The sequence below is a fragment of the Aythya ferina genome (assembly GCF_964211825.1).
Source record: "Aythya ferina genome assembly, chromosome: 3".
In the NCBI taxonomy this organism is placed as follows: domain Eukaryota; kingdom Metazoa; phylum Chordata; class Aves; order Anseriformes; family Anatidae; genus Aythya; species Aythya ferina.
The window spans coordinates 68289765-68578122 of NC_140298.1; the positions used below are offsets into that span (position 1 = coordinate 68289765).

General features: G+C 36.8%; 1 long non-coding RNA gene across 1 annotated transcript; it reads right to left on the reverse strand.

Annotated features, from left to right (window-relative positions):
• Positions 1-28422: 28422 nt before the first annotated feature.
• On the reverse strand, positions 28423-190057 carry LOC311434200. The gene is made up of 2 exons (XR_014691314.1): positions 189769-190057; positions 28423-28762 (listed from the first exon to the last, which is right to left on the reverse strand). It is a non-coding gene; the product is annotated as an uncharacterized lncRNA (long non-coding RNA).
• Between the last annotated feature and the right edge of the window lie 98301 nt (positions 190058-288358).

Consider the following 288358-nt stretch of genomic DNA (forward strand, 5'->3'; position numbering starts at 1 on the left):
TACATGGCGAAGTAGCTGGGTGAAGGCTGCAGGAGTGCCTTCTTGAGAAGTGACGAAGACCTTCCTATATGTTGGACACAGCCCGTTCCAGCCAGCTCCAAAAGGGACCCACTGGTGGAAAAAAAAGCTGAGCTAATGAATGATGCTCAGCAGAGATGATGCACCACAGAGGTGGTGCCTCTGTGATAACATATTTAAGAAAGCGTGAAAAAATGCTGTGTACCAGCTGTGAGAGGGAGGAGTGAGAAGAACATGAGAGAGAGAACTCTGCAGACATGGTCAGTGAAGAAGGAGGAAGAGGTTCTCCATTACCAACTAGAGGAGAAGCGTTACTTGACCTGGTGCTCACCAACAAGGAAGAGCTCATTAAAGTGGCCAAGACTGAGGCAGACTGGACTGCAGTGACCATGCCCTGGTTGAGTTTATGATCTCAAGGAGTATGGGACTGCCAAAGAGCAAAATCAGGACACTGAATTTCTGATGAGTAAACTTCAAGCTATTTAAAAACCGAGTAGCTGAGATCCCCTGGAACATTGTCCTTAAATTAAGGTAGTATCTTCATTCATCTTCCTTTGACAGGGGAGTTGGAACTAGATAATCTTGGAGGTTCCTTCCAAATCAATCCATTTTTTGTTTCTATGATTCTATGTGCCAGAGCAGAAATGCCCCTGCAGCCCATGGAAAGGACCCTGGTGAAACAGGTAGTATCTCTGAAGCACATGGAAGACTGTATTTTCAGCAGATATACACACTGAAGCCCATGGAAGACCCCACACACCAGCAGGTGGATTTCTTACTGAAAAAATAAAAAGGGCAGGGAGGGTCAAGGCGTAATGAAAAAACACTCTTCTTTTTGCTAGTAATCAAATGCAATCAAAATGTGTTCTTCCTAACTCTTCTTTATTATTATAGTTATGACAATAATATAACATTTATTTTTCTAACATCCTGACCTGAAAAAGTGCAATTCTTAAACTTTGTTACATTTATTATTGTGATAAATTTTAACTACCATCAACTTCATCTAGATATTGATTCATTGTAATCTAATTATTTGAATTTATTTTGACTTTGACTTATAAAAAGATCCTACATAAAAAGATTCTTTAACTGTAAAGTTTGCTTGTTAAAAAAAAAAAAAAGGTCAACAGTGAGGTAAGTATGCGTATATTTTTAATCAATAATCTTTTTCTTTATGGAGCTGGAATATAATAAAATTTTATCTAGGGAACATTATAAGAGAATTGTAATAACATCTCAAAATACAAACTCACTCTCTGGCTGAATATAAATTTTAAAACAGAGGTCGATCATAAGAAAAATACTTGCCACCAAACAGTAATTTTATAATACTCAGAAGAACTGCTACAGTTGTCACAGTATTTACAGAGAAGGCAGTGAGGAGAAGTACCTTCTATGCCAAGAATCCCCTTAGGAAAGAAACATATGAATGCGATAGAAAAGGGTGCCAGTCTTTAGAGTGTCATGTCTGTTGTTTTTAAAAACTGTCTCCACTTAGACTGAACTTAAAAGGATGAACTTAAAATAAAATGTTTTCTTTTCCTAATCTTGAACAAATTATATTACTTGTATTATTTTTCATTGTTTTAAAGTATTTACCAGCTGATTTTCTGTATATCATAAGCTATTATTTTAAATCAATTTTTTATGTGAGGTACCTTGTGCATATTCTTTTGCATTGGAGGTAGGTTAAAGCCCCTTTGATTGGTGTCATTTTCTGCTTCGAGAGACAAGCTGAACATTATTTGTCTGTCCAGTAGTATGAATCTTCAGGTGCATATGGTATACCACAGTCTGCTTGATGGTACAATCCATGTTTTTGCCATGAATCTTCACAACCAAGAGAACACTAGGAAAACAAGTTCTGTACCTAAGTCAAGCAATAGAACTATATGAATATCCAGCTGCCACAGAATCACAGAATGGCTAGGGTTGGAAGTGACCTTAAAGACCACCTAATTCCAACTCCCTTGCCATGGGCAGGGATGCCTTTCACAAAACCAGGTTGCTCAAAGCCTCATCCAACCTGGCCTTCAACACTTCCAGGGATGGGAGACCCGCAATTTTTTGTGCAACCTTTTCCAGTGCCTCATCGCCCTCAGAGAAAATAATTTCTTCCTTATATCTAATCTAAATCTACCCTCTTTTAGTTTAAAACCATTATTTCCTGTCCTATCACTACACTCCCTGATAAAGAGTCCTTCTGCTTTCTTATGAGCCCTCTTCAGGAAGGCTGCCATAAAGCCTCCCCTGAGTCTTCTCTCCTCCAGGCTGAACAAACCCAGGCCTTTTCGCCTGTCTCCACAGGGGAGGTGCTCAAGCCCTTTTATCATCTTCACAGCCCTCCTCTGGACTTGTTCTAATTCTTCCATGTCCTTCTTGTGCTGGACATCCCAGAGCTGAATGCAGTACTCTACATGGGGTCTCATGAGAGCAGAATAAATGGGAAGAATCACTTCCCTCAACCTGCTGGCCATGCTATATATATATATATTTATTATTTTTTTTTTTCAGCCCAAGGTATGTTTGGCTTTCTGGGCTGCAAGCACACATTGCTGGCTCATGTTGAGCTTTTCATCAGCCAACAACCCCAATCCTTCTCCTCAGAGCTGCTCTCAATCCATTCTCCACCTAGCTTATTGTCGTGGTTCCGCTCGAGTGGGCAGCCGAGCTCCACCACAGCCGTTCTCTCACTCCCCCTCCTCAAAGAGGAATGGGGAGAAAGTATGTGAAAAGGGCTCAAGGATTGAGATAAGGACGAGAAAATCACGCAATAATTATTGTAACGGGCAAAACAGACTCGGCATAAGGAGATAGTAAGATTTATTGCCTACAACTAACAAGCGAGAGAAGTGAGAAAACAAAGGAAAAAAAAAAAACAAAAGCACCTTCCCCCCCCATCCACCCTCTTCCACCTCCTCCCCCCGAGCGGCGCAGGGGAACGGGGAATGGGGGTTATGGTCAGTCTACAGCACTTCTTCTCTGCCGCTCCTTCTCGGTCACTCTCGTCCCCTGTGCTGTGGGGTCCCACCCACGGGATGCAGTCCTTGATGAACTGATCCGGCGTGGGCTTCCCACAGGCAGCAGCTCTTCCAGAACTGCTCCAGATATGGGTCCGTACCACGGGGTCCATCCCTCAGGAGCAAACTGCTCCAACCTGGCTCCCCTACGGGCAGCAGCTCCTGCCAGGTCACCTGCTCCTGCATGGGCTCCTCTCCACGGGCTACAGGTCCGGCCCGGAATCTGCTCCGGCAGGGGTCTTCCACAGGCGGCAGCCTCCGTCGGTGCAGGGCCACCTGCTCCACCGTGGTCTCCTCCATGGGCTGCAGCGTGGAACCCTGCTCCACCGTGGTACTCCATGGGCTGCAGGGGGACATCCTGCTTCACCATGGTCCTCACCACAGGCCGCGGGGGACTTCTGCTCCGGTGCCTGGAGCACCTCTCCCCCTCCTTCTACACTGACCTTGGTGCAAGGCTGTTCTCTCACTCCCTTGACTCTCCCGGCTGCTGTGTGGCGCAGCGTTTTTTCCCTGTCTTAAATATGCTCTCACAGAGGCGCAAAACAGCATCGCTTATTGGCTCGGATCTGGAAAAAAATGGGGCCCTTCCCAAACATGGGGCAGCTTCTAGATCTTTCTCACAGAAACCACCCCTATTGCTCCCTGCTACCAAAACCTTGCCACGTAAACCCACTACACTTATATTTGTGCTTGGGATGGCCATAGCCCAGATGCAGAACCTTGCACTTGGCCTTGTTTGAACTTCATAAGATGCACACAGGTCCACCTCTCAGGCCTGTTCAGGTACCTCTGGATGGCATCCTTTCCTTCCACTGTGTCAACCACACCCATACATCTTGGTGTTATCAGTAAACTTGCTGAGGGTGCACTCAATCTCACTGTCCATATCGCTGACAATTATGTTAAATAGTGCCAGTCCCAAGACAGATCCCTGAAGGACACTTATTACTGATATCCACTTGCACATTGAGTTATTGAGTGTCACCATCCAGCCAATTCTTCAGTGTAACATCCATCAGATCCATGTTTCTCCAATTTAGAGACAAGGATGTCATGTGGGACTGTGTAAAATGATTTTCACAAGTCCAAGTAGATTATGTCAATTGCTCTTCTCCTACCCACTAATGCTGTAACACCATTGTAGAAGGCCTCCAGATTTGTCTGGCATGATCTGCCCTTAGTGAAGCCATGTTGGCTGTCACTAATCATCTTCTTATCTTCCATATGCCTTAGCATAATTTCCATCAGGATCTGCATGATGTCAGCAGACACAGAGATGAGACTGACTGGCCTGTAGTTTGGCAGGTCTTTCTTTGATCCCTTTTTAAAAATGGGAGTTGTGTTTCCCCTCTTCAAGTCAGTGGGAAGATCAGGGTAGCAAGCTTGCTCTGCTCTCTATTCATTGCCCTCTGGATCCAAAACCGCACCATTTCATGATCAGCCAAGGCTTCCGCGAACTTCACATTCCCTACCAGCCCTTCCTTGTTGGTGAAAATGAGGTCCAGCATAGCACCTCTCCTTGTCTTGTCCACTCCTCTATCACATAAATAACAATGAACAGCAAACAGGAAGCACAGCTCACATAAAAATGTATTTTTTATTAAAAATAAATAAATAATCCCTATGCACTTTTTACATCAGAGTTCTGAAAAGCGGAGAGAGTATCAGGTAAAATCATTCCCAGCCAGTATACTATTTTCCTTGCTGGAACTTTATTCTCTAAGTCCTGTGATATGCTTCATGAAAGTTATTTAACATTGTGTGCCTATTTCTGTTAGAAATTTCCTTGTGACATTGTAATGTAATTATATCTTTCAAAATCCAAGATGTTACATCGTGACTATAGTTTGCATACTCATACATGTTTTCTTCCATGTTATAAAATTACAGAATCACAGAATCACACAGAATCACAGAACTGTAGGGGTTGGAAGGGACCTCAAAAGATCATCGGGTCCACCCCCCCTGCCAAAGCAGGTTCCTCAGAGCAGGCTGCCCAGGTAGGCATCCAGACAGGCCTTGAATATCTCCAGAGAAGGAGACTCCACAACCTCCCTAGGCAGCCTGCTCCAATGCTCTGTCACCCCCACTGTGAAGAAGTTCTTTCGCATGTCAGTGCAGAACTTCCTGTGCTCTAACTTGCAGCCATTGCCCCTTGTCCTATCCCCACAAACCACTGAGAAGAAGTTGACTACATCCTTCTGTCCCCCACCCCTCAGATATTTATATACACTGAGGAGATCCCCTCTCAGTCTTCTCTTCTCCAGGCTGAACAGACCCAGGTCTCTCAGCCTTTCTTCATAGGGTAGATGATCCAGGCCCTGTATCATCTTTGTGGCCCTCTGCTGGATTCTTTCCAGGAGATCCCTGTCTTTCTTGTACCGGGGAGCCCAGAACTGGACACAGTACTCCAGGTGAGGCCTGACCAGGGCACAGTAGAGGGGGAGGATCACCTCCCTTGACCTGCTGGCCATGCTCCTTTCAATGCACGCCAGGATCCCATTAACCCTCTTGGCCACAAGGGCACAGTGCTGGCTCATGGTCAACCTGTCATCCACCAGGACCCCTAGGTCCTTCTCCTCAGAGCTCCTCACCAGCAGGTCGTTCCCCAGCCCGTACTGATACTTCGGGTTTTTCCTTCCCAAAATCAGATTTTTTAATAAAAGTTTCAGATTACAGGATCTTTCAGTTCATCCTTCAACTGGTTTTAAAAATTTTACGAATATTATAGTGAATACACAGCTGCTGTCCTCTCATAGTTTCATTCCATGTACCTTGCTGATACTTTAATCTTATTTTGAAAACAACACTTGAGAAGTTCAGAGAAAATGTCTCTGAACAACTTGGGATCCAAATGTGTTTAGAAGTAACTAATAATAACTTTTCTTATGACCTGCAGTTTCTTCATAACATGAGGGTCATTTTGAGCTTTTAAAATGAGAATTATATGATGTTTATGATGCCATTCTAAAATTAGTGTAAATTATGTTGATAAACATATGGAAATACAGCACATCTGCTTGAATTGCAAACAGTTTGTTGAGACCACACAGAGTAATGGAGAGTCACAGAGTACTCTACTGATTTAGGGCCTTGTCATGTTTATTTAATATTTGTGGATTTACATTCTCAAAAAGAATTTTTCAGACTAGCTGATATACCTGATATACATAATTCGTCTAATAACCTTAGTATCCTGTGTGCTTGTGCATGATGCAGATGGTATCCATACTGTCAGCATTTTCAACGCTTCTGTCAGCTGATTTTCTTGTTTTCATGAGGTTGTCTGCTTTTTATCCATATTTTCTTAACCATAAACAGGACCAATAGAATTGAAAGGGATATTTTTTTTTGCTTGGGCTTTTGACATAAGCTTTTTAATATCTCTTGGTATTCTGCCTAAACTGACACAGCTATTATCATGTGATTGGCTACTACATGAACACCCTCAATGTCCAATATTTCATTGCTATGTTTTTGAAATTCATCACCAGTTTCAAGTTTTCACTTATTTCAAAAGCCAGATGGGACAACATATATCTGCCCTAGGATGTACTGAATTATACAGCTCAGATGACTCTTCATCTAATCAGACTTTCCAATATTAGTTTTTCAAGTTTAGAATAGGAAAATATATTTTTACAAGCTTGTCAGCCCTGAACATCTAGTGAGAAAGATAGAATAAAAAATCTTAATACAGTCCTGCTAAAATCTGTAGAATTCCAACAAATCCCAGTCCACGTTGTCTCTGGTTCCAGCTGCAGCTACAAAAATCAACAATGAACACTTCCTTTCCTAGCTATAGAAATATATCTCTGCATCCGTCAGTGCAAAAAGATACATCAGAACTATATGGAGGACTCATACATATCAGAGGTAGCTGATGCATTCACAGTGATATGCAGCATTTCCCCTGAAACTCTTTATTCCTCCTAGCTATCAACTGTTAGAGTTTATTTTTATTTTTTTCATCTACCACTGATGTTTTTGTTTGTTTGTTTGTTTGTTTGTTTGTTTTCCTGTGTATATGGAAGTTTTATTCATATTTTGGTCTCAGATTTCTTTTTTGGTATGTTTCTGAGACAGGAAGAACTCTTATCAATGATACAGCTGCTTTCTGTAACACTGTGACAGGGAGCACACACTACGGTGGTGTTAGTAATCTCTTAATCTCTGTCAGAAGCCTTACTTGGAGCCGTTTAAAATAGCAACTAATGAAAAAGTCATTTTGACCTATGATGCACTCAGTTTTCCCAGACATATTGTGAAATGTATTGTGCCCTACAAGCAGTGGAGCATGGGTTCTAGACAATTCAGAATTAAACATCTATTACATGGATGCCTGCTCTTGCAAGGAATTGATTTGTTTACTGAGGATGTCTCTTGTAGTTGTTTGTTCGTATATGAGGATACATCCTCTAAATGTAAGTCATTTCTTGTAGTAATGAACTATGTATTTTGATAATTTCTTTTATGTTGGAATATAGCACTGGAACACAAGATTGCACTCATGTTCATCCAGGGATCTGTGGGCTTTTTTTCTGGATACATTAGTCATTATACACAAAGGAAAAACAATTCATAGTTCTGCATTTGTGTTATATCATTCCAGAAGCTAACAAATGTAAATCAGATTTATTTATTATTATTTAATTATTTATTTTTGACATGCATCTGCAACTGAACTATCATTTGCCTTTTTATGGTGATTTTGTCTAAGGGTACATACAACTTTTTTTCTTATTGCTCATAAGATATATGAAACTACCACTTTTGCAAAGCCTTAGCAATCTCCCCCTTAGTTCTTTCTCAGTGATTCTGAATATTACACTACTTTTGAGCAAGTCTATTTCAGCATTTCAAAAGTTCACTCAATCTTATTCGGTATTATTGTGCTGCACCACTGCCAAATACTTGTTGATCTGCTTTTTGTCCAAATGTGGAGAAGACTAAAACAATACTTCAATTACAAATATCTTTTGTAGGATTATTTTGAAAGCTTGTCTAAGTAAACATCCAAAGTGGAAAGCAGTCTGTGTTGATTCATCTAATAACATGTTCAAAAATTCCTAAGTTTCAGTGGACACTTCCAACATAATGTTGTGCCTTTTTTCTTTTTTTTTAGCTGCACCTTGTGTGACACTTAATGTCAGACTGAAATGTCAAGAAGGTACCTCTTTATTAGATAAATAACATTTATTGCAATTTTAATGTGTACTAGTTTTGTGTAATAATTGTGTTTGAATTGTTCTATTATAAGTCTGTCTCATTATACATTCATAACTCTAAGGAATTGACATAGTAAGGAAAAATGCAAATGCAAATTTAAGTTTTTCATGTTATTTCTTAACTAACTTAAAAACTAATAACTAATCAATAGTTATTAGAAAACTATTAACAAATCAATAAATCAACTAATGTCTAATTTTATAATTATTTACCTATCTTATATTAGAAAAAATATTCGAAGAACATTTTTATTTCATATTATTTCTCTAAAACATTTATCTTTAAAAAATCTCTTTTCACCGTGATTGAGTGACCAAATTGGTACTCAAATGAAAAGGAATACAAGAAGATTTTTAATGTGAAAATGAGGTTATGAATGTTGATTAAGAGTGTTTTATATAAACACAAATATAAGCTTAAGAGGTGAACATAAATATATTTATATATTTACCTCTATTTTTTTCTCTCTGTGTATATCTTACAGATACAGAATATTTGTAAGATCTGTCATATAGAATTACGGAAACAAAAAAAAGGAAAAAGACTTTTAAATATATGTTATTGGGAAAATTGTATATTCTCAATTACATCAGTTTGGGAATACGGAGCTGTGTAATTCACTGTTTATACATTTGCATATATTTAATTGTAAGAATCGTACCAATTGAAACATTTATGACAATTTATGTCTTTGTTAACCTAGGAACAAAGAATTCCAAGTAACAGTGGCAATACCAGTTAATACAGAAAAAAAAAGTTAGTAAATATGAAGGTAGGTAGGTAAGTAAATGAGAGAGGTAACAGGTAACTTACAGGTAAGTAAGTGAGAGAGCAGGCATTCTATCTACCCTGAGACAAGATAAACCAAATGTCAACAGATGCCTCAACTGTTTTTTAAAAGCATCTCTGTGCTGGAGAATCCACAACCTTAAAAGTAAATAAGAAGAGTGGTAATAAGTAAATTTAAGAAAGACTTGGAAAAAGAAATAGCCTGGGTGAAAACAAGTTTAAAAGGGCAACACACTTGTGAATTTTTTTTAAAGCAGCCTAATTAGGGAAGGTCTATTTCCCCCATATCAGGATGTATTTTTCTAGTCTCCATATATATTATCAATGAATATTATAGCCCAATAAATATATCACATACAAGATCTCTAGACTCATCTGATCTTACCATGTCCAGAGATGGGTTTAGTTTGTTTCAGCTGTGATAACGCTTATCACTAGGGGTCAAGTACAGAGCAGTTTTAGTTTAAGTACCATGTATGTTAAAGATCTGACAAATTTAAGCAGTCATTGTGTAAGAAAAAATAGAGCCTTTTTTATTATTATTTAAAACAACAACAACAACAACAAAAACGGAAGCTATCTAGGAATAAATAAGGAACAAAAACATATACAAAAGAAAAAATAATAATCTCAAGTGGACCCCAAGACTAAAGAGGAAGAAATCCTTACCACTAGCATTGAACTCCTGTAAAGGGATGGATGGCAGAAAGCAAGATCAAATATTACACAAGAAATTTGGCAAAGACTAAATGTGTATATATTGGACAGAAGCATTTTAGACTGAAGTTAAAAGAATCTTTCTATGATTAGATCAGTAAAGTCTTCTAACACAACATTCCTAAACTTAATGATCCACTAGATCTCCTCTTCTCTTCCACACATCTCTCTCTCTTTTACTCTCTGTATTTTTCAAAGTGAAAAGAGAGCTAAAGATTTGCAGTATATAAGATTTTTTTTTTTGATAACAAATGTTAAATTAGACTATTGTCAGTTAAAGACAGATGAAAAACAAATTAAATATATCCATGTGGTTAGCAAAGCAAACCAATAAATATTTCAATTAATGTCAAATTTTAAATTCTAATACATTAATAATTTCTTTATAATATGTTCATTATATCTGCAGCACCATAAAATTAATTAATTAACTAATTTTCCTCTTCTTATTTACTTTACCTAGCTTCAAATTTTATTTAGGCTTAAATTTTATTTTTATTTAGTTTTTATTAATTTTAATATTTTGTACATGTTTTGTAAAGTGCTTCAGATATCTACATAGAAATTGAGCTTTCTCAGATGAGCTGTGACCTGTATTTACCTCAGACAGGGCTGGGTTAAGATCTTTTTCATTCCATGGTGTCCTGACTAGATCATGAAAAAAAAAAAAAAAAAAAAGTAAGTTTAAATGTACTTTGAAGTATCCACCTCCTCCTCATATTCAGCTGTTTAATACAATAACAAAACTTCTGTATGGGTGGATACTTGTCAGTTTTCTCTCTTCATTAATTTTCAATTTTGTTCCATAAGATTTGTGATCTTACAGTCTCCCTCCCTCTCTCTCTCTTTTTTTTTTTTTTTTCCTCCTACATGTACTTTGTTGCTGTATTTTACTGATTCAGACCTTGAACCAGTTAAACTTACCAGTTAATGTCTAGACTGAATATGACTTTTTAAGCAAGCATGGTGACAATAAGAAAACTTAGCTTTAGACAGACAATAGATTCTCATAGTCATCCTCGTTGGAGGATAACTTTAGAATCTGCATTGAATTGGAAATTGTTTGGAGGATCTCTCATCCCAGTTTCACTTAGGATTTTCACACTTTGGATACATTCTAGTTGTTCAATCCAAATGTTTAACCTTTCAATATGCTAAGGCTAAACAGAAGAACAAAAGCCTGTGGATAGAGAGCAAGAAAAAATAGTAATTTATGACCCTGAAATGATGCAACTTGAATTTTTTTAACAGACGACATTTTCTCTAACCTCAGATCATGATTCAGAAATACTGATCTCTATGAGTCTTGAACCTCTAAATGCATAGGTAAAGTACTTAAAAGCTCAACCATTGAGTCTGAGGTGAATTGAATTGCACTCTGGTAAACCTAGGTATGAAACTGACTCTTTACTATATAATACATTCCTAAGATTTTATTTTTTTTCTTTCAAATTGTGTCAATACATTGATACATTATTAGACACAGGTGGGATTTTGAAGCAATAAAAACAGGACTATGAATTTGAACATATTGGGATTTGAACTCTATTGGGAAGGAAATGAGTACATGTGTTTGTAAAATGTAATGCTGATGGAATCTTTACAGTTCATTAGGAAATGAGAAGGAAGTGAGGCAAAATCTACAAAAAAAATAATCAGAAATAGGTTTGGCTAACTTGTATGCAACATGAAAGACTTAGATATTAAAATTTCAAGCCTACTGATATTCATTTCTAATAAACCTGCAATGTTTGCTAAAATATTAGAAAACATGCTAGAAGATCTATAATAATCTTTTATTAATATATTATTATTGATCTATTATCTAGATATTGTCTTCTAGAAGAAAACAATTACCTGAGTAATCAAGGTTGAGATTCAAATAACTTTTAGACAAATTAATGGCCAAAAAAATTAATTAAAAACAAACAAACAAACAACTTTGGAATCTACATCTGTCAATGTGATCTTATACAAAAGAAGTCTTAGAACAAAATAATTTTTATTATTTTATTATATGTCAGGAGTGGAAACTTGGCTGGCAAAGGAAACTGTCCACACGTAAATTTATTCAGACTGATGCAAGGTTTTTAACCTAATACAGAACCATCTTATTGCTTTTGCACCCCATTCCCTTCTTCTGGTACTCATCTCCCGAGTAACCTGAGTCTCTGCCTCTGTGTGTCACTGCTGGTTCACAGCCACCTCTTATGCTTCCCTCTCCATAGATTTGAGTGCTGCCAACAATGACAGACAAATCTACTGGCAGTATGAATAGCGAAGCCTTTCAAACAGTCATTAACTGGGGACTTAATCAGTTAAAATTACCTCACACTTGCAGGGTAGTGTAGTGTGCAGGGGCACACTACACTACCACACGATCAGCAATTGTCTAGTACAGGCCAACTGGGAGCAATATCAGGATGATGAGGTCAGGTGTGTAAGGATGTGGTTAGCAGAACTACAGAGCAGAAGCATTCTCAGAAGTATTAACTGCCCCTGTCATTCCAAAAGCATGATAATTCTAAAAGCAAATTACAACAAATTAATTGTCAACATTTGTTAAAGGTAGTGTGGCCTAACATTTAATGCACAACATCAAACTGATAGGTTTTGAAGTGGAGATCTTGAAGAATGTTGTCCGCAGTGATGAATTAAGAAAATGAAAAATTCAAAATCACCAGTAAAAGAGTTGAATAACATTGTTGTACTTTCATTAAAAATAGAAAGCAATACAAGAAATCTTTTCCCTTCATCCTTCCATAGCCCAAAATCCATCTGCAAGTGTTCGAGATAGAGGACTTATATATTCTTAATGACTATAGGAGCATAAAATATTTCTATAAGATATCTATATTTTGAATATCTTAAAAGCTCAAGTAGGGAAAATGGAAGCTATAGAGAGAAAACATTTTAGAAGGGAGAAAATGCTGCAAGGTTGTTTCTGCAGCATCTGCAGTATAATATAATATTAAAGCATTTCACAGCACATGGGCCTTCATTCTACAATAAAAGATAGCTGCAGTTTATGGAGAGGTAATATGTGGATTTTTGTAGGCTAGATAAACAGAGCATCATTTATGTTAAACCAAAGTTCCAGGCATTGATATTATCTTATACATAAAAATATTTTACATATAGTAACACACATTTCAATCTATTATATGAAAAGATTTTAAACAGCACTAGTTGGCATCATTAAGCTCCACTCATGTACTTGTCATTGCAGTTTCCATGGAAACTTTTTGCAAAAGAAAATGGAGAACCAGGACTGAAAAATAAATAAATAAATAAAAAACCCTGCAGAAAACAAATATAATCAGAAAAAAAAAAAAATCAAAACCCACACTCATTAAATCAGCAAATTACAGTTTACCAACATTAGAGTCTCAATTCAGTGAGCAATCTGTGTATAGAAATCCTGTCAAAGTTAATGGCAGTTGTGACAGACATAGCTGCACCAATTACTTTGCTGTGTGCAGGGTTAGGTTTTTTAAGATACTCTAGTTAGTCAATTCAAATATTGTATTAGTAGAGTGTCTTAACATAGGGCTTTGTTCATGTATTTTCCTTATGAAGTAAGGGGATATATTACATCCTAGGGCACAGAAAATACCTTTGAATGTTACACAGTCAACGTCTCTCAAATTTCTACTTTCTGAATGAATTAACTGACTTCACATGAAAATACCATTCTGATTTGCCTTCTCATTTAATCCTCTGTGTACTTTATCCCTATAATACACTTCATTTAAAATACTTCTTTGTTGCTTCACTTCATTTATTTGACATAATAGAAATAAAACTTCAATTTAGTACATGTTACAATGAAGAAATTGCTCCCAGGTTTACAATAAAACCAAAGGTATTTATTATGTAGTAGTAGCTCTTAGTACCACCGGAACATGCACTAAAAATGTAATTGATTTACATATTAGAATCTGATACTATCAGCCCTACATCAATTACAACCTGAAAATATTTCCAAAGAATATTACCAGAGCCTCAGCTTGTTATGACCAGAAATGTCCTAGACTCATACAGAATTGTTGGGAGGACAAATTTTATTTTCAGATACTTTCACTGGCCTTTCCAAGGTCTTTACCATTACTCACATAGTCTTCTTTCTCCAGCCCTAGATCATACCTGTTGTGCAGGGGCACTTCAGAGGCAAGGGGGAGACTCCTCCTCTTGCTCTGATCAGAGACAAGGGTCCAGTATCCCTTGTCCCTTACCCAGTATCCCTTGTCCTGTGAGTCGTTCAAGTTTGTCAATTCAGGGCCGGAAGCTTGTTTTCTTCCCCTTGACAGGACTGTTGCTCGGCCCTTATAAGGGTGTAACACCATTTATCAATCTCCACTCAGATGCTATATTGCCTGGTGAGCTCTTATCGCAACACAGCCGTCTGTTTGAAAAGTTCATCCAGCTTGCACACTTACACCCATGACACCCACCTCTGCCTTCAGTATCTATGGGGACTTTCAGATTCTGGAGTTCTCTGGAACTGAGGGTCTGGGCAGCTCTTTCAGTCCTTGTGACTCTGTTTGGGTGTAGGCTGCAGAGACTGGCGCCCCTCCATCTGTGTTTCAGCCTCAGCCCACAAGCACAGCGAGTAGACACCATTTCTGTTTCAGTAGAAGGTACCTTCTGTTGCTCCCAGGATAGAAAGCGACCCACCTTTCACCCTCTATGTGCACCCCTCTGTGTGAACTACTGTAAAAATTGCCACGCTGATGTAAAAATTGCCACGCTGACGCACCATGCCCACTCTAGTCATACGTGGTCCCTAGGGGCAGCATTGTTGGCCAAAGGGATGGCCAAATAGTGAAATGATATTCAAGGAACATTTACTGTGAGTATTTGATTGCGGCATTAGTGACCTGATAACTAGTTTTGATCTGATATGCCTAATCCAGATCTAATATCAAATACTGATTATTTTTATTATATGTTCTTAGTATTGCAACTCCATAGATCTCTGATGTTTCTACTTGTTTAATTTATTTTTCTAGAGTATGCTGACAATTTCTTCAGGAATTCCTGGAAACACACAAAGTTTGGCAGAGTTTTACACACTGCTTCTTTAGTATGGTACACATAGAAAAATCAAAATATCTGAGTAACTTTTTTTTTTTTTTTATCTTTATAGTTTAAAAATTGAAAAAAAAAAATATTTATGAAAGTATAGTGGCACTTATTTAAACTTCATTGGTTTCTGTTTATTTCTGTCAATTTCTCATGAAATAAATACAACCAAATATCTTATAGTTTACTTTATGGGATTAAGTATTTATATGACTCATTTGCTGCATAATGTTCTTCTACAGGTTACTCCATTATCATACCAGTTAGGTAGAAGTTTGTTGTTCTACAAAAATACTATAGCTTTTAACCTCTTTACCAAAGTTCACACTTGAAAGAAAGATGTACTGATACTAGAGAATGAAATACCACTTATTTTCTTTTTTAAACATACCACAACACCATGCCATAATTCCAAACTGAGATCCAGTGAAAGAGGCATTAAAGCTGAAGGGTAGGTAGCATAGGTTAATAAATTTATGCAGTCATCCTTTCTGTCAAATAGTTAACATGGGAGCCACTGACCAGTAATGAGTTATTGTGTAGATTTCTGAAAGACATTATATTTGTGTAAGGTCTCAACATCAGACCTGGAGACATGTGTTATAGATTCATAGTTTGTCTTTTATCTTCCTGTCAAGGGATGCTGCAACCATGCACTTTCTATCTGCTTCTAATAAGTTATTGGATGTAAGAAAACAAATTTCCATCTTGTATGTGTGAGAAGGAAGTTTCAGTCTAGAATAAAAGATTTTAAGTCCTGTAGAAATCTATGCTTTATAACACAGCTAATTCTTTTAATATTATCTGTCATAAATAATTGGTTTAACAAAACAAGGTAACATCTTTCCATACAATACAGTGATAATTTTGGTACCAACTTCACATGTAAATACCATCTTAATTGTAGCAGAACAATTTAATAGATTATTATTAAATTATCATATACCTGACTTAAAAAATGCACTTTAAAAAATACATAATAATGAGGTGTTACTAGGTGTTTTGTTATCAAAGAATGTAAGTAAAATTTAAAATTATTAATATAGTTTCCAAGTGCAACTATGTCAGTGGCTGCAGAAAGGGAAATTTAGTCACATTCAATAGAGGTAACTGTAAAAAGTAGTGGAGAAATGGCTTTGATGACACTTTCATTAATTGAAGGTTGCCATAACAACTGAAGGCCTGCATTGAATGCTGCTCAGTTACAAAATAAACCAGTTGTCCTCCTTATCCTCCCCTTATCCTCATTTTTTAATACTTTCACATGCACAGCATGCTTAAGCAGGACCAATTTATACCAAGAAACTATGAAGGTGAAAGGAACATGACATAAATGAAAGTAATGGCAACTACTGAAAAGCATCTGCATGTCTCTCAAGCAACCAGTGTAGTTACTAGGTATAGAAAACTGTAATTTCAGTATCAAATTGACTTGTATAAAGATGCAAAAATATGTCTTAAATAGTACACATGCAGACAAAAACAATATAAAGGACAATACACTCTATATACTCTATAAAGGACAATGACAGTTTTGTTTGTCTTATAATTTTTAGAATTAATAATACTGCTTGCTTTCAAGCAATCAATGATATTCTTTATGTGTATAGTCAAAAGTTAACTTTTAAAAACAGAAAACTTGAGAAAAAAAAAAAAAACAGAAAAAATATTAAATAATTTTATTCAATAAGACACTTGCAGAGCAGAATGATGTTGTGATAATCAGTAGATGAAATACTACAGCTTCTGTGTTGCAAGAATCAAAATAAAAATCAAAACAACAGATTGGTAGCAATAGGTGAGATAGGAGAATGTAAGAGTGTAAGAATGTAAGAATGTAAGAATTCTGTGAGAAGGGAACATGAAAAACATTTAATGATTACAGGGTCTTATTCGCTGATAATCCTTACTATCATTTACATATAAAATGATGGAGATATTGTGCACAATCTACTCCAAATTCAGTCACTTAAGAAAGTAGTTACTATGAGAAACAAGCAAACAAACAGAAAAGAAAAAAAATATATACTATGTATATCAATAAATAAATACATTTGTGTGCATCTACATGAACCTGCTTTTACACACACATCTACTCTCTTACGGCTTGTCTTACAAAATATAAGGAGCTTTGCTTGCTCCTTTCTATCTACTAAATTGCCTCCATTCTCCAGTTTGTAGACCTGTTCTTTCAATTATTTAACCTTTTAAGAAAAAATACATAACCTTCTCCTACCATTTTACTTTCTCGGGTTTTATTACTTACATCTTTCTTTCATTCCACTCTCTGGTCTCTCTTCTCTGAAAAGATTTTCTAATCTTTCTAACCTTTCTGAGACTCTATCCTCGTGCTCTTTTAGTCTAATTCAAACTGTGACCCCCTTTAAAGTTACATACATTCCAAGGCTAACATTTAATACTTGTACTTGAAACTTGAAATTCTGTCACTTAAATTATTATTTGTCATCCTCACCTTTTTTTTTTTTTTTTTTTTTTGACTACCAAACATCATTTGTAAAAGTCTTCAAATCTGGAGAAACCACCTCTTGTCAGAAATCTCCAAGAAAACCAATTACTGTTTTAAATCAAGCAGATTGTATTTTTAGAATTGACAGCTTGCTCATTGGAATAGAAAAGTCTAAGAACAAAATGGTACATTACATGTAAACAATTTGCAGCATATTCCAGACAAATTTTTTAAATGGTATACTTTACATGTTTTGAATTCTTTAAAATTTATGGGAATTTAAGGCATCTTACTTAGAAAATAATTTGCTATTTTAATCAGGAGTGGAGTGTACACACACATTTTCTAATTAAATTAATTTTCTGTCACATAGATATTTTTGAATAAAGTGCCATGAATCAGAATGATAGAATTGCACAGCGCATCCAGATGGGCACACTTGCACCCATGACACCCACCTCTATCTTTGGGACCTATGGGGACTTCCACAGACTAGAGCTCCCTGGAGCTGAGGGTCTGGGCAGCTCTTTCCATCCTTGGGAGGTTGCCCCCACCCCCATCTGTGTTTCAGCCCCAGACGGACAGGCTTAGCAGGTTAACACCATTTCTATTGCAGTCGAAGGCCTTCCTCTGCTGATCCCAGAACACAAAATGACTCATCCTGTTCCCTCCCTGTACGCCCTGCCTGCACCACACCTGACTGCCACACCACACCCTGCTTGCCTGCCTGCTCTGTTTGCCATGCTCCCAGTTGCTTGCACTCAGGGGCTGCCTCTGTACAACAGCTTGGGGTCACTCCTGGCTCTGCCCATGCCTCATCAGCTGCCCTAGCAAGGGCTGCCGGCTGCTGGTGGCTCCCTCAGGTGCCTCAAGTGGCTTCGATGTAGGGAAGCCCCTGCACCCACTCTGTAAAGCTTTGCTTTACTTTTATAGAAGTTAAAATATACTAATTTCCAAAGGGAAAACAAAACAAATGAATAAAGCAAAAGTTTAGAAATATCTGTCTTTACCCCAGGTTTCTTCAAAGACTTGAATAAAGTACTTGAAATACCATTGGCTAATATTTACCAACAAAGATTATTTATTTATTTATTTTTTGGTAGACTTCTGTAGTGTACTGAATTTTTCTTCAGATAAGTTTATAGACATAAACAGACACACAGAACGTAGTAATGAAACTCCTGTTTCCAAATTCCTATTCTTAACTCTAAAGATTCATTTCTGGGCTTTTGCATTGCTCAGGCCAAAGCTGGTGGCCAAAACTTATTCCAGAAGCTAATTGCTTTCCTGGAATACTTCAGTAAGAAATGCTAGACAGCAGTAATGATGAGCTTAGATACAAAAATACAGCAGTCATAGAGCTTCTGCAGTATCTGTCCATCCCATTAACAATCATTTACATCTCTGCTGTTAATGCTTAAGGGCATACACATTCACAGTATTCTGCAATGCTTCCACCTGTTTCCCAACTGGAAGTGGCTTATAGTACTTAGTGTCAGTGAGTAAAAACATGTATCAGTATCACACCTTTCAGACATTCTGGGACTTCCTTAGCTCTCTTTGAAATCTCCTCTGCTGGTCTACAGCTGTGAGAGGACCCTCAAAATTCAGAAATGACCACAGATCTCCATAAGATGATGCTGAGCTTTCACTTCTCTTTTACTTTCCTTCAGTCCACTTTCATCCTTTGTTGATATTCTTTCTTAAATATATATATATACACATTATATATTCATTATATAAAAATATAGTGAAAGTAAATGTATTTAATATACATTTGATATATGTATATATGTGTGCATATATAAGTATGCTTTCTTTCTTCATATATGCATATAACTATTTTACTGCTACAATGTTTCTAGGAGTTCTTGGTCAAAATTTACACAGGCTATTGAAGAGGTCAGGATGGGAAATTGAGATAAAAGGATGAGCAATCTATGCTCATAGTAACACATGAAGGTAAACCTAAGAACAATACTGAGAACAGTTGAGTTTTATTGTATATGCAATACCAGTGACATCATAAGACAAATTCACTGATATTGTTCAAGCAAAACATGGAATCAGTCAGCCTTTATAATTTATTAAAAACAAGAAACTTGTAGTGGGACAGAGAAAAAAGACCCTGCTTCCTATATTCTTCAAGCTGGCCAATGAAGAATAACATTCAATAATAATTCAAATAAAAACAATACAGCAAATCGTGCTATTATATATCTTACACCTAAGAGAATAAAACTTCTAGCCCCAAAGCCATTCAACAATAACTTTTAATGTTTTCTATACCTCACGAAACATCAGTGAAATTCAGTTACTGTGATAACCACTCTAAAAAAACATTTTATCTTTATACATACATACATAATATATATGCCTATATATTCACTTGCATATTGAATAATATGTATAAATGATAACAAACAATAAAATCAACTTATTATTTAAAAGATCTCTGTATATTTATGGGTTAGAAAATTTATTTTTTCAGCCTAAACTATTACAGAATCACAGAATCACAGAATTTCTAGGTTGGAAGAGACCTCAAGATCATCGAGTCCAACCTTTGACCTAACACTAATGAGTCCTCCACTAAACTATTTCACTTAGCTCTACATCTAAACATCTTTTAAAGACCTCCAGGGATGGTGACTCCATCACTTCCCTGGGCAGCCCATTCCAATGCCTCACAACCCTCTCAGTAAAGAAGTTCTTCCTAATATCCAACCTAAAATACCCCTGGCACAACTTTAGCCCATTCCCCCTCGTCCTGTCACCAGGTACATGGGAGAATAGACCAACCCCCACCTCACTACAGCCTCCTTTAAGGTACTTATAAAGAGCGATAAGGTCACCCCTGAGCCTTCTTTTCTCCAGGCTGAACAAACCCAGCTCCCTCAGCCGCTCCTCGCAGGACTTGTTCTCCAGACCCCTCACCAGCTTTGTCGCCCTTCTCTGTACTTACTCGAGCACCTCCATGTCCTTCTTGTAGCTAGGGGCCCAAAACTGAACACAGTACTCAAGGTGCAGCCTCACCAGAGCCGAGTACATGGGGACAATCACTTCCCTAGGCCTGCTGGCCACACTGCTTCTTATACAAGCCGGGATGTTGTTGGCCTTCTTGGCCACCTGAGCACACTGCTGGCTCATATGCAGCTGACTATCAACCAATACTCCCTGGTCCGTCTCTGCCAGGCAGCTTTCCAACCACTCATCTCCCAGCCTGTGGCACTGCTTGGGGTTATTGCGCCCCAGGTGCAGGACCCAGTGCTTGGTCTTGTTGAACTTCATACATTTGGCCTTAACCCCTTCAGCACAGAGTATCCAGATTCTCCTGCAGAGCCTTCCTACCCTTGAGCAGATCGACACACGCACCTAACTTGGTGTCATCTGCGAACTTACTGAGGGTGCACTCGATGCCCTCATCCAGATCATTTGTAAAGATATTAAAGAGGACTGGCCCCAATACCGAGCCCTGGGGAATGCCACTAGTGACCAGCCTCCAACTGGATTTGACTCCATTCACCATGACTCTTTGGGCCCGGCTATCCAGCCAGTTTCTAACCCAACAAAGTGTATGCCAGTCCAAGCCACGAGCAGCCAGTTTCTTGAGGAGACTGGTGTGGGAAACGGTGTCAAAAGCCTTGCTGAAGTCAAGGTAGACCACATCCACAGTCTTTCCCTCATCCACCAAGCACATCACTTTGTCATAGAAGGAGATAAGGTTTATCAAGCAGGACCTGCCTTTCATAAACCCATGCTGACTGGGCCTGATCACCTGGTAAGTGCCTCGTGATGACACTCAAGATAATCTGCTCCATGAGCTTCCCTGGCACTGAAGTCAAACTGACAGGCCTATAGTTCCCTGGGTCTGCCCTCCAGTAGATCTGCCCTTCTTGTAGATAGGTGTTGCGTTTGCTAGCCGCCAGTCGACTGGGACCTCCCCTGATAGCCAGGACTGTTAATAAATGATGGTAAGTGGCTTGGCCAGCTCCTCTGCCAGTTCTCTCAGTATCCTCGGGTGGATCCCATCTGGCCCCATCGACTTACGTACATTCAAGTGTTGTAGCAGGTCACCAACCATTTTCTCATGGATAGTGAGGACCACATTCTGCTCCCCATCCCCTTCCACCAGCTCAGGGTACTGGATATCCAGAGAAAAACTGGTTTTGCCACTAAAGACTGAGGCAAAGAAGGAATTGTTAGAATTAAGAAAAGGTAAAAAAACAACATGTTGATAATGTTTCTGGCACCACTTTGGCCTGATTGTCTCATTCTCAAAAGGCTGCACAGACAGCCTAATAAATTACAACCATAAGGAATGTTAAGATGGGAAGAGGCATACACATATTACTTATATGTGTACTTGTACCAACATTTACCAATTCCTTTCACAAGAACAGAATCTGAGAGTATTACAATGATTATATAATATGAACATATGGTTCATTCACTATAGCTCTGCAGTCATAGAAGTTTAGTGGCTTCTTATACAAAGTAGACGTTTAATCTAGAAACTAATAACTTTGGTGTTTGGCTTAAGGAAAGCTTGAGATAGAGTCACTTTACAGAGTCACAGAGTCACAGAATTTTAGGGGTTGTAAGGGTCCTCAATAGGTCATTGGGTCCAACCCCCCTGCCAAAGCTGGTTCCCTAGAGCAAATTGCACAGGTAGGCAAGCATCATTTGGATAGTCAACATTTTCATAGCTTCTATGTCATAAAGAGAAATATGGCTGTATATATTTAGATAATAAAATCTATTGTTTGATTGGGACTAGGTAAAATCAAATAACTTAAATGGAAAAATCCTCCTTGCTAAAATCTAAATTAATTAATTATCCAGAATTATACTTACTGCCTGGTTTTAAACATGTCACTGAAGTGTCTCAATTGGAAAGCAAATCTCCATAAATCCTAAAGAAGGCAAGAGAAAGACCAATCTAAATAAAAAAGCCTAACAGTTAAAATACCCTTCCCTTCCCCTCTCTTCTTGTCTCTTCCCATTATCTCTCCCATTCTCCTCCTACTTTCTGGGTCCCAGTCACTCATCAGGAGGACAGAGGAGAACACTACCTGCACCCTTGATCCCTTCAACATCCTTCCCAGGGATGCAAAGTTCTTTTTAATATTGCTCATTTTCCTTGTTGCTCTCTGGGACCCAGTCTGAATGACAATAAGAGGATAGTAGTCCTCTGGCTTAATGAGCTGTGGCAGAACCTTCCTAACATCTCTGACATGCACTCCAGGAAGACAACACACCGCTCTGGAGAGGTTATCTGGGTGGCAAGTAGGAGCCTCAGTGCCCCTCAGCAAGGAGTCTCCAATCACTAAGACTCTCCGCTCTTTTTTTGTGGCACTGGTTTTGATGCAGCGCCCCATCCAGCTCTGTTGTCTATGCTTGGTACATCTCTCAAACTTGATATGCTTCTTGGGGTCTGGGGTTCCAACTACTGTCTAGACCATCATTCTTTTCCTTTTCCTGCCCAAGAGCCTTGAATCTATTACTCAGGGACACTGTGGGTATTGGTGGCACCATGGGTGTTGGGGGCAGACGCCTCCTTCTGCTTTGAGCAGAGATGAGGCTCAAGCCCCTTTCCTCTCATGGGCAGTCTAGCCCTCTGTCCTTCAGGTGAGCAGTTGGATTGGTACTACCCCTTGCAGGGACTTAGGAAGGGGCTGCCGGGCCTCAGTAGGGGCAGGTTGACACCTCCTATCCATCTCTGAGACTTCCAGGAGCCCCTCCATCTGATGATTTCTCACTGAAACCCAGCCATCTGCTCAAGCAGTTCCTTGAGCAGAGCAAAACTGCACCCACAACAGTCCTCTCTTCCCTCAGGACCAGTGGGACCTCCAGATTCCAGAGCTCCCCCAGTCTTCAGTCTGGACTTCAACTTCCCTCCTCAGGGGATCCACCTGGGTGCCCACATGAGCCCAGAGAGGCCATGTCCCCTCAGTTTGGGTTGCCACCTCGGCCCAGCCATTGCAACAGGTGGCCACAATGGTTAATTATAAGTTGTAAGAGGCAGAGTTCTCAGAGGAGAAGAGAGGAAGAAAAAGGGAGGTGGCAAAGGGAGAAGAGGATCCTCCCTCCATTCCTCTTTGCTCTGCCTGAACTGCCCTACCTAAACTGCCTACACTAACTGCAAAAGTCATTCCTGTTTGCTTGTCCTGTTCAGATGCTCCCTACGGACGGCTTTTATACCATCAGGGGGTTGGTTGGCTGCTGTCATCCCTGGCTCCACCCTCAGCACATCAGCACCTGCGGCAGCACAAGCACAGCTCCTGCCTGTGTAAATGTAGTTGTGGTCTTAATGCCTTCAGAGGTAAGTGTTCTCCAAATTAAAACTTTTCTGGACAGACTTAGAGTTCCAGCCTTTACAGACACAAGTTTATCCTTCTTCAAAATTCTGATCATCTTTGCTATATATATCTATATTACAGGTGGGAAAGTAACAGTAAACTTAATGTCCTATGTGAGGTGCAAGTCTGCTGATCACTGATTTGCCTTAATACAAAGGCAGCCAGCCTCCTCTACCAATTGAGTATGAATATTGTCCTAATAAAGTAATGCAAAATGCTGTCATTTGGGTACTTTACTTCCTTGCGTACCACAGTTTGGGATTTACCTCCATCCTAAATGAAGCATTAAGCAAAAGAGAGGAAAAGATGCTATACATTTTGAAGTTCATGTGCCTGTTGCTGCTAACAGCTGAAGAACAGGATAGGCATAGCTGGGGCCTCATGTAACCACTTTAGCTGCCTCTGTGCTTAACCATTAAACAGGAAACTAAATATGAGTAAGGATTATTAAGCATATCATATACTAGTCTTCATAGTCTTCAGTTTTTATTATCTCAGAGTTCAAAAAGAACTTTAGATATACTGTATTATATTGTATAATTATTCCAAAAGAGAGTTTGAACATTAGACATTACCCCTATTTCATTGATTGTTTCAATGTCATTTACTTTTAAGTACATAAAGAGAATTAGGTGATACAATATCCCACAATAGGTCACTAAAAATCTCAGTGTAATTCATGGGAAGAACTGGATGCTTCAGTCCTGGATTCACAGTGTTGGACTAATTGGAGAGCTACCTAACCCAGCTGATAAGAAGTTCTGAAGATTTGAGAAGATACCCTCTTTGTTAAGTCTGAGTGTTTCAGTCAATTCTGTAGACTTCAAGGACTAAATAAGAACTTAGACAGTATACATATTGATCTCTGTACCAGCATAAATGCAAGTATTCTAATATTGAACAGAAACCTACCTAGTGAGTCTTCAGTAGCTCAACTTTATATAAAATTTAGTCATATTTAAGTATTTAGCTGCACTTGGAAATCACATGTCAGGATGTCATCTGTTTTTATTTCAAAAGTCCTTTTTTTTTTTTTGTTCTTGTCAGAAAAGGACAACTGCTTTTATTTTTTGAATCAAAACACAAAAAGTAGTACCATAGAATCATAGAATATCCTGAGTTGGAAGGGACCCATAAGGATCATCAAGTCCAACTCCTGGCACCACACAGGTCTACCCAAAATTTTAGACCATGTGACTAAGTGCACAGTCCAAACACTTCCTACATTCAGACAGGCTTAGTGCAGTGACTACGTCCCTGGGGAGCCTGTTCCAGTGTGTGACCACTCTCTCGGTGAAGAACCTCTTCCTGATGTCTAGCCTAAACCTCCCCTGCCTCAGCTTGACATCATTCCTGCGGGTCCTATCATTGGTGACTAAGGAGAATAGGTCAGCACCTACCCCTCCACTCACCCTCATGAGGAAGCTGTAGACTGTGATGAAGTCTCTCCTCAGCCTCCTCTTTTCCAGGCTGAACAGACCAAGTAACCTCGGCCACTCCTCATATCTCTTCCCCTCTAGTCCCTTCACCATCTTTGTCGCCCTTCTCTGGACACTCTCCAACAATTTTACAAGTAGTTATGATGTGGTCAGTGTGTTACAGCGTTTACCATGATGTAACAATATAGGGGAAAGGAAGAAAAATGGCTTTAACAAGATTCAATTTTGTCAACTTTTTTGTGACATTGAAAATTTTGAAATGACTGGGTATTGAATCAGAAAACCAAAGTATACTTAAATTATGTTATATTATTAAACCATAATTTCCAGAATTTTGTGTGTTGTAAGAATTGTCAATATTACCATTTTACCAAATTTACACTGAAGTTCTGCATTGACTTTAAACTCCCTTATAAGCTCTGTCCATTGCCCATAAAAGTATAATCTCCTGAAGCTCTATTAGGATCTATAAAACAATAAGGTTTTATGATATGTTGCTGCAGAGTCCCTCTGGATTCTTTTGCAAACACAGTTTTGTTAACAAAGAGCAGATGTGCCATGACAAATCCACCTGCCAACTACTGGAACCATTCAGCATTGCTTAAAATAACTGTTTAGTCCCTGAGCAATTTGGCACATGTATCTTGCTGTGTTCTCTTGAATATTCACTTTAAATTGTCTTGTTTCTGACTGTATATAATACATTCACTCCTTTCTGCTCAGTGTGCTGGCTTGCTGCTGTGACTTCTCACAAGAAAAACTCTGGGAACTGCAGGACACATTTAAGCTCTTGAATGAATTTTTCAGTAGTGACACATGGGTGTCAGCATTTTTTCATGCCCTTTTTAATAAGCAGTCTCTTGTTTGGCTTCACTGCTGATTTCACTTTTAGCTGTGGACCCCTGATGAGCACAGGGTCAGCATCCTCTTCTTAGTATTGTCTCTCTCCACAAATGTGCTTTCTGTGGATTCACAGCAGTAATGTTTTGCCTTCTTCCTCATTTTTAGCATAAAGTTAAGTGTAAATGAATTATGACATTCAAATACAAGTCTTTCTCAAGATTGACAAGGGAACTTCCTAGAGCATTCATTATTGACTACTTTCTGGCAACACTTGTGTAAACTCATCCCCCAAAAGAGACTGACCTCCTATTAGGAGTTTTCAATGTATTAGGTTTACAATTGAAATTTTAAGTCTCTGGTGAAGAAAGACAAAAGAAAATACACAAGTTGTTGTCGACGGTAGGAAGACACAGACGCTCAGTATGAGTGAACAGTGAACTTCAACTTTAATGGATAGCTCAGTCGCCTTTTATCTAGTTTGAACATAATCAACTCATACATATTGCAAAAACTAAGCTCAGGATTGGCTAACATTTTCCCGCTCTTTTCAGGTAGTTTCTCCTTCTTTTAGCTACCTTCCCGCCTTAGGGACTTTCCCCATGGCTCAAGGGCATCGTGTCCTTGAGCCTGATTGGCTCTCAGCCAGCTGCGTACGTGCCCAGACTCTTGTGAGTTGAGTACGGTACTTTACTAGCCCATTGCCTCTTAACTGCCCAACATCCTCGTGTCCTATTTCAGTTAACCATTCCTCCACAATTCCCCCGTTTTTATTTTGCGCTACAAATACCTTCTCTGTGAGTTGCTCTAGTTTCTTAGTTAGGCAGTTAAGGATTATACGTGCAGCAACTAAAATAATAATAATAATAATACAAATCAATATAATTATAAGTAGAAAGCGAAGTCCCTCTTTAACTAACAAAACCCATCCACCCATGTTCCCAAAAACAGATTTAAGCCAACCTTCAAACCAACTATCTTGTACTACAATTTTTTGTGTATGATCCCTTAACCGTTTCAACTGGTCGTGAATTGACTAACCATGGTCAGAAAGATAAAAGCAGCACATTCCTTCTACATCTTCACACCCATGTCCCTGAGCCAGCAACAAGAAATCAATAGCGGCCCTATTTTGCAATACAGCATGTCTTAGACTCTCCATATCTTGTGACATTTCAGAAAAAACTTGTGTTGTTACATTTGATTGTTTAACAGCCCTACAAGCAAGCTTATTAATGTTAGTCAAAGCCTGTGCAGTTCCCACACCAGGCACCAAAGAAACAAAGAATCTTTCTGCTGGACCCCACAATTCTACATCATCATTACAGTCAGAACCCAGAGTTTTTAGTTCTCGTTTAATTCTTCTGCTCCTTGTCGAGTTCTGCCACGAGTGTAAATCTGGAGCGAAAAGTGTGAGTCGCCCTAGGTAACACGGTCCTCCAAAAGCATTGGCTGGTACTCCTTGCCATGCACGGTCTCCACAGATCAAAAACATGCCAGAGAGAAGCAGCACAGCCGCCGCTGCTTCCATGGTTACGTCAGACAGGCTGCAGGGTCCTGATGTCCGTCCCTCTGCTCTGTGCCGACTCGCCACACGGTGAGCTCCAAGCGCAGCGCTGCTCGTGGCGGTGACTGAGGGGGGTGGGGAGGCTCCCATTGCCCCGTAGCCCCGAGGCAGCATTATCATTCTTTCTGAAGGCGGCAGTGGGCAATGCCCAGCTCCAGCACTTCCCGGCAATCCCAGTCGCTCTGTAGCGGCAGCAGCGACTCCCTGCTCAGCCTGATGTGTAGCTAAAGCGTTAGTGACTGTTCTCCAAGGCTTCAATAAATTTTTTAGCAGACTTAATATCATTAATAACATCAAACAATTTGTCCCCAAATTTACGCCACTCTGCTTCTTCAAAAAACTGTATCAGGATTTGTAAAACAACCCTGCGCTACTGCACATGCTAACAACCCTGGTAATTCTTTTTTTTACAATCTATATCTAAAATGCTCCGCTTTTCTAAAAAGCATCTGAGCAAATTATACGCCGCTTGTCTTTCATACCTTTATATATATACAGTTGCAGCCTTTGCAAAGACCTCGGCGGCGCTTTTCCGGCGGGACCCTTTATAGGCTCATCCCGAGTGCGGGGACTCCCTTCCACCTTCCGAGCTGCGGGTGCGGGGACTCCAAGTTTTCGTCCCTTTCACCTTTCAGACCTCGGCGACACGTGACCGGCGGGATCCTCTCCCGGGTGCGGGGACTCCACGTCCCTTTCACCTTCCCGACGCGTGTGCGGGGATTCTTGTCCCTTCCACCTCCTGGGCTGCGTTGCAGGACCGGATCCTCCCTTATTCCGTCGAACACGTGGCCCAGGATCACTGCCAGCAGTGTCCAAATCCCGTTCAGACCTGTCCCTGTTCGGGCGCCAATTTTTGTCGACGGTAGGAAGACACAGACGCTCAGTATGAGTGAACAGTGAACTTCAACTTTAATGGATAGCTCAGTCGCCTTTTATCTAGTTTGAACATAATCAACTCATACATATTGCAAAAACTAAGCTCAGGATTGGCTAACATTTTCCCGCTCTTTTCAGGTAGTTTCTCCTTCTTTTAGCTACCTTCCCGCCTTAGGGACTTTCCCCATGGCTCAAGGGCATCGTGTCCTTGAGCCTGATTGGCTCTCAGCCAGCTGCGTACGTGCCCAGACTCTTGTGAGTTGAGTACGGTACTTTACTAGCCCATTGCCTCTTAACTGCCCAACATCCTCGTGTCCTATTTCAGTTAACCATTCCTCCACAACAAGTGTCTTACACAGCCTTGAAAATTTGAACAGAATAAATGTGTGGTTGTTTTAACATGGTGACAGCCATTTTGTCTGGATTGCCTGGAAGGACAGATTTGAAATCTGCTTCACCTGTTATTCTACTCTTGCCAAATAAATTCTGGCTAACATTTTCTGTGAGAGACTCCTTTCCATAGTCCTGGTATACAAGGCTATAACCAAATGATGGCAGCTTAGTGGAAGAATTCTCCTCTGATTCATGAGTACTCCTAAACCTTCACAAATAGTGCTTTGTTGGAGTACTTTCAAAGGCTCCCAGAACAGTGAGTGTACAGCATCATTTAGATCATGAAGACTTCTTGATTATTAAGAGCAGTCTGCAAATAAGAGATTTACATGTGGTGAGTGGTATTAAATGCAGTTGGAGGCCAGTCACAAGTGGTGTCCTTCAGGGCCCAGTATTGGGGCCAGTTCTATTTAATATCTTTATCAATTTTCTGGACAAGAGGATTGAGTGCCCCCTCAGTAATTTGGCAGACAGCACCAAGTATGGCTGGAATGTTGATCTGCTTGAGGGTAGGAATTCTTTACAGATGGATCTGGATAGACTAGATCAATGGGCTGAGGCCAACTGTATGAAGTTCAACAAGGCTAAGTGCTGGGTCCTGCTCTTGAGTAACAACAACCCCATGCAATGCTACAGGCTGTGGGGAGATGACTGGAAAAATGCCTGTTGGAAAGAGACCTGGATGTATTTGTCAACCGCCATTTGAATATGAACCAGCAGTGTGCTCAGGTGGCCAAGAAGGCTAACAGCATTTCAGCTTGTATCAAGAATAGTGTGGCCAACGGCACTAGGGAAGTGATTGTCCCCTGTACTTGGCTCTGGTGAGGCTGCACCTTTAATATCATGTTCAGATTTGTGCCCCTCATTACAAGAAGGACATTGAGGTGCTGGATCATGTGCAAAGAAGGGCAATGAAGCTGGTGAAAGGTCTAGAGCAACAAGTCTTAGAAGGAGCAGCTGAGGGAACTGGGGTTATTTAACCTAAAGAAAAGGATGCTCAGGGGAGATCTTAATCACTTTCTATAACTACTTCAAAGGAGGTTATAGCGGGGAGGACTTCGGTTCCCCCAAGCAACAACTGATAGGACTAGAGGAAATGACCTTGAGTTACATCAGGGGAGGTTTAGATCGGATATTAGGAAAAAAAAAATCTTCACTGAAAGGGTTGTGAAGCATTAGAACAGGCTTCCCAGAGAAGTAGTTGAGTCATCATCCCTGGAGGAATTTAAAAGACATGTAGATGTGGTGCTTAGGGATATAGTTTAGTGGTAGACTTGGCAATGCTAGGCTCATGGTTGGACTTAATGATCTTAGAGGTCTTTTCCAAACTTTTCATAGATTCGATGATTCTATGATGCTTCAGCTAAAGCTAAAGTTAAAATCATAAGCTAAAGTTAAAATCATAAAACAGAATCAAAGAATGACTTGGGTTGGAAGGGACCTTAAAGATCATCTAGTTCCAACTCCCCTGCCATAGGCAAGGCTGCCACCAACTAGATTAGGCTGGCCAAGGCCCCACTTGGCCTTGAACATCTCCAGGGATGGGGCATCCACAACTTCTCTGAGCAACCTGTTCCAGTGCTTCACTACCACAGTGAAGAATTTCCTCATAAGTTCTAGTCTGAATCTAACCTCTTTTAATTTAAGACCGTTCCTCCTTTTCCAATCATTATCTACCCAAGTAAAGAGTCCTTCTCCATCCTTTTTATAAGACCCCTTTAAGTATTGAAAGGTCTCAAGGATATCTCCCTGGAGTTTTCTTTTCCCCAGTCTTTCTTCATAGGAGAAGTATGTTAAAGTAATTTTGATATAACAGAAAAGACCCCAAAAACCTGAAACAGTTCAGTGCAGAATTATGATTCTAGGTCTTCCTTTTCTGTTTCAGTCTGTCAGCTAAGTTAGAAAGCTGACATTTTAGAATGCCTTTATATAACTAAATAAAAAAGGGCCTGAAACAGTTCTCTGGCACAAAGACAAAATGGCACTGTCTAGTTCACATTAATGATTCATAGAGGTAGCTTTAGAGTTTTGGTTTTGAGAAAGCTAGCTGGAGAAATCCCCCAAAAAACTGGAATAAGCTAACACAGAAACAATGAGGTTGGCTACCAGTTCACTGCTCTTGATGACCCTCCCTTGTTTAACAGCTCAGACATTTCCTGGGCTCACAGGCTTTTTTATTACTGAGCTCTTCATCAAAATAATTTTTCCTGGATAAATTTATTATCTTTTCTTCTACCCATAAGGCTGGAAAGATCACAGGATAAAAAGGAATGTCTATCAGCTATCTCAATTTACTATAAAATCACTTAATTTTTGTTGAACTCTTTCCAATTAAGAATTTCTTCTCTGTTCACAGTAACTTGGAACTAGGACATAAGACAATAAGCAAAGAGTGTAGTCACTTCCTTCTCCTTCCTTCATCAAATTTCTTCCACTTTACATTGCACTTTGCCTATTTTAAAGGTTAATCTTTATATAAGCAATTTCTTCAAATTACAGAATTTAACAAACTGCAAAATTTCTTATTAAGCTCAGACATGATATACCAGATGGTGAAATAAAGACATGGAATGTCTAGAATAAGTAACACAGCTCCTGTATGTACAGGGAGTTTTAGGAAGCCCTTTTTCAATATCTTGTAAAGGTAGTTCTCATGATATACAGAGTATCATTTTTGAAAACAGGATGGAATGTCTAATGGCAATATTTGGCTCTTCTGCTGTGCAATGACATTTAATCAGCAGTGCTTCCCATAATAGTGTCATAGGACTACTGATCTTAAATGCAATTGCTAGTCTAAAATGAAATACTGTGACCACACATATCTGCAGCTTTCCAAGGGCAATATTATCTGTGCTTTCTAGCTCATCTTGGCAGTTATCAGATTTATGCTTGGATTCTGAAATTATTATGAATGGTTGTGAAGGAAGTTAAATGGGTATTACATAAAGTAGATATTTTCTTTTGTCTTATTTAAAATGTAATCCAAATGATTTTCATTTTGAACTGTGTAAGTACAAGCAGACAAGTAGAAGATGGTGGGTGAGAATGGAATTATGGATCACAATGATTTTGTTACAGCTTAAAAAAATGCTTGCATTATCTTAATATTCTAGATTAAATAAGATCAGTTTATAGTGGCTGGTGAGAAAATTCATGGTCATGGAGCACCTCTCAATAACCATGTGCATGCTTTTAGTGTCCTTCACCTGTGAGGTAAAACGTATTTGTTTAAAACTTTCATGGCAATTTCATTGCAATCTGAAACTATGCATAAATAATGTTTTGAACAACATGATTAATTCCTGAAGGCAAGGCATGGACCTCCATCCAAATGCACACAAGTGCCACAAAATGGAATGGATGTAGATATTCAGTTGCTACTTTTTTTTTTTTTAATTATTATTCATTTATTTATTATTATTATTAATTTTTGCTAGGCTACCATCTACCAGTCACACAACAATTATTTATTTTAAGAAAAGGCAGAAACCACCACAGAGAGGCAGAGAGAACATAAAGGAGTGAGAAGACAACAAAGGGAAGACCAGGGTCAGAAGAGGAGGAGGGGAAGGTACTCCTGGTGCTGGAGGGTATTCACTGCAGCATGTTGAGGACCCTGGGGAAAAGTGTGAGAAGGAAGGAAAGTGTGAGAAGGCAGAGAGAAACTGCTGTTTACTTACTACTAACTAAATTAACTAACTACTAACTAAAATCCCCTTCCTGCTGCTCAGTGTGGTGGGGAGGACAAGCAGTTTGGAACAAAGGAAAAGACCCTCCCCATACTGCCCACCCCAGGAAATGGGCCTCATTGCAGACCTCATCTTTTCCCTAGCAGATGCCATGGAGCTGCTAGTCCCTTCAGTGGTCCCAGTAGGACTGCTTCTGCTCATGCAGCCTATAAGTCTGATATCCTCCAAGGGTGTCCTGTGAGGTTGGTTGGTGTTCATTCCCCTGATAGGTTACTGGGGTTTCCCCACTGGCCATCATGTCTCTGTGACTTTGTGTTTGTGGAGGATGAACCTTTAATCATATAGCTGATTAACAACATGCAAATTAGATCTAACAAATTAAAAATTTAGTAATTACTGTAGATCATAGAATCATAGAATCATTAAGTTTGGAAAGACCAAGATCATCTAGTCTAACCTTCCCCTACCACCAATATTACCCACTGAACCATGTCTCTAAGTACCACATCCAACCTTTCCTTAAACACCCCCAGGAATGGTGACTTCACCACCCACCCATTCCAATGCCTAACCACTGTTTCTGGGAAGACGTTTATCCTAATTCCCAACATGAAAATTTGATAGATAACAAATGCTTCTCATGTTAATAGGACAGAAAGAGAAAAATAATTGTGAGGATGCTATGTAATTTTGTCTAAAGACTTGTTTAGGAAGAAGATTGGAGAAAACAGTATTTTTTTCCAAACACTTTCAGACATTTTTGACAAATTCCGGTAATTTCAAGAAATATTAGAGTATTTTTATGGCAATTTGGTATTTATGTAGGCAAGCTAATGCTAACTTTAGATTCAGATAACCAAGAGGATCTTTTAAAAATGATCAACAGAATGGAAATTGCAATTTCTTGCTTAACTTCAAATTGCTTCCAATTTGCTTTTATTCAGTAAACAGGTTTCAATTTAAAATAAATAAATAAATAAATAAAAATGTGGCTATAAGCCAGGTAAATTATCAGCTATTATGTTACAGATAAAATATAGCTGTGTGCGCAGGAATATTATTTCAAAGACTTCTAGAAATCTGAGCAAAATTTAGAAATTTGTTCCAACGCAAGACCAGTTCAGGATTTACACTGGCTATTTCTATGTTAATAACAATGTAGGAGTATATCTTCTTGCAGAGTAGATTGATAAGTACTTTTTATTTATTTGTTTGCTTGTTTTGTTTTTTAATTTTAACCATTATTCTAAATCAGTTAGAAGAGGACAATCACTTTCTAATGCCAAGTATCATCTTACACAGGCAGTAAAAGAAATCAGATGTGCTATTCATGGTAAAATCCACGACTGAACACTCTAGGAGGGGGAGGAATACATTACTGTTTTTATTGCTGAATGAGAAAAACAATACTTGGATGGATGCCTAATAGGAACAATGGTGGTTTTGGGGGGATTTCCTTTCAGATACATTAAACTGTGTGATTGAAAAATATTTTAGGATGCTGTTACTTAAGAGAACAGTGCTAGATCTGTGATAGGGGCTGCTCTGAGAAAATAAATAAATAAATAAATAAATAAATGTTTGCTTTAACCCATACCCATGTCCATATTTAAGTTTGTCCATTTAATCTGTGTTCTAGCTTTCAGACATCCTTCAGTATCTACTATGCTAAACCTACTTTTAGGTTTAGCTTGTGTTTCATTGCTGGATGTATGTTCATATTGAGTTTACAATAATGTATATTATCTGTAACTTGCTTTTCCATTTCACTTAGCTGGACACATAAAAATTATGATTTATTTTTTTTTCTCCATCCAGTAGTGTAGTGTACATTCTAGAACTCAGGAACACTGTAAAAATGCTTCAGTTTCTCATCATATCTTCTTTTCATCTAAGCGTTAGTAGACCAAGTCCATGGCTTAGTTGTATGGCACATACAGAAGGCTACCACATAAAGGGTCAGGGGGAAAAAAAAATCCAGTGACTGCTAGGGATATCAAAGATTCTCTGGAATAAAATAAGTAATTGAGAATAAGTATTTAAGCCTTGAGGGATACAGTAGAGGATCTCAGGTATTAGACATCTAAAATGTATTCCTTGAAGATATTCACAATATATCAGCAAATCCATATTGAAATTATGTGCATTCTATACGCCGTGACTGTATTATTTCAGTTCTACTTCTCTGTAAAGCACAAGATAAAGGTAAATAAAATGCCATTTAAGAATAAATGCAAATCAAGTAATTTAAAGATTTCTGAATGTAGGATTTATTTATATGCATTTATTTTTTTTCTTAAAAATACAGGAATATTATCTTAATACCCAATTATTCTAATTTTAGTGTTGTTTGCAAAAATGTATAAGGAAAATGCTCTAAATGTCAGTACAGTTATAGAAGTATATGTCATGTTTGGACTGCATTGCTATATTCTGTATTATTATTGTTATTATTAATTATTATTATTATTTGTTTTTAATTATATATTAGCAGAATTTTGTTACAATTATAAGTAATGGGATGGAAGTAAGTTCCTTTTTTCTTTTTTTTTTTTTCTTCTTGTATTAAGAATATGAATGTTATAATTCTAATAACTAATCTCTATCCAAAGTCCAATAATCATGTGTGCTTTTAAAAAATGCAGTGTGCTGTTCATTACACTTTTGTTACTTTTGTGATTATGTTTTTAAATTATAGTATTCTGTTGTATTTTCTCTGTTACACTCTCAGCGTCATAAGATGACAAGATTCCTTTCCTAAATAAAAGACATAATTGATGCATACTATAGAAAACAACAATTATAGAATTTACCTAATTTAATTCTGAACTTGCATTTCTCTTTAGTTGGAAACTGAATTTATTTGTTATTTTACTAACACAGAATTTTTAGACCATAAAACATTCTGAAACATTAGTTTCTTATTAATTCTTTGTCTGCACACTGATAAAGAATGAATAAAACAGACATTTTAAGATTTAAAACCAAAAATGTAAAGAAATGAGGAAAGGAAGATAAAGAGGGAGAAGGAGAAGGCAGACATAAGGAGGTCTGCCATGAGTTAACATCAGAGCTCTTGTTTTCTGAAAAATTAAGTTGATTGATTTAAGATAAAAACAGAATAGACTGGTGTTCAGTCTCTGCCCCAGAGGATGTTTTTCTGCATATATGAATCACAACTAAGTAAACTGAGGTCACGGAAAACCTTGGCCTGAAACATAAGAAGTCTTATGAATCTGAAGTGGTATGAATTCATGGGTATAGGGTATTTTTGAAAACAGGTATGTCTGTGTAATATTTTAAATAGAGATCCTTTTTTCTTCTGTTTTCCAACATCATACTAATTTGGTTTGATTCTGTTTTCAGTTTTTAATTATTTGCCATAGTAGATTTTGCAGTGCTATGGGTGTTATAGCATAAAATAGAAATATAAGTATTGTCAGATTTTTCCAAACAGTTGTCCAATGAATACAAAATTCAGTTTTATAAACAGGTCTATGGAGGGTAACACTGATAAAAGTTTTGATTTATTTTATTTTATTTATTTTATTTTATTTTAATTATTTTATTTTATTTCTTTCTTCTTCACTGACATTATATATAAACTTCTATACCATCATAAAGAACAAATACAAATATAAATATATACAAAACATAAACGAAGTGTCTTCAAATTATGGAGGGCAGTGAAGCAGTCTCATTTTGGATTTGTTTGAGTTCTTTACTCTATCCACTGCAAAGTCAGCTATCTGTAACTTTTTTGGGAGATGCATTTCATGGATTGTTAATTATGCAATGCAGTTTGAATAACTGATGCAGAGAGAATGGGTGGAACTACTTTTCTGCAAAAATATAAATACCCTTGGGCTGTTCCAAGGAATTAATTTCAAATTGAATCTTTTAAGTAAATGAGATAAGTTTCCTGCTTCTCAAGGAAGTAATAGTGTCTGAGAAAACTATTAACAAACTTTAGTCTTGTTAAAAGAAATAATAATGGAGTTGCATTTACACAACATTAATTTTTCAAGACTGGTTTTATCTTCAAATTATAAGACCATGCAGACTTTCTTCACTTACATCCATTCAGAACCCCTCACATTGGTATTCCTTAAATAAAATGTTTTTGTGAATAAGTTTTTATTTATATGTTATTGGATGAAGAATTTGAAATCCACCATGCAAACCTTATTTTTAAAGTCAGTGATGTTGACCTATAGTAAGACTTGGCATGGATCCACTGAACACTTTGTCAGCTGCAACTGACAAAGACAATTACCTTTTTCCCAACCAGTCTTCTGAACAAATAATTTTCACTAAATTTACAATTTCCTTATTTTCAGGATTCAATGTCTATCAGTTTCCATAATTTTAATAATAAGCCTTAGAATCATAGAGTGGTTTGACTTGGAAGGAACATTAAAGATCTTCTAGTACCAACCCTCTGTGCATGGACATATGACACCAGGCCTACTGACTCCTGATGGGGAGCACCTTTCTCTGAGTGGGAAAATGATTTTTGCCCAGGAGTTAGCAGGGCTTATTGACAGGGCTTTAAAGCAAATTTGAAGGGGAAAAGGGACAAAACCATGGCCACCAGTGATAAGCTATGGGACTGCATGCCAATTTTGGAGGAACTGCATGCTAGTGAGGCCCTTGAGTCTGCCCCTCAAGGGGCTGAGTTTAATGAAAGACACCTGAGGTCTTTCTATACATGCACACACAGCATGAGAAATAAACATTTCAGATCTCTGAAATGCTTGTATACTAATGCACATAGTATAGGAAACAAATGTGAAGAACTGGAGATCTGCATGTAGTCACAAGGCTATGATCTCATTGCAATCATAGAGACATGGTGGGATAGCTTGCATAACTGGAATGCTGTCATGGAAGGCTACATGCTTTTTAGAAAAGACTGGCTGGGAAGGCAAGGTGGTGGAGTTGGTTTTTTTTTGTGAGACAGTAATGCATGGAGCTCTGCCTAGGGGTGAACAAAGAGTGAGTTGAGAGCTTATGGATAAGGGCAAGCTACCATGGCTGGCACTGTTGTGGGTGTTTGCTACAGGCTACATGATCAAGAAGAGGAGGTAGATGAAGCCTTCTTCAGACAGCTCCAAGTAGCCTCTCAGACACAAGCCCTGCTTCTCATGGGGGACTTCAACCACACTGATACCTGCCAGGAAGACCACACAGTTAGGCACAAACAGTCCAGGAGGTTCCTGCAGTGATGACAACTTTTAAACACTGGTGGTGGAGAAGCCAACAAGGAGAGGTGTGCTGCTGGACCATGTATTAACAAATGAGGAAGAAGTAGTTGGAGACGTGAGGGCTGGGGGCAGCCTTGGCTGATATGGACCATGATATGGAGGACTTTGGGATCTTGCAAGGAAGAAGCAGGGCAAAAAGCAGGATCACAACCCTAGACTTCAGGAGACAAAACTTTGGCTTCTTCAGGGATGTAACCCATTGAAGAATCCCATTGGTTAAGGCCCTGGAAGGAAGGAGGGTCCAAGAGAGATGGACAAAATTCAAGCCTCACTTCCTTCTAGCTCAAGATCGGTGCATCCTTATGAGTAAGAAGCCAAGCAAAGGGAGCAGGAGACCTGCATTGGATTTTATTTAGTTATTTTTTTAACTTTTACCAAGACATTCCATGGTTATGCTATAAAGTATCATTGTTGGTGAACCCATTAGAACAGCAACATCTGAAGAAACATGTCAGGGTTAATATCTGTTAGCCTAATTCCCTGAAATTTGTGGTTATACTAATTTTGCATCTTTTCAAAGACGCTTTTCATATTTAAGCATTAAAGTATCATCCCAACTGTTAGTTATTAATAAACAACAAGATAATTTTTAAGGACTTCAAAATTTGTCGACTTTTAAAATAAACTCCTGAAATATTCATGCAAGGAAACCAGAAGTGAGACAGATGAAGCAAATGCCACCATTTTAGTGGTTTTGTTTGTTTGTTTGTTTGTTTTGTTGTTTTTGTTTTGTTTTGCTTTGTTTTGTTTTGTTTTGTTTTTTTTTTTTCCAGTAAGTTTTGAATTCATAAGGATTGAACTGTTGTTTCTCCTGTAACATAAAATATGAACTAGAAAAGAAAAAAAAAAGTTAGAAATATAGGAACTTTAAATATTATCTTTTATATAAGGTGATATACATAAATAGCAGCAGGAATTAGTAGCATGTCCCTGCTGTATACTCAGGTATATGCTGGACAATTCAGAGGTGTTTATTATTTTACACATCAGCAAACTTTATTGAAAATAATGTGACACTCTGTGATTAATGTTGCATGCATACAGAAGCATTCTTCTGAATAGAAGCGTTAAATAGTGGATCAGCAAGAAATGGTCTAATAAAAATAATAATAAAATAAGATATTTAACATTTAGTAACAATTCAGTCCCTCCCAGGGACTTCCAAAGAGAGAAATGGAATAACATTAGTGTAAACTTTGTAAGCCTGGTGTTCAATTCCTTGTTCAACTCTGAACATACCATGTGACTCTGAGCAAGCCTCAGAAATCCAAATCCATATAAATAACTGAAAACTACTTACTGTGGGATATCCCAAGTATAATTTAGGTGTATATGAACAGGAGAATTTCATAATTATGAGAATTCCTGGGTAAGTTCTGCCTACATCTTAGATGCTTGAATGAGAAGAAGAGTCAAGATTTTACCCTGACAGATTCTGCTGGAAGCAAAGTTCTTCTGTGCCTAAACAACAGGTTGAACTGAACATCCTTCTAAAGATGATTAAGGACACATTAACCAAGTGATGCTTAATACCAGCACACAGCCTAGTTTTATCTGAGTTAGTCTTGTTGAATTTTCACACATTTCCCAAGGGAAAGTGGAGCAAATACACATAAACGAAGGATTTGAAATAGCTGAATGTTCCATTGTCTCAGTAATATCCTTTAGCTGCAAGACCTCCCACTTAATGTGTACAAGAAAAGAAAAATAATAAAAAAATAATCTTTCAGCATCCTGCACTGGAATTGATTTCTATAGACCAAGACATTACGGATTTAATATTAAGTGTCAGCATAATACACTGTATGATAATTTAATTATATGGAGATTTTTCCAGGTTATACTGTAGTAAGAAACTCTAGATATTGAAAATTGTAAATAAAATTAGTTTGCTTGACAAGAACTAATGATATTTCTGTTACTATTATAAATATTTTTATTGTTGAAGAAACTAAAAAGTCAGATACCAAGGCACCTTTATGCTGTATATTATGCAAGTTGACAAAAATTTCCATAACATGGATATAGAAAGCTTTTCACAGTTTAACCTTGATCATTTTCATAGAATCAAATAATGGCTTGGGTTGGAAGGGACCTTAAAGATCATCTAGTTCCAACCCCCCTGCTGTAGGCAGGGACACCACCCACTAGGTCACATTGCCCAGGGCCTCATCCAACCTGGCCTTGAACACCTCCAGAGAAGGGGCATTCACAATTCCTCTCTGCAACCTGCGCCAGTGCCTTACCACCCTCTGAGTGAACCTGTAATCTAAATCTACTTTCTTTTAGTTTAAAACTATTCCCCCCTTGGCCTGTCTGCCTGAGCAGAGTTGCTCTCCATCTTTTTTATAGGCTCCCTTTAAGTAGTGAAAAGCTGCAATGAGGTTTCCCTGGAACCTTCTCTTCTTCAGCCTGAACATCCCCAGGTGCTCCAGCCCTCTTATCAACCTCATAGCCCACCTCTGGAACTGCTCTAACAGATCAACATCTTATTTGTTGTGGGGCCTCCAAACCTGGATGCAGTACTCCAAGTGGGGCCTCACAAGGGCGGAGTAGAGGGGGAAAATCATCACTCTCAACCTTTTGGCCACTCCTCCGTTGATGCAGACCAGGATGGCTTTCTGGGCTGCAAGCACTCACTACTGGCTCATGTCAAGTTTTTTTGCCCACCATGTAATTCTCTGCAGGACTGTTCTCAATGAATTCTCCCAGTCTATAATCCTGTCTAGGATTGCCCTGATCCATGTGCAGCACCCTGCATTTAGACTTGTTGAACCTCATGTAGTTCACATGGGCCTACTTCTCAAGATTGTCCAGGTCCCTTTGGATAGGGACCGCCATCCCTTCCTTCTGTTGCATCAACTGCACCACTCAGCTTGGTGTCATCTACAAACTTGCTGAAGGTGCACTCAATTCCACTATGTCTTTGATAAATATATTAAACAGTAGCTGTCCCAAGACAGATCCCTGAGGGAAAACACTCATCTCTGGCCTCCACCTGGACATAGAGCAATTAACCATCACTCTATGGATGTGGCCTTCTAGCCAATTCCTTATACACTGAATGGTCCACCCATCCAATCCATATCTCTGCAATTTGGAGACCAGGATGTCATGTGGCACCATGCAAAGACCTTACAGAAATCCACATAGATGACACAGTTTGGTTTGTCAACAAATGCAGTCACTCCATCATAGAAGGCCACCAGATTGGCCAGGGATGATATATCTTTGGTGAAGCTATGCTTACTGTCTTAGATAACCTCCTTGTCTTGCATGCACCTTGACATTGCTTCCAGTAGGATCTGTTCCATGATCTTTCCAGGCACAGAGGTGAGGAACAGTCACAATGTCAGTATGATTTCAGAAAAGATTCTGAATTTAAATTTAAAGCAACTTGAAATGTTTAAATATTTATTTTTAACCAGAGTCAAATGATTATTTCTGGTGAAATTAAAAGACACAGTTGAAAATTTACTTAGTTTATGGTATCTGATATTCTGTAAGAAAATAAAAATTCTGGTAAAATATAAAATCACTGTTCTTTCAATAAATGACAAGTAATACTTTTAGAACTAAAACTTATATGAATAAACATTTTACTGATAGCACTGCATCAGGAAAACAATTTGTTAAATTGTGTTCTTGACTATGCATTATAGTATCTGTATTTAGTTTTCTTGCTTCCTTGTCAAAACTGTAGAATCAGGCTTCTGCTGATTCAGTTAGAGCTTAAGATGCTTGGCATCTTCCTGAAGGCAGACATTACAGAATTTGAATAAGATAACTTTAAATGTCTACCATGCAGACATTTACATCTGTGCTTTTTACCATAGGCCCTTTCTGTACTGTTGATGGAGAAAGACAAGAGACTTTTAAAGAGCAATTAACCTGATCTATCACAGATTAGGTTAATTTATCACATTTTGGGGTGAGGTGAATTATGTCCCAGGGTGTTTATTTCTCTCTGTTGACTACAAAACAACTATAGAATGATTAGTTCAGGGAAATTTCATCATATAAATCCTGTATCTGTTATCTAAATGAAAAATAGTAAAATGAGAAAGGCACAAAAGGGCAAGGACAACTAATCACAGTAAAATTCTGATGCTTTAAAACTATTGGACATTTAACACATTTTTTGCAGTAATGTACTTTAAATAGCTTCTGCATGTTTTTATGCAACTACATCTACATTTATAATCCTATGCATACCCAAATAAATAAATAAATAAACATTTTTGACATATAATTGCAAAAATCAGTCTATGTTATTCATTAGACCATAATGTAAAATTGGTGGAACGCTGTTCAGTGTAATGTAGTTATGCCTGGGTCAGGTCTGTCTCTAACTGCTGGACTTTGGTGTGTTCATCAGTGTGAGAAACTTGAGACACTCAATCTGAACAGCATTTGTTGGAGTCAATTACCGTTTTTCAACCAATCGGTGACTTGGATTTCTATTACAACACATTAGGGAGATACAAAATAAACAAGCTTGATGGACAAGTACCACTTTAAAGTATTGATAATTTCCATATAAATTAAAATTATGTAGCTGAAAGGGAAATAACTACTCTGGAGAAATATTTGGCAGTCTGTCTGCTTATTTTAGCTACTCAGACACCAAACAAGGGTGTCAAGGCTATTCAGAATTATATCTGTAAATTTTCTTTGATGCTGAGTGCTTGGGAAATAATAAATATCATTTAAGGTTTGGTCTTGGGACTTTGGGATGATGCTGAGAGTGATGAAGCTTGGTAGCACTAGGAAGCTGGACAAGCTTGAACTTTCCAATTTAATACTACAAAGAAAACATTTATTGCACAGAAGTTCTTGTAGCTAATTCATCGCTTTTGTGTGGCCCCAAGAGCAGTTCTCCTGTTTATCCCACTAGTCAGGGTAAGAAAGATATAACCTTAACTATTTTGATGATATTAGAAGAAAAGGACTAAATGGGAAAATTCCAATTATCATGACTTTTTAAATCAGCATATAAAAAGCAACTCCGTTCTAAGTGTATGAGAAGAAGAACTGGTTGAAATGAAATTAACTAACTGCAAAAAGGGTACCACCTTGTGAACAAGGAGACTAGTTAAGGTAAATAAATTATTTTATTTTAAAAGTAAAATTATGGAAGGAAAGTCATAAGGAATGTAAGGAATTATCAATTTTTAATGCTATGTTTACAATCCTTTTTTTTTTTTTTGGTTTTGTTTAATACAGAAAGTGTCAAACCTAGTACTACAAAAACAAAGGTAGAATCAAAGATGTGATGGGACCCTAAACAAAGCAGAGACTGAATTTGAGCTGATCTGTGTGTAAGTTTTATAAGCGAGCAGGTTAGAGAGAACAAACAAAAGTATTGTATGTTAAACTGTATGAAGTTCAACAAGGCCAAGCACTGGGTCCTGCACCTGGGGCGCAATAACCCCAAGCAGAACTACAGGCTGGGAGATGAGTGGTTGGAAAGCTGCCTGGCAGAGAAGGACCAGGGAGTATTGGTTGATAGTTGGCTGAATATGAGCTAGCAGTGTGCTCAGGTGGCCAAGAAGGCCAACAACATCCCGGCTTGTATAAGAACGCAATGTGGCCAGCAGGTCTAGGGAAGTGATTGTCCCCCTGTACTCGGCTCTGGTGAGGCTGCACCTCAAGTACTGTGTTCAGTTTTGGACCCCTTGCTACAAGAAGGACATCGAAGTTCTTGAGCAAGTCCAGAGAAGGGCAACGAAGCTGGTGAGGGGTCTGTAGAACAACTCTTATGAGGAGCGGCTGAGAGAGCTGGGATTGTTCTGGCTGGAGAAGAGGAGGCTCAGAGGTGACCTTATCACACTCTACAGATACCTTAAAGGGGAGGCTGTAGCAAGGTGGGGGTTGGTCTATTCTCCCATGTGCCTGGTGACGGGACGAGGGGGAATGGGCTAAAGTTGTGCCAGGGGTGTTTTAGGTTGGATATTAGGAAGAACTTCTTTACTGAGAGGGTTGTGAGGCATTGGAATGGGCTGCCCAGGGAAGTGGTTGAGTTCCTGGAGGTCTTTAAAAGACATTTGGATGTTGAACTTAGTGACATGGTTTAGTGAAGGACTTGTTAGTGTTAGGTCGAAGGTTGGACTAGGTGATCTTGGAGGTCTCTTCCAACCTAGACAATTCTGAGATTCTGTGAAAAAATCTTGATAGCGTTTTTTTGTTTGTTTGTGCTTTTTTTTTTTTTGTTTCCTTCTTTCCTCCAGAACTGATAATTCAACAACTGTCAATGACTTCCTGGGTCGTAACAAACACTGTTCAGTCCTGTTCAGGTTTCTAGGAAAGTTTTTTTCCATAATTTCAGGAGTTATATTTTCTCACAAGTCTCTCAAACTTTCCTGTGCTTAAGAATCATTAGTATATAATTGTCTTCCACTTTTATTTCTGCACCCCATAATCACTGTAAACTTTTTCACCAGATGAACAGTCATTTCCCTTTAGGCCAGGAATGCTCTCCCCTCCCTCTGCACTATGAAGAATTGCCCTATGCCTCTTGCTATATGAGAGGCCAAGACAAGGCAAACAGAACAGCACACCTTTAGTGCTGATTTGTGCTCTTTCAGAAAAACCGAACACATTGCTCATGAAAAACTGCAGCTGAACTAGTCAATACTACATTACATTAATTCTCCAAAGTAGGTAAAAGCTGGATAATTTTAGACCTGTGACTGACAAGAGCAGCACTGACATTTTCAGATCAAGGTGAAAAAATGGCACTGGATGGATATGCAGTCCTCTGTCATGAGGACACCCCTTGAACTTTATATTTGGAGATTAGATTAAGCCTGGAAGAATGAAGTCTAAATTGTTTTCTAAAAACTGATTTTAGTATTAACTGGTGTTATCCATACGGATACCACAAGCATCCATATATAAGGCAGTCTCTTTTTTTCCAACTTACTGAATTCATTGTATCAGAAGCATCTTGTAAGAAATCAGTTCTGAAATACAATTGTGTCTGATGCAGTAAAAGTGATGCCATACTTTGGAACTCATCATTTAATTTCATTAATTGCTCCCTTATTTATGTGTTATGAGAGGAGATTAAAATGTTCTCCATCAGTTTTTAATTTATATCAATGGACCGTATACCTTTCTTGCATTTCCTTACTAAGAAAAATGCCTGTCTTCTGCAAGTTCCCTTGTGAGAAAATGGAAAACAAACAAACAAACAAAAACATTATTTTTTTCCATCTCTGATTTGATTCTTCAATATATATTTTTGTTTCTATTTTTTTTTTCCAATTATTTTTTTTTTTCTCTCTCTCTCTCTTTTTCTAATTAACAATTTATAAGTTAGTAGGTTAGTAGTATGGCATAAAGGGAATGAACTGACAATAAGAAAGGACTTCTGGCACACACACACAAGAAAATAATCAAGAAAACAAACAAACAAAACCCTCTAGTTCTGTTAATCACAAGAGTATCTGTGATATTGACATGATTATGTAATTTTATCCTGCATCCTTTTTAATATTCATTTTAACTCTTCCACTGATAAATCCTTAATTAAACATTTATAGGAGCAGAAAGCTAAACCTACTGAATGCTAACAAGCTTTTATGAACTAGTGTGGAAACTATTAGAAATTAGCACTGAGTATTAATAAATGTCCTTATAATATCCAAATGATGTATAAAGAAAAAAAATGAGATGCAGTGGCTAGTGTCATAAAGAGCTATCGTGAAATGACAGATGGCAAGGCACAATCTTATTGGCATGTGTTTAATATGTGCTTCTTTAGCCAATTACATGTATTGTAGTGAGTGACATGCCACTTATACTTGACCAAGCAATGAAAAGGTGTAGTCAGAAAGCATAACAGCGGGGGAAACAATAAATGTTTTTGAGTAAAAATGTTGCACAGGACACATCTGCTTTAGGTATGAGAAAAAGACTAATAATATTATAAAGGGTTGTATGAATATTCTGGCTGATCCCATGAATCTATTCCCACTGATGTAAAAGATAAAATTTGAATTCAATGAGTTGCAATTATCCCTGAATTCCAAACATTTCTCTTTGCATTGGGCCACTTCAGTGACAAAACACAGAGAATAATAGTTGAGATGGAAAATGAACAGAAATATTTTTAGTTGAGGAGCCTGCTTAGAGATTATTTCCATCCTAAAATTTTGGACAGAAAAATGAATAAAAAAGATACAAAATTCATGGAGTTTTGACTTGTCATTCACTTACCCTCAATTCACAGTCCTTGTGTATTTACTTTTACAGCTGTTCCACTCTCTGGTTTACCTTTGAAGTTGACTTTTTTTTTTGTTTTCCCTGTTGTATTTTGGAAAAAAAAATAAAAAATGAATTAAACATGATTGGAAGCAGAGTGTCCCAGTTTCCTTGTTATTGCTTAGTCTTCTGGAATCTCCTTCCATGTAACTTTTGCTAACATTGTTCTTTGTATATTTAAAGCTTTCTGGTGCAGTACATTCTGGCCATAAAATTTCCATTGAATATGCATTTACTCTTGCATACATAACCTCATTTTCCAGAGAGTTACTGATCATTCAAGAGTAATTATTGTTACACTTAGACTGCTTGTTTTTGCAATTTTCTGGGGAAAAAATATCACTCAAACAACTGCTCTTTTAATTTATTTATTCATTTTTTTAAATTTTCATGTACATGATCATAGTATAGCAAACATAACTTCACAAATCTTCATCTTGCATTTGAGAAAGTCTCATTATCAGGATTAGCAAAAGATTCTTTCAGGTGTATTATAACTTTTAACAATAGTGCTTCTGCTCTCTGTTATTTTTTGGGACATTTGAAATGTTGCAGTTATGAGCCCTTCTGGACAATCTAGAGGAGAAAGAGGACAATCTAGAGGAGAAAGAACACACCTAAATTTTCCATTCAAATATTTATTCCTTTTGTTTTTGTCATTTTGCTCAAATCCAGGGGAAAAAAAAAATGAAAAAATAATCTTGATTATAAGTAACAACTGAAGGAAAGCACTTGCAAGGAGATTAGAAATAAGCATTACATCTCTGTGATCTAAGGAATATACTCTTCTAGGTCCCATTCTAAGGGACCTAATTCTACTCATGCATTGCATATGTATTTTCTGTACTCCAAAAGGCTGGGTTTCTGCCATGAGCTTTATGGTGATTATTGTAACATCTAAGTCTCACACTATATTCTCCTTTAGTGTCATACGTTCAAAGGCAGTGTAACTGCAGTCTTTTTCCTACCATGCTACATTCCACTTTGTTTTCCTGCCTTTTTTGTTCTTTTAGCTATTAATACATCACAGACATTTTCAATATCAACTTTTTACTGTTCTTTTTACTTTCATTGTGTTAGGGACTTAATTTGGGTCTAAGAATTAAAAAAAGAAGAAATTAGTGTCTTGTAATAATAAAATGGAAAAAAAATCATATCTTATAGAACATAATTTAGAGGTTTTTGTTTGTTTGTTTGTTTGTTTTTTTCTGTTAGGTTAAAATATTTATAGGTTAAATGACTTAAATTCAAAGCAGTTTCATACATTCAGTAAGCCTATGTTTTGTCTTTTTTAAAAATGTTTTTGTTCTTTTGTTTTGTTTTACAGGCTGTTTATTTAATATCTTCTCTGCTGTACTCACGTTATCTATATTCATCTATGTATAGAGAGGGTGCCATTTTCTTTTACAGCATTCTATAAATACGGTATTCTTTTCCCCAGTGTAAATATTGGTCTGACTGTTTCCTAAATTTCTACTGACTAGAAACTTTGTTTAAGGATAGGTGAAAGAAAACCATTTTGTGAAGTGCCTAAAGAAGTCTAATGTGAAATAGAATTAAAATCACAAAGACCATTATCTAGCTGCATCTGTTTCTTTTTCCAATATGATTCTGCCACTGGGGAAGTATCTCACATAATGTAATTTTCTAAACATCCACATGGCTACGAAACTAAGATAGATCAGATGTGTTCACACTTCTTTGTAAACTCTGTTCTGCACAATGTAAATTGGTAGTAATGTTGTACATTGTACATTGTTACAATTTGTTTTTTACACTGTTGAAGCAGCAGTCTGCTGTGCTGTCCCAACAATGCAACTTAAATTACAAAATTTTTCAGAAAAACAGCACCCAGCAGTTTGTATCACTCTCACGGGTTGATTTGTAGAGTAAACATAAGCCTATGTAATTGGTGGAGTCAGAGCTTCACTGTCTGTGTCACTAACAGTAAGTTAGATGGTCAGGGACCAGCCCTGAGGCCAACCCACAGCTCACAACTGTGCAGCTAAATTGTCTTCCAAGGAAAGGCAGGGAAGCTGGAGACAAATTCCCTGTTGGAAGTGGTGATTGCCACTGCTACTGTTGACTGCCACTGCCACTGCCGCTGTTGACTGTGGCTCTGGCTCTGCTCTTTTTAGTAAGAATGCTGTTTTTTTCTTGACCAAAACAGTACCAAGGACCATGCTAACAATTTGATGGCATGACTCTGGGTCAGTGTTATCCATCAACAAGAAACATTCTGATGATGTCAGTGAGGACAGCATTAAATCCATTAAGGCTACAAATATTTGGGAAATACAGTAACTAACAATAATTTCTCTCATATAAAGAAGGGGTACATATGCAGTGTGAATGAGAGGAAATAGATACAGTAGAGAACAAAGATTTTGAATTCTCCCTTCATATCCTTTGCACCTTTCCTAATTTAGTAAGATTCATCTGCAAACAACTCAGGTAGAGGAATTTTTTAAAATAACCAAAGAACAACATGTAAGACAACTGTGTCCTTTTGTACTTTCCTTTCAAAGCATATGATGTTATTGACTAATAAGATATTTGAATAAGGGCCATCTTATAAAAATAAAATAAAACATGTAACAGGTGTGCCAGATGAGTTGACTCATCTGAATTATTGACTCATGAATTATTTCAGTTCCTCCTATAAGATATTTCATAATGTACCACAAAAAGTACTCCCTTATGGGAAAACAAACAAACAAACAAACAAAAAACTCTTCCTTTTTTACTTCATTCTTTTCCTTTTGAATTCTCTACATATATATTCTTGTAAGAAAAAATGAAGATGTGAATAGAATAAAAGACAGGTGGCAAGGCAAAAACAAAAATACAAAACTCCTACCTATAAAAAACGTATCATCCTATATCTTCCTGTGTATTTTATGTGTTACTTTGGATAGATCATTGAAACCATCAAGTCATGTTGGAGCTGTTGTTATAAAAAGAAACTTTTCATGTACTTTTTCTTATATTGGAACAATAAGAAAACAAAAGTTATTAACCAGAATGCAACATCATCTTTACATACAAATGGTGAAATCTGGATGTGCTTCCCAGTTTCTCAGTCCAGAGCTTCGTTTGATTTTTCTCATCTCTGTACCGCAAGCTTAAGCTTCTGTGTCCTGTATCCAGCGTGAAGACGAGCTGATTTGTTGTCCAGGAAGTAATGCCACAAATCATGTCCCATTTGGTAAAATGGATTGTTAGGACCCCAGAAAATGCCAGGGAGAGTAATTGTTTTTTTTCAATGTAAATAAGCACCTGACAATGCACCTAAAATATACTTAGCAGTGATAGACTGATAGGTATTGCAAATGAAGAGGAAACTTAAAAATTAGATGGTAAAAATGTGGACAAATGTGTCTTGAAATGTGGTCATAATATAGGCAGTGATCTCTACTTACTAGAATAATATATGTATGGAATAATAGTAAGAGAGAGATATATATATAAGCTATTAAAAATCCACTTACATTTCTTTCGGTAAAGACAGACAAAGAGGCTTTGGGATTTCTTTTATTTTATTGCAATAAATACCTTTAAGTATATGCCAGACTTTAACAAAAAAGGTATTAAATTTCTCCTGTGTGCAATGTTGTTCAATAATCTTCTGCTAAGGAGTATCTTTTACTGTCTTCGTCTTTGTCAAAGGTGAGATATTCGGCTAGATAAAGTAATGGTCTGATCCATTATGGCAATTCCTATGTTCCTATGGCTTTTTATTTCCTCAGTAACAATTACTTTGAACTGGATAATGCAGTTTAATGCCTACTTCCCTTGTTATTTGGAGTGAATAATACGCAGTATAATAGGTACGGCTTACAAAGAGCTTTTACTTCTGAGTAGTGAAATGATGCACTGACGTTTTCAGTAGTGAATAGATTTCACAACTGACACATTAATAGTCTTTAAATTGAGAAAGGTCTGGTTGTACATCTTCAAATAGCTTCTGTACATGGGATAAGTCTTACCCGTATAAAGACTTATTTCTTTTTAAGATTATATATTTTTAACATGTATGAATCAGGCCCAGACAACATCTATCTATCTATCTATCTATCTATCTATCTATCTACCTATCTATCTATCTAATTTAAAGATTCTGTGACAAATTTGTTAGTTGATAGACATAAATAAGTTGATATTTTAAAAATATCTGTCTATCAGAGACTACCATTAAAAAGTCCAACTCTGAACTCCCATAACTTTTTTTTTTTTTTTTTTTTTTTTTGAGGGTGGGGTGGGAAGGTGAGATTGTAAGCATATTAGAGCATAACATACACTATATTATATATAATATTTTGGTCATGGTCTTATCTATTTTAAAAAGTACTTTTGGTACTCATGCTGCTTCACTAAATGACAACATAACAGTATTTCTGAACTACAAAACCGTATCCTATGTTGTGAGGATATTAAGCCTAGAAATTCAAAAGACCACCTTTAAATTCTGTTTTTCTCCTGCACTCCTCCTGTGGGATCTTGGACTAATCATTTAGGGAATAACATAGAATTCACAGAGAAGACAAAAAAGATTAGTTTCTCCCCAGTTTTCCCTTGTATCAGCAAAGGATAGAATAGATAGTGTTGCTTTAATCATAAATCTTCAACCTATGTAAATATAAACCAATAATACAAGATGATAGAGTGTTTATGGAGTCAACAGAAAAAGGTAGAAAGACAGAGATAAGGCACTGTATCTGGCTTCTTCTAAAGACTCTTGCTGTTAACAGTCTAAACACATTTACCTGTTAATGTATGCATCCAGCTGTCAGGCCTAGATTTTAAAAGCTCCTTTTAAGCTTTGTGTGACTCAATTCTCCACAAGTAATGTATATGAGGATTCTTAGGTAATATGTGTTGTAAGAATAAATTAATTTTATAAATCTGAAGCATTTAATTACCACAGAGAGTTCTATCAATAACATTAATAGAGATTACAATTAATATTTTAGATAGGTCATCAAATTAATTTCAACCATTAGCTTTCTTCTGTCTGCAAGATGAGACACATTTAAATTCAGGAATTTAGAAGGTATAGATAATATTAATCCCCTAAATTACTCAGTATCACCAAATTAAATTAAGTCTTTTCAGAAGCAACGTAATTAAATCAAAAACCATATGTCATGTCATTAAAGCATGACTTGCTTCATAACAGAATCCTTGATAAGACATTTGGGAGTTTATTAAAAACAAAACAAAGCAAAAGTAAATATATATCGTGGGTATTACTATTCATGCACATAAAGGTATAGTTAGTTACCTTAGTTAAAAGCAACTGTAGTGCAAAGAATAAATATGCAGTCCAGCTGTAATAAAATGAGTAACTAATACCTGGAAGAATATGTAGATCCCTATTAGTATTCAGAAATACATGAAGTGTATCTCAGGAAACAAGCATGTATCTGATTTTTAGACTTATAGACTCCCACATAAAAAGGACAAATATCAATATATTTCCAAATATACATCAATTAGCCAGTAAAAATAGATATGTTAAACATGCTTGCATTGGTTTCAAATTATTGAAGGAAAAATTTTGCAAAAAAAAAATAAAAAAACCATGTGGTTGTCACCTCAAGTGTTCATTCACTTATTAGTCAAATAAATTATTTAGTTCAAGTCATCAGGGACAGTCTTTGATGGCAGACAAATCTGGCTGAAATCTTAACATAACTTACATTATTTGTATCAGAGAGGACTACTGTTTAAGGTAATGAAGATGAGAATAAAACATTTTTTTTTCTTTTTTAGATTGTTTTAAAGAAGAAATAAATGTTATTTTATTAAAATATTTAAATGTATGAAAATGAAAAGGTTGCAACATTAGATGACATTGATAGATGAACCTTTAATAATAAAATTGTCAGTGTTAAAAATATTATGTTTTATAATATTTCGTAGTTTGAAACCCTCCTTGCATGCTTGAGATCAGTTCAACAAAGTTACTATTTACAAAGTTACTGCTTTGTTTACAAACTTATTACTATTTATAAAGTTACTATTTTAGTTTACAATTTATGGGATTTTAGTTCATTCATTTTTAAAACAAAGAATAGTTGAGCTTTAAACCAAAATTCATACTTTAAAGTGTTTGCAATAAGATATAGTTTCACTGAAATAACTGTATTTTCTTGATTAAAATACACAAACACACAGAGCCTCCCCCCCCCCCAAGCCTTCCAAATTTAATAAAGTGGTAAGACTATGTAGAAAGAAAAAATAATTTGACTAACTAACATTTTCCTATAGAAGCCTGTCACATTTAATAACATTCACTTAACTATACTCAAGATATGCTTGTTCTTGTGCTTATTACTGAATCATTATAACCTCTCTGTCCCTTTTCTTTATCTTCAACCTAACTGTAGTGGAGACATAACTGTTGTAGAGACATAACATAATGTGATGGCATTAAAAAGACAAAAAGGATTCACTCAAAGGGTACTACAACTGAGAGCAGTTGTAGCGCAGTTGACACGGGTAGAAAGTATGATGAAAACAAACCTGGGTTGAGATAAAGACAGGAATATCAGTCACCAATTACAGTCAAAACAGAGTCAACTTGGGGAAGATTGATTTAATTTATTGCCAATTAAAAATAGAGTAGGATTGTGGGAGGAGAGGAGAGGAGAGGAGAGGAGAGGAGAGGAGAGGAGAGGAGAGGAGAGGAGAGGAGAGGAGAGGAGAGGAGAGGAGAGGAGAGGAGAGGAGAGGAGAGGAGAGGAGAGGAGAGGAGAGGAGAGGAGAGGAGAGGAGAGGAGAGGAGAGGAGAGGAGAGGAGAGGAGAGGAGAGGAGAGGAGAGGAGAGGAGAGGAGAGGAGAGGAGAGGAGAGCTATTTCTGTGTACACACGAAGAAATCAGTTATTTATGTGTTAGATGATAACTATGAATATAAAAGATCTGATTTTAAATTTTATGAGGTAGCATTTTCCATGAATGTGAATCTCAGTGGATGTGAAAAGAATTATCACAATTTTCTATAAGAAAAGAGCATATACATGTAAGACCTTCTGGCTTTATAGTTTAGTTTCTATAATCTAAAGCCTAGTCCTGAAGAAACATTTTATCTCTCATTTCCTGTATCTGAAAAACCTATTAGATGCATCAATACCAACAATCCCTGAACTAATGACTTAGGTTTGAAACCTCCTCACCCAGTATCATCAGTTCAGTAGGTGAGGTTTGATATACAAAACTTTGTACTGTTGCCCTCATAGCAGACACATTTTAGGTTATATGTATCCAAATTTTTCTAACTTTTTCTTCTGTGATGAATATGTATGTATAACACAGTATGCGTAGAATTAAGTTTTAAAAAATAATATTTAATATTTATCACTTATCACTATAAAAATCTCCTTTTTGTGTGAAGCTTGTGTATCTGATTAATGTTGCTTGCATGAGGTTAAAGGCAGCCTGAACTGAAGTCACAAACTGTTTTAACCTCTGACTAACCCCAATTGATATGCTAGAGTGAACAAAGTACAGATGGAACAACACGGCATAAAAATGTTCCATGGATCTGCAAATAAGGGCTTGCAGACGAGGGCTTTTTCCCTAATGCTTGATTTTCTTGGTTTTGTTTCAAACAAAAAAGGTATTTACTAGGAAATGGTCCTGTCCCGTTCCGTCCTGTCCATGTTTCCCTCCCCCCCCCCTCCCCCAAGAAGAACGTTAATCGTGTCAACTAATTTTTCATGTACAACAAAACAGTACACTGTCATAATTCCATGTTTAACTAAATGCTTGAACATATTTGAAAACGATATGGTTTTAAAAGACAAAGTTATCCTTATAGGAAAGTAGACTGTTTATTTTGAAAGGATTTACAGTTAGTCTTGCAGATACAGAGAACTATTTTGCCTTCTTTAGAGTTCCATACAAAAGCTGAGAGTAAATAGAAGTTTGTATCTTTTTCCCGGTCAGGAAAAATGAACCAAAGAATATAGGATTTCACATTAAAAAAGGAAAAAATGAATAAGATAATATAGAAGATAGCATTAGATTAGGAAGAGCCCCAGGGCTAAAATGGAAATTCAAACAGATTAAATACCTGGAATTTAAGTACTAAGGGTTCCCTGGTGTAATTCAAAGATACATATTTACAAAACCACATGTACCAGAGTTCCTTAGATATGCAAGCAAATAAGATGGGTTTAGAGGATTTACAGCTTCCTAATGTCCTTATCAAAACTTTTAATCAAAAGCCCTTAAGTAATTTATCTCCACCTTCTGTGCTTGGCACCCTAGACACAGACTTGAAAAGTGGATTAATGCAAAGCGTTGATGTCTGATTTCTGTCCTTTATATCTTCTATCTTATTTTACCATTTCATTTCTTACATATATTTCTTTAAGCTCATCTTCTAAAAAGAAAAAACAAACAAACAAACAAAAAACTCTCTTCAGTGTCTATTAGTAATTTATCACTCACTGTGTGTTCTGTCAAAGAAAACAAACAGAATCCTTATCTTTAGATGCACCCAAAGCCTCAGTGCTATAAATAAATGCTTTTACCATTGATTCATAAGATTAAACACAAGCTTAAGCTAAGTAAGAGAGGAATCCCTCATACGCCCCAAATTGGCTGTATCATCTGTATGTAATATTGGGGTCTACTAAAAAAGTCTATGTTAGAAATTTGAGGTAAAGGTAACTAAAATACTTCAAATTTTTAGTTTAAAAATATTTATTTAAATTGTGATATTTAAAGGAGATTTTTCAGCTGCAATTTAAGTGTGTTTATCAATGTTTTAGTAACAGATTTTCCTCTGATTTTCTGTCTTGATAATTTTTGAAATAGCTCTCAATATGCTGCCAATTCTATATTGTGAAATATATATTTGAAATAGTTGCCAATAGCTGTCAATTCTATATAGCATTTTTCCCAGCATTATTCTTAACTGCCATTTTGCAACACTTTATGACTCTAAGTATTTCCTTACATTTGCATTTTGTATGAAGTCTAATGCCCTGCAGCAAGAAGCCCCTGACAGACTTCATTGATAGCTGAAGTTTTTTTTGGCTAGTGGGTGAGGACAGAAGATCATTAGGCTGGTTTCTTTGTTGTTGTTCAGATGCAAAGTAAGTGTAAGTGACCAAAGCATCTTAAAAGCTTTGATAGTGAGGCCATAGCACTCTTTTCCTTTTTTCTCCCTTTATTCTTCCTTTCTTCCTTCCTTCCTTCCTGACCTCCTGACTTTTTGCTTTCCCACCTTCCCTTCTCTCTTTGTTACGGTTAAGCCAGATAACAATTCACAGTGCAGAACTGAGTGCTTAGGGTTGATGTGTATGAAGCAAATTCTTATAAGTGGTGGGATCCTGAAAGGAGCCAGCACCAAACATCAAGGAATAGTGCTTCAAACTTGGATGAGCTGTTACAAAGTTTACCAGATGTCAAAATGTTTTGCAGCTGAATATTTTTCAGAGTAAACTTTAATCTGACAGGGAACCACTTTCTGGCAGAATTTTCTGTATGAGATACAGAAAAGTAAAATTTCATTTTTCTATCTTTCTTTTTAAGGAAATTCTAAGCACTGAGATTTAATAAAATGTATTGAACCAGAGATGGAGGTTGCAGTGAATTTAACTAAGTTCTGCATCGTACTCCAGTATGATGGAACAGAGCAAGAACTCTAATTATCATCAGTTTGAGTCATCTAAAAGGAGAAAAAATCTAAAAGTCTAAAAGTCTAAATTCACACTCTGTGAGTGTTTAGACAAGTTGGAAAAAAAAAAAAAAAAGTCTGGCTATATTTTGCATCAAATAAAATCTCATTAGACTGGTTAGCAGCCAGAGATGGCTTTTCAATCAAGTTGCTCTAGAAATACACATTTAAAAAAAAAAAAAAAAAAAAAAAAAAAAAGAACATTAAGAACATTTACAGGTTGTGCATAAATGCCTTAAAAATTAAGAAATTCATTTCCAGCATTCACATATTCACTAGATGCATACTTTATTTATGCAACTACTTATTAATTCTTTCCAGAACCCAGCTCAGTTATTCTTTGGGGATGACACTGCATACAATGGCTTGAAATAGAAGCCTTGAAAAATTCACTGGGGTAAGACTCAGAGATAATGATTTCTGACATCTAGGAAGTCTCTCCTGAATGGATATATTCATTGCAATTTTCCAAAGGATTACTTCTTTGCCTAATCTGTGTACACACTCAAAAGGAGAGCAAAGATGACATTAAAAGGAAACTGAACAGAAGTTAAGTCACAAACTAACCAAAACTAAAGCTTTACACAGAAACGACACCTGCATTATGTTTTTCTTCACATAGACAAGATTATAGAATTTCTTTTTCCTCCATTCTAGAAAATAGCAACCCATTTTTATTGAAATTTGACAAAAGTACTAAAAAATGAGATATAAAATATAGATTATTTTTCCCAGATCCTTAAATATTTTCAAAATTATAATCAGTAGAAATCCAAGTCTTAATAAATGTTAATTATCAGATTAAGCTTGAAAGTATATTGAGCCAAATGACATGACTTTTGCTGGAAATGGTTCAGAATAATCACAGAAAAACCATTAAGACAGCAATACGATTACTCCAGGAGAAATCAAGAGGTAATGCTAATATTCTCTTCAGGGAAAGCATCATAAAAAAATGTCCTTCAGAAACTATTAATTTTGTCCGTATTGTTTTCCCACCTGTTTTCTGACTTATATTTGCTTAATACCTTCAGAAAGAATTCTTATTGTCAATAGTAATTTTAATTTTTTAATTAATGTAATCATTTCATTAGCACATGATTTTTTCCATTGGATTGATAATTTGTAATATAGGTAAATCATTTTTAGGATAGATAATTATATTATTCTTTTGTTATTATACTTTACTCCTACATGTGATTACAAACCAAACCAACTTGCTATAGAAACGACCTAACCTTGGAAAAACATCATTTTTCACTCGGTCTTTCTAACTGAACAGGTATAACTGATTTAGATGGGGGGGGGAGGAATAAATAAATAAATAAACCATGTGTATCACGCACACAATTCAATTCACTTAAAATTGTTAATCATGGCAACTGAGAGAAGTTTACGAAGATTAGAGGAAAGCAAATGTCACTCCTATCTTCAAGAAGGACAAGAAGGATGACCTGGGAACTACAGGCTGGTCAGCCTCACCTTGATCACTGGGAACATGCTGGACCAGCTCATCCTGGAAAACATTTCCAGGCACCTGAAAGTGAAGAAAATCATAAAGATTAGTCACCAAGGGAAAGTCATGCCTGACTAACCTGATAACTTTCTATAATAAAATCGACAGCCTGATGGGGAGAGTAGTGGATATCGTCTTGCATAAGATTCTCACAGAGAAGATGCTGAAGTATTGTCTGGAGAAGAAGACAGTGAGGTGGACTGAAAACTGGCTGAACAGTCAGGTCCAAAGGGTAGTGGTCAGTGGCACAAAGTCTAGTTGGCGGCCAGTAATGAGTGGAGTACCTCAGGAATCAATACTGTATCCAGTCCTATTCAACATCTTCATTAATGATCCAGACATCGGAGTTGAGTGCACCCCCAGTAAATTCACAGATTACATGAAACTGGGGAGAGTAGCTTACTCACCAGAAGGCTGTGCAGCCATCCAGGAGAACTTTGGCAGGTTGAAGAAGTGGGCTGAGAAGAATCTCATGAAGTTCAACATGGAGAAGTGCAAAGTCCTGCACCTGAGAAGGAACCCGTGCATGCTAGGGGGTTACACAGCTGGAAAGCAGTCCAACAGAAAAGGATCTAAGAGTCCTGGTGATCATCACATTGAACATGAGCCACCAATGTGCCCTTGCTGTTAGAAGGCTAATGGTATCCTGGGCTGCAGTAGGCAAAGTATCACCAGCATTTCAAGAGAGGTGATCCTGCCCCTTTATTCAGAATTGATGAGGCTGTACCTGAAGTACTGTGTCCAGTTCTGAGCTCCCCCATACAAGAGAGACCTGGACATATAGGAAGGAGACCAATGGAGATGATCTAAGATGATCAAGGGACTGGAGCACCTTTCCAGTTATCAAATGGAAGGACAGGACAGTAATTCAAAATCATATCTCAAGGACTGAAAAAAGAGTAGTGTTTAGTTTGAAATACTATTTAGTAGTAGGATTTGGATACTTATTTTGTTCACTACTGTTAACTTCCCTGACAAAATAAATAAATGTTTTCCTCTTTGCCTTTCTTACTTTTAACACTGGCTTCTTTATGTTTTGTAGTGCTTTTCATTATTCTGAGTGAAGAGTGTGAACATAAATACATTTTTCTCTTTTTGGTGACTGTGTCTTTAGACTCCATAACATACACTGCTTTTCAACCATTAGAGATTGTTTCCACCTTGGTGAATTAAGACATACTGTGGAAAAGGTTAAAAATTAGCAAGTCTTGCTGAGTATATTCTTGTCCATACACTGATGTAGCACTGTGTGTGGTTAAAGAAGTAACAACTGTCAACAGCTATTCATGGATTCTGAATATTTTGATTAGTTTGTTGTATTAGAGTTACTTTGAGCAGTAACAGTTCCTCTTAACACCCATAAATGTGCTCACCAAAACAAGAAAAAGAGTAATTGAGAATTATTTTTGTATTATTTCTACTGATATACACATCCCATTATTATCAGTATTAATTTAAAATATATAAAGTATTGATCTAAAAAGGTAAATTAAAAAGTATAACTTCTCTGTAAATGTCTGTTTAGTTCTAAGAGCTCAAGTTGAATAAGCTGTTTCAATATTATCATGCAGCAGCTAAACTTAGCTTACCATGAAGATCTCTCCCATATGCTGCAGTTAAATACCAGAAATTATTCAGAACAAACAAAGAAATAAACAACTTTCATTAAAAAAGTAATTAAAATGTAAACATAAGGATAAGAAACTGAAAATGATTTCCAACTGGACAATTAATCCATATACAGATTGGCAAGACAACCTACTTTTTCAAATGTTTGGAAAAATCACCTTTATTTTGTACATACTCATGGTTAATTTCCTAGCTGAGGTTAACCTATTATGTGCTATTTTCATGTTACAGAATTCTGGAATAGTGAAGAAAACGGTTTTGAAAATTCTGACATCACAAAAGCTCAAAAAGAGCTAATGCAACATGCAACACATTAAAACAGAGAATCATTCAACAGCTTCCTCACTTATTGTAGTATGACAAAATAAATATGGTGAATGACAGAACTTGTAAGAATTCTGGTGTATGTGCTTGTCCTTGTATTTATAAAAAAAAAAAATGATTGGCAAAAAATAAATAAATATGTGCTTATCATTTATAAGTTATTGATGTTATGAAAAACTGTAATGTTATAATCTCAGGTATTTCTGTTTAGTGGTTGTAAACTCTGCAATAAAACAAACAAACAAACAAACAAACAAAAACCATTTGCTGGATCATCATAGTGAAAAACCTACAAAATCCAAAAAAAAAAAAAAAAAGAAAAGAAAACAAACAAAAAACCCTTGCAATCCTACAAAAATATTGTCAAAATATGAAAAATCCTTTTCTCTGCTTCCTATGAAACTAATTCATAATTGAATTTTCACCTAACTGTTTTAAAGCTATAAAACCTTTCAAAAGGTGTATTTTTTAAAGAGCTGCCAAATTGAATTAGGATATTAGGACAGGTTTATCTGAATACTCTGTCAACTCACAAAAACATATATTACATATATGAATATGCCCTCTCAGAATAGCTTTCTCAGTGGGTTGATAAATGTACTTACTGCAATACATCATTCAAAGATGTTTTATTTTCTTCTTCCTAAAATTGAGTTCTTTCATGACAACTTTCATTGGACATACTTTATATACCATAAACAAATAGCTGCTGCAGTGTTCACTGTGCTATTAGTCTTACAAAAATCACTCCCATACAAAGGATACATAAGAAGCAAGCAAGTAAACAATTGCCTTTCTGATATTAATTCTGTGCAAAACCATTAAAATATTCTTCCAATATTCCCCCCAAAGCATTCTATCAGATTATCTACAACAATAGTACCAGTATGTCTAGGTATACTCTGTCCCATGAAGTTTCTTCTTTCTGTGTCTCTTGTACAGTGTGACAGTTCCAACCTTGCCTTTCAGTGATTATGAGCTTTGTATTGTTTCTTTGCCTTCTGTATTCTACAGAATAAAACCAGTTAGCATCTTCTCCAGTGTGTGTTAGTGCTTATTCTGCATTCTTGTGATTACTTTTATCTGAAGTATGTTGGTTGCAAAAGCATTTGTGTAAGGACAGAAAGGTGATTCTTCATATCCTACCTATAGACAATGCAAGGCAGTTCTCTGTGCCAGTGCTGTGTTAGTTTGATCCCAGAGAACTAGCCTGACATCTCCACTCTATATAGTCATTTGGTAGAAAATTGATTTTATTTTCAGAATGGCTCTTTCAGTTACCAAGTTATTGCATCAAATTGTTCAGAGAAAGAGTTTCATTTTCCAAGATGTCATGAAACTACATTTTTATTCTTGCAAAAGGATATAGTTATTCTATGATAAAGAATGCCATTTCTCTTTGTTTAGGATAGAAGAATCTGCTGGGTTGCATGCCAGAATTAATAATTTGATGAATAATTTTTGAAAACATGGAAAAGTAATTCTGAAATAGCAAATAATAACATTTCTTGGAGTAAAAACAAAGCAGCCACCCCACTTCCACCCCTTACACCACTACCTCAATCGCTATAGCTCTCTTATGATAAAGTTTTTAAGGAATCTCATGAAACTGTAAGAGACCTTATAATTATAGTTCTTATAAGACTGTTCCTTCGCTGAATAACATCTGGCAATTACTTCAACAACCTAGTTTTAGAAATCTTGTGACACAGGTAAAACAATCTCCCTCATCTCAGGAAATTACTGATCAGTTCTAACCTAATGCCTTATTTTTTATTTTTATTTTTTTTCCCTTGGGTATATCAAGAAACAATAGTGAGACCAAGAATACATAGAGACATATCAGAAATCAAACAAGAAGTGCTTTCACAAATTGAAGACTGACACGATGTATAAGCCTGATGACAGATTCTCCCTACCTGCAAGAAAGAAAATGAACAATTAAAAAGAAATAAAACGATGTCTGAAAAGAAAGCAAGTGTGGGTTTTTGGAATAACAACTTATTATACATAATGTATTCCAGCAAGAGAAAAGCACAACAGGAACATTCTTGATATAGGTGCAAAGGAATTGACTAAGTAAGCTCTGATGGAAAGATTTTCTCTGGCTACTTTCCAGGACAAGCCTGGAGGTATACATTTTATTTTACCTAATATAATGCCACTTCAAGAGTCACACAAAATCTACTTCTTAAGGTCTGATTCATTTGCATAGTTTACATAGTCAATGGCAACTTGGAAAAGAGTATGCAACATTAATATTCTGATTGTCTTCTTATTCATGACTTTGCAATGTAAAAGTCAAGGCTGAATTAAAACCATGTTGCTGGAAGTCTTAAACCCACACTGAAATCTGAAAGATAATAAATCTTTTGAAGAAGACTGTGAAGCATGTTAAAATAGTCTGACAATGTAAATCATAAAAATGATTAGAGACATGCAGTCTACAAATATATATATATATTTAATCCAAAACAAAACAAAACAAAAAACACAGAATTTATATTTAGATTTTAGACTTTCAAAATTTGGCAGATTAAAGCAAAAAATATAACTTTGGGGTTTATTTCTTTTATTTCCACTTTTTTATGTCCCCTTTGGCTCTTCAGTATAAGTCACAATTTTAGAATTTATCTTTTGTTATGCCTTTATGCAGTATTTATTGCCCATTTTAAAGTACACACTGTTAATGTGGATACCTAAATGGTTTAGTATCCATCATATAGTTAAATATAGTGTGTTTTAATTGTATTTGTTGGTATATCTTGAATCACTGCTTTTGACAAATTAAATAAATTTTGACATGATAGAAAAAAAAAAAATAAATGAAGTTCTGATATTTACATTGTAAATATACGTATGTAAATATATCAGTATTGTATGCATTACAGATTTTTTGAAAATGTATTTTCAGTTTATTATATTGCTTGTCCACTTCCCCAACCCTTCTGATTTTTTATTTATTTTTCAGTGAAACAAAACAAAAGAAGAAAATTATTTTGCTGAATTTGAAACCCCTGGAAAATCTATTTTAGCATAAGGAACCTGGGAAAAAAGTGAAGTACATTGATGATTTCTGTGACTTTTACCTGACTGTAGCTGCTCTAAAATTACACAAGACATTCAGAACTTTTAGTGAGATTCTATTTTAAGGTTAACACGTTGACTTTGTATTGGAACGAAATGGCAAATGACTGCAGATAATAGTGAATGTGTCATTGTCCTTCTCAACAAGCAAGCAACCATTTGCTCACCCCATGAATTTTTCAAGTGGTCTTCAGATGTAATGTCTGTTGTAGCAATTCAGACACATGGACAACAACAAGACAAGAACTGCATCTATAACTAGTTATCTCAGCAGGAACTAACATGAGCCAATACATTAATACATGGCTTTCAAACATACTTTGCAGACACTGCATGTTTAATTCAAAATAGAACTTCTCTCATCTGAAATAAAGTGCCTGTATTTTTCCTTCACAAACTGCTATTTAGCCACTGTGTAAAAGATTATTTTTAGATAGGACTATATTCATATGGTGTGGACAGAAAGCGTCCAGAACTCTATTACCAAAAATTGGTAATATTAGACTTTTAGACATTGTTAGACTTGTTAGACAGTGGAACAGGCTGCCAGGGAAGTGGTGGAGTCACCATCCGTGGAAGTCTTTAAAAGACGTTTAGATGTAGAGCTTAGGGATATGGTTTAGTGGGGACTGTTAGTGTTAGGTTGGAGGTTGGACTCGATGATCTTGAGGTCTCTTCCAACCTAGAAATTCTGTGATTCTGTGATTCTGTAATAGAGTCCAGCTGAAATAGGGTCTGTGTATCCTGAGATATGTGAACCCATGGGTGGTTTCTGACTTTAGATGGACAGCCTAAGAAACATCTCCTTTAAGGCCATTGTGAGTGTGGTGGTTTTACCCTGCTGGGCAGCTAAACTCCACCACAACATCTCTCACTGTCCCTCCTCAAAAGAAAAAGGGGAGAAAATATGATGAAAAGGGTTGAGATAAGGACAGGGAGATCACTCAACAACTATTGTCATGGGCAAAACAGACTCAGTATAGAGAAATTAATATAATTCATTGCCTATCACTAGCAGACTAGAACAGTCAGAAACTAAAAGCAAATGAATGGAGCTACCTTGATTTACCCCAGGTGAGGATATGATCTGCTTCAGAAAATGCTTTATAAAGTTACATTTTAAATAGGTGAATTTTCTAACAGGCAATTTTAATATGAACTGAAGGAAGCAGCAACAAAAGGTTAGTGAGTAGCAGTGTGTATATTTCACTACAGCATATTTCATTTCTATTCTTCATATTGTGTTAGTTTTGCTACAATTTCACTCTTTTTTTTTTTTTTTTTTTTTTTTTCATATTCTGGAAGAAAGAAAGGAAATATTATATTGTTGGATAACAGGGAACCGGTAGGATAAACAAGAATGTGTTCTGGGTATATTGCTGTTTCTCAGGGACCACATTTTTCTCAGAATCAGAACTGGATGACATTAAACCTGAACTGTTTGCAAAAGAGTATGTGTGCAATGAATATAAAGTGTGGCCTCAGAAAAAGTAGTTGGTGGAAAAATACATACATTCAGAGTAGCATGTAAGGATGTTCTGCTTAACTCCAGTGAGGACTTCATTAATTCTTCACTTAATTCTTATAATGGAAGTAAGGAAGAAAAAATGGAGCAAGAAAGTTGATAGATTCTTACTTGTTCCTTAGGACAAGACAACTGGTGTTGTGGAGTTCAGGGTTAAGATATTCAGGAAGATAGGCTAATGTCTGTCCTCAGGTATCTCGGACCTGATTTGGCAAGTACTAGAGCTGATAAACTAAACTCTTTAAATTAAATTGTGAGAAACTAGAAACCCTACAATTTCAGTGCTGACTTGGTTTGATGTTGCTGAAATTTTGTTTGTTTTCATTATTTATGTATGTACTTATTTATTTATTTATTGATGAGTTGGTAGATAGAGGGTAAAAAGTAAAATTTTTGTTCCTGTTGTTGGGCTCTGATTCATACATATTGAGATTGATGTGGTTTAACAACAATCAGGAACCGCAGCCCACAGGCATATTTAACAGTTAATGGCTTAATACCCTTTTAGAATAGTTCTGCAACCTGGTGTTTGCAATAATTGTATAGTGGACTCTTTTTTTCCCCAAGTCTTGACTTTTTGTTTGTCCTTTTCAGCTTCTTGAGATGCTGTTAAACATTAGAAAAAAAAAAAAATGAGCCAGGTGGTACTTTTCAAGATTTACTGTGAAATTCATCTTCAAATTATTAGAAGATACTCCAAATACCTAGGTAACTGGGACCATGTAGAGAATTAGCCAGCAATCCAATTTCTGAACAGTCCCTCAAGGAATGAAAGCAAACTCACACATCCATGCATGTCAGCAAAGTGGCACAAATAACTATATATACATCCAACCTGTGTCTTCTGTAGTGTCTTTCACTTATTCGTAACCCATATACCTTTAAACAAAAATTCTTGAAGTTTTAGCATTGTTAGATGAGCTTAACTGCTGTAATACTAATTGAAATCTCTGGAGTAGCTGTATAGCTGAGATGCTGTATATGTGTAGGGAAGATTCAAAGTACTTTTAACATTACATTATGTGTTAATTTACATTAACACATAACGTTCTTCTGCATTAGATGCCTGAACTACTTTTAAGTGGAAATTTGCTTTTGCTTTCTTTCTTTTGATGGTCAGCATTTGATCACACAAACATACACAAAAACAACAAAGAAACAACCCCCCCCCCCCAAACAACAACAACAACAACAATAACAATAACAACAACAACAACAAACAGTTTAGCTCTACAATTAACTTTTGATCCTGTAAATTATTTGTGTTTCTGGTGTAGAAAGTTTAAGTAATTAATAACAACAGACATCAGTGCATGTGCATCTGCACTAATGTAACACAAAATACTATGGCTACAGAACTTAACCAGGCTGTCAAGGAAAAAATGTTTTCCTTGCAACAGATTTGTCTAACATGGTAGGGTTTATGAACAGAGGAATGTGACTCATTAAGACAATATATTTAACCATACAGATTAGAGATCTTAATTTATTCCTCTTCTTCTCAGTACTGTTTTCTAAAGTTATGAAAACTATTAACAATGAACTGTTTCTTGTTTTAAGAGACTAAGCTCTCTGCATCTCTTTAATTTCCATTAATAAGTGGGATGAGGAACCATTGACAGAATCAGCACTGCTGGTGTCAATGCTGAAAAACAAAGAAGATACACCCTAAACAACCCAGGCTAGCCTTGCCAAATTGATAATAAAGCAATCAATCAAACAAACAAACAATAAACCAATAAAATAGGTTGAAAGAAATCCTGCCTCAAGTGCATGCACATAACCACTGTTTTGCTTAGCCAAATCTGTTTCCTGATATGTTTCTCATTTTCCTGAATACAGGGATGAATTTTTCATGAACTTGGATGACACTGTCCTGAAAGATCTGCCAGCTTTCTTGAGTTCCTTTACAGGCATTTTGTCTGATCTTGACCCAGAAGTTCTTGCCCAGACTTCTCACACTTGCCCAACATCTCACACTGAGCATAGAGGGAACATTCCCAGCTTCTCTTTCCTACCCATCTAACTGGATGGAGCAGCACACAAGCGGTGCATGTTGTCCTACCATGTTAGGTATGACAGTTATTCCAACAGTATCACAGATCAGCAACTGCATGAGGAGCTCTAGTTCCTTCTGTCTGTTTCCCTGATTATATGCGTTTATGTCCATACACTTGAGGTGGGCCTCTTTTCAACCTCTTTCATAGTTTTATTTTTTCTATAGTGCATTCACAATTTGCATGGATAAAGAAATTAAGTAAAACACAGCATGCCACATCCTCTAATAACATAATGATAAATTATTCTTCCAGCCCACAAGCTACAAAAATATTAATTACTTCAGGTGGAATAAAAGAATCATCCTTCATGATATTGCACCAAAACAAAAATTTGTTTTAACATCTAGCACTGATATAACACTCTGCATATACAAATACCTAAATGTGCATAGAGGCCAGAAAGTGCTATTAATGTATTGCACTAGAAACTGGAGCCCAGAAGGCAAAGTTTTGCTGGAAAGACTCATGTAGATAAATATATGAAATAATAATAATAATAAAATAATTCAGATCCTATTGCTCTCTGGGGTATGTCTGTTCCACACACTGTATTGCCTTCTTTCTAACACATGAATATAAAATAACAGGGTTTGTTTATTATTATTATTATTATTATTGTTGTTGTTGTTGTTGTTGTTAATGTTAATATTAATATTTTTACCTAATCTCATGTGGATGTAAATAGAAAATAGTCTAACTCACATAATTCCTTAAAAGTTTAATTCCAAAAAGCATGCTTCTTATTCTTTTACCTTTGTAGGCAATACAAATAAAAAGTGGAAAGGTGGGTAAAGACTAAGTTGAATTATATGAATAAAATTTTCCCCAGCTATGCTCCCTCAAGGACATTTGTAATTTATCTACTCTCTTACCTTCAGTTAGAAAATATTATGCAGTTTGATTTGAAAACACATGAAAAGATAAATTACAGGACTATGAATCCTATGTGGTCAAATGATTTATTACCTGATCATCTGGCAGGACTTAATCATAGCTGTAATAAGAAAGACTTTGTAATAAGTAACATATTGAATTGTTTTACCATATGCTCATAACCATCTTCTTGCTGAGGGTCATTGTATGGCTACCCTTAAAAGAATGAGACAAGCATCTTTGCTAACTGATATTCTATAAGTAGAGAGCAATTGGCATGAAATATGCTGAAACTTGTATTATAGCTGGCCAAGGCATTATAATACTTGAGTTTCCAGGGTGATAAAATACTTTTTAAAGAAACAACACAAACAAACAGATGGCAAAAGAAGAAAATATACTAAGGGTAAGAAGTAATCTGTAAGCAAGTGAGGACAAAGATATGAGGAACATAAGCATCCTAAAGAAGATTAAGCCTAAAACTACATATTTTCCAGAATTATTTTAAAATATTTCAACCTCACATACTCTTGCTACTTTAAAAATCTGAAGTAGCAATTCATGTAACGTCCAACTCATAAATTCACTGGCTTCATGTTTTCTTAGGGAACTTGTTAGATAAGGAAATGAAGATCCAAAGTAAAGTAATTCTGAGTAAAAAGAATAGGTTCATGAAATTAAAGTAAAATAAGCAAAATTTAAAGAAAGCAATCAATAAATAGAGTATACTAACTCCTAAGGCTGGACAGAGGTGTTTTACCTGAAATGGTTGTACTTTTATCCAAATTTGAGTTCTTAAATTGCATTTAGTGTGAATATAGTACTGAAAATACAAGCCCCAGCCTGTAGCATCGCATGGGGTTGTAACCCAAGTGCAGGACTCGGCACTTAACCTTATTGAACTCCATACAGTTGGCCTTGGCTCATTAGTCTAGCCTATCCAGATCTCTCTGTAGAGCCTTCCTACCATACTGTAGAGCAGATCAACAGTCCCACTGTACCTGGGGAGTCTGTAAACATATTGAGGGTGCACTCAGTCCCCTCATCCAGATCATTGATGAAGATATTGAAGCGAAAGCCCTGGGGGACACCACTAGTAAGCTATTTTTAGCTCTGTTTACCATGACACTTTGGGCCTGGCCACCCAGGCAGTTTTTAACCAAATGAAGCATACACCCATCCAAGCCTTAAGCAGCCAACTTCTTCAGAAGCTTTTCCCTCACTGAGGTCAGACTGACAAGCCTGTATTTTTCTGGATCCTTCTTCTGTCCTTTCTTGTAGATGGGCGTCACATTTGCTAGCCTCCCATTGACTGGGACCTCCCTTGATAGCCAGGACTACTGATATATGAGGGAAAGCAGCTTGGTGAGCGCTTCCACCAGCTCCCTCAGTACCCTCGGGTGGATCCCATCTCCACCCTTAGACTTGCACATGTCTAAGTGATTTACTAACCATTTCCCCATGGTTTATGAGGGCTTCATTCTGCTCCCTGTCCCTATCTACCAGCTCAGGGAGTTGAGTACCGAGAGAACAACCGGTCTCACTGCTGAAACAAAGAAGGTGCTAAGAACCTCAGCCTTTTCCTCATCTCTTGTCCCTATGTTTCCCCCCACATCCAATAAAGGATGAAGATTCTCCTAAGTCCTCTTTTGTTTATGCTTTCATAAAAACATTTTTTTTTTTTTTTTTATCATCTTTAGCAGTAATTGCCAGATTGAGCTCCACTTGGGCTTTGGACTTTCTAATTTTGTCCCTGCACTGCCTCATGACAATTTTGCAGTCCTCTTGAGTGGCCCTGAAAATAATCACTTATTTTTTTCCCATATTAGCCTTATTTTTATTTAAATATTTTGAAAAAATGTTAACAATTATAAGTGAAATGCATAGTGAAGTCATTCTATGTGAAGTTTCATAAAGATGTGAAGCATATTGAAGAGAAGAAAAAAATAAATGTTCACACCTTCCTGTACTACATGACAGTTTTAGTGCTCAGATTATGAGGTTTTATTCTCTGAGAATAGAGGATCCTAGGACATCAGTACATGAAAGCCTCAGTCTTGAATTGGCAGTATTCTCTGTTAGGTAAAGAAGCTGCTTTATGTACTAAATCTCAGAGAAAGACTCACCATACTGCATGTAATACAGGGGCAGTTACTACACTGTGAGTGATTTGCTAAGTCCCTTTGAGCAATAGGGAAAAGAAGGGAACAAGCAACTGTACTGAGTCTGGCTGGGATGGAATCAACTTCTTTCACAGCTGCCTGTACAGTGCTGTACTTTGTATTGGTGGCTAAAACAGTGATGAAAACACACGTATGTTTTGGCTGCTGCTAAACTGTGATGACACAGTTTTAACCTGGCAGGCAGATAAGCACACAACAGCCCTTTCCTCACTTCCCCCACAGTGGAAAGGTGGAGAGAATCAGAAAAAAAGGTCAATTTCATGGGCTGAGATAAAGACAGAAGAGGAAAGGAAATTAGTAATAGCAGTAGTAGTACAGAAAGGAAGTAATGCACAATGCAATTGATCAACACCTCCTGACTGATGCCCAGCCAGTCTCCAAGCAGTGGCTGCCCTCCCTTCCAGGCAACTCACCCCTTTATATTGTTCAGCATGGTATTGTATGCTATGTATACAGCCCCTTTGGCCAGTTTTTTGTCAGCTGTCCTGGTTCTGTCCCCCCCCAGCTTCTTGTGCATCCCCAGCCTCCTCACCAACAGGGTGGTATGAGAAGCTGAAAAGTCTTTGACTCAGTGTAAGCACTGTTCTGCAACAACTAAAACATCAGTGTGTTATTGTTATCAACATTATTTTTCTCCTAAATCCAAAACATGGTAACATACCAGCCAAAAACAAATAAACAACAACAGCAAAACACACCACCACCTCTATTTCAGCCCAATCTGGTCAACAGCTTCAAGGTTTTGTCTCTGCCCAGCCTCTTCATTGAGAGGAGGCTGGGTGTAAGCAAGAGTCTGTGAGGGGACACATCTGGGACTCAAACTTCCATGTCATGTAATGTTGTGCTCAGCCATAAGACAAATTTGTTCACTACTTCTCATTGTTGGGGAGGTGTCCAGCTGCTTCCTGGGAAGACAGGACTCTACAAACATAATGGTTGCTTGGGAAGACAAATGACGTAACCACAAGTTATTCCTTATTCCTTATTCCTCCTTACTCCTACCTTATTCCTACCTTATTCCTCCTTCCCCAGAGCTTTCATTACTGACACAGATCCATTGATCTCTGCTTCCAGTATTTCCTTTTGACTACTGGGACAATTACTGTAGTTGTGGGTTGGGTACCTGTCCCAGCCATGCTGTCTTTAGATGCAGGGGCCCTCTTTCCTGTGCCCTCGAGAGAGTGTTTTCCACTCTTTCTTAAAGGTGTTTCCCCAGAATTGCCACCGTCTTGGCTGGTGGGCCCAGCGGTGTCCTGTGGTGGGCCTTGCACCTGCAGCCCCACACAGCTACCGTGTGGGCACAGATAACCCATACAGCACTATGTAAATACATTGTTTTATGCAGAAAGATAATCTCAAAGCCTTCTTGTCAACACCATCATGCTTCAAAGCACCAAAGTGGACACTATTTTCAGGGGGGTTTATGACACTGGGAGAGACAGAACCAGACTGACTCCAAATACAAGGCTCTGCTGCACACTAGTAGCTCAGGATCTGTGCAGTGGCCTTTCTGATCTGACTGCTAACTAAGAAAAGTTTCTCCTAACTAGGAAAGAAATACTCTTCTGTTCAGTGATTTCTATCTTTGGAAAAGAAGAGTTTGAACAGTCTTTGCAAATAACTGTGCTTCTTAAATAACTATGCTTCCTAAGAAAGGCTTCCAAATTTAGGTTAAAAAATTATGCAAAAAATGCTAATAATAGTTTACCCAGCATCTTATTTATTTATTTGCTTGTTTACTTATTTTTTTTAATCAATTTTTTTAATAATTTGTTTACTTATTTTTGTTTAATTTTGTTTAATTTACTTAATTTTGTTTAATTTTGTTTAAAATTCTTTTTAATTTTTAAAAAGAAGCTGAGATAAGTAATGGGAAATGTACCTTTGTTATAGAAATTTCCATTATCAATACATTTACCTGTACACGCTTTGAATCAGCTAGAGCTGATATCAAAAGAGAGAAATAATATAGAAAGAAATAATAACACACAAAAAAAGGAATGTACAGTTAAATACAAATAAATTCAAGTTGTCTTCTGGATGATATTTCAAAATGTCCAGAGACACTGAGTGGCCATTGAGTGGCTCTTGTTTTTATGACGGTCAAAGTCATCAGGCAAGCTAGTATCATCAGTAATAGCAAGTAAGAATAGATTCATCTAAATAAACACTAATGCTACCTACCAAACTGAGAATATAGCAGGGATCAACCATGACGTGGTTGGTCGTCAACAGTACATGAAAAGAACCTTATGATTTGTAACCTTATCTCCTTCTCTCTCTCTCACTGAAGAAAAATCTGTATTGAATCTTACATGATCAACTGCAATTTTTCTGTAGTAATTCTTTTTTTTTTTTTTTTCCTCACATGATGAAACATGCAATAATAAACATTTTTATTTTTATTTTAAATATAGCATCTTTCATCTCAAAGATATTGAATTAGATACATACTGTCTGTGAGAGGCTTGGAGTTAGAGTCAACCAAGCTGAACATTCATTCTCTGTGAGGCAAGGGAGCAACATACACTTATCCACTGTAAGAAGAAAAGTTAATTTAAGACACCATCAGTCATTTTTCCCCTCCAGATGCCACAAGTTTTTCTGAAATCTGAAAATTAAAGAATATATATGAATATATTCTTTAATATATATTCTTTTACATATAAATATATAAATTTATACTTTCTATATAAATATATATTATTATATATATATGTCATGTGTGTGTGTGTGTGTGTATATGCTGTTTGTTTTTCCAGCCTTATTTCAAAATCCCAACAGTTCTTGTATCAAGTTCATATTCACTGTTTTTCATAACTGTTGAAGGATGAAGGGCTGTCAGCCATATTCTTGTTACTTTTTTTTTTTTTTTTTTTTTTTTTTTAACATTTACTGTTTTAACATCATTTTTGTCTGCTGTTTCTGTGATTGTATATTTCAGTTCAGTCTTAATTCTACAATTGAAAGGCCATAAATCTCAGCCTAAATCTCAGCTAGACAGATACCAAGATACCAAAACAAATCTATAACAGAACTTGAGATAAATGCTGGATACTTCAAACATGACTATAGGATTGAAGTCTTTTTCATATGTTATCTGCCATAAACAGTGACTCTTTTTCTCTTCCTTCCAAGGTAAAATAAAATAAAATAATAAAGAACTACAAGAAAAAAAAAAAAAAAAGATGAGATAAAAGTAAGAAATATATGAACAACTCAATTACAGCATAATCTCTGTAGTTTTAGCCATTGTGCTGAAAAAACAGCAATAATAATTATACAGGATAGTTGATCTGTTAGAGCTTTGTAAAAAGTGAGCTCTTATATATCTCTGGCCCTAATTAAAATGGTAATTGGCCGTGTATAACATACAAGAGCAATTTTAGTTCTCCTACTGTCTGATGTAAATTTAGAGTGAGCTTAGTGACTTCAGAAACATTATTCTGTCTTTACATTGATTTGAATGAAACTACAGTTTGTTCTTGCCTGTTTAAAGAACAGTTTAATTTCCTTTAAATGTGTCCTGCAGTTTGCATTTGTAACTTTTTCTTGCTTTATTTTTGTTTCACTATTATTAAAACTTTTAAAGCTCCTCTTCATATTCTGTAATTTCTTTATCTGCTATGCAGTTCTAAGTCACATGGGGACATAAATCTCCTTCTTTGACCACATTGTTTTTGCTGCTCTTATAACTTTATGTATTTATTTACGCTTACATGGCTTTTTCCTTTCCCCCTTCCCCTCAACGTAACATACCAAGAATAGATTCAACCTTTCCACTCTTGATTTTTCATGAATTATTGAATTTCAGCCATTTTTATTCAACCTTTTTCAGATTTTCTCCAAGTCAGCTTTTCTTAAAGTGCAATATCTTTGTGTTTGCTGACCTCTCTACAGAACCCCATCAGCATTTCAAACTTAATGATATTATAATAACGGCATCCCTTGTGCTTTCCAATTTTAACCTTGTTTATCTTACAGCATTAGCCTCTTTTTCAGTTATTTGGCCTTTTTGGCCTCATTTGCTGCCTGTCCATCTTACTGTGTAAGAACAAAATGTTTTCAAAACTCTTTTTGTAGCCTTCTTATTTCTATTTCACTAGCTGGCATTTCAGTAAAGAAAATCACATATAAGTACTGTCTTGCTAAGCTAGGCAGTTATCTTTTGTGTATAAAACTGTATTGTCTCCTGTTTAGACCCATCTATAGTAATATAAAATAGGTCTTCTGTAAAAAATATATTATTTTTTTAGATTATTTAACTTGATCTTTTTTGTTTTGTGATATCAGTCAAAATATGCTGTAAACAATTAGAAGAGTTTCTCCTATTAGTATCTCTTCCTCCACATATGTCACATGCTAGTCTGGTAATAAAAACTTACATAACAAGCTACTTGACTGTTGTCCCTTCAAGAACAGAGGCAGAAGTCAGGTCTCAGAGGCAGAAGTCAGGTATCAACCCTTCACTACCCACACCAGCATTTGATAATGGTTGCAGTTTTGGAAAATTTTTAAAAAAGGACTGCACAAGATCTAAAAAAGATACTTACCTATCTGCCTCCAATATAGTCCATGTTATTTTTGGCACACCTTGTATCATCTCTCTCTCCCTTTTTTTTTTTTTTTTTAAATCCCCCTTTCTGAAGATTCCACTGTTTACCCAACCTCTCAGTTCCAGTATTGTATTATTCTCTTGACCACTAGTTTTCCTTCTTGTCTATTTTAATTCAAAACCAATAACTCTTGTCCTGTACACCTCTCTATGTTGAAAATATGTTATTCTCCTTCTGTTAAAGTAGCCTATTATGTCTGTAAAGGCTATCATTTTCTCCTCTTCTGTAGAGCAAATGGTGGCAATTGTTCCAACATTTACTTGTAGGTCATATTTTCTGGGCATCTCACAATACTTGCTTCTGTCTTTTGGACTTTCTCCTAATATCAAGCAATTGTCATACAAACGACCTCTGGATTGTTTCACACCTGAAACATGAAGAAAGAAATATATGACATCTGAAATAAAATCATCAGAATCCAAGCTGGTTGCCTTACTCGCCCTTTGTAGTTAATGAAAAGAAGTAATTATTTTCATAGACTGATTCAGCTCGCCTGTCTTGGACATCCTCTGAGGAAGCCTATGATGGCTAAAGGACCCTGAGATTACTTTTGTAGATATATGTACAATCATTGAAGACATTTAATAATAGGTGAACTGAATTCAACTGTTGGAATTTAGAGAATGTTTCAAGATGATAACATACTTTTGTAACATGGCACTATTTATCTATATTCAGAAATATAGCATTGAAATCTTGTTCTAAAATACTGGTATCTAGCAATACTACATCTCTAAACTGCAGAGGTACCATTTATTATTTCTTTCCAAGTATTTTTGACACTCGACTTTTTAATATTAACCCACTTTTCTTAAGTAATTTCTCCAAAATAGGTTTCCTCAAAATATTAAATATCCTTTACCACCTTACTAGTATGCACAAAAACAACTTCTGCACTTAAAAGTCATTACTGAAAACACTGAATTGTGTTTGAAATCAGATAAGTCACTTAGGGTTCTGACAGAAATGCAAGCCCAAAAACAGAGCTATTTTCTCGATACTGTTTTATGTCCAGTTTTGTACCACCAGTATGTAATTCTATGCAGTAGCTATTTCTTCTCCCTGATTTAAAAATATTAATAATTAATACAATTATATATATATATATATATGAAGTCAACAGAATCCATTATATGTTTTTATCATTTCCTTTCTTTTATTTGGATACATCTAGTACTTCAATTTTTTGTTCCAATAATTTTGTAGGAAATTAAGGTAAATTAATTATTTTATCTGCCTCTTCTTTTGTTCCCCTTTGTAGATAATGATTTTGTTTGCTGCTCTGCGGTCTTCAAACTTATCTACCTTCTTTAATTTTCCAAAGATAATCATGCATTGTTCTGAAATTGTGTTCTAGGAATGCAAGTCCCTTAAGATATCCATCTGTAACATTTTAGCTGAAATATTTTACTGAAGACATTAAACCTTCATGAAGAAAAAAAGATGGATCACATGACACAAATGTTTACAATTTACCTTCCTGTACTGGCAGAAAAATACTGGTCAATGATTTTATATATATATATATATATATATATATATATATATATATTTGATGTTTTTGTTTGTTTGTTTTAATTGAAAAATCTAGCTTGTTAACTCTGAAAAAGAAAGCTATTTCCTATTTCTATATTTTTCCTGACTGTTTTGAGAGCCAAATGATACCTTGATTTTTTTTTTTTTTTTTAAATGTCCTCTATTTTCCTTGGTCAAGTTCTTTCCATGCATATTCTTTTCCTGTCCACTAAGTCACAAGATCCTTGATTTGAATGATTCCAGCTGATTTCAAATTTTAACAAGGCAGATTTGCAAGACACTGAGCAAATCCTGTAACATAGTTAATATCCTGTGAAGTAACTTAGACTCTTGTTTAAGCTAAGGAGAACCAATTATGATATTAACACTGCAGTGTGTTTTGTTATTAAGAAATGCTTTTGAAAAAAAAAGAAAAAAAAAAGTATTTTTATTGTAACACTGTTTTTTTTACAGAACACTTCATACAGTAAGAAATGTTTTTGTTATAACAGGCTAATTCGCTTAAAAAAACCCTGTCTTTATTGAATTGTAAATCAGACTTTAAGGAGACAAATGTTGGAAGAAGTAACAAATGCTTTTTTTTCAAACAGATACAAACTGATAAATTTGTGTTGAATCATTCCATCAGTCAGAAATATAGGGAAATGCTAAATCCAAAATTGTAGACAAAATATCTGTCTCATTTTTCTTCTAAATTGAAAAACACTTTTTGATAGATAATTTCTGGTAGATACCTTTATGGATAGACATTGACCCAAATATCACACAATCCATGTACAATATTTCTCAATTATTCAAAAGGAAAAAATCAACAAAACAAAACAAAAATGTCAATAAAACAGCTAAAGTAGAAAGGTTGACCATTAAGCACTTAAATGAAGGCGTTTCTTGCAGGGTCGTATTCTCAGTGAGCACACTGCCAAAAGTTTTACGCAGTTTAGGAATAAAAGTAATTTTAACAAGCACAATGAAGAATGCAGTTGCTGCTCACAGGAGTGTGTAATACAGTGTAAAATCTAAGTTTAAAAGCATTGGTCTATTGTCTTCAACAAGCAGACTTAAAGAAAATGACAGTCAAAACAAGTGTACAATACAGGATTTCAAACAACAGCTTTCAAAATGCATCTTATGCTCTTCAGGTTGATGTATTGCTTTATGAGGTACTGCATCAACCTGTGTCAATTGAACAGTTTAATAGAAGAGGCTTCTTAAAATCACAGCCAAGGAAATTGTTATTAAACAAGAAACAAGAACTTGTAAGGTATACCACCTGCACACAAATTTTAGACAAAATTTGTGAGGATAATTGGTGCCATACACCGTCCCTTTCCACTGACAAATGTGGACACTTAATATTCCACAGAGAACTATTTGGCTTATGAGTAGTTATTGAAGATTTTGTTTTAAGCAAATGATAATTTACATAATTCAGTGTAAAAATTTCAGCTAAGAAGTGTAAGAACTGGCTTACCAGAACTAAACTGATGTTTTCCATTTTTAAGCCTTGATTTAGCTACATTCACATTGTGTCATATTGATTATAGACCTTTTGATAAATATTACAGAGAGTGAAGCATACAGTGAAATAATAAAGATAACATCAGACTGTTAACCATGAGGCCATCAGGAATGTAAAGAGTTTAAAGGGAACAAAGAAGGGCGATTCAGGAGATGCCTCACCATCTCGGTTGCTTGTTCTCAGGCCATTGGGGCATGGGGGTTGCTGGGTTTTTGCGGTTGCCAGGCAAAGTTATTGACCAATGAATGGTTAGGGAAAACTACTGGTGTGGGGCGAAAGATATAAGAAGGGAGCCTGTCCTCAGTATAAGAATGCGACATGGGGAAGGAAGTTATATGTCATCAATAAAATAGCAGCAGTTACTGATCCTGAAAGAACCCTGGTGTCCGTGTGGTTATTACACTTCATTCTTCTCCCAGTCTGTACTCACATGTGAGATTGCCCAAGCCCAGGTGCAGCACCCTGCATTTATACTTGTTGAACCTCATTAGCTTCACATAGGCCCACTTGTCAACCATGTCCAGGCCCCTCTGGATATTATCCCTTCCTTCTATCATATCAACGTATTGTATGGTATCGTTAAATTTTATCACAGAATCACAGAATTGTCTAGGTTGGAAGAGACCTCAAGATCATTGAGTCCAACCTCTGACATAACACTAACAGTCCCCACTAAACCATATCCTTAAGCTCTATATCTAAACGTCTTTTAAAGACTTCCAGTGATGGTGACTCCACCACTTCCCTGGGCAGCCTGTTCCAATGTCTAACAACCCTTTCGGTAAAGAAGTTCTTCCTAACATCCAACCTAAATCTCCCCTGGTGCAACTTAAGCCCATTCCCTCTCGTCCTGTCACCAGGCACGTGGGAGAACAGACCAACCCCTACCTCACTACAGCCTCCTCTAAGGTATCTGTAGAGAGCGATAAGGTCGCCCCTGAGCCTCCTCTTCTCCAGGCTGAACAATCCCAGCTCCCTCAGCCGCTCCTCGTAGGACTTGTTCTCCAGACCCCTCACCAGCTTCATCGCCCTTCTCTGGACTTGCTCAAGCACCTCGATGTCCTTCTTGTAGCGAGGGGCCCAAAACTGAACACAGTACTCAAGGTACAGCCTCACCAGAGCCGCGTACATTTATTCATTAACAGAAATAATAGAAAAAATATAGGAAGATAATTTCTTGATGTTAATTTCACCAGCACCAGTGGGGAAAAAAAAAATGGAAAAGAAACGAGAGAGAGAGGGAGAAAGAGAGAAGAGAGACACTGCAGAATGCAATACCTAATATCAATAAAAATTTTGTAAGAATTTCAACTGCTTTTTAACTGCTTTTCTTTTTCTTTCTTTTTTTTTTTTTTCTTCATAAATGCCTTAAACTTCTAATATAATTCCGACTGTAGGTGTGAATGAAGAAAAATGTATTTTAACAGGTTACTGCCTAAGTAAGTTGGAACTAATTGTTATGAAAGACTTGTATTATTTTATCTTGATACGTATTAATTGAACAGTGAATGAAACAGACTCAGGCTCGTTTGCATTAAGGGATGGCTGAACAAAATGAAGGTTACCAATTGTTCTATCTTTATGCAACTAAAGTATTCCCCCATTCAGAGCATTTCCTTAATGATCAGGACTTGTGACCAAATACAAATATCTCTCTACTTCCTATGTGCTTCAAACAGTTTAGATTCCCACTGGAATGAGTATTTATGAACAGCACTAATTTTTCAGGCAGGGACAAACCTAAAAACAAATTCAGGATTAAGGCATCTTCACTAGATTATAACTACTTTCATCACTAAACAACTTACTTTTCAGAAGTTATTCTACATGTACTTATTCCAAGCAAAGTACTCCTTTGAAAGAAAGACCAATATTTGTAGGAAAAATATAACTTTTGTAATTTTCAAATATTTGCATAGTGATAGATTTATCTTTGAGAGATTCCCTGTAGGAATTGTAACCCTATTCCTACATAGAAACCTGTAAATGTTTAAAAAGATTTTATGTCAGACTCCATTCGCACTGTTGTATGAACGAACATATTGTTGTAGCCCTACATGTACCTGATTTTTACATAATCCTTTTTCTATTTGTATGCATAAATATATTTGTATATGTATACATACCTACAAAATACTTACCTGTCTACAGGAAGTATATGCAAAATTTGTATACATCTAGAAATAGGCAGGCTTTTAATTTCTGTCAGCTGTACTTAACAGGAAGAATTAATAATTAGAATGCTCTTCCTATTTTTTTTTTTTTGCCAGAGTTTTGTGAAATATTATAGTAATATGTATTATAAAATACTGCTTTTAACATATATGCTGCAAAGAAAAATAAGGCAGAGGATAGCATCTATTGAAAGCTAGTGTTATAAATGAGGTCTCAATCTGAATTTTGTAATATTTATAAAACAAATATTTCTAAAAGGTATAAAAGGCAAGTAAACAGCGCTGGGTGTGCGGGGAGTCTATGCCCCACCAACACACACACACGAACATCAAACATTCTAAATATACACAACATTGCTTTACATACTAATCCCAAGTATGCCTATACAATCGGAAAAGGTAACAAACAATCCTATAAGTTCCTATACATTTGTACAATCAGGAAAGGTAACAATCCTTTAAGTTCCATGACTTAACAGTCTCCATTTTCCATTCCTTTTGAACAATATGTCTCGCTTTAAGTTGTCAAGCAACTTGGTCTTCAGGCTTTATGTATCCCATCCTTCACAGATTGAAGAAAAACACATCTATATCCTTTTCAAGGCCAATGAGGCCTGCGTCAAAAGGCACGTCCAGGTCAACAGGGGTTGTAACAGCAAAAGCCTTCGATGGCTGTAGCAGCAGAGGCGCCCATGGGGTAGCAGTCGGATCAGTAAAGGAGCCCACAGCTCCCTCACTATCTGGCAAGCCACACGTTTCTGACTGTGGTCCCACATGGCTCTTTAAGGCCTCAGAGATTGCTTGCCAGGTGCTGAGCAATCCCACCACAACCTTGTCGTTTTTAATTGCAGAGTCCCACACCTTGACCTCGGTTTGGTCCCATAGTTCAGGCTCATAAACTGTCTGATTGTTAATAAAGAGAATAAACTGTAAGATTACCAGGACAGTCTTTGTTTCTAAGGACGTATGATTCCCCATAATGCGCAACTGCTTACCACCAAGGGGCAGTTGTGTGCACAGGTCTGCTTCTCTCAGCTCGAGCTTCTCCAGTGCGCATATTTCCAGCGACTTTCTGTATGAGTTTCTTTGAGTGGTTTGCTGAGTTTTGTTGAACCTATCTTCATGAGGCGATCAATGTGCCTGTTCCCATCCTGGTCTCTGTTCTGCTAGCCTGTTCCTCTTCACTCCTTCTTTCTGCTTCTTTATTGATCATAACTTCATCACATCGTGTTTATGCTTTTGTTCTACATACTCATTTTGGAGCACATTACTTAGAAGTGTCCTGGTTTTCCCACACAAGGCCAAGGATACATCTTAGTAACCCTTATGGCAAAAGCTCTAGTAGGACTGGTTCAAATGCTTTTAAGTAAATATGCTAGAGATGTAACCCTTTTTTATCTTGAGGGCAGGCTCCACTCTTATACCCTCCTCTCCACAGCAGTTCTTTTCAAAACAATTTTTCATTGGTCAAACAACTTTGAATGTAACAACAACAGCAAACACCCAGAAACATCCATGCCTTAATGGCTGGAGAACAAGAGAACCAGCTGGAGAACAAGAAACCGGAGACTGCATGGAGTTTCCTGAATCACCTTTCTTTGTTCCCTCTAAACTCTTTTATATTCCTGATGGCCTCATCGTTAAGAGTCTAATGTTATCTCAACCATGGGGCTTTCCAACCCCCAGGGCCACATTCCCAAATCTCCCCCTTCTTTACTAATATCAACCATTTTCTCAACATGAATTACCACTCCATATATAATACTAGTAACCTGACAAATTCATTTTTTTGTATGGATGAAGTCACTGCAATTCTACAAAAAAAAAATATATATATAGTCAAAGGCTGGCAAAATTTGCATTTCTGTAATTCAAACTTAGTCAAGATTTATGAAACAAATGTTTGGGAAATATTGTAAACTCAGACAGAATGTATCCTGTTTGTTTCCATATGCAGTAGTACATATAATAAAGTTCTCAGAACAGATTAGGGATCATGAAAATGCCACCTAATCTACCATGTAGATGGTACTCAGATGATACTGTTATTTCATCACCTCCTATAAACTTAATTAAAACCATAGCAACAACAAATCAAAGATTGGTTTAACAAATCAAAAAGGGAAAAACAAAACAAAAAAAACAAAACAAAACAAAAAAAAAAACCAACAACAACCAAACAACCAACCAAACAAAAAAACTTGGTTGTATGAATTTTTCATGGATATGCTTTCTACTGTAAGCAAATGAAAGAACCCTGACATCACAGAATGTGCAAAAATATTACTTTATACCATAATTGACCTCAGAGCCCATGCTTTTAATCGCAAGATCATAATAAGACTTGGTGTGCAGTACTTGCACACCTAATCCTATTAGAGATGATATAAACTATCAATTATTAATTGTATAGGAAAACTGTTACTAAATGTAATTAGACATCAGAAACAGTACTAAATCAATTAATAAATTAATCACATAACATCTCAATTTAATTTCATGGTTCTATGGTAGTTAGGAAAATAGTTCTAACCCACTTATTTAAAATTGGTATAATTTTAGTTTCAGAAATATAGAGAGAAACAGTGGTGTTTCAGCATGTGTGCAAAGTGTACAGCAGAGGAACTTTATATAATGATTATGATTAATGATACATGATTAGAATATAATATAACAGAACAGAACAGAACAGAACAGCTCAGTTAGAAGGGACTTTCAAAGATCTTCTAGTCCAACTGCCTGACCACTTCAGGGCTAACAAAATGTTAAATTTTATTACCAAGAGCATTGTCCAAACAACTCTTGAACACTGACAGGCTTGGGGCATCAACCATCTCTCTATGTTATAAATGAAGTCTCAACTCAATCTGAATTTAGTAATATTTATGAAAGGCAAGTAAACAGCACTGGGTGAGCAGGGAGTCTATGCTCTACCAACATGCACACACGAATATTGAACTTTCTAAATATACAGAACATTGCTTTTACATACTAAACTCGAGTACGCCTGTACATATGTACAATCAGAAAAGGTAACAAACAATCCTTTAAGTCTATTAGTATTAATGTCCATGGCAGGGGGAGCATAGCTGGAGTTGGTAATCCTGATTGAGGTGCACCCCTATCTTCCATGACTTAATAGTCTCCATTTTCCATCCCTTTTCTTGATTACAAACACCAGAGAATTCCAGGGCTAGTGGTGGGAACAATATGTCTTGCTTTAAGTTGTTAAGCAACTTGGTCTTTGGGCCTTATCTATACTAATCTTCCCAGATCGAAGGGTAACATACCCACCTCCTTTTCAAAGCCAATAGGGCCTGGGTCAAAAGGCACATCCAGGTCAGCAGGGGGTGTAACAGCAAAGGCCTGCGATGGCTGTAGCTGCACAGGGGCCAATTGTGTAGCAATCGGATCAGTAAATGAGACCACAGTTCCCTCACTATCTGGCAAACCACACGTTTCTGACTGTGGTCCCACATGGCTCTTTAAGGCCTCAGAGATTGCTTGCCAGGTGCTGAGCAATCCCACCACAACCTTGTCGTTTTTAATTGCAGAGTCCCACACCTTGACCTCGATTTGGTACCATAGTTCAAGATCATAAATTGCCTGATTGTTAATAAAGAGAATAAGCTGTAAGGTTACCAGGACAGCCTTTGTTTCTAAGGACGTATGATTCCCTATAATGCGCAACTGCTTACCAGTGAGGAGCTGTTGTGTACGTGGGTCCACTTCTCTCAGCTTGAGCTTCTTTCCAGCTCCAGTGCGCCTATTTCCAGCGACTTTCTATATGAGTTTCTTTGAGCGGTTTGCTGAGTTTGGCCGAACCTATCCTCATGAGGCGATCAATGTGCCTGTTCCTGTCATGGTCCCTGTTCTACTAGTCTGTCCCCATTCATTCCTTTTTTCTACTTCTTACTTGATGACATAACTTCATTATATCTTGTTGCCTTTTTTTCATCTTGAGGACAGACTCCCCTCTTATACCCTTCACCCCACAGCAGTTCTTTTCATATAACAACTTTTCATTGGTCAAACAACTTTGCCCAGCAACAGCAAACACCCAGCAACTTCCATGCCTAAATGGCTGGAGAAAAAGCAACCCGGGACTTCATGGCGTCTCCTGAATCACCCTTCTTTGTTACCTCTAAACTCTTTTACATTTCTGATGGCCTCATCCTTAAGAGTCTGATGTTATCATCAATCATGGGGCTTGCCAACCCCCATGGCCACACATCTCCCCCTTCTTTATTAATATCAACCATTTTCTTGACACGAATTATTACTCCATATATCACATCTAGGAAGCCTGTTATAGTGTTAGATCTCCCTCACAGTAAATGATTTTTTTTTTTTCTAATGGCCAGGCTGAACCTCCCCTGTCACAGCTTTGTGCTATTTCCTCACTTTTCTCTCCCAGCTGCTATTTTTCCCTTTCTTAAGTATGTCTTTGCAGACACACAACCAGCATAACTCACTGGCTCAGCTGTGGCCAGCAGCAGGTCCCTTTTAGAGTCATCTGATACTGGTTCTACTCTAACATGTGGCAGCTTTTGGACTCATCTCTCAGAATCCAGACTCCAGAGTCCTGCCACCTCTACAGAACCCTGCTGCCAAAACCCTGCCATGTAAGCCCAATACAACCTCACAGTTTAAGATTATCAGCAAAATTGCTGGATATTTTTTGCACTCCTGCATCTATATCGTTGATAAAAATTGTGAACAGAACTGGTCCTAAAAGTGAGCCCTGGAGAACACTGCTAGTCACCAGCTGCCAGCTAGATGCAGCCCCATTCACAACAACCCTTTGAACTCTATAATTGTGCAAGTTCATCACCAAGCATAGAATGAACCTATTTATTATTGGAGAATTTGTTCAGATAGATGCTATAAGGGACAGCATCAAAGGCCTTACTAAAATCCAGAAAGATTATATCTACTGCCTTCCCTTCATCATGGAGTTAGACTGAGGATCCCTTACAACTAAAGACATTCTATGATTCACCCACCAAGCAGATTGGGAAGGTTCACTTGTGGTTTCTGAATATGAAGAAGTTGTGTGAATTAAATGCTAGCAATTCTGAAGGGTTCAGGCACTTCCTTTGTGATACTGGAACCATTTGGAGCTTGGGGGGTTAACTATATAAACAATGTAACCTGGACTGATACCTGATGTAGCTCTGTCCCCAGAACTGACTAGTATACAGGCGATATGGCAAAAATGATGACTGCATCATTAACACTTATTGATAGTGTTTATGAACAAGGGTGTTGAATTAATGCCCTATAGACCTCCAAGTGCTTGACCTGAAAATCAAAATGCTCTTCTTGCAAAGGTTTCACTTTTTAGAAAGCAAACAAGCAACTATGGGATTTCTATCTTCTTGACACTGATGAATCATAAAGATGGTCAGATGCATAACATACATCTGTATTACGTGAGCTAGTAGAGGAATCCATGGGAATAGAAATAGCTATCAACTCAAGGGAGGGAAGACTAGACAAGGCAAATTAGCTGTGAAAAATCTCACCAACCTTTCACAAGTTTCTCCTGAGAACTCAAGGATGGAATTCAGTAAGTTCCTCTCCCTTCTCTCCGGCTTGGATGCTTTTCTCTTCTGAACTAATTGTCCCAGATGATTGCAGGTTAAATCACAGATTCCTTCAACCTTTCTTTCCTTTGCCAATGTCCTCTCTCCAGGCTTCTAATTCTTTCCTGTCTATATTTGTTATGCTTCTATAATTTTCCTCTTTGGGATTCTAACACATAACTCTTTTATACTTCTGAGCTTTTGCATACTCACCCTTTCTATGTCTTTCTCCCAGCCAGCTGAGCCTACTATTGTTTCTCCCTTGAGGTCTAGTATTTTGTGAAGGGTTAACCCTGTCTGGCATGTAAGCCCCCTCTCAGTCACACACTCACTTCTGCCTCCAGTGAGATAGGGAAAAGAATTGGAAGAGGAAAAGAGGAAAAAAAAAAAACAAAACAAAACAAAAAAACAAACAATGACAAGAAGAAAAACAAAAACTAATGGGTTAAGATAAAGACAAATTGATAAGTGAAGGGGAAAAAAAAGAAAAAAAAAAAAAAAGGAAAAAAAAGAGAGGAAAAAAAAAAAGCAACTGATGCAGAAACAATCACCCACCATCAAAAAAACTGATGCCCAGCTAGTTACTAAGTAATAGCTGCTTTGGAAAAACTCCCCCAGTCTATTGCTGAGCATGACATTACATGATATAGGATATCCTTTTGGTATTGTGATGTCAGCTGGTCGAGTCAATTACTTGGATGGAAGTGGAAGAGTTAGAAGCAGAGAAAGCCTTGATGCTGTGCAAGTGCTGTTCAGCAATACTCAAAACATTAGTGAGTTATCAGCACTGTTTTAGATATAAATTTAAAATACAGCAACATGAAGGCTGCTATAAACAAATAAATTTAACTCCAACTTAGCCAAACCTTATACACATTTACTGTTCTTGAATTAAGGAGCAAAGCTTTCTCAGTACTGTGGACATGAGCTCAGGCTATATTCTACATGTATATTGAGAGGAGAAGGGTCCCCCTGCCCCCTTTGTAGAAACAGAATGAATCATAGAACGGCTTGGGTTGGAAGGTGTCTTAAAGATCATGTAGTTCTAACCCCCTGCCACAGGCAGGGATGCCACCCACTAGATCAGGCTACTCAAAGCCCCATTCAGCCTGGTCTTGAACACCTCCAGGGGTGAGGCATCCACTATTTTTCCAGGCAACCTGTTCCAGTGCCTCACCATGCTCTAAGTGAATAACTTTCTCCTAATATCTAATCTGAATCTCCCCTCTTTTAGGTTAAAAAAATTACCCTTCAAGGGCACAGCAGAGGGGTACAATCATTTCCCTTGACCTGCTGGACACTCCTCCGTTGATACAGCCCAGGACGCAGTCTGGGCTGCAAGCACACACTGGAAGGAAGGAAGGAAAAAACAAACAAACAAACAAAAATTATTAATATCAATACATTGAATAATAATGATAATGATAGTGATTATGATTATGATAATGATAACAAACAAAACACCAACGACAGAAACCAAGCCAAATAGATGGGGACATAGATTGCCCCCTTCAAACTGGTCACTACAAAAAAGCACAAGTCAAAAGACTTCTTATAGGCTGTTCTTTACAATATGTTACAAAGTTTCCTTTAGTGTCATCCACAATATTTTCAGGAAGCAGAGATAGTGCTGTGCTGTCATTTATAAAAACAAAAGGCATTTTGTTACTCTAAGGACTCAAAAATATGTTCTGGATTTAAATTAAAACTTAAAAAAAAAATACATTTACAATAGTTCTGCTGCTCTGCTCTTCTATGTTTTCTTTGCCCTCATGGGATATCTACTATTGTAATTTATCTGTCATTTACTTTTGGTTATTCCTAATTTCAGATTCCACATATGTCTTATTTTGGTTTTAACACTTCAGTTCAAACACTTTTTAAAACAAGACAGATCTCTTTGTTACCCTGTCCTACATTTGACTTTAAATCTACTTTTTAATTAAAATGAAGTGTTTCAGTTTAATATACCACAAGAGACAGAAAATTTTATACCTTCAGCCAATTTAGTGCTTACATATGGGTATTTCTGAGATCTAGTGAGAGTAGAGTCTTACAGTGAGTAATCTTTCATGCAGAAAAATTGATCCAGCTGTGGTACCTCTAAGGTCCAGAAATTTATAGTCTTAAATAACCTGAAAATTAAAGATATTATAATAATATTACTTTACTATTACAATATTATTAGTAATAGTTATTATTATAATAACTGTGGTAAGCATTGCTAGATATATTTATTTGTAAATGCAATTCATATTCTTAGAAAATGTTTTCACACACGAGCAGTATGAAAAATTAGGTGCAGTGACATTTCCAAGGTCTTTGATAAGGAATGACTGCTTTTTGCGGGGATTTGGGTGAGGTTTAGATGATTTTCAATGTGCTATTCTCATCTTGTTTTTCTGTTGTTTTGAACAAGTAATTATGAAAAATTGCTAGATACCTATTTTTAATTGCAATGTTGAACCAGGATGCCTGTTGAAGCGAACTGGGTGTTTCCCACATCTGATGCCTCCACAGACTCAGAATGAGTAATAGAGCCATAACAAAACTGTAGTATTTCTACATACAGAAAAACTTCATGTGCACCTGGAAAATATGAATATTAAACTGAAGTTTCTACAAACCTGTGGGGGCCCTGTGGATAAGACACAACAGAACAGTGATTTTGAAGGTTGCAAGTTCAGTAACAGATACATAAAATTCATCTTAAAATTATGTTTAACAATATTAGCCTTACCGAACCTTGTTCTTCCTGCTCAAAGCTAATTTGATTAATATGGGAAGTAATAGCTTTAAGATTTTTCAGGAAAGACTAATGGCAAATTAACAAGTTCACAAGTAGCAAACTTCTAGCTGTTGTTCTAGCTGCATGACCACCCTCAACAGAAGAACCTTTTCCTAATATCCAGCTTTAACCTTCCCTAGTGAAAAGTGAAGTAGAATCTGATTTCCATTGTAATTTGTTCTGGTCTTTTTAACAAAACACCTTAATTATGAAATGTTAGTCCTAGTTTATACAGGGAATTATATATATATATTTTTTAAAAGTCTTTTTCTTTGTTCTCTCTCCTTCCTTATTTTTTTTTTTCCTTCCCTATTTTGGGTAAGGAAAACTTAAATCAACTAGCCCTCAGTCTAATACCGATGATAAGGAAAACCTTTTTTCTTGGGGTTTTCACATTATGAACTTATTTTTGTCTATGGAAAAAATAGCCTTTTGTTTCACTTGAGGCATGCAACTTCTTTTTAATCTCATTTGTTAATAATCTCAAAACTCCTTAAGACCTACCTTGTTTCATTCTTGCACAGGAGTCAATTCACTGAAGCAAATAATTTCAGGAGATTAATGTTACTGCAAGTTCAAAACCAAGTTCTATGAGGTGTATTACCTCTATATTAACTTATTTCAACACCAGATTTGACATAATGGGTTCCTGGGGTTCTTTTTTATTTTTTTTTTTGCCCCAAAAGAAGGGTGATGTGTGAAATTCTTCCTTATGTATTTATCTAAGTCAAAGTCTTAAATCAATACTTAAAATATATCAATAAAATAAGAGATATTGTTCCATTCTGTGATAGCAATTGGGTCATTTTTATAAATGCTTTGGTTATCGCTTAATATTTTGTTCCACTTTGATTAATTCTTGCATCACATACCCAATCATTTCACAACCATTTTCTCTCTGTCTTCTGTCTTCTCATCTACCATGTTCCTGAGACACAAATCCCACACTAACTGCAGTTCACCCTATGTGTTCCCAAACATTTTTCATGCATGTTTATATAGAGAAACAGACAAAAGGCACTCATGTAGAATCCTAGAATCCATTTCAATGCATCTGCATTCAAACTCTTCTAGAAGGCTCATCTAGCCTTCCTGTATCTTTTTTTTTTTTTTTTTTTTTTTTTTTTTTTTTGATTTGTTTGTCTTTATCACAGATAAAAGGTAGTTAACTACACATACTATACTGGTTCGTGATATATATATAGAGTATGTAGTATATAAATAATAAAGCATATAAAGATATATAAAGTATAAATATATTTAAAGAAGCATTCATACCTGTATTTTTAAGCAAAAAATAAAAAAAATGAAAATTTGCTATTATTGTTAACTATCAATTCAGAATAAGGGAGTGCCACTGAACTGGCCCGTTTGCTCAGGAGGTAAAGAATCTTGGCTTCCTGTGTACTGTAAGAAATATGTATATTAAACCTTAGTTTTGTTTGTTTGTTTGTTTGTTTGTTTTTTCTTGTTCTTCATTTGCCTGCACCTCTTTGGAAATCACACTCTCCATGTATTTCCTGCTCCAACCAGTAATGTTTCCCAACAACCTCTGAAAACACCATACAACACAATACTTACTTTTTTCTTGTCTTCCCCTAAGTTTTCCTACACTCTTGATGATTAAATTGATAATTGGTCATCCAATGAGTTTCAGAACAGGTTGATAGTGCTTTGTGAAACAATTAATTATGGAAGCCAGCTTTTATGAGTAAAACACTCGATATCGTTTTTAAAGTAAATTAGATTGTTAGCTGAACCCTGCATTCCTGACCCTGAAAAAGAATGTCAACAGACTCTGAAATCAGTGAAGCTGCTGAGGTGAGATGGTTAACTGCTGTGGAAAATGTTCAGGTAGACACAGATTCTCCTCTATCATTTAATAATCTTTTGTCTTTCATTAATGAACACCTAACATGTGTCCACTGTTCTGTATTTTGAGGAATGAAGCAAGAATAAAGAAACAAAGCATACAGAATACAGGGACAAGCAGTAATAATTATAATTTTATGACCATGTATATAACTACTTATCTTTTTATCAGCATAAAATAAAGATAAAAGTCTATGCCTACAATCTGAGATTCTGAAAGCCACACTTTCCACTTCCAAGTGTATAATTTCTTGTCATGCTTTAACAGCATGAGTAAAGATTCCCTCCCCCCCACACTCCATCTGGCTGCTTTCTAAAACATGCATACAGCTATTTAGCAACCTTTTTCTAATAAGGAGGATATTGCACAAAATAGTAAATACTGCATATATAAGTATGTAAATCACAAGCGACAGTACCAGTACTGTCATCTGAAACATGACTAAGAACCATCCAGGAGTTCTAAATCTTGCAGATGTCCTAAATTAGCCAGCAGATTAAAAGTACTCTGTGAGAGTAGCAGCTAATTATTGATCAGCAGATGCTACTATTCTTACTTCATAGAGTTCCTTTGAAAGCCAAGACATTCTAAAGTAGCTGCTTTTAGATTTTACAAACTCAGCTGCTATTCCTAAAAGGTGTGAGTGTGTAGAAAACTTATAAATACAATTTTGTTGTTGTCATTTTCTGTGGTGTCTGCAGGATACAGAGTTTATTTGAGTAGCATAAATCTGATGTTACTGCTGATTTTGCTAAAATCAAGGCATTACTTTTTTGTTGTTGGTGGAGTTATGGGTATAATATTGGAGCTTGTTTAAAACAACAACAACGACAAAAAAAAACAACACATTTGGAAACCTATCTGAAATTGAATTTTTGTGTTGGTAGTGGTTGCATGTTGTTTTCAAAGATGACTGTTTCACCTTTATTTTAGATTCATACATATTTTAAATGTACAAATATTCCATATTTTTAACATTTGTAATGCAATTTGTCATTATGAAATAAAAATGTGTTGTTCTTTTCTTTTATTCGAAATAAATTATTTGTCCCACACTTGTCTTGCTGATAGAGCTCTCTACTGTGCTGTTTCATAATGGAAACTTTTAATAGTACATCAAGTATTACAAATTTTATATTACTCACAGAGAAAATATTTCAAAATTTTCTTTTAACAAATTATTTGATATACTTAAGGAAAAACATGATATTAGAGAAAACACTATTAGTGTGAAGTGCATTACAGTCCAAAACATCCTTGGAATCCTTTTAAGGAATTCTTTTAAGACCTGAATGTTTACTCTTCCCGTTTCATTATCCATTTGACCTTCAGATGACTGTCATTGATTATTATATTATTTTTTAATGTTATTATCTTGTTGTTATATTATTATATAAACATAATAGAAATATATTAAATCTACATGCCGGATTGTTTTTTACAAATATGAGTGCTTTGTATGTTATTTATAGGAATCAAATATTGAAAAACTTCTACAAAATTTTTGAAATGAGACTATATATTTTATTGTTTCATGCAGTATCCAATAATAAAACACCATCCAATACCTGTAAATAATTAAATTCTACTTGCAGAATAGACAATTTGCCTCTTCTAGTATCTTCTACCTTAAACAGTTCTTAAAAATGAATACACATTTTGCTTTCTGAGCATTCTAATTATAACTTCAATTCTCATTACTTTCCCCTAAGGAAGAAGTTCTCAAACCGGTTTGATTTCTAGATTAATTCAGATAAATGAGGGTTTATTTTATTTTTATTTTTATTTATTTATTTATTTTACAAACAAACAAAAAAAAGTAAGATAATTTATCAATTATTGGCACCAAGTAATTGGTAATTGATGTCTTTTCTACATCAGTTTGAAGATAACATAGCATAGATGTTGTATCTGCATATTTGCATGTGCAGGCAAAGACATTTGACTCAATTCTGCTGTCCAGAATTCACTTGCTAGGTTGAACTCAAAGGATCTCTATCCTGTGAAATCTCCTGGAATATCTATTTTACAATTACTCACTAAGGCGACTGACTCCAAGGCAGATGCATCCTGCAGCAGAGCGAGGGATCTCAGCAGGCAGAGCAGTTTCTGGTTCAAGGCCACACAGGGCAGACCAGGGAGCCTTCAGGGCCCAGAAATCCTTGGGGTGGAATCCCTACTACCCTCTCCCCAGCCTGTTGCTACCAATGGAAGGTGACAAAGATATTGTTTGTGTGAGCAGGTGGAGGATGTGATCAGCCTGGTGGCAGAGCTCAAGGAGGAGGTGGAGAGATTAAGGACTATCAGGGAGTGTGAGCAGGAGTTAGACTAGTGAACTAACTCCCTGCCATACCTGAGAGAAAGGCACTGGGGTGAGACACCCCAAACAGTGGTGGACCCCTGACCTGTTGCTTTCGGGCAGAGGGAGGGGACCTGAAAGATGGAGATGAATGAAAACAGGTCCCTGCTTGGCATCATAGGCAAGCCCCCTCCCTACCTGTCTTGCCTTCCCAGGTGCTCTTACACAATAGGTTTGAGGCCCTGGAGTGTGAGGGACAGAGTGGTGAGGTTGTGGGGGAAGGCCCAACCAGGAAGTTGTCTAGGAGAAGGAAGTCCACATCTCAAGACTGCCTCCACCAAGAAGGAAAGAAGGGTAATTTTCTTAGGCGACTCCCTTCTGAGGGCAACAGAGGGCCCCATATGTCAGCTGGACCCCACCTGTAAAGAAGTCTGCTGGCTACCTTGGGCCTGGGTCAGGGACGTTACCAGGAAACTTCAGGCTGGCAGCAATGAAACCACTGAGATAAGCCTAAAAGCTATCAGAGGGGACTTCAGGAGACTGGGGCAGTTAGTCAATGTGGGAGGGCAAGTGGTATTTTCCTATATCCCTTCAGAAGTGCAGAAGGATACTGAGCAGACCTGGAAAACCCAGCTGATCGATACATGGCTGAGAGGCTGGTCACAATCCAGATTTTTTTATTATTTTTATTTATTTATTTATTTTATCATGAGGAGATTTACTCGGTACCTGGCCAGATGGCTGCAGATGAGCTCCACCTGTCTCAAATGGTGAAATGGACTCTAGTCCAGGAGTTGGCAAGGTTCATTGAGAGGGCTTTAAACTTGGTATGAAAGGGGATGGGGATAAAATGAGACTTGATAGAAATGAGCATTGCGGAGCAGTTCCATGGTTGGAATCGAGGACAATGGCGCAACTGAGTAAGAGTGTGTAATGCCTGTGTCTGCAGGCAACTCAGGGAGAGTACAAGGAAGTTACTAGCATATGCAGAGAAAAAATCTCTAAGGTTAAAGCCCATTACGAGCTCAACCTGGCCACTATGGTTAAGGATAACACAAAATGTTTTTATAAATATATTCACAGCAAAAGGAGGTCCAAAGAGAATCTCTATCTTTTACTGGACACAGGGGGGAACGTGACTACTCAAGTGCACCCAGGGAGTTGGCAGATGTGATTGCTGAGATGCTTTCCATCATCTATTAGTGGTCTTGGTCATCCAGAGACGTCATGAATGACTGGAGACTTGCTAATGTGAAGCCCATCTATAAGAAGGGTCATAAGGAAGACCTGGGGAACTACAGGCCTGTCAGCCTGACCTCGGTGCCAGGAAAGGTGATGGAACAGGCCATCTTGAATGCAATCACACAGAATATACAGGACAGATGGGTGGTCAGGCCCAGTCAGTATGGGTTTGTGAAAGCCAAATCCTGCCTGACCAAACTTATCTCCTTCTATGGCTGGGTGACCCACCTGGTGGATGAAGCAGGATGAGCGCCCGTTGATGTAGCCTGCCTAGACATCAGCAAGGCCTTTGACACAGTCTCCCACAGTGTTCTGGAGAAGCTGGAAGCCCTAGCTTCCAAGTACACTCTTCCAAAGGGTGTACCTAGTGGATAGGTACACTCTTTGCTGGGTTAAAAACTGACTGGATGGTCGGGCCAAGAGAGTAGTAGTGAATGGAGTGAAATCCAGCTGGTGACCAGTCATCAGTGGTGTTCCCCAGGGATCAGTGCTGGCGCACTCTTAAATATCATTATTGATGACTCGGATGGGTGAACTGAGTGAACCCTCAGTAAGTTTGCAGATGACACCAAGTTGGGAGGGAAGTGTTGATCTGCCAGAGGGTAGGAAGGCCTTGCAGAGGAACCCGGACAGGTAGTATTGATGGGCAGAGGCCAATGGAATGAGGTTCAACATGGCTAAGTGCTGGGTCCTGCACTCAACAACCCCATGCAATGCTACAGGCTTGGGTGCACAGTGGCTGGAAAACTGTGCAGAGGAAAAGGATCTGGGGGTGCTGGTTGATGCTCAGCTGAACATGAGCTGGCAGTATGCCCAGGTGGCCAAGAAGGCCAACAGCATCATTCCTTGTATCAGGAATAATGCAGCCAGTAGGACCAGAGAGGTGATTGTCCCCTTGTATTCTGCTCTGGTGAGGCCTCACCTCGAGTACTGTGTTCAGTTTTGTGCCCTTCATTACAAGAAGGACATCGAGGCCCTGGAATGTGTCTGGAGAAGGGCTATGAAGCTGGTGAGGGGTCTGAAACACAAGTCCTATAAGGAGCAGCTGAGGGAACTGGGGTTGTTGAGTCTGGAGAAGAGGAGGCTCAGGGGAGACTTTATTGCTCTCTACAACTACCTGAAAGAAAGTAACCTCTTCTCACAGATAACTAGTGATAGGACAAGAGGGAATGGCCTCATGTTGTTCCAGGGGAGATTTAGGTTGGAAATTAGTAGAATTTCTTCTCAGAACGAGAAGTCAGGCATTGGAATGGGTTGCCCAGGGAGATGGCGGTGTCACCATCCCTGGGGGTGTTTAAGGAAAGGTTGAACTTAGTGCTTAAAGACATGATTTAGTGGATGATTTTGTTGGCAGGGGGAAGTTTTGGACCAGATGATCTTGGAGGTCTTTTCCAATCTTAATGATTCTGTGATTCTGTGATCTACCTAAGCTTCAAGCTAGTGCATCAGCATTGTACAGGTGTACCACCAGCTCTATATCATATCTGACAGTACCACATGGAAGGTTTAGATATCCTAGGAGAGCTTAGATGGCACAATGCATGTGCATTGACAACTGAATTAAGGCCTACATAATTTTGGTCACTGAACCACAGAGAACTATTTCAATGTCTAAGTTCTACTGTGCCATTTAGTTGACAAAAAATAGGTTCCTAATGGCACTGTGGCCTTGCACCTGGCCTTTAACCATTATACCAAGAAGTTGCAAATGTCCTGTAAGTCCTGTGCCATATCTGCTGGTAATGTGCAGATATACTTACAAGTAAACCAATGTGTTTCAAATGGCATTATGTAGTAGGTAAGCAAGTGAATCTTTCCTCTTTGTATGTCATACAGAATATCAATTTTTCCCTAGTCTCCACTGATTCCCTTGATAACCGTCGTTTTTAGGTGTGTTCTGTCCTCCACAAATAGAGATCTTAAAATTGTGATTGACTTGACTATCAGCAACCTGGTCTGTTGATTATCATTGAGTATTATTAGAGTGATAGTGCTTTCTTCTTTTCAGTTTGATCTTCAGTACTATTTTTCAAGATGGCAGTATATTTAGTTTTTGGTTTGGTTTGGTTTCTTTTGGTTTTGATTGCAGCAGTGTCTTTGGAATTCCATGTCTAATCAAGATGGTTCATCAGCTTCTGTAAATAAGCACTCCTGCACTCATAGTCATTTTTTTTTTAATAAATACAGATGGAACTCTGTGCTTATGAGAATAATTATTCTAGAATAGTGGTTTTTTTTTTTTTTTTTTTTTTTTTTTTTTTGTTAGTGGTGGTGGTTTTTTGTTTGTTTTATCTCCACTAAGATAAAAGCAACTTAAAGTTACTGCAGAATTGCTCAGTCTACATAATATTATTTAATAATTATTTATTTTATAGATGAGTTTGTAACACTTTCTGTGTAGACTTTTAACCTTTATCTGCGAACTCAATATTGAGTTCTGTTCTTATGATTTATCTTTTTTTCCAGGAAACCTCTTCCAAAGGAAATGTGTTTCATTTCATTTCCATGGAAAGGATAGAGGGGAAACATAGACTGAGGAAAATAAAATTTTAAGCAAACTAAGCAGCAGTTCATTTCCTGTTAATTTTATTGATTATATTTTGATTAATTGGCTTATGTATAACAAAGTTCTCTACTGGGAAGAATAATGTAATACTGCTTCCTCTCCCTTCTCTCCCCCCCCCCCCCCCCCAGATATATGAGTGTGTGTGTGTATGTGCATGGCTGTATATATATAGTTGTAAATTTATTGCCATCAGTAACCTAACATGCTTCATGTGTTTTTACTTTCAATTGCATAAATAGAAATAAAAAATAATACAAGCATTATGAAACATTATGCATTGAACTAAAATTTGCTTACTCACCCCAATTACATGAAAGCCAATATACTTCAAAGTTCAAAAAGCAACAACAAAAAAGGAAAATAAAGTACTTGATTAATTGCTTTTAAAGCCAAAAGGTCAATTGTTATATTCTGACTGCATATGCATAAGAAACAGCAGGGCTTCCTTAAACTCATTCTTTTATAAAGTAGAAAGACTAAAATTGAAATAATGGTGGGAGAGAGGTAAATCAAAGAGGAAGGTGAGAAGGAAAGAGCAAAAAAATCCTAAGCTGATGATTTATTTCATTAGAAGCAGGAAAATTCTACTATGCCTCAAAAATTACTTATTATGTTTTATATATACAGCCTATATACATCTTGCTTGTACTTACAAATTTATCATTGTTCACCTGAAAATCTGATTGATCTACTCACCATATAGGCTGTTATATATACATGTATGTCTGTGTGTTTAAATAACTTCCAAATCTTCTCTTGATTAAACAAATTGAATGCCCATCACAAAATTGTGATTCTTTTCCTTTAGTTAATCTTTTGAATCTATGTTGAATCCCTTCCAATAATTTTATTACTGCAACTACTCCTTTTTTTAGTAGAACACTGAAAATTATAGTAGTGTGGAATGCAACTGGAATGCAGCTGAAGGTAAATTGCTAGAAATCAAGCATTGTTTTCTAGTGTCAACTAGACAATTCAAGCAGTTTCACTTTTTCCTTTTCTTTTTTTGTGCATTAAAGCATTGTTTAACCTTTCTGATCTCAACATTAAAGCAGAGACTTAGTAAACGTAAGCAGATTAGGCACTATGATCGTCAAGTTTTTTCAGGGTAGAATGGGTATGGTCATTTGTTTTGTGGCACAGTACATTTTCGAGGAATTTCACTTAGAAATCACTTTCTAACAGGGGAGCCTAGGACGTTGATGTTTATGTTCTCTCTTGGTTTGACATTATTTTCAATATGGTGTTGTTTTGTTTTGTTTTGTTTTATTTATTTTATTTTTAATACAGACTCTGTTACTGAGGATGTACCTTCTGTGTATGAAGAGTAGATACTGTGTGGACTTTATTGAACTAAGTGTCTTTTAAATATTTATAGTGATAGTATTACTGGAAGTAATGCCAGTATAGAAACTGTTATATCTGGTAAACAATGGCAAAGCCCTGATATTTGTGACTCTCTTTCCCCGACCACCCCTCCCCCCCCCAAAAAAAAAATATATATATATATATATCTAAAATAAAACAAAGTAATATTTTTATTTATTTTATTAAACAGGAATGCTTTGAAAAACTAACACAACTATTTAAGCAATTTGGTCTGAAGACCCTGAACGTAGACAGGGTCCAAAATTTATATCACTCATCGTTGTCAAAATTCTGCTTTTTTTTTTTTCCGAAAGAAAAGGTCTGTAAATCTCATGGGAAGAATAACCAGTAAATAAAGGGTACTCAGAAAGCCCACAGGCAGTTCAAAAATTGCTTAACATTGCTTATGCAAACATAAATCGAGTTGAACTCAATAAATAAATTTAAATAAAATATCAAAAGTTACTTGATAAAAAAAAGCAACAACAAAAAAAAACCAACAAAAAGATAGACATATGGGTACAAATTGCAGTAAGAATAGATCTGACCCAGAATAAAATTAATATTTTGCTGTACTGCTTATTGAGAATAGATCAAAAGCAAAAAGTATATATATATATATAAATTTAATAAAAAATAGACTAAATTTGCAGGACAAAAAAATGATCTCAGGGGTATTAGAGTTGAAACCTACCTGTAAAATGAACAGTTTTTAAGATTCCTATATTATCTTCATCTCCGAACATTGAAACAACTTGTGTATGACAACCAATCCAGTGACAACAGTTTTTAAATGATAAAAATGTGTAAGTTTATGGTGATACTATTTAATTGGAATAAGTATCAAATATTGTACCTATGTGAAGATGAGGAGTAAAAATTATGGTGACTACTTAACCTAGATATCATACAATGCTAATGTTAAAATAAATAGCAATTAAAGATATATATATATATATACACATATACATAAGAAATAGTTTTATATATGTTTTCAAAAGACATGTTCTTAGTGAAGAACATGTTCTTCTTTTAAAAGGCATGTTATTAGTGAAGCTGAAGAATATGAGATTTAGAATCATTGCGTAACTAGCTAAAGGAGAGCTAGCAACAAAACTGTTCTGAAGGGGTACTACAAGACTTGATTTTTATTTTTTATTTTATTTTTATGGAGTTCCTCAAGAATTTGTCTTTGCTCACTTTCAGGTGACTGGTTTTGGTGACTGACTTTTAGTAACTAGCTCTGAAAAGGTGTCTACTAGTGAAATATTCTAATTATATGGTTATGTGAAATACTATTAATGCAGAAGATTAAAATAGCTTATGGAAAGATTTGGATGACCTTGAAAGGTTGAGTAACAGAATGATATTAAAGGGTGTAACTTCATGTAAAGTGTAATTTGTATCTCTTAAAAGCCTACATGTAAGGTATGCCATCACTTTTATGTAGTTATGGTCTCTCATGCATGGTATGAAGATGAATTTTGAGTAGAAGGTGATCAGAAAGATGTTGCTAAACCTGCCTGTGAATTGAGGAGCCTGTTGTATGAAAAGTGATTGAAAGACTTGGTGAATGAGGTGATATCTTTGGAAAGGTATCAGTTTTGTGTGTTCTACCAGAGACTAATGCAGAATCAAAAGAAGAAAAAGCTCAAGTAAAAACCTAGTAAATCCAGAGGATTAAAAAAAAAAAAAAAAAAAAAAAAAAAAAAAAAAAAGTTTTTTTCTGGGTAGAAAATAAGTAGATTTAGAGTTATTTTAGGACAACCTAGGAGAAAAGGCAGACTTCAGTTACTTTTAGGGTAGATCTTGCTCAGTTTCTGAAAGTATTTTTTGAAAAACTAGATGCCAAATTATATTACAGAATCACAGAATCACAGAATTTTCTAGGTTGGAAGAGACCTCAAGGTCATCGAGTCCAACCTCCAACCTAACGCTAACAGCCCTCCACTAAACCATATCCCTAAGCTCTACATCTAAACGTCTTTTGAAGACTTCCAAGGATGGTGACTCCACCACTTCCCTGGGCAGCCTGTTCCAGTGCCTCACAACCCTTTCAGTGAAGAAGTTCTTCCTAACATCTAGCCTAAAACTCCCCTGGCGCAACTTAAACCCATTCCCCCTCGTCCTGTCACCAGGCACGTGGGAGAACAGGCCAACCCCCACCTCGCTACAGCTATATTAGTAGCACATGAAGTTCCTTCTAGTTCATTTTGTCTATAAAGTGTTTAATCATTAGATGTATGTACATATTATACTTCAAAGAGTTGCATCACATGAAATCAGGGCTATTGGTCATGTAATCTGATGGAAAACAGAGAAGTGATAACTTTTGTTTACAGTGAATCAGTATTGATTAACATTTTTTGTATTATCCATTTTGAATCTTTTAGTTTCTGAACCCTGCATCAAACATTCTAGTATTTTCAGTAATGTTCCATTATTCCTGGGATCAAAACTAGGTTGTGGATGTGTAATTACATGTCCTGCTTGCCTTTTTGAAGTATTGACCCATTAGCTTTCTTCCATTCCTCTGGAGCTTTCCTAGTGTTCCAAAACTTATTGAAAAATCAATGTCAATTGTCTAGAGATCTCTCCAGCTAACTATTTTAAAATTATTGAATGCAAGACTGATTTTAAAAAGTCTAGATTTAGTAGTTGCTGCTTAATCACCTCCAGAGTTACTTTGGGAAGGGATGTATTTCATCTTCATCATATGATATTACTATACCATCTTGACTTTTCCTAAATACAAAGAAAGATCACAAGTATATTTCTGCTTCTTCTGCATTACTATTGACATAAATAGATTGTTTTCTTATATTAATAGACAAATATTAATTCTAAGATTTCTTTTGCAGTTCCTATTTTATTGTGGAGAGATGCCGGTTTCTGATTTATACTCATTGTATCACATTCTCTTATTGAACCTTAGTAACTAAAGTGCTTATTTAAGCATGATTTTTCCATAAATTTAGTACCTGATCTACATTTAGACTTTAGAAATAATAATTTAAAAATGAAAGATGAAAACATAGACAACAGACAAACACAAAAAAAAGCAATTGCAGAACATCATCTCTTTACTGCAGTGTCATTGTTTTAAACTACTACAGAAAAAAAAAAATTCTTACATATGTTTTGGTTTTGTGTTCAGGAAATAATATCTTTGTAACCCTAGTTATAAGGAAATATTCCTTCCCTTTGTGTTTTAGTCAGCATTTTTCAGCCTTCTTTCCTGTTACTAAGGAAAATTTCCTTTTCTTCTTCCCCAGCAGATCTCCCAGAGCGGGCAAGTAGTCACTATTCAGAAAATCATATGGGCACCTTAATTCTTTATGATAATTTTAATGCCAGCTGCTTTTCTGAGACACCTGCTACGGCAGAATTATTAATATTTAGAAGTATCTTACTCACAGAGTCTTAAGGGAATGTTCTTATACTTTTCTTTTCACAGGAAGTCTATGAAAGATTAATTTGAACAAGTCTTCATTATTAATGTGTATTTAGAAGCTGATTCATCTCATCCTAAAGCAAACATTTTAAATAGGTCAGATGACTCATGCCTGGAAATTGTCCGTTTCTTTCTACTGCCTCTGAGTGTAGCCTCAGGTGGAGACTTACATAGCTAAAATAGTGACTTACTGCAGTGGCTTGTAAGTACTGTGAAGCTGTGGGAGTAGGGTTACGTTCAACCACAAGGTGAACTACAGTTAAATACTCATTGACACTCAATGAGTAGAATTCGGTTTTACAAAATAAACTGTAACAAAACAATATGTTGTGTATGTTCACTTAAATTTACCACAGAATAAACTGAACAGTTCACAAACTATGCCTGAGTTCAACAATGTCAAGTGTAAGAAAATAACTCTGAATTAATTATTGATTTAGGTTTGTAATTTAGTTAGCTTGGCCATGAATAGTCCATGTTTCTTTTTAATTATTTATTAATCATTGTACTCGCCCCACTCCCATCCCATTTGAAAATTTTTGTTATAGTAGTAAGATTATACGTGGGTTTTTATTTAACGTGGGTTATACTTCCATTATCTCATACTCTTCATATGTTGATAAATAATAATTTCTTATCCCACTGGGGAAGAGTGAGAGACAGGCTGCATGGGGCTTTGCTGGGTTAAACCACAAAATGTTTAATGTAAACTTTACAAGTAGCATCATTATCTAGTTAACATTTACATTTTAACTAATTCCTACTTAACTTCAGAAAAAGGTTCATTTTTATGACATAATTCATTTATAACTATTGTATTTTACTCTAGATTTGATGCCCAAAATGAAGGTTATATTTATACCATTTTATGCTTTGTTAGAACATCAGTAGTTAATTTTGATTTTTCAGATTAGAGAGATGTTAGGTTAACACTTCTTCACATTGCTGTGTATTTCTTAAATAAATAAATAAAATGTTTCAATTATTAAAACTCTGAATTACTGGAGAAAAATAAAAACTTTCTTGTAGTATTCTTGCTAGCATTTTTTTTTCCTTAATTATAAAGTCAGTCTCCAATCCTTGAAAACTAAAAACCTAATACATATTAAAACAATTATGTTGTGAAAGCTTCTAAACAAAATGTTGTCAAATGTATCACCTTTTTTTCCAGAATAAAAATGTTTTAAAGGTGTATATGGTTATCCAACACTGTAGTTATATTATTGCTATTTTATTGGAATCGCCATTTAATTTCCTTTTCAGTAATTTCTACCTTAATAACAACATTAAATTCACAGTAATTGTACATGTAGTGTCAAAATACTTTGTATCAGAAGAATTTCTACTAACCACTGTTACACTAAACTGGTACAAAAATGCCATTCATTCTTTAACTTAAATTTGCTTGCATTGCATAAATTAATAAACAAGGCTTCATGGTGCTTTATTAGAAAATTAATAAAAACAAAATGTTTTAAAATTTCAAAATATCTTTGCTATCCTTGTTATCTTTGCACTATCTTTGATATGTCAAACAGTGAACTTCATAATTAACAAAATTCAAGAATATTTCTCATTTCTGTCTAGTATTGTATCTGCTTCAAATAATTGGTCAATAATAAAATTATGATTTTATAGGTCATTATCAAAAAATATTATATAAGCAAAAACCTTATGACTGTGTTTTATCCTGTGTCAATTTCTTCTCTAAGTGGGTACTAGTATGAATGAATTGACTTGGTGATACTGAAGATTATATTAAAAAGGGAAATTTAAAAACTATATATCTAATTTGGTGTAAACACTTCAAATAATTGAAAACTACACTGATGGTGAACAATTCCAAGTCATGACCTACACTAGCAGAACTGATGTATCAGCATGAAACATTAAAAAATATTTCGTTATATCTTGTGATATATTTTGCTTTTAAAATGGGGATTTTTGTGTCCTTTTTATTTTCCCTTTGATATGGAAAAAAGAGGTGGGGAACTTACTGCCAATCTAAGACCCCTTTAATCGGTCTAGAAACCTGACGCCCTGTTTTGATTTTTAAAATATTGGTAGACAATACACCATGTGTAATATATGATGTACATCATGTGTAATATATTCATTGTGATCACTGTTTTGAGTAACTGTAATATTTTAAACTTATATAAACTTATACCATTTTTGATCACTACTCACATCCATCCCATTGTTCTTTGCTGAACATTGATTTGATTCTCTTTTGTACACCTTCACCTATAATTGTGATTTCTCTTGTTTAGCTTGGTTGTTTACTGTTTACGTATACTCATCTTATTTCACCATCAAAACTAAAGTAACATTGGTGTTGTGTGTTGTTTTTTTTTTTTTTTTGTTTGTTTGTTTATATTTGACTGTGAATTCCAGATCTCATCTCAATACTGCTGTCTCTTTTAATGCACAGTGTCACATGGCTTTCTATATCAGTATGTTTTATTCAGGTGGAACAACCAATATTTATTTCATACAAATAAATGTTGTTTTAGTTCCAATAGGATGTTATTTTTACCATTGTTTTTCCAGGTCACAGCTAATATTCCCTTGCTGGTCATAATGCTATTAATTATAAATCTATCTAGAAAAAAAGTTTCTCTTGCTCCCTTCAAAACTGCTTTGTTTGGTCTTCCCATCTAAAGCACAGAAGTTTGTTGAGTTGTGTACACAAATAATGTGTGATCAGTTTAATCTGAATAAACAGAAAGAGGTTAACTATTCACCTATATCAAATAGTAGGGCAGATTATAATCACAGGATATTCACAGAAGCCAAAATAAACAGCTCTGTCTCCTCAGATCTCACCAAAGCTCAGATGTGACTAGCAAGATAATGAATAAACAACACCACCCAATTTATTCACTATCAAAGTACTCCAACTGTAGGATATATTGCAATTCTTTGAATATCATTGTTCAGCACTCTTTCTGATATTTTTTTGTTGAACATTATGACACTGTTCACTAGATTTACTAGTTTTAGCTACAATCCTTTCATTCATTACTTGAATTAGCTGGAAAAAATACATATGACAAAAATAACATATGACCATGCCCTCATAATTTTTGCTCTAGATTCAGACCTAAGGGATTTTTTGTTTGTTTGTTTGTTTGTTTGTTTTGTTTTTTTGTTTTGTTTTTGTTTTCCTCCACTAAATACATCAGAAATAAAAATACACCACTTACAACCTACTCTATTTGATTCAAAACATCAGGGTTCAACTCACATATATACCATGCACGTTCCATGGATAACTAGAATGTTTTCTTCTACAACAACCATTTAAACAAAGCAGACAAACAAATATTCCTAACTAAATTTTATCAAAACATATAAATGTCAGAGAATAGGTGTAGTTGCAGTGAACTGGATTTTTTTACTTAGAACAAATTAATTGAAAACATTCAGAATGAAAGCTGATATTCACATCTGTGATTTATATATTTTAGTGAAAACAGACTGTGGTCTGTCAGTAGAGAACAAGGTATTAGAAGTAGTCTACAGAGAACTGGAAAGACTCACTATTACTACCAACAATATAAGTTTAAGACATTGCCAAATTTTTAAACCCAACAAATTGATTTAGTACTGAATTTTATAAAGAAATAGATTTGACCATTCACTATTTAATTGTCCAGGTCACTCTTGTAATCACTGAGAATCAAATTATACATGAACTTTCATTTTCTCTGTGTTTATTGAAAAAAAAAAAAAAAAGTGAAATTTATTTAGAATTAAAATTTTAAATAGTTTTATATTCATCTATTTTGTTGTCATCATTTTGTCATCATCCTAAAATTGGAATTGACAGGTACAACTAAAGTTAAAAAAAAAAAAAAGGAATAAAAAAATCCAAGTAAGGAGCAGTAAGGAGCAGTAAAATCCAAGTAAGGACAGATAAAGGAAAATGTTTTGTGGAATAAAATAAAAATGTTTTAAAAAAAAAGAAAAGTTACAGCAACAAAAGAGTGGAACAGAGTAGAAACAGAGTAGAAAGTCATCTGGGAAATGAATGTTGTTGTCAAGCTTCAAGGACATGCTCGAAAAGATGGAAAGTTGAAAACAAAAATCAGCCATTCCACTATAGCAAACCAAGCTGAACATTCCACTTGGTTGGTTTAATAAAGGCCTGTTGCAGCCAAATAAACTGAAAGATCTAGACCCAGAAAACATAAATAAAGAGACTTGTCATCCTCTATTTATTACTTTTGTCTCCTGATCCTTGAGAAGGGTCCAGATTAAAGTCTGTTGAAATCTTTCCTTTCCTGTCAGGCTCATTACTTGGTCTCTCATTCTGCAGTCTCCATAAATTCTTAGACTGGGGACTTACATGCATCTTACACTAAATCAGGATAAACATTAGGCATACACATTCTAACATATTAAATATAGACATGTTCTAACAAAGCTATCTATCTCCTTAATAGTGTCTTTAAAAGCAGAGGCTGAAGATGTTATACTGGGGATCAGTTTATTTGACAGAAGACATTTTTAAGAGTAAGACTTGACACTAAAGAGTGAATGTTCATGGGTAGTCTACAAAAATTTTCTAGGGCTTTCCTTTAAGCAGCATTACTTGAAAATCAATGTTGCTTATTCACACTATAGTGATTGGATAATATTAGGTTGTTCCTGAAGTGGGATACAGGTTAAGTAGTAATCAAGAAATACAAGAAATAGTACAAATACAAGAAATAGTGCAAATAATACAATAATACAAAAAATAATTTTTAGTTATCAAAGTAAAAATCCTCTAAATGTTTCTAAAGAATTGTTATTATATTGTCATCCTTTTTATTAATTACAAAATAAATAAATAAAAATGGGAATCGTTTTTCTCAGCAGAATTCATGGTAGAACACTAAATTCTATTCTATTCTATTCTATTCTATTCTATTCTATTCTATTCTATTCTATTCTATTCATTTGTTTTTAGGTAGAACATTAAATTCTACTCTAAATTCTAAATAAGTACAATATATACAATCATAACTGACCATGTCTCCAGTTGATAATTTTTTTTTTTTTGCAATATTTTGCCTCCCGTGCCAAAGACTTTTGGTAGTATAACTAATTAATATTAATAATATTATTATATTATATTTAATATTAATTAATATTATATAATATTTTAATATTATTAAAATATTAATATTGTTATTATTAAATCTAATAATAAGTTAATCTTTTAGCTGCTGTGAATTATATATATATTTTTTTACTTTGCAGAAAGGAAAAGAGAAGGAAAATACTTCCATATAAAAATAACTATAAAGTAAGAATTTGAAGAGCAAATATTTCTTTCAATTTTTATTTTTGGTATTTTTAAATGCTAGTCTAGAAATTAAAAATACAACAGTTGTTTATAAAAAGGAAAATAGAAATAACACCATGAAAAATCAAAGAATATCTCAGTTTTATAAGAATACAGTAAAAAACAAACAAATAAACAAACCTCCAAGCAAACTTCTATTGAAATTCAACTCTATGTTCCTTGGGAAAAAAATCTATGTTCCTAGTGTACAACTATATTCTCTTACTTTTTTAATGTCTTTGGATGCCTTGAGCATGCAGTACAAAAAATTAATATTGTAACACATCTGAATAAGTCAGATTTTGTATACATTTGGAGGGAAAATACATGCAAAAGTTTAAAAACTAGTGAGCTTTTTTTGTTGTTGTTGTTGTTGTTTTATGTTATTTGAGGAAGGATAGTTTTTTATTTGTTTCCATAGTAAACTAATTCCATAGTAAACTAATTAGTTGTATGGCTGACTCTTCAGACTACATGTTTGCAAATGAGTTGCAAGAAGAGATTAATAATCCCTGTACATATTTATTTATTGTGAGTGAAGTTACATGTTTTCAGATCATACAGGGAACATGTATTTATTTTTCAATATATTTATAAACATATTATACAGTATAAATTAGAGCTATTGGGTCTGTGGTAAGTCTTCCTGGGATGGAGTTAACTTTCTTCAAAGATATTTATATTGTGATATGCTTTGATATGCTTTACGTTTGAGGCTAAAGATTACACACACAGATGCTTTAAATTCTGCTGAACAGTGCTTGCAGTGTCATGACTTTCCTCTCCTCCAAGCCAGAAGGCTGGGGGTGGACAAGAAGTTTGGAGTGGGCACAGCCAGTACAGCTGACTTAAACTGATCAAAGAGATACTCCATAACATATAATAAACCAACAATTTCACCCCAAATGAGAGGGGAGTGAATGAGAGGCTGTGTAGGTGTTTGGCTTCTGTCTGGGGTCAACCCTCCATAGTGTTTAACAAGTACTGTTATCTTATACACATGATATAGATGTGTTTGAAGAAACCTCTATGTACACTAGGGCTGTTTCTTGCGCAAAATTTTCAGAACAGCTTCCTATGAATAACTCATATTCCCAAAATAAACATCAAAGCAAGTAATTCTTATTCCACAGCATATCATTTATGAGAAGTATGAGTAGCTGAAAAGCTGTACAGAGGAAAAGGATCTGGGGGTGCTGGTTGATGCTCACCTGAACATGAGCTGGCAGTATGCCCAGGTGGCCAAGAAGGCCAACTGCATCATGGCTTGTATCAGGAATTCTGTAGCCAGCAGGACCAGGGAGGTGATTGTCCCCCTGTACTCAGCTCTGGCGAGGCCTCACTCAGAGTCCTGTGTTCAGTTGTGGGTCCCTCACTACAAGAAGGACATCAAGGCCCTGGAATGTGTCCGGAGAAGGGCTATGAAGCTGGTGAGGGGTCTGAAACACAAGTCCTATAAGGAGCAGCTGAGGGAACTGGGGTTGTTGAGTCTGGAGAAGAGGAGGCTCAGACATTATTGCTCTCTACAACTACCTGAAAGAAAATGGGGAGCTGGGAGTTGGCCTCTTCTCACAGATAACTAGTGATAGGACAAGAGGGAATGGCCTCATGTTGTTCCAGGGGAGGTTTCAGTTGTGAGTTAGTAGACATTTCTTCTCAGAGTAGTCAGGCATTGGAATGGGTTGCCCAGGGAGGTAGTGGTGTCACCATCCCTTGGGGTGTTTAAGGAAAGTTTTGATGTGGTACTTAGGAACATGGTTTAGTGTGTGATATTGGTGACAGGGGGATGGTTGGACCAGATGATCTTGGAGGTCTTTTCCAACCTCAATGATTCTATGATTCTATGATTATCATGTGAAAGTGCAAAAATTACACAAAACAGCTTATATTGTCACATGAGAATATAAATGAAGTAGATGCAAAGTTTAATATATGGAATAGTGTTTATGTGATTTTATGGAGTTACAGTTTCAAATTTGTGATCTTGGGTCAATCAAGTAGTTGGTGTTTACTCAGGTAAATGACATTTTCTCATCCATGTATTGAAGATTACAACATAACTCAGGAGGGTATCAGGTTATATAAGTTCAAAGTGATTACTAATATTTTACTAAATCTGTAGGATAATTCCCTGTTTAGTGCTTTCCAGGGAATCAGTTTCCTACTCTACCCTCAATTAACCAATGCACTTAAGCACATGATCTATTTTAAGTTTCACTGACTTAAATTATATCAGATGCTTAATTATCCTGGCTGACTAGAATGTGGCAACGCATACACTGAAAGAGTTTGATATCTCTACATGAGTGTTGGGTAATTGCTACTCCCTCCTGACAAAGGTACTTCAATTGAAAATATAAGTTGATGTCCCAGTTTCTTTTGACAAAGTTTTAAGACTGAATTTGATTTGAATGCATTCTAAATAATTACCAGTGTTATTCCTCAGTCTTGTAATTTTTCACTCTTCTTCCAGAAACAATATCACATTTAAAATTAAAAATATGGAATTTTTCTGAGGACTACTATCCATATTCTAAGTAAAACTAATCAAAAATCAACACGTCTTTATCTAAAGACACCTTCCAGTGTCTTTACTGTGGCAATTAGTTTTGTAAAAAAATAGATTCTACTGTGTTTGAAAATACATAACTTTCTAGAATTTTCATAAATGGATTGTATTAATTAGAGTGTACATGCTGCTAACTACCTGTTGATGCATTTCCACAAAAAAACACAATTTCTTTTAAACTTGCCTTCATGCCATTTCCTCTTCTCCTATTTGTGGAATAGCTCTGTGTTAATTGCTTTGTTTTATGTTTGCCTGTGTATTTTTCACCTTAATCTCATTCTTATGCTTCAATACAAACCTGCTCAAACTCATCTTCCCCTGTTTCCTTCTGTCATGTCTCACTGTTTTGTCACTCTATTTATTCCAGCTGTTTCATGACCAGTTATGGAGACCTTTCCATGTAACCGCACAGATCCATCCACTGAGTCTTCACTGAGTCTTTTTTTTTTTTTTTTTTTTTTCACTGTCTGCCAAAGAAAACATCAGATATCTAACAGAAAGAATTAGATGGACTGCCATATGGAGGAGTAGCAGGTCAAGAATGCTGAACTCAGTCTAATCTCTGGACTTTCCTGTTTCTCTCCTTAATGTGTATTTGGTATCTGACTAGGTATATATCTGACTTGGAAGTCCCCAAATTGGTCTGTTTTTTCCATGTGTGGAATGTTTTTAATCATACTGCATCCATCTCTGCCTCTCTAATTACATGTCAGTTCAGGTTTTAGTTTTCTTAAAAATAAATAAATAAATAAATAAATAGCTGTACTGACACATTCTGAAGCTTGTGAATTCTAAAGAAAGAAACACAGAAGATAAATTGAGCTGGATATGGCAAATTTTCAAAGTGACAGGAGGCATGTCTTACACATCCCATTAATTTGTAATACATATAAACATAATTTTTACTGTTTTGGTAATGGGCAGGGTGACTCAAACCCAAAAGCTAAATAATTTGTAAATAAATAAAAAATTATAATGATAATAATAAAATAAAATAAACAACAACAACAACACACACACACATAACCCTGCTACCTAATAGCTCTGTCCTGTGTTTACTTATCTTTCTTACCTATATCACCCCAGCTCTGGGGACCCCAGCATAGGAAAGATACGGACCTTCTAGAGAGAGTCCAGAAAAAAGGTCATGAGGATGATCAGAGGGCTAGAGCTCCTATGTATACAGGCTTAGAGATTTGGGTTGTTCAGTTTAGAGAAGAAAAGGGGAAACCTTATATCAGTACAAATACGTACATAACATACAGTATATTATAAACATATTTTATGTGGCATGTAGCTACATTTCATGTTCTAATATCTATCTCATTGCATTTCTAGGTGGCAGGAAATGTTTGGCTTTTAGTAACAAAAAAGAAACAAACAAACAAACAAACAAAATAACAAAGAACAAAGCCATTGGTTTCTTATGGTAGTCATCAGAAAACATCTAACTTGGACCTCAATAAATATTTAGGATGAGATTTTGTTTATTCTGGATGAATAAAACTCCATCCAGATTTTTTTTTTTTTTTTTGAAAAAAAAAAAAAACTTCATTCTTTCAGTCCAAACTATGTGGAAATATCTTTTAAAAAGTGTGGCCAACTTTTTTTTTTTTTTTTTTTCCTTTCTCTTTAGAAAGGTCATCCTTAAATATAGATATCCATCTTTTCAAGGAACATTTTGGTGGATTTAGTTTCTGCAGTATTTATTAGTTAAATCTGGGGCAGATTAAAGACTAATGAGGAGGAACCAGATTGTACAGACTTTTTATATGCCAGTTAGGAGCTGCCAGAGTAATTTATACACATTTTTATTAAAATGTGTTGCAAAACCATCTGGTGTATTGATGTTTTTAGTTTTATAAGGCCACAAAGACCTTCCAGCTTTTACTCTCAGTTATCTCATTTATAAGGCTGTTAGGTAATTCCTCCATAAGGACAAAGCTTTCCCTCTTTCCCTCTTGCCCTCTCTCTCCCCCATTCTCCTGTCTCCTTCTCCTTCTCCTGTCTCCTTCTCCTTCTCCTTCTCCTTCTCCTTCTCCTTCTCCTTCTCCTTCTCCTTCTCTCTCTCTTTCCCTTTATCTTTCCCTCTTGCCTTCTACTAGATGTAGAGGTTAAAAGATTATTCCAACCAGGTACGTATTCTGTTCTGTTTCATTTTGTATTTAAACAATACTACAAGAAGGCATAGGTTGTAATTTCACTTCTGTTCTTACCTGGCCCTTTATTGTCCCAAACTCTCTATTATTAAATATTCATCTTGTATAAGCAGAACATCTGTGGTTTACGTTTCATATTTGAACATTTACTGGATATCCAATTCCATTTTATAGTCTATTCAAATATATAATGTCCATATGTGTCAACTGCGTGGTGGTTTCACTCTGATGGTCAAATAAACTCCACCACACCACTCTCTTACTTTCCTCAGTAGAACAGGGAGAGAAAATACAGTGAAAAGGGCTTAAGGATTGAAATAAGGGCAGGGATATCACTTAACAGTTACCGTCATAGGCAAAAGAGACTCAGCATAGGTAGATTAATATAATTATTAACAGACTAGGGTACTAAGAATCTAAAAGCAAATTAAAAGCACTGCCCCCCCTATCCACCCTCTTTTGCCTTCTCCCCAGGTTCCACAGGTGAACAGGGAATGGGGACTGTGGTCAGTACAAAACACTTCATCTCTGCCACTGCTTCATCCTCACTGTCTTTCCCTGCTTCTTCTGGAACTGATACTATACAGGCTTCCCACAGGCTGCAGCTCTTCCATTATGTGTCTATAACGTGGGGTCCAACCTTCAGGAACTGACTGCTCCAACACGGGTCTTCCATGGGCAGAAGCTCCTGCCAGATCATCTGTTTTTGCAGGGACTCTCCATCAGCTGCAGCCTTCTTCAGGACATATGCACCTGTCTCACTATGGGCTCCTCCATGGGCTGCAGTGTGGACGTCTGCTACACTGTGGTACACAATGGGCTGCTGGGGGACATCATGGACCTCTCCACAGGCTATATGGAATCTTCTGCTCTGGCTCCTGGATCATCTCCTGCCCTCCTCCTTCACTGATGTTGGTGTCTGTAGGGTTGTTTCTCACTCCTCTCTCCCAGCTGCTGTTGTGTAGCAGATTTTTCCCTTTCTTAAATCTGCTCTTAACTTTAAACCACACTAACAGCATTGATCATTGTCCCTTTTGGAGCCAACAGAAAATGGCTCTTATTTGATATGCGGCAGTTTCTGAGCTCTTCTCTCAGAGGCCTGCAGTCCCCCTACCACCATAACCTTGCTACGTGAGCCCAGTACAATCTAATCCTCAAAAAATCAGTTTTTACATCAATACTATAACCATCTTTTAAAATGTCACATGAATGGGTGTAATATCAGAAAAAAATATCCCAGGGTGGGGGTTGGGAGGGAAGGAGAGAGAGAAACTTGTTACAGGCTGGTTTGAATTAAAAAAAAAAAGAGAAAAAAAAAATAAAAAAAAATAAAGAAAAAGCTTTTCATCAGTACTTTAAAATTCAGTCAAAACTGGATCTGTGATCTGCAGTCATTCTCAGGCATTAAATTCAATTCCTCAAAGCAATTGCTCAGTTATCTTGGAACAAAATGTGCAGATCTTTACTCCATCTACACACCAAGTGACCCAAGGCTGCAAATTCAACAGTGATGGCCTTTATACTAATCTTTGGACTTTGTATTGGCAGATTATCATTAGGGAATTTATCCCACAAAATGTCTATGGCAGAACATAGAACTGATACCAGTTTCCCAAATTCCAGACTAGTTTGTCTGTCTCTGTAACATTCCTCTTCTCTCCTGTTCACTAACAAAGTGCTTATTTTAAGCAGGGATATTTACTCTTAACATGGATTTAGGAAGTGCAGATGTTATTCAGAGGTTATTTGCACCATGATTAATTTACCTATTTTAGTTCCTAATCTGTTTATTATGTAATCCAAAGTAAATTTGTCATTTTTAAGGCATAGCATAACATAAACAGGCTGTTGAAAACATTTCTGACTCAAAAAAGTGGTCAAACTTTGTCAGTGATACCCGTTTGCTGTATACTGTTTTTTCAATAATGAATGAAAATATTCATACTTTGAAATACTTACTGAAACTGTAAGTATTCTTACAGGCTTGAAGCAAATTATAGATTCCTGCCTGCATATGCAGTAACTTCAACATTTAAAATCTGTAATAAAATATTTGCTGTCCATTTGAATACTTTTAGCTTCTTCTCTGATAATTTACTTATAGACAAAATTAAAAATACCTTTCTGTAATAAATTCCCTGTAAGTACTTACTAACAGAGAGTACTTTCCTCTTTCAGAAAGCTAATTTGCCAACAGTATCCAAGGAAACTTTCATGCTCCCATGAATTTTTCAATATGAAATCACTGTGATTGTATTTGATTGGAACTCTCAATTTTTTTAGGGCTGTATTTAAATGTAATTTTTTAAAGATGGCAGATGTTTTAAGATACAAGATGCAAGATGTTTTTTTCTTTTAAGACGTCAGACAATTTTTATTATTTTTTTAATCTCCTCAATTTCTTTTTTTTTTTTGAAATGTTTCTACAGTATTCTAATAATAAAATTCCACCTTTTCCCCAGACCTTATAAATGATGAGTATACAAGCATGAAAATGAGTTTGAAGTCAGACATCACAGTTTTTGATTAATCCCTTGTTCAGTGCCTTAGTCTTGACTGATGCTGATGTTTTCTTCCCTTTTAGGAATCTGGTATATGCTGTCACATTCACTCACAATTAATACATGTCTGTTACAGACCAACGGCTTTAACAATTGCAAACCTTCAAATATTTCTTCAGCTTCTCCTAAACAGGTGTTGCTATGGTTTCCAGTCTGTCAGGAAATAATAGGACAGTGTCCTCTTGACAACTGTGTTGATGAGTATTAGTGCTTTGTTTTATAGTTTTAATAACTCTCTTTGCTAAAAACTAAGAGAAAATTGATCATTCCATTAAAATTACATGATTGCATATAACTTGCTCATAGTTCTGTAGACAATTTTTCAGCTCTATGCCACTTTACTTTTTCAATTTTTAAACCAGTGAGCAGGCTTTCATGGATATGAAATATATCCTTACAGGATATATTTTTGCTATACACTGATTAAAGTATCCAATCATCTAGCTAATTTTTAAATGTAAACAATAAATGAACAGGATAATTCAAGAGAAACATCACAACATTACTTCAGGACCAAAATTCTAAATTGACATGAATGGAAATCTTTCTCCTTCCTGGGCTGATGCTAGCATTTCAGCAAATCAAGTGCTAGTAGAAAGAAAGAGAATATTTTTTAGTGAACAGTCCTTCTAAACACATGCATATGAGTACAGATGTTACTTTGATTAGAAAATGCACATTAATTTAAATGAGGTATATTGTACAAAAACTGAACAGTCAGAGCTTAAATCTGCAGCATTACTCACATACCTTTAAATTATTTGATATAAACTTTAAAACAAATTTTAATTCACTGTCATAATTATTCACTGTCATAATTATTCAGACATATCATATACTTATTTTTTGCTCATCTGATAAATAATTTAAAATGTCGTTTTGGCTTTTCAGTCACATGTAACTTTTCAGAATTTATTTTTCTTTATATATATATCTCATTAATTCCTCTTAGCACTACAATAACTATTTCATTGAATTTCATTGAGTATTTTCAGAGAGTTTTAGGTAAAAATTTAATTCTGATGTCTAGAGGAAAATATTTAAGAACAAAATGATGTTTATGCATTGACTAAAATAGTCTTATTTATATGTTTAAAACTTATACCTGCTATTAAATTGTCTTTTCAGAACCATAATGATTTATAACTGAAGATAAGGAAAATGTCATATAATACTAAAACTAAATGGTCAAAAATTGAACATAAAAAGTAAAGCAGTAAAAGATCTCGTACATTGAAAAATATATGTAATCAGAATAATGCTCATTTAAAAGCCACTTTTTTTTTTCTTATTAGAAACATAAGGCAAAATTTAAGTAGACATTAAGTCCAACATCAAGCTTTTTTTTTTTTTTTTTTTTTTTTTTTTTTTCCCAATTTCCCTTTGGAGCTGTCAAAATTCACTATGTACTTTATTTTGACCTGAAATTTATTAAAAATAAATAAATAAGTCCTGCATTTAGTCTGAACAGCTGATAATTTCATTTCCTCTGCAATTAATAAAAGATAAAGACTGATTAAGAGCAGGAGGAGAGTGGAGAAAAAGAAAGGTGGAGGATGAACTGAAAAATTAAAACCAAAACAACAACAAAAAAATGAGTGCTTAAAGTCAGCCTAAATTTTATTCAAATACAGAATTTTGAGTGTGCATCTGTCTCTCTATAGGTTAGTAAGCTGTTTCTTAGAAGCTTGATCAGTTATTTCAATAATTATCTGTGGATTTAAGATATATATCTTAAGGAACAAAGGTTGAAGAGCTTAAATTTAAATTTAAAAATATATAAAGATGTAATCTGCCCCATTGTTACAGTCAAGAAAAAATATTTTGGCCATGTATATAAATGGTAGTAAAATAATTTCAGCAAGGATATACTAATTCAAGCAAATATTAATTTGAAGAGCTTAATGCACCAGATATTTGGAAAGAGATATATTTAAAATATAAAAAAGGTACAGGAACAATATAAAAGACCAAAAGTCCCAGTTACAATTGTCATTTGAAAGTTATCACAACTAACCTTTATTTTGATCTATCCCTGTATTTCTTCTAGAATATTGGCTGAAACCAGAAGTAAAGACAAGGCCCTATATCATTGTTTTCACTATTCTGACAATTTATTTTTGCACAGGAAACAGCAGTAGCTTAAGCCAAAAGTTCATTTTAATGATCATAAGATTTCCTTCTGTTCCAGAAGTTCAATACCAAATCAGAAAGGTCACAGAAAATCTCCATACTGTCCTTTTTCTGGAAATATATTTTTTTTCTTTTAGAAAAAGGATGTTAATGATTCTAAATTACTGGTATACAAAATAAAACAATTCTCTCTGGATTTACATGATTTGAAACTGTTTGAGTACGTACAGAAGGTTTTTAGAACTATGGTATTTACAAATTAGATTGTCTCATTTTGTCAATAGTTGATGAAAAATTAATGCTTCTTTTCTATTGAAAATGTGTACCGTGCCTCGTTGAGCTTTGAATACTCTAATGCAATAAATATTTATCTTGCTTTTGTATTGCAAATATTTTTGTAGGTTTTGGGGTAAAATAAAGACTCATAAAGTTCTTAAGATAGCTGTTAATAAGGGAAATCTTACTCTTTTATGGCTTATTATATATATATATATATATTATTTTTTTATGAGAACCTGCAGAAACTATTCCATCTATACTATCTGTTAGTATAACAGAGCATACAGTTATGACAAAAGGCTTATATCTGTAAGATTTCAAATACTGCATATCCCAGGTTTGTTAAGGCAACATGTTTCACGTATCTCGAAGACTAAAGGAGGATGACCATACTTCATCACCATTATGACCATACATCATCACCATAAATGACCTGTACCATATCATTTATTTCTGGTTGCTGGAATGACATCTTACCTGTATGTCCTTCATATCTTTTATGCTGAAGACAGGAGAAATATAATAGTGACATAAACAATAACATTCAAACAGGGTATAATGAATTTAAATGTTATTTCTGAATGATTATAGATTTTCTGTTCTACACCAAGAATCAAAAGTGACAATTGACTTCCTTCTTTGTAAGATTATTTTTTCTCAGCATTGTATTGTAGTGGGTTTACCTGGCAAGATTTTGGTAACGGGGGGCCATAGGGGCAGCTTCTGTGAGAAGAATCCTGATGCTGCCCCATGTCAGATAAGGGCCCCACCTCTGGCCAGCACTGGGCCAATAAGCAGTGTTGTTTGCACCTCTGTGAGAGCGTATTTAAGGAAAAAAAAAAAACACAAACAAACAAACAAACAAAAACCTTGCTGCAGAACAGCAACCAAGATCAGTGAAGAAGGAGGAGGGCAAGAGGTGCTCCAGGCATAAGAGCTAAAGTTCCCTTGTGGCCTGTGGTGAGGACCATGGTGAAACAGGCTGACCCCCTGCAGCCCATGGTGTAATACAGTGGAATAGGTTTTCACACTGCAGCCCTTGGAGGAGACCACGGTGGAGAAGGTGGACCTGCAGGAAGGAGGCTGTGGCCTGTGGAGGACCCCTGCCAGAGCAGATTCTGGGCCAGACCTGTAGCCCTTGGAGAGGAGACCACGCAGGAGCAAGGAATCTGGTAGGAGCTGCTGCCTGTGGGGGACCCAGGCTGGAGCAGTGCGCTCCTGATGAATGGACCCTGTGGTACGGAGCCATATTTGTAGAAGTTCTTGAAGAGCTGCTGCCTGTGAGAAGCCCAAGCAGGCTCAGTTTGGGAAGGACTGCATCCCATGGGAGAGCAGTGGAGACAAAGCGATATAGACTGACCACAACCCCCATTCCCCCATTCCCCTGTGCCACTCAGGGGTGGGAGGTCGAAGAGGGTGGATGGCAGAAGGTATTTGTTGTAGTTTAACCTGGCCGGCAGCTAAACACCACGCAGCCGTTCGCTCACCCTCCGCCTCCCTCTCTGGGACGGGGGAGAGAAATGGAAAGTGAAGCCCGTGAGTTGAGATAAAGACAGTTTAATAAGACAGGAAAATAATCATAACAAAAATAATAATAACAATAATAATAATAATACAATGGTGATAATAGGAAAGTAATAATAATATGTACAAACAAGTGATGCACAATACAATTGCTCACCACCCGCTGACCCATGCCCAGCCTAATCCCGAGCAGTCCGGCGCCCTCCCCCCGGCTAGCCACCCCTATATATTGTTTAGCATGACGTCAGATGGTATGGAATACCCCTTTGGCTAGTTTGGGTCACCTGTCCTGGGTCTGTCCCCTCCCAGCTCTTACTGCACCCCCAGCCTGCCTGTTGGCAGGACAGAGCAAAAGGCTGAGATGTCCTTGGCTTGGTATAAGCACTGCTCTGCAACAATTAAAACATCGGGGTGTTATCAGCACTCTTCTCATCCTAAGCCAAAACACAGAATTCCACCAGCTACTAGGAAGAAAATTAATTCTGTTCCAACTGAAACCAGGTTTCTTTACTGTGTTTCCTACTTCTCTAGCTCATTAGTAATGGGCAATAAATCTAACTGTCTCCCTACTCTGGGTCTGTTTTGCCCATCCTGGTAACAGTTGAGCAATCTCTCTCCATCTTTATCTCAACTCTTGAGCCCTTTGCATCGTAATTTCTCCCACTTCCCCTTTGAGGAGGGGGAGTGAAAGAGTGGTTGAGGTGTAGCTCAGCTGCCCACCTGAGTAAAACCAGCACATGCATTCACTTGTATTTTGGATTGTGACTTTTTTTCAAGAAGCACTTTTTTGTTTGTTTGTTTTGTACAGAGCCGTGGTCTAAAAATGCTATTACATAAATAATAAATAATATTAGCCATTCTTCCATTAAGTTCCAGTCCAGCATGACACTATTTTCATGCAAAAAGTGTCCTACACCAATTAATTCATAGACAACAATGGCAGAATAATAACAGTACACAATATTATTCAAAGTACATTCAGAATCTCATAATCTTATTTCCGTACTAAAAGGGTTAAATAAATGTAGGATAAGAAGACAACTGCTACACAAGAAAATGAAAATTAAACAGAAGAACAAGCTTTATATTTTTTGAATGATCATTTGAATGTGTTAGTCTTTTGATTAGTAAGATAAATAGCTAGAAGTGCAGAAGTATGGCAAAGATTATTTGATCCTTTTCTAGCATTCAAATTAGATGAGACTGTGAAAATGACGAGTTTTGGAAGATGTATATGAAGTGCTGAATCTAATCAAATATGCTTCTTTCTTCTGCAGTTTGTAACAAGGTTAGGTTTTTTAATGGTTCTTTTTGGTGGAGTTTCTAAATTGCGGACAGACAAATAACAGTTTTCACTCATTAAGCTGGAATATTATTCGACTTTTTAAGGTGGACTAAAGTGTTATCAGTTTTGAAAAGAAGCATATCTTTTAACGTCCACTGTGAGTCAGAGAAGCCCTTTTTTATTTTTAAAGATTTAGGTTGTGTCATTTGCAGTATTTCTTGGCTTAGAAGAATATTTCAGTGCAGACTTTGCTTTGCAGGTTTTAATATGCCTTCTATAAAGCTGTTCTTGAATCTTTGCACAACAAATGTAAAATTACTAACTTTTTCTACTTATTCATGGTCTAAGAATCTGAAGTGAGGATGAATATGACCCTTTATCTATTTGTCAGAATGAGGTATTGACTATAAATAAAATTTAATAATAATAATAAAAAGATATAATACATATTTTCTTTTGCTCCAGATTCTGGATCATATCTTGACCTCAAATTTCAAATCTCAATACCCTAGTTTTCACTCCTAGGACACTGATGAATACAGATTGTATTTAAGTATCACTGGCTGACCAGCAGAGTGCCCCAGGGATCAAAATTAAATATTGCATATACATGTATATTTGTATTTGACAATATCTCCCTTTGTAATATAAAGCAATGAAGGCTCACTTGAATCACATAAATTGATAATTAACAATTGCCTTTCTGAACTATAATCATTCACAGATAGGTAATATCAAGCCTTTTTTGGATAATATTTAACCCTGACTTTTCTTTTCTTTGTGTATCTATGGGACTCCTTTAACAAAAATAATGCATCTTTCTTTATCATTCATGACATAGAGAATACAGTTCTACACTAAGCACTATTTTGCTGTTGTGAGTGCTTCACAATTCACTTAATTAATGTTCAGGTTTTACTCTGGGCTTTACTGCATTTCTGACTAAATTTGTCCCCTTGTGTTGTGTTCAGTGACCTTACCTTTACAGTGTGTTGATGTGTAGCCTGTATTCTTCTTGGTACCCATATTTTGACAACCCTGGTGATATTAATTGGTCTCTCAGGAGATTTCTCTTATAAATCTGTCTCACTGGCAGTCAGAAGTACGTATGAACTCTTTGCCTTCCTTATCTTCACTGTTCAGCAGAGCCATACAGAAAAGAGCGATGTGAGGCAACATAGCAAACATAGTAACATTTTTTCTTCCTTTGTGGCCCCCTGCTGGTCTCTTTCCAGGAGATCCCTGTCTTTTTGTACAGGGGAGCCCAGAACTGGACACAGTACTCCAGGTGAGACCTGATCAGGGCAGAGTACAGGGGGAGGATCACCTCTCTTGACCTGCTGGCCACTCTCCTTTTAATGCATGCCAGGATCTCATTGGCCCTCTTGGCCACAAGGGCACAGTGCTGGCTTATGGTCAACCTGTCGTCCACCAGGACCCCCAGGTCCTTCTCCTCAGAGGTCCTCTCCAGCAGGTCATTCCCCAGCCTGTACTGATAATTTGGGTTGTTCCTTCCCAGGTGCAGGACTCTACACTTGCTCTTATTAAATCTCATTTGGTTTCTTCCTGCCCATCTCTCTAGCCTTTCCAGGTCTCGTTGAATGGCAGCATAGCTTTCTGGTGTGTCAAACACTCAATGACAATGCCTTCTTTCTTTCTGTAGATTATATAAAGTCAACTAAGCACAACATTGATAAAATTCTGGCTCTATTTCAACAGAGTGAAATTTAAAAGTTTCAAAGTGCACATTTTAGAAGCACAAATATTATAGGTACAGAATCTGACTTCCACTCTTGGTAAATATTGCTATTTCAAACTTTCATTTTATTTTTGGCTGGTGTGAAAGGTACTCAACTGGTAACTAATGGAAATGTCTGAAGAATTACATAAGTTTGTGAAAGAAAATCACTTAATTCATTAGTAGGCTTTGAGTTTGGATGTGACCTTCCACCTCTTCCACCTTTTACAAACCTCCACATTACCACTTTAATATTATGTTTTCTTAACAGCTTATTGCTTTCATTTGCATTCAGGGTTTTTAAAATATCTTTGTGCTGGAATATTTAGTAAGTCTGACCTATAAAGTTATATTATGAAATGACAGGGTTTGAATCTTAGGATCCACTCATTTTAAATAGGCAAAACTAATTAAAAAAAAAAACAAAAAACAAAAAACTTTTTTTTTATTATTTTTTTATTTACAAATATTAAAAATACATCTTTCAGACTGTGAAAACCAAGAATTGTGACTACTGGCTGTGCTGTCCACAAGTTGCCAGTGTTGAACCAAGTTCACCAAACATACCTTTATGCTTACTGACATAGAAAGACTATATTCATGAATATTTTGATGCCTAATCAAGCCTTTTCAATATTATTATGTATAGTAGCTGGATTCATGATGAAATTACTAAAAAGAACAATTAAAAGAGAAGAGATGTAATAATGATTATGGAAATATTAAAATCATTCTTATCAGAGTTTCATTTAAACACTTAAGATTATATACTAGTGATTAAAAGAGTAATAACTATGAGCTAATAATGCTCCATATAGTATAATCTTCTGGCTTAATACAGGGATTATGCAGTTACAGTAAGTCTTTCCAAACCATCCTAAAAGCATCTTTAAATTTCTCAGGAAGTTCCAGACTGCTAGTCTAGCAGTTCTCTCCTAAAGAGAAATAGAGAATCAGACATTGTGGGTAACTAAATTTGATTCTTAATCTACAAGGGTTTAGACCTCTCTCTCTGATCAGAATCAAAGAAGAGAATAGGTTTATGTGTGTCCATAGCTTTAAGTGTTGATATATTTTCAGTTTAAGTGTATAAATGTGTATAAAAAAGTGTATGAATGCAAGACAGTGCTTCTCTTCTACCTAGAATCTAAACAAAAATAAAGTTTAATAACTGCTATTCCATATTCTTCAAACAATGCTAACTAAAATTTATTTCTGATAGGATTTGGGGATATCTCCTTTTTAATAAGGTGTGCAGAAGGAGCACTGTTTGCACTTAAATTGTTAAAGAATTATGTGAGGTAGCTTAATACACTTCTACAGGAGCACCTTTTTATTTGTACTCACACTTAAATTTCAGTTGTCTTTCAATTAAATATGGTATGATTCATCTTCTAGTTATGTTTTCTGATTTTTTAGTTTATTATTATTATTGCCCGTAGTTAATATTCAGATATTGTAGATGCTTTCACAAATTTGCCTATTTTTTTTTTTTTTTTTCACATTAGCCTCAAGAAACAGCAGACTGAGACAGTTCAGGAAACACTAAAAACCCTGTTTGTACACCACTCTTTTGTTTCAACAATCTTTGCTTATACATTATGAAGAATTTCAGTATAAATAGTGCAGTGTAGAAAAAGTCCACATGAAGTCTACAATGAAACTTCTTTGATCTGGCAAAACTGTCACTCTACTTGAGGGCAGTTGGAGCTTGTTTTTTTTTGTTTTGTTTTGTTTTTCGATATTTCACAAAAATTCAACTACTACTCCTACAAAATACAAAAATATTTTTGGAGAGTTCTTAGAACATTGCTTATGCATTCTGCTTAATCATGAAGCACATGGAACTTTAGGTTGTGGTATTTTCAGTTTACATGACAATGTCAGCTTTGCTGGTGTTGAGATTTTACTCTTATATTTATCCTGAGGAAGTATAGCCAAGCATGTACATACTCAGGCGTGTTATGAAAGATTCGTCTTTCTCCCATTAACCTCACCAAGTTTGTGCACACATATATAAGGTACTGGGGTTGAGGCCATGTAACTACATTACTTTTTCTATCTGTAAAGATCAGAATTTCATTCCCTTCCAATATCCTGATTTTCAGTTGTTTTACCTCTCTACTTTTTATCCACAATGCAATGTTCCAGTATCTTATATCTACATCTTGATACATTCATGTCTCAAAGCCAGTATAACTAGAAACTAGGAGATTCATATAAGTAGAATTCTTTTCACGTAAGTAGAACTCCTGTCTGGTTTCTAAATTAGTATCATAAGGTGTCCCATTGCAGATATTAAGTTTGGGAAAGGAAAAATAAACCCCAGTTTCTATGATCTTTCTGTGTTCAGGAACAGATTTTGTGGTAGCAGTATAAATTAGTAGGTTTCAGGGCTGAAAAAAAAAATATCTGACTGTCACATGACTGGGTGCAATATCTTCTGATCTTAAAATAATAATAATCTGTTAATACTCCCAGATGTGTGGAGATAAATGTAATGACTATATGTAACAGTGAAATTCAAAGACTTCTGTTTCAATTCTCTTGTGGAAGAAATTAATTTACCTTTACAGATTACTAACCAAACATAGGAAGATTGTTTTCCCTGAATTGAAATTTACTTTTGTGAATCCTATTTTTTAATTTATTAATGCCACAAAATATTGTGAGAAGTGATGGCAATATGTTAGGACTAATGTTTAACAAGTCGTTATAGGTTAGAGTGACACTGGAGATAATACTTTCCAGGAGTGTCCACTTGCTTGTGAAAAAACACATCTACTAGGAACACAATGAGCATGTTAACATGATGGGCAACCATGTTTCTTCGCAATAAAAAAAGCAAGCAAGAAACAAACAAACAAACAAAAAAGCACACCATCAAAAAAAACAAAACAAAACAAAAACACAAACAAACAAAAAAACCCACTTTCATTTAGCTATTAAGAGATGTATTTTGATAAGTTGTCGTATGTCTTTACAGTCATTTCTACAGCTGAAAACATATAAATCATCTGTCTATATAATGGATATATTTTCTTCTGAAATTATTAATAATCTCCACATCTCCAAAGTGGAACTGTCAATAAAATATGCAGTAAGAGAAAGTCATCTCCCACTAAATTCAATACCAGTTTTATCATTTACTTCAGTGATGGTTGAATTATACCACATAGAAAGGTATTTTTCAAAGGATTAATTCCACTGGGAACCTCGCAAGGATCGGCTGCAGCGAGGGGTCCTGGCAGGGAGCCGAACGAAGCCAACCCCAAACCCCCCAATAACGCAGAACAGAGCCGCAGCCCCGCCCCCCCTCCCCACCCACTCCCCGAGCAGGCAGGAGCTGTGCTTGTCTGTGCTTGTGCCACCCGGGCACTGAAGTGCTGAGGGCAGAGCCAGGGGTGACAACAGCCCACCCACCCCCGGCTCTATAAAAGTAGTCCCTAGGGAGCACCGTGACCCAAACAGGACATGCTAACAGGACTGGCTTGGCAGTTTGCACAGGGCAGTTCAAGTGGGGCAGGGAGGAGAACCTAGACCTCACCATGGTAGGCACCCATTGCAGAAGTCGGTCCAAGATGGCAACCCAAACGGAGGAGATGCTGTCTCTCTGGGTTCACGTGGGTGTCGTGGTTCCACTCGAGTGGGCAGCCGAGCTCTACCACAGCTGCTCTCTCACTCCCCCTCCTCAAAGAGGAATGGGGAGAAAATATGTGAAAAGGGCTCAAGGGTTGAGACAAGGATGAGAAAATCACTCAGTAATTATTGTAACGGGCAAAACAGACTCGGCATAAGGAGATAGTAAGATTTATTGCCTATTACTAACAAGCGAGAGAAGTGAGAAAACGAAGGAAAAAAAAACAAAAAAAAGCACCTTCCCCCCCATCCACCCTCTTCCACCTCCTCCCCCCGAGCAGCGCAGGGGAATGGGAGAATGGGGGTTATGGTCAGTCTACAGCACTTCTTCTCTGCCGCTCCTTCTCGGTCACTCTCGTCCCCTGTGCTGTGGGGTCCCACCCACAGGATGCAGTCCTTGATGAACTGATCCAGCGTGGGCTTCCCACAGGCAGCAGCTCTTCCAGAACTGCTCAAGATATGGGTCCGTACCACGGGGTCCATCCCTCAGGAGCAAACTGCTCCAACCTGGCTCCCCTACGGGCAGCAGCTCCTGCCAGGTCACCTGCTCCTGCGTGGTCTCCTCTCCACGGGCTACAGGTCCAGCCCGGAATCTGCTCCGGCAGGGGTCTTCCACAGGCGGCAGCCTCCATCAGTGCAGGGCCACCTGCTCCACCGTGGTCTCCTCCACGGGCTGCAGCGTGGAACCCTGCTCCACCGTGGTACTCCATCGGCTGCAGGGGGACATCCTGCTTCACCGTGGTCCTCACCACAGGCCACAGGGGACTTCTGCTCCGGTGCCTGGAGCACCTCTCCCCCTCCTTCTACACTGACCTTGGCACCTGCAAGGCTGTTTTCTCACTCCCTTCACTCTCCCGGCTGCTGTGTGGCGCAGCGTTTTTTTCCCTGTCTTAAATATGCTCTCACAGAGGTGCAAAGCAACATTGCTTATTGTCTCAGATCTGGAAAACAATGGGGCCCTTCCCAAACATGGGGCAGCTTCTAGATCTTTCTCACAGCAACCACCCCTATGGCCCCCTGCTACCAAAACCTTGCCATGTAAACCCACTACAGTGGGCACCCAGGTGGATCCCCTGAGGGGAGAGGTGACAGTCCAGACAGGTCACTGCAGGGAACTCCGGAATCTGGAGGCCCATCTAGGCCATGAGGGAGGAGAACGCTGTCATGGGTGCAGGGTGCCCTGCTTCAGGGACTCCTCGAGCAGGTGGCTGGGCTGCAGTGAGAAATCAGCAGCCTGAGCAAGTCTCTGAGGGTGATAGATAGGAGGGGTCTCCCCGCCCCTGCTCTTGCTCGGCAACCCTCTCCTATGTCCCAACAAGGGGTAGAGGCTGCCCCTGCTGAACACATGTAGAACTGAGGGTTAGACTGTCCGCAAGAGACAAGGGGCTGGACCCTTGTCTCAGCTCGCAGCAGAAACAGACGTCTGTCCCCATCACCCACGGTGCCACCTACCCCCACGGTGTCCCTGGGATATAGATTTGAGGCTCTCAGGGAGGTTGCGGAAGAGTCTGAGGGTCTGGACAGTAGTCCAAACCTGGGAAGCAACCCCAAGAAGAGAGTCAAGATTGGGGGAAGTGCAGAACATAAGGATCAGGGCTGGATGGAACACCGCATTGTAACCTGTGCCACAAAAAAAGAGCGGAGAGTCCTGGTGATTGGAGACTCCTTGCTGAGGGGCACTGAGGCTTCTATTTGTCGCCCAAATAACCTATCCAGAGAGGTGTGCTGTCTTCCTGGGGCACGTGTCAGAGACGTTAAGAAGGCTCTGCCACAACTCATTAAACTGGAGGACTACTATCCTCTCGTAGTCATTCAGGTTGGATCCCAGGAAGCTGCTATTAGAAAAATGAAGAATATTAAAAAGGACTTTGCATCCCTGGGGAGGTTGTTGAGGGGATCGGGGGTGCAGGTAGTGTTCTCCTCTGTCCTCCCACTGGGTGACTGGGATGCAGCTAGAAGGAGCAGAACAGGACAGGTAAATGACTGGCTCAGGGGGTGGTGTCTGGACCAGGGATTTGGGTATTTTGATCTTGTGCCGTCCTTTGAGAGGCCGGGTATGTGGCCTACGGACAGACACCAACTGAACAAGTGAGGCACAAGTGTGTTGGGGAGCAAGCTCTCTGGGCTGATTACCAGGGCTTTAAACTAGGTTTGATGGGGGAAGGGAGGGGAGCTAAAGGTGACAGAGAAGGGCTGGGGGAAGTTGTCACTGCTGTCACTGTTGAAGACAGGGAGAAACTTCTGAGCTCTTCCATAGGATTGTCTGAGGGCTCCTCAGAGAAGGTAGCCTTCCCGATCCCCCATCCAGTATCTTCTTCTTGCATCCCCCCAAGCGTAACTGCACCTGCTACTTCCCTGAAGTGCCTGTACACCAATGCACAGAGCATAGGAAATAAACAGGATGAGCTTGAGATCTGTGTTTGGTTGCAGGGCCACGAACTCATCGTGATCACTGAGACGTGGTGGGACAGCTTGCATTACTGGAACGCTATCGTTGAGGGCTATGTCCTCTTTGGGAAAGACAGGCTGGGGAAGCGAGGAGGTGGGGTTGCCCTTTATGTGAGGGAGCAATTAAAGTGTACCCAGCTCCAGCTGGGGGAGGGTGAAGGACAAGTGGAGAGCTTGTGAGTAAGAATTAAGGGGTGGGCTGGTATGGGAGACATGATGGTGGGGGTCTACTACAGGTCTCCAGATCAGGAGGAGGAAGTCGATGAGGCCTTCTATAAGCAGCTGCTAGTAGCCTCACAATCACGAGTGCTGGTCCTGATGGGGGACTTCAATTACCCAGACATCTGCTGGGTAAGCAACTTGGCCAGGCATGAGCAGTCCAAACAGTTCCTACAATGCGTTGAGGACAATTTTCTGATGCAGGTGGTGGAGGAGCCGACGAGGCTGGGGATGCTCCTGGACCTCGTTCTTACCAACAGGGATGGCCTTGTTAGGGATGTGAAGGTTGGGGGCAGCTTGGGATGCAGCGACCATGAGATGGTGGAGTTCCAGATGGAAGTAGGCAAAGGAAGTAAGGCTAAAAGCAGGATTGCTACCCTGGACTTTTGAAGAGCCAACTTTGACCTCTTCCGGGACCTGCTTGGGAGTATCTCATGGGATAGGTTGCTAGAAGGCAAGGGTGCTTGTGAGAGCTGGGCTACATTTAAGCAGCACTTTTTCCATGCTCAGAATTGGTGCATCCTGAGGAATAGGAAATTGGGGAAGGGGGGCAGGAAACCCACGTAGATGAGCAAGGAGCTCATCAGTAAGATCAAAAGGAAGAGGAAGGTCTATGAAATGTGAAAAAAGGGCCTGTCCTCTTTGGAGGAGTATAGATGTGTTGTCAGGCGCTGCAGGGACGTGCTGAGGAAGGCTAAAGCATACCTAGAGATGAGGCTTGCGAAAGAGATAAAGGATAATAAGAAGGGTTTTTTCAAGTATGTAAACAGCAAGAGGAAGACTAGGGATAATGTGGGTCCCTTGCTGAATGAGGGGGTGTCCTGGTCACAACAGACACTGAGAAAGCAGAGATGCTGAATGCTTTCTTTCCTTTAGTCTTTGCTTCAAGGATACTCCCCTGGGACTCCTCGCCCCTGACAATAGGACAAAGGGTCTGGGAAATGGGGGGCTCCCCCCTGGTGGACACGGGAGTGGGCTCAACGCACACATATCCATGGGTCCTGATGGGATGCATCCGCGTGTGCTAAGGGAGATGTGATCGCTGAACTGCTCTCTTTGAAAAGTCCTGGAGAACGGGTGAGGTGCCTGAAGACTGGAGGATAGCCAATGTCACTCTGGTCTTCAAGAAGGGCAGGAAGGAGGATCTGGGAAAATACAGGCCAGTCAGTCTCACCTCTGTCCCTGGAAAGGTATTGCAGCAGCCTGTTCTGGAATGCCATCTCCAAGCAATTGGAAGAGAAGAAGGTTATGAGGAGTAGTCAGCATGGATTCACCAAGGGGAAGTCATGCTCGACCAACCTCGTTGACTTCTATGATGGCATCACCAGCTGGGTCGATGGGAGGAGAGCAGTGGATGTCATCTACTTTGACTTTAGCAAGGCTTTTGATACTGTCTCCCATGACATCCTACTGTGAGAAAGTATGGGACAGATGAGTGGATGGCAAGGTGTTTTGAGAACTGGCTGTCTGGCCGAGCTCAGAGGGTGGTGATCGGCGGAGCAGAGTCTGGCTGGAGGCCTGTGACTAGCGGTGTTCCCACAAAGAGGGCCACAAAGTTGATACGGGGCCTGGAGCATCTTCCCTATGAAGAAAGGCTGAGAGACCTGGGTCTGTTCAGCCTGGAGAAGAGAAGACTGAGAGGGGATCTCCTCAGTGTATATAAATATCTGAGGGGTGGGGGACAGAAGGATGTAGTCAACTTCTTCTCAGTGGTTTGTGGGGATAGGACAAGGGGCAATGGCTGCAAGTTAGAGCACAGGAAGTTCTGCACTGACATGCAAAAGAACTTCTTCACAGTGGGGGTGATGGAGCATTGGAGCAGGCTGCCTAGGGAGGTTGTGGAGTCCCCTTCTCTGGAGATATTCAAGGGCTGTCTGGACGCCTACCTGGGCAGCCTGCTCTGAGGAACCTGCTTTGGCAGGGGGGTTGGACCGGATGATCTTTTGAGGTCCCTTCCAACCCCTATAGTTCTGTGATACTGTGTGATTCTGTGATTAAGATTCTTTTCAGCTTTTTCTGTCACATTGTGTGTGTGTATTACTATGCTTGCTTAAATGTTTGAAGTTTGATCTACCAGATGGTTGGAGTACAAGGTTTTGTTTTGTACCTATCTGCTTTTAAATATTAAACATCTGGACTAAAGCAAGTAAGAAGCAAGATACATCTTAAATAATATATATATATATATGTATATACATATCTATATATATACATATACATAAATATATTATATATATACATATATATATATACTGTGAACTTCAGATCTCAGAGACTTTTGTTAATGTTGTATTAAAGTCTATTTCAATTTCTGTGTAACTTAGAATATTTTTAAGGTTTAGAACAAATAGTCTTTCGGGAATCTAAAGCCAGTGGAATTTCTAGTTGATGAGCTGTGTATATAGGAACAACATTATAAATCAGCAGTTTCAAATTTTCTTCTGTATCCCTGTAACTCAAAGATGGCATTTTAAAAATGAATTTGTGGTAGGAAAAGTCCAAAAACTGTGTTGCTAAGAAAAGCAGATACTGCATAAGAATGGGGATATTATTCAACATAAAATCACAAGACCTTTCAGCACATAAATTTAATGTGCTTGTGCAGCAATCTTTCTGACACTAAAGTTTCAAAGGATCCATTACTGTTTCCTAGTTTACAATCTATGTACTAAAAGGTCTCATGATAGGCAGAGCTATTAAACACTATTGTGCCAACATTATTACTTCTGAGAGAGAGAAGAATTAAACAAAAGACGTGAAATAAAGAAAAAGGTATTAATATGTAACAAACTTGTTTAAAATGTTAAATACATTTGGTATAAAATTATATGCCAGAAGACAGTGAACGTGTCATTTGAATAACAAAATTAAACAAATTAATAGTTTAGTTTCAGTTCTTTATAACTGTGTTTGAAACTACTGCTGAAGCACGCTCGGAAAGCAGAAAAACGAATTCTCAAAATACATCCTTTTGGAGAATATTTCTGAGGATTAAGGAAGATCTTTCATACCTTTCTATTTTTATTTTTTTTTTCTGATACCTGCCAGCGATAGAATTATTTTTATTTTCAGTAGTATTTTTACTAAACCGTGAAGCAAATTGCTTTAAAGCCTTCATATTAAGGACTCTAGTTGAGCTCTACAGAACACTTAAATTAAATTAGGACCTCCAGGCTTGTCTTTTTGTAAGGCAATGCAGAGACATGTTAATCTGTTTCTAATAATCTAATCTGCCATGTTGGAGTTAAAGGAATAAATTCTGACTCTAAGTAACGTATCAGAGAATTTACTGGCTTGAAAAATGGCAATTAATTCCCTTAGAGGTTCCCTCAGGAATCCCACCTGGCTTCCACATGTTCCAGCAGAAAGACAGGTTTCTCTTCCATGTCCCAAACAATATAATTCAGGGAGGCATGTCCCAGTGTCCATCAAATGGCAACAAGCACCTATGGATTAAGCAGGTGTACATACAAAACAAAACACCATACTGACAGCAGCAGCACAAATTCTTCATAAATGGGGCTAAAAGTTAAGAGTTGGTGTATGAGGTGATAATCTTTCAGTTTACCAAGGCTGAGCTTGCACATCCAGTTAACTAATTGTTACGACTAGGAACGTTGCTCTTTTCTCCCTATTCCATGATTGCTGTAAGAGGAGGTTCTTTTTTTCCTCCCCGTAGAGTACTAAAAGTTAGTTCAGTGCCTGTCAAAAGAAAGCAATATTAATAAGTGTTGCATAACATGTGCAATCTACTATGCTTGTCTGTCTTGTACAGAGTAATAATTTCCTATAATAAATTATTACAGTACTCTCTAGCACAAAGTACACTTCAAGGGATCAATTTCAGTACTTTCAGATCTGGATCAGCTTACAGATTTCCAGAGTAAGCTACACTTCTCATCTCTTTGTTGTAGTTTAAAAGACTTACATGTTTACCACAGAAGAAAGTCTTTTCTTATTTCGATCCTTTAATCACACACAAAAAGCTGGCAAAATATCAGGACTGGCATGATTTAATACATTTTACACAGATGTTCGTAAAATTAATGTATTCTTTATAATTGCATGTATTGTTTGGACATTTGCAAAAGGATATTGACATTAATTTGAATATTAATGAAAGTGTCCTTACTGCTGCGTGAGTACAAAGCTTTTGGAATACTGACATCTAATTGAATAATAAAATCATGTAATGCTGAACAGTGAGTTTGGGGAAGCAAAGAGATACATGTTTAGGTAACATGTTTAGGAAAAATATGCTTATACAAGAACAGCTTTAAGCTGGTTACACTTTGACAAAATGATCTAGCTAGTCCAACTCCATAACAATGGATTTTTAGTTGGATTCTGGCTAGATTACATTAACAGGTCAAGCAAAACATTTATTAATGATACTTCCTTCAAAGAAGTCAGAATACTTAGCCTTATACTGTTTAACTGAAAACAACACATATTTCTATGTTTTGTTCTTGAAAGATGTACCCTCTAATTTTAAGCATTTAGACCAATAATGTCCCCTTCTTCCTTCCCTCACCTTCCCTCCTCTCCTCCTCTGTCTCCTTCTCGCCATCCCTTTCTCCCTTTCCTCTTTCTTTCCCCTCCCTTCCTTCCCTACACTTTCTTCCTCATTCCTTTCTATCCTTCCTGCATCTATTGCTGTTATTTGTGTTGAATCAGTTGTAACTCTGAATATCTTCCAATCCATTTGCTTCTTTCAGATTAAGTTGCTGCAACTGTCTTTTTTTCCAAAGTTGGTATTGGAGGATTACAAATTAAATTTAGAATAATTATGACGTTTGGTTTATACATGGATCTACTTACAATTTCTTATAATACTCTGAAGCATAATTTTTGTGAGCTTGCCGTTGTACAATTCATACTAAGATCCTACCTGTTTGATTGGACCTTAAGATAATTGTGAATCTGTGGAGGACAAATGGTGCTGGGTAACCAGGAGACATTGAGACACACAGCAGATAATACCTCCTTCTCTCCAATGTCTGGTTGGAGCATGTAACAAACGCTGTTTTCATCCTGTCACTCCCATGTAATAGGCAAATCACTGTGATACCACAAAAGAAAAAACACAGATGTTAAACAGTTTAGTGAGGTTGGTAATTATCTCGTATCAATGGTTTTGAGAATGTGGATCGTATATATTAGATCATATGCTGGTAAACCCAAGATAGGATATAATAAAAATGTGTTTATTTACTTTACTCACCAAGATTGTGGGTTTATTTTATTATTTTATTTTATTTTATTTTATTTTATTTTATTTTATTTTATTTTATTTTATTTTATTATTTTATTTTATTTTATTTTATTTTATTTTAATCTGCTATTTTGAGAACATTTTTTTAATATTTTACATATGGAGACTGGAAACTTTCTATGATGTTCTTCTAATAAAAAACTGCATTAGCTGCCATTGTAATGAGTAAGAGGCATGTTTTGATACATCAGGGGAGAATCTAACTGTTTACTTTCCTGAACTCTGGCACATTTCTAAATCAAGCACACATTATAATAGGAAATTCTCTCCCCTGTTTTCATTGAGACCTGAATGTTTTATTTTATTGTGTTAATGATGATGTCTCATGGCTCATTTGTTCACAGTAATAAGGTTTTACTCTTCATTGGTAAGGAAGCCAAAAACATTTAGTTCTCTGGGTTAGTAAAATGATTTCTTTATCTCTTCTCTTCTCTTCTCTTCTCTTCTCTTCTCTTCTCTTCTCTTCTCTTCTCTTCTCTTCTCTTCTCTTCTCTTCTCTTCTCTTCTCTTCTCTTCTCTTCTCTTCTCTTCTCTTCTCTTCTCTTCTCTTCTCTTCTCTTCTCTTTTCTCCCTTCCTAATTTGAATGTGCAGTTTATTATTTGTTTTATTGTTATAACCACAGAAACAATTTGTTTACAATGATCAACTGTTAGAATGACAGTATAAACAACTTACCTCATGATATGTTTGAATCAACCTATCATTCACCTGTTAATATTACTATTCTTGAATAATAGACCCATAAGAAAAAATGGAGTAAAGCATTATGATAACATTTTTCCATAAGAAAAAAAATAAATAAATAATAAAAAAAAATCTGCTTCTCAGTACTTACTATGTATTTTATTTTGCTAGTAGAATTCAAAAGTAGGAAAATATTTATGTCTCTTTTGTTCAAAATAATTTTATAATCATGAAATATAATGCTTAATTTATATTAAACATTAAAGGAGACAGAGAGACAAGAATGAGTGTGTGAAGTAATGGTTCTGGACAGAGTTTTCTGTAAACTTTATTTAGCACAGTGAGAAAGGATGTTTCTATGTGTATGCATACATATATATATGGTTTTGGTCCTTAAACTGGAAATTAAATGCTAAGTTTTGAGTGGCTAGTAATAAGATACAAATTAACTGTTTTTTTCTGGTTTTGACAGATCAAATCATCATGAATTAAAGATGTATGATAATGAATGACAAAGACCTTATTTATGAGAATATAAAAAAAAAATGTTTATGCAAAAATAAAAGGAATACCTACAGCTGTCTTTAAGATTCTTATCACATGGTCCTGCTGATAAGTATAAACACTAGAAGAGTCACGTGGAATTACCAGTTATGGGGGTGAAAGATGTTTCTGTGCTGAACCACAGAGAAAATGAAAGCTGGGGAAACTAAAGGAATGTTAATAATGTGTTTTATCTTTTCATTGAATAGGTTGTTAAAAAGCATAATGGCACTAAACTACTAAGATAGTCTGAGGAAAATCTAAATACAGAATGGCAGTTTCCTAACCATAAAAAAAAAAAAAAAAAAAAAAAAAAAAAGACTAGAAGAATCTTCTGTGTTTAACTGTGGCATCTTTTTTAGTATATTTTTTTCATAAATTCTAATAATGAAAGTGTGGTTTTTACTTTCTTCTACTTTTGTTTAATTTGCTTTGTGTTTGATATTTTCCCTGTCTATCATTTTTTTGGAATGATGGATCATTGGAATATAAAATTACATATGTGTGTGTATATATATATATAAATTATTATTTTTTTATTTTATTCTGATTGTATTTTCTTCTGATAGAGACTGCAGCTATTTTCAGCCCAGGATCCATGAATGTTTGATTTCATTTACTGGTTTGGGCTGGGATACATCTAACTTTCTTCACAGCATCTTGTGTTGTTCTATGGTTTGAATTTTTTGTTGAAAACTGTGTTAATAATACATTGATGTTTTATTTGTTCCTGACCAGTGTTTACAAAAATTCAAAGTCTTTTCTGTTTCTCATAGTGTCCCTCCAGTGAGGTGGGACTGGGGGGGCTGGTAGGTGACACAGCCAAGACCGGTGACCCAAGTGGACTAAAGTGATATTCCATATCATATGACATCATGCTCAACAATAAAAGCTAGGGGAAAGGAAGAGGAGGAAGAATAAGTTCAGAGTGGCAGTGTTTGCCTTCCCAAGTAACTGTTACACATGATGGATCTTGCTTTCCTGAAGATGTCCAAACATCTGCCTGCCAATGCGAAGTTGTGAATGAATTTATTGTTTTGCTTCATTTGTGCATGCAGCTTCTGCTTTCTCTCTTAAACTGTCTTTGTCTCAACCCACAAGTTTTCTCACTCTTTCTCACTCTTTTCTGATTCTCTTCTACAACCCACTGTTGGGGAGCGAGGAAGTGGCTGTGTGGGGCTTAGCTATCTGCTGGGTTTAAACCACAACATTCCACAATTTTTATTGATATAGAAAGTTGTTCGTTTACGTACAAAAATAATATATACAATTTATTAGTATTTTTGGAAGAAAATCAACTGATTCTTCTAAACGTTTCACAGGGAAAATCCTGGCACTGTGGGAATCTGTAGAGCATTGAGAAAGCATTTGAATTTTCTGTAAAAATAAATAAATAAATAAATAAATAAATAAATAAACCATCAAATGTTGAAACACTGATTATACCACAAAGCATGCTCTGGGTTTAACAGCAAAGCCTATAAGCCTCCTGTCTTGGAGCTGTGAGAGTTAGGACTGAAGCAAAGCAAAAGACATGACAGAAGATCTCAGGATGGTAAGTTATGAAGAAGGAATTGTTGACATGAATGTTTATACAGTGTAACCTCAAAGTGAGCAATTCTGACAGCTTTGAACAAATTAACAGAGGTATCAAGAGGAAGTAAAATCACAGGCAGAAGACTCCAGCCAGACAAATGAAAGTAGTAGTCCTGGAACACAAGGAAAATAATAAAATAAGTAAATAAATAAAATCCTTGTAGAACGAATAATATGGTCCTTTGGGGTCCTGTAAATCCAATATAATGCAGTTGTGTGTTTTACTATTATTACTATTATTAATAATAATTAATTAATTAATTAATTTTATTTTATTTCAGTGGCAGATTCTATTTTACTTTTTTTTTTTTTTTTTTTTTTTTCAGTATATTTCCTGCATTTTGACTTATAAGCAATGCATGATATTAAGGACAAAGATGCTGGAAACGACACAGTTCCTGTGCAATTGTTTGGCCATGCTGTACAAAATAGATGCTGTGTTTAACCCTGTAGATGTAGATGTAGAATTCAAATAATGTTCCTTTGTTTGTTTTATGATATTGTGCATGGAGATAAAGCACAATATAATTATTTTTCTGTTATAGAGAAAAGTATTGCCCCCATAGTCTTGAAGAGTCAGACTCTTAATTGTATAAGAACAACTGGAATCTGCAAGGTTTTCAGATATAGTTCTTAAAATCAATTAAAAAATGTGGATTTCTGTACGAAATAAAGTTTTACAACTCTTTGTATAAATTCAATATAGTAAATAGTTGAGCCCTGCCTTAGTTTGTTGTTCTAAAGCTATTAATTTTAAAAGCATAAATTATTAATGTAAGTACCTGTACAGAATCATAAATTCATATAATGGTTTGGATTGGAAGTCATCTTAAAGATCATCGGATTCCACCCCCCTGCCATGGTCAGGGACACCTTCCACTAGACCATGTTGCTCAAGGCCCCATAAAACCTGTCCTTCAACACTTCCAGGGATGTGGCATCCATAGCTTCTCCCTGCCATTGAGGGGTTGGAATTAGCTGACTTTTAAGGCCTTTTCCAACCTAAACCATTCTATGATCTATGATTCTAAGATGATTTCATCTTCTTTATCTACTGTTTTATTTCTTTTCTGGTAACTTTTCTTTACTTATTTACCTTTGTTCTTTCAAATTCTCTCAAATTATTTCTATTTCTAGTACCTGCCATTCTTTTCCTTAGCTTTTGCTAGATTTTGACTGCTGTCTATCATGCTGATTCTTTTCCAGTTATTCTTCTCACCTTTTTTCTTGATGGCATTCATGTTTACTTCTTCCCCACTACTATAGTATTCCAGAGCATTCTATGTAAAATCAATTGCAATAGTAAGGTTCCTAAACTTCCATTGATTTACTTAGAATTGACATTAACATTTATGTTCCCTGCCCCCCCCCATCTTTTTACTCTTCATTTTGCTCCCACCCTGTTATCTTTATTTACATTTTATTTGTTTCTAACTTTTCTTCTAACACAATGTATTTCAAGAGACTGTAAAATACCATTCAAATGACAAAAGTTTAAATTTTTACCATAAAGCTTAACTTCCCACAATTTTACCTCAAAATCTTTCTAGGACATGGATGGTGAATGATAAGCAACACAGAGAAAGAAATAAACAAAAAAACCTCAGGGAATTGAAAGACAGTGCACACAAGATAAAAGTGCAAGAATAGACAGAAAGAGTGAGAGGATAGACAGTCTGCTTTCACCCAGGCTTCCCTCAGGACTAAGTTCCAGAGGTGAAAGCAGCCACACAAATGAAAATAAACTTTATGAGGATTTGTGGTCTAACAGATTTGAACCTGTCTTTTCCTACGTGATTTGATAGCCTTGACTGTATTAATCTGTGAATCTGTGTATGTAAAGGAGAAATTTACCTTTCCAAGAGAATATTATTAGATTGCTTAGACAAAATGTTTGATGCTCTATGTAACATCTACGTTTTGCTGTGAATACGGAATAGTAGACCCACTAAAGAGATCATACTAATTTTGTCATTGGTAGCAACGCATCACAAAAAGTAAGACTTGACCAGTAAAATGTTATGATTTTTTATTCCCATTCATGTTCTAGCTGAAAAAAAAAAAATCATTTATTTTTTTCATGTTTCTCAGTAAAATCCATAAAAACATCAAATTCATGTCCTTATGTCTCTTTGCTGAGATCCCATCAGCCATATTTGGAGTCCAGCTACCCTGAACAACCTCAACATAATTTTCATTATGCCTTTATCATCCACCTTGAAAGGGAACTCTCTCTCTTCCCCCCTCTAACCTCCCTCCCTCCCTCATTTCCTCATTCCCTCCCTTCCTCTCTCAGGCTTTCTTTCTCCCTCATCTCTATCTCTACCCCCCTTCTCTCTCTCTCTCTTTGTCTCTCTCTCATCTCTCTAATCTCTATCTCCATCTCTATCTCTATCTATCTCTATCTCTATCTCTATCTCTATCTCTATCTCTATCTCTATCTCTATCTCTATCTCTATCTCTATCTCTATCTCTATCTCTCTCATCTATCTCTATCTCTATCTCTATCTCTATCTCTATCTCTATCTCTATCTCTATCTCTATCTCTATCTGTCTCTGTCTCTCTCTCTTTCTATCTAGATCTATCTCTGTCTCTAATCTCTATCTCCATCTCTATCTTACTCTTCTTTATGAGAATTTATGAGTTACATGAAGTGAAAACATTGATATAGTCACTGTTGAAAAAAAAATCCACACTATAGTCTAATCAGTTATTCTGAAACCATTTTAAATGAAAAGTGAAATCTCAAATGTTATTTATTAATGTTCTTCAGACAAAAATATATTTTCTTCTATGCTCTTAAATAGCTTTGGGTCTGTGCATGCAAATTTACCCCATCATTGATCTGTTGGGGGGAGGGTGATTGGACAATCTGCAGAGAAAGCAAGAAAATACAATTATTTTATGTTCCAGTCAGTTACTTTCAAGTGACAGTGCTAATGGAAGTAGGGAATATATTTAATGCAAGTTTGACTAACAGCATTGAGCTGGCTCCAAAGTCACTGTTTTACTTGAAGTTAGAACTATGTCAGCAGTTTGTTGGGCTCAAGGTAAGGAGGATTCTACATAGGTCAATCATTTGTAGTGTAGTAAACAGCAGATACAGTAATTCTGCTTGGAAGTTATACTGCAGGCATCTGGAGCTGCAACCACAAATCAGAACAGCATACTCAAATGTTCCATGACTCTTCTTATCACTTTTTCAAAAGTATGATATCATTCCATGAAATGAATATGTCGTCAGTATTAAAAAATATAGAACTAAGCAATAGGTCTAAAAGCTGAAAGTCGCTTGAACCTATATCATTGTCCACTCCTCTAAGCCAAAATATCTTTGTATTTTTAATGTTTCCATGAAAAACGTTTCTAGCTTAACTTACTGGGCATCTTATTTTTAGAATAATACAACTGGAAAAAGACATGAAAACCACCTCAAAGCTAAATGCCATGAATAAAAACAGAACCAAATATTATCATTTCACAGGGGAAAAAAAATGGGGGGGGGGGGGGGGGAGGGCAGGGGGACGATTTCAGAGTTGCAAAAGTTAAAGCATGCAAAGTCTGATTCTTATTTAAGTACATACATTTTATTCATATCTTTAGACTGAGTTTTAGAAAGATTTAAACATCATATACATTGTCAACAGAATGTATAGGAAACCTTGTAAGTGAGGATCAAGAGCTATAAATATTTGTGTCAGCCTTTAAATTAAGAAAAGAAATTTCAAACTTATTGAAAGAAAGAATAATCTGTATGGAAAAGTTTCCTTTCTTATTCTGGGGGGTGGGCTGTAGGTAGGTATAAGAAGATCTAGCTTCCCAGTCATCTTTCCAATTTCAGTATGAAATGTAAATCTACAAAATCTTTCATAGATAATTGTATTTATTATTCCTGAATCAAAATCTGAGTGTAAATATAACTTTTGATAGGAAGCCAAATCAACTGGTTAAATGAATTATTTTTCCCCAAATCATGATGGAATTATTTTGTTCAAATGTTTTGTTAAGGGAAAATGTTAAGGTAAGCCTCCCCATACAGTTGTTAGGTACAGAATAAATAAATAAATATATAAACAAACAATAAGCATGATAGTCAGATACTAGAAGATTAACCAAGAAATTGGACTGACATAAGTACGATATATTGGAACATATCATAAGATGGGCTTGATGAGAAAGATTATTTTTGTCTTGTCATGAATGGCAGTTTTTCTGCTCTCCATTTGACCAGAGAAAGCTATACTGGACTTCAGTAACACAACCAATCTTGTTTTAAATATTATTAATACCAGTGAGTGAGAGATATTCTCTGCATAAACGTATCTTAAGTGTGTTATCTCTTTTGATTACTGACTCTTAGCTCGACATACTTACTCTTTGCTATTTAATAATGTATTGCTTTTTAAATTGTACTGATATTTTCAGAAATAGAGTAAAAGTGACACATGATCCATTTGTCTGGTAGCTGTACTGCTGCATTAATTATATTAAATATAAGATACTACATATATATTATATAAATTATGTATATAATGCTATGAAAAAATATTGTCATTACTGTAAAAAACATTGGTCAACATTCATCATATTGAATCTGTGAAGCATCTATGTCTTTTAAATTGACATTAATATATTCCATTTTTTACACAAGCAAACTTCTATTTCATGGTGCAGAATTTTCTTAAGTATTCTTTGATATTACATATTCAATCAAAAAAAAATTGTAGCTGAAGTTTTTGCTGGTACTCTGAAACTCCTCTATCTGGTCTTCCAAATCTTTACAGCAGAATGATATACAAGGAAAGATATCCAAATAGGAGTTTCCTTGGATAGATCTAGGTCAACATAATCTTCAGAAAATATTTAAGGTATCATAAACATCCTGGTTTTCTTTACAATTCCTGCTGTCTGTTTCTGGGTTTGATTGAAAGAATCACTTGAGGATGAAGTGAAACAAGGTTGTTGAAATGCAAAATGCTGATCATTACAAATATCTCTGAAATATTCAAGAGTACAAGACAACTAGATTATATGAAGATATTTTAACTAAATGGTAAGCATTTAAAATAGATCTTCCAAAACAGGAAGAAAAACACAAATACCCCCACAAAAAAAAAATATATATCTGTGTAATACTATAGAGCAAGATCTGTAGTACATAAATTTCTCATTGAAATGTGAGGTTTTAAACTACTGATGTCACTAGAACTGCATTGACTTATGTCAGATGAGAATCTGAAAACAAGTATATACAAACGTATGTATTAGTCTTGTGTAGAAAGGAGGACACATAAATTGTGTATTCCAGTGTCTTTTTATGGCATAATTCTCTACTTAGTGAAATTAAGCTATAGATTAAATGACTTCAGCAAAACAAATTGGTAGAAGAAATTCATCAAGAATTATTGAATACACAGACACAACTTGCTATTCAGGTTGCTCATTAGTTTTACTTCAGGAGCTCCCCATCCCACCCAAGCCCTCCTACCTCTGAATGATGGGATGATGGGTAAACACTGATACAGGCTTGCCCAACTTTGTTCTTTCCCTGAATACTGACAGCTGTTTGAGATGAGATATAAGCCTAGAAAGTTTAATTGTATAGTTGTTCTTCTGTTCTCATCAAACATACAAACATTTAGCATTTTTTAATTGTGAGATAGCTTTACTGGATCTTGACATGTCAACTGGCAAAGTAACAGTGGTAACCTTTCCCTGGTCAGTGTCAAAAGAGATAATAGAACCATAATATAAAGAGAAAGGAAAAAAAAAAGAAAAAAAAGAAAAAAAAAAAAAAAAGGCTTAAGAAATAATCAGAATTTGAAAACATTGCTTTAAGGGAGAAATAATAATGATTTTTACTTTTTGGGGTATCTTACCGAAATGTTTAAAATGGAATGGAATGGAATGGAATGGAATGGAATGGAATGGAATGGAATGGAATGGAATGGAATGGAATACAGCAATTCAGTTGGAATGACCTTCAAAGGTCATCTAGTCCAAATGCCTGATTTATTCAGGGCTAACCAAAAGTTAAAGTATATTACTGAGGGCATTGTCCAAATGTCTCTTGAACACTGATGTTCATGGGGCATCAACCACCCAGCGAAGAAGACTGTTACAGTGTTGGACCACCCTCACAGTAAAGAATTTATTCCTTATATCTAGTTTGAACATCCCCTGGCACAGCTTTGTGCCATTCCTCAACATCCTGTCATCGGTTATCAGAGAGAAGAGATCAGTACCTCCCTCTCCACTTTCCCTCCTCAAGAATTTGTAGAGCAATGAGGTCACCTCTTAGCCTTCTATTCTCCAGAGAATAGTTCTTTTCCAGTATTCCATTTTTTTTTTGTCTTAACTTCTTAAGGTGAAAACCCATATATTCCACAGAAATGATAAAATGCATTTGGATGTATGTTTCTCTCTCAATCCATGAAAGATCATTGAAGTTTCAGTCTTGCCTACTCATCTGTAATCTACCTCTGAGTCCGAAAAGGCAAGAAATTTCTCACACATATGTTGAGACCACTTCTACTTTTTCTCTAGTCTATTCTTGATTTGCCTGAGTATTAATGTTCAAATATCTTGAACTATTAGCATTCATGAAAAGTTCAAATATTATAGTGTGCTTAAAGCTTTAAATCTATTCAGATTTCAGCATGACATTCAGTACAATTCTCATATACTATATTTCAAAAAAATGCTACACGGCCCTTTTTAGTACTCCACAAGATGTAGAATTTGACCTTGATGTGAAATCTGTGAAACCCATTTTTCCTTTTAAGATCATCATAATTATTAAAAAATAATGAAATCAATACCTAGTTATCAATTTTCTACAAGACACTATTCCAGATAAACTTAAAACAGGTGACACCTTCATTAGATACTTATTAATGGGGCTACACTTAGTAGCAACTTTTAGTGAAACAGAAAGGTGAAGCTGAAGCTATAAACCTTTATAGCTGTGGAGCTTTACTTGAACTGTCTAATGACTCAGTAAGTTTGTAAATAATAGTAGCTTAAACTGTGAAAATACCTATATTTAAATAAAATGACTTCATCTGTTTTATTTGTTCAAGTCTATAGCTTTATACATGTGTTTCCTTCTATATTTCTTAAATTTCTTATTGACTATCAATAAATTTGACCATAATTTCTTATTATAAAGAAACATACACCATAAAAATCAAAATTAACTTTACAAATCTATAAAATTATGTGTGGAAATAAGAAGATCAGTGATAGACTGATTTGTAGGATATCTAGTAGAAAACTCCTGCACCAGTCAGCTGTAAATCCAGTAGCTAATTTACTCAAAGCTGTTGATATGCCCTGTTCAAGGTATCCAAAGAATCTGTACATCCTAGAAAATCTAGTAGAATTAGAGTAGGATTTGGATTCACTGGGTTTTTGTGTTCATCCAAATGTGCTTTTAGTAATGTTTTAAAGCTTTTCCAAACTCACCTACACATAGCCTTCAGCTTCTATGACCACTTTCCTAAGTTTTGAATGTGTGTTTCTTTGTTGTTGGTGGTGGTGTTTTTGTTTGGTTTTGTTTTGACTATAGCAAAGATAAGAAGTGAAAATAATACGACAGAATTTCATGAGGTATCAGTAGCAGTAGAAGTTCCCTAACTGGGGCATCTGGCCCTGAAAAGCATGGCAAAAGTATATGCATTCTAGCTGAAGCTGTCAGGTTTCCTGGCTGTCTCCTTCCTTAAGAGCTGAATCCTGATTAGAGCCCAGAAAGTATAGTACTTTCAGCCTTTCTGGTAATTTACTCAGCACTGCAACTGTATCAAGCACCTAAATGTTTCCTATGATTTAGAGGACATATACTGTGTATAATTCATAGTTCTTCCTTATTTCATTTTTTAAAAAAGTGTAATTTTGTTGTGAATTTTTAGTGGTTTTACTCAGGTGGGCAGCTGAGCTCCACCACACTCTCACTCTCACTCCTCCTCCTGAAAAGGGGAAGAGGGAGAAAATAGAATGAAAATGGTTCAAGGGTTGAGAGAAGGACAGAAAGGTCACTTAATTATTGTCATGGGCAAAATGGACTCAGAGGAGGGAAAATAGTAACATTTATTGCCTACATGTATTACTAACAAGCTAGAGAAGTTAGAAACAATGGAAAGAAACCAAAAACACCCTCCCCCCACCCACTCTCTTCCACCTCTTCTCCCCGAGTGGTGCAACCAAATGAGGGAATGGGGGTTGTGGTCAGTCCCTAACATTTCATCTCCACCACTCCTTTTCGGTCACTCTCTTCCCCTGCTCCTACTTGGGGTCCCTCCCACTGGATGCTGTTCTTGACAAACTGATTCCACAGGCTTCCTACAGACAGTAGTTCTTCAAGAACTGCTCCAACATCGGTCCGTACCATGTGGTCCACCTGTCAGGAGCAAACTGTTCTAACCTGGGTCCCCCACAGGCAGCAACTCCTGCCATGTAACCTTCTCCTGCATGGGTTCCTCTCCAGGTCTGGCCTGGAATCTGCTCCACCAGGGGTTCTCCACAGCCTCCTTCAGATTAGATCCACCTGCTCCACCCTGTTCTCCTCCATGGACTGCAGTGTGGTGCCTGCTCCACCATGGGACCCATGGGCTGCAGGGTGTCAGCCTGCTTCACCACGGTCCTCTCCCCAGGCTGAGGTGAACTTTGGCTCCAGCACCTGGAGCAACTCCTGCCTTCCTTCTGCACTGACATTGGTGTCTGCAAGGCTATTTTCTCACTTCTCACTCTCCCAGCTGCTGTTGTGTAGCATTTTTTTTTCCCTTAAATATGCTCTCACAGAGGTGCAAACAACATCACTTATTGGCTTGGCTCTGGGTAGTGGTGGGTCCCTTTGGAGCCAGATGAAACTGGCTCTTATCTAACATGGGGAAGCTTCTGGATTCTTAAAGAATCCACCCCTGCGTCTCCCTGCTACTAAAACCTTGCCATGTAAACTCACTACAGAATGCTACCAGCTTAACCTACACAGAACAATTAAATTTGACTTTCAGGAACTGTTTCCTGCCAGCCAGAGATTTTCTTTGTTTGTTTCCTTCTTTTTAAACATGTGCATAACATTTACATGCATTGAAGAGATCTGATAATCCCGTCACATGGTTATCCAAAATCTTCATACTGTTTTCACAGAGGATTTCACCGTGTGTTTTACAGCTTTTATATCAAGATGACTTTTGATTTATTCTTAACCAAGAGGAAGGAAAACAAGTTGATTCTGATGTTTCAGTTTTTTGTCAAATGAACTTCAGTTTTTGCAAGTAAGTATTTTGGTCCTTGCTTCCCAAAGATCCATGATAGGCAAAAACTGTGGAAGTGAGATCATCACTGAGTCTAACTTTTGTTCTGTATTATAACTAAAACCAAGTGCATCAATTAGCACCCCCAGATCCTTTTCCTCTACAGATATGAAGTCTCCTGAGTTTTGGAAAAAGTAGTCTTATGCAGAGACTAATTATTTATTTATATATTTACTTGTGTATTTATTTTTGTTTGTTTTAGCTTTTCTTCATAATTATAAAACCAAGTGAGTAAATGCTATTTTAAAAATAATAATAAAATACTTTATGTTCCTTGTAAAATGTAGATTCTGATACTGTTCATCATGCTAAATAACACTTCATTTATTTTCCTTGGACTATATAAGACAAAAGACTTTTCAAGGATAGTAAAGAACTTGTGTTAGATATTATATGCACTGCATTAAAAAAAATAATATATATATATATATATAAATTGCAATTTTTTTTTACAGTAGTAAGCATAAGAAGAAGCAGTTCATGTTTTCTGAAGGTAAACTCTCTAAATTTACATTAATAGAAGATTTAGAAAATTTATTAGTTACCATATCAAAAACACCTTTACACATACATGAATTGCAAAAAGAAATTTGTGATTATTGTGATAATATGTAAATATTTGCTGTATCTTGTATAACTACCTACTTTTGCCAAAATAGATACCAGCAAATCATTGAATTGTGTAATTCAAATGTGAGTAATGCAGCATTAAATTTTGCAAGACTTCAGCTCAACAGAGCTGCAATAGTGATGTTTAGTATTGAACGTTTTCAAATCATACAAATGATTAAAGTTTAATTGATAAATGATTAAAAGTAAATAACAGTTCAGCAGTATAGAATAATCACAGAATCATAGAATGGCTTGGGTTGGAAGGGACCTTAAAGATCGTCTCACTCCAACCCCCCTGCCACACACTAGATCAGGTTGGTCAAGGCCCCATCCAACCTGGCCTTGAACACCTCCAGATATGGGCCATCCACAACCTCTCTTGGAAACCTGTTCCAGTACCTCAGTACCCTTACAATGAAGACTTTTTTTCCTAATATATAATCATCTAATTATCTTATATCTAATATCTCTTTTAGATTAAAACCATTCCCACTTGTCCTATCATTATCTACCCAAGTAAGGAGTGCTTCTCCACCCTTTTTATAAGACCCCTTTAAGTACTGAAAGTCTGCAATGAGGTCTGTGTGGAGCCATCTCTTCTTTAGGCTGAACATTCCTAGCTCTCTCAGCCTTTCTTCACAGGAGAGGTGCTCCAGCCCCCTGATCATTTTTATAGCCCTCTTCTAACAGGTCATTCTAACAGGTCCACATCTTATCTTTCTTGTACAAGGGGACCCAGACCTGGACACAGTATTCCAGGTGGGCCTCATGAGTGCAGAGTAGAGGGGGACAATCACCTCCCTCAACCTGCTGGTCACATGTCTTTTGATGCAGCTCCGGACACAGTTGGCCTTCTGGGCTGCAAGTGCACACTGCTGACTCATGTCTAGTCTTTGGTCCACCAGAACCCCAAGTCTTTTTCTGCAGGGCTGCTCTTAATGAATTCTCCCAGTCTGTACTCATGTCTGGTATTGCCTTAACCCAAGTGCAGTACCTTGCACTTGGACTGGTGGAACCTCATGTGGTTCAAATGGGCCCACTTCTCCAGCTTGTTCAGGTCCCTTTGAATGGCAACTCTTCCTTCTTTGGTATCAACTACAATACTCAGCTCGGTGTTATCTTGAAACCCCTTTTTGGATTCCTTGTTTAGAGTCTTAAAATAAGTTTGACCAAGTTACTATAGAAGACATTTTATGATCAGTGAATTCAACACAGCATGAATGATGGCACTGGCAAATGAAGGTAAGTTTTTATTCACATGAAAATACACAGCACTGTCTGCACTTTTCAAGCATTTCTTAGATTTATGTCAGATTTCGTTAAAAGGAATGCAATATGGCTTAAGCACTGCTTGGATCAACCTTAACCAGGATCCTGTAATTTAGCATTTTTGAATATGTTGTAGAATCAGAAAAGATGTCTCTCTTATGCTGATGCCTTATTACTGATAAATCATTAATCTTTCTGCTGTCTGTGGTCATTGTCCTTTAGGAATGAGGGAACTAGCTGATATCATCCCAAGGCCACTCTCGATAAGGCAATCAGGATAGGTTCCTGAATTGGAAGGAAGAAAATGTTGCTTGTCTACAAGAAGGGAAAGAAGGAATTTTCAGTGGATTACAGGCTGGTTAGCCTCATGGGAAAAATACTCCTGGCAACCGTTTAAAAATGGAAACATTTGAAGGACAAAAAGTAGTAGGTAAGAGTCAGAATGGATTTCTGAAGAACTCAAGCCTGAGCAATACGATAGCCTTTTCAAAAGAAATAATTGGCTTATTAGGTAAGGAGAAAGCTGTGTATGTTATTTATCCTGACTTTAATAAGGCTTTCAGCATTGTTCCTTGTAACGTCTTTGTAGACAAACTGATGAAGTATGCACTAAAGAAGGGGGAAGCAAAGTGGACTGAAAACTGTCTAAAACACTGGTTTCAAAGGGCTGTTGTCAGCAATATGAAGATCAGCTGGAGGCCAGTCAGTTGTGTTGTACCCAGTGTTCCAGTACTGTTTAAAACCATCAGGAATTACCTTGATGCAATAAAGTACACCCTTAGTAAGTTTACAGATGATAATCAACAAGGAAGAGTGGTTGACAGAGGGTTCAGCAGTCAGCTATCATTTGAAAGGAATTCAACAATCTGTAGAATGGACTAACAGGAATCTCATAAAGTTATACAGAAAACATAAAAATAAAAAATCCTGCCCCTGGGGAGGAATAATCCCATGCACCAGTACATTAGGGACTGGCTGGATAGAAAACAACTTTACTTCATTGTTCTAGAGGGCAATAGGTTGAATATGAACCAGCAAAGTGCAGCAAAGATCAACAGAATCAGATCCTTTGCCTCTGCTCAGCCCTAGTGAGACATATATGGAGTGCTGGATCCAGTTCTGGCCTCCCCAGTACAAGACAAACAGGGACATAATGAGAGAAGTCCAGGAAAGAGCCACAGAGGGACTGGAGCATCTGACATACACAGGAAGGCTGAGAGATGGAGATGTTCAGTCTGGAGAAGGGCAGCCTCAGGGACATCTTATCAATTCATATAAATACCTGATGGTGGGGAGAAAAGAAGGAAGAATCAGACTCCTCTTGATGTGACAAGAGTCATAGTTTCCTCAGTGACAAGAGTCAAAAGGCACAAACTGAAATACGAGAAATTTGATCTGAACACTTTTTACTGTCAGGGTGGGCAAGCATTGGAACAGGTTGCCCAGAGAGTCTGTGGAGCCTCCTTTCTTGAAGATATTACTAATCTGAAGTGATCCTGACGTCACCCCCTAGGTGATCTTACTTTGAGCAGGGGTGGGATTGGACCCTCTTTCCACCACAATTTTTCTGTTATTTTGTTTTTGCTTATTTCATTTCTTTGAGCTATCTGGTTAGTAGTTGTGAGGAGATGCAGTGTCACTGGTATTCTAAATGACAGTCAGAAGCAGTGACTTTTTCTAAAAATTATTTTATTTTTCAAAGTATTAAAAACCCCATAAAGGGCCAATATTACTTTAAAATGTAACTCAGAGATTATACTATTCATTAATATTAAATATCTGCAGAATTTTACAGATTGTTAGAGAATTCTCTTTTCATTATTTTATTGCCTCAAACAAAAAATGCAAATTAAGAGATGGAAAACTTGTGACGATGTTTGAATTCAGCACTTGTAGAAGTCTGTTTGAAATGCAGAATTTGTTTCAATTGACCATAACTTGAATTACTATGCCTGATGCACTTTGGTATGCAAAAAGGACTTTTTCACGGTGAAGCACCGATAAATCTTACTTTGGAAACATGGTAGATGACAGCAAATATTCCAGTGTAGATATTTAGAGAAATGAATAGAAATGATGAAAATCAATGGACCTTAACACTGTGAAGAAAAATGTTCCTAATGTTATTGTAGAAGCTGTTTAGAAGTGAGCTGATTTAGATTTTAAACTCATTGATGAAGTAATGATTTTGTTTCATTAAGAGAACAAAAAATGTTTCTACTTTGGAAAATTCTTTAATATTTACTTCATCAATTTCACCTTTACAGAACTTGATATACTGTTTTTCTAAATCCCCATCTGTTTTCAAAAACATTTGATAGTTCAAGAATATGTACCTAAAATCTTGGATGTATCAAGAGACGAATTTTGTTAGGCTTCTGTTTTATATATACATATGTTTGTATGGGCAGTAAACACACTGTTCTTTCAAACATCCTCTCTAAAGAGAAAGATAAGTTAACCTTCTGGATCTACTTCATTTACCCTAAATGAAGCAACAGAAAAAGATAATCTCACTGTTCAAAGCATTAACTTTTCTCTCTACATGGCATCAGCAAAAATTGATGTTTGTTCAAAGATAGATGCCTTTCATGAATAAATATACTCCAGGTATGATGATATTAATTCCAGAGCAGAAGACCTGCATATGTCCTTTCACATAGCTGCAGACTGTCACACTCTTTACTGTGTTAGTGTGATTTACCCTCATTCACAGTTGCTTACTCATGACTGACAATAAAATATTTCAGTGTATGTAGTCTGAAAAGTCATGACTACATACGCTGATTTTTTTATTATTTTTAATTGTAGAACAATAATCATCAGAATGAGATATTACCACCAACAGTTTTAAGAGTCTGCTACACAAGCCTTTTTTTTGGAAACTATTGTTGGGACTCTGGGTACAATAAAACTTCTACAGCCTCTTCCCCCTTCCCAGCATTTTAGCTCCCTTTGTTCAAGTCCCTTCTGCCGTATCACAGCTATCAACTGGTCTGCTGTGGCAATAGTTAATTTGTGAGAAAGAGATGTGAGAAGCCTCATCAGGAGCTTCTTCCCCTGGTAGCTGGTGTCTGAGTTCCAGATTTTGGTCCTTCTCTGAGCAATGCCATAAGTGTTCCAGGCCTGACCTCCTTACTCTGCTGGGCCTCGCCTTTCCTGTCTAGCCTGGCTTCTTGGCTAGGTTCCAGAACTGCTTTGTCACTAGCATTTGTCTGGCCATCTGGACACTTATCTGATGCTCACCAGACCATCACACCTGCTTTGTTTGCCTTGTTCAGGAACAACAACACTTTGTCCTCAATGGTGAAGTCATTTTCCAGTGAGCCCTGCTATCACACTTTGATGTTGACTCCCCTTCATTTGCAGTGCCATATACATGTATATGACTGATATTTTTCAACCATTCTTTCACACACACTTTCAAATATTTTCCTTTAGAAAGCGGCATTAATGATAACAGCCTCTTAAAATCTTGAACACAACAATCCATTTAGCCTTACTACCTTCAGCATTTTCTCCTAAGATTTTCCCTCTTCTCATCCATTCACTTCTCTTGATATTGTGTTCCTTGGCATAGTCTGAAAATCCTTCTATTTGTTATTATTATTATTATTTATTTATTTATTTATTTATTTTTCTTGAAGGTTCACAGGAGTTTTGGCATCCACTCTGTACATTGTAGTGGATTTATGTGGCAAGGTTTTGGTAGCAGGGGCCCATAGGGGTGGCTTCTGTGAGAAGGATCTAGAAGCTGCCCCATGTTTGGTAAGGGACCCACTGCTGACCAGAGCCAAGCCAATAAGCAATGTTGTTTTGCACCTCTGTGAGAGCATATTTAAGACGGGGAAAAAAAAATGCTGCACCATACAGCAGCTGGGAGAGTGAGAGGAGTGAGGAACAGCCTTGCAGGTGCCAAGGTCAGTGAAGAAGGAGGGGGAGAGGTGCTCCAGGCACCGGAGCAGAAGTCCCCTGTGGCCTGTGGTGAGGACCATGGTGAAGCAGGATGTCCCCCTGCAGCCCATGGAGTACCACGGTGGAGCAGGGTTCCACGCTGCAGCCCGTGGAGGAGACCACGGTGGAGCAGGTGGCCCTGCACCGACGGAGGCTGCTGCCTGTGCAAGACCCCTGCCGGAGCAGATTCCGGGCTGGACCTGTAGCCCGTGGAGAGGAGCCCATGCAGGAACAAGTGACCTGGCAGGAGCTGCTGCCCGTAGGGGAGCCAGGTTGGAGCAGTTTGCTCCTGAGGGATGGACCCCGTGGTACGGACCCATATCTTGAGCAGTTCTGGAAGAGCTGCTGCCTGTGGGAAGCCCACGCTGGATCAGTTCATCAAGGACTGCATCCCGTGGGTGGGACCCCACAGCACAGGGGACGAGAGTGACCGAGAAGGAGCGGCAGAGAAGAAGTGCTGTAGACTGACCATAACCCCCATTCTCCCATTCCCCTGCGCCGCTCGGGGGGAGGAGGTGGAAGAGGGTGGATGGGGGGGGAAGGTGCTTTTGTTTTTTTTTTCCTTTGTTTTCTCACTTCTCTCGCTTGTTAGTTGTAGGCAATAAATCTTACTATCTCCTTATGCCGAGTCTGTTTTGCCCGTTACAATAATTATTGCGTGATTTTCTCGTCCTTATCTCAACCCTTGAGCCCCTTTTCACATATTTTCTCCCCATTCCTCTTTGAGGAGGGGGAGTGAGAGAGCGGCTGTGGTGGAGCTCGGCTGCCCACTAGAGCGGAACCACGACACCTCAAAGTAAACTTTGCACATGGTTCCATACATCACCTTTCTGCACTGTGCTTTCTGTCTTAGTTTTGAATTAGCTCCATCCTTGGTTTGTTCCTTTGCCTTGTCTTGGTCTGGGTCTGTTGACCAGCCTCCAGCTCTGCCCCTACTATTCTCATGCCCCATGGGATGGCAGCTGTCCATGAATCTACACTGGAGTCCCCATCAGCTCCTAGCTTGTTCCCCTCACAGGGCAGTCCTGCTGTTCCCTGATGATCAGATACAAGTGATTTATTCATGTTGTACAGTCAGAGTCCATATTCCTGTCTGAATTACACTGCTGTTTAATTTAGTATGTCACTGTAAAATTAGAACATTTTTCACATAGGTCAATCAATTTATCTGATTGCCATTCATGCTAACACTCAAAGGCCAATGTTATGGCTTATTCTCTTGTAAACAAATTACAGAATCTTTTCTTTGAGTAATTTATTAGCCTAGAAGCTTTTCTGCTTCCAGAGTCCCTGGAAGCCATAGCTGTCTAGATCCAAATAACATTATTATCCTAAAAATAACTTCTGAGATCACATTGGAATCAAAAGGGAGATTTGGAATCAAGGGAGATTTGTGTTCCCATATTTTCTCTTAACAATACCAAGGAAAATGGTGAGGCACTTTTATATGCAGTCTGTATTTAAAAATAGAATTTACAAGTATATTTACAATATACTAAAGAAGTAATAAGATCTTGTGATATCTATGAGATCTGTGAGCAATCATCCTTTTATTGTTATTATTTATTATTATTAATATTACCAACTTGATAGATTTGATAACTGGCAACATGAGGAGGTTGCATGCAGCACATCTGTCATCCAATCAGTATGCCTTTTCTCACAGTCTCTTAGTCCATAAAAATGTACAAATGAGTGGCCTTTTTGTTGCCCATTTCTCAGTACAGTGTATTTCACAATAGGGAATTTATCATTGAAGAATAAGAAATACCTCTTGTAGTTTTTCAGAAGAGAGAGAATGATAATGAGGAAGTCTAGTTTTGAAGAAACTTCAAATTTGCTAAATAAGCTTCAAATATATTTATTTATTTTTAATGGTAATTTCTATATATTTATTTTGGAGGAAGTTAGCAGAAATGGACTTTCATTTTTATATATGTATATATATTTTTTTCCCTTGCAATCACCATTTCCTGGGGAAGTGAGATTAACAGTTTTTTTGTTTTTTACAGAAAGGCGATGTGGCTCCTCACAGAAAGTCTGCTTCAGAGTGATTATAATGAGACAAACAGGATTGTGGGACACTGTGTCCCACAGGAGTTGTCAGACTTAAAATATGGTAGACAGCTTGGAAGGTGACTCTTCTAGAATCTGAGAAATCATAGTTTTCACAGCTGAGAGCTTTTTTTTTGACAGCAGTCTTTTTGGACTATGTCATCTAAAGAATAGAGAATATATGTTGCAACCACTTCAGAGAATGTTACAACTGTTACCTTCTGTTTCCCACTTTCCTTCCCTGTGATTTGTGCAACAATGATGCCACAGGTTTCAATCTACAGGCGTCTGAAAGATTGTGTTACTACTGTTCTGGTACACTTGTCCTTTATTGTTGAGGATCTGCTGCTGCCTTCTTTGTCTGTGGTGTTTGGTTCCTTTTGTTATGAGATATATGTCAAATTCTTGCACATGAAACAGAAGTGTTAGGGACATGATTTGTTTTAGTCATCTTTAATGCAGTAAGTCTCTTCTGAAAGCAAGTTGATCACATTGTTCACTCTTCACTAAATTTCAAATTTCCTTCTTCTGGTCATTGGAAAGGACATTGTGTGATGATCTGCCTGGAAAGTTTTTGTCACAGACCTACATACTCCAGTAATTTAAACCACAATTTTTATGGAGTGATTAATAAACTGAAATAGAATTTTACATAGATTTATGTAGGGTTAAAAGAAAGCTCTAAGGAAAGAAAGAAAAAGTGAAAAGTGTGTCTTCAGTAGTAATCTCTGCTATAATATATTAGCTTGATATTACATTCCTTTGATGGAGCTGATGAATTAACCCCTAGCTCTGGAAATATTAATTATTCTATTTATTCAGTTAAGATACCTGATATTATCTGGTGTAGCAAAAGATAAAAAGTCACTAATATAAGGAAAATGATGACATTTCTTCCATTCCATTGATTCCTGGCAATAATACACCATTGCTATGAACCTTAAATAAGAGTGAAAAGCAGAACATTACCTATTGTATTGGTATTATTTTAAAAGTATTTAAAATCCACACTGAGAGGAAAGCACTTGACATCATTCATTACAGCAGAAATTTTATGCAGAGTCCCTCAAGTTCAAGACCCAGAGTTTCTCATTTCTCTGGCCCAGATTCAGTGTAGCTTCTGCTACCTTTTAATTATATACATCAAAGTCCTTTGTCTCTGACTCTGGATTCCAGGAATTAGAATCTGTTGGATCTTTTTCTATGCCAAATAATTCATATGATAATAAATGGTTATATTCTACTTATATCATACCTGAAAAATCAATTTGTTTCATGGATATTCATTGAAAGAGATGGGGAGAGCATTGCAGAATCTCTACTGTGTTCCATTTTTATTACTTTTTTTAGGGATGTGTATTGTTCATTCTCTAAATCAGTACCATATTAGCTGCTCTAGCTGTAGCCATAATCTATTTCTGCTTCTGTCTGGGCTTTAACCTAATGTAAGGGCTTTAACCTCTTCAGTCATTTGGTTTACAGTGACTTCTGTCTTTGTTTAGCAATACTGGCTTGAACTGCTAAATTTCAGTACTTGTCTCCCTCTTAAGCCAATCCTTTGTATTCCTAGTACCCTAGTACTTTCCCTTTTTATTATTATTTTTATTTTTTTCCCATAGAATCATAGAATGGTTTGGGGTGGGGGCAGAGATGCCTTCCAATGGACCAGGTTGCTCAAAGTCTCATCCAACTCAGAACACTAGCAGCAACAGAACTGAGATAATTTCTTATTCCTTTTGTCATATTTTCTATCCAGGACAAAAATGGATATGAAAATTGAAGGGAAATTAATTTAAATTGGAGGACAGAAAATTCCTTTGGAAAAATGGAATTGTCAGGTATTTTATGGGAAAGGCAGATCTCTATTTAACATCTGCATTTTCAAATTTTGCAGAGGCATATAACTTAGTCACATTCCTGTGCATTTTCACTGAAATGGCAAATGTCAACCCAATGTTATCTCACTGAATAAGTTAAAGACCCTGATCAATAGCAGAAAGATAAGATTTTACAGAGAAACAAATACAGATAATGATATATTTTCATTGAGAACTAAGCAATACATTGTTCTTCTTGTCAGGGGATTGGATTAGATGATCTTCAGAGCTTCTTTCCAACCTCAACTATTCTTGGATTCTGTGATTCTGTGATTTCTTATTCTCAGAAGCAACTAATTTACTGAAACTGCCACTAAGAAGAAAAGTTCACTGAAGGTACAACAAGCACTCTGACAGAAGAGGAAGCCTAAACCAGACAGTCCTTTTGAAAAATTTCTGCCAAAGTTATTTTATTTTAACAAAATAAAACCACCTAAAATAAAATTATGCAATAAGAACCATCCTTTTGCTATTTTTAATAGAATATCATAAATCTATGCAATAACAAGTAAATAAGTTTTTCAAGTGCTATTTTAATTACTATCAGGCTTTTATATAAATTAGTTAAAATATTTTACATATTTACAGAGAGGCAAGAAAGGTTTCTGTGGCAACCTGAACAGATTAAAAAAGAAGAATGGCTGAAGATCAACTTAAAAACTACCAGAAAAAATCAAAAGCAAAGATCCAAAAGAAAATTTTAATATAGGTATTTCTTGTACCATATTCAAATTCATATTGAAATGTCACAGGAAAGTACGTGATTGCAAAATAATCTCAACTGGCTTTTATTTTGCATTGAGAGCATGGTCTTGTTCAGTTTACATATATTCAGCCATTTTGAATATTGATTTTAGAAGTATTTAAGTAAGCCTAATATTTAGAATAAGAAGGTTAAAGAAGCCTGACTTTCAGCACTTTCCTCATGCAAATTATTGTATTTGAATCATAATGGGAGAGTTAGTTTTATTTAAAGTGTTCTGTGGTTTAGTCAAGCACATAATTGAGTAAAAGACACCTGAAAGAAGAAAGATAGAGACCAGGAAGATGTGAGCAGAAGAGCCTATATGAGACTTCTCTCCTGAGGAACAGATAACTTCTTTGGAGGAAGATAATATATTATTCTGCTCCTGTGTGTTTTGAATGATATCATTTGAATTATTCCAGTTCTGTTTGCTTTCTTTTTGTCTTACAGAAACTGTATGATATTTGCAGAATAGAAGCCTTGTGTTTCAGGGTAAAAGGCCTGGGAAGGAAGAAATCTTTTTTCTTATTTAAAAATAAAAAAAGACAGAAAAGAGAACAGAGCATCTGGATGGTGATGACAACAAGAAAATAAAAAGGGAAAAAATAATTAAGTGAATAAAGTTATGCACTTGAATTTAATTAATAACCTGTCTTTTCTAATTATAAAATGTGTACGATCATTGAGGGATAACTACGGAATTGCACACTAAAGCTACTAACTAGCCTAAGAAAACAGATAATTTCTTGAGATAACAGAAACATGGCAGCATAGCAGTTGTAACGATATGATGAAGAGCATGAGCTATTGGAAAAAGCGTCAGAGAAGTCATAGATTAGTGATGCATACTCATGCTATTAATGTTATTTCTGTTGAGAAAAAAAAACAAAACAAAACAAAACAAAACAAAACAAAACAAAAACTATAGTAAAATTAACTTGTGTCAAAGCCAGTTTTGCAAAATAAAGTAATATAAACTGGTATAATGCTGATGATTTGACCGCAAAGTCAAAATAATAGCTTAGATATGGTCAGATTTGTGTCTGTAAGATAAAATAAAATAGAGGTAAAAACTGAAAATATGCCATAATGTGTATTCCAGATGAATGAATAAAGTATCTGTAACTGTCATTGAATTAACCAGAAAGCTTTTATTTGTGTTTTGTTAATTTGTTTTTTTGTTTTGTTTTTTACTTACTTAAGGGAGTACTGACAAATTTTAAATGAACTGGAAGATCTAGTCATAGAGAATAGTTTTGAACTGACTGGTATTGCCTGATTGTGTTCAAATGGAGTCTCTAAAGCTTGCTGTTCAAAAACCAACAACAACAATAAAAGCAAACAAACACAAAGCAAAACGAACAAACAAAAAACACACAACAAACATTGATCAAAGAAGACGTTATCAGCTGAATAGAAGGAGGAGGTACAAGTTAACATGTGGAGATGTAGTGAGTAGTCAAATTTGTTAATGTCATAGAATCATAGAATGGTTTAGATTGGAAGGAACATTAAAGATCAGCTAATTCCAATCCCCCTGCTATGGGCAGGGGCACCTTCCAGGATGCTCAAAGGCTCAAATGCTTCCAGGCACCTATGCCAGGATGCTCAAAGCCCCATCCAACCTAGCCTTGAACGCTTCCAGGGATGGGGCATTGTACTGGGTCCACAGCTTCTCTGGATATCCTGTTCCAGTGCCTCACCAACTTCTGAGTAAAGAATTTCTTCCTAATATCTAATCAAAATCTACTCTCTTTTCATTTAAACTCCTGTTCTGTATCAATCCCTGATAAAGAGTCCTCTTTAAAGCAGTCTCTGACTTCCCTGTGCAGCTACTGGAAGGCTGCAATGAGGTCTCCTCGGATCCTTCTCTTCTCCAGGCTGAACAACCTCAATTCCCTCAGCCTCTCTTCATAGGAGAATAGGTGCTCCAGCCCCTTGATCATCTTCATGGCCCTCCTCTAGGCATGTAATACATGCTGGAGGCCCCAGAGATGAATGCAGTACTCTAGTTGGGGTCTCACAAGAGCACAGTAGAAAGGGTGAATCAACACCTTCAACGTGCTGGCCATGGTTCTTTTGATGCAGCCCAGGATACGGTTGGCTTTCTGGGCTGTGAGCACACATATTGAGCTACCAGTTAAAATACAGCCCCAAGTCCTTCTCCTCAGGGCTGTTCTCAATCAATTCTCCATCCAGCCTATATTTGTGTTTGGGATTGCCCTGGCCCAGATGCAGAATCTTGCACTTGGCCTTGTTGAACTTCATGAGGTTTACACAGGCCCTACCTCTCAAGTCTGTCCAAGTCTCTCGGGTTGGTATCCAATCCCTCTAGTCTGTCAGCTGCACCACACAGCTTGGTGTCATTGGCAAACTTGCTGAGGGTACATTCAATACCACTGTTCATGTCAGCAACAAAGCTGTTAAACAGCATAAGTCCCAATACCAACCTGTGAGGAACACCACTCAATACTGATCTCCACTCAGACATTGAGCCATTGAACACAATTCTTAGAATGTGACCACCAAGTAGTCCATCCATCAAATCCATGTCTCTCCAATTTAGAGACAAGAATATCATGTATGACAGTGTCAAATGCTTTTCAGAAGTCTAAGTAGGTGATGTCAGTTGGTCTTTCCCTATCCATCAGTGCTGTAACCTCATCATAGAAGGCTACAAAATTTGTCAGGCATGATCTGCCCTTAGTGAAGCCATGTTGTCCATCACCAATAACCTCCTTATTTTCCATGTGTCAGTGATGAGAACTGACCTCAGGCAAGGGGGAGCTGATCAGCTTGCTCCTGCTTATCGCTTATACAAACTTTGTGGATGGAGGTCTGCAAGCTTGGTATGAGAGTTTGCCAAAGGATGGAGTCTTGTGTTGCCAGGATGGCCCTATTTTGGTGGCAGAACAGAATCTTGAAGGCCATGGTACCCAGAGTGAAACCTTTTACTTAATTATTTGTAAAATTAATATTAAAGATTCCTGAATATGATAATGAGCTTTATGAAGTACATGCTAAACTTATACAATTATAGCACTCAACTCTCCACTGAAATCATGCTAAACGTCACTTCAGTGTGGGGAACAGATAAGGTTACGATATAAAGGAAAAAAAGGAAAGTAGAAAAAGTGTTAAGAAAATATGTTAGAGATAGGAAAAAGAGAAGAGCTGGGGGGAGAAAGAAGAAATTGGAGACTTAGAAGAGGTAGTTGATGGGCTGTGGTCCTTTCTCCTCCACCGAGAAAGGGATGCCTTCTTGGTAAGTTTTGTTCCTCTACCTTTTGGTGAAGAGCACTGAGACAACATTTTGCTGGCACTAGTATCCTGTATTAGTGCTATTGCAGTGAGTGTATTTATCAACTGCAATTTTGAATCTTTTATATCTCTTGCCTTATTAAATACTATCAACTTTGTGAAACTGTATCAGTGAAAATTCTTGGCAGGGTGTAGAAAAAGGCAAATGTTTGACTCTGATAAGTCCTCTTTAACGCAACAGGGGATTTTCTGGATTTCTTTTTCTTTAAAATCAATGATATTATATCTACCTATAGCTAAAGCAATCATAAAAAACTTGTCTGGAATATTTTCCCAAAAAAAGCTTTAGGAGTTAGCAAAGATTCTACAAATATGATAAAAAGATTGATCTCTCAAGTGTCTCTAGACACTTGAATACTGTAATGGTATCCTTTCTATTGAGTTGTAACTGCACTGCAACCACCCTTCCACTTTTCACTTTTCTTTTCAATTTAGATAGCTGAGGAATCTTTTGTAATTGAGGCAAAAATACTAATAAAAATATACAAATCTCTGATAAATCTCACTGAATGTTTAAAAAAGCACACATAAGATCTCCCAACAGAGTTGTTTCCAGAAAAGGGCTGCAAGAACAATTAAGGGTGAGGTGAGATGATCTTATGAAAGAAGGCAGAAAGAGCTTGTAATGTTTGGTCTGGAGAGAGAGATGACTGCTGCCTTTGCCATAAAATGAACTCAAATGGAGCTGTGGAGAAAATAAGCAATAGGAAGAAACAATTTCATTACAAAATGTAAAGATAAGGAAGAGTGGGGTGAATAGATTGGTTAAGTAAATAATAAGCATATTACTTTTAATTAAATATATGAGTTTAAGGCTATTAAAATCAAGCTTAATTCTGTTCCAATTTTCAACATAGAAAGTACCACTCATTTGTGATGCATTCTCTCGAGCACAAATATACAGACGTTTCCTTAAGAAAGTTAAACTTACCTCTCTATTGGTGATTTTGATTCTTCTATGAATAACAGAAAAGAATAATAATATAATATAATATAATATAATATAATATAATATAATATAATATAATATAATATAATATAATACATATTTATATTATATAATTATATATTATAATTATATAATTATATATTATATAATATTATATATAATATATTATATTATATTATAATATTGACAGTTTTAGATTAGTCTGTGTATTTATCTGAGATTGTCTTTATGTGCCCCTTAAAATACTAATATTTTTGTGATTCAGAATGCTGGTTCTGATTTGCTTAATATTTCAAGCCTCCCTTTGTCCCTCTGCTGTCATTAATAATGACATTTTTTAGAAAACAAGTCAGAATAGAACTGTCAGAAGTTAAAGACAGACAGCTGCAGTCAGCAGAAGACATCTTTTAGATAAGCATAGGTTTCCATGGTGAAATGTTAGTTTCAGTGAAATCAATGACCAAAACCAGTAAAATCTCTTGCATTTTTTCCATATTACCTCTCCATCTTAAATGATAAACTCCTCATTGCAATGGGCTTCTGTGTTATATTAAATGTGTACCAAGTTCCTCTTTCATCAGTAGTAAATAGCAGTGAGTGAAAGAAGTAAATAAAATAATATGTTCTGGGATTTGATTAATGAAATGGTCACACTCCAGAGCACTTAAGCTTAAATTTACAAAGTTAAACAATTCATTGATTTTATTTAATCTATGTGACACTAATGTAGAGGTCAAAAGGACAGTTATTTTCAAGGACTGCCAAGTTCGTAGAAAAGCAAGGTAGGCAAATGTTTCCTAGTAGCAGTAATTTTTCATTTCTTCTCAGCTAGTATGCTAAGAAGCATATCAGTTTGTTTTAATCCTTTCAAATGTATGAAAGCCCTTTTTCAGTAAATCTCTAGCACAATTAATGAAATTATTCTCACAGTAAAACAAAACAAACAAACTAAAAATTAGAAAAGCCAGAAAAATACTACAGAAAATAAAAGAAAATTAATTTTGAGAAGAAACAGAAGAACAAAAAGAAGTTTCAAGACCAAAGAGAAATATTCCCTGGCAATAATTTTACTATCTAGTCCCTATAGATGAGTATTTAGGTCTATAAGACCATAGTGTCAGAACACAGGATGAGAGTCCTCCACTGGAGCCACTCCCTCCCTGTGCTGTTCTGACATCCCTTGGCAAGAAACTTGTTGGAGGATAGCAACAGAAATGGGGCAGCTTTATTCAGTGCAAAGTCATTGGATTTGGCAGGCCACCTTACTGTACCATTTGGTGTAAGCCACACATACCTAAATATGTGCCATAAAACAGAGCCACATCTGTTGCCTGCAGGTAAACTGTAATTTGCATGACGATAGAGGAGCTACAGAAGAAAAAAACATCTGAAATTGTAACCCCTTCTTTACCCCATCTGCATGCAGAGAATTCAGTATTCAGCCACATCAAGCTGACTTACCTTAGACCACCTGTAGATCCAAGTAAACTTTATCATCTAAAAACTTGAAAAAAAAAAAAATAAAAAAAACTGAAGATCAAGAAGGGTGGAGTAGAGGAAGAAAATATGTAGAATCAGTAACAGAGACAACAGAAGGAACAGTAAAATGGAGGTCTCGGGCAAATATCTCTAGTAATTTTCATCTCATACCAGCAGCAGTTAATCTAGTATAACCACAAATAATACTGTGTCAAATCCTGTTTTACAGATAACCTATGGATGGGATGCCTGAAGGCTCTGCAGAAATGTATTGATGGCCTAACAGTGGAAAATGTTGTTGCATACAGTCCAAATGATTTTAAATCTTTCAAATCGATATTATTTAGATGAATCCTCATCATCATTTTACAGTAATATCTGTTCCTTGCCTCAAATCATGGTACAAGATGAGTAATTCACAAATGACAACTACCTTGTGGAATTGTGATCAGGTAACAATTCACCTCTGAAATTATCCTCAACTTGAAGACTGAAATATACCCCCGTTTGTACAGCTATTACAGTCAAAATCTTATTTTCAGCTTTTTAAATAATGAGAAACGCAGAAGTTAAGTGTGTGATTTTGTTTATATTTTTATAATCAATACAAATTTAAGGAGGCAAGCAGTCCTGGAGAGCTGATCCTGTTTTCTTTCCATGAATATTTTCTTATATTCATGTTTAAGGCAACTTACAGTTTGGATACTTTCCTTTGTAGAAGCCAGGAAGTAGAGAGAAACCCAGAAGTATTTTTTGTCATTTTGTTTTCCCATTTATAGAACTTGTAAATACAGTGGAGGTTTCTGCAAGATGACTGGAAATAGTTGCCACTTTCATTGTAGCTACAGTATATTAATAATTAAGATAATATAATTTTATTTTATTAATTTTATTTATTTTTATTTTTATTTTTTGCTTTTTGACCTTTTAAGCTGAAAATATGAGGAACAATTAAACGCTGTCAAAAAAAGGAAATCTATTTAGAAAGATGAAATAAAAGGACAACAAAAAGCCCAAGGAAAAGCAAAGTGCTACGAATGAAAGACTTTTAGTTTCCTTCACACAAACAAAAAATCTGACAAAGTTTGAAAATATCACGCTTTTATAGCTTAAAATATGTATTCAAAACCTGTTGACAACTTCAGAAGATTATGTTTTTTTCTAAAAATCCTGGGAAAAGTGACATTTTTAATGCGTGAAGGAATCTGGCAAGATGAATTACTAAAGTCTAAGAGGAGTTTAAAGAGTTTAAAAATATTTTATTAAAAAATAAAATATATATCCTTGAACCCAAAATACATATATAATTTAGGAAAACTAATGGATGCAGAAAGTATCTCTACATTTTATGGTTTAAGTTTCATTCAAATAGTGGGTATTGGTGGATGAAAAATTGAATATGATTGGATAGAGTGTAAGCATCCCCAAAAGCCAATCCTATGAAGTGTATGAAGCTTTATGAAGTGTAGCTAGCAAGTGGAGGGAGATGATTCTCCCCCTCTACCCTGCTCTTGTGGGAATTGCAGAATCACAGATTGTGGTTGGAAGGGACCTCAAGGAGGGACCTCCTCTTGTAATCTGCAAAATATTTTCCTTTCAATTACAAGACATTCATTGACTTTCCTACTATCAAGACCTTTATCACTAATCAGATGAAATCCCCAAACAATTCTTTTTATTTTAATTTGCTAGGAACATACCTAGAAAGTTTGGAAATGGCACCTATTGAGTGAAAGGAAGAGCATGTAAGAGGTTTTGGAAGGAGTGTTTAGTCAGTGGTTTAAAAAACCAAAAACATAAGCTTAAAAGTATCAGTTTCAGCATTTCCTATTTTAAAATAAGACTGATGACAGGGATAATATTTTTCAAAACCATTTGTCAGTTTTCTGATGGTTGTATTTCAGGCTTTGCTTTGTCAGTTTGTATTAAATATAGCTTTTCTCTTTTCAATATTGTTTATATGGAAAAGGTCTAATAGTTTAGTCTATTAGACCTCCATTTTAAGGGGGAAAGGGGTCTACTATGTGTGCCTAGAAATAACTGATATTTCCTTTCCACATGTAATTAATACAGCTAGAATCCCTGAATTTATTCTATAATGTACTGACATGAGCTAACATATAAGCCTCTACAGCTCAGAACAACCAATTATACCTGCTGACTGTCTGCTAGTAGCCATGGTATCTGCAGACTTTGCTGCTTGTTCTCACAGCAATCTCAGAGCTTAAATAAGCTCAGACACTGGCTCTGTTCGTTCAAAATTCATGCTGCCCTGGCTTTTGCCAGGGGATCACATGGCTGCTCATTAGGGACTGAAGAGCAAGGCTGTGGAGCCCAAAGGGCTTTGTGCTATACCAAATAGTCTTCATGGGAACAGGAGGAATGTATTTTTCTTAAGCTAGTGCAGATGTCTCAGCAAAATTTTACAAAATTCCAAAGCTTCTGTTTATGCATATAATCTTCATCTAAAATTGGTTTTATGTTGTGTCTGATTATATTGTGAAAAATGCTAACAATATATGATCAAGTTAAAAGATACTGCTTCATTCTTTATGCTGGGGTCTAGCTTCATTTGAGAAAGCAAAAGAACTAAAGTTTACGTATTCTAATCTATTATTAATCACTAAATTTTCACTGTCAAACATAATTGGCCAAGAACTCCCTGTCATGTCCATGTTCTTGTTTCATGTGTTTGTAAATTGAAAACAAAAATCACCTTTGTGAGGAAGGTGCCTCCATCCTCAGACTCAGTTAAAGTGTTAAAATAATTTATTTTCTAAATATTGGAAATTGGTTGGTTCTGAGGATTCTTTTAAAAGTATTTAAATTATTGAATATGTATATATATATATGCAATTGAGACCATAATTCCCCTTCATTAAATCAAATTCTAAAGAACAAATTTATTGAACAAAAATAAGAAATTTTATTTGTGGCAAGTTACCCTTAGTTCTACACACTGGCATACAAAGAAAAGTGAAATATTTCCAGGGTAGCAGGTGCACTCTGTACTGCAGACTTCTGTAGTCTGTTTCAGTAGCCATTGGATTCTGCAATGGCTGTCTAGTGTAATTAAGGAGCATCAATGCTTCTTCTGTAGTTTCATCTTACCACCTAAGGAGCTTCATTCTATGTGTGGTTGTTCAGCTATGTCACTTCTGAAGAGACGGGTCTGTCTCTTTCTAAACTGCAGTTTCCTTTTACCTCTACCACCTCTAATTCTTGATAAGATTAAAGCTATTCTATCTGGGGCTGCTTTTTTTCTTGTAGATCTCAAAAGGTGGACTTATCCAATACCTGAACTGTATATAGGCCTGATTACAAAAAGCTAAATACTTACCCTGAGAGCTACATGACAGAAATAAACATATTATATTTATTTCCTCACCAAATTTAATTTTGAGTAAAACAAAAAAAAACAAGCAAGCAAGCAAAACAACAATAAACAAACAAACAAAAACCACACACACACAAAAAAAAAAAACACACAAAGTATGGTTTGTCCAAAAATTTAAAATTTTTCACAGGATCATATTTCACTCCTCAAAAGTTGATCTAGACTCTGCAATTTTGAGCTCTCTTTCCAAGGAAATTACATTTGAAATTATGGAAATTTGAAATAAGAAATTACAAAGAAATTATGGAATGTCCTTGGCTATAATTATTCCTTTATCATCTCAGTTAATATGGACTTATACTGCATTAACTGGAATGTAGAATTATAACAAAGCTTTTCAGTGGGATGGTCACATTATTTAGTCTTGAGATAGAAAACCTCAAAGATGCTTATGGTGCTTTGTGCACCATGTTCCATGTTATAATATTATATTTAATTTTGTTCCAATGTTATCTTTTTGGAGTTTCTGCTATGGCTTATTTCCCCACTTGTCTCATTCATCCTATCAAAATATAATGCAGTCCTGGGATGTTAGGTGTTCTCATTAAAAATTATTGCTTCTAATCAGATAGCTATATTAGAGCTTTAGTTTCTATCTATAGAATGAGATCAGGGTTAAAGGTAACTAAGCTTAAAAATAAAAAGACAATAACAAATATATATATATAAATTTTGTAAATCACAGCTTTACAAAGTTTTACAGTTTTGCTGATTGGTATTCCGTTAGTACATTTATGTGCAATACATGTTATTACAACTTATGATTAATTGAACTTTTTAAATGCCTGTTCTGATTGGGGATTGCCTGCATTACAACAAACCATGCCTATCACAGCAATGCTACATAGAAATCCAATGATGTTTCTTTATTCAAAGTGCAAAAATAAAACCTATGTGTGATTGTGTGTAATCAGCTTTTTCTCTAAATCAAAGCTGGTGAAGCAGGCAGTTCTTGATTGTCACTATCTGTCATCTCTTTCCCATTCTCATTCCCATAATATCACACTGTTTTGGAACAGCAACACCTCAAGGTGTTCTGAGAATATATACGACATGTATCATATGAAAAAAAAAGTCTCATCTTAGGAACAGTGTAGTCCACCACCACCAGAACCTTAACATCCTCAATAAAGCATTAGTGAGTCTTATCTCTCCACAGTGCTAAATTCATGCTAACACCAGGGTCAGCACTGCAACCCATTGGAACAAGAGCAATACTGCACCTACTTGTATTGCCTCCTCTCTGGCATTAGAACTTTCACAGATCCCACAGAAGTTTTTGTTTGTTTGTTTGTTTGTTTTTTTAAGTGATTTTTATGTACAAGAAATACATACACAATAAAGGAGAAGCTAGTACAGTGCTTAATGTATGTGAGAAAAAAAAATCTTTGAGGAAGAATAAAAGAGCACATATCTGAGGAATTAATAACTTCACAATTATATTCTTTTCCCGTTGGAAAAAATCTCCTGAATCCATAAAAGTAAAAGAATTGCTAAGGGTGGATATATGCCAGTGCATTCTCTGCTATTGTAGCCATTGCTAGAGGTTACGGCAGCAGTACAATGGAACTATTGTTTGGTGTAATACATTCTGTATCCTATGTTCCAAAATTATTGCAGACAGAATCACGTATAGAAGTGCAATGCACACCTGATTCTTCATCTATAACATGTTCTTGAACTTCAAGAACCAGTAGGCAGATCAACTACTGGTAAATCCAGTGATTTTGAAAGTGTCACACCTTGCCTGCACAGAATACTTACAAGACAACAACAGTTCCAAAAAATATGAATAGTTTCCTGTCATTTAGCTCATTAAAATAAAAATGGCTAGTGTTTGCCGCTGTTAATACATGATAAAAGGAGAGTTAACTTTTATCTTCTCTTTCTACCAAAGGCTTCTCCGACAAGCAACCATAATTCATTTAATTTGACAAGATTTAAACACAGACACATCATCTAGTATCTGATCACCTAGTGAACCAGAGTGGTTATATTTCCTTACAGTGCCAGAGACAGCTATGTTTATACTCATTTGTTCACAAAGAGAGTAATTTTATACTTTTCTGATCAAGAAGACACCACAATACTTTTTAAAATCAATACTGACCTTTGGTTTTTTAAACAGTATGAAAGTATTTTCCATGAAACCTAGCCTGATCATATCAGCGCAATGAACTTGAAAACTGGCACATTTCAAGTGTCTTTAGGCTTATTGCAGCTAAATTCTACAGCTTTATTTGGGAATCAGAGTGCAGTTTTGGTAAAATAAATATATAACATTATACAAGTCTGTAAACTATTAGTAAGTAGTAATTATATGCAATGGAAAAACACATAATGTTCAATACATAATAAAAATGTAGCTATAGAAACAAATAATATAATGCTCTATTATAGAATCATGGAAAGGTTTGAGTTGAAAGGGAACTTAAAAAACATCTAATTCTAACCTCCTTGCCATGGGATACCAACCTCCCTGCCTATTATTCCTCAGAGCACTACAGATTAAATGGTGTACATTTTATTGTTGTTGTTTACATATCTTCATAAGCTCTTGTATTGGTTGAGCTAGTTAAACTCTCTGTGTTTTCTTTTATCTTTAGGATGACAGAAACAGGGTAAAAATGTCTTGTGCAACTCATTAATAGAGTTGTCCACAGTGTTTTAGACCCACTAATGTATTGCAAAATTTTTGCCCTACTGTATCACTGGATAGCTTTTGTGGTTATTCATATGCAGATACGGTAGTCTTCAGAGCTGCAAGCTCTAAATAGGCTTACATATCCTTGAACACAGAGAGAATGGCCCTGGATATTCTCTGTGTTTTTTTTGTTTGTTTGTTTGTTTGTTTGTTTGTTTTCTTTTCTTCCCAATTCCTTACCTAGATGAAGGAGAGCCCAGGTAAAGGGCTGTCACGTAAAAACAAAACAAAACAAAACAAACAAACAAAAAACTAATGAAACCTAAGTCAGTCTCAAATAAGTTTTTGATAAATATGCTCATTTCCTTAGAAGGAGTTTCCATCCATTGATATTTTAGACCCCAGAAACATAGACATTTGAGAAATTTATAGTGATATGCTGTGTGATTTTCTTTCTTTCTTTGGCAAATCTTAAATCTTTGTTAAACTGTGACATTTAATTGTAGTCTGTCTCACATAGTTGTGTTCTTCAGAGGTTATCAGTTACTGAGTTTATTTAATTTGAATGATTTAATCTTATTTTGCTTTATATTTGTTCTGTAACCTCTGATTAGACCTATTATGACTTAATGATAAAATATTAATACAAATACAAACAAAATCACTAGTGATAACATGGCGATGAATATATAGGCACCAGTACTAAAAACAACATAAATTTGAAGCTAAAATTAACATTTCTGGGATCATCACTAAGTCTTTTTACATGACAGAGATTACACAGGCACTGTTTTTATTGACCTACTATATGCAGTCTTCAATAACAAGAAAATCAGCCAGACATATAATAAAATAATAACCTTCCATAAAAAACTAGGACACTGCCTTGAACCGTGTATGTGGCTATTGCAAGAACATGTCAAACTACTTTTCCAACAAAATTATAACATAACAAATCATTTTACTTCAAGTTGACTTTTTTTTAACAATAAGTGGGACTTTTTCCACCCACACTATTAAAGTTAATAATGCATCCTATTGCAGTTAATAGGTGTTATTCATACATTTACTTTTAAGCAGTACAATTTCCTTTCTATAATTTAATTCTTGAACAACTGGGAGCTTTTATTAAATTGGCTCTCTATATATTAATTCAGCCTGGCAGACAATTAATAGTATTATTATTCTTATGAAAATGCTACATCATAAAACCAAAACACAGCATATGTGGAATCTATCCACTCCTGTTCTGCTCTTATCACCTTTAATACAGTTTATAATAAATAAAGCTCTTATCATGTAAATAATTCTTTACTCATAATGATTCAGAAGCACTTTGTCCATTTTGTAGGTAATAATGACCTTATTGTTAAATAATCTTAATAGCTTTGTTAGATTTGGGGAAATGGCACACAACGTTTTTAAAGTAAAGTTCAGTTTGGCTTTTGACATCTCTTTTATGAGACCAAATAAACCACATCAAGAGTGTTTATTGTCTATGTGCCCAATATCCAGATCAAACTTCTAGTGTAACACTAGTAAAGAAATTTTTCTAATTGCATCATTAAAAGAACAAATGGCATAATTAATACAAAGTAGATCTGCTTCATGGCTTCCATTAACATTCACCTTCTTATTTCTTTTGGAGGTTAGAATCAGTCCCTTAAAAGTATTTGGGAACTGAAGAGATCTCTCTGACTGTCTTCAAGCAGGCAAGCAAACAAAAGTTTGCTATAACAATACCATAATACAAACTTCTGAACTTATTTTTCCTACCACATTTCTCCAAGTCACCTGTATTGTGTCACTCTGACATTTTATTTTTATTTTATTTTATTTTATTTTATTTTATTTTATTTTATTTTATTTTATTTTATTTTATTTTATTTTATTTTATTTTATTTTATTTTATTTTATTTTATTTTATTTTATTTTATTTTATTTTATATCTTGTTCTACTAGGTTGTGAGTCCTTCATTGTACCACAAAATTAAATGTCTGTATTCCTGGAAATAAACCACCTACCTACCAGATTTTTTTCACCTGTTTTGCATCAAGACTGTTGTGGTATATTGAGTGAAGGAGGAGAAAGAGGAATAACTTTCATGGCTTTGATGTGATTAATTAATAATTAAGATATTCCTAATTGGGTATTATTTTGTGAAGATGTCATTGTCTCTTCTGCTCTAATGAAATAAGCTATTGACTTGAGGCAGGTAAAAAGCATAATTACTCTTTCACTATATGAAACATTTTCATTACTAAAAATTTTGATAGATTTCTAAAACGTCTGTGTCTCTCTCTGTCTCTCTCTTTGCTCTTTTTCTTTTATTTTATTAATTAATTTCTTCATTTAATTTTTTGTACCCTTAATTCATTTCTGAACACTATTGCAGGAGGATTAGTAAGATACACAAAATGTATAATTCTTATACAATGACCCAATTAGCTCTTTTTTTTTTTTTTTTTTTTTTTTTTCCCCTAGGAGGAGAAATTTTCATCACAAAAAGAAAAAGGAAATTATTTTCATCACGAAAAGAAAAAGGAGTTTCAGCAAGTAATATATTTGACTTTCTCCCCTCACTTCTGATCTTTAAAACAGTAGGCCTTGAAAGCTTACCTGTTTAAGGGGCTTCATGAAAACATGTATTTAACACAAGAGTTTTGGAGTTTTGTTTGTTTGTTTGCCTGTTTCTTTCTTGGAAAATTGTATAGAATAGAAATCAAGACTTTTTATCCCCTTAAGAAAAGAATGTTTCTGGAAAACAGCAGTAGGCTAAGAGGCTAGTTTCACTTTTATTTTTGAGTGAATAGTTCAATGATCAAAGTGATCACAGATTTCATATGGTTTGGAAATAGAGAAGAAAGAACTCTATTAGACATTGGAAAGTATTTTTCTGTTTACTGCAAATTGAAGTAATGATAATGCATTGTTAACCTGCTAGCCTTACCTTGATTTGATGGTATTTGGAAAGGTAATAGGATCAAGTAGTTCTACAGCATTCTGAGTGCAGCATTCTGTGTCTTGAACATTTTCATTTTTGTCTGACAATGAAATAATTTTAAGAGCAGTTTGCTTTATTTAAATCTCCTGATAATATAGTGATAGCAAGAGTATATGGCAATTAAGCAACTGATATAAAAAGGTCTTCCACAGAAATAAACTATTAGTTGAACTGGAAGCAAAACTAATTTCATTATGAAAAAGACAAAGACTCATGCTAATTAGATTAAATATCCATTGGATATTAAATAAGGTCTTAAATTTCTAAGGCAACTTTTTAATGATGACCTCTAAAAGACTAATAAACCATAATGAAAACTGTCTTTAATCAATCCTTAACAGTGTCTGAAAACTGCTGTAGTCAAAAACATTTAGCATGTTTCAGAAAGAAAAGATTTCCTTATACATGCAACACGTGAAAACAAGATTTAAAAAATAAAACACTGGGACCATTCACATAGTACATACAAAACATTTTTCTTCGAGATCAATCTGTGTAATTATGTTTAATATGGTTTGTTTTCCACAACAGTACTTCTGTCAGATCTTTAAGATATTCACTATTCTTTGTAGTATTAAAATTCATGAAACATAATAATTGGCAAGACCTTGTGGATGGAAGCCTAGACATTTTCTGCTTTGACAAGTAGTTTTATGTTGTTCAATATGGAATGATGCGTAAGAATGCTTCTGTCAGATTTGGTAGCAACATGCATCATTCTTCTTTGTAATCAATAACTTCAGTGGCTGAGGACTAGTAGAGGACCAAAGCATGAGAACATTTAACTGCTTTTCTTGCCATGCATTGTCATTTAACTTCATCCTAAAAGCTGCCTTCAGATGTCACTGAATAAAAGTTAGATGATACAGATCAGTACCTTGAAATTAGTCTCTTCATGTTGACATTATTTTTATTTTTATGTCAACTCATATTGTCAGTGCAATGACAACTAAAGAACAATTAATACTTTTGTTAGTAATTCTAGTAATCTATATCACATGTATATATAGTTTTACACAATTTGTTCACAGTTACAAAACAGTACATAACACTAATGTTTTTCATTTATTCATTGAATAATATTAGAGAACTTCAGCTTATATGCATAATATTTCATTATATATGCATAAATATTATGCATAATATTCATCAGTTTATATGCATATTAAAATGTGCATAATATTTTCAGGGAATACTTCTATAAGTTTAATTATCTACTGCTGTTCAATGTTAACATTCCTTGTACTCTTTGTAAAACAGGCTGTACCTGAAAAATTAATTCCTCAAACAAAACAAAACAAAACAAAACGCTTTTTTCCCTCTGGCAAGTAAAGCATGTTGCTGACATTTCAGGAAATAAGAATACTTTCCACAACATTTGACATGTATTATGAGTAATATATGAGTAATATGAGTATATATATATAGAATCATAGAATCATAGAATAGAATCATAGAATATCCTGAGTTGGAAGGGACCCTTAAGGATCATCAAGTCCAACTCTTGACACTGCACAGGTCTACCCAAAAGTTCAGACCATGTGCCTAAGTGCACAGTCCAATCTCTTCTTAAATTCAGACAGGCTCGGTGCAGTGACCACTTCCCTGGGAAGCCTGTTCCAGTGTGCAACCACCCTCTCTGTGAAGAACCCCCTCCTGACGTCCAGCCTAAATTTCCCCTGCCTCAGCTTAACCCCGTTCCCGCGGGTTCTGTCACTAGTGTTAATGGAGAAAAGGTCTCCTGCCTCTCGACACCCCCTTACGAGGAAGTTGTAGACTGTGATGAGGTCTCCCCTCAGCCTCCTCTTCTCCAGGCTGAACAGGCCCAGTGACCTCAGCCGTTCTTCGTACGTCTTCCCCTCAAGGCCTTTCACCATCTTCGTAGCCCTCCTCTGGACACTTTCCAACAGTTTCATGTCCTTTTTATACTGTGGTGCCCAGAACTGCACACAGTACTCGAGGTGAGGCCGCACCAGCGCAGAGTAGAGCGGGACAATCACCTCCCTTGACCTACTAGCGATGCCGTTCTTGATGCACCCCAGGATACGATTGGCCCTCCTGGCTGCCAGGGCACACTGCTGGCTCATATTCAACTTGCTGTCTACCACGACCCCCAGATATATATACTTTATATACTTTAATACTTTAATGGTGCTCTTTTTTACTATAGTACTGCACTGATGATATTTATTAGTCATCCACTTGTCTTTTTCTCTCTCTGAAAGACACCTTCTCCACTTCATCTATATGTCTTTTATTTCTTTGTCCTAGATAAGCAGATGTCTCTCTCTTAATCTTCACTAAAATGTTGTTTTCTTTTTAGGTTGACTCCATTTCATCCATAAGGCAGTGAGTCCTTCCTTTACCTTCTTAGTGTTATCCAGAAATTATAAACAGTGAAGTTATATTAACTTTCTTATCACTTATGATACTATAAGTAGAACAAATGTCTCAACTGTACAGGATTTTAAAAGTTCCTATATATCAGTGAAGATTTCACACTGACATTTTTTTTTCAATAAGTATTTAGGTTCTTCTTGTGTACACTTAGAGAAGACATAAATGTTTCTGGTTTGCATAAATTACATTGACAATAATTTTTTATACACTTCTTTAAAAATTACATTGACAATCTATTTTATACTACCTTTTAATTATTATTATAATCAGATGTTTATATATATATATATATATATTTTTTTTTTTCTGCAGATAATGGAAAAATATAATAGCTATCACTACCTGAATAATCCTGTTTATCCTTCCTGAATATTCTGTACATCATTAGCTCTATCTCTGTTCAATAAAATTTCTGTAGTATATCAACAGTCATTAAAAATACATTTCAGCAAACCATATATCTTCTCATTCAGCTTTTTTATGAGTCCCACATGCAAGTTATCAAGATGTGATGAATTAAAATTGTTTATCCCCTCTAAATCCCTCTTGGAATATTACAATCTTTTACTAATGGAAAATAAATTGCCTTATCATCTTTATGTGATATACTCCTGATTCTTTCCAAATGCTTAAATTATTTATTGAAAATTTCTGGCTGTTCTACAAGGCCTAGTATAAACAATATGAAATATGTTACCCCCATCTATCTTATAATACATGTAAGACTATGTTATTTCTAAGATTTTTGCATTCCTAAGGTACTTTTGAAAGCAACTACTTTTTACTTCTCCAAGCCTTACATTTTTATTGATTTCCTTCAGATCTTCCCCATTCAGGAATTGTATCAAAGTTTATTTATCTTTATCTTAAATTTATCTTTTATTTATCTTTCACTGTCATTTGAATTATAATTGTATTTCCTAACAACATTCTTGTATACAGTATATAACATATTCTTTATGTTACATGGCCATAACAATAAATTATCTTGTTATTAGTCTTGGACCAAGTTCAAGATCAATAATTTATCATCATTAATCTCTCACTAGACAAGTTGTACTTGGGATTGGAGGTTACTTTTATACAAACACATGTTTAGCTATTAACTTATCCAGAGAGATAAGACATAATGTTCAGAGATCATAATCCATTTTCATTTTATATTTTCATTTTGAAAAAAAAAAAAAAAAAGTTTTATGAAAATTAGCAGTTTTAATTCTCATGAAATCAAATGCATACTGGATTCATTTGCAGCTCATGATGTATTTTATGCACGATGAATGAAGGTCATCTTTACTTCATTTTCTTCTTTTCCTTTTACCTTTTTATTACCTTTCTTCTGAGTTCTTGTTTTCCCCATCTTTGTCACTGCTTTTGCCACCCTAAGCAACAAGAGTATAATATCTAACATTATTTTCTTCTCACTTTTTCTGCATTCTTCTTTAATTTTTACAGCATTCTATTGAAACTGAACAGAAAATTATGAAAGTGAGAAGGCAAACAAAAACAGGTGGGTTTTTAATGTATTCAGGGAAAAAAAAAATTGAGACTAAAAGTGGAAGGCAGAAATAAATATGATTTCATGTCTGCGGACTTATAGTCATTTTTGTTTACTTTTCTTTAATTATAGACTGAAGAATACTATTAAAAATGTTTAGAAGTAAAACAAACAAACAAAAAAAGTCTTTGAAGTTCTAGTGTTTTGTTTCCTGTAGAGATAAACCTATAGGCTCATATGAATAGTACTATTCAAATCAGTGAAAAACAAACAAACAAACAAAAACATATAGTATTTATATGTATATGTACATATGTATATGTACATAAAACTCTACATAATAAGTTCATATATGGTAGAGTACCAGAAATTAATATGAATTACAGGGGGGCAGAGAACAAAGGGACGCAGTTTTCTAAACTGCACGTTATGAGCCTCTCTTTGCTATATGGCTTCCTCTGTGAGCAAGGAATTGACCCATCCTAGATGTAGTCTATCTGGCTACAATCTGTGTTTACTAGCTACTCTTATGTATGGGGGGGACCAAGGACTTTTGATGTTAGGACTTGACACTAATAATCAAGTCTCTCTCTTTTTTTTTTTTTTTTCTCCAAATGGTAATGTATTTTCACAGGTAAAATGGGTTTAAATGCCAAGTGCTTAAAAATTCCAAGGATTTATGAATCTAGGGAGGTCTATTGTACCTTTTATGTTACGCGTGGCAAAGTCTTCATGCCTCTACACCATACTGGAAACATTAATTTTAGCTTACAGAGGCTCTTATTAATTAAATCCTGTGTTGTTATCAACTGAAAGGGCAGAAGAGCTCACTAATTCACTATAAATTAATATCTGGCCTGAATATCTCAGATAAACTCAAAATAGATCACTCTAGATTTCTCTACTTAATTTGTACTGCAAAGAAAAGCAAAAGGATATACTAATTGGAAATAATAAAAGAGAAATCAGTTGGAAAAACTCTGTCCAATTAGGCATCTTATTTTTAAAGCTTCACAACTTGTAACTACATTTTCTCGTGTCGCAAAAAGCCGACACATTGAATTGTGGCTCAGTTAAAGAGTGTCTAAAGCATCCAAAATGACCTTGCACAGCTTTAAATAAAACTTAAAGAAATGTTTACACATCTAATCTTTGGCTGGAACCAAACAGTGCTGTGTTAGGAGCTAATTAACATGAATAAGAAGCTTTGGGAGTGCAGGAGCTTTATACATCATTTAGAACATTTTAATTAAGACCACAATGAAATTCTTCCACACATTAGTACTTTGCATTCTAGATTATAGTTAACATATAGCTGAAATCTCATGAAAAACAAACAAACAAAAACAAAACAACAACAAAAAATAACCACCACCACCACCCCCCACACACACACAACACACACACACACATATATTAATTCCGTCTTCTCTGAAAGAGAGGAATCAATAAAATACAATCACTTTGTCTCCAAAAGAAAGGTTCAGAAAGCAGTGGAACAAAACCAGCAGATTACAAAATAAGGTATTTTGTATCATAGCCGTGGGAAATAGAAAATAAGTGGTTTGAAGAGTAAGCAAGTAATTCACAACAGTTAACGAAACTGACAGAAATCTTAAAAATACATCTTGTATTCTGAATATATTAAAGGAAATATGCCTATTTTGTGATCTCTGGCACAGATGAGTTACTATTCACCTTATTCACTGTTGATATTTCCTTTTGGAAATACTTTTTCCTTTTAGAAATATATTTTAAGCTTATTCAGTAAATTTTACAGAATCACCTCACGAGAAGTAGAAACAAGTCTCTATCCATCTTTATTTATGGAATGGGAAGAATCTTTTTAACACATTGGAAATTGAGTATGTTTCTCACCATTACAACTCTGCAGCTCTGCAAACATTGGAATTGTTGGTCAGTTTTTTGACTTCATTTTCTCCTTATTCTAGCTTCCCCCCCCTCAACATGAACTTGCTGTTTATTGAACATTGAAGATTTCTTTCATAAGGAACTGATTCTAACAAGCAAGAATGACCGAAACATCTTTACTTCACCAAGCTAAAGGATTTGGCAGTCACCTGAGGAATGCATAATAGAATCATAGAATCATGGAATGTCCTGAGTTAGAAGGGACCTACAATGATCATTGAGTCAAACTCCTGGGTTCTCACAGGACCACCCAAAAATCACAGCATTGTCCTTGAACTTCTTGAACTCCAGCAGGCTCAGTGCCATGATCACTGCCCTGGGGACCCTGTTCCAGCTCCATCTCAGTGAAGAACCTTTTCCTGATATGCAATCTCAATCCTGTTGCCGCTTCATGCATCAGAGAGAAGAGATCAACATCTGTCCCTCTGTTCCCCCTTGTGAAGAAACTGTACACCGCACAGAGGTCTCCCCCCAGTCTACTCTTCTCCAGGCTGAACAAACCAAGCAACTTCAGGGACATATATCTTCCTTCTCCAGACCCTTCACCTTCTTTTTAACCCTCCTTTGGACACTCTCTTTTGTTTTATGTCTTTTTTATACCGTGGAGCCCCAAACTGCACACAGTATTCGAGATAAGACCACATCAGTGCAGAGCAGATTGGGGCAATCAGTTCCCTTAACCTGCTAGCAATGCCATGTTTGGTGCACCTCAGGATACGGTTGGCCCTACTGGCTACCAGGGCACGCTGCTGGCTCATATTCAACTTGCTGTAAACCAAAAACCCCAGATCCCTTTCCACAGAGCTGCTGTCCATTCTCTTGTCCCTCAGTCTGTATGTATAGGTAGGGTTGCTCATTTCCAGATGCAGAATCTGGTAATACTATTATCATCATCTGAGCAAAGAGACAAATTTGCTTGTCTGCACAGACAGATGCACTTGTGATGTACCTGCAATAGCCTCAAATTCAGGCAGAAATTATTATTATTATTATTATTATTATTATTATTATTATTAATTATTATTCACAATCAGTGAATTTAGGGTATCATTTTATACATTGCTGTCTGCCTCCCCATTCTTTTTGCTCTCCCCAAGGACGGACCAAGGATGAAACTATAAAAGAGCAGGATGCATACCAAAGGTATAATGCTGTAGCATTGCTGATAGAGGACAAAAATAAAATGAAAATTATTATAGGCTGAAAATTAGTTCTTGTCTGAATATTCTCTCATTTTCCACATGCATATAATATTCATAATTCCTATGAAGTACAAATTAAGCTTTGAATTATTGTGTCTTACTATAAATGAAGACAATTGTTAAATTAAAGGAATGGATATTTTCTTTGCATTGTTAAAAACATATGAATGGATCTTCATTTTCTTTTGAGGAAAGACCTACATGTAGCAGATGTTCCATGTATTCTGCAGTATAAATGACTTCCTGCAGTCGGTAAAGTATTTTCAGATACATGTCTCTCTCCAAAGCCATCCATAGAAGAATTCTGGGTGAAAGACTGAAAGATAAGGATACTCTGCTCCAGATGCAGGGACATATTTTTAATGATGAGATTCATTTAAGATGATCACAACTATGCATTTACAATGTAGGTTCAGTCTGCACTAAGTACTTCACATTTTTATATATTAATGGGCCCCAGTATTTGCTACTTACACTCCTTTTATAGTCAGTTAAGTTTATCTACTCGTTTAAAAGAATCTTGATACTGACTTAGATAATTCAATTACTTGCCAACAGATGGTCATGCTGTCCCCTCTATGACTCCCTAAGATACCCAACACATAAAGAGATGACAAATATCAGACCTAAGATATATTGGAAGCCTTCTGCAGTGTGGAGGAAGTGAGAAAATAGGAAATTACAGCAATAAAAATGGCACTGAATGTTTGTTTTCAAACATCTGAGTCTCTTCCTGGAGGGATTCAGAGGCTGATTGGAGGGTACATCTGAGTTTGTTCTCTAGATGTCAGTCCACAAAGCAACCATCTCCTGTTTATCTGTTGTTATATCAACCAGTAGGTATACCAGCCTTAGGATAACTCAAATGGCACTCGAACCCCATACTTTGGGTATTGAAATTTTTTTACTAGTTGAAAGAGCTGAATTGTTCTGTAGGCTCCACCTAAATCTCCATTGAGCATGATAGGAGCTTAGGCATCCATCTCATTTTTAGACACCTATATTGTAGATAACTAGTTAGTTATCTGAATTTGGAGCTGAATCCTGCCTGAAGTCTCTGAGAAGGGATCACCATATAAATTCTTGAAGGGACCTGAGTTAGCTCTGAGGACTACAGAATATCCAGTAGAGTTCCCTGTAAAATGAAAAGGCTCACCATGTTCATCAGAGGGCTTTTCTCAACTACAGTGCCTTTTAGAAAACTAGTAGTGCACAAATAGATTTGTACAGCATCTTTGTTTGCTTGAAGCATGGTTACTGCCATGCTTGTTAATTAAATTCTGTTCTAGCAGTTTAGCAGTGTATTCCAGAGAAAAAAAGAAGTGTTTAATACTATCTTACACACATAGCCACTGTGTTTCAGGCTAGATATTCTTAGCTTGCCCATTGTATATAATAATATTATTTGTATATTTATTGTATATAATAATAATATTAATGTATATAATATGTTTATAATATGTATATAATATGTTTATCCAAGATGTCTAGCCTGGAGAAAGTTAAGAAATAGCTGAGTTTAGGACTAGTAGATTAACTCTACTGTAATTCCTACTTGCAGTGTGTCTTCAGTACATAGTACTTCCTATGGAACCTTACGGTAACCAAATTATGTCCCTATTAAAATATAAAATGGTATTGTGCAGAAGAAAAAGGGAAAATATGAATTTCAATTAATTTATTTCTATAATCTCCCCCCCCAATAATATATATATATATATATATATATAAACATAGTGTTTCGTATCATTTTTATTCTATTTTCCCAGGGTGGATAAATATAACAGTTCACATAAAGCACTAAACTATTCTGTTCTAGTAAGGGTCTACCCTTTCAATGGCAATGGAAAAAGCAAAGTCTGCATTACACTATGGCTTCCACTCTTGCAGTTGACTTCTTTCTGAGTTATTACAACACTTGTACTTAGAGTGAGATCTGTCATCTATAACTGGAACATTTGCAAATCTGTCGGTTCCCTTTATATGTAGAACAACCACGTCTCAGTCCCAAGAGTGAGGAAAATTCATTCACAGGAGAAACTACATGAGACAAGTTGCACCTGGCTGGCATTACTTTAAGAAACAGACATAATATGTGAAGCTGAATTTCATGTTTTCTATATTAATACTGATAAAAATTTTAGAAGACAATTTTCTACTGCATCATAATTAATTAATTTCTTGTAGATGTTTCAAATAAGTTGCAGCGCTTGTGGTAATGACATTACAGATTATGCAACTACAAAAAAAAAAATCTATTTTCCAACCTTTCAATATCAATATATATAAGTGCACTGTTTTACAGGTTTAAAAAATATATATATATTTGGACATTGGTTGAAGTATATTGTATCCTGCAAAGCTTTTCATAATTTTGTTTCAAGAGTTCTTTTACAATCAGTAAAATCTGTTTTCTGAAGCTTAGAAGAATGTAAATACATTAGAAGAATGTATTGGTCACTCATTTTCTCAAAAGCAGGAGGTAGTGCTCTGGGGTTTAAAATTCAGATAATTAAGCAAAAGATTTTAAATAAAGCATGTATCTAGAAGTTCTTATATTTTATGTTGTAATATATCTTAGCTTTTATTATTTACCAATAAACTGTTAGACATGTAATTATAACAATATAGTTCTATTTAGCTTTCTAAAGAATATATTATGATTTGTAAAGGTAATCTACATTAAAAAATGCTTAGGAGTTACTGTACAAGTGAAAATAAAAGAAGACTCCAGTTCATTTCTTTTAACCTAATCTACGACACTCTTCTTTTGACATTCATATCCTGCAGGAGAGAAGAATTATTATTTTTTGTTTGTTTGTTTGTTTTGTTTTGTTTTGTTTTTTGGGGGGAGGGGAAGAAGATGCAGTTTTTGCTGTAAATAAGTCCTTTTCCTTACCAGAAATACTTCGTGAAGGATTACACCATGCTGTTAGATTGCATAGGCACCGATCCATAGTGTGAAGTGATAGGAACTCTCACATAGACAGCCTTGGTGTGCAGCTTTGAGTGCCAGCAAAATGTCAAATCTCTAGTTGGTGCCAGGAAACTAATTGAAAAAAGTCTTTAAAGAAGAAATGTTAGCTTTAAACTAGGTAAATTTAGTTCACTGGCTATCCAATAAATGTGAGTACAGAAATATTCCCTATAATAATCTGATTAATGAGTGGTAAATTCTGAGTTTCATCTTGACAGTAGGAGTGCTGACCACGTGTATAAATCAAACGTTCACTTATATGATATACCTTTATAGTTATGTAATAAAATAAAATTCCCTACATGCCAATTTCATTGATACCATCATATCACTATTTGCTACAAAATATGCTAATTTCTAAACTCAGGGTTGTATGGACATGCACATGAACACAAATGGATATTTGCATATATAAATTAATGAATAATGCATGCAAATTTTATAAATGTCAAAGAAAAAATTTTGGGGTATCTTCATTATAAAATTCTGTATCTTGTGCTCACATTCTCTTTTTATTTGAACAGAATAAAACAAGTAAATATCATGGGTTGATGTTCTTATTCCCTTTATTTATCTTATTCAAGATAAAACTGAAAGCAATTCATTGAATCTAAATTAATTTACATCTGGAATTTAATAGGCAAAATAACCGTATTTCTCCCTTTCAGTAAAGCTGAATCTTAAGAAGAATGAGAGTTATGAGACCACAGTTCAAAAAGAATAAAACTTCATGGAATGGCTCAGGTTGGAAGGGACCCTAAAGATTATCTAGTTCCAACCCCCCTGCCATGGGCAGGGATGCCACCCACTAGATCACATTGCCCAGGGTCTTGTTCATCCTGGTCTTGAACACGTCCAGTGATGGGGCATCCACAGCTTCTCTGGGCAACCTGTTCCAGTGCCTCATCACCCTCTGAGTGAAGAATTAACTAACCTCTCAAATAAATCTCCTCTCTTTTAGTTTAAAACCATTACCCCTCATCCTGTCATTATGTGTGTAGAAATGAAGTGTGTATGAGTGAAGAGTCACTCTCCATCTTTTTTTATAACCCCCTTTTAAATACTGAAAAGCTGCAATAAGATCACCTTGGAGCCTTCTCTTCTTCAGGTTGAACAGATACAGCTCTCTCAGCTTTTCTTTATAGGAGATATGATCCAGCCTTCTGATCAGCTTATACACCTTCTCAGAAACTGAGCAAAAATGTAAGCATTAGGGAGGGGAAAAAAAAGGTTTTGGATTAACTGATTTGGAGACAATATAACTATTTTATAATGGTAAATTTACTAATAGTAAATTTACTAATTTACTAATGGTAACATTATAAGATTTATAGCCATTGCTAGAAATACACTGTGCTGTACATCTTGAAAGTAATTTGAGTCAGAATGAAGAATACAGACCTCTGCAATTGCCTACTTCAAGTTCTTCCAAAATAAAAGGAATCAGGAAACATAACCCTGTTTTCCAAACCAAATATCATTTTGGTGAGCAGAAAAATGAAGGAGTCAACATCATGAGACTGTCAGTTCATACATGAAGTTTTAACTTACATATTTTAAATTGAAAGTGGTGGCAGAAATTATATTATGCTCAGCTTATCACATGGTTACGTGACCTTTTTCTATCTTTTTCCTCCAGAAATGAGAAGGTTGCCGATCCGGAAGTAAATTATTTATTTATTTATTTATTTATTTCCCCATCTGTCAAAGTATCTGGTCACATCCCTGGGCATAGAAAAGGACATTAAGTAGTTAAATTGTAGGAACTTTTGAATAGATGCAATTTTCTAATCTGTGCATGGAATGGTTTATAAATTCTGAAAGGGCTGTTCTGCTCTGATTACATGAAACTTATCACCTGGAATATTCAAATATCAGCTATCATTTTAGGTTATATTATTCACGTATTTAATAGGATCAGAAATCAGACTCTCAAGGGATAACTATAAAGGAAGAGCAGAGTTCAATTTTCTACAAATATGTTCCATAGGCTAGAGTCTAGACATAGAAATTGATTGTCTACTAACCTGAAGTGAAACTGGACTTTTGTCATATTGTGGTGGTTTAAGAACCAATGGGTGGCTTAACACCACCACACTACTCTCCCCCTCCTCAGAGGAATAGATTGACACAATACAATGAAGAAAAGCAAAGTTCATGGGCTGAGATAAGGAGAGTTTAATGACAGGGAAAATTAAATAAATAAATAAATAAATATTACATGGAAGCAAAAGGAGAAAACTTATTCTCTACTTCACATCAGGAAGAAATTTTCAGTCACTTCTTGGAAAACAAGGTCTCTATACACATGATGGTTGCTCAGGAAGATGCTTTCATTACAGGTGTCTTCTCTTCCTCTTTCCCACCCCAGCTTTACTTGCTGAACATGACATCATATTGTATGGAATATCCCTTTCATCAATTTACATCAGCTGTCCTGGCTGTGTCCACCCCACACTGCTTGCTCAGCCCCGGCCTACTTTCCTTTGGGCACAGGGGTAGTGGTAGTGGTGGTGATGGATGGAGAGACAGCTTTGATGTTGTGCCAGCCCTGCTTACCAACAGCCAAATCATTGGTGTGATATGAATATAGTTATAGCTATAAGTGCAAAACACATCATTTTTTGGCTACTTAACTCCTTCCCAGACAGACTCAGCACACAGATGTTTCTTAACAAGGACTTTATCTTTAGATCATGCTATAGTTATATCTAAGTTTCAGTACCACATACTTTCATCGTCCTGCAAATGCCTAACTCTCTCAGTTGCACTTGCCTCATACCTTCAGTTTCAGTTAGCTTTACTCTCAAAGATTTTCCATGGCAATTTTACTCTCTTAAAACTGGGCTTTCATACTATGTGTGAAAAGTATGTAAGTGTCCACAGAATTCTGTTTTCCCTATAAACTATTTAAATGCTCTCTCTTTTGCTGTACAGACACATTTTATTACACAAAGAAGAAAAGCTCCTAAACTCTACATCCTTTTTTAGCAACTGTATTCAGAGTACAGTTGACTGAAGGGGTGAAAGTGCTGTAGTAGCATCTTCACTTTGACAATGAGTTTTGGTGCTAGGGTCACTGAAGTAGCCAAGAAGAGAATTAAAATATTTGGTTTACACATTAAAACGTGAATTTTACTTACACGTTAAAGAAAAAAAAAAAAAAAAGTATTAAAAAGTATTTAGTTTGATCTTATTGCAGTCCTCAATGGAAGGCTGGCTAGTATAAAACCCATCACACAATGCAACACAAACCTAACATCCTTGGCACAGAGGAAATATAGGCACCTAGTTTTAGAACAGCAGAGCTATTGTAAGTCAGGAGTGAAGTGCCTTTTGCAGAGATGTATAGAGATGTTAATGCACACCACCTGTCAGTACCGTGCCTTGAATGAGCCAATACTATAAATCTCATTTTCATGAACAGTAAAGTCCACCAAACTTACAAAGAAAAATAAGTGCAATAAAAAATGTTTTCCTTAGCCCAAATACAGTTTATTCTTTATGAGTATATACATACTTGTTTGTAGTCTACTTTAAAACCAAGGAGCTGTCAAGAGTTGCATAAATGAAAGCTATAAAATACGCAAGGTCCTTTTTTGGGAAAAAAAAAAAAAAAAAAGAAAAAAGACGTAAATACAAACATAAACCATTTTCTAAGGTTTATGAAATACAGTGTTCTGAAAATCTTTGAATTACCCTTGAGGATCTCTGCTATGAAGTAATGGGTAAATTTGCTTTACCACCCCCAGGGTACATGTTTTTATTTTTTAAGATTATCTGCTAACAAAAATAATAGAAAAAGAGTACATATGAGAGAATAATTTCCTATATATAATTTTATATGTGTTCATACTCAGTAACATAGAGGAACTGTATAGAATAATAAACTGTATATTCACACCATAACAATTTTTGATCCTATTTTTTTTTTACAAGACTTCTTTGAAAGAAAAAAAAAAACAACTATATTTATTATTTTGTGTGTTTATTGGATTATATTTTTTTTTTCTAAAATGTCTTGGGTCAGTTTGTAACATATAACTATTTTTCTGATTGCTGTATAAGTTATATAGTTTAATCAAAGCACATTCATCAATCTATTTTTAAAGCAGTTATACTGAAAACATTAAAAGATCATCGTGCATTTTCTTAGTATTACATCATATTAACTTTCTGCTTGCTTATTTGCTTCTTATATTGTTATAATACTGAATTAAAAATAAATTCTATGTATTTGGGACCCATCTTAGTTATGATACATTCTGTACACCAGTTTAGGAAAATCAATAAAAGACCTTGTAACTGGGATATGAAATATGGCAATGATGTGTCTGGTGGTTTTACGCTGCTGAGCAGCTAAACTCCACCGAAACTGGTCTCTCACTGCCCTTCCTCAAAGAAAAAGGTGGAAAAAATACAATTGAAAGGGCTCAAGGTTTGAGATAAGGAAGGGCAGGGAGATTACTAAATACTTAGCGTCATGGGCAAAACAGATTCAGCATAGGGAGATTAATATAATTTATTGTGTATCACTAGCAGACTAGAATAGTGAGAAACTAAAAGCAAACTAAAAACACCTTCCCCTCATCTACCCTATTCTATGTACTCCCCCCAGCCAGCACAGAGGAATGGGGGCTGCAGTCAGTCCCTGCTATTTCGTCTCCACTGCTTATTCATGATTACTCTCTGCCCCTGCTCCACATGGGGTCCTTCCCACACAATGCCGTTCTTCTTGATCTGATCCAGCGTGGGCTTCCCACAGACAGCAGCTCTTCAAGAACTGCTACCACATGTGTCCGTACCACGGGGTCCATCCATCAGGAGCAAACTGCTTCAACATGGGTCCCTCACAGGTGGCAGTTCCCCCCAGACCCCTTACTCCTGCGTGGGCTCCTCTCCACAGGCTGCAGCTCTGGCCCGAGGCCTGCTCCTGCAGTGGCTCTCCATGGGCTCCATCCTCCTCCAGGCCATATCCACTTGCTGCACTGGGGGCTCCTCCACGGGCTGCAGCGTGGAGATCTGCTCCATGTGGGACCCATGGGCTGCAGTGGACCCATGCCTGCTCCACATGCTCCAAGGGAACTTCTGCTCTGGCATCTGGAGCACCTCCTCCTCGTCCTACACAGGCCTTAGTGTCTGCAGGGCTTTTCAGGGCTCACAGAGGCCTGCAGGGCTCACAGAGGCCAAAACAGTGTTGCTCACTGGCTCAGCTCTGGCCAGTGGCAGGTCCCTTGTAGGGCTGGCTGGAGCTGACTTTTGTCTGACATTTTGTCTGGTCGCCTTCTCACAGAGGACACCCATTCAGCCCCCCCACTACCAAACCCTTGCCCTGTAAACCCAATGCAGTGTGTTATATGATCCTATAGCACATATTAGTATTCTTGTCCTACATATAGCTTATAACATCTCAAAATGCATATCATTATATTGTTCATATCCACACTCTTGAAATGGGCTTGATAGATAAGGGTAAGTAAGACAAAAGAAAAAATTTGTTTGCATAGAGATTATTTCAAACTTGCTAGAAGCAGTAGAGAAATCTCAGGAGAAGTTATAAAAAGCAGTCAGGCAATCTGTGTGCCTCTCATCTTCTTGCTATTCCTAGAGGTTACATGTAAGAAGATTAGGAAACAACACACAGACGTAACTGAAAAGCTTCCTAATGAAAATAAATTTGCCATGTTTGATGGCTTATATATATATCATATTTTTGACAGCAACATAATGTGGAATGACAATTTAATGCAATAAGAAGATTTCACTTTCCAAGCACTTTGTTGTTGTTTTTGGATGGTTCTCTTACAAAGAAGGAGGAATTGAAATGATATTGGAATAACCTAATTCCAATACCTCTAAGAAGCATCAAAGGAAGTAATGCTGGTCTTTCAATGGCTATTTATTTCTCCTTTTGAAATTTTGGAAATTCAGGTAGCTTGAATGCTTTGGTCAGTATATGACATCTGTGGGCACTGGTATGATACTCTTATTTGGGCAAAACTGATTAGCACAAACATTTGAGAAAGAAGGCTGAATAGGTTATATCCAATCTTTCCCAAAACAGCCTTAATTGGCTTAAGTGGCAGAAAAAAAAAAAATATATATATATATATATATATATTCAAACCATTTTGAAGTTTATTATGCTTAGTGTTATATCATTACTTCTTATCAAAAATACCGTACCAATTCTCCCTTTTAAAATATAAATATGCATTAGATATTTGTATTTGTCCACTATAATCTTTATACCCGACTATTAATATATTTAGTAACCCTTAAAGTGAACATCTTTTCTTGAGCTTGTAATTCCTTCCTTCCATTCTATGAATGCTTACTTTATGGTGGTAAAATCTGGATTCCCTGGGCTGTTGTGAAGCCATCTGGAAGTCAGACAAGAGTAAGTTCTATTTATTGTTCCCTTGACTTGTATACCAAACAGTTTTCCAAATTTCTTAGACTAAAAATCACAACACTCGCTTCTACTCAAGTTCACAAGACTTTCAGTGACATATTGCAGTCTACCAATGTGAGAAAGAAGTTTAATTCTGATCAACATAGATCAGAACCCTGCAGAACCATGGAAAATAGATATTCATATGCCTGCTCATTACATTGTACCAGTGTTGTCAGTTTCATCTGTAAGGAAGAACGAATTCTAGCATCTGTAAAAGCATGAGCTACACTCCCATTTGACACTTCAGTATAGTACTACTGAATATTTATGGTGTTGTGTTTTTCGTTTGTTTGTTTGTTTGTTTTTAATGTATATTAGAAGTATTTAAAGAAAAAGATGTATGAATGCATTGCCTAATGAAAAAATGGAATCTACAGTTACTTCAAAATTTAATTTGAGCCATAAGTGAATTATTCATAAGTGAATAATTTCTGCCAAATGTGAATAAAATGTATAATATTTGTACATAGCTATTTCTTGTTGAATGACCACTGTTGTCCTGCTGTCCTGTTTTATAGATAGATAGATAAAAGACTTGGGTTCATGCATAAAAGAATAACCTCAGTGAAAAAAATGTGTCTGATGCAGAAGTATCAGTTTTTCTACTGTCATTGCTGGCAAGACCAGGGATTGAGGACTTTTGACCACTGACCAAAGTCTACCTCCTATCACACAACGTCTTGAGACCATCATCCAGCTCCTGTGACTGCAAGTGTTGTAGATTCACTCTAGTATAAATGGTGGAAACAAAGACTGTACTGAAGCTGTCTACTCTGCTATTCTTCCATTTGAATAAGTAAGCAATGGCACAGTAAAAGTTCACCTATTATCTCAAGTCATGGTCACCAATCATGGTCACCAATCACCAATCAGGCAATTGGCTCCAGGCAGACACATTCTGCAGCAGAACAGTGAATCATGGCATGCGGGGGTTTCCTGCATTGAGGCCACTTGAGGCAGCTGAGGAAACCGTCAGGAGCTGGCAGCCATTGTGAGGGCAGCTGATGAGGCTTGGGCAAAACCAGGAGTGCACCCCACTCTGTCGTGCAAAGGCAGCCCCTTGGGAGCACAGCAAACAGAGTGTGACAAACAGAGAAGGCAAACAAGGTAACAGGGTGTGGTGCATTAGTCACAGCATGGTGCAGCAGTTTTTGAGGTAGTGTGCACAGTCAGGGTGAGCAGGGAGGGCAGGAGACAGACAGATGTCTACCTTGTATTCTGTGAGCAACATGAAGCGGCTTTCCAGTGAGGGAAAAATGGTGTCCACCTGCCGCACCTTCTGGCTGAGACCAAAACCCAAAGAGAGAGGCCATGAACCCCCCTTAGCAGATGCCTCTACCCAGACAGACCTCCCAAGGACTGAAAGAGCTGCCCAGACCCTCAGATGCAAGGAACACCAGAACCTGGAGGTACCCCTAAGGCCTGAAGGTAGAGTTGGGTGTTGTGGGTGCAAGTGTGAACACATAGATGAACTTTCTGAGAAAGCTGCCAGATTGCGAGAGGAGCCCAGCAGGCTGTTACGCATCCAGGAATCTGACCGAGAGATTCATGCATGTGGACTGAAAAACAGCTTTGCCTTATGACCTCACAAGGTGGTGGTAAGGTGGCTTCCAACCCAAAACTGGCAGAATTGACAGTCTCACAAGACAGGGAAGCTGGACCCTCATCTCTGCTCAGAGCAGAGTGCCCCGGTACAATGATGCCCTGATAAAAGAATAGGGTAGAAAATAACAGAAATGGTGATGGTCAATACCCCTGTATTCATGACATCACAAAGAGGCTACTGAGTGTGGTTAAGCTGGAGGACTATCATCTGTACCTGCTCTTTCACGTAGGGACAGTGGAGGCTGAAACATCAAAAGGGACTTTATGTTCCTTGGAAAGATGCTGAAGGAACATAGCACAAGTAGTGTTTTCAATCCTCCCAGCTAGAAAATGCGAACCAAGGAGGAGCCAGTGGAAAGATCAGGTGAATGATTGGCTGCGCAGCTAGTGCCATGTTCAGGGTTTTGGGTTCTATGGTCTTGGGCATGCTTTTGAGAAACCAGGCATGCTTCTACAGGATGGGGCACACCTGACCAAGTGGGGCAAGACCATTTTGGGCTGCAGTCTCGCAGGACTCATTAGCAGGGTTTGGAACTAGATTTAGTGGGGAAAGGATATGTACCTGTAAGTGACACAAAAGAAACACTGAATGCTAATACTTTAGAAAACAGAAAGGAAACACTTGTGAACACACCTTTACATTGCCCAAAAGGATTGTGTCCTGGGCTGCATCAAAAGATGCAAGGCCAGCAGGTCAAGGGGGGTGATTGTCCCCCTCTACTCACCCCTCATGTGGCCCCACCTGGAATACTGCCACTTCCTCCTTATGACCCTTCTTATAGATGTGCTTCACATCAGCAAGTCTCCAGTCATTCGGGACCTCCCAAATGATCACGACCACTGGTAGATGATGGAAAGCAGCCCAGCAGTCACATCTGCCAATTCCCTCAGCACCCTCAGGTGGCCCCATGGACTTCTGACAGCCCAAGTGGAGCAGCAGGTCTCTAACTGTTTCCACCTGAACTGTGGGGTGTTTCTTCTGCTCCCCATCCCAGACTTCCAGGCCGGGAGGCTGAGTACCCTGAGGATAAGTGGTCTGACTAGTAAAGACAGATGTAAAAAAAGGATTAAGAAACTTAGCCTATTCCTTATCCTCAGTAGTCATGTTCTCCCCCTGAATCCAGTAAAGTATGGAAAATAGATATGGAACAACATGAACAAAAGCATTTACATTATATAATACCAAAAAAATTATTAGCTTTCAAATAACCAGAGAGTTGCATGTGTTGAATTTTGACTAATTCTCCTTGTTATTTTAAAATATTATTAAAAATTAATAACATTAGAAACAATTTCATGTATATATATATTTTTTTTAATTTTGAGTCAACTTTTTCTTGCTTTCTTTCTAAGTGTTAATTGTACGTATTGGCTTCTGTTATTTCCAGACCATTAATGAAGATGTTAAAATCTGCCTTAGCATGTTGTTTCACTAATATTTGACAGAAGTTGTGAAAAATTACCTCTTTTGTAGGAGTAACCCAATGTGCTAATTCCTTACAATAATTGGCACCAATATCTTATAATTAGCTGAATACCAATTAGCTTGAAATATGATTGAGAAACTCATATTAATGTTAACTTAATGTTTAATTTACATTTATGGCTTATTTAAATTACTGGAACATTCACACACACAAAAGCAACAACAAAAAAAATGCAATCAGTGTGGTTTCACCTTCACAGCTGATTTTCAGGGAATTTAGTAAAGAAAGAAAACATAAGTATGTCAAATCATTCCTAGGACTTTACATTTTAATTACCTGTACACTGCTTTCATTATAGCAGTTGAGTGTTGTATATATGTTTCTTAAGTTCCAGTACAAAAATATAAAAAAAGAGCCCATTTCTCTCCTCTTAATTTGTGTCTCAGTAGAATGTCTGGACATCTGTTGATTCTTTGTAATGTGATAAATTGCTCAAAACATGGAGGCAAGCCAGCTATATCATCTTTTCATATTTTACAATGCAATGAAATGAAATGAAATGAAATTGTAAGATGAAATCTTTGTAGAAGCAGGTTTTCCTTTCCCCCTGTCATGTCTTCACCTTGGCCACAATGGAAGTAATTTGTGAAAAAAATATTTATAACTTCTTTATCAGAACAGTTTTCTCAAAGAGTAAGAAGGAAGATAAACAGTCATCTCACTTTAATGAGACTTCTAAATTCAGTCACAATCTGTTTTAGAGAACTATATTCCCCAAACCCTTTAAAGAATATGATTTGAGTGTCTTACTCTCTTTCTGACAAAACCCAGTCTATAAAATATGGTCTCCATAGAAATAATTGCTGAAGAATTTTCTTCAATTACTGACTATGATATTTAACTATTCACAGAATCACAACATTGTTTAAGTTGGAAGGCATCTCTGGAGATCATTTAGTATTATGCCCCTGCTCCAGCAGGATCAACTAGATTGGGTTGTGCAGGAGGTTTTGAATATCTCCAAGGATGAAGATACCTTTACTACCTCCCCAGTTCCCTCACCCGAAGCAGCACAGGGAACTGGGGTCGTGGTCAGTCTTTAACAGCCTTTCTGCCACTCCAGCTTCTCATACTTTTCCTCTGCTTCAGAGTGTGCCCTCCAAGAGCTGCATTCCTACAGGACAAAAACCTGTTTCATCTTTGGGTCCTCTCCACAGGTGGCAGTTCCTGCCGGGAACCTGGTGTGGTGTAAATGCCTGAAGTAACTAGGAAAATAAAACTAACATTCACATTTTTAAGGAAAAGGTACAGCATTGAAGAGGCTTTCAGGGTAGGGCATAACTGCTTTATCAGAGCGTTCCCTAGGCTCCCAGCCTTAGATGCTATCGCGCTGGGGAAACTTGGTGTGCTAGCTCTAAGGAACAGCACGGAGCCTAGAGTGGAGTGGAGACACCACGGCTAGGCTCTGTAATCAGATGGGACCTCGATTGTTCTTGTGCACAAAGCTGCACTTTTTGCCACCCTAAGCCAAAGACCTGTCATGTTTTGACAAATGCTGTACCCTAGTGTACTTTTTGCTCATTATAATATCATTATAATACCAAAACACACCTCCATCCCAAAAGCTACCCGCCTCCAAGGTGCGACCACCCCTCACTGAGCATGCGCTCTGAATTCCTCGGAGCCTATTACTTTAAACGGAGACGGGAAAACTTTACACCAATCATAACTAAGATATGCTTGACTAGAGCCACTCAAGCTCCACCTAAAAGATAGAAAATAATATAAATTGGCCCAAGAGAAAGGGGATGTTAGGGAAGATACCACCGTCAGGGGAGATACCATCCCGAGGACAACATCCTTAGGACCTCCTGACTCTTGGGATCAGTCGACGGGCTGAGCCTCTCTTCCCCCCCCATTGGGACGCCTTTGGGTGAGATCTGAATACTTGCTTATAAACCTCTATAGAGTCTTTGATACTTTTAACGCGTTTATTTCTAGGCTGCGCACCTGTAACATCTGTAAACACCTGTAACACCTGTAACATCTATAACATCTGTAACACCTGTAACATCTATAACATCTATAACATCTGTAACATCTATAACATCTATAACATCTATAACACCTGTAACATCTATAACACCTATAACACCTATAACACCTGTGTATTTTATGCATACTTACTTGCTTTTGCAGACAGTCACTATCGCCGGCAATCCAAAAGAACCTGATTATCTGTTGCTGTAATAAACCATACTTGATTGCATTGTGATAACTCTCATTGAGTGCAACGAGGGTGAGGGTGGTTATCCGTGATAGTTCAGTGTTCTGAATCTAACCAGACCCCCAGGCGGTTAATGCATTTTTGGTGAATGTCCGAACGGACCCCCAGATGGTTAATGCGTTTTTGGTGAATGTCTGAACGGACCCCCAGGCCGTTAATGCGTTTTTGGTGAATGTCTGACTGGACCCCCAGACGGTTAAAGTGTTTTTGGTGAATGTCCGACTGGTTCAGTAACCTGAATCTGACCGGGCCCGTAACGGTTAATCAGCTACACCCCTTAACGCGACACCTGGCTCAGTGTGGGCACTCCTTATGGGGCTCAAATTTTCTTGAGGATACATCCACCTGCTCTGATGTGGGCCCTTTCATGAGCTGCAGTGTATATGTCTGCTCCACCATGGTCCTCTCCACAGGCTGCAGGGAAATATCCGGTCCACCATAGTCACTTCCAAAACTTCCATGGAGTGCAGGGGAATCCTTGCTCTTGTAACTGAAGCACATCCTCCCTCTATTTCTTCACTGACCTTTTTGTTCACAAACTTGTTTTTCCTCACTCCTCGGCTGTGTTTTGCCTTTTCTTGAAAACATTTTCCCAGAGACATTCTACCCATGGCTACTGGGCTCAGTCATGCCTTGTGGAGCTAGCTAGAACCTTACTGAATGCAGCTGTCCTCAGCCTCTCCTCACAGAGGATCCCTAAAGACTGGTCCTTCCACTGACAGATCTTTTCCATGCAAACAAGACCAAAGGGGAACCATGGATGAGTTACAAAAGATCTTGAAAAATAACCAGAAATAAAGAGCCTCTTTGTTATTAATGACATTATTGTTAACTAAGAGTCTTAGCTTTCTTTTGAATGTGATCTGAATTGTTATATTTAAAACAATGTTATTTGCAAAGATGTATGACTATTCATAATCTTCATTGTACTCTCTCTGTAAAGAGAGTACAAATGTACTGTGTTCAGTTTTGGGCCCCTCACTACAAGAAGGACATGGAGATGCTTGAGCGGGTGCAGAGAAGGGCGACGAAGCTGGTGAGGGGCCTGGAGAACAAGTCCTACGAGGAGCGGCTGAGGGAGCTGGGCTTGTTCAGCCTGGAGAAGAGGAGGCTCAGGGGTGACCTTATTGCTCTCTATGGGTACCTCAAGGGAGGCTGTAGCGAGGTGGGGGTTGGCCTGTTCTCCCACGTGCCTGGTGACAGGACGAGGGGGAATGGGCTTAAGTTGAGCCAGGGGAGTTTTAGGTTAGATGTTAGGAAGAACTTCTTCACTGAAAGGGTTGTGAGGCACTGGAACAGGCTGCCCAGGGAAGTGGTGGAGTCACCATCCCTGGAAGTCTTCAAAAGACGTTTAGATGTAGAGCTTAGGGAAATGGTTTAGTGGGGACTGTTAGCATTAGGTCAGAGGTTGGACTCGATGATCTTGAGGTCTCTTCCAACCTAGAAAATTCTGTGATTCTGTAATTCAAGTTTGAAGAGATGTCAGGATATCCCTATTCCAGCCCCATGTTCAAAGCAGTTTCAACTACAGGATCACACAAAGTTGCTCAGGGCTTTATTTTGTTGCGTAACCATCAAGAAAAGAGAACACAAAACTTTTCTGGGCAACCTGTCTCATTGTTTGATTGTCCTTCCAGCAAAATGTCTGTCCATGTATCCATTTATATCTACTTACATATCTTGTTGATTCTATGTTTTCTCATAGAAGTCTTTCAATCAAAAAACATTTGTTTTAAGGACTTGAAAATTTCCACAGTTGAGACTAAAGCCAAATATTTTGCTTGACAAGAGTTTTGGAAGACACATTTCCAATTGGGAATTTTGCATCTCTTCCTATACTACTAAAAGTTTTGGTTCCTTTTTCTCCTAATGAGATTTTAATTTTCATTTGCCAACCCTGATAACCAATGACCATCTCATACACCTTATAGTTAGAAACCCCTTTAGTTTTTATCATAAAAGCTTTTTCTCATTATGAAATTCTAATTATATTTATACCTTATTCAGTTTTGCATATTCTGTTCTCCCATGGCATATTAAAAAAATAATAAAAATAATAGTTGTAAATGTTTTATTTATTTTTTTTTTCCTGTATAGCTGCAGTAGTTGTGCATTTTGTACTGAATGTTAAGCTGTGTAGAGTTACAGACCCTCTGTAACTGTTCTTGTAACATCTTTCTGGAATGCATTATTTTTGTAGGTTCTCTGCAGGAAAGGAAGAAAATGAATAAGTAAATTGTTATTTACTGTACTCTCTCTGTAAAGTCAATTTAGAAAATTGTTTAGTATCTAACAGTTTCTAAAGCAATAATAATTGTTTGTTGCTTTCTAATTGCTTTGCCTTCCTCTGAATCTGTAATTCCATTCAGAGCAAAAAGACTTGCAAACATCTTGAACAGAGCTCAACTACTAAGAGGATGTTACAAAAATTGATGGATTTGATGGATGTTACAAAATTTGATGAAGTAAATGCTATGTGGAAGTGCAAAGGAAAGAAATTACTCTCTACTTCCCACAAATGACCAGCTGCCCTGGTGATGTTTCTTTCTCACTTTTTTGCCCACCTAGGAGGATTAGAGAGAGTCCTGATGCTGTGCCACTGCTGCTCAGCATCACTGTGCCAGTGTTGCTCAGCAACACTGCTGTGATACCACTGCTGTTCTAGCTACAGGTGCAGAGCACAGCATTACATGGGCCACTGCAGGGAAACTTAACATCCCAGCCAGACCCAGTACACACTTGAATGCATAGTTTAAAGAGAGACCCTTAAGCATTAGGTTTAGACATTATTCAAAATGACCCCTTAGATAGCTCTATTTAAATGAGGTGAACATTTTAAAATTAGCTTTGAATATCTGGACTACATATACCCTGTCTCAATATTTTGAACATAGAAATCTGTGCAATTATACTTCTTTTCCTCTGTACCCCGTCTTTATGTTATACATGGTAGAGCCTTACGACACACCGAGTAATGGAATCATGATCTGGGCTAGTGAACAAATCATAAAAAAAAAAAGCAAATCATAAATAATAATAAAAAAAAAAAAACAAATAATAAATAAAACCAACGTGAGTGCTTTATAAAGCTTTTTGCACCATCTTTTATATTCAAAGTAATTAAATATTCTCTAATTTCTTAAAATCATACATAGATAATCTTGAAAAATTTACTGTTTTTCCTGCCTCTGTTAAGTAAGCCTTAACACTGCAATTTAAACACAAATTAAAATAAAATAAAATAAAATAAAATAAAATAAAATAAAATAAAATAAAATAAAATAAAATCTTGCTCCCTAAATCTTCCAATAGTTAATATTCTTCACGTTTCCTTTTTTCCAGATAAGCATTAAAAAATGGAATTCCTTCCAACTTTTCCTCTTCCAAGAAAGCAAAAAATAAAATAAATTTAAAGAAAAAAAAAAAAAAAAAAAAAAAGCAACAGCTTTGGTGCTTTTTACATCTCTCCTTTTTAGAATATCTTATTATAGCTTTTTTTTTTTTTTTTCTCCTATATCTAATTTTCACATTTTCCAATTAAAATCTTCTAACATTGAAAACTGATTTGACTTTAATTCAGATCCTTTTTATTCTTTAAATTTGAAGTCTATCACTGTAACACAACAAGATCAAATGTCAAAGCTTCTATACTTTTCTTTAAATGTTGGATAATCATTTGGAATAATTTGAAAAACATACATTTCTAAATTCTTAATTAATATCTCTATGATATTTTCCTGCACAAACAAACTAACAAACAAAAAACAAGCAAACAAACAAGCAAACAGGAATGCTCCTAAAAAGATGCATGAAATTCTGGAGCTAAAGGTTATGCATGTGACATAATAAGGAGATAAAAATTAGACTGCATTATTTTAAATAAAATATTCATTAGTATGTGCCTGATTGTTAATGAAATTGCAAGTTGTAGGAAAACAAAACAAAACAAAACAAAACAAAACAAACAAATAAAATAGATGTTTTGTTCTATAAAATCAATCAATCATACCACAGGCAACCCCTCTTGTCTTTTGCATCAACATAAAACTGTATAAGCCCCTTGGTTTCGTTAGCATTATTTATGATCCATAACTGTGAAATTGGAATGAAGCTAGGATCTATACTTTTTAATACTTGTTCTGAATACATTTTCATAAAAGAATAAGCCATAGATTATAGATTTAGGACACAAAAGAATTAGATAGTGTAAGCAAAAAAGTGCAGTAATCCAGTATTCACACGTTGCCTAAAGGTAGTGTTTTTTTTTTTTATCATTATTATTATTATTTTTTTTTTTTTCAAAGAAAAATCGATAATATTTCTCAGGTCTGTGAAACAAGACTTTAACTGTAGGAGACAGAGAGGAGGGTTTCAAGTTTAAAAAAAAAAAAAAAAAAGCCTCAAAGAAATAAAATGCCTTGAAGTATAATTGAAGTTTTGCTCATTAAGGGCAAACCTGTGAAGATTTGACATTTCATCAAGTTTTCAGCTAGAGGTCTTAAGAAATAAGCTTGAAAAAGTTGTACAGAGGACCTTTTTTTTTTTTTTTTTTTTTTTTTCTCTTCTCCCAGTGTTACCTTTTGACATCAGTCTTAGAGTCATTCTGTCCTTTTTTGAGAAGCCACTAGTGTAATTGGGAACTTTTTAGCCACATATTGCCCAAGAAGAGCATAAGCTAAAGGAGCTTGCACTGTCATACTCATTAGAAACAGATACTAGACACTGACGTTGCTCTAAGCTTCATTGATTTCCCTCTCCAGACAGGCTCTGACTTTTTGGCACAGCTTTACAAAAAAATAAATCTTTAGGCAAACTGCCCCAAAATAGACTGACTCTCAAGAAAGAAAATATGTGTCATATAACACTGAAGTTGTGATTTCTTCTATATTTCTCTACTGCTATTTCTGTAATGCCAGCAAAGTTATCTCTGCTCAAATATTTCATCCCATAAACAACTGCAAGAATTTACTCTACTTCTTCAGCCTCAGGAGATTCAGATGTAGTTTGTTTGTTTGTTTATTCCAAAGGGAATACCCTTCGGTACTGTCCCTTTCTTCAATTCGTTAGCTATTTGTTTGATTTTATCTATATTCTTTCTGTGAAAAGCAACCCACATTTGCAGCCTTTCACCATTTGCTTTTCTTCTCATATAAGATTACTGTTATTTCCCCATCTTCTCCTTCTTGTTCCCACCATCACTGCTTAGTTTTATATAGTCATTCCAGGCAGGATAATTATGATTCTTGTTTGAATGTTTGTATGCAATTTTTATGCAATGAAATGAGCTATTAAGATTTCTTGGATTCACTGGTGGTTAAACATATTTATCTTAGAAAATTAATAACTAATAGTAAATTTTATATAAGCCATTGTTCCTAGGACTCATGCCTTGTATAGATAATATTATTTTTTTAAACTCAAGTTTATCATATCTGGTGAGTATAAAACATAAAGTTGCATTCTTTATTGTACTAGAGTCTCCTTGGGTTGTTGATTTACAAATAAAAGCTCATAAACTGTAATGAAAAATTGAGTCCCACAATAAAAAAAAATATATTAAAAAATATTATAATAAATAACATTTTGATAATCAGGTTCAATTGCAGGAAATAAATAAATAACTTAGATCAAGATCCTGAAGTCAACCATCCATTCAGCTCTATAAGCATCCCCAGTGACCAAGGGTCTGTATTTTTTCCATTAAGTTGATGCTTACCTTTTGGATCTTTTCTGGACATTTTCATGTTACAAGGAACCGAAATAGGTATTTTCAAAATCTCAGGGGAACAACACAACTGACAGGTTTGACTCATCTGAGAAAAAAATAATTATGCTTAACAGTTTTGAATCTATTGTGTGTGGAATAGATTACAGAATCCAAATATTTAAACTGAAAGGCATCAAATATATCAATGTTTAAGGTCTGACACCAGAAATGTTGGACCTATTGCAAATCTGCAGGTAGTCTGGAGAAGCCAAGGAAACCTAGAACTAGGCATTCTGTATGTGTTTAAAACATTCAAATATTATAAGTACAGAGTGTTCTGTATGCACATATAGCAGAAAGTCTGCTATATGATGGCATGCCTATGCTTGGGACCTCTGTCATTGTTTTGGCTGGAACAGAGATAATTTCTTTTCATAAAGGCTCACACAATTCTGTGGTTTGGATTTTTGATGAAAATAGTGGTGATAACACACTGATGTATTTAGTTTGTTGCACAGCAGCTTTTACATAGTCACGAACTTTTCTGCTTCTCCTGCTGCCCTTCCAACAGAGAGGCTGGGGGTACACAAGAAGCTGGGAAGAGACCCAGTAAGGACAGTGGACCCAAGTGAACCGAAGAGATATTCCGTGCCATATAGTGCTAAACTCAGTAAGAAAAGCTGAAGTAAAAAAGGAGAAAGGGGGTGATATTTGGAGTGATGTCATTTGTCTTCCCAATAAATGGTTATATGTGGTGAGTCCTGGTTTCACAGAAGTGGCTGAACAGCTGCCTGCCAAGGGGAAGTATTGAATGAATTCTTTGTTTGCTTTGCTTGTTTGCATGGCTTTTGCTTTTCCTAGCAAACTGTCTTCATATCAACCCATGAGTTCTCACACTTTTACCTCTCCAGTTCTCTCCCTCATCCTCCCTGGGTAGAGTGAGCAAACAGTAGTATGGCACTTAACTGCTTGCTGGGGCTAAACCACAATACCCTCCAGTACTTTAAAGAAAACCCTAAGATACTTTCTAAGCCAATACTTTGTTAAGACAGAGGAAGAACTGATTCAGACTTTGTTTAATTTAAAAATTTTTCTTTATCTAAGTTCAAAATTGCCAGTTGGATGGATTCCAAATGATTCTCTTCATGGTCTGGCAAAGAAGTAGCTAAAAGAGACACACTGGGCTCTTTTCTACACTGTGTATCTTACTTTCATACCATATGCACAGGTATAATAAAGAAAAATAAATAAATATCTCTGTCATCATAAATCAAGAAGGAGACAATTTGACAAAAACACCAGCCATTTGGGCAGTCATGTTAAAAATTCAGTTGTGATTTAAATCATATCTAATTTTATATCCATTCTATGGCAGTGTAAAATTCTGTCTCTCTCATTTCTTTTTCTTCTGCTTCAGTTCTGCTTTTTGTATTCCAAAGGCACCTCCTTTTAGACACTGTGGAGCAGAGTGAGGGTCAGAAATGCCTAGTGGCCTTCTAAGTATAAACTTTTAAAGATGTAAAAACATTTTCAGAATTCTGGAAAGAGTAAAAAATATATTTTCTCAACAAAACCAAGTGATGTAAAATTTGTTTGTATCTTTCTATGTAAAACTACAGGATTATCTGTGAGAACTTTCACAGAAATTAAGCTAATTTCCTAATAACAGTTGAGAAAATATGTTACACAAAAAAAAAAAAAAAAAAATCCTTTGAAATACTCCTTTGTAGGTTGCACAATATAAAGTGATTACAAAATGCAAAATATTTTAAAGAAAAGTCACTCTCCTGGTTTCAGTTAGGACAGAGTTAATTTTCTTCCTAGTAGCTGGTAGAATGCTATGTTTTGGCTTAGGATGAGAAGAGCACTGATAAAACCCTGATGTTTTAATTGTTGCAGAGCAGTGCTTACACCAAGCCAAGGATGTCTCAGCTTCTTGCTCTGTCCTGCCAACGGGCAGGCTGGAGGTGCAGCAGGAGCTGGGAGGGGACAGACCCAGGACAGATGACCCAAACTGACCAAAGGGGTATTTCATACCATCTGACGTCATGCTAAATAATATATAGGGGTGGCTAGCCAGGGGAGGGGGGCCGGACTGCTCGGGGTTAGGTTAGGCATCGGTCAGCGGGTGGTGAGCAATTGCATTGTGCATCACAATGTGTTTTGTACACATTATTATTATAGTAGTATTATTATCATCATTATTGTTATTATTATTGTTATTATTATTTTCCTGTCTTAAACTGTCTTTATCTCAACTTACGGGCTTCACTTTCCCATTTTTCTCCCCCATCCCAGAGAGGGAGGGGGGAGGGTGAGTGAACAGCTGTGTGATGTTTAGCTGCCCACCAGGTTAAACCACGACAGCCACTATCTTCCAAAATTAAATCTAGAGACTATAGAAATCTCTCACCTGTTTTTGTTTGATATATTTTATTTGATACATGGAGAAAATTACTCATACACCATCGCAATACTGATTTTCTGGGTTTGTTTTTTAAATATTGCAGAATCACAGACTCTGCAAGGGGATTTTTCTACAACTTTATGGAATTCTGTTTATTCAGTACGTGTGTAAACTGAGCCTTTTAAACAGTAAACCCAGTCCTGTAGTGACCACAATACCAATTGATCAGCGTCTTTTGACATTTTTAATAATACTAGAAAGAAATCCCCCAGTTCTGCAATCTGACGTTCATACTTCTTCTGATCAACAGACCTAGCTGTTTGGATTTTGTTGTGCAGATGAACATGAGGAGAAGTAGCAGAGGAAAAAGGGGAATAAAGTTGAAAAGATGAATTGGTTTTGCCACAATGATTTTATCACTCTCTGACCTGTCACTGTCAGATTCTTTGGCCACAACTTGTTGAATCGGAAACAATTACACTATATCAATTTATCTGTTTGTTTGTGTCCTGGTTTCAGTTAGCACAGAATTAATTTTCTTCCTAGTAGCTGGTGGAATGCTGTGTTTTGGCTTAGAATGAGAAGAGTGCTGATAACACCCCGATGCTTTAATTGTTGCAGAGCAGTGCTTATACTAAGCCAAGGACATCTCAGCCTTTGCTCTGTCCTGCCAACGGGCAGGCTGGGGGGTGCAGTAAGAGCTGGGAGGGGACAGACCCAGGACAGGTGACCCAAACTAGCCAAAGGGGTATTCCATACCATCTGACGTCATGCTAAACAATATATAGGGGTGGCTAGCCGGGGGGAGGGGGCCGGACTGCTCGGGGTTAGGCTGGGCATCGGTCAGCGGGTGGTGAGCAATTGCATTGTGCATCACTTGTTTGTACATACTATTATTACTTTCGTATTATCACCATTGTATCATCATTATTATTATTGTTATTATTATTTTGTTATTTTTTTTTTTTCCTGTCTTATTAAACTGTCTTTATCTCAACTCACGGGCTTCACTTTCCATTTCTCTCCCCCGTCCCAGAGAGGGAGGGGGGAGGGTGAGCGAACGGCTGCGTGGTGTTTAGCTGCCGGTCGGGTTAAACCACGACAGTCTTTTTGGCGCCCAACGTGGGGCCCGAAAGGTTGAGATAACGGCAGATCTGATCAGAGTGTGTTAAACTAAAATTGGTGTAAGGATTAGACCTGCTTAATAGTCACTTGTCATGATGCTGATTGCTTTAATCACAACTCTGCTGCGCCTGTTTTCCAAATTGAGTATTATAGTACATTATTTTCCGTATTTGCTCTCTGTAGTGTTGTTTCTCCTCTCCGGGCCCTGGTTTCAGACCATTATGGTACTAAGTGTTATAGCAATGGCTTATGAGACGATAAAATATCTGGTCATGACTCTAACTTGGTATTTATACTCAGTAACATCGTGGACTCTGTACTTTGGAAACAGCATCTTGGGAACTATTAGCAATTATACCTATTGTTTTTCTCCATTAGAGAGTCAATCTGTGGAGGGGAAAGGGGAGGATATTTTTCCTTACTTGCTTACTTTCCCTTTCTCCTTCACCACCCCTGTATCCTCCTGGGTCACTCTGCCTTCTCCCTCAACGAGCTGTAGCAGTGCAAGTTGACCCTGCAGAGGGCATTCCAACCCCTGTGGCAGACCCTGTAACAAAGTCAGAGAAACGAGCAGTAGCAGTGCAAGCTGCCCCTGTAGAGAAGGTGAAAATATGGTATAGAAATTCAAGTCGTTTAGAACGCAGAGAGTCTTCTGCCAATCCAGGTAAGGCTTCTGCCAAAACTAAGTATAGAGATGACGAAGATGATGACGACGCTGGGCCGTCAAGGATTCAGGAGGAGGAAGATGAGGATGCCGAAAGAGCAACAGTAACTACCCGAAGCCTAAACGAGCGCGAGCTACGAGATGTGCGAAAAGATTTTGGTCGCTGTATAGGTGAGCAGCTTGTCACCTGGCTGCTCTCTTTTTTGTTTTTCTTACTAAATGTGTTCATTGTACTATTCATACTACAGCTGAATTTAACTTACTATCAATGCCTGGCTGTATAATTTTCCATTTTTCCACCAAAATGTAATCAAAAGTCAAATACTTTAAAGTGTCTTTCACTCCTTTAATTTGTCAACCTCTCCGTTTCATTCTGGATAGCTTTACTATCTTCTGGAGACAATATGACAACAATTACACTGTAATTTTAAGAATCCATGTAATTTTATATATATATATATATTTAAATCTAATCTATACCATATTTTAACCATTTATTTATCTATACCACATTTTATAATGTGATGAGCAGAATCATGAAATCTTTATAAACCATCCAGGCAAAATTGAGACATTGAGATGCCACAGTTAGGAGGAAACGTATCTCACACTGCCAATCTTTTATCTTCAGCTCTATATGGAGCGCTGCTTAGTTTGTTTTCTTGTTGTTGTTTATTTTTTTATTTTCTTTCATTTTTTTTTTTCTTTTAAGATTTCAGTTAGACTTTTCTGTCTGTAGAAATTCAGAAACTTGCTCTATCTTTTGACATTCCTGTATTTGCTTTTGTGTTTGCAATAAATTGCAGTTTGAAGGAAACTAATTTAAGCTTCCACGTGGCACAATCTGAATAGCACATTTTTATTTTTCTTTAATTATTTTATTTCCATGTGACCTCTATAAATTTAATTTTTAATTTATACTCTTCTTGTGTAGATTTTAGTCTGTTTGATCAGATCCAGAAAAATGTCTTATCACAACTCATCAGCATTACTTTAATCTTCCTGTTATGCTTTTTCTCTAATAAACCAAAATAATACACCTCCAAAATATATGATGAGATCATCATAATAATATTAATATAATACATGACAGAAGTTCCTGACCTTTTTTTTTTTTTTTTTTTTTTTTTTTTTTTTTTTTAGTTAAGAATCTTCCTATAATCTATGGACCACCTGCAGAACAAGATACAGCAAGATATCAATATAAGTGATGTTATTGTTTGATACACTTCAAAGTATCATTTGTCTCAGTCTACTGGCTTGAGAACTGACATCTGCACAATGTTTACAGGATACAAAGTAAACAAATTGGCAACAGAGGAAAATCTTATTTCCCTAACACCATTCACTTACAATTATATTTTTCTTACAATAATTGTAGATATTATGTAGGCACTGCTTAGTAAGTACTGAAGGTTAGTTAGAAATGTGTTTGTTTGTTTTAATTTGCAGTATTCCTGCAGTAGAACACACACACACATTAGTGGATGTCTTGTTAGCGTTAGGTCAGAGGTTTGACTCGATGATCTTGAGGTCTCTTCCAACCTTGAAATTCTGTGATTCTGGTTCTGTGTGATTTACATTCTAGGGGGTAATGCATATATATTTTTTCCCTTAAAAGTGTTGTATATACATGATTTTTTTTAATTATAAGTAAAGATGGGTTTATTAGTTTTCCCATGATCATAGAGTAAACATATTTAACAGATTCAGAAACAAATGGGATGAACATTTACTTTGTAAATGATCTTACTGTCAATCTTTGGACTGTCTATAAATTAAGATACCATTTTTTAGCCCTGTAAACTTCAAGTAAGAAATTGTAATCTATATAGTTTGTTTAGGAATAGGAAGAAACAGCTGCAAAGTAAAAGAAGAGTAAATATTGATTAGACTTTGGAGAAGCTACAGTAAACAAAGTTCTGCTAGCAAACTCTAACCAATAAAACATACCTGGTTTCATTTGTTTGGTATGATCAGATCTACTATATTGCTTGGGTGTGTGGGTTCATGAGGCCTAAAGCTGATGGGGCATCATTTGTGTATGTGTGCATGGGTGGGTAAGAGCTAAAACTGCCTGTTAAAGAGGGAGCATCTGGCATCATCTGCAAAGGGGCAAGCTCAAGCTGTTAAAACCATCTGTGAAGAGGAAGAGAGAGAGGGAAGCAGGAGATACAAGCTTCAGCATAGAGTACCAAAACAGAAAGGTTATTTTCTTAAATAGAAAACCTGCTCCAAATAATTTCTTAACTATAAATATTTATAGATACAGATAGAAAGGACCAGTGAAATCTCCCGGTGACAGTTGTCTAGCTAAGCTACCTGGACAAGATGAATCAGACATCAGGAGTCTCCACACATCCCATGTATGCTGCCCATCATAGGCCCACAGAGGTCTGTGTGCCGTAACAGGAAGAAAACTTTTGATTTTTAGAGGAAAAGAGGAAAAAATCCTCTAAAACATCCTGTCCTAAGTCCCACTTAGCCTCTCTGTCCCCGCTGCTGTTAAGGTGTGCTTTATCTCTTTGAGGAAAAAAAAAATAATAATCTCATCTTTTTTAATCATATTTAAACTTATCTCCTTTAGAACATCCTAACTTATGTATAGGTGGATTTGTACAAATTATTAAGATGTTCATTGCCTAAAGCATAGCTAAGAAGCCCTCTTTAATGGAGCTCTCATTTTAAGCAATTTCATATTGTCATTTTTAACTCTCTTCAAGGTTAATGCCCACCTCATCTGCCATTGTATATATACACTAGGGATGCAGATTCCTGCTGCCATGCTGGCTGGCATTCTGGCTTATGATTATCTGTTTGTTACATTTTTCATGCAAGCAATGTCATTCTCTCATGTTCCCTTTTCTGTGTGGAAACAATTCAAAAAATCCCCACTTCTGCTTTAAAACCTTCTTTCAAACTTATCTTTGTAGCAATGCTAAAAACCACTTCTCAGTGATTAGCCAGCTGGTGTGACCACTGCTTATTACACTGGTTACAGCTGTCTTGCTGCTATTTTTGTGTTTCCTCTCCATCTGTCTTATCCACCTGCTGTCTCTCATTTCAAACTAAAATTTTAAGCTCCCTAGACAAAAACTCTCAATTTGTTATGCTTGTACAGTGCCTAGCACAGTGTGTCTTTAGCTATTTATTCTCCTTCAGTACAAACAAATATGCACTAAACTGACTGAGAGGGACAGTGCAGATTCTGTATCTCAAGGTGGATTTATACCTCTTCAGTAATAGACTTTAAGCACCGCTGGCCATCTCAGCAAACAACCAAAAATAACCTCATTTGAACTCCTACCTATCATGAGTGGTCCATAGCAAAGGCTGTGCAGGGTATCTTTACCCAGCAGTGGAAAATAAAGTCATTTTAACAAAAAAAACATGAACTCAGGAGTATACCTGTTGGAGGAAGAACACAATCTATGCTTTAGGTCTCATCCTCTTCTGTGGGTATCTAACAACAGCTTAGGTTGCTGGTTTTGTTGTTGTTTTTCTGGTTTTGTGCTTGTTGTTTTCTATATTGGGGGGGGGGAGAGGAGGGGGATATTGTTTGTTTGTTTCTTTGTTTTAAACAGAGAAGTAGATAAAAATTTTAATAGAGAAAATTCCACAGGTTTTGTGATTGGTAGTTTGCTTCTTTGATAAATTTCAGATGCTTGTAATACAACAACGACAGATTGAGCAGAGATATGAATGAATAGAAACAAAAATTAACATCACTATTAAGATTTAGGATAATTTTAACATCATGTATGCTTTTTTATCACTGCTTTTGTTACTGATTTTTCATCTTTTCTGAACTGATAACTTCATTTATATGGTGTTAGGAAAAACAAACACACAAACAAAATAATAAAATAAGAATCTAGTCCTGAAGTTTATATAACATAGTATTAAAAAGCAACTAAATTAGAGGATATACAAAAAGGATGAAACAATTTAATGAAGGAAAACAAAACAAAACAAAACAAATCCTTCAAAGTTTCTTTAAGATTTTGAATATTTCTTGTGAACATTTCTTGGCCATTGCTCCCAGGAGCACTTCCTGAGTAGGAATATGTCCTAGCAGCATCCAGATTCACTAGCTTGCTTTCTTTTTTCCTTCTCCTCTGAAAACCTCACACACTTTTCCATGCAAAGAAATCACTGATACTGGAGGCTGAAGGGAAACAGTGAAGTTGTCCAAGAGATTCTCTGATCTATGTGATTAGGAAACCTCAACCCTCAGGCACTCTACAGCTCACCCCAGCAGGTAGTCTTAAATTGGTACACTAGGGATTACATCTTTTAGTCCTGAATGGAAAAAGGCAAAACTAGATGCAGGAAACTTATTTGCAAATTCACAAGAGAATTGAGAAATATTTTAAAGCAGTATTCTTCTTTTTTAAACTGCTAAGCAAGTTTAATAAAGCAAGTATTAGCTGACCCTATCTGATTTTGTTATACATATATTTTGGTCAGCTAGAAAGCACTAAGATGAAAACAAGAGTATTTTGAGTATTACTTTGTGCACTCTGATACAAAATTGATTATCTCTTCCTGCATTAGAATGATAGCTTTCAATATTAAAGGTTTAGTCCTCTCTCTGCCAAAGCAAAAAGTTTTGGGGGTTAATAGTTGGGCTTGTGTTGTGGTTTAACCTGGCCAGCAGCTAAACACCACACAGCCGTTCACTCACCCTCCCCCCTCCCTCTCTGGGATGGGGGAGAGAAATGGGAAAGTGAAGCCCATGAGTTGAGATAAAGACAGTTTATTAAGACAGGAAAATAATAATAATAATAACAATAATAATAATAACAATAATGATGATAATAGTACTACTACTAATAATGTGTACAAAACACATTGTGATGCACAATGCAATTGCTCACCACACGCTGACTGATGTCCGGCTTAGCAGTCTGGCTCCCCTCCCCTGGCTAGCCACCCTTATATATTGCTTAGCATGATGTCAGATGGTATAGAATACCCCTTTAATATTTAAGATAAAAGTTATTAAATATAATTGCTAACCTTCATGGGAACAGCCCAGCTCAGGTACTTGTCAAAACTCTGCACAGCACTATATGAACTTTTCTTTCTTTGCAAGGTTGTTCTCCCCTGGGAGCAGAAATCTTGTTTGTATTTTTTTCTAACTTGTAAACTTTTTGTTAGAAGTTATTACATTTCAATATATATATTTTCATTTGGTGCCTCACAATACTTTGAGTTTGGCTTTGTATTTATTTATCTTATGACAAAAGAAACCAACAACAAAACACATAAAAGGAACGGAAAAAAAAAAAAAAAAAAAAAAAGAAAAAAAAAAAGAAAGAGGAAAAGGAGGGGAAGGGAAAGGGAGAGGAAAAAATAAAAGTAAAAAAAAAAAAAAAAAGGAACAAAATGAAAAAAGACAAAACAAGAAAAAATTACATTGTTTTCAATTAGTAAATTCATAGATGTGCCCTCATGCTGCAATCTGTCTCTCGATTGGTCTATCTATAAAATATCATCGATCAGTTGTGTTAGGAGGGCAGGTGGGTTAGCCACATCATTTTCTTCTCTTAGGTTAGCCACACACAGGTAGCTTTAATTCTGCAAGTCCACAGGATCTGTGAAGAGGAATGAATCTTAAGATTCCACAGCATGAAAAATTAAAGAATGGCTTCTACAAAGCAGTCATATTCCAGAGATACTCTTTTGAAAGGTGCTACCTTCTACTCTATATATTTCTCAAGCAAAGTTATTTGTTCAGTTTGTATTCAGAGGATACATAGATAAACATACATGTACATAAAATATTTGGAAGATATGGCACATAAGCTAAGAGTTTTATTTTGTCTTTGAACAGAAATTGAGATTCCTTGTTGGTAAAGAGAATTTCATACCCACTCTGTTAATTTTCAAGGTTTTGGGCACTCCATATTAGTAGTGTAGGGAGGTCAGCAAATAATTACTTCTCTTCATACATATCTATGCACTTTTTTTTTTTTTTTTTTTTTTTCCTGTCTCCTTAGTGATATTTCTTTTCTCTGAGAAGGAAAGAGAATCATTTTAGAGAAAATATGACACCTGATGCTTGAAAACGCCTTTGCACTTTTCATAGACAGTATGACCTATTGCATTTTTTTTGTTTGTTTGTTTAAGAACAGGAAAAAAAATAGAGAGAGAGATCTTGAAAGAATCATGTGTTGTGGGACTATGAACTGTTTGTTTGCTGCTGCTTAGAAAGAAAGAAAAGGAAGGAAGGAAGGAAGGAAGGAAGGAAGGAAGGAAGGAAGGAAGGAAGGAAGGAAGGAAGGAAGGAAGGAAGGAAGGAAGGAAGGAAGAGAAAGTGTGGTAAGCTTCTCTTCTGTTTACATGAAGAGAATATATTTTATTAACTGACCATATTTTCAGAATAGTGTAGTGCAGAGTGCACCTACAGAGGGACTTTTTGCTTGAATATGAGGTTCCAGCTCTCTCTTGTAAAGTAAAATTGAAATTACAGGCTCAGATGTACAAGCAAATACAGCCTTGAGCTACTGTTTTTCCATGCATTTTTCTTGGCTTTGGGAATATTTCAATGCACAATATAACTGAATAAGAAATGCTACAGTTCCTACTCAAACAAATCTTTTGAGGTTAGAGTGTCTATCTTTTTCCAATGCATACCCTTATCTTGACCCACCAGTTAGTAACCTTGCTACTCAATAGATTCTCAGTAAACAAAAGTTGGTCCCACCATCCTTTGATTTCAGAGCACTCTGTCCAGCATAAAGAGATCTGTGTTACAATGAATAATTAGACTGGTCAGTGTTATTCTTAGCTTTAGCAAAACAAAGATAAACTCTGGTGTTTCAGATCAGTGAAGCAAAGCAGCCAAACTTGGAGATGCTTACAAAAATGTAATATATATATATATATATACACACACACCTCATTATATATCTTATGTATAAGATATATAAAATAAGAAATATATACATCTACCTTATTATATATATATAAGGTAGCTCATATACAAAAGAGTAATGGTGTGTTTGAAGAGGAAAGGTGCAGGAATGTACCCAAAATGGCCTTACTTATTCTGCCCAAGAACTATATGGGCCATGTTTTTGTAAAAAGAAAAGAAACTAGAAAATATTGGCCATGTAGGTGGGTAGACCTGTCTTGTCTAGATGTAGTAGCAGACAAATCTTAGTTCCATAAAATAAGAAGATGAAATCTTTGGTTAGGGTTTGATGTAGTAATATCTATCTGGAAATACAGTCTTTTATCTACTATGAAGACACTTTCATTCTTTTTCATCTATCTGACATATTCTGGATATTGACACACATTTAAAAGTTTTTGTGGAAATAAATAGGATAGGGATCAAAAGAGATATGATATAAAGAAAACATTTTTTTTTTTTTTTTTAGCTTGTATAGGAACAAATACATATTTGTGAATGAAAATGTTTATTAAGCTCCTCATATCTCAGGTTTCCAGAGATCATCTTAGGCAAATCAGAGTGACTATGAAAAAAAAATAAATAAAAAAATTAATAGAAAAGTTCCTGAGACTGCTGTTCTTATGCTGTTCTTAAAGAAAAGCAGTTTTGGGAAGCTAGGTATGTATTAAGAAGAAGGTACATGTATTAAGATGAAGGATAACAAAGAGGTATAGATTCCTGGAGTCTGATCTATATTATAGAATAACAGCTCTTGTGCCAGATCAACTAGAAAAGACTGTAAATCAAGCATCTGCCATACATAGAAAGGAGTTCTCTGATATGAGAAAAATGAGATCAAATTCAACATAAAAATATGAAAAAGAGACAGCTCTCTAGATCGGTATTTTGGATCCTTGTCCCCATAGCACCTCTTCACAGATAGTAACCTTTTTCACGTCTGACTCCAAGTGCAGAAAGTGAAAGGGAAGAGAAATGTTTTGTTTATGCTTATAATGTCTCACTCAAAAAGCATGATGTCAAGATAGAGAAGGTTGGTAACATTTTGTAGGGAACAAAGAGGTGGCAGTGATAGGAAAGCAGAAAACTTTTAATCTCTGTGAATTCCCTAACTGTCTCATGACCAGATTAAATATTAGATGCTGCAAATTGCTATGAATTGATCTGGAAATGAGAGTGCTTTAGTCAGGCAAATGATTCATAGAAAGTGTTTCTTATCTTTGTACCCTTGATCTTATCCTGTTATATATTTGTACCAGGAAAGAATAAGCACAGAGAAAATTCATGGGTCATGTGGGTTCACCAATTAGACTGATCCAATACAACCTGTAACAATAGAGAAACCCAAGTGTTATTTACTGTTAAAATTTGTGTAATATTAAAAAAAATATATATAATATATATATGATGTGACTGTGTTCTGAAAACAAACAAACAAAACAAAGTCAAGCAAACTTAAACCCATTTCAAAAAGAAAAAAAAAAATCCCAACAGCTAATCAATCTTTATAATAAGTAAATAAGTAATTGAGGCTAAAAGTATTTCATATCACTTTGACTTTATCTTTACACTGTGATATTAAGGCTTCAGCTGTTGCCATAGGGAATACTTTCTCTTTTTTTTTCTTTTCGAGCTAAGGTTCACTTTTTCCTGTTTAGGGTAGGCAAAATAGAAGACAGAGATAGAAAAGTATAATTGACTTAATTTGGTTTAATTAACTGCAAAAGAATGGAGATAATTAGTTAATGCATTCTAATGAATTGAATTATGAAGCACATTGCTCCCAATGGGAGCAAATGATCCCTGTAATGGGAAAAGTGGGTATGGAATAAAGAAATTAAACAGCAGATTGTTTTTTCTCCCTACTAGGATGACCAATCCAGAGCAAATAGAATATTACAAATACATCATATATGATGCATGAGTATTCAACATCTTTCAGATAAACACTGCTCATTGAATTCTAGATGAACCCTATCCACCAAAGTTACACAAAGGGGACAAAATCCTGATTTCTGAAAATGATTGTTGGCCTTAATTCAGTTTTCAAGTTATCTTAGTCAGTGGTTGTAAAAATGGGGGTGTCAGAAACTAACTGAAAAAAAAGAAAAAATATTAAAATAAAAGAAAAATGTTTTCAACTACCTTTTAGGATTTGAAATATAAAAAGCAAGTCAATTTACATTCCATAATAATAAATTAAGACTATACACATTACTTGTATTAATCACTGTTTTTCCATGCTGTCTAAAGTGCAGATTCTTATGAAAATTAGAAACTAAAATAACCAAACTAGTAACCACTTATAAAATAAAGTTTGATTTTCTGCATTTTCCAATGGGGAAAAAAAAATAATAAAAATAAATAAAAAATAAAAAAATATTTTAAGCACTTGTAAATACAATAAAACCTACTTTAGATAAGTGAAAAATTCCTACCTCTTGGAAAAAATAAGTAGTTGAGTTGTGAAAAAATACACTAAATTTCAGAAGTGCTGGGTATTTTTAGTTTTATCCTTTTTTATAATTGTACTTCACTATCTAATTATGGTGAACAGAAGAAAAAATATCTGGCTATATTGGCATACTATTGCCCATTCATTTCTCCAAACTTAATGTATTTTATGTATTTAATGCCACAGAAAATCAGGTTCACAACACTCCTTTACTAACATGATGTCAACTACATTACTGAAAAATTACAAATCATGCATCAATTCAGTTTTAAATATTAAATATAATTGTTACCTACTGACAGTCATTTTGCCATCATTTTTCTGTAATAGAGAGTTTATGGTTTAAAAATGTGCATCTTCTTGAAAGTTTACATATCTTATCTATAAGCAACTTAGGTGCCGTAATGATCATTTTTAATGTAATTTCCACATGAAAACTGTATTTCATCCCTGATACTATGCAAATAAAATAGAGTTGCTATTCAAGTACTCCATTAGCACATTGCTTGATGGCAGAGGTGCAAAAAATCAAAACATGATTAAGAAACTGAGAGAGTCAGTCTCAGCACATAAGGTGGATTATTTCCTTGGGATCAGAGAGAGATTCAGGTTTCTGAGATACAGGATCAATTAAACAAGATTCTGGTAGCAACTTCTAGTCATTGTAATGAGCTGTTGTAAAGTTGAGGAGGGACAGAGAGAGAGATGTGCTTATCCTTGAAGAAAACACACTTGATGGTCTACTCACTACTTAAAAAGAGAAAGCTACTTTGCTCTTATTTATGTTTTTGTGTAACAGGACACAATAAACAATTTCTTTTACATACCATAGGTAGAAACAGCAGAAAGTAAAATAAGTGATAAAATATTTTCTGCTTCTTCTTATTTTTTTCCCTCACATCCTTCTAAGTTCCTGTGACTTTCCTTGAAGGATATTGCTATAATAACTATCAGAATGAAGCTGCAAATCCACTTCATGTTAAAGTGATTTTTCATTTGTGAGAAAAGCAGTGGCAGCCAGCATAGCCAATGCTGCAGGGGCAGCATTCCAGCACCCTCCATAGAGTAGGTGAATCACAGCACAAAACCTGTGTGGTCCTCTTACTAACATTTGTTCTTCCTGAAAACTTCTGCTTGCTACTAAAATACATATAGCCACAACAGAGAAAGTTTTCTTCCTTTTCACATTAGATTAATTTCAGAGGGCTAAAAATGAATAGTATGCATGAGGTTTCTAGAAATGGACTCAAAACATTTCCAAAAGGGTTTACAAAACTTCAGTGAAGTATGTTACATTGGGAGTTAGCTAGATGGTGCTAAAAGCTACTTATGTGTTTCTTCAACTAACATGAGCAGAGGCAAAGATATTTTAGATCAGCAGTAAGAATAAACTGGGTCATTTGATTTGACTGTTGAGTTCTTTTAGTTGTTTGCTTTTTTTTTTTTTTTCCCATCAAATAAAAGTAGATATATTAAATGAAATAAATCAAAGGGAAAAAAAAAATCAGTTGTAGTGTAATATCATTGCAGTCAGTGTCTTTCCTTGTAAAAGGATTAGCCTTCACTATTGACAGAGTACATGGTGCACTGATGCTATCACTCAGCTGTTCTGCTTCAGATTCTTTAGTCTTAAACTAGTCAGATTTCCCAAGCAGAACAAAGTAAAAATCAATCAATAGAACACTAAGTAATGTACTGCAAGTGGAACTGGTTGGAAATTTTCTGCCATAATATGTCTTTTGACAGAAAAAATTAAATTATTATAGAGAAAATTGTGCATGAAATCTGCCCAATAAAAGAAACTACAAGTATGGACTTCATACCCCATGTGAAAAACTACAACAGCTAGACAGAAAGAATACATTTCCATCTGCTTCTTCCTGTCAGCAAAGAGAAATGACTTGTTTCAACAAACCAAACTGTTCACTCAGCATGGTCCTGATTATAGAAGAGGTTTAGACTAGATCTATTCTACACCCTCTGATCATGGAACATTAACAAACTCTCCCACTTGTACTTGCAATTAATCTATTGCTGCTGAGAGAAGAAATAGAAGAAAGTTGGGCAGGCCACACCTTGCTTGCAACAGCATTATTTCCCAGTACTTTATTGTGGAATAAGGCTGAAAGGATGAATTTTGGCCCTTTGGGAAGTATTCACTGATCTAAAGGTCACTTTCCATTTTCAGTAGGGTAATGGTGATTATCTTGATATGTGTTCATCAGAGCAAACAATTTTCTGATGACACGTTGTATTGATTTAGATATATCTGGTATTAACTTTTTTACCCAATACACTTTTTAAGAGTGTCATAAATTTTGATATAAGTATATCACATGCAATAAAACTAAGCAGATCAGATTTTGTGGTTAGCTCTAATTTTTGTTGAATGGAATCCAGAAGAGACAACAGAGTTTCCCCATTGGGATTCTCTTTAAAAAATAAAAATAAAAAAATAAATTCCAAACTCCTCCCTACCTTATCTTCCTTCCTGCCTTCCTTCCCTTTTCTCTCTCTCTCATCCCCCCTTCTCTCTTTCTCCCTCCCTCCTCCCTCCCTCCCTCACCCCTACCTTGTATTTAGATTATGCAGGTGAACCTGTCCTTGTAGTTATATTTTCCCTTGCTAATCAAAAGTTGAATATGAGTTTCTTTCTCCTATATCTCTAATGTTGCCAGACAACTGTTTCTGGAATAAAAATGTGCTTTCAGCCAGTAAAGATGTGTAGCCACAGCTACATGATTTTCACTTCATTACAATATTCAGCCAGAGTAATACTAGACCACCAGCTTTTTTTGTGTTGTTTTGTTTTGTTTTGTTTTGTTTCATTAGGTAGTTTCTAAGTTTCCTTAATAAGAGTTTGAAATACACTAATTCTCATGCCATTTAGGGAACCTAATTAACATTCACATTTGAGATGACTGTACATGGACAGTTCTATTTTGTTATCTGTAGCAATGACAAGGATATCAGCTCTTCTCCATTTCCTGCTGAATCATATTTAACTGTTTAGTTCATTTACTACTTTCAGTCTGATGATGACAGAGTTTATTTCAGCAGAAGTACTTGTATTTCTCTAGTGGGTCGTGTAACTTGTATTGATTACCCTGCTTGTGAAATTAGACTGCTACCTATGCCTGGGAGAATTCATTTAAACTTGGTTTGATTATGTCTAGACTGAACCATAGGCAGTGAAGCATAAAATGATTTTAGAGAAAGTTTTGACTTAATAGCTGGCTCATAAATATTTTTTCACAAACTGTCAAGTTATTTGGCCATGAAGTAATTGCTCTGTACTAAGCAAAAACCTCTATCTTACCCACATTAGGAATGTGAACACTAGAAATTACTCCAAAACCTGCATTTCTGTCTGAGTGTAACAATATGATGAAATAGGAGGAAACACTTTCTATGGTGAAGTGATGGATGAAGAAAAAAAAAAAAAAAAAGGTGAAAATTCTGGTTTGTACCTATTTGGTGGCAGCTTGGAGGTATGAGTACTGTCTTGTTCTGGGAAGGAAGGGCATGTGGAATGAGATTAAAGGATGGGAGATCATGTGTCTGGGGTTAACACCTCATCTTCTGAAATCAATAGATGCACGTGTGAGAACTACTGTCATGCTTGTCTATGCATTTTCAAGACATAAATGGAAAGATATGTAGTCAAAACACATATTCACCAAGCATTTAGCTTCCTGGTACGTTAAACATCTGTGCATATGAAAATAAACCTGATATTTCTTTCAAGGAAAAAAAAATAAAAATAAAATAAAATAAAAGAGAGAGAGAGAGAGAAAGTTCCAGGGAGCATTGGCCCTACTTGTCCTGCTTCAAAAACAGCCACTGTTTCCAAGTATATTCTGAGCAATTTGTTACTGCTGTGTAATAGCTAAAACCAAGATGCCAGCAGTCTGTGTAATCAAGCATAAGTCTTAAAAATACTTATATAAAATTTTAGGTGACAAAAAATAGAATGTAACCATTAAAATTTAGCTATATCCAACCCTGTGGTTGTGGTCAAAGAACTAGAAACTTCTGCTCTTAGAATGGGCTTTGCACCAAGCACTACTGCTGTTATAAGGGTACTGGAGCCAACTAAGCTTAGAAATTCCTGTATTGAAAAAAACATGTTTTCCAAGAAATGATTCTTGAGAGAACGGGTTCACTCTCTCAGTTGCTGAGGTGTTATGTAAAGAAAAATTCACTTTTATCTCAGCAGGGGAATGAAAAGTCATCAGCAACTTGATAGTTTCCATGGATGCACAAATTTTCTTGTGAGAAAAAATGGTTCTTATGATCTGGGAGACTACTTTCTGTGATTTTTCAGTTTTTGAGAAACATCTGTTTCTTTCTACAAAAGTTAGACCTCCTTGCTTTATGTTTGCTCTATGTTAAAAAAAAAATAATATATATATATATATAAAATCTAAATTGCATCTGAGGGAAGGCTCAACATTTCAATTACAATGTATTAGTGTATTTAAGAACTGTTAATTGAGAATACAAAGGAAAAAATGACCAGTTTATTTTTATCCCAAAATGCATTGCAGTGTAGACTGTTGAGAATATCTCACTCACTGTGTCAGGGATATGACAGTCTTGCAAAGCTCTATCAATTGCAAATTTGTGCAGACACTGAGGAAAAAAAAAAAAAAAAAAAAAGTAAAAATTAAAAAACCTCCAGTGCTTTGCACTAAATGCTGAGAAGTAGATTGATTTTCTCACCTCAAAAGAATAATTTTATTGTTACTTTTAAATAATAGATTATACCTGCTGGGGAGCCACATATATTATTCTGTCAATGTCAGATAGACATGTGGACTAAATCTCAAGAGGCTTAAAAAACAAAACAAAACCAGACAATAACAACAACAACAAAAAACACATTTTATTTGTTTACAGTTTCTGTGGTTGACCTGTTTGTGCAGATCGTCATACCTGTCCTTGTCCTCATTTTGTCAGAACTTGAAGTACAGATATACAGATAGTATCTTTGAGATATTCTTGAAGCCATGGAATGATTTTCAGTTTAGTGTCTGTGTAGGTGTTAGTTTTCTTAGAGTTTCAAGTAATACGGGGGGATAAGAGTGTACTCATTTGATTTCTAGGTGCTTCTGAGCTTGTTTTGTGTTACACTTCTTGGCTTCCTGGAGTCTACTTCTGAAGAAAAATATCACAAGGAACAAGTGTGACAAGAATGTCACACATTCTTGTGCGAACGGAACGAAGGTGAAGCTCTTATTTGTGGTTATGCACATTGAACTTTCCTTTTCTAGTGGAAGGGTACACTGGAAATGACTGAGAAAGGAATATTATACAGCCAAACATCACAAAACCTGTCTGATCAAATGAATTTATTCATTATCTCATTCTTTTGGAAAAAAAAGAAAAAAAAAAAAAAAAGAAAAAAAAATCATTGAGATGGTATCAGGACCCTGAGTGCACTTACAGGCTGTTAACAGCCACCTTAATGTTAATGAACACCTTACCTTGAAATGCCCAGCCATACCCTCTCCACATGGCCCAGGAACCCCATTTCAGCTCAGGTTCATGCCTCCATGCCTGAGATGTCCTGGCCTGAGATGTGCTGTAAGTGTCTGCTGATCCTTGGATGGTTTGGATGACCTGAACCTGACATCTTTACATTGGCTAGAAAGCCTGACGATTGTTGGACTGTTGACTGTTCCTATCACCAGTTCTGCTCCCTTCACCCTGCTTAGTTGCTGTGGGACTAGACAGTGTTCTGAACCATTACTGCCCTGCCTCTATTATCACTCTGGATTCTGGGCTGCCTTTTTATGATTATTCCTGCTGGATTAGTCCTATTCCTGCTGCTCCCTTATACATCTCGCTGTGAAAAAGTTTTCAGTCTGTGCTTGCTGTGTATTCCCAAAGCATCAAACTTACATAAATATAATCACAATATATTTTGATTGGTTAATTTCAGTGAATGTATATGAAATTCTTGTTACATTGGTGGTGTGTGTGTTGTTTTTTTTTCCTCAATTAAAAAAAAAAAGGTTTTACAAAAAAAAATAATATCTATTTAAATTCCTTCAGACCACGTTTTCCAGGTGTCCTCCCTTCTAGTTAATATAAAAAATCAAATAAATCTCCCCATAGTTATTGAAGTGCTATAAAGAACTTCAGTATCTTCTCTCCATATATTTCAATGCTTCCCTTCAATGCAAGAGCAGAAAAAAAAAAAAAAAAAAAAAACATTTCTGGTTACGTCTCCATACATTTTTTTTTCTATTTGCTTTCTTGTAAAGGTGCTGCTACATCCAATTCTCCCTATCTCTCTTTTCATTTATTTATTTATTTATTTTATTTTATTTTTTTCCTGAGGGTAGACTCACCATTTTAATTTCTTTTAACATTTCTCCCTGAATTTTCAAATCTTCAAATACATAAAATGTTTATTGTCCTACCTGAAGTAAATGGATAGTGAACAATTCCTTGAACTGAAACTGGGAACCCATGATTAGAAATGATAAATATTTATTTTATTTAGCACCTAGAACAATAGGTGCTAAAAAAGAAAATATTTAAGAAATTTAATTTCAAAAATGACTGTCAACTTGACTACTTGTGCATATTACTAAACATAGGTGCAATGTTATAGCCAGTTGAACTTGTTCAGATACTCTGGTTAGATCTTGCACCTATATAGTCATTATATATATAAATATATATATATATATTACACAAATGTATATATATTTGAGATTTTATGTCCTCTTATGATTTGCAGTTCTGCCTTTTTCTCTTAGTTGATCAGCTCTACTGGTCTGGGCCTCAGCAAGTGAACCTCTTTACTTGCCAGGGAGAGGCAGAAAAAATTATAGGGTGTTGGAAAGAGTCTTCTCTTCTTTGTCTGAGGCAGATAGATAGCAGTATATAAAACCTGGGATAGTGGCAAAAACAGAAATATTTAAAAATAAAAAGCTTTTCCATATTCATAGCAGTGAGAACATATAATCTACAAATGTAGGTTTATTTATTTTGACAATGAAAATCATTCTCTAGGATATTTTCTTTCAGCGTATTCTCAAACTCTTTGAGAATCTACAAAGTAAAATAATTAAAGGGAATAAATAGGTCCATAGCTCCAAAATCTTATTTAGACAGAGTACACATAGAGGGTTTTTTTTTATATTATTATTTTTTATTTCTTTTCCAAATACCAGAACCAGTGTAGAAATTTAAAATAAATTCAAAAGACTGAAGAAAAGTAGTCCAAAGGTTATCAGACGTATATACAACAAATTAGTTTCTGCTTCTCATTTACTTTTGAGATCTTCTGAAAGGTTAAAGTAGATATAATGCTGCTGAAATAATTCAATTATCAGTGTCTTGCACTTCGTCATATTGTCTTGAAAAATATCGCATTCCCTATGTTCCAAGGATATATTGTCAAAAGAATTGGACTGTGGTGTGACTGTAATCTCAAATGTTTTAGAAATCATTTGCTTTTATTCATTGTATCAGCTGTAGAAAAAAAAAAAAAATCTGCTGAAACAGAAACTGTTTCCATAATATGAATACGCAAACATAAAAATATTATAACAACTGAGTTTGCAAATTACCTGGTTTGTAGCTACAATCTCAATCTCACAATCTAGCTACAATTATTGCTTCAATTTAGAAGTGAAAGAACTCCTCAAAGACAAGCCAAAAGATATCATGCAAGGTATTTACTTAGCAATTTCTGTGCATGGATAGTCTGAGAGAATTTTCTCCTATCCAAGGAAAATATAACAGTATACAAGTATTCTGGAATAACTTTCCTCTTTCCGATAGACATATTTTTTTTCAATTTTGAAATAATATTATTCCAAAATAATCAGAATATACAATATTATTATTGTGGAACGAATACTTCTTATTCTATGAGTTCCACTACAAGTTTAGCTACACTTTTTTACAGATATTATTTTTCTTTTTTTTTCAGACGTTCAAAAAACTAATGTTTTTTGCACTTATATCATTCTGTTAAAAACGATCTTCTTAAAGGGCCCTGTCTTCTTTTCTAACTGTTTTATTTTTTAGAGTAGAAAGGTGATTTACAAAGGTGATTTGACCCCACTTTGGCCAAAATGTAATTTTTATGTTCTTAGGTTTCATCTTTGCAAGAACAGCACCTGGAGAAAGAAAACACGTTTCATTTTATTTTATTTTATTTAGTTTAATTTATATTTTAATTTAGTTGAGTTTATGCTAGTTTATGCTTATTTTTATGCTATTTTAGTTTTGTTTAGTTCAGTTTAGTTTTTAATTCCAGTCCCTACTCTGAAGGATCTACTGGGATCCTATGAGATCCAAAACTTTCTCCCTCACTGCCCTCAAAAAAAATATTGTTCCTTAAGGTTTTCAGGAGTCAATCTTGACGTTGTTGCTCTGATTCATTAATTGTCATTACCTCTGTGAAAATTACAGTATCTCTTTGATAGGTCATTCACTCCCTTGACGTTATGTGGAATCCTGTTAATGACTATTAGCTCATTAAGCAATTTTCCGTTTAGTAACCCAATTCGCAATCATCGTCACAGATCCTTATATTTTGTATAAACTCCAGGTAACTAGCATAAATTTATCCCATTAAGATGTCTGTGAAGTATGCATCAGTTCAATATTATCACTGACTAGTTCTAGACTATTAATAAATTTTGGACAAAAAAAAAGAGCTTGAAATGGCTTCTATCTCTTTGTTTTTAGAGGATAACTTATATAAAAAAAAAAATCTGATATTTTTCCTCCTAACCTTGGTCACATCAGGCAGTTGGGATAACAGAATCAATCCCAAATGAAATTAAATAATATTATTTAAAAATATATAATTAAAATTAAAATATATATAAAACTGACAAGTATTTTTACCTGGTGATTCACTTTTTAAAACCCAGACTCAGTGTACTCATAAAAAGCTGTGAAATAGCAGAGCATCTTAATCAATCCAGAAAACTGCAGAAAGTTTTGGAAACATATGCAGAAATGAAAGTAATAGATTTGTTTTCATTTGACCTTCTACTTCAGGAAAAATTAATATTCTTGAGATTTCTTTTGGGAATAGATTACGTGAATTTCTCTTGGCTAAATTCTGTCATTCATATTAATTTTGAAAAATTCCCTACTGTATAAGTAGTCATGCAAGCTGTTAAAGTTATATTCACCAATATGAAGATAAATTAGAATATCTAGTTATTTACAGAATAAATTATCTAGTTATTTATAGTATGTTTGTTATGGTTTATAGGAAAGTGAGATTCATCAAGAGGTATCAGTACCATACAATACTTGTTTCAAAGCAAAATGTGACTTTTTTGGTTATCAGTCCTACTTTTTAGCCAAACTTTGTAATACAAAATTCTATATGAAAGGTTAGATGTTACAGCAGCAAGAAGTCTTTCTTTGTTTTTCTTAGAAATAACTTTTAACCTGGATTTTAAATTGTGTCCACTGTTTATTTAGTATTGTCTAAGTATTGTCTTATTTAAAGTATATGCATCTGCACATACACTCACACATATGTAAACAATCTATTTTATTAGTGAATTTCTAATGCTGATGGAATGGAAGAGTGAACATACCTCCCATGAGCTTTAAAGATAATGATCAGAGGCAATCATGGCTATCATCACAGCAACTTACATGTATTACAACATGTCTTGTATTGACAGAATCGCACTTCGAGTTGCACATGACTATTATGAAAAGAATAGGATCACGTTCTATTCCCAATTTTACCCTGTATACAGGGTAATTTAGTCACTACAAATAGATTTAAATATTTTGGAATATTTTGTAAAATAAAAGTCCTATGAATGTCATAAGACCTGTAATTAATTATAGGGAAAAAAAAAAAAAAAGTGAAAAGAAAGTTTGAAGAAAGTTTGTAATGCTATTCAAACAGAGAGCACCAATGACCTTTTTTTCTAACTCAAAATATCTTTTAATTAAAAGTATTTCTCATACCATTTTATTCAGCTTCTGACATTCTAACTCAAAATATCTTTTTCTAACTCAAAATATCTTTTAATTAAAAGTATTTCTCATACCATTTTATTCAGCTTCTGACATTCCTTGTTACATTGATTTTAGTTTTATATTTAATTAAAAGATTCCCAAAATTCTATTGACTGGCTTCATCAAAACTATTCTGGTTTTCAGCCATATCTCTGTTGTGGTTTAACCTGGAGGGCAGCTAAACATCACACAGCCATTTGCTCACCCTCCCCCCTCCCTCTCTGGGATGGGGGAGAGAAATGGGAAAATGAGGCCCATGAGTTGAGATAAAGACAGTTTATTAAGACAATAAAATAATAATAGCAAAAATAATAATAACAATAATGATGATAATGGTACTCCTACTACTAATGTGTACATTGTGATGCACAATGCAATTGCTCACCACCCGCTGACCCATGCCCAGCCTAACCCCCAAGCAGTCCAACCCTCCTCCCCCGGCTAGCCACCCCTATATATTGCTTAGCATGATGTCAGATGGTATGGAATACACCTTTGGCTAGTTTCAGTCAGCTGTTCTGGGCCTGTGTCCTCCCAGCTCTTGTTGCACCCCCAGCCTGCCCGCTGGCAGGATGGAGCAAGAAGCTGAGACATCCTTGGCTTGGTGTAAGCACTGCTCTGCAACAATTAAAACATCAGGGTTTTATCAGTGCTCTTCTCATCCTAAGCCAAAACATAGCATTCTACCAGCTACTAGGAAGAAAATTAACTGTCCTAACTGAAACCAGGACAATCTCATTTTAAGTTTTGCATTTTAAATAAGGAAACTAATCAGGTCACCATGAGGGAAAAAAAAAAAAAAAAAAAAAAAAAAAAAAAAAAAAAAGTTTGTTGATTCAATACTTCCAGCTTTCAAAAGAGACTAAATATCGTCCTGAAATGATCTGTTTTACTGGTAAATTATGCTGGCAGTATCCCTTGAGAGATTTCTGACAGACGTCAATCAGATTTGTAAAATATTGTTTTTGTTTAGCTGCTCAGCACTCTATCTCTTGGGAATTCACAACAACATAGATAACATTAACTTGACACATCAAATGACTAATTTACCTCCATTTTACAACATTTTGTTTTTTTTTTAAAGCCCACTAAAGTGTTGTTGAAGGCAATTAAGAACTTTTCAATGAATTGTCAAGATACAAAATCGTGTTTGTTGTCATGTGACAAATTTTGTACATACTTTGGGATAAAATATTAAAGGTAAAGAAATAAAGTATTTATAAATCCTTTAAAAATATTTTAATTCAAGTGTACTTTTCCTGACTGCCAGGCAAACATATTTAATGGGAAAAAAATTCAATTTCTTGTTCTCTAGTTCCCTTAGAAATAGGCAATATCAGGAAAGCATGGATGATGAAAAGTACAAAGGATAAAACTCGTGTAGGGAAAAAAAAAGTTACAGCAAACTTTGAAACACAATTTTAAATATAATTGTTAAGGATCAGAAACATTTAAGGTAAAATTTCAGTCATAGCTCATTCAAAAGGATAATTATTTATATATTGACAGTAACTATGTGACATAAAGTCACGAATTAATGTGATTAACAATTACAGGTCTCATACTTTTAACTAGTCTGGCCAGATTCACATTAAAAACCAATCTAGGCATGTTCCCATGTTTTTCCTTGAGACATCTTGGGGGGGGAGGGGGAATAAATAAATAAAAGGAAAAAAAAAAAAAAAGAGAGAGAAGGAGAGAAAGAGGAAGGGAGGAAGGGAGGAAGGGAGGAAGGGAGGAAGGGAGGAAGGGAGGAAGGGAGGAAGGAAGGAAGGGAGGAAGGAAGGAAGGAAGGAAGGAAGGAAGGAAGGGAGGGAGGGAGGGAGGGAGGGAGGGAGGGAGGGAGGGAGGGAGGGAGGAAGATGCATCTGACTCCAGAACAATAGTATCACAGTAGATACACTAAAAATATTCCATAATCCTTTGATAGAGGCTTTTCTCTGTTCTCCCCATACGCATATTTTCCTTCTTTTTCTTATATATTATTTCCTTTTTCTTTTTTCTTGAACTGCCTCCTTCATTCTTTTTCCTGTATTTGTTGCTTCGCTCTTTCTGCAAAAACACTTTGTTACTTTTTGTCAGTAAAACACCAGTTAAAAATGATTTGGCTGTATATAAAACAATATACTGTATTGGACTTTCAAAGGTCAGTGCCTCTGTTACTTTTTAAATGGAAAATAAAGGGCCTGAACCCCTTGAAATTTTTCCCCCAAAGTATAACATCAACAGTTGAATTTACTAACTCTAAAATATGCATTATGACAGTTTCCTGAAACAACCCAAGCTTTCCAGGGTCAGTCACTAAAGATACTGATCTAGAGACAATTTTGTTTTGATGTCTATCAGCTTGTACAGAGTGTTTTTATACTGCATCTGATATTTCTTTTCAAAACCAGATTGTTTCTTCAGATTTAAGATAGACCCAATCAAAATTTAGGAATTAATAGAGGATGTAAGGCTTGATTTCTGAGGGCAATATATTGTGTCCAACAAAGTTATTGGACTTTCTTTTAATACAGGACATAATGGAAGACAGAAAAGTGATGATAGGCTAAGTCAAAAGTTAGGCAATTATTATAAATGATAGATTAATAGGAATAAGGTTCAACTCAGGGTCTGGTTTGTGTCATAAAACTAGAAAAATTGAATTCCTCTAAGCTAGAGAGTAATATAAAACTTGTAAACACAGTACTTTAGCTATTTTATAGGCCATATTAGCTGTATGTGGAGCCTTTAAAGAAGCTGAAAATTTAATAAAAAATCAGTGATCATCAAAACAAAACACAAGGATTTCTGAGTTATCTTCTGTGTCCTGAACCCATGTTACAGTGACAGTAACAGAAAAGACATGCATTTTACCATCTCAGAACGAGTGAATCTTTTTCCTTTGTGCATATACCAACGGGAGATGATATCTGGATTGCCCTTATGAAGGTGATGAATCTAGGGTAAGGCCACAGTCAAAGCATGAAAGGATGAAAAAAATCAAACCAAATAAAGACAGTATGCTAATAAATCCCAAATTACTTGGCCTAGATTTTCCCATACAACTAATTTAGGTCACAGACTTCATAAAGAAAACCTATTAGGAAAGTCAAAGGCATTAACCTTTCCCTGTCCCTTTACATTGACAGATGAAAATGTGCTTATCAAAAAACACTTTCCTCTAATCCTTCAAACCTGATGCCTTTACATGCAATACACACTCCTTCATTAAACTGTAAATCCTTTAGCCATATAGCTCAATCCTGAACTTCAGCAAATTATTGATGTAAATCACTGAAATGATGGCATTGTCTATATTTGAATCAGTCTTTGAAGAAGCCCCTTAACAAGGGGACTTTGGCTCACTTTTCAAGCTTTATTCTAGAATGCCTTATGAAAATACATGATGACTTTCACAATGAGACAAATCAAAATAATAAAATGTCATAATGAGCATTACTATCAGAACTAAAATAGCTTCAAATTTTTTAAAAGAATGTACCACTTAAACATTTAGCAATGTATATACTATACAAGCCCCAGAGGAATCTCTGAACAAATATCAGTATTACAGATACATAGTTTAAACAGAAAATCATCAATGAGTGTTAACCAAGATATTCATTACAGTATTAAAAAACAGAAATAATGGCTTGAATTAAAGTTATGTCTACTAAAGTTATTTTTAAATTGTCATGTAGCTACAATTACAGCAGTGATATGGTAAAAACAAAACAAAACAAACAAACAAACAAACAAACAAACAAAAAAGACCATGTGAGTTTTACAGGTATTCAACTGTAAGTTGATCTGTAAGTTCAGCTGTAAGCAGACTGGTGTAAAAAAAAATCTTTACTGAAGCTTATTGAATGTCTAAGCATGAGTAGCACATTTTGTATGTGGGTAGTGCTGTCCATGTTTTAATCTTATTTAACAGCTCTTAATATTCCTATTCTTCAAGGCCTATCACACTTCAAAGGTAGGTGGTAAAATGTTACAATCTGAGAATGTCACAAAGAAAAATCAACTAAGAACAGTATAAAACACAAATTCTTACTTTTTTATGCTTAAGATAACTCATAAACAGTAATTTAACTTAATAAAATAGAGTATTGATTTGATTTCCTTTTGTAAACAGTTAAAATAGAAGTGCTTTATCTCCATATTTTTTTTGTAAATCGTGAAACACATTGTTGGTCTTCCTCATACATTGGCTTATTAATACATTCTGTCAGAATATTAAAAGGTGAATAACTTTATGCTTCATACACTTTTTAATTCCTTAACACAGAAAAGTATTGCATATAAAGAATAATGTAACACCTTCTTACCAGTTCGTATATACAAAGATTATATATATTTAAGCAAGAATTGTAGATGTAAACTTAAATTAGAAAAACACAGTTTTCTTAGTTTCCTGCTGTGTTTTTTTTTTTTTTTTTTTTTTTTGCTTTAGGTTGTAGGTGGGGTTTGTTTTGGTTGGTTGGTCAGACTTTTTTCTAGGCTTAATCCCAAGGTTTTGCTTATTTTTCTGAGAGCAAGAAAGTTAGATGCTCATACCTACAAAAATCTTCAAAATTCTGAGGTATGATCTCTTTGATATGTTTTAGACGTGTTTTAAAAATTTGATGGTATCCAAGTCTTTACACATATTCACTAATTCTTTAAGAACAAGGGTATCAAGAACACTAGACATAAATCTTAAGAACAATAAATTTAAGAGTTATATTTTATTTCTATGATTCAAATCTTTTATAAATTTATGACTTCCTGTAGTATTTTACTTTTGACATTTTCCTGTTATATGTGAAATTATCCATGCATTTTTGTTTTTAGTATCTTTTAACATTTTATTACTTTTATCCTGTATCAATTAAATACATGTATAGTGATATAAGTTGTGGGTATATATTTATCACTTGCTCAAGAGAAAATAATTATTGATTAGCATTTAACAGATAATGAATTTAGACCCACAAAAATGCTTGTGGAATATAGCATTTGGATGTCTTTCACATGGTGGGGAGTGCTGTCCATGTTTTAATGTTATTTAGCAGCTCTTAATATTCCTATTCTTCAAGGCCTATCACACTTCAAAGAAAATGGAAGGTGGTAAAATGTTACAAACTGAGAATGTCACAAAGAAAAATCAACTAACAGCATAAAACACAAATTCTTACCTTTTTTAAGCTTAAGATAACTCAAAACATTCCTCTGAAATATATAATTCAGTTTCAGTTGATGCTAAAAAAAAAAGTGGTGTTTATCCCTGGGATTCTATGGGGAAATCTGACATACATGTACATGTATGTACACCTTAGTGTAAATCAACGTGTTCTGAATACATCATACTTACAACATTTTCTCCTGTTTGATTACATTAATCTAATAAAGATATATTGTTAGCCTGCTGGCTGTGTTGGACAGGGTGCCCAGTTTAGTGAAGTGATAACTTGTAAGTGAGCAAAGCAGTGTATATATATGTGTATCTCAAACAATTTCTGCCATCAAGTTTTCATATAAATAGTTTATATGAAAGGACATTTGTAGTGTAGAAATGTAGACATTCACAGTGTATACCATATCATTAAGTAACTGTCCCCTGAGTATGAAATAGTAATAAATGTGACTGTTATTTCAGCCTTAGAATCTGTGCCAGCAAATCCCTCCATTCTGCGGGATCTCACAAAGAGTGGTCTCTTGTAAAATGGTATCATTATAGCAGATTTTCATTCCTTGGCAAGAAAGTGAGTTGAAACAGTGGTCTCCAGAAAGGGTCAGGTTCTGCAGCTCTCTTGTAAACAGCTCTGTTCCTCTACTCACATAATATAAATAAGAATGTAAACCATGCTGATTTTGTTTGTTTGTTTGTTTGTTTTTCAGAATGCCTTAAAGAGCATAACCTTCTTTTGAGAATCAAAAAATAAGACAGTAGAAAATAATTTCAACTAGCTTTCCTTGGCTCATAAGAAAAATTCCAATTGCCAGGTAGCAATTTGCTTTGTAGCAAGTAGCATTTGCCAAGTAGCATTTGCTTTGCTAATCTTAATCACTGCACTTTGTAGTAATGACGGCTTTTTTGTTTGTTTGTTTTATATTTAAAGAGCTTTTTAAGGGCATGTTTTGTTTTGTTTATAGATCTCAGAACTGATCCAACTTCTTAAGGCAAGAAGTATTTTATTAACAATAATTTTTCAGGCATAAATTTTTCAGGAATAAAACTTGTTCATGTTACACACTTTATATCAACCTGAAGACTACTCAAAAAGGAAATTATAAAAAGTTCTCTAAAATATTATCCATCCAAGAACATCTAGAGTCATTCCAGACTCACTCATAACAGGGAGACTCATTGAAGACGTAAAGACTACAAAATGTTATATCTTCAGGACATGAACTAACCGCCGTTAATAAAGAGAATCATGCTTTCATTGCAAGTGTTTTCTTTAATAATTTCATATTTTATGATAAATATTTTGAGTCATTTATGTTCTTTTGAGTCACCTGGGCCTATTATCTGCTACAATATTTATTGGATTAGATACACTAAACTAAGCTAATTCCAAGTGGTGGCTCAAAGGCCACCAAAGGACTCATCAACCACTTTCATCTGGTGAAATATGGATGTTCCTATTCCATTATACATAGGAAGTAAAAATCCCACACATTTAGCATGTTAATTCTGTATTTCTAATTTCAGCGTTCTGTTGTTTTCTCTCCAAATGAATGGGTTGCAAACCAAATAATGCATAGAGACATTTTAATAGAAAAGTTTTCTCAGAAGTCTTGAATGAATTCTTAGGAAAGAAAACCCATGAGAGTTTTACTTAAATAGCTTACTGGAAAAGTATTATATTTATTTTTGTCATATCTCAATTTCTAGAGTTTATTTTTTTACTTAGCTTCCAAGAGATAAAAGCAAATATAATTTTTGGAACTCATAGTGTGAAATTCAACCAAGTGTTGGTAACATAAATTTCTCCATTGTGTTGGGATAAAGTTCATTTCTGAAAGCCAAATAAGTCTAAGGAATTCACGGCATGAACAGTAAGCATCTAACAAGAGAAAGTGGTATTGTTTTCCAAAACAGCTCTAAAGTAAGACTTCCCACAGCACTAACAACCTAAGTAACTAAAATCCATTAATGCTTGGTCTACACTTGACCAGAGGAGAACTTTAAAGTTGAAAGTCCGACAGTTGCTATAGAAGAAATAATAAATAAATAAAAGTAATAAAAAGAGAATAAAAACATACAAGACAAGATAGAAAGAGAGAGAGAGAGAGAGAGAGAGAGAGGGAGAAAGAAGGAAAGAAAGAAGGAAAGAAGGAAAGAAGGAAAGAAGGAAAGAAGGAAGGAAGGAAGGAAGGAAGGAAGGAAGGAAGGAAGGAAGGAAGGAAGGAAGGAAGGAAGGAAGGAAGGAAGGAAGGAAGGAAAGAAAGAAAGAAAGAAAGAAAGAAAGAAAGAAAGAAAGAAAGAAAGAAAGAAAGAAAGAAAGAAAGAAAGAAAGAAAGAAAGAAAAGGAAAGAAAGAAGGAAGGAAGGAATAGAATAAGGACAGATAAAGGAAGCAAGTCTAGATTGTACATAATGGAGATTAAATGGTAGAAAAGTGGACAAATATTTCTTGTTCTCTACATGCATAACACTTCAAATCTGTCACAATTATTTTTTCTTCTGACTAATTCTAATCAAATTAGACTGTCCTGGTTTTCCTCTGTCTTCAGTTAGGCCAACAGTATCTTCAACTAATGTTGCAGTCTATGTCACATAACTGAAGTTTCTGTGCTAAAAGAGAATTGAGTATTCACAGAATCACAGAATCACAGAATTTCTAGGTTGGAAGAGACCTCAAGATCATCGAGTCCAACCTCTGACCTAACGCTAACAGTCCCCACTAAACCATTTCCCTAAGCTCTACATCTAAATGTCTTTTAAAGACTTCCAGGGATGGTGACTCCACCACTTCCCTGGGCAGCCTGTTCCAATGCCTCACAACCCTTTCAGTGAATAAGTTCTTCCTAACATCTAACCTAAAACTCCCCTGGCTCAACTTAAGCCCATTCCCCCTTGTCCTGTCACCAGGCACGTGGGAGAACAAACCAACCCCCACCTCGCTACAGCCTCCCTTGAGGTACCTATAGAGAGTGATAAGGTCGCCCCTGAGCCTCCTCTTCTCCAGGAATTGTTGCATTTTATTAGTTATTCTTATTTTATGGTGGCCCAGTTGTTTTCTGTGAACACATACATATTATTGTATCTGAAAGTGAAAGATATGTAAGTTTATTCCACTTGATTTACATTTACAAAAACAGTCTGCATTTCAGACAATATTAAATGAATAAGAATTCTCCTAATATTAAAACTCCTGTTTATGTGACAAAAGCTATCATTTTCTAAAATATGTACATGAGGTGTATGTCACCTGACTACAATTTTACCTGAATTGGATCTGTACCCCTTGTTCTATGTCTTTGCATGCAAGACACATCAGAATCACAGAATCAATCATCTAGGTTGGAAGAGACCTCCAACATCACGGAGTCCAACCTCTGACCTAACACTAACAAGTCCTCCACTAAACCATATCTCTAAGCTCTAATGATTAGTGTCTTACTTCATACCAAGCAATAAACTTTTTAGAATCATCTTTCTATTCTTCTTCTGTGAAATGCACTTGCCTTCATCAAAATGTTTGACTAAACAAAGCAGTTAACATTTCATTTTTAGAAAGTGTCAGAATTAGACTTTTATATCCTTTGTCAGATACCTAAAGGAGGCATCTCATATTCCTACTCACTGAGTACTGTAGTGGGTTTACGTGGCAAGGTTTTGGTAGCAGGGAGCCATAGGGGTGGTTTCTGTGAGAAAGATCTAGAAGCTGCCCCATGTTTGGGAAGGGCCCCATTGTTTTCCAGATCCGAGCCAATAAGCAATGTTGTTTTGCACCTCTGTGAGAGCATATTTAAGACAGGGAAAAAACGCTGCGCCACACAGCAGCCGGGAGAGTCAAGGGAGTGAGGAACAGCGCCAAGGTCAGTGTAAGAGGGAGGGGGAGAGGTGCTCCAGGCACCGGAGCAGAAGTCCCCTGCGGCCTGTGGTGAGGACCATGGTGAAGCAGGATGTCCCCCTGCAGCCCATGGAGTACCACGGTGGAGCAGGGTTCCATGCTGCAGCCCGTGGAGGAGACCACGGTGGAGCAGGTGGCCCTGCACCGACAGAGGCTGCCGCCTGTGGAAGACCCCTGCCGGAGCAGATTCCGGGCTGGACCTGTAGCCCGTGGAGAGGAGCCCACGCAGGAGCAGGTGATCTGGCAGGAGCTGCTGCCCGTAGGGGAGCCAGGTTGGAGCAGTTTGCTCCTGAGGGATGGACCCCGTGGTACGGACCCATATCTGGAGCAGTTCTGGAAGAGCTGCTGCCTGTGGGAAGCTCACGCCGGATCCGTTCATCAAGGACTGCATCCCGTGGGTGGGACCCCACAGCACAGGGGACAAGAGTGACCGAGAAGGAGCGGCAGAGAAGAAGTGCTGTAGACTGACCATAACCCCCATTCCCCGTTCCCCTGCGCCGCTCGGGGGGAGGAGGTGGAAGAGGGTGGATGGGGGGGGAAGGTGCTTTTGTTTTTTTTTTCCTTTGTTTTCTCACTTCTCTTGCTTGTTAGTTGTAGGCAATAAATCTTACTATCTCCTTATGCCGAGTCTGTTTTGCCCATTACAATAATTATTGCATGATTTTCTCTTCCTTATCTCAATCCTTGAGCCCTTTTCACATATTTTCTCCCCATTCCTCTTTGAGGAGGGGGAGTGAGAGAGCGGCTGTGGTGGAGCTCGGCTACCCACTTGAGCAGAACCATGACAAGTACTCATTAAATAGGAGTAGATTGAAACTGATGTCAGCTCTACATGTTGGAAAACATTAAAACATTTGTTGCGAGCCTTTACGGGAATTTAAGAAGCTTATTTTTGCCATTCAACTTTACTTAAAGAAAAAATTGCATATGATACTGGACGTGTAGAAAACACGTGGTCTTGTTTACAAGTTCCATGTTTAAAATTTATGACAAGGTACATGTTTTCTACCATTGACACAGTGATTTTAAAATGAATTCAGAATCAGCATTTGTGTTTCATTCAAGGAATATTATTAACATGATAGATAATGCTATTCAGTATTCTGGTGTCTGAAGATTTCTAGAGGTCTATTTTTTCATCAAATGAAGTATCTGAATGTCTTATGGAGCTCAAAGACATCAGAGGCTGGATGTCTTCTGAGATTAATACAAAAAAAATAATTTATTTGAAAAATTGGAAATGGACGTTGATTCAGCCTGGATCTTTGTAGGTTACAAAGCGAAGTAAGCATAACCATATCCTAATTTCTGAATAGTATTCTTGGCTATGGGATGAAAAAGATCATAACTTTTCAAATAAAATATTGAATCTCAGGGAAAAAAAATAAAGTCTTTTACTTAAGTTACAAGAATACGGCCTTAGCAATCAGTCTTACATTCCTGCATTTATTAGGCATCAAATACAGCAGAGCTTTCAGAGCTTTATTTAATTAAAAAAAAAAAAAAAAAAAAAAAAAAAAAAAAAGGAATATTTAAACAGTCTAATTACATTTCAGGACTCTGTGGCAGTCTATTCCAATCTTCATCATTGTTTTAAAGCCTGTAACTTTGAAACTATTTCTGTTGTTCAGGGAACCATGTACAAATTGTTATGTAGTACCAAAATTGTTCTAGATGATTTTTGAAGTTGCTACATATCCAGGGCAGTTCTCTTCTGAACACAAATATATTGAATCATAGAACCGTAGAATGGCTTGGGTTTGAAGGGACCTTAAAGATCATCTAGTTCCAATAACCTGCCATAGTCAGGGTTGCCACACACTAGATCAGGTTGCCTGGGGCCTTGTTGAGGTTAACACTGAGATATCGAAGACAGAATTTTTCTGTTGGAAAACAGTCAAAGTCATAAGTTCTGTTCAGAATGTATCTGTATCAATGTCAGGAGAAAGGCAAAGTGATTTTTTTTTCATTAGTTTGTCCTCCCTTTTTTGATGTTTTTTGTCTCTGGCTTCTGAAATATTAAACTACCATTAAAATTGTAGTTTTTGTTTGTTTGTTTGTTTGTGGAATCATTATCTATTAAGGCTAAGAAGAGGGATATATCATAACAAAAACAGTCATCTGGAAAACTGAGTTCATTTTTTTATTTTATTTTATTTTATTTTATTTTATTTTATTTTATTTTATTTTATTTTATTTTATTTTATTTTATTTTGTTTTGTTTTGTTTTATTTTATTTTGTTTTATTTTATTTTATTTTATTTTATTTTATTTTATTTTATTTTATTTTATTTTATTTTAGAACAGTCTATAATCTGTTTAATTTAAAAATAAATTAACTAGTTTTGCAACTGAAACTTCTCCCATGTTTTTTCTCTAGTCCAGCAATAGTTTTAAGTCACTAGATAGACCAGCTTGAAGTATCCTAGTAAATAAGAATGAATTAACTAGCAAAATTTGGACAGACTGGAGAAGTGGGCCCATGAGAACCTAATGATTTTCAACAAGGCCGAGTGCAAGGTGTTGCACTTGGGCTGGGGCAATCCCAGGTATTTATACAGACTGGGAGAAGAACTCAAGAGCAGCCCTGTGAAGAAGGACTTGTGGGTCCTGCTGGATGAGAAGCTGGACATGAACCAACAGTGCATGCTTGCAACCCAGAAGACCAACTATGTCCTTGGCTGCATTAAAAAAGGGTTGGCCAGTAGGGAGAGGAAGGATATTGTCCCGCTCTACTCTGCTCCTGTGAGACCCCACCTGGAATTATGCATGCAGACCTCGGGCCCCAGCACAAGAAGGATGTGGAGCTCTTGGAATGGGTCCAGAGGAGGGCCACTAAGATGATCAGAGGGCTGGAGCACCTCTCCTATGCAGAAAGGTTGAAAGAACTGGGCTTGCTTATCTTGGAGAAGAGAAGCACATAAACAGGAGGGGAAATGCCTGTTTCATGAGTTGATAGTGATAGGACAAGGGGGAATATTTTTAAACTAAGACACAAGATATTTAGGTTAGATATTAGGAGGAAGTTTTTCACTCAGACGGTGGTGAGGCACAGGAACATATTGTCCAGAGAGCTTAATGGATGCCCCATCCCTGGAGGCATTCAAGGTCAGGCTAGATGTGGCTCTGGGCAGCCTGCTGTAGTGGTTGGCAACCCTGCCCAGAGCAGGAAGTTGAAACTAGATGATCTTTAAGGTCCTTTTCAACCCAAGCCATTCTATGATTCTATGAAGAGATAAACATGGCTACGTTTCTCTGGGTGTTGGCACATAGACCTCTCACACATACGCACCAGAGCAGTTGGGAGAGTGAGGAGTGAGAACTGGCCCTGCAGACACCAAGGTCAGTGAAGAAGGAGGGCAGGAGATATTCCAGGCACCAGATCAGAAATTCTCCTGTGGACTGTGGAGAGGCTTCTGGTGGAACAGGAACAGGCATAGATCTAGATCTACACATCCTGTGACCTGCAGCCTGTACTCCATTCACTGGTGCTTAGACCTTGCAGCACTCACACCAGAGACTGATATTACACAAAAGAAATAGTTTTGAATGGAATTTTAATAGATAGCACCAGGCTATGATGATCAGGCACGAGGCTCTGTCAGACATGTTTAAGGACTGTCAGCTGGGTGCATCAAGCCCCTTTTATCTTATCCTTCTTTCTCTCCATTTTCCCACATGTCCATGCTCTTCTATAAATCACTGTGATACACCTCTCACCCTGCTTCCCATAAATAATGTTTTACAAAGACCCACAGGCCTCTTATGATATCCTAAAATGTTTCACACCGTCCCTCAAACCCCTTCCAGATATTCCACAATACTCCTGATAACCATGTTCCTATCCCTTATCAGTTTGCAAGGCTCTGCCTATTTCCTTTAGTGGCCCATAATTTCACAGCCAAATAGTTGTGGTCTTCATTATTGTCTTCATTATGACCTACTCCTCAATGTTTGTGCATCTGTGCTTGTTATTAACTGTTTCTTTTATTCTCAACAAAATGATGTAGTAAACCATATTCTCTTTCTTTCCACACACTCTTATAGTTTCACACTACGAAATTACTCAAAATACCTTGTCATCCAAGCCTGTTTACTACTGTTACTTACAGAATTGACCTGCAATGTGCTGGGTGTGAGGAGAAAGACGAGAATTCCTGCTGGCACTCCAAGCTGTCTTCCAACTCCACCACCACACAAGTAACATGGATCCTGTGAAGCAAAATATCCTGTGAAGCAAATCCCTCACACCTTGAACTATGTTTCTTAAAGGATTCACAGGTTCTCAGCATTCTTCTGTTGCATTTCCACTGTGGAAGTAAGATTTAGAAACAATACACGTACATTTGGTAAGAATTTAATAAAAATAGTGAAGATAAAAAACAGATAAGAAAAAGATTTGTGCTGTGAAAAGACTAGTAATTACAGATGAAGTAGGAAAATTAAGAATAAGAAAACTCTGAAAATAGGGTGGAACTGGACAAATTAAATATACAACATTTTTTTTTTTTTAGATTTTTGCTACATATCTTTTCATAATTTGCTGCTTTTTTGACTTTTCAGTTTAGACTGTTAGTCATCAAATGTGAAGAACTCGTATTGCATTTGGCTTCCCATGTACTTATATAGATGACCTTTGTGATTGCTTAGTGAAAAGCATGCAGCAGGAATGTAAGTTCCTCTAAGTTTCAGACAGGTTTCTCTCAGGATATGGCATGATGGAAGTGATTCATGGAAGAGTATGAAATATAAAAGTATTTCTTACATATACATTTCTTTTCTTTGCTTTTTATGTAGTGCTTCTCAATTGGTAAATGCTGAAAGAATATTTAGAGGCTAGACTTTCCTTTTTCAGAAAGCTTATCTTTTTTATTATTATTATTTTTCTACCTAATGCAGATACAAATTCAACACGTATAAACAAGTCTAATAAAGCAGTAATTGTAAGAAAGAGTTTGCACTGTAGTGAGTCATTTGTTAATGAGTTGTGTTTTTTTGGTTGGTTGGTTTTGGTTGTTGTTGTTGTTTGGGGGGGGGGGGGGGGGAGAGGGGGGCGAGTGTCCACAATATAAGTGTCTGGCACTGGAAGACAAGTTAAATAAGAAATCTTTTCTAGTAATTGCGTTGGTTGAAAGAGTACTGATGACAAACTTAACTTACTTTTTCTTGGGATTTTCTGTTATCTAGAGTCTTGATATATCTACTCCATATGTTATGAAATATCCATTTGGCCAGTTTACGTCAGCTGTCCTGGTTCTGTCCCCTCCCAGCTTCTTGTGCACCCTAGCCTCCTCGCTGACAGGGCATCAGGAGAAGTCAAAAAGTTCTTGACTTAGTGTAAGCAGTGCTCTGCAACAACTAAAACATCAGTATATTATCAACATTATTCTCATCCTAAATCCAAAACACAGCACCATGTCAACTGCTAAATAGAAAATTAACTTTATCCCAGACAAAACAAGGACACCCAGCAATTCACCCTTTTTGATGTGATGTTTCTTATAATTTTTCTTTTATTTATAAGCTAATAAAAAGTTAATCTGACTCAGTAAAGTTTAACGTTTGGCAACAAATTCTGAATATAATTTAATTTTGATTGAAAAGAATATAGGTAAAGTAAATAATATTTATTGTGACTCGTCTGATTTCAGTTTAATCTCATGATCAGCAAGAAAATTCAAGGTACAAGAAACAGGCCTGAGGAAAAACACAGTACAGCAGCCTTTGCCATTGTTTTCAATATCAAATGAGTATTACTTCTGTCTTCTGATGAGGGAAGCATCAATGGTACACATTCTTATTTAACTATTTTTTTTTTTAAATTCCATTTATTTACAGGATCTTAATTAACATAATAATGATTCCACATATCACTGTTTCTCTTTTTTTGTTTGTTTTGTTTGCTTTTGTTTGTTTGTTTGTTTGTTTGTTTTAATCTCTTAAGCAAAAGCTTAGCATATACTTATTCTCGGTAGATAAATGTAGGGATATGCAGACATACAAATATACATATACACGTAATGCTAATGCACAAAAGATAGATTTATACTTAAGCTTGCAAATACTTGCCATGTAGAAGCCTCAGTGATTTCAAGAAGAGCTAAAAAGTTTTGAGAGGTTGCCTTCTCTGGGATGCAACTAAAAATTCTCAAGCATTTTTAAAAGTTTCAGATTTTTTTACATTATTTCTGTTTAATGGTCAATACAGAAATATGACGTTTTTGTTGTTGTTATTGCTGCTGTTGTTTTTCTCAAGTTTTCTAAAGATCTTAATATTTCATACCAATTCTACTTGCTCCTTTTTGGTTACACATAAGAGTATTTTAATATTACATTTTCAGAGATCCATAATATGTAAGATGCCCCACAAGGTCTGCTTTATTCTGTAAACAGTTGGAACTCATTGTGCGTATTTCTACCTATTTCTTCCATAATATACAATGAACTTAGGTAAGTGCTACTGAAGTGCAGACAGAGAAATTCCTGAGAAGAACGACAAGGAGAAGAAAGTCAAGTGTTTTCAAGACTATGGAGAAACCAGACTTGTCAAGCCTGAGATTGTCTTTCTGTGAATCTAATTGACTAGTGGAGGTTGGGGGGCTGTTCCTAATCATGAAATTCTCCAAATGGTTGCAATTCTGGCAGATAAACATCAACATAAATTACATTCTCTGCCAACAACAGGTGAAAATGTATACCTGCAGAATGTCATATTTATGGGGAGTCAGTTCTGTTGCTCTGTACTGAAAGCCCTGTAAGGCCAGCTAATGGCCTTCAAAGCTACAAACCTGACTGTCTATGAGTCTATAACCTATGACTTATTTTTATAAGGCTCATCTGTTTGTGACTCAGCTCCCAATTTTATGAAGCACAACTGTGTTATTGTGGAGGAGCAATGAAGGCTTACATTACTTTATCTCATGATTGACAACCACTGTACAGAAGAGATCATCAGATCAGTGAGTATATAAGTTATTAGCCTGTTAGCCTTACTGCTCCAATTATTTACCATACCTGTGAGGTAATAAATACTTCTGTGCTCATGAATTGTATACAGAGAAAACATTGCAAGGCTATTTGTCATCCATTGAAAGCTGGCTACCCCTACCCTCAATATTCAAAATTGGTTTGTATTGAATAATTCTATCTCAGAGTCATTGCAACAAGCATAATTTCCCATACTCTGTCATGCACTGTTTACATGTACCTCCTATGTCCCACAAATCCCCCTATGTGTTTGTGGGAAAGGAGGATTTATCTCACATAGTTTCACTCATAAAACCAATGCATTAAACTATACACTATATGTTCATTTTAGTCATGGGGAAAAAAAGGTCCTTCTCAAAGGGTTAATCATCTCATGCATTACAAAGCATACGTCTGAAAAAGTTTGTATGAATTACTGTCTGGAGAAGCCTTCTCCATTGATTAAAAAGGAACACTATAAGAAAAGAACAGAGGTAGAGAATTGGAAGGGAAAATGTCAGGTGAGATGAGTAATACTCATGGAAGCTCTAGAATACATGGGAGCTCTAGAAATGTTGACAAATATAGGAGTCAGTAAATTTGATATCTGGTGTGAATTCTAGCAGAATCTACCCAACAAGAATCTACCCAACAAGAGGGTAAATGTTGTCCTTGTCCTTCAAGTGCAGTGGGAGAGCACAAGAGCTGTAGGTGGAATTTTGTTGGAACATGAAAATCTACAATTACAGGTCCATTAGGCCTGGGATTTTAAATATGATCTCAAAGTTCTCCATATAATCTATTAAATTATTCTGTAATAAATTTAATTGTGTATAGGTATATGTGTATATATAAGATACCTCTCCTCAAAATTAATGCACACAGAGAGCTAAAATGAAAGTTCCCTCTTCCTTTAATTTTAATTTAATCAAAATAGAACAATAGTTCCCCTGGAGTCTCTAGTTATATAAAATATAACACAACATGTCTTTATAAAGCAGTGTATCATATACTTAGTCCACGATTCTATGACAGTTAATAAAACAATGGTTTGGATATCTACTCCAGGTTACAGAATTAGCTTTTTCCTCTGAACCCATTTTTATAGCATGCTGTTGGATTTCTGACTAGCAATGTGACTTTTGAGATAGTGAAATGAAATTGCATGCTTCCTGATATTTATTCCTCTGTGCAGGCTCAGGCTGTAATCCTGAAAATATAATTTGGGCCAACATAAGTTAGTAGAAAAGTAAGCATTATTTTCAGTATTTTAGTTTAAAAAAATATTTATTTATTTTCTCAGAACATGTTATTCATAAAAAACGATGCAAAACCAATTTGTATTCCCTTCCCTTCCCTTCCCTTCCCTTCCCTTCCCTTCCCTTCCCTTCCCTTCCCTTCCCTTCCCTTCCCTTCCCTTCCCTTCCCTTCCCTTCCCTTCCCTTCCCTTCCCTTCCCTTCCCTTCCCTTCCCTTCCCTTCCCTTCCCTTCCCTTCCCTTCCCTTCCCTTCCCTTCCCTTCCCTTCCCTTCCCTTCCCTTCCCTTCCCTTCCCTTCCCTTCCTTTTTCTCTTTTTCTCTTTTTCTCTCTCTCTTTTTTTTTTTTTCTCTTTTCTTTTTGAGGGAGTTATTCATGTAACTCAACAGACATGCAGGACAAGCAATTCTGGGCATTATAGATGGGTGTTTTTAATTTCATAGTCATAAATTAACAATCTGTAAGCTGCTTAGTGCTGTGTGATTATTTTTTTTCTTTTGCTGTATTGATGATATTGATATGCACTGTAGAAGTCAGTGAATGGCAGTTAATTATGTGCCTTGGATAAATTAATAATACACTTCAACCCCTTTCTATCCATTTTGACTTAAAATCTTGGTTAGCTACTTCAGGTAAGCATACAGACTAGAACACTGAACTGATTGAGCTTGTCAAACAACCTATTACAAAAAGTACATAAAACCACTTCAGGTTACTTGAAGGGATCAGCCATTAAGAGGGATCAAGTTTGGTGACAATTTCTTAACTGTCCTTATTTTCCTGAAGAAAAAAAGGAATTTGTTCAGTGCTATAGTTAAAAGCTAAGGATTCAATCAGCTGAAGATAAACTTTGTGGCGTGAAATATTTTTCCAAGTAGTTCTGAATATAAATAGTTTTCTTATTTCCTAGCATAGTTGGCTTTATAATGAATTTGAATTAATTAGTAATAGTACATTTGTCCTCAGATATTTGATTACCTCAAGTTTTCAGATGTTCTTTGATTTAAATCAACAGAATTGTCTTTTTCTCTTTTTTTTTTTTTTTTTTTTTTTTTCAATTTTTTTTCTCCTCCTGGAATGTTTTTAAAGATATGTATGTGTCACACTTGTCACTTCTGCATAAAAATAACTTTGAATATTTTTGCTTTTATTTTGCTGATAGGTAGATCATAAGAAAACACTCTGCTTGTCCTCAAAATATATGTAGCTTAAGATATCAACTTGAAAAACAGAACAGTTTTTATTTGGGTTTCAGTTATAAATACTTTAACATTTACAATCCATTAATATGTTTCTTCAGAGTTACTGCCTCTTCCTTTAGGAACTATATTTTTCCATGCACTAGATTTCATTTTCCATTAGATCTATAAAAATAATATTTATTCTTTTGTAACTGAAGTTGAACTATCAAAACTGTAATTTATCCTGTCCTTAGTCTTTTATTTAAGTAACGGTGTTACACTGGCCACTTTCCAGTCTCTGAGGATGTTTTTTGAACTAAATGAGCACACTAAAGTGTCATTAAAAGTCCATTTGATATTCTTGCTAGTTGGAAGTCTCATTTGTGCTTTCTATCTAGTTGAATTACCTCACAAAATATTATACAGTGTTGCACTTATGTTAACTGTTCCTTTTTTGATCTCAGAGGTGTCCTATTTTATTTTCTTGCTAAACCTTTCCCATGGAATGACTAACGTGCCACCCACCTTCCCCCTGTGTTACAGACCTGTGCAAACTGAGGAAAGCTTATAGAGTGAAGTTCAAGAACTCTTCACTTAGGAGTCAGGTTAGCTAGATCGTAACCACTACACATCAAGCAATACAAGAATGGCCTGTTCTACTCTACTTTTACTATTTTAAAGTTTCCTGTCATATATGTCCACACATCTGTATAAAGGTAGTGTGGAGCTTGTCTTATCACTGAAGAATGGAGCAAGCTTTATGCAGATTGACATCACTGAATCACAGAATCACTATTGTGGTTTAACCTGGCCGGCAGCTAAGCACCACACAGCCATTCATTCACCCTCCCCTGTCCCTCTCTGGGATGGGGGAGAGAATCAGAAAAAAATGAAAGCCTGTGGGTCCCTCCACCCACACCAGCTACCCCATATAATTGTTCAGCATGACATCACATGGTATAGAATACCTCTTTGGCCAGTTTAGGTCAGCTGTCCTAGGTCTGTCCACTGAACATTTTTTTGAACACAGTTGAAAATGGATGTCCTTTATTTTCAAACATGAATGAAAGTTTTTTAATGTTTTCCAAAAAGATGATGATGGAATGGCACTTATTTAACAGCTCACTTATGACTTCAAAAACTCATTCACACATTAGTTTTTGACCGTAAATATATATTTATATTTATTTTTATTTATATATTTTTATTTATTTTTATTTTTTTTAAATACAAGTAAACATGTTACATATTGAGTACTGTGTTCAGTTTTGGGACCACAGTATAAGAAAGATATAAAACTGTTAGAGAGTGTCCAAAGGAGGGCTACAAAGATGGTAAAGGGTTTTGAGGGCACAACATATGAGGAGCAGCTGAAGTTACTTGGTTGTTCAGCCTGGAGAAGACAAGACTGAGGGGAGACATCATAACAGTCTACAGCTTCTTCATGAAGGGAGTGGAGGGACAGGCGCTATCTCTTCTTTCTGGTGACAGCAACAGGACACCAAGGAATGGACTGAAGCTGCAACAGATGTGGTTCAGGATGGATATCAGGAAAAGGTTCTTCACCAAGAGGGTGGTTGGGCACTGGAACAGACTCCCTAGGGAAGTGGTAATGGAGCATGCCGGAGTTCAAGACGCATTTGTTCAGTGCTCTCAGACACATGATCTGGTTTTTGGATGGTCCTGTGGGGAGACAGGAATTGAACTCACTGAGCCTTGTAGATCCCTTCCAACTTGGGATATTCTATATTTCTATGATATTCTATATTTCTATATTTCTACTTTTGCTTTTTGAGTTAAAGTGTACGTCCACCTCTCCCTTGTTTTTTGTGCAAGTAAGAAAGATGCTGTTCTTGGAAATGTAGTTGTACAAATACTTTGTCTTTGACCAATTGGTTCCTTGAGAAATTACAGCAAAGACCTTTAATTTCTTAGATTTAAGCTGCTTAAGTTGATTTGTAGCTTATCCTAAAGCATCTGGATTCCAACACAGAAAGAGAGATTTATAACAAAATAGTGTCACTATTCAAACAAGTGAAGCTAAATGTTCCGATAATCATAGAATCATAGAATCATAGAATATGATTTATTTGATTTATGAGTTGGAAGGGACCCTTAAGGATCATCAAGTCTAACTCTTGACACCACACAGGTCTACCCAAAAGTTCAGACCATGTGACTAAGTGCACAGTCCAATCTCTTCTTAAATTCAGACAGGCTCGGTGCAGTGACCACTTCCCTGGGAAGCCTGTTCCAGTGTGCAACCACCCTCTCTGTGAAGGACCCCCTCCTGATGTCAAGCCTAAATTTCCCCTGCCTCAGCTTAACCCCGTTCCCGTGGGTCCTGTCACTGGTGTTAATGGAGAAAAGGTCTCCTGCCTCTCGACACCCCCTTACGAGGAAGTTGTAGACTGTGATGAGGTCTCCCCTCAGCCTCCTCTTCTCCAGGCTGAACAGGCCCAGTGACCTCAGCCGTTCCTTGTACGTCTTCCCCTCCAGGCCTTTCACCATCTTTGTAGCCCTCCTCTGGACACTCTCCAACAGTTTCATGTCCTTTTTATACTGTGGTGCCCAGAACTGCACACAGTACTCGAGGTGAGGCCGCACCAGCGCAGAGTAGAGCGGGACAATCACCTCCCTTGACCTACTAGCGATGCCGTGCTTGATGCACCCCAGGACACGGTTGGCCCTCCTGGCTGCCAGGGCACACTGCTGGCTCATATTCAACTTGCTGTCTACCACGACCCCCAGATCCCTCTCTTCTAGGCTGCTCTCCAGCGTCTCATTGCCCAGTCTGTACGTGCCGCCAGGGTTTCCCCGCCCCAGGTGCAGGACCCGGCACTTGCTCTTATTGAACTTCATGCGGTTGGTGATCGCCCAGCTCTCCAACCTATCCAGATCCCTCTGCAAGGCCTTTCCACCCTCATTCGAGTCCACAACTCCTCCAAGTTTGGTGTCATCAGCAAACTTGCTCAAAATACCTTCTATTCCTACATCCAGATCGTTTATAAAAATATTGAAAAGTACCGGCCCTAAAATGGAGCCTTGAGGGACCCCACTGGTGACCGCCCGCCAGCCTGACGCAGCTCCATTTACCATAACCCTTTGGGCCCTGCCCGTTAGCCAATTGCTCACCCATCGTATGATGTTTTTATTTAGCTGTATGGTGGACATTTTGTCCAGTAGGATCCTATGGGAAACCATGTCAAAAGCCTTGCTGAAGTCCAAAAAAATCACATCAGCTGGTTTCCCTTGGTCCACCATACGGGTGATCTTATCATAAAAGGAAATCAGGTTAGTTAGGCAGGACCTACCCTTCACAAACCCATGCTGGCTGGGACCAATGACTGCTTTGTCCCCCAGGTGCGCCTCAATGAGTCCGAGAACCATCTTCTCCATGATTTTACCAGGCACTGACGTGAGACTGACAGGCCTGTAATTGCTAGGGTCTTCTTTCTGACCCTTCTTGAAAATCGTCACAACATTTGCCAGCTTCCAGTCTACCGGGACCTCTCCAAATTCCCAGGATCGTCGAAAAATAATTGAGAGAGGTTCCGCGATGACGTCCGCCAGCTCTTTCAGCACCTGGGGATAATGAACAGTTAATATGCATTTGTCCATGGTACTAATTATTTTCTGTTAAGGTCTGAGTTATGTATGAAAACCCAGTTTTTTACATTAAAAAGCCTAAGGAGATTTGAAAACATTAAAGACAGAAAATCTAATACTGGTGCCTTTTAAAATTTCAGGGGTGCCTGTTTATATAGATGTACAGTTTAAGGATGTCTACTTCACAGCAGTAGTATTCTGTAATCTGTTCATTGTCTGAATCCTGCATAGATAACTGCCAGTTATCATCTGGCATATGGAATTACTATGGCAGTGCATATGCTTTGTAACAGTTGGTGTTCAAATAAAAATTTACAAAGTTAAATAAGAATGTGGCCCAGGCAACAAAGACTAATTACTAGCAGCTACAACAAGCTGCTGATTCCAACACAAAATATTTGTCAGTTTGTTTTTTTAAAGATGAATTGCATTGACCTGTTTTACAGCTCTAAAAATGTACTGACAAAATAGACCTGTATTTTTACAATAAGCATAAAACCCAATAAGCTCAACTTAATATGCTTCAGAAGATATGAAGGAACATAGTTTATTTTAAAATATTTTTATTTTTATTAAGTTTTGTTCATCTGAGACATATTTTATAAAGTAACTGTAGTATAGGCTTGTCAGTACGCCTTCATGTTAGCAAATATATTAAAGTTCTGCAGAAGCATCAGCCCAATTCTAGACTCTAAGCTTGTTGTCTCATTCTACCACATAGTTCAAGCACAAAAGATCAGACTCATTTTCATCTCAAATCCTAATCCCACAAGGGATGTTCATTCAGTTTCTTTTTTTCTAACACTTTTATTCTATGTTCTATATTTCTAATACCTGCCCTGGCATCCTTGTGATGGACTTTATTGTTCCTTTAAAGTTATGTATTTTAAGTTTGGATCACTGTGACCATTTTTAAGTGAATCTCCTGATTAACCTTATTTCCTGCACTTAGGTTAGCATCATGCAGCCTTCTCTGGATACATCTGTGCACTAGAGATTTAGTGTGCAGGACTTTTGTTTGTTTGTTTGTTTGAACTGGAAGTTTAATTTGCATTTTAGCATAGTACAATGTGTCCTCCACTGTACCTCTGATATGTTCAAAAGAGTTTACTTCCAGGTGAAAAATAAATAAATCATGCAAAGGAATAGTATAGAGTAATGTAACATGGATGTATTAGATCTGTACTCCAGTTAGCTTGCTGTTCATGTTTCCATGATAGGCAATTTCTGCAAACTTCTTTTCAATAGATACAATGTGAAGTATTGTCCTGAAACTATAGTAAATCACATCAAAGTGATCTTTGGTCTTCCTATATTTGCACTGCACTGCTCAGTAATGTATGTGTTCCCTCAGAGTGTGCAAAGTGGATTCTCTTCAGCACAAGATAACCTCGAAAATATGTGAGAATGAATGAGAAATACTACAACTAATGAACATCTAATGGACTAGATGACCCCGCAAGAGTCCAAAGTAAAGTCCTTTCACTGCCTTCAGGCATAGTCAGCATAGTCAATGAGCTGGTCATTCTATAGACCAGCTCATATTGAATTTTCTGCTTGCTAAAATAGATATTACTGTACTCTCCCAGACTTCCATCTATACACTCTACTGCTAAAGTTAATCCTTGCTATCTCAGTCAGCAAATAGAATCCTCTAATTTGGGAGTTACTCTCAATTTCCTTTACAGTTAATAAAGAAAGGACAATTCAGGTGCCTTTCTCTACTGAGAATATAGGAAGCTATAGCTAAGTATGTTCCTAAATTATCCACTTTGGTTAGATGCCTAAAGTAAGCTGGAATGAACCCAAACTAATTAAGGCTTACTTGGGGACAATGTGGTAGACAAACAAGAAACATAGCTTGAAAGGAAGGATTTTCTTAGCTAGAGAAACTCTCAAAGTACTCAGAAAATACAAATAATTTAAGACAGGCTTAAGAAGAGGAAAAGTGTTCTTCTGAATCACTTCTATGTACTATTATCACTTTTACCTGTAAAAATAATAGTGTTTATTGTACATGACAATTTCTAACCTAGAAAGCCAATTTCTAACACTGTTAAGTCCCTTTACCAGTAGTAGGCCAGTACTCTCTGGCTCTTAAGAAAATAACAAAGTAAATAACAAAAAGATCAAAGCAAACAAACAAAGAAACAAAAAAGTTTCAAATGAGCGAACACAAAATCATTAGAAAATGAAGGCAGATAATCCAGACTGCAGCAACGACACCTTCAAATCAACAGTTCTTCCATGAGGTGTCAGATACTTTCTTGAATACAGAAAATATCAGTAATGAATCATTGTCCACAGGCAAGCGTACATATACTCAGGATAAAAATGTGCTTGGGATTTCAGAACATAATATATATATATCCCACTGCCACACTTGTGTTTGTCAATAAGTCTGTCTATCAGTGTTTCAAACTAACATTGTTTTCCTTGTGGCCAAAAATGTGATAATATCTTATGTGATTATGTGATAATATTTCCTTGTGATAATATCTTTGATTTTGTGTCTATCTACAAATGTAGCCTTTATTGGTTAGAATTTTCTAGGAGTCTTCCAAAGATTATCTGTGAGTCTTATTTTCTAATGTATATGATTAGGATTGTGATAGTATTTTTGGATGCAAGAACCAAAGTAACACAGACATAAATTACATAGGCTCACCTCAGAGTCATTGTTTCAGATAAATGATTATCTGTACATGCCACAGCCTGTGAGATGAGACTACAGTATTAGGCTCTAAACTAAAAAATACAGCATGTGTATGTATGGATGAATATATGAAAACAAAACCTACCAGCATTTGCAATGTCTATGCTTGAAATGGGGATAAAAACCAGTAATAATTCTTTTTAAACAAATATTGCCAACTTCATATATGACAGACCAGTGTCGGGAGAAAAATGTGGCCTGGAGACATGTAAAAATCCATACCTCAGTTTCCAGCAAGCCTGCCACAGATTTCAGGGTATGTGACAGTACCAGGCAGTTAGAGTAGTGTCAGAAGGTTTCTGGCAAAAATAAAATGTGGGAAAGTACATAACTTCTCTGTGGCAGTTCTGTTGGAAATCAAGTATATCTTATTGCAAGGTAGAAGACAGTTTTGAAAAATACCTATATGTATATTGCATTATAGAATGTGTATAAACAGTTATATATATAACATATGTTATATTCATATATTATTAATATATTATATTATTATTGTATAAGAGTCATACTATTAATGTAATATATATATATGTGTGTATGTGTATATATATATATATACATTTCTCATGTTCTACAAATAACCATGGAAGCATCAAGAGGAAAAATAAATGTTTGATTGTCTCATGATTAGTTGTGGATTATAAATGATGACACTGTAAGACACAAATGTTTGAAAGAGAGCTCTATTTTTGTCTCAGACCAAGGACATTAATAAGTATTTTCTGTTGTTTGTTAAAAGATTGGCATATTTGCTCATAAGCATCCCTATCAGTTTAATCTTCCATTCATTTATTAGAAATAAATAATATCCAAGTAGACAATAAAGTTATCAGAATTTGACATCTGACAATACAAGAAGAAAAAAACAATATATTAATAAATCATAGAATCATAGAATCATAGAATATCCTGAGTTGGAAGGGACCCTTAAGGATCATCAATTCCAACTCTCGACACCGCACAGGTCTACCCAAAAGTTCAGACCATGTGCCTAAGTTCACAGTCCAATCTCTTCTTAAATTCAGACAGGCTCGGTGCAGTGACCACTTCCCTGGGGAGCCTGTTCCAGTGTGCAACCACCCTCTCTGTGAAGAACCCCCTCCTGACGTCCAGCCTAAATTTCCCCTGCCTCAGCTTAACCCCGTTCCCGCGGGTCCTGTCACTAGTGTTAATGGAGAAAAAGTCTCCTGCCTCTTGACAACCCCTTACGAGGAAGTTGTAGACTGCGATGAGGTCTCCCCTCAGCCTCCTCTTCTCCAGGCTGAACAGGCCCAGTGACCTCAGCCGTTCCTTGTACGTCTTCCCCTCCAGGCCTTTCACCATCTTTGTAGCCCTCCTCTGGACACTCTCCAACAGTTTCATGTCCTTTTTATACTGTGGTGCCCAGAACTGCACACAGTACTCGAGGTGAGGCCGCACCAGCGCAGAGTAGAGCGGGACAATCACCTCCCTTGACCTACTAGCGATGCCGTTCTTGATGCACCCCAGGATACGATTGGCCCTCCTGGCTGCCAGGGCACACTGCTGGCTCATATTCAACTTGCTGTCTACCACGACCCCCAGATCCCTCTCTTCTAGGCTGCTCTCCAGCGTCTCATCGCCCAGTCTGTACATGCAGCCAGGGTTTCCCCGCCCCAGGTGCAGGACCCGGCACTTGCTCTTATTGAACTTCATGCGGTTGGTGATCGCCCAGCTCTCCAACCTATCCAGATCCCTCTGCAAGGCCTTTCCACCCTCATTCGAGTCCACAACTCCTCCAAGTTTGGTGTCATCAGCAAACTTGCTCAAAATACCTTCTATTCCTACATCCAGATCGTTTATAAAAATATTGAAAAGTACCGGCCCTAAAATGGAGCCTTGAGGGACCCCACTGGTGACCGCCCGCCAGCCTGACGCAGCTCCATTTACCATAACCCTTTGGGCCCTGCCCGTTAGCCAATTGCTCACCCATCGTATGATGTTTTTATTTAGCTGTATGGTGGACATTTTGTCCAGTAGGATCCTATGGGAAACCGTGTCAAAAGCCTTGCTGAAGTCCAAAAAAATCACATCAGCTGGTTTCCCTTGGTCCACCATACGGGTGATCTTATCATAAAAGGAAATCAGGTTAGTTAGGCAGGACCTACCCTTCACAAACCCATGCTGGCTGGGACCAATGACTGCTTTGTCCCCCAGGTGCGCCTCAATGAGTCCGAGAACCAACTTCTCCATGATTTTACCAGGCACTGACGTGAGACTGACAGGCCTGTAATTGCTAGGGTCTTCTTTCTGACCCTTCTTGAAAATCGTCACAACATTTGCCAGCTTCCAGTCTACTGGGACCTCTCGAAATTCCCAGGATCGTTGAAAAATAATTGATAGAGGTTCCGCGATGACATCCGCCAGCTCTTTCAGCACCCGGGGATGAATCCCATCCGGACCCATGGACTTGTAGGGATCCAGGTGGAGTAGCAAATCCCGCACACGTTCAGGGTCAGTTGGGAGTTTGTCATCCCCACCGTCCCGGTCCTCCAGCTCAGGGCACCCTGGGTCCCGAAGCCCATCATCGGCATTGAAGACAGAGGCAAAGAAGGCGTTAAGCGTCTCTGCTTTGCCTACGTCATTGTCTGTGAGGAGACCTTCCCTATCAAGGAGCGGCCCTATGTTTTCTTTAGTTCTCCTTTTTCCATTTACATATCTAAAAAAAACCTTTTTATTTTCTCTCACAGACACAGCCAGCTTCAACTCTAGCTGTGCTTTGGCCACTCGAACTTTCTCCCTACAAACACGAACAGCATCCCTGTATTCTTTCCATGACGCCTGGCCCTCCTTCCAGTAGCGAAACACTCTCTGTTTCCGCCTAATCTCCATTAGAATGTTCCTGGTCAGCCACGCCGGCCTCCTGCCCCGCCTGCCTGACTTGCGATATTTTGGAATTGCCTTATCTTGTGCTTCTAGGAGGCATCGCTTAAAGAGTGACCAGCACTGGTGGACATCGAGGCCTTCAAGAGCAGTTTCCCAGGGGACCTTACTGACTAGTTCCCTGAGCAGCCTGAAGTCCGCTTTCCCCATATCTAGGGATGAGGTTTTGGTGGCACTTTTCCTTCTGTCACCATAAATTTTGAACTCAACCACTTCATGGTCGCTATGACCGAGGCGGCCACCAATCACCACATCTCCCACCAGACCCTCTCTGTTTTCTAGCAACAGGTCTAGGAGGGCACCTTTCCTAGTTGGCTCCGTTAGCACCTGTACCAAGAAGTTATCATCTAGGTGCTTCATGAACCTCCTGGACTTGCTCGTGTCAGCCGTGTGGCACTCCCAGTTAACGTCCGGCAAGTTGAAGTCCCCCATAAGGACAAGGGGAGTTAATCTCGAGGCCTCTCTTAGTTCTGTAAAGAATAATTTATCGGTGCTATCATCCTGGCCAGGCGGTCTGTAATAGACTCCCACAACTACATCCCCTTTATTCGTTCGTCCCTTGATCCTTACCCAGAGGCTCTCAACTTTGCCATCGCCGACCTGAAGTTCCACACAGTCCAGCCCCTGCTTCACATACATCGCCACCCCACCACCTCGCCTACCCTGCCTGTCCCTCCTGAAGAGCCTGTAACCATCTATCGCAACACCCCAGTCACAGGACTCATCCCACCAGGTTTCGCTTATGCCGATGATGTCGTAGTTGCGGGACTGGGCCAGGACTTCTAGCTCATCTATTTTATTCCTCATACTGCGTGCGTTTGTGTAAAAGCACTTCAGGTGCGTCTCCTTACACTCAGCACCTTGTGGATCTGACCAAAGGACCCCACTGGCACACAGCCCCTCTGATTCTAGCGTACCATCCCTTAGGTCTTCACCGGCTCGCCTGGTTTTAGCCCCTTCCCCCTTCGACTCTAGTTTAAAGCCCTATCTATCAGCCCTGCCAACTCCTGACCTAAGATCCTTACCCCTCTCCGAGAGAGGCGCATCCCATCCGGTGCCATCAGGCCCGGTGTAGCATAGACCTTCCCATGATCAAAGAAACCAAAATTCTGCCGGTCACACCAGTCTCGAAGCCACGAGTTTATGTGAACAGTACGTCTTTCAGCTTCGATCCCCCCTATCGGAAGGACAGAGGCAAACACCACCTGCGCCCCTGATCCTCTAAGTAGTCGCCCCAAATCCCTAAAGTCTCTTTTGATCGCCTTCGGACTTCTCGTTGCTACTTCATCGCTACCAGCCTGAAAGACCAGTAGCGGGTAGTAGTCAGTGGGCCGTACCAGGCGCTTGACTTTCTTGGCAAAGTCTCTCACCCGAGCCCCAGGGAGGCAACAGACTTCTCTGCGGGTTGGGTCTGGTCGGCATATCGGTCCCTCTGTCCCTTTCAGGAGGGAGCCCCCCATAACAATAGCCCTTCTTTCTTTTTTGAAGGATGATGTGGCAATGCGACGTGTAGGTCGCATTGTCTTAGGCGCCCCCTCCAACTGGGACAGGTGTTTGTCTACTTTGTCATTTAGATTGTCTTGCTCTAGTCCTTCATATCGATTATTTAAGGGTAGATGAGAAGGTGAGGTGGGCAGAGAGAGGGCTCGCCTACCACCCTGAATAGGCACCTGCCTCCATTCCCCCCCTTGATCTAGGTCTCCTCCCGCTGCCTGGCTGGAGGAGTGAACCTCCGTCTTCTGCGTAACAGGAGACGCCTGTGCCGTGGCAGTCTCGTGAGCCTGCCTCAGAGAGGGTAGAGCGCACCTCCACCAGTCAATTTCCCTCTCTGATTCCCTGATGCTCCTGAGCCTGTTCACCTGTTAATAAATAATAATAATGATTAAAAAATATTTTACTGGTTTCTGCTGGGATAAAATTTATTTTCTTCATAGTAGCTGGAATGGCACTGTATTTTGGATTTATGATGAAAACACATCGTGGTGATAACACCCTGATGTTTTAGTTGTTACAGAGCTGTGCTTACACAGAGTCAAGGACTTTTCCTCATGCTGCCCTGTCAGTGAGGAGGCTAGGGGTACATGGGAAGCTGGGAGAAGACACAGCCAAGACAGCTGACCCAAACTGACCAAAGTGATATTCCATAACATATATCATCATGCTCAGCAGTAAAACTGGGGTAAAAAAGCAGGAGGTATTTGTGGGGATGTGTTTGTTTAGATTAATGGTGTCTGTCTTCCCAAGTAACCACTATTCATGATGATCCCTGCTTTCCTGGAAATGGCTCAACATCTATTACTCAAGCAGATACAGATAAGACAAGGGGGAATTGGTTTTAAACTACAAGAGGAAAGATTTAGATTAGATGTTAGGAAGAAAATTTTCACTCAAGGGGTGGTGAGGTGCTGGAACAGGTTGCCCAGAGAAGTTGTGGATGCCCCATCCCTAGAAGTGTTCAAAGCCAGGTTGGATGGGGCACTGGGCAACCTAATATAGTGGAAGGTGTGCCTGTGCATTGCAGGGGGGTTAGTACTAGATGATCTTTAAGGTTCCTTCCAACCCAAACCATTCTATGATTCATTCATTAATTCATTGTTTTTCTTTATGTGCGTGCTTTTGATTTACTTGTTACTTGTCTTTATCTCAAACCATAAGTTTTTTTAGTTTTACCTTTCTAGTTATCTTCTCCATCCCACTGTGATGCCCTGCTCCTGCATGGGCTCCAATCCACAGGCTGCAACTCCGGCCCTGAGTCTGCTCCTGCAGGGGCTCTCCATGGGCCGCAGTCTCCTCCAGGTCACATCGACCTGCTCCACTGGGGGCTCCTCCATGGGCTACAGCATGGAGATCTGCTCGGCCAGGGGAGGGCTGCAGGGGGGCACCATTGGCCTCTCCACAGACTGCAGAGGAATCACAGAATCACAGAATGTTAGGGATTGGAAGGGATCTTGAAAGATCATCTAGTCCAATCACTCTGCCAGAGCAGGAACACCTAAATCATGTCAAACAGGAACATGTCCAGACGGGTTTTGAATGTCTCCAGAGAAGGAGACTCCCCAGTCCCTCTGGGCAGCCTGTTCCAGTGTTCTGTCACCTTCACTGTAAAAGTTTTGTCTCATGTTTAAGCGGAACCTCCTATGTTCCAGCTTGCACCCATTGCCTCTTCATTGCCCTTGGGAACTTCAACTCCAGCACTGAGAGCACCTCCTGCCCTCTTTCTGCACTGGTCTTGGTGTCTGCAAGGCTGTCTGCTCTTCCAGAGGTGCAAATATTACTTATTGGCTTGACTCTGGCAGGGCCAGGTCCCTTTGGAGCTGGCTGAAACTGGTCCTTATCTTACATGGAGCAGCTTCTGGACTCTTCACAAAGGCCACCGCTGAAGACCCCTACTACCAAAACCTTGCCACATAAACACAATACAATGAGTAGTAGTGAAATTTGAAGAGATAATTATTGAAATTTCTACTTACTTCAAAAAGACAGAAAAAACTCTTTGTTTCTGTTTTCTAATCCATTTCACATAGGTTGTTTGAGACTCCTACACACTCCTGGCACTGGTCCTTTCATCATCTACAATTATATTAACAAATAATAGATATTTATGACTTTACTGCCTCATCTGAAACTATTGCAGGTTGTACAATTTTTGCAAGCTAGTACTGTATTTTTGTAGCTTGAGCACTCTGCACCTAAAGTCCAAAGTTAAGTCCTAGTCAGATTTAAATGTTCTACATCCATCTTTGGCTGTACAGGATGTTATAAATTGCATCTCTCTCCATGAGTCTATCCACATATTGTTTCAAAAGAAATCTGCATTAGCATTTCACTTAAATTTAAAAATACTTGAATGTCTTTTATCACATGGAAAAAGTTCAATCACAACACACCAGCAGTTGTCTTTTTCTGGATTAATATTGCTTGTGACCTAGTTACTCTATTCCCTGAGAAAATTTGCACATCTGCCCCTTGCTTCATGTTGTTGATATGTGCCTATTCTCCGATGATTATTTGCCTAAGGCTACCTTATCAGAAAACAGGGAAAAAAATCCTGTCTGAATTCATCTTTGTCCATATGAGATTTTCATTGTATATGAATAAAGCTGTGTTTAATGTAACTTTATATATATATATATATATATATATATATATATACTGGAATTAACATCTGATTTTAGACTTTAATATTAAGAACATGTAGACAATTAATACTTCAGGGTATAAACACAACTAACAGATTAAGAAGAAGCAAGTTCTTCAAGTAGCTTTTTACTGCTGATTTACAAGGCACTTGATTTAACATAATTTAAGTGAGTTTTATTTCCTTTCACAGTAAAAGCCTGCTGTATTATCAAGGAGGACTAAACCTGATGAGAGCTCTACATATTTATGGAAAGACATAGGCTCATGAAAAAAAAATTGTCTTGCAAAGAAAAAGGGAGAACAAATGGATGTCAGAATAAAATAAGAGAATCAAGTGCTCAGAGTGGAATTTGATTGATATCTTGGGGATTTCAACTCAGTGGTTTTCTGAAGAAAATACAACACAGCAGAGAGGAAACAGTCTAGGAAGTTTCTAGAGCATGTGGAAGATAAGTTCCTGACACGGGTGGTGAGTGAGGCAACAAGGGTTAGCTCTGGATCCCGCTTGATCTTTTTCTTGTGAAGAGAGAATAGCTTGGGGGTGATGTGAAGGTTGGAGGATGTTTCAGGGATAGCGATCATGAATTAAAAAAAAATTCAATTCTTGGAAAAGTAAGGAGGTGGGTTAGCAGAACTGCAACACTAGACTTCTGAAGGGCAGACTTTGACATTTAGGAGACTGGTTGGCAGAGTCCCTTGGGATGCAGTGCTGCAGAGCAAAGGAGTCCAGGAAGGCTGGACACTCTTCAGGAAAAAAAAAAATCCTAAAGGCATAGGAGCAGGTTGTCCTCCCCATGTGATGAAAGAGAAGTTGACATGGAAGAAGACTGGCCAGGATGAACAGAGAGCTATGGCTAGAGCTCAAGAAGAAAAAGAGGGTTTGTGACCCTTGGAAGAAAGGGCAGGCCTATCAGGAGGACTATAAAGATGTCATAAAGCTGTGGGGAAAAAACAAAGCAAAACAAAACAAACAAACAAACAAACAAAAAACACAACTAGAGCTCAGTCTGGCTACTGCTGTTAAAGACATTAAAATTGTTTTTATAAATACATAACCAAGAAAAGGAGGACTAAGAAGAATCTCCATCCTTTATTGGATGTGTGGTGGTAGAAACATAGTGACAAGATGTGGAAAAGGCTGAGATACTTAATGCCTCCTTTGTTTCAGTCTTCAGCAGCAATTCCAGCTGTTCTCCAGCTACCCAGTCCCTTGAGCTGGCAGAGAAGGACAGGGAGCAGAATGAAGCTCTTGTAATCCATGAGTTATAGTTAGTGATCTGCTAAACAACTTAGACGTATGCAAGTCTATGGTGCCGGATGGGATCCCTCCAGGGTATTAAGGGAGCTGGTGTAATTGCTCACCAAGACACGTTCCGTCAGTTATCAGCAGTCCTGGCCATCAGGGGAGGTCCCAGTTGACTGGTGATTAGCAAATGTGATGACCAAAAAGGTCCAGAAGGAGGACCTGAAAAACTACAGGCCTGTCAGACTGACTTCAATGCCAGGGAAGCTCATGAAGCAGATTATCCTGATTGCCATCACATGGCCAAGTCAGCAAGGGTTTATGAAGGGCAGGTCCTGAGTGAGGAACCCGATCTCCTTCTACAACGAGGTGACATGCTCAATGGATGAGGAAAATGTGGTCTATTTAGACTTCAGTAAGACTTTTGACACTGTTTCCATCATTCTCCTGGAGAAATGGTTTGCTCACTGCTTGGATGGGTATACACTTCATTGGGTTAAAAGCTGGATGGGTGTCTTGGCCCAAAGAGATGTGGTGAATGGAGTTAAATCCACTTGGAGGTTTGTCACTACTGGTGTCCCCCAGGGCTCCATACTGGGGCCAGGTTTCTTCAATATCTTCATAAATTATCTGGACAAGAGGATCCAGTGTGCCTTCAGTAAGTTTGCATATGACACTTAGTTGGACGTGAGTGTTGATCAGCTTGAGGGTAGGAAGGCTCTACAGGAGGATCTGGATAGGCTGGACTATTGGGCTGAGGCCAACTGTACGAAACTCAACAAGACTGAGGGCTGGGTTCTGCACTTGGGGCACAACAACCCTGTGAAACCCTACAGGCTGGGGGAAGAGTGGCTGGAAAGCTTCAAATTAGAAAGGGATATGGGTGTCGATAGCAAGTTGAATATGAGCCAGAAGTGTGCTCTGGTGGCCAACAAAGCCTACAGCATCCTGGCTTGTATCAGAAAAAGTGTGACCAGCAGTACTAGGGAAGAGATTGTCCCTCTGTACTCAGCTCTGGTGAGGCTGCACCTTAAGTACTGTGTTCAGATTTTGTCCCCTCACTACAAGCAGGACATCGAAGTGGTGGAGCATGTCCAAAGAAGGGCAACAATGCTGGTGAAAGGTCTAGAGAACAAGTCTTATGAGGAGCAGCTGAGGGAGCTCCTAGAGAAAAGGCTCAGGGGAGACCTTATTTTGCTCTACAGTTATATTAAATGAGTCCACAGCAAGGTGGAGATTATTGTCTTCTCCCAAGCACCAGGTGATAAGATGAGCAAATGGCCTTAAGTTGTACAGGAGGAGGTTTAGGTTGGATATTAGGAAATATTTCCCAACTAAAAGTGTTGTGAAGTATTGGAACAGGATGCCCAGGGAAGCAGTTGAGTAATCATCCCTGGAGGTCTTCAGAAAATATGTAGATATAGAGCTTAGTGACATGATTTAATGCTGGACTTGGCAGTACTTGGTTAAAGGACTAGATGATATTAGAGGTCTTTTCCAACCCAAATGATTCTATGATTCTATTCTATGATCTTTAAAGGAAGACAAGCTTGGAGCCAGAGGTGACCACAAGGCAAAAAGAGACAGTAGCTTCACCAGCAAAGGGTGCAGTCCCACAGTTTCGAAGTAGGAAGAGCTGTACAGGTCTAGGAAAGAAGCCAAGTTAGTAAAATAAGTTTGGGATCACCAAAGTTCAAAGCTAGGCACAGCCCCATCTGCACTGCAGCTCAAGTACAAACCAAGGCATTGGGGGAACAATCTTCACTGCAGCTCCTGAGCCAAGGAAGAGAGGCCCTAGGAATGTTGTTTCTCATAATGTATTGGTTTTAGAGAAGACTGAGGGGAGTTTGCAGTTGCACAGTAACAAAGCTAATTTTGAACACAAGCTGTTTGTGCTCTGATATGATGCAGCTGGTGTACTCAGGCACCCAATATTCGTTCACATCTCATTTCTCCTCATGGTTTTCAGCCCTTGGCTGCATAAAATAAAGACATCTACAGTTTAGAGGTGATCAAATGTAAGAATGACTGGAAAAGGAGAGGGCCAAGGAAGGCAGATAGTTTTCTAGATAATTATGGAGCAAAATTATGGATGATAGTAAGAGGGAAATTAAATGTGGCTTAAAAGCATGTTGTTCCAAACTATACTATATAAATTGAAGATGGAATTATTCTTCATAAGGAGGAATATGTAAATATTGTCAAATAGGGAATGCTCATGTTTTGGCATTTTTCTTCCCAACTAACTGCTAGGTGTGCTTAAACCCTACTTTTCTGGAAATGTTTAAACACATGCCTGCCAACGGGAAGTAGTAAATTAAATTCTTCTTTCCTTACCTTTGTTCTTCTTATTAAACTGTCTATCCTAACCTACAAGTTTTCTTCCTTTTTCACTCTGATTCTCTTCCCTATCCTGTTAAGGGAGAGTAAGAGAGTATATGGATGGAGGGCCTAAGCTACCAGCTGGGGTCAACCCACCACATCACCAGAAATAACCTCAGACACCAGGTGGCTGATAAACCTGTTGCAGCCAAGTTTCTTAAATTTTGAAACTCCTGCATTTAATGAAAGAGATTAATAGACTGTTTACAACAGTTACAAAGTACAGAATGCAATGCTTGCATGCATACTATTCATCATGTCAACAAATCTACTTTAATATCTAAAGTATTTACAGGATAAAGTAATTTTCTGCCTTTGAATATTTGTGAATGTGAAAAGCTTTTTTTTTTTTTTTTCCCTGTATAAATCTTGCTCTCTATAGGTATGCTGATCACATATTCTTCTTTCAAAAACTAATATACAAAATCATAAACACAAATCTCCATGTTATTGATGTGCTTAAATTTATCATTAATACAAAACAAAAGACTCAAAAATTCCTTTAACAGCTGTAGTTTATCATCCCCAATTAAAATTCACATGCCATAAACAAATTAGTTTATACGCACACAGAAAAGTCACATTTTGTAACTGTATTAATATAATTAAATCTCTATCAACTGTAACAGGTCAACCACATGTATTTAAGAATGCAGGTCTCATTCTTTCCTCATGATATGTAAAATACATCTCTTCAAGTAGACCCTCTGTATTCTATTATGCATGAGATTATTAATGCATTGTTCTTTCTCTGATTGATCTATTCATCATCACAGTATTTTGTAAATCTAAGTAATCTTGTAATCTAAGCTCTTCATATTGAAATAAATTTTATCTTACAAGTTCTAATGCTTTAGGTTCTAAGATGGTGTAAAAAAGAAAGTACGTTTTTTAATATATGTTAATACAGTATAAATTGAACTTAGAAGAGCTTAATGGTAGCAGAACCCAAGCAGAAAACATTTTATTCTATTTGAATAAACAATTTGTTGTTGTTTTTGTTGTTTTGAAGGTCTCCGCAATCTTTCCAAAGATTTTTCTATGTATTCTGAGACACTCACAGATTAATTTCTTCATGGCATGTTTACAGGCATCAAACCAATAAAATTTTTCTTTCAATAAATCAGTAGTTTGTCTTTAGAAAACTTCCTGTAATCAAATTTATCATTAGAAACAAGATATTAACTCCTTACATCATCCTACTAAGGTTATATATGTTACATGAAAATTAAATCCTACTGGGTTCATGATACCAAAGTCAACTTCCATGGAGTGATTCCTATCTACAGTACTTGTTGGGAAGAGTTTCTGGCCTGTGCTAATTTGAAAACCGTGCTTACAAAGTGTCTTGGAGGGTGTTAATTCAACACAAGCAAAACCAGTACAAGGGACTTTATTAACTATTTAACTATACTGAGCTGACTTCAAGTTCTCAGTAATATTCTTTGTCATCTTTAACTTATTAATATAATTACAATCTGATGTTTTATAGATATTAGTTTGCTTAGTGCAACTTCTCTAATCTGTTTCTTCAGTTTCTTCTCACCCCTCTCAGATGCCTTCTCTCTTCTGTGTCTCTCTAGATCTTAGCACCATCAAATCCAAAACAGCATGGCATGGATCAAAAAGTCAGATTAAGTGAATTAACTCAGATAATTCAATTATTCACTCCTATTTATTAGCATCCTTTCCCTTATCTAAGATTTAGTATCAAGGTCTAAAATTATATTCATTGGATTTCATGTAATTTCCAGCTTTTCCTACCACCTATTTTAAGCTTCTATCACATAGCTAAGGGTCACTTGAATCATCTTCAGTCAGTTAATTCAGGAATAATTGATTCAAATTCAGTGAATTTGAGCAGGTAACATACTTGAGCTTGGCAACTCTTAATCCTAGCATTCATCTTGTTCAATAATTATTTCTTCTTAGAAATCTAAAGGTAGATACTATCTTTTACTTTGTCTTAAATATCATTACATGAGGAATAAAGCTTTTAGTTTTATGTAGTTTTGTTTGTGGGTTTTATACATATATTTATTTATTAATTTATTGTGAAATAACCATTTGCATAAATATCTGATGATTCCCAACTAGCATTTCTAGTTTGTAGTCTTTCTCATTTTCTTCCTCCTTGATACAATATTTAGATTTTTACACTATAAAATTCAATGAAACCAAGTGTGGAAAAAAACAAAAAAGTCATCATCATTTGAGAGATAAATCAATAAGATAAATAATAATAATAATAATAATAAAATAATAATCTAATATTGCTGTAGCAGAATTAAGAAGAGAGAAGACACATTAGTTGATGATTTAAGACCCAAGATTTCAGTAACTGTTTAGAAAATTATTCAGGCATTAGAAGTGCAGACAAATGTACATGACAGATCAACCACAAAAGAAACCACTGGAATATTATACGGAGTCTTTTATAGATAGTTATGGAGATTATGGACAAAAATAATATTGTGTCTGTTAAAGTTAAGACTTCAAACCACAGGGACTGTCCATAAACTGCATAAATTATAAAGGATGTGGCAGCATAGTGAATGGAGTATAAGTGCCTATTTTATAAGGCAAAGGTTAATCACACAGAATCAAAGAATTTCTAGGTTGGAAGAGACCTCAAGATCATCAAGTCCAACCTCCAACCTAACACTAACAAGTCCTCCACTAAACCATATCACTAAGCTCTACATCTAAACATCTTTTAAAGACCTCCAGGGATGGTGACTCCACCACTTGCCTGGGCAGCCTGTTCCAATGTCTAACAACCCTTTCGGTAAAGAAGTTCTTCCTAACATCCAACCTAACACTCCCCTGGTGCAACTTTAGCCAGTTCCCCCTCATTCTGTCACCAGGCACATGGGAGAACAGACCAACCCCCACCCCACTACAGCCTCCTTTAAGGTACCTGTAGAGAGCAATAAGGTCGCCCCTGAGCCTCCTTTTCGCCAGGCTGAACAAGCCCAGCTCCCTCAGCCTCTCCTTGTAGGACTTGTTCTCCAGACCCCTCACCAGCTTCATCATCTTTCTCTGGACTTGCTCGAGCACCTCCATGTCCTTCTTGTAGTGAGGGGCCCAAAACTGAACACAGTACTCAAGGTGCAGCCTCACCAGAGCCGAGTACATGGGGACAATCACTTCCCTAGCCCTGCTGGCCACACTGCTTCTTATACAAGACAGGATGCTGTTGGCCTTCTTGGCCACCTGAGCACACTCCTGGCTCATATTCAGCTGGCTATCAACCAGTACTCCCAGGTCCTTCTCTGCCTGGCAGCTTTCCAGCCACTCCTCTCCCAGTCTGTAGCTCTGCTTGGGGTTATTGCACCCCAGGTGCAGGACCCGGCACTTGGCCTTGTTGAACTTCATGCAGTTGACCTCAGCCCATCAGTCCAGCCTATCCAGATCCTCCTGCAGAGCCTTCCTACCCTTGAGCAGATCAACACACGCACCTAACTTGGTGTCATCTGCGAACTTACTGAGGGTGCACTCAATGCCCTCATCCAGATCTTCGATGAAGATATTAAAGAGGACCGGCACCAGCACCAAGCCCTGGGGAATGCCACTAATGACCGTCCTCCAACTGGATTTGACTCCATTCACCACAACTTCACTGTTAAGGTCAGTAACATGAAGAGAGACAAAGGATTTTTGAAGAGGAACTTGAGTACCTGAAAGAATTTAATTCTGCATTTGTTTAAAAAAGTATTTTAAGAATAAGATCATTTGGTGAAACTTTAAAACTTGTTATATTACCAAGACTGCAATCACTATTTTTGAGACATTCCATGGTACAGATCCATTTCTTCTTTGAAGAAATTTTTCATTTTTATTTTTTTATTGCCTCCTCTGCCATCTAGGAGCAGCAAGGGGAGAAAAATGGAGAAGCAGCCAAAACTGGTAGAAAGAGAAGGTAGAAATGTCTAACTGAGTTAATGGAAATGATAAAAAACAAAGGGTTTTTAGTTATTGGATAGGGATCAAGAAGACCCAGGAAGATATGTCTTGAGCTAACAGACTGAAATATTTCCAGGATATGCACTGAAATTTTGGCAGCTGAAGTGAAAGTAGCTTTGAGTATGTGGCACGATAAACAAGAGTTGAAAAATGGGAACCCTGAAATGCAAACAAACCATCTTGGCACATTTGCTGGCTGGAGCAGCAAGCTGACAATTAAAAATCAGATTTAACATTGTCAGATACAATAGAATCACAAATATTGGCAGAAAACTATGTGTGAATTAATATGCCACACATCAAGGTGAATTATAAACTGTTAATTATGAAAACAGAATTCAAGAAACAACTGGGGAAAAAAAAAAAAAAAAAGAACATACACTGTGAATGAAATAAAACAAATTATCACGAAATGCCTCATAAGCTTGGGAGTAAACAAGCCATTCCGGGCACCCAAGAACACTCGTGACCTAAAGGTTTCTAATACCTCTAGTTTATGTTAGACTTACTTTTCCAAAATAGCACACATGGTTTGTATCAAATGTATACTTAAGCCATCATAGTCTGCAAAGATTACTCTTTTTATATTTTGCAAGCCTATTGCCAACAGTTTGTCAAAGCTCTCTACTCCTTGCACTAGTCATTAATCTTCAGGATTCACTCTGCAAACCTACCTGCCCCAAAATCTAAGCTGAATGTACAAACAAACACTCTAGCTGATAGCTTATCAGCATTGTTCAATTATTAACAGTTATGAGGATCATGTTGTTTTTAAGCTCTCTTTAGGTCCATGACTGCCCCACTTCAGACTTGAAACAGATGATAAATCACAAACTTTGGTAGGTTCAGTTCTCTAATAATGGCTAGAACTCTATGACAGACTGGAACAGATACACCAGACACTTCACATAATGTACCTGGCATCCCATGCAAAAGTGTGATTAGTAAGACACAGCAGTTATGGAAGAGCTTAAAGAAAAAATATTTCCAATGGAGAGTATTGTCCCATTCATAAAAGCATTAGCAAATTACAATGAAGCAACATGCAGAAAATAATAATAATAATAATCCAGTCATTATTAATAACTGATCTCTCTAACGCAAAGTCTTTAGGATAACGACAGATTAGCACAAAGCAACAGATGGATGTGATAAAGAACATGGACCCAAAGCTTAGTAACTGAAGTCTGTGCCTGAGAAAGAGGGATGTTAGGCTCAGGAAAGAGTCACATTAATACCCAACAGCCATTTATTACAATGAACTGGTGCCTTACTGATTATTCAGTTCAAGGTTATTAGGAGAAACATTTAGAAGGATGAGAATATTTTATGCTTTTTAATGAAAACAAATTACCAGCTCTCAATTCAGCAGAACTCTGTTCTCAATAAACCCTTAACTGCCCATTTGAAAGCCTAAAACATTAAATCACTTCAAGTAGATATCCTTCTCCATTATTTTCAATATATATATTTTGTTGCATCAAAGTTGCATTTTGACCTATATACAAGAAAAACTTTCCTCATAATTTAAACCACAGTACTTACAGGTAAAATAATTAGCCACCATTAAATTAACACAGAACAAATGTGCTTATAAAATTTACATTAATTCCAAGAGTGGAACTTCACAGGCAGGATTACCATCCTTAAATACAAAACAAATCAAATCAATTAAGTTCAGGGCAGAAAAGATGTCCAGTTCAGAGTTCACCACTGAGTTCTGTGACTGTGCTGAAAGGGTTTGTCTGTCTGCAATCAAGGCCAGCTCTGATGTTCTCAAGAACAGCTGTTCAAACTTGGCTCCAGCTGCTGTGGAAATGGCTGGTGCAAGAAAGCCATTAGAAGCCTTACTGGGGCTTCCCTGCCTTGACTTAGGAGTTGCAGTGAAGCTCAGGTTCCTTGCCTTGACTATTACCTGAGCACAGGTATGCCTGTAGTGTGCTTTACACTTCACTGATCTTGGCCTTGCTCTTCTGGTTTGACATCCTGGCCTGCATCTTAAGCCTTCCTCATCACCACAGACTTGTCTGGCAAACTCCAGATTCTTGGCTGACTCTGCTTATCAACACCAGACCTGCTCTGCTCACCTTGTTCAGCTACTGTGGAGCTGTGCTCCTGCCCTGCCAGACCTGCTGTTAGCCTGCTGGCTTCCTTTCCCTTGTTGGAAACCACCCATCATTGCCTCCTGATAGTGGTGCATAATGATTCACAACATCTTAGATGAGAGACAGAAAGTCAGGATTAGTTGATTTTCACTGATGATGAGTACATAAGTATTTCCTACCATCCACCACCTGTTTTCTTAGAAAGCTAAAATAAATTGCAAACCTCTAAATTGCAAATTAATGATACTTACATTAAGTGTAATGGTACTTGCCTGCTGTCTCCCCTTTGGCCTGAATTTTTAGGTCTTGAGAATAAGCAGAAACATGAAGTAAAGCTTTCCTGGTAAAAGTGTTTCCTTTACAATGTTTGTTTTATAATTACTACTTCACAGCTATATACCAACAATTTATAGTCAGAATTGACTTTATAAATAGGAAGTAGTCCAATAAGATGCTGAGAATCCAAACTGAACAAACTTCAAAAATGTTTTTTTTCCAGTCTTGTACCTCAAAGCTCACAAGACTTCCATTAAAGTTGCAGCCTTTATTATTCTGGATTGGAATGTTATCAAATTTAGTGAGTTAATGAGAAAACTGGAGCTAAAATGACAGTGTCATACAGATGATTCTGGGCTGTATTTTACTTTAAAGCTAAGTATGCGAGAAAACAGTCCTGGTTAGACTTCCCACCTTGCTGAAATCAAAACCTGTAATATTAGCTGGACAAATATGAACCAAGCCAACACATGTCTGTAAGAACTCCAGTACGGTTTTCAGGACCTCGGTTCCTTTCTAGTGCTTCTGAATTCTGGGGACATCTACTGTCCAGGAATTTGACCCTCTCAGTTGTCCTAGTATACATTGCAGCTACATACTGGTTAAAATTGTGATTAGACTCAGGACCACATCCTCTTTCATAAACTATCTACCCATTCTTGCTTATAAACATCTTCTGGATTTAATTATTATTACATTAAGAGAGATTTAAAAATATTATAAAATATCAAGGATTAGAGCCATTGAGATAAATATTCTATCTCTGTAACTGTTTCTGGAATTTGCAAGGAAAAATTTAAGAATCTTGCACTGTCATATTTGTTATTATACCCATACTATTTTTTTCTTAATTGATAGGGATTTACTTAAACTTCTGTGCATAAGGTGTCAGAATCTATTCCAAATGTTGTGACCAGAAATCACCAAAAAGTCCAAATCTAATTTTTTAATCTTACTGAGTTTTTAGCTAGATTTTTGTTGTAATGAGATCCACAGTTTAATTAGGCATTGGGAAGCACTCTGAGACATATGATTTGATTTTTTAGTGGTCCTGTGTGAGGCCAAGAGTTGGACTTAATCATCTTTGTGGGTTTCTTCCAGCTTAGGATATTCTGAGTCTATGACTGTGTAAAAATATTTAATCAGGTAGGAATTTTCTACCTTTCACTTTCAGGGAATAACCTTTTGTTCTTAGTTTTACTTATGACTTTGACATGTTCAACAAATTATTGTAAATTAGTGAGATATGAGATCTCAATGAAGAATTCATATAGCTATGCTACATTTTACAATGTTAACCCAAACATTTAGTATTATTTTTCAGTTGTTAGTATTTATTTAATAATTAGAATGATACCAGAAGTCCCAGGGAAGATCTGTCTTGAGAACAATAGCAGAGACGTCATAATGAATTATGCATTTTCTGCTTTTTTCTCTTTTCTCTGGAGCTCCACTGATAATTTGTTCCACCTCTAGAAGTTTATCTTAATATTCACTATGACAGTTTTAATTTTTCCAAAACAATATCTCCTTGCATCCCAAATAATATTTATTACAAGATATAAATGATGTAAATACATTCTTCTTGTATTTCTATAAAAGATTTATACAAGTTTAATGACTAAGTAAGGGATATCTACATTTCCAAGCATAAAACAAGGTATTTTATAAAATCTGAAGTTCTGGGAAATAACTGTACAATTGTTTGTGAGAAAAAAAAATAAAATCATATCAGGAATAATCAAATTAATTAATTCAGCATTTTTTTTTAACTTAAGCAAGCAAAGGGTGTTATTTCTTATTGTCAGCACATATTACAGGTTTTGTAATTCTCCTTTCACTGAGTTTATCTGAAGATTTTTTTTCCCACAACATAATCTGACACAAACACATCTTATATATACAAAATAATAGGTTCCACCCACTCATGAGAGACAATAGTATCATTCTCACATAAACCTATTTGCTTTATACATACACATTATATATATACACATTTAAATATATATAAAAGGTACAAATACACTATATTACAAATAAATATATATAAATACACTATAATACAAATAAATATATATAAAAGGTACAAATGCATGGATATTCTATATAAAGTGTTTATATATCTAAACACATGGTACCAATAAAAAGTCCTTGCTTATCATTCAAATATTATCATTAAATGAAAAAGAAAAGATGCTGCACTTTTGCATTTGTTTAGAATCGTGGAATCATAGAATGGCTTGGGTTGGAAGGGACCGTAAAGATAACGTAACTCCAACCCCCTTCCATAGGCGGGGATGCCTAACACTTGATCAGGTTGGCCATCAAGGCCCAATCCAGTCTGGCCTTGGACATCTCCAGGGATGGGGTATCCACAACTTCTTTGGGTAACCTGTGCCAGTGCCTCACCACCTATTGCGTGAAGAATTTCTTCCTAACATCTAATCTAAATTAGATTCTTGTAGTTCAAAACCAGTCCCCCTTGTCCTATCATTATCTACCCAAGTAAATAGTCCTTCTCTATCCTTTTTATAAGACCCCTTTAAGGCTGCAATGAGGTGTCCCCCGAATGTTCTCTTCTTCAGTCTGAAAATCCCCAGCTCTCACAGCCTTTCTTCATAGGGGAGGTGCTCCAGCTCCCTGATCATCTTTGTAGCCCTCCTCTGGACTTGCTTTAACAGATCCACATCTTTCTTGTGCTGGGGTTCCCAGACCTGGATGCAGTACTCCAGGTGGGGCATCACAAGGGCAGAGTAGAGGGGGACAATCATCTCTCTCAACCTGTTGGCCACTCCTCTGTTGATGCAGCCCAGGATGCAGTTAGCCTTCTGGTCTGCAGGCATGCACTGCAGGCTCATGTCAAGCTTTTGATCCATCAGAACCCACAAGTCCTTCTCCTCTGGGCTGCTCTCAGTGAATTCTTCACCCAGTCTGTACTCCTGTTTGGGATTGTCCCAACCCAGGTGCAGCACCTTTCACTTAGACTTATTGAACCTCATGCGGTTCACATGGGTCCACTTCTCCAGCCTGTCCAGGGCCATTTGAATGGCTTCCTTTCCTTCTGTTGTATCAACCACACTACTTAGCTTGGTGTCATCTGCAAACTTGCTGAGGGTGCTATCTATCTCATCATCTATGTCATTGACAAAGTTATTGAAAAGCACTGGTTCCAAGACAGTCCTCTGAGAGACACCACTCGTCATCGATCTCCACTTGGACATAGAACCACTGACCAGTATTTTTTCTCAACTTTAAATTGAATTATCTATAAGAAAAATTTCTGTGTCATGGAAAGTTTATATATTGTGTTTCTACAGCAAAGTAAGAAACAATTAAAAGGTATTTTCTTATCACAGATAACAAAAGTTATTGTTATAAGTTTTAATCTATGTTACCTTTACATTTTATGTTAATCAATATATCAACTGCATTCAGATTATGGTACAATATGATTATATACTTAGGTCCTTAGACTATAGATTTTATACCTTAGGCCTATTGATTGTTTTATTACAAATTCAGGGCATTTTACTTTGTTTTCCAGAACTTTTCATTTCTTTCTTTTGCTGTACCACTAGATATTTTGACAACTTGAAGTAGTTTGAAGTGAGAAACACAACTGTTGAGTGCAGTGAAATAAAAAATATTTTGAATATCACAGAATCACAGAACTATAGGGGTTGGAAGGGACCTTGAAAGATCATCGGGTCCACCCCCCCTGCCAAAGCAGGTTCCTCAGAGCAGGCTGCCCAGGTAGGCATCCAGACAGCCCTTGAATATCTCCAGAGAAGGAGACTCCACAACCTCCCTAGGCAGCCTGTTCCAATGCTCCATCATCCTCATCGTGAAGAAGTTCTTTTGCATGTCAGTGCAGAACTTCCTGTGCTCTAACTTGCAGCCATTGCCCCTCGTCCTATCCCCAAAAAACAATGAGAAGAGGTTGGCTACATCCTTCTGTCCCCCACCCCTCAGATATTTATATACACTGAGGAGATCCCCTCTCAGTCTTCTCTTCTCCAGGCTGAACAGACCCAGGTCTCTCAGCCTTTCTTCATAGAGAAGATGCTCCAGGCCCTGTAACATCTTTGTGGCCCTCTGCTGGACTCTTTTGAGGAGATCCCTGTCTTTCTTGTACTGGGGAGCCCAGAACTGGACACAGTACTCCAGGTGAGGCCTGACCAGGGCACAGTAGAGGGGGAGGATCACCTCCCTTGACCTGCTGGCCACCCTCCTTTTAATGCACGCCAGGATCCCATTGGCCCTCTTGGCCACAAGGGCACAGTGCTGGCTCGTGGTCAACCTGTCATCCACCAGGACCCCCAGGTCCTTCTCCTCAGAGCTCCTCTCCAGCAGGTCGTCCCCCAGCCTGTACTGATACTTCGGGTTGTTCCTTCCCAGGTGCAGGACTCTACAGTTGCTCTTATTAAATCTCATTTGGTTTCTTCCTGCCCATCTCTCCAGCCGGTCCAGGTCTCACGCAGCCTTCTGGTGTGTCAGCCACTCCTCCCAGGTTTGTGTCATCAGCGTACTTGCTGAGGGCAGACACTATTCCCTCATCAAGGTCATTGATGAAGATGTTGAACAAGACCGGACCCAGCACCAACCCCTGGGGAACACCGTGAGTCACAGGCCTCCAGCCAGACTCTGCTCCGCTGATCACCACCCTCTGAGCTTGGCCAGTCAGCCAGTTCTCAACCCACCTTACCGTCCACTCATCTATCCCACACTTTCTCAGCTTTGCTAGTAGAATATCATGGGAGACAGTATTGAAAGCCTTGCTAAAGTCAAGGTAGATGACATCCACTGCTCTCCCCCATCTACCCAGCTGGTGATGCCATCATAGAAGTCAACGAGGTTGATTGAGCACGACTTCCCCTTGGAGAATCCATGCTGACTACTTGTCGTGGTTTAACCCGGCTGGCAGCTAAACACCACGCAGCCGTTCGCTCACCCTCCCCCCTCCCTCTCTGGGACGGGGGAGAGAAATGGAAAGTGAAGCCCGTGAGTTGAGATAAAGACAGTTTAATAAGACAAGAAAATAATAATAACAAAAGTAATAATAATACAATGATGATAATAGTACTACTACTAATAATATGTACAAACAAGTGATGCACAATGCAATTGCTCACCACCCGCTGACCGATGCCCAGCTTAACCCCGAGCAGTCCGGCCCTCTCCCCCCGGCTAGCCACCCCTATATATTGTTTAGCATGACGTCAGATGGTATGGAATACCCCTTTGGCTAGTTTGGGTCACCTGTCCTGGGTCTGTCCCCTCCCAGCTCTTACTGCACCCCCAGCCTGCCTGTTGGCAGGACAGAGCAAAAGTCTGAGGTGTCCTTGGCTTGGTGTAAGCACTGCTCTGCAACAATTAAAACATCGGGGTGTTATCAGCACTCTTCTCATCCTAAGCCAAAACACAGCATTCCACCAGCTACTAGGAAGAAAATTAATTCTGTTCTAACTGAAACCAGGACACTACTCCTCATAACCTTCTTCTCTTCCAATTGCTTGGAGATGGCATCCAGAACAGGCTGCTGCAATACCTTTCCAGGGACAGAGGTGAGACTGACTGGCCTGTATTTTCCCAGATCCTCCTTCCTGCCCTTCTTGAAGACCAGAGTGACATTGGCTATCCTCCAGTCTTCAGGCACCTCACCCGTTCTCCAGGACCTTTCAAAGAGAGCAGTTCAGCGATCACATCTCCCTTAGCACACGCGGATGCATCCCATCAGGACCCATGGATATGTGTGCGTTGAGCCCACTCCCACGTCCACCAGGGGGGAGCCCTCCATTTCCCAGACCCTTTGTCCTATTGTCAGGGGTGAGGAGTCCCGGGGGAGTATCCTTGAAGCAAAGACTGAAGCAAAGAAAGCATTCAGTATCTCTGCCTTCTCAGCGTCTCCCGTGACCAGGACACCCCCTCATTCAGCAAGGGACCCACATTATCCCTAGTCTTCCTCTTGCTGTTTACATACTTGAAAAAACCCTTCTTATTATCCTTTATCTCTTTCGCAAGCCTCATCTCTAGGTGTGCTTTAGCCTTCCTCATCACGTCCCTGCAGCCCCTGACAACACATCTATACACATCTATAACATATCTATATCTCCGAAGAGGACAGGCCCTTTTTTCACATTTCATAGACCTTCCTCTTCCTTTTGATCTTATTGATGAGCTCCTTGCTCATCTACGTGGGTTTCCTGCCCCCCTTCCCCAATTTCCTATTCCTCAGGATGCACCAATTCTGAGCATGGAAAAAGTGCTGCTTAAATGTAGCCCAGCTCTCACAAGCACCCTTGCCTTCTAGCAACCTATCCCATGAGATACTCCCAAGCAGGTCCCGGAAGAGGTCGAAGTTGGCTCTTCAAAAGTCCAGGGTAGCAATCCTGCTTTTAGCCTTACTTCCTTTGCCTACATCCATCTGGAACTCCACCATCTCATGGTCGCTGCATCCCAAGCTGCCCCCAACCTTCACATCCCTAACAAGGCCATCCCTGTTGGTAAGAACGAGGTCCAGGAGCACCCCCAGCCTTGTCGGCTCCTCCACCACCTGCATCAGAAAATTGTCCTCAACGCATTGTAGGAACTGTTTGGACTGCTCATGCCTGGCCGAGTTGCTTACCCAGCAGACGTCTGGGTAATTGAAGTCCCCCATGAGGACCAGCACTCATGATTGTGAGGCTACTAGCAGCTGCTTATAGAAGGCCTCATCGACTTCCTCCTCCTGATCTGGAGACCTGTAGTAGACCCCCACCATCATGTCTCCCATACCAGCCCACCCCTTAATTCTTACTCACAAGCTCTCCACTTGTCCTTCACCTTCCCCCAGCTGGAGCTGGGTACACTCTAATTGCTCCCTCACATAAAGGGCAACCCCACCTCCACGCTTCCCCAGCCTGTCTTTCCTGAAGAGGACATAGCCCTCAACGATAGCGTTCCAGTAATGCGAGCTGTCCCACCACGTCTCAGTGATCACAATGAGTTCGTGGCCCTGCGACCAAACACAAATCTCGAGCTCATCCTGTTTATTTCCTATGCTCTGTGCATTGGTGTACAGGCACTTTAGGGAAGTAGCAGGTGCAGTTACGCTCTGGGGGATGCAAGAAGAAGATACTGGATGGGGGATCGGGAAGGCTACCTTCTCTGAGGAGCCCTCAGACAATCCTATGGAAGAGCTCAGAAGTTTCTCCCTGTCTTCAACAGTGACAGCAGTGACAACTTCCCCCAGCCCTTCTCTGTCACCTTTAGCTCCCCTCCCTTCCCCCATCAAACCTAGTTTAAAGCCCTGGTAATCAGCCCAGAGAGCTTGCTCCCCAACACACTTGTGCCTCACTTGTTCAGTTGGTGTCTGTCCGTAGGCCACATACCCGGCCTCTCAAAGGACGGCACAAGATCAAAATACCCAAATCCCTGGTCCAGACACCACCCCCTGAGCCAGTCATTTACCTGTCCTGTTCTGCTCCTTCTAGCTGCATCCCAGTCACCCAGTGGGAGGACAGAGGAGAACACTACCTGCACCCCCGATCCCCTCAACAACCTCCCCAGGGATGCAAAGTCCTTTTTAATATTCTTCATTTTTCTAATAGCAGCTTCCTGGGATCCAACCTGAATGACTACGAGAGGATAGTAGTCCTCCAGTTTAATGAGTTGTGGCAGAGCCTTCCTAACGTCTCTGACACGTGCCCCAGGAAGACAGCACACCTCTCTGGATAGGTTATTTGGGCGACAAATAGGAGCCTCAGTGCCCCTCAGCAAGGAGTCCCCAGTCACCAGGACTCTCCACTCTTTTTTTGTGGCACAGGTTACAATGCGGTGTTCCATCCAGCCCTGATCCTTATGTTCTGCACTTCCCCCAATCTTGACTGTCTTCTTGGGGTTGCTTCCCAGGTTTGGACTACTGTCCAGACCCTCAGCCTCTTCCGCAACCTCCCTGAGAGCCTGTCATGGTTTAACCCGGCCGGCAGCTAAACACCACGCAGCCGTTCGCTCACCCTCCCCCCTCCCTCTCTGGGACGGGGAAGAGAAATAGAAAGTGAAGCCCGTGAGTTGAGATAAAGACAGTTTAATAAGACAGGAAAATAATAATAACAAAATAATAATAACAATAATAATAATAATAATAATGATACAATTATTATTATAATAATAATAATGATACAATGGTGATAATAGGAAAGTAATGATAATATGTACAAACAAGTGATGCACAATGCAATTGCTCACCACCCACTGACCGATGCCCAGCTTAACCCCGAGCAGTCCGGCCCTCTCCCCCCGGCTAGCCACCCCTATATATTGTTTAGCATGACGTCAGATGGTATGGAATACCCCTTTGGCTAGTTTGGGTCACCTGTCCTGGGTCTGTCCCCTCCCAGCTCTTACTGCACCCCCAGCCTGCCTGTTGGCAGGACAGAGCAAAAGGCTGAGATGTCCTTGGCTTTGTATAAACACTGCTCTGCAACAATTAAAACATCGGGGTGTTATCAGCACTCTTCTCATCCTAAGCCAAAACACAGCATTCCACCAGCTATTAGGAAGAAAATTAATTCTGTTCTAACTGAAACCAGGACAGAGCCTCAAATCTATTTCCCAGGGACACCGTGGGGGTAGGTGGCACCATGGGTGATGGGGACAGACGTCTGTTTCTGCTCCGAGCTGAGACAAGGGTCCAGCCCCTTGTCTCTTGCGGACAGTCTAACCCTCAGTTCTGCATGTGTTCAACAGGGGCAGCCTCTACCCCTTGTTGGGACATAGGAGAGGGTTGCCGAGCAAGAGCAGGGGCGGGGAGACCCCTCCTATCTATCACCCTCAGAGACTCCCCCAGGCTGCTGATTTCTCACTGCAGCCCAGCCACCTGCTCGAGGAGTCCCTGAAGCAGGGCACACCTGCACCCGTGACAGCGTTCTCCTCCCTCATGGCCCAGATGGGCCTCCAGATTCCAGAGTTCCCTGCAGTGACCTGTCTGGACTGCCACCTCCCCCCTCAGGGGATCCACCTGGGTGCCCACGTGAACCCAGAGAGGCAGCATCTCCTCCGTTTGGGTTGACGCCTCGGACCAACCTCTGCGACGGGTGCCCGCCATGGTGAGGTCTGGGTTCTCCTCCCTGCCCTGTTTGAACTTCCCCGCGCAAACTGCCTGCGCTAACTGCCAAGCCAGTCCTGCTAGTGCGTCCAGTTTGTAGTGCTCCCTAGGGACTACTTTTATAGCACCGGGGGTGGGTGGGCTGTTGTCACCCCTGGCTGCGCCCTCAGCACTTCAGTGCCTGCGGCAGCGGCACAAGCACAGACAAGCACAGCTCCTGCCTGCTCGGGGGGGGAGGGGGGGGGGAGGGGGGGGGGAGGTAGGGAGGGGAGGGGCGGGACTGTGGCTCTGTTCCGCGTTATTGGGGGGTTTGGGGTTGGCTTCGTTCGGCTCCCTGCCAGGAGCCCTTGCTGCAGCCGATCCCTGCGAGGTTCTCGATCGAATGACCAAATTCGATCTGTTGCTTACCCAACAGATATCCCGAAAATATGCCATGAAGCATTATTTTTCTCATAAAATTGCAATCTCAAAAAGCCATACATAATATCTAGGAGAAACTTATACACATACATATATGTGTAGACTAATTCAAAACAGCTATCAACATCTAGGAATAATTATATGAGAGAAAAGATATTTCTACTAGTACTGTCTTGGTATTCCTTCATAACTAACTAAAAGAAACATTAAAATATTTAAATTTCTTCTCCCATAATATTTAAGTATACAATATACTATAATACATTTTAGATTATTTTTTCTAGATGCTTTAAAATAGTACTAGTATTTTAGAAGTATAAGGTACCTCTCTGTTTTTTATATTTATGTATTTAAATTAGAATCACTTGCAGCTGCAATGGGAAATTAGAAAATTTTACACTTGTCCATTTTTTCATCTGCGTTGGGGCAAGTCATGTTCAGGCTGATTCTCCTGCTTGTTTGTGTTGATCAAGAAACTGACAGAAACAATAAGCATGAATTTTAGCTTCAGTTATATCACAGAAAAGCAATTACAAGCCTTGACAGTTCTTGGCTGTAGATATCTGTTTTTTGTTTGTTTGTTTGTTTTCTGCCAAATATGTAATCCCAAGAACTAGCATAGTTGGCCACAAAATGTACATTTGCCAATTGTATAACAATATCAAAACTACATTCTTTGTTTATGTATTTCTTTTTTAGTAAATCTATAAACTCAAGAACTATAATATCTCTGATAAAGCAAAAAAAATTCCTTGTGTATAATTAATTTAGGTAGATGATGTTGAAAAAAATTGTTTAAATATTATAATACAGTCCGAAGTTGAGTTACAAATCATCATTTTCATGGAAGCATAGGATAATTGTTTAATTAAGGAAGATTTCACTAAGATAAACACAATAATAAAAAATAATACTAAAATCATTTGCATTGATATAATAATAACATATTTTTCTAAGTTGTGAGCTGACCAAGAACCAAGAATATAAATATTTTATATCTTATAAACTAATGAACTTTGTATCTTATAAACTATTATTATATCTGATAAAACTAATATTTTATATCTTATAAACTAATTAACTTAGTTTCCAGAATGTGATTACAGGTTTTCCCCATTTATATATACCTGAAACATACATCTTTGCTCAAAAACAATATTTATATATGCTTATAATATATGTACATCTAACATATTATATTGTATATGTATACAACAATAACATGTTGTACTCCAAAGGGTAGTCTCTTCCACCCCACCCCCCAGTCTGTCTGGAGGGTCAAGATACTAATTGAACTCACTTTATTTCTGTGTCTTCCAAATCTTCTCCTCCAGTGGCATCCTCCATTAAGAAATGTAAATCCTATCACAATAGTGCTGGCTTAGATACAGACACGAAGTTGAACTAGTATCTCTAAGTGAAAAATACTTGCTTTACAAAGTCTTTCTTCCCAGACTCTAATAAAATATATCATTTTTTATTAACTGCCTGCTGTTTTGACTTAATTACACCATAAGGTCTCCCATACTATCTGTAGAGTGAAAGAAATCATCAGAAGGAGTTCTTCTTCCCTCAGTCTGAAAGCATGGACCAAAACACAATGATTCTGGAAGTTCTTAAACTGAAGCAGTAAAATGAGAGTTTTCTACGAGCTGTGCAGAACCATTTACGTCCATAATGTTCTAGCCTGGTTACTTTTTGAGAATATTTTACTGTGATGTAATGACCACACAGACACCAGGGTTCTTTCAGGATCAGTAACTGCTGCTACTTTACTGATGACATAACTCCATTATATACATGTATTGTGTTGCATCCCCATCTTGAGGACAGGCTCCCTTATATCATTCACCCCACAGCAGTCCTTTTCGACTAGCTTCATTGGTCAGTAACTTTGCCTGGCAACCGTAAACACCCAGCAACTTCCATGCCTTAAAGGCTGGAGAACATGCAACCAGAGACAGAAAGGTGTCTCCTCAATTGCCCTTTTTTGTTCCTTCTAAACTCTTCACATTTCTGATGGCCTCATTGTTAAGAGTCCGATGTTATCACCAACCCTGGGGCTTGTCGACCCCCACGGTCACACTCCCAGATTTTACTGCAAGAATTCTATTGTTAATCTTGTTATAAATGAAGTCTCAACTCAATCTGAATTTAGTAATATTTATAAAAGAAATATTCATAAAAATTATAAAAGGCAAGTAAACAGCGCTGGGTGTGCAGGGAGCCTATGGTCCACCAACACGCACACACGAACATCAAACATTCTAAACATATAGAACATTGCTTTTACGTACTAAACCCAAGTATGCCTATACATATATACAATCAGGAAAGGTAACAAACAATCTTCTAAGTTCCATGACTTACTAAACTCGAGTACGCCTATACATATGTACGATCATAAAAGGTAACAAACAATCCTCTAAGTTCCATGACTTAACAGTCTCCATTTTCCATTCCTTTTCTTGATTACATACAAGTCTCCATTTTCCATTCCTTTTGAACAATATGTCTTGCTTTAAGTTGTCAAGCAAGTCAGTCTTCAGGCCTTATGTATCCCGTTCTTCCTGGATTGAAGAAAAGCATATCCATCCTTTTCAAGGCCAATAAGCCTGGGTCAAAAGGCACGTCCAGATCAGTAGGGGGCGTAACAGCAAAAGCCTTCGATGGCTGTAGCAGCAGAGGGGCCCATGGCGTAGCAGTTGGATCAGTAAAGGTGCCCGCAGCTCCCTCACTATCTGGCAAACCACGTTTCTGACTGTGGTCCCACAGGGATCTTTAAGGCCTCAGAGGATGCTTGCGAGGTGCTGCGAGGTGCAATTCCACTGCAAACTTGTCATTTTTGGTTGCAGAGTCCCACACCTTGACCTCAGTTTGGTCCCGTATTTCAGGCTCATAAACTATCCAATTTTTAATAAGGAGAATAAGCTGTAAGGCTACCAGGACAGTCTTTGTTTCTAAGGACATATGATTCCCCATAATGCACAACTGCTTACCAGTGAGAGGCAGTTGTGTGCGTGGGTCCACTTCTCTCAGCTTGAGCTTCTTTCCAGCTCCGGTATGCCCATTTCCAGCGACTTTCAGTACGAGCTTCTTTGAGCAGTGATTAAAAGATCAAAGCCGAAATTTCCTTAAGTGGTACATTCTTTATTGCAGCGCTGGATGTACAGGGGATCTCTCCACCTATCATGCATGTTCGAAGTAACAAACTATCTCATATTTATACAAAAAAACAATGAATATTCTATTAACGCATATACATATTCATTACCTTAACCCGCCTACTCTCGCTTTGTATGCTAATTAGCTTATCAGTTCTTGCGCTTGCACAAAGCCTTCCAAGAATTTTGGGCCAGTGTCTTCAGGACGTGGGCAGTGGTCTTTGGGAGGAAGACAGTAGGTCTTCCTCGTGATGCACTTTTCACCTTTTGCTTAAAAAATGCCAGGTAGGATGAATCAGTTGTTTTCCAAGCTGTAGAAATGCTGAGTTGGCTTTCAGCCTAACTGAGGGTTGGCAGATAACGGGATGTCTCAGTTAACAAGACATAACAGAAGGTTGACTCAAGTTATCTCAAGTCTCAGCCTGACTGAGGGTCGACAGATAACAGGATGTTTCAATTAACAAGATGCTTCAACATAACAGAAGGTTGACAGATAACAAGATGTCATCTATTTTGTTCTCATTAATTTTTAACCACAAGTTTTATTCTATCCTAAAGTGAGTTTATACAATATCAGCAGTTTGCTGAGTTTGGCTGAACCCATCTTCATGAGGCGATCAAAGTGCCTGTTCTCATCCGGGTCTCCATTCTGCTAGCCTGTTCCTTTTCATTCCTTCTTTCTGCTTCTTTATTGATGACATAACCTCATCACGTCACGTTGCCTTTTTTTTTTTTTTTTTTTTTTTTAATCTTGTGGGCAGGCTCCACTCTTATACCCTTCACCCCACAGCAGTTCTTTTTAAAACAACTTTTCATTGGTCAAACAACTTTGAATATAACAAGAACAGCAAACACCCAGAAACTTCCATGCCTTAAAGGATGGAGAACAAGCAACCCGAGACTGCATGAAGTCTCCGGAATCACCCTTCTTTGTTCCCTCTAAACTCTTTTATATTCCTGATGGCCTAATCGTTAAGAGTCTAATATTATCTCAACCACTGGACTTTCCAACCCCCATGGCCACACTCCCACATCTCCCCCTTCTTTATTAATATCAATCATTTTCTCGACATGAATTACCACTCCATATATAACAATCTGGTTAAATCCAATGGTATAGATGGGAAACTCAATTTAAGGACCTCAGCTTAATCTATTTAAGTTTATAAGAGATAACAACAATCATATATATATGTGTGTGTATATATATATATCAACATATATATATGTTAATTCATTTAAAAGTGTGAGAAACACTCCGTAGCCAATAACTTAGGCTCAGGCGAGGATCTCAGTGAAGTAGTAATTTATTCGTGATTGCAATGGCGGGCACCCACAAGCAGGAGAGAGCGCATCTACTAGTTCCAAAACACAGTTTATATACTTTTTGATGGCAGGACCCTCCCCTGTTTCCCCACTGAGTGGGTAATCCAGGTTCACAATCCATCTGATGCTTCACAAACAATGCATGGCCTTCAGTTGCCAGCCTGTTAAATTTCAAATTTCTTTTGACATTTTTACGGCTTGAAGTGGTAATGTTTTTTCACTTATCTGACTTGACTTGACACCGTGATTTTCACCTAATTGTCCTAAGGAGTCTGATTGTCTGCATTTTACAAGGTCGCTTGCTAAGCTTTCTTATCATTGTAAGCATATCTCAGTACCACATTCCCTCCTTCTAAACAATGTAACTCTGCAAAAACAACATTTCTATTCCCACAAAAGGAAACTATTTTTTCCCCCATATACTTTTCCCACCCCTTCACATGCAACCATGTATCCACATTTCTACTGGAAACAGCAATATTGAGACTGATGGCTGAAGTGGGTGAACTGGCTTTTTGGGTTGATGGAAAATTCATCTTTCATCTCTCTCTCTCCATTTCCCCCCCCCAACCCCCCCAACCCCCCCAGCCCCCTTTTATCCCTTCCCCTTTTATCCCTCTCCTTTGTATGTTATTTACATAGCCACATAGCTTTTTAAATTTGAAAATAAAGAATAAATTGAAATGTATGATTTTAAGCAAAAAAAGATCATACAAGTTCATTTCTTACCAAATGAAAGTGAAAATACACAAAAGTACCTCCTTCCACTTGAGATAAGAGCACAATTACTTCATCTGTCTTTTCCTATTACCTTTAACCATAAATGGATATTAACTACTGACTTGACATCACAATTAATGTGTTCATACTTAATATCTATCCAAATAAATAATTCAAGCCACATAGCTTAAATTAAGCAGCTGGATGGACACAAAGAGAAGGAGGTTTAAGTTTAACTTGTAGAGGCAGCCAATCCTGTAGTTGCTGCTGAATTATTAATGGTAATTAAAAAAACCTTTTTGTTTGTTTGTTTTTCTATTTTTTCACCAAACAAAAGTATATGATACCCTACGAACTGCTTCTTGGGATATTTTGGATCTATGATTTTTTTATGCAGATGAAATTACAACAAGAAAATTAATATATCTTCAGAAATTCTGCAGACAATATGCATGCAGTAAATTGTACTGAGAAATGTCATTCTGGGTGAATACAAGAAAAGTACAGGAACTCTCACAATTCAGTGAACTAAGAACTGGGAGCAGATGTTGATTTTGCATTGATATATTACCATTATTACCATTGGTAAGAAATATGCTTAACTGAAATACTTCAGGTAGTTTTACTGAGTCAAAACTCTTTCTGAAATTATCAATTGTTTATGTCTAAAATTTGTACTAGAGTCAAACTTGCATCAAAACTTGCTTATGTGTATACAGCAATTTGTTTTACTCTGAACAATAGTGCTAAATGACTATAGAGAGTTTGATTCATCAGAAATGGACTTCTGATTTGTAAAGAAAAAGGGTTTCAGCTTCAGCAGCAATAGTGAAATCTATGGTAGTTGTAAAAAAAAAAAAAAAAAAAAAATTATATAGATCAAATTCCAATTGAGGAAAGGTAAGATTAACAAAAACAAAGAAACAAACAAACAAAAAGACAAAGAATTGATGAAGCAAATTATTTAAATAAAGAATTTCATTGATAATACTAATTTACTTATTGCAAATTACTCAATTCATATTTTCAATATTGCATTAGCTTAATTTTAGAGCTTTATTTTAGAGCTTGAGACTAAGTATTAATGGAAGCTGTTCAAATAAAATCACTATGCAGACCAGTTACTTTTTCATCACAATAGTGCAATATTTAACATAGTTAAATAATAATTGAAAGTAGACACCAGTTTAAATGGTTATCTTATGTGTTGGTGACAAATATATTTCCACGAATCAAAATTTTCTACTTCTCATTCTCAGTTGGAAAACAGCAAGAGAGAAAGCAGTTGTAAGTAAACTTTTGATCTCTGATGGCTCACCACACTATTTCAGCTGGAAAAAAGATCTGTTCCAAAGGAGGCAAAAAGTCTTTCCAACTTGATAAGAAGTCAATAGCATTTTGAATTTAAAACAGGTAGTCAACATCCCATCATAAAGCTATTCTATTCATTTTATTAAATGATTTAAAAGAGCAGTGCTTCATAGTCCAGGATTTTATCGTAACAGTTATCTCAAATGCTAGAGGAAATGCAGACACATAGAATTTGTTCTGTCTCCTTAGAGACATACAGCATTAAAGCAAAGCTAGTTACAAGAAGAGTTGCCTATTTGAAGAATTCTCTCCTATTGCAAAGTTACTAGCTCTGCTCTTGTAACTTAAATTTCTCTGAATTGCTGTGTGGCCAGGGAAAGGCAGGATGGGAGAGAGTTACACTTTAGCAATGAATGCCTTGGTGACAGTTCAGTATGTAGAAGAAATAGCATAACTCTGATTCATAGGGAAAACCTAGAACAGAAATATCGCTGCATAGAAAATACAAGTAGAAGCCATCTTTCATGTTCAACTCCTGAGTAGTACTGATCAGCATCTAAAAAGTATTCAGAACATTCAGAAAATGCCAGTTTGAAGGTGACTGTTTACCTCCCAATGGAAGCATTACCCAGGCTTAAACACACAGGCAACTCGGTTCTTATCAAGAATTAGACAAATTGGTATCTGATTTCAGTCCAGGTCCTCTGTAAAAATCTGAAAAGTATAAATAACGATACATCCTTATAGTTTTTTGAGCACTCCGAAAAAAAGTGATAGATGTAATGTTGTGGACCCTTGTGTGAAATCTGTGTTTCTGTGTTGTTAGTGAGAATGTGGTTTTCCTGGATGAGCAGTGATGGGGGCAGTATGATGAGGAGCAATGAGACTGTCTAATGGGAAAAGACCCTGCTTCCTGCACTTCACTCAGCTACAAGTCCTCACATCCTGCTCCAAGCTGTGCACTTCTGCTTCTTCCTTTGTGCAAGCAAAATTATCTTGAGGATGATTTGTTCAGGGAAGTTTCTGCTGAGGGCTTTGGAAACCTTCTTCCCAAATAAGCATTTGATTATTACATACAAAGTTAGTGTCACTATTTTGTTTCATTGGGCCTTGTAAAGGGTATCCAGTCTTATCATTTTGCTATGCCTTCCATACAGCATCTGTTTACAGGAACCTGTTCTTCCTTTGGAGGTTTGGAAAGGTTGGACCTTTTGAAATGATAAATCATTTCAAAATGATTCTATGATACATTTGTGGACTTCACATCCACTCACTGTGCTCATGGTGGTCAGGACTTTTATGCTTGAAGATTCCTCAACTTTTTGCAAGTCTATGGGTGTTCCTCCTCCCCCATACCAACCATGAAATATGTATAAACACACAGATCTGCCATCTTTCCTTTCTACAGGTAGCAGAGTATAGCCAAGATTTAAACTTCAATGAGATGATCAAGCATCAGAAAATATTATTTCTACTTTCAAACTACACTTCTATCTACCTGAACTGTGCCAATGTCTTTATAAAAGATACTCAGAATAAAGTGCTTCCTCATGAACATCTTGACAAAAATTTGTACATTACAGTGCATCTATACATGGAATTGTTTAAGTGCATGTGAAATCAAGATTGTTATTTATGTATAGGCTGTATTAGCTTCCCACTACTGAGCTAACAGAACTAAGACATCCTGAAATGTTAAGTAGTATTTGGAGAACATGGCTCCTTAAAAGCCCAAGAATTTCTTGCATCTGCTATTTGTTTCATGTCTCTATTAGTTATATTATGAAGTTTTCTGGAGTGACTGTATTACAGATTTGATAAGAAATTAAACGTTTGTCTGACTGATATGCTGATGATTCAGTTGACAGACTGAAGTCATGCTAGACTGTTAAGGGGACCTAATAATTTCACTTGCCTCACTCACTTGGAGTAACTAACTCACTTCAGTGAGCAACTGAAACTACTATTGTATTCTTAGATAATCACATTGTTTCCTTTATACTAATAATTAACTGTGGCTTCAGTATCACAGAAAAAAAAAAATAGATGGGAGAAATTAATATTACCTTATAAAATCAGTCTGTGCTTTCTGGCACAGAGAACCTCTTACCAACCTGTAATCAGATCAGTTTTTCAAAACTGGACAAAGGAATAAGAATCATAGGGAGGTTTGAAATTAAATATTTTCTCTAACTACAGAATATGTGTGTGTGTGTGTGTGTGCGCGCTCACGTACACATTCCAGGAGAGTGGATGGAAAGTTTCATTTTTCTGTTCTAAGTACCTAAAGATACTTGTGATGTTTTAAACTGGACTTTCTACAAATGATAATTTACAGGATGAAACAGTATCTCAGTTTCTCATAAGCGTTATGTTATTCACCTCAGCTTTTGGAAGAAAGAAAGAAAGAAAAAAAGAAAAAAGTGGATAAGGAATACATTAAATTTGAGGAAACTAACATGCTCAGAATCTTTAAGAATAGCTCTTTTGTTGATAGTAATATTGAATATAATTTTAAATTTGCAGGCAGAATATTTAATGAACATGAAAAAATCAAGAAAGAATAAAATAAGTGCAAAATTAAACAGAACATAAATGGAGAGTTTAATCAGAAATTTAATTCAGGCATCCAGAAAGTTGCTTATCTTCTTTCAGACTAGGTCCTTGAAACCAATAAAGATTAGAAGTCATGATATATATATGAATATATATATGAATCTTTTACAGATAGATATATATATTAAATTTTGTAATATTTGTGGGTTACTTTTTTCATTTGTTTTATGCCATGCAATGCTGCATAAAAATTGTCAGTCCAAATTCCAGTACTTCAAATACTCAATAAGAAAGCAGTTATCTATAAGTTTATATATCTATATATGTATATATATAAAGGAGAGTCTGTAACTAAAAAAATAATATGCATTCAAAGTCAGTGTCATAAAACATGGAGAGTCTAAATAACAGACAAATAGAAGATATTTTCAGTCATTTATCTTCTAAATATATATTTCTTCTAAATGATGGCTTTGACATGATTCATCCTGTTGAGCACAAGGGTGGGATTTGTCTCACTTAGCTTAGACATGTCAATGTAAACGTGTATATCCTATCTAATGACTTCATACTCTCTTTATTGCCAATAGAGAAGGAGAAAAATAGGCACTCCCAGAGACAAATTCATCTTATCTCAACATAGATGTCTAAATAGATCAGATAAATTGAACTGCAGAATTGCTTCCTTCTCACTGTCAACTAAGTAAAGTGTCCTGTGTGACTATCCCAGACATGCAAACATCCGCATTAAGTTAACATGAATTCTACATGAGGAGACCAAAACAAGAGAAAATAAAGGTATCATGGAAAAAGAAAACTATTAACAAACTCAGCTTTCATGCTTCCACTTCTTTTTTTCTGTCTTCTCCAAATATCCTGAAAACAAAACTAATTGGAAAGACAAATCAGCAGGACTGTACTGTCAGTCTAAATTTTTTATATCACTTTGCTCAATGAGTTGTCAAATTGGAGACATTTTTTTGTGGAAAAAAAAAAAAAAAGTTCTGCATCCGAGTACTATCATAATCTCTTGATTTATCTCAAGATATTTCCCTGCTGTCCACCATGGCATTTTCTACCCTAAAAGCATCAACCCCTGCCCTAATAAATTATGCCCTATTGTTATTCATGGAAAGTACTGACATATATATTAAGAACCATGAAAAAAAAAAAAATGCATGATACATCTATAGAAAATGGCAAGTAACCCCAGAAAACTCCCTTTCTTGCAAAACAATGCTTCTGTAACCTGTAACCTGATTTTCCTCTGCCTTCTCAGTCTGTTTTATTTTGCATATGCTGTTTCCTATTCCTAATCCTACATTAAAATTGTGGAATTTTTGAAAATGCCTCATACTAGGACAGAGAACAAAGTTTTATCTAAGCATGTGAGTTAGCCAAGTTTTGTGAGAGGATATATTGTTATAGAGGAGATTTCTTGATGAGATTCCAGACATGCAGGAAAATACAGATGGTTCATTTGACACGTGTGTTTATTTTAAGATGACTGAAAGAGGATCTATTAAAAAACAAAAGAAAGAAGAAGAAAAAGAAGAAAAGAAAAAAGAACAAGAGCAAGAACAAGAACAAGAACAAGAACAAGAACAAGAACAAGAACAAGAACAAGAACAAGAACAAGAACAAGAACAAGAACAAGAACAAGAACAAGAACAAGGAAAATCTGGGAACTCATATACAGGTTTACAGATTTATCAAAAAACACATTTACACCAAAGGCTATTACATTCAAATCACCAAAATAAGTTGCCTCCCTAATGGTGCAAGTAGACTAGTAAGTATATGTAGATGAGCTGTCTGCTTAATAAATTTGTATTTTCTCTTTATTCATCTGTTAAGCAAAAATGATACATATATATACATATGCTCTAAAAACCTCTTATTATATATCATCATGTTATACATATATTTTATAAATATTGTTACACCTTAACGTTACCCACAGTTTCATCAGTTGAGTTTCCAGTGTTAACAGTAGCTTATTAATTAAGCCAAAACAATATTGCAAAACAACGTTGCTTCCTCTTTACACTGCTTGAAATATATCACAAAGGAAATGACTGATAGGACTCTGTTCTGTTTATATAAAATATAAGTAAATGTATGTGAATGTACAGATTCTCCAACACAGACAAAAAGTAGGCAATAATCTATTTTTTCTTTGCCTACTAACATGTTTTGAAATGGTCTTTCCACAGTTCAAAGTAGATTTCAAATTTGAAGTATTGTATTTTATTGTTCTAAAGAAAACAAAAAATAATATATAATATGTTTCAATCTTTCTAAACACTCATGAAACCATACTAGAATTCTTAACTAGGTCCAATTATAACATTTTAGAATTTGGCAAGACAGGTGGAGCAATGTTGAGAAGGAGTTTTGAGCTTTTCTGTGATCTTTCAGTTGTTATATAACCTTTGCAACACAATTTTCCTCAAAAAGACAAACACAGCTGTAGTGTCAAATTGGGGAAATTGTACTCCCATGACTTGTAAAAAGACAACATACCACAAAAGCATAAAGAACTCAACTAAAGCCTGAATATTAGCACATCCATTGCAGCTAGTTCTGTGTATAATAATAATAATAATAATAATAATAATAATAATAATAATAATAATAATAAATTATTATTATTATTATATAATATATTATATAATATATAATATAATATATAATATATTATTATATATTATTATATAACTATATTATTATTATTATTATTATTATTATTATTATTATTATTATATATTGTATGAGGGCAAACAACAACAAAAACAGTGGGAAAAAACATACTTATAAAGCTGTGATAGTGAGAGACAGTTCAGTTACATAGCAGCATGATAATCTCTCCAGACTTATTCTAATACTTTCTGACTACCTCTAACAAGTTAGAGGTAGGTCATTGACAGAAGACAATGCTCTGGTTCCAATATAGTGTATAGATTTTTTAAACAAAACTCTTGCATACAGAAATATATATTGTAAATTAATAGATAAATAGAGATCTGGTGGTTTATCAGCAATATAACAGCCCTGTAATACTTCCCTTTCTGTTAACATTAATAAGGGACAGCTTGCAACAGAGTTCTCACTGCTTGCATGTTTTTATAGCTCAACTGTCAACCAGCTCCCTGCTGTTCATGTGGAAATAGTGACATATAGTGACATAAGTAAAATAGTGGAAATAGTGACATAAAAAAATGCCTGTGTACTGTAGTGATGACCACTGTTGCATTATTTCTTACTACTGAAGGATCAAATAAACTTATGTTTTCCCTATTATGGCATATTCATTTGTACTGAATGTGGATATTCAGATCTTCTCATTTGGTAAATGAATAATAAAATTCATTTTTAAAACCCTTTCCATCTTTCTATTTCTGTATTACACACTAGTGAACCTTGAAGGACATTCCTTGAACAGATAATATTTTCACTTTCAAAATGTTTAGCACATATGAGATATTAAAGTGAAAAGCATCACTGAAAAGAGATTACTCTGAAACCATTAATTTCCTGCATTTTAGTTCTTAGAGATGCACCTTTTTCAAGAAGCAACTTTCTACACTTTTCTTTATCAGATATCCTAAACACACTCTAAGTTTAATCGTTTCAGTTATGACTTCTTGGTGGAAAAGATGAGTGTATGTATAACACTTCATTACAATATTGATTTGCAACAACTTCACTGGACCATAGAGAGAGAGTAATCTGATCTGCTCTTATCTGTTTACTGCCTTAGGCAGCATGCATAGAAGAACTTGATTCCCAGACCTCTTCGGTGATATCCTTAAAGGCAGAAAAGGATTAAAGATATTTTGTTTTCTCCAAAGAATTTTGATTGGACAGGAAACCTTTTCTTAAAATAAATATTCTATCTAATGGCAATTCTTTAGGGATTTCTACCAATGCTGCATAGTAATTTAGACAGGAACATGTAGATTAAGAATTTATGCAATATACTTCTGTTGCTGAACAGTTCTCTTGTTCTCCTGTTGAACAGCTCTCAAGCCTGATCACCTATGTGGCTATGAGCCTACCTTCCACTGCTAACTACACATGCTAGTGACATCGGAGGAGGCTGGGAAGAGGAGTGCAGAGATGGATGATTATTAACATTCTTTTCTGCCCAAATCATTCCATGATTCTATGATTCTATGTATCAGTGCTAATACATCAGTTCTGTGGTATGGCATACTCACAAGAGCCTTTAAGTGTCAAAAAATAACAGGTTTTGTATATGTAGTGACATTGCTTAATATTGGGTAAGAACTAATCATTAACAAAAAATGTCTAGTTAAAGAGTTAAGTTAGAAAAGTTGTCTTATAGTTTAAAACTGTTCTGATTTGACAGTCTTCTAAACCTTCCATTTACAATTATCTCTAGTAGTCTGATACGTATACACACGTATCTACACACATTCTATTGCAAGATAGATTATGCTTACTTGTAGTGCCCACTCCACTAGCCATCTAAACTGAAATTGTAATATTTAGTCAGTGGAGTCTCACCACTAGTTTCCTACTTTAAATACGCTCTTTCCTCCATTGACTGTATTGATTAGGTGCCTGTTGATTTCTGTTGATTCTTACAAGTCTTCATTTCACAACTCCCCCCCCCCCTCACCCCCCTGCCCCCCACACACACCTTAGTGAGCCTGTGGTTGTTTACATTCAGCTATCTGACTGAGTTACTTTCCAGCCTCTGGGCTTGATTGCCCAAATACAGGCAACCAGTACTATTTTAAAGGCACTAGAAAATATAAGACAGGAAGCAGGTAAATAGGACCCAGAACTAGTAAGACACTTGTACCTTTTTAGAGTTGAAGCTAAGGGTAAAGCACAATACCCCAAGCCATCTCAAATGATAGTACAGATCTGTGTTTTGGCTATCATCTTATTGCTGCAGTGTTATTTTGTTTACTATGAAGTCTGATTTTATCTGGCTTTATATTTCAATCATTCATCTAACCTTTCTGGAAAGTGCATGTCCTTACAAGTGTATCCTATAATATAACTAGGCCTTAAAAACATGTGAGCCATAGGCAAAGCTTTTCCAACTGAGAGAATAAGAGAAGAAATGATTGGGAAATGTTCTCCTGTAGCAGATAAGGTGTATCAGAAAATAAGTATTTTCAAAAATTATCTGAAATCAACCCAATTTAATAATTTTTTTCCATTCCAGCTGGCATGAACTTTTTACCAAAGCTATACTTTACCAGAGTATTTTTACAATAAATAAATAAATAAATAAATAAATAAACAAAAAAACATTTATTTGATTTATTAACTCTGAGACTAGAAACTGAAATATCCATTACTCTTCTTGAATAGTAAATATGGTAAAGTCACTTTTACCCTTGAAAAAATGATAATGTTTCACTTCCTATGACATGAATTACGTATTATAGGGTGCAAGTTACATTAGATCATCAGAGTAGATAGCTTGACATACGTAGAAGTATGTAATGCCTTGATGTTTAGATTAAAACCAAGAAGTTTATTCTTGTAGAAAACATTCAATGGATGGGCAGAATCAATTCCATGCCTTCCCAGAAAATTATGCTTTGTTAGATCTACTATGAAACTCTTCTGATGGATTATTATTATTTTTTTTTTTTAAAAGAAAAATCAGTTAAGAACATGGAAATTGTGAAACAAACAAACAAACAAACAAACCTAAAAATACATGTCTTACGCACTTCAAAGTAATTCTGATATAGAAACTATAGGTACAGACTGGGAGACGACAGGCTAGGGAGCAGCTCAGCAGAAAGGGGGCTGGGGAGTTTATCAACAGCAGGCTCAACACGAGCCAGCAGTGTGCCCTGGCAGCCAAGAGGGCTAATCAGATTTTGGGATTACATTTTGGGGCGCACTAAACACAGCAGGGCCAGACAGTCAAAAGAGGTGCTGTGTTTAGCCCTGCTATAACCTCACTTTTACTATTGTGTACAGTTCTGGCCTCTACAATATGAAAAGAATGTCAAGATACTTTAAAGCATCTAAAGGAGGGCAAGAAAGCTGGTGAAAGAGATGGAAGGGGTGTCCTATGTGGAGTGGCTGCCTACGCTTGGTTGTCTAGACTGGAGAATAGAAGGCTGAGAGGTGACCTCACTGCTCTCTACAGCTTCTTGAGGAAGTGAAGAGGGAGATGCCAGCCTCTTCTCCCTGGTAACCAATAATAGAACATAAGGGAATGGCAGAAAGTTGTTTTCATATTGGACATAAGGAAAAATTTCTTTACCATGAGGGTCGTCAAATATTGGAACAGGCTTCCTAGAGAGATGATTCACGACCTAGGCCTGTCAGTGCTCAAGAAGCATTTGGGTGTTATGTTAATATGCTGTAACTTTTGGTTAGCCCTGAAGAGGTCAGGCAGTTGGACTAGATGATCTTTGAAGTTCCTTTCCAACTGAAATATTCTATTCTATTCTATTCTATTCTATTCTATTCTATTCTATTCTATTCTATTCTATTCTATTCTATTCTATTCTATTCTTCTAAAATTTCTACAGAATATTTTTTATTCCATTCCATTCTTAAAAAAAAAAAAAAAAAAAGTGGGTACCAAAATATACTGTTGGTTGCAGAATTGTTGTTTTGTGCAAATATTCTGAATTTTTATTTTCTTGTATTTTTTCCTGTAACTGTAGGATATTTCTGTCTTGCACAGATTTTTACAAAACAAAACAAACAAGCAAGCAGCAACAACAATAAATAAAATTATGCAGCTCAAAACCTGATAATAAAATATGATATTCTGGGCAATAATGAAATTAAGATTATGCTTAATATGCTGCATGTTTGTTTCGGTTTTTGTTTTTGTTTTCAAATAGGTCATTATCTGACAAATCCTCCTCAACTGACCAATGTTCTGCACAGTTTGATCAGTCTACCCTGCCATCTTCTAGTTAGAGAGCTAAAACTTTCTCTGAAAAATCTCTGAAAACAGATAAAATTATTAGGATTTGGACTCAACTTTAACCATTCTCAAGTATAAAGATGGTTCTAGGTGAGCTGTATGGCCCAGTGAGGAATGTTTATGTTGCATTTTAACACCACTATTATAAAAAGAAGCAAACCTGAAAGCTGCTTTTGTTTACTGTATACAGGAAAATTTGTGCTGAAAAATAATGGGCAGCACTCTTGGTAGCCTGTTGAAAATCTTTATGTATGGAAATTGTTGCAGTTGACTTTTTCTCAAGTGACTTAATGAATACACTTTTACAAACAAAAAGTTCACGGACTACCTTAGAGATACTTAACTTGGAGCTTAACTTGTTTTTGTTTCCTGATTATATCAGGACTGTCAACAGAAAATAGTATAAACCATAAATAAAGTGTCTTTGGACAGGAATGTGCTGCTCTCCCTGGATTAAAATGTTCTATCAATTGACATTCTCTTTCTGATCCCATTTCAGCTGTTTCTATTCTGACAGTTTCCTTCATCTGTTTCTGATACCTTTCTGAGCTCATTTACTAAACCGTTATTTTGGAAAATTCTTGATGTGGTTCCGAGAATTAAGAATTTAACTTTTCTTCCATGTAAATACCATTCTAAAAATAACCCAAATGGTCCTCCTGTCTTTCAAAAAATAAAATAAAATAAAATAAAATAAAATCCAGCATCCATAGAATATGGACATTAGACACTTTTAATATAATTGTGTTTTGTTGTTGTTGTTGTTTTGGTTGTTCTATTTTGTGCTTGTTTTGTTTGTTTGTTTTTAGTACTATTATTAAACTTTTTTTTTTTTTTTTACAACTTCAAAATTTTCTCTTGTGTCTCCTTAATCTCCCACAACAGTCTGGCATTCAAAGACTTAAAATACTGATAAAAAATCCATTAAGCAAAACCATTAGCATGACATTCTGCAGATTGAAGGCAGAATTTATTTTAATATAGTGAACCTCGAATAATTAATGGAATGAAAACAGCTAGGAAAAGTTATCACCCATATATTGCACAGGTTGTGCCACACATGCCTTTCCTTATTAAAAGAGTTGTGGTTTTCAGGATATGCTATGAAGTCAAAGGAATAAAAATGCATTCCTATTCCTCAGAGGAAACAGGGAAAACAGTAAATAAGTAAGTAAATAAATAAATAAATACATTAAATAATAACACAAGACAAGACAAGACAAGAAAAGAGAAGAAAACCATTCCTGATGCAGCAGATGAACAGCAAAAAGAAATTGATCAGTCTAGGGGAGAAGAGGTTCTACCAGTGATTGCATGAAGGTGGGAAATGGAAAACAGCAACATCAGTGATGTAAGTGTGAATGTCATCCACTAAGTCTGAAATGGGTT